The 288,358-nt window shown below is 39.7% G+C and overlaps 18 protein-coding genes and 2 pseudogenes across 24 annotated transcripts in view; 14 read left to right on the top strand and 6 right to left on the bottom strand.

Moving 5' to 3' along the window:
• Nucleotides 1–2,051, top strand: part of LOC139941657 (uncharacterized) — a 3,115-nt gene extending 1,064 nt beyond the window's left edge. Inside the window, exon 1 of the mRNA XM_071938252.1 lies at nt 1–2,051. This exon is cut by the window's left edge and continues 1,064 nt beyond it. Within this exon, the coding sequence (XP_071794353.1) occupies nt 1–1,412 (1,412 nt within the window). The 3' untranslated portion in view covers nt 1,413–2,051.
• An 11,592-nt stretch (nt 2,052–13,643) lies between these two features.
• LOC139941659 (S-adenosylmethionine-dependent methyltransferase Rv2258c-like) lies at nt 13,644–18,078 on the top strand. The gene is made up of 5 exons (XM_071938256.1): nt 13,644–13,757; nt 14,611–14,817; nt 15,426–15,625; nt 16,212–16,334; nt 16,434–18,078. The coding sequence occupies exons 2-5, from the start codon at nt 14,618–14,620 to the stop codon at nt 17,000–17,002; spliced, it is 1,092 nt and encodes a 363-aa protein (XP_071794357.1). The 5' UTR covers nt 13,644–13,757; nt 14,611–14,617; the 3' UTR covers nt 17,003–18,078.
• A 3,169-nt stretch (nt 18,079–21,247) lies between these two features.
• Nucleotides 21,248–27,922, top strand: LOC139942248 (S-adenosylmethionine-dependent methyltransferase Rv2258c-like). The gene is made up of 5 exons (XM_071939039.1): nt 21,248–21,432; nt 23,663–23,869; nt 24,678–24,877; nt 25,814–25,936; nt 26,094–27,922. The coding sequence occupies exons 2-5, from the start codon at nt 23,670–23,672 to the stop codon at nt 26,660–26,662; spliced, it is 1,092 nt and encodes a 363-aa protein (XP_071795140.1). The 5' UTR covers nt 21,248–21,432; nt 23,663–23,669; the 3' UTR covers nt 26,663–27,922.
• Nucleotides 27,923–33,608: 5,686 nt separating this feature from the next.
• Nucleotides 33,609–41,042, top strand: LOC139941975 (S-adenosylmethionine-dependent methyltransferase Rv2258c-like). 2 transcript variants are annotated; one of them, XM_071938623.1, is made up of 4 exons: nt 33,609–34,105; nt 34,762–34,955; nt 38,139–38,261; nt 38,835–41,042. In XM_071938623.1, the coding sequence occupies exons 1-4, from the start codon at nt 33,909–33,911 to the stop codon at nt 39,446–39,448; spliced, it is 1,128 nt and encodes a 375-aa protein (XP_071794724.1). In that variant the 5' UTR covers nt 33,609–33,908; the 3' UTR covers nt 39,449–41,042. The 2 variants fall into 2 exon arrangements, with proteins under 2 accessions (XP_071794724.1, XP_071794725.1); XM_071938624.1 differs by having other exon boundaries at nt 34,028–34,147.
• A 16,560-nt stretch (nt 41,043–57,602) lies between these two features.
• Nucleotides 57,603–58,568, bottom strand: LOC139941827 (mu-type opioid receptor-like). The gene has a single exon (XM_071938448.1). It carries the CDS (start codon nt 58,566–58,568, stop codon nt 57,603–57,605), a length of 966 nt encoding a protein of 321 aa, XP_071794549.1.
• A 13,004-nt stretch (nt 58,569–71,572) lies between these two features.
• LOC139941825 (uncharacterized) lies at nt 71,573–84,660 on the bottom strand. Of its 2 annotated transcripts, none has more exons than XM_071938446.1 (7): nt 84,578–84,660; nt 82,525–82,642; nt 81,289–81,991; nt 80,163–80,356; nt 79,001–79,472; nt 77,332–77,568; nt 71,573–75,885 (listed from the first exon to the last, which is right to left on the bottom strand). In XM_071938446.1, the coding sequence occupies exons 2-7, from the start codon at nt 82,594–82,596 to the stop codon at nt 72,305–72,307; spliced, it is 5,259 nt and encodes a 1,752-aa protein (XP_071794547.1). In that variant the 5' UTR covers nt 82,597–82,642; nt 84,578–84,660; the 3' UTR covers nt 71,573–72,304. The 2 variants fall into 2 exon arrangements, with proteins under 2 accessions (XP_071794547.1, XP_071794548.1); XM_071938447.1 differs by having other exon boundaries at nt 80,163–80,353.
• Nucleotides 84,661–86,749: 2,089 nt separating this feature from the next.
• LOC139941954 (BOS complex subunit ncln-like) lies at nt 86,750–103,007 on the top strand. The gene is made up of 14 exons (XM_071938601.1): nt 86,750–87,065; nt 87,690–87,880; nt 88,440–88,584; nt 89,811–89,905; nt 90,506–90,589; nt 91,133–91,236; nt 92,021–92,109; nt 92,674–92,798; nt 93,713–93,903; nt 94,714–94,840; nt 95,923–96,092; nt 97,895–97,948; nt 98,697–98,775; nt 99,184–103,007. Exons 1-14 carry the CDS (start codon nt 86,900–86,902, stop codon nt 99,247–99,249), a joined length of 1,686 nt encoding a protein of 561 aa, XP_071794702.1. The 5' UTR covers nt 86,750–86,899; the 3' UTR covers nt 99,250–103,007.
• A 3,561-nt stretch (nt 103,008–106,568) lies between these two features.
• On the top strand, nt 106,569–121,454 carry LOC139941660 (uncharacterized). Its single transcript, XM_071938257.1, has 10 exons — nt 106,569–107,077; nt 110,908–110,988; nt 112,682–112,734; nt 113,202–113,336; nt 114,403–114,549; nt 115,883–115,992; nt 117,654–118,271; nt 118,565–118,591; nt 119,495–119,530; nt 120,270–121,454. Exons 1-10 carry the CDS (start codon nt 106,908–106,910, stop codon nt 120,507–120,509), a joined length of 1,617 nt encoding a protein of 538 aa, XP_071794358.1. The 5' UTR covers nt 106,569–106,907; the 3' UTR covers nt 120,510–121,454.
• Nucleotides 121,455–123,586: 2,132 nt separating this feature from the next.
• LOC139942058 (RIIa domain-containing protein 1-like) lies at nt 123,587–130,531 on the top strand. The gene is made up of 3 exons (XM_071938742.1): nt 123,587–123,727; nt 126,346–126,422; nt 127,021–130,531. Exons 1-3 carry the CDS (start codon nt 123,632–123,634, stop codon nt 127,163–127,165), a joined length of 318 nt encoding a protein of 105 aa, XP_071794843.1. The 5' UTR covers nt 123,587–123,631; the 3' UTR covers nt 127,166–130,531.
• A 12,739-nt stretch (nt 130,532–143,270) lies between these two features.
• On the bottom strand, nt 143,271–163,187 carry LOC139942226 (uncharacterized). 4 transcript variants are annotated; one of them, XM_071939013.1, is made up of 9 exons: nt 162,895–163,187; nt 152,767–152,929; nt 152,246–152,341; nt 150,366–150,539; nt 149,381–149,499; nt 147,376–147,465; nt 146,514–146,601; nt 145,970–146,219; nt 143,271–145,186 (listed from the first exon to the last, which is right to left on the bottom strand). In XM_071939013.1, the coding sequence occupies exons 1-9, from the start codon at nt 162,967–162,969 to the stop codon at nt 144,940–144,942; spliced, it is 1,302 nt and encodes a 433-aa protein (XP_071795114.1). In that variant the 5' UTR covers nt 162,970–163,187; the 3' UTR covers nt 143,271–144,939. The 4 variants fall into 4 exon arrangements, with proteins under 4 accessions (XP_071795114.1, XP_071795113.1, XP_071795116.1 ...); XM_071939012.1 differs by lacking the exon at nt 162,895–163,187 and adding an exon at nt 156,448–157,009; XM_071939015.1 differs by lacking the exons at nt 152,246–152,341; nt 162,895–163,187 and adding an exon at nt 156,448–157,011.
• Nucleotides 163,188–165,726: 2,539 nt separating this feature from the next.
• On the bottom strand, nt 165,727–183,149 carry LOC139941915 (alpha-1B adrenergic receptor-like; annotated as a pseudogene).
• LOC139941674 (beta-4C adrenergic receptor-like) lies at nt 171,313–179,184 on the top strand. Its single transcript, XM_071938271.1, has 2 exons — nt 171,313–171,402; nt 175,801–179,184. Exon 2 carries the CDS (start codon nt 175,865–175,867, stop codon nt 177,068–177,070), a length of 1,206 nt encoding a protein of 401 aa, XP_071794372.1. The 5' UTR covers nt 171,313–171,402; nt 175,801–175,864; the 3' UTR covers nt 177,071–179,184.
• Nucleotides 183,150–184,515: 1,366 nt separating the features above from the next.
• LOC139941627 (histamine H2 receptor-like) lies at nt 184,516–188,398 on the top strand. The gene is made up of 2 exons (XM_071938212.1): nt 184,516–184,706; nt 185,985–188,398. Exon 2 carries the CDS (start codon nt 186,049–186,051, stop codon nt 187,252–187,254), a length of 1,206 nt encoding a protein of 401 aa, XP_071794313.1. The 5' UTR covers nt 184,516–184,706; nt 185,985–186,048; the 3' UTR covers nt 187,255–188,398.
• A 656-nt stretch (nt 188,399–189,054) lies between these two features.
• Nucleotides 189,055–199,372, top strand: LOC139942253 (alpha-1B adrenergic receptor-like). Its single transcript, XM_071939043.1, has 2 exons — nt 189,055–189,337; nt 196,331–199,372. The coding sequence occupies exon 2, from the start codon at nt 196,409–196,411 to the stop codon at nt 197,606–197,608; it is 1,200 nt and encodes a 399-aa protein (XP_071795144.1). The 5' UTR covers nt 189,055–189,337; nt 196,331–196,408; the 3' UTR covers nt 197,609–199,372.
• Nucleotides 199,373–201,869: 2,497 nt separating this feature from the next.
• LOC139941549 (beta-4C adrenergic receptor-like) lies at nt 201,870–208,727 on the top strand. Of its 2 annotated transcripts, none has more exons than XM_071938100.1 (2): nt 201,870–202,001; nt 205,647–208,726. In XM_071938100.1, exon 2 carries the CDS (start codon nt 205,727–205,729, stop codon nt 206,774–206,776), a length of 1,050 nt encoding a protein of 349 aa, XP_071794201.1. In that variant the 5' UTR covers nt 201,870–202,001; nt 205,647–205,726; the 3' UTR covers nt 206,777–208,726. The 2 variants fall into 2 exon arrangements, with proteins under 2 accessions (XP_071794201.1, XP_071794202.1); XM_071938101.1 differs by lacking the exon at nt 201,870–202,001 and adding an exon at nt 202,031–202,190 and having other exon boundaries at nt 205,647–208,727.
• Nucleotides 208,728–209,780: 1,053 nt separating this feature from the next.
• On the top strand, nt 209,781–216,045 carry LOC139942259 (alpha-1B adrenergic receptor-like). Its single transcript, XM_071939050.1, has 2 exons — nt 209,781–210,157; nt 211,685–216,045. Exon 2 carries the CDS (start codon nt 211,782–211,784, stop codon nt 212,910–212,912), a length of 1,131 nt encoding a protein of 376 aa, XP_071795151.1. The 5' UTR covers nt 209,781–210,157; nt 211,685–211,781; the 3' UTR covers nt 212,913–216,045.
• Nucleotides 216,046–225,614: 9,569 nt separating this feature from the next.
• LOC139941576 (melanopsin-B-like) lies at nt 225,615–232,139 on the top strand. Its single transcript, XM_071938140.1, has one exon. The coding sequence runs from the start codon at nt 225,694–225,696 to the stop codon at nt 226,756–226,758; it is 1,065 nt and encodes a 354-aa protein (XP_071794241.1). The 5' UTR covers nt 225,615–225,693; the 3' UTR covers nt 226,759–232,139.
• Nucleotides 232,140–232,763: 624 nt separating this feature from the next.
• Nucleotides 232,764–252,629, bottom strand: LOC139941824 (gamma-aminobutyric acid type B receptor subunit 2-like). The gene is made up of 16 exons (XM_071938445.1): nt 252,383–252,629; nt 246,590–246,726; nt 245,301–245,471; nt 244,132–244,233; nt 243,754–243,819; nt 242,823–243,014; nt 241,092–241,322; nt 240,093–240,156; nt 238,643–238,732; nt 238,051–238,207; nt 236,997–237,129; nt 236,148–236,255; nt 235,534–235,659; nt 235,003–235,148; nt 233,418–233,610; nt 232,764–232,871 (listed from the first exon to the last, which is right to left on the bottom strand). The coding sequence occupies exons 1-16, from the start codon at nt 252,627–252,629 to the stop codon at nt 232,770–232,772; spliced, it is 2,265 nt and encodes a 754-aa protein (XP_071794546.1). The 3' UTR covers nt 232,764–232,769.
• Nucleotides 252,630–262,761: 10,132 nt separating this feature from the next.
• LOC139941823 (gamma-aminobutyric acid type B receptor subunit 2-like) overlaps nt 262,762–288,358 on the bottom strand; it is an 89,522-nt gene continuing 63,925 nt past the window's right edge. Inside the window, exons 10-17 of the mRNA XM_071938444.1 lie at nt 274,017–274,106; nt 273,463–273,619; nt 272,078–272,210; nt 265,789–265,896; nt 265,196–265,321; nt 264,622–264,767; nt 263,456–263,648; nt 262,762–262,857 (exon numbers count right to left, since the gene is read on the bottom strand). Coding sequence (XP_071794545.1) covers nt 262,762–262,857; nt 263,456–263,648; nt 264,622–264,767; nt 265,196–265,321; nt 265,789–265,896; nt 272,078–272,210; nt 273,463–273,619; nt 274,017–274,106 — 1,049 coding nt within the window. The remainder of the gene's footprint in view (nt 262,858–263,455; nt 263,649–264,621; nt 264,768–265,195; nt 265,322–265,788; nt 265,897–272,077; nt 272,211–273,462; nt 273,620–274,016; nt 274,107–288,358) is intronic.
• On the top strand, nt 267,385–270,317 carry LOC139941749 (uncharacterized; annotated as a pseudogene).

Here is a 288,358-nt window from a genome sequence, read left to right as displayed (position 1 = left end):
GTGACCGGTTTGTACTCACCATGAACCATGTAAGTTTAACAATCCGTAATGTTCAGTTAGTGGACGACATGACCTCAGTGAGATGTACTGTAGTCACGCCGAACGGACTCACAGCGACTGCGGGAGCCTTGCTAAGGGTTCTACTTGCCGAGAACATACCCACCACCATCTTGGCTGAGACCACCACTTTGGCTGAGGTCACCACAATAATCCCAACAACTCTCACTGCAAATCCCAATCAGACTTTCCCCCTTCCGACTCCAGAATATGGAGGAGGGCTCGGAGGTGGAACAATCATCGGCATAGTTATCGGTGCCATTGTTGCAGCCCAAATCGTCATCGCCTGTTTTGTGTTTACATCTCACAAAATTATATCAAAGTATGAACGTCATCGTGATATGGCTATGGTGCCTTCTCTAGCCAGTTGGACCGGCCAACAGACGCACGTTCAACCCTACCAAGGACTGGACCAGACAGGCCGTTCCGCTTCAACCCTTCGTTACCTCAGCCTGCACCCACTCCGTGCACCCCCTTCCCGGTACTCATGCGTCGACGTCGGGGTCTACGAGGCTGCAGTCGACTCAAACACGAACACCATTGTATACGACTCGGGATACATTCCAAACAACAACACCACCCAGCAGGCGAATCAAGACTCGATGGATGACATGAATAACGAGTATCAGCCTGTACCTACAGCACCACAAATGGAAACAGCATTCTACGAACAACCGAAGGAATCGGCAGCCATAGACCGGTCATCATCAAGGGAAGAGCCCTATTATGAACCAGCTGCAGAGGAGGCTTCTACCGGTACCAAACAAGGGACGGCAGCAAGCCAGAAAGACTTATACTACGAACCACCAGTAGAAGATACACATGTCGGTACTGGTGGCAAACAAGGGACAGGAGCAAGCCAGCCAGACATATACTACGAGCGACCGCCACTAGAGGACGCACCAACCGGTACAAAACAAGGGACGCCAGCAAGCCAGCAAGAACTGTACTACGAGCCGCCAGTAGAAGACACACCTATTGATACTGGTAGCAAACAAGGGACAGGAGCAAGTCAGCCAGACATATACTACGAGCAGCCACCAGTAGAGGACACACCAATCGGTACCAAACAAGGGACGTCAGCAACCCATGACGACCTGTACTACGAGCCACCTCCTAATGAACTAAACGACCATACATTGTCAGACGAAGAGACCGACAATTACGAACTCCCGCCTGTCGTGAACGACCAGCAGACGGCCGAGACGGAACCGGAGTATTACGAACCGCCCGTTGAACTACAAACTACTGTTACGGATTCACTCGCCGGTGAACACGAATATGACGTCACGCCTGACGATGACAATGAGTATGAAATTCCCGGCAATACTGACATTTATGTGGAACAAGATTAACGGCTTTTTTGACGTCCTCCATTTAGAAAGACATTGTACAAAATGAGAAACAAACTTTGGGAATTCATCACCACTAGTGATTGTTAATGCAGTTTGATATGACCATAATTTTGTTAATGGCGGACTTATCGGACGCTAGGTGGCAGCAGACTTACCAGGTAAATCAATTTTCCTTGGGTGTGTGCGCATGCCCAGAACCACGTAAACAATGGAAATGGACATACGTCTGCTGCCTCCTATCGTTCGTCGTGTGTACACATTACACTTTGAGATGAAGTACGGGGCAAATTTTCATAGAGCTGCTTAATAATTAAGCAATTGCTTAAAGCCACTTTATACATTCGGACAGACAAAACAAAGTTCACAGATTTACAAATAATTTACAGGGTTTACAGAAGGTAATGGTGAAAGGCTTCTCTTGAAATATTATTCCATGAGATGCTTTACTTTTCGATTGTTTTGCTTGTGACTGGTGTTTATTTAGATGTTGTTTACTTAGCACACTTACCTCCATGCTTAGCATAGCAATTGAATGGAATCTTGGCCGGTAATCTGATTTGACTAAGCAAGGATTTGTTTAGCCTAAGCTAATTTTGTGCTTAAGCAGCTCTATGAAATTGGGTCCAGGCTGGTAGCTATACATGCATCGGGGGGGGGGGGGAAGGGGGGGGGGGGGCAACAACCCAAAAGCTCATAACAGTATGTACGATCCTCCATCCAACCTGGGCCCAATTTCATAAAGTTGTTAAGGATTGGTTCACTCTTCAAGAAATGGGTGTAACCTCGGGTGTTGTTGTTTACAGGATACCACAAACTAATCCAAATTTACCTCTTAGGGTGTAAAGTAACGAACATTTCTGCCCCAAACATTGAAAATTGTTTCTCTCTTGTATTTATATTTTGACAACCTTTTAACTATATTTTAACACCCTCCTTTTTGCAGTGTTTGCTAAACTGACAACTCAGAATTGAAGTTGGTTTACTTTTCAAAAACTGAAAATGCAAGGTGTTTTTTGAGGCAGGGTCCTTGTCAGGCTATTGGCAACGTAATTTTGATTTTATAGAATTAAGAAAGATGTAAAGGTCAAATGTGAGAGTTTCAATAAAACAGTGTCTACTGTCACAAGACGAACTTCAAATCAATCCATGTTTATCCGACGTGACAGCGGGTACCAACCACATTTCTGGTCGTACATTCACAATCGGACACCGAGGAATTTTTGAATCTCCAAAAGTCGCCCTTAAAAGCAATTTGTTGGCATTGTGTTTTTATGGATTTTTAGTAGGAAATAGTTCACTGGTTAATATTCTTTATTAACAGTTTTTGTTTTGATATTGTCTTTAAACCAAAGTTTGACACTACCTTTACGACAGCAATAAGACATTCTTCAAGAACTGACTAATACAATGTACATATTTTTATTCTTCTCGAATTTACTGTTTTATCATTGCAAAGTATTACTATTAGTTGAAAATAAACATGGCACTTAGAGCTTAAAACTTAACACCATTACAAAACATCACTGGAAGTTATCACTCACAAAATTTAACAAAACAACCATAATTTTGCTGAGTGTGTCTTTAAACAAATTTTAAGCAACAGATTGTTGGAAATGGTCCAATGATGTGCCCTGTGGCTGTTGACGTTCCCGTGGTCATAGGGTAAATTAATAAGACCCCTAAAATGGCGCTGTTTTGTTCACCACAGTAGGCCCTATATAATGGGCTTTTCAAAAAATTGAACCTGTCCATTTTCACTGATTAAGAAGTGTATTAATTTTGGACGGGGATACATTTAAAAACAAATTAAATGCACAACTTGGTACAAACGTTAAAACAAACCAACAACTTGGAATATCAGCAAATTAATAATTATATGAATTTATTTCAAAAAGCTGAGACGCTTTAAAGGCAATGGACACTTTTGGTATATAATTACTCAAACAAATTGAAAGCATAAAACTTACTTGGTAACGCGCAGTAGTTGATATAATTGTGAAACATTGTGAGAAACGGCTCCTCTGAAGTAAAATAATGTGTGTTTTGAGAAAGAAATAATTATTCACTTCAAAAATAAAAGACTTTATCTAAAGCCTTATATCATGCCTTTTATTATTTGAAATCACACAAAGTAATGCAACAATGATGTTTGTTCTTTCATTATTCACTTGCAAATGTGATGACCTGTTGAGCCCAAATGTTTACAGTTTTTTTTATTGTATGCATATGTTGGGATACACCAAGTGAGATACTGGTCTTTGACAATTACCAAACGTGTACCTTGCCTTTAACATTTGTATGTTTAATATGTATTAGCTTCGATGAGCAGCCATATAGTTTATTCACTTTTAGTTTTTTACCAATAAACCGATGTGTGTTAGCACTGTATCGGTACTTTCCCGAGTCCTGTGAAAAAATATCACAGGCATCAGAGTCCAGCATTCTCCAGAAGACGATCAGAGCATACTGATCGAAACGTCGAGTTAATCCAACGGTTCTTTTCAGAACCACCCCAACTCATTTAGAGATTTTTATTACATGGTGTTACCGCAAACTCTTCTATATCTTATTTCCACCATGCAAAGTTTCAAATCCTACTTATCACAGGCATGTTACTCGGGTGGGATTCGAACCCACGACCCTTGCAATTCTAGAGCAAAAAAATATATATATATTCTTTATCCCCGATGCAAATTTAACATCTACGATAGCCCTATAGTTAAAGGAACACGTTGCCTTGGATCGGACGAGTTGGTCTATAAAAAGCGTTTGAAACCGTTTGTTATGAAATAGATATGGTTAGAAAGATGTTTTAAAAGTAGAATATAATGATCCACACAAGTATCACTCAAAACTGTACGGTTTTCTTTTTACGTCGCGAACTAACACGGTCGGCCATTTATGGGAGTCAAAACTTTGACTCCCATAAATGGCCGACCGTGTTAATGGACGAGGTAAAAAGAAAACCACGCAATTTCGAGGCATATTTGTGTAGATCATTGTATGCTACTTTTAAAACATCTTTCCAACCATATGCATTTTATAAAAAACAGTTACAAACGCTTTTGTTTTGACCAACTCGTCCGATCCAAGGCAACGTGTTCCTTTAAAAACAGTTTGATTTCAGTGTGGTGCACCCATCACTCTTGAGATCTGCACGCACCCATGAGATCAATGTTGTGTTTATAACGACCTCGTATTTTTATCATCACCAACACAAATTTATCTACGGTTTACTATGCCTTATTTCCGCTAGTTCCTGACGGATGTCTGCTGTTAATTCTTACTCGTAAAGGGAAAGTATAAATTTTGTTTTTAGAACCGTTCGATTGTTTTAAAGGCACTGACACTATTGGTAATTACTCAAAATATGTATCAGCATAAAACCTTGCTTGGTGACGAGTAATGGGGAGAGGTTGGTGGTATAAAATATTGTGAGAAACGGCCTCCTCTGAAGTGCCATAGTTTTCGAGAAAGAAGTAATTTTCCACGAATTTGATTTTGAGACCTCAGGTTTAGAACTTGAGGTCTCGAAATCAACCATCTAAAAGCACACAACTTCGTGTGACAAGGGTGTTTTTTTCTTTCATTATTATCTCGCAAGTTCGATGACCGATTGAGATCAAATTTTCACAGGTTAGTTATTTTATGCATATGTTGAGATACACCAACTGTGAAGGCTAGTCTTTGACAATTACCAATAGTGTCCACTGCCTTTAAAGGCACTGGACAGCTGACAACTTTGGTAATAATATTGTCAACGACCAGTATTATCACTTGGTGTATCCCAACATATGCATCGAAGTTGCAAAAGAATAATGAAAGAAAGAAAAAAACCTTGTTCAAAAAATGTGTGTGCGCATTCTTTTGCCTAATAAAAGGCTTCAGCTGAAGTCTGTTATTATTGTGAGCGAGAAATTACCTCTTTCACGAAAACCACGTTTTACTTGATGTTACCATCAAAAATATTTGGAGTAATTACCAACAGTGTCCAGTGCCTTTAATCGTATAATTATATAATAACAAGGCTGTGAAAATTTGGACTAAATTTGGTTATTGAAGCAAGGTGCAAGGAAATGAAGAAAGAAAATCACCCTTGTTGTACAAAATAGTGTGCTTTCAGATGGGAATAAAAGGCTTCTATATAGCCAAAAGTCTCTTGTTATTTTAGTGAGCAATTACCTCTTAATACTCAAAAATTACGTTACAGAGGGAGCCGCTTCTCACAATGTCAACATCTCTCCATTGATCGTTAACAACTAAATGGTTATGCTAACAATTATTTTGAGCAGTTACCAATAGTGTCCAGTGCCTTTAAGACTACCAAGCGTAAACCATGCCCCTTAAGCGGAAGCCTAAGAACAATAACACAAAGAACAAGACATAGAATGAACCCTCATGACTCTTATCACTGGGTCATCAGCTGTTTGGTTGGTTTCCAAATTGCCATAATCCGGCTAACCTTGACACATCAAGGGTCCCCTTTATCATCCACTCCGTTGTTTGCAAAAACAAAGATGAACTCGAACTTGCAACTTTTGATGTTAATCTTATGGTTTTCTGTCCTACTTTTCAAAGACTTTGCATTATTTCTGGATGAAGAGCTATGGCATTCATGGTTTGTGCAGTTTTTACTCAATCCATACTTTTGGTTTAAACCCTACATTTCACCTGTATAGTTTGTGCTTTGCTATAAAATGACATGCAAGTTAATAAGCATACCACTAGCAAACACATCTGACGTTACACTCGTAACGCCAGAAACCTGCAATGAACCTATACGTCAGGTTCCTTCCAATTGCACCTTGACCGCGCACTCATTTTACATGGATTTTCGCAGGCAAATCATACGAGTATGTTTACATACATTTACAACAAAATCACATGCATGTACAGAAACATAAAACAAACGTTAATATTAACAGTGCCCACCGCATGCATCTGACAAACCTTTCATTGGACCAATCGAAACACTGAATAATTTAAAGCTTATGTTTCATGTTATTGTTTATCCAATTCAATCATGGTATTCAATGAAATAATTTTGGTCTGTAAATACCAGTGGCTGTCTTTAGGGGACCGGTCCACCAGCAAGTGCCACAGCGCCCTCAATGAGGAATCTATATATAGCTCATCAGTCAAGTGCTTTATTAATAAGCTGCACACAATTATTTCCATACAAAAGAGCCATAACACTTTCAATGTCTCCGAGTTAATATTTTGTGATAGTTAACTCAAACTAAACATAACTACTTTAATAATACACGTTCATTTAACTTGAGAAATGTAATCACCGGTTCGCAAATTCTTGAAAATGGGTTATCAATACAGATTAGTTATGCGACTTTAAAGGAAGAGGACACTATTGGTAAAATTGTCAAAGACCAGTCTTCTCACTTGGTGTATCTCAACATATACATAAAATAAACCTGTGAAAATTTGAGCTCGATTAGTCGTGGGAGTTGCGAGATAACTATGAAATAAAAAAACGCCCTTGTCACACGAAGTTGAGTGTTTTTAAATGCTTGATTTCGAGACATCAAATTCTAAACTTGAGGTCTCGAAATCAAATTCGTGGAAAATTACTTCTCACTCGAAAACTACGTCACTTCAGAGGGAGCCGTTTCTCACAATGTTTTATACTATCAACCTCTCCCCATTACTCGTTACCAAGTGAGGTTTTATGACAATAATTACTTTGACAATAATTACTTTGAGTAATTACTAATAGTGTCCACTACCAAAACCAATGACTTCAACAATTTTCATTTTGAAAAAATATCTGATATCTTTCCATCACGCCGGATGGAGTAGTATTGTATTAAATACAAAGTTGATAATGTTGCTAGGTGACGATGATTATGATTTGATAAAAGTGGAACATAATGTCATTTATTGATGACTTCAACAGTCACCCTCGTGCTACCACTTCGACTCCTGTGAACCGACAATACTTTCTGCACTTTCGAGTATTCGATGGGAACGACTCCGGTCTGCTCAACGCTACTCAAGGAGGCTGGAGTTGGGGGCGATGAGCTAGGTGTTGGAGAGGACTCGAACCCACTACCAAAGTCTAAGTCTGCGTAAGTGACATCACTAATGAAGCTTACAGTGCGTTGGTTCTCGTAGTCAGGCTGAGAAACAACATCGAGGATGCTCTCATAGGAGTTACCGTGGAAGGGAGTGGAATCATTTGTGCTGTGTGCTATGCAGGGATCAGTGTGGGATGTGGATGAGGATGCTGACACCGTCGGGCAACACGGTGGAGGAGAAATACCATGGGCAGGTAGTGAGAAGCTACAGCCGGGCCGATCCCACCCTGTAGCTGAGCGCTGTCGATCGCTACTCATCATGTAAAAGCTGAAGTTCTCGTACGTCCTCGTCGTGCCAGATATTATTCCGCTGTTTGTTGATCTGGGTTTGTAGAATGTCATGCACGGCGGCAATGAGTGAGTGCCACCTGGTCTTAAGCCTGATCCTGGAAGCTTCAGATTTTCGTAATTGTTTGGGCAAGTTTCACCGAGCTCGGCGTAGGTTTGACCGGTTGTGGACTCAGGCTCGGGTCTAGCTTTGTTCACAGTTTTCCCGCTCCATTCATAGTGCCTCACTCTCACATTTCTCCTGAGGAGAATTGACTCGCCAATCACACCGTTCGCAACTCGCTTAGCAACAGAGTAGCCGTAAAGTTTCAGTCCTAGTATGACAATCACGAAGAAGCCTGCTACCCCTAAGACAGTCCCAAGAAGGAAAGCATTGTTTAGTCCAATAACTGGCGAGGCAACACTCTCTGGCTGTGCCGTCTCCGGGAGCAGTGGTCTGAGAGTTGAGGGGGTCAAGTGATGCTCTTCCGCGCCGACCGTATCCACAATGAGCCTAGCACTGGCTTGCCCTCTACGGCCCCTGGAGCTGAGCACTCGGCAAGTGACGTCCGTATTGTGGTCCTTCTCTTGAACGTTATTGATCAAGACGACGCGAGAGTTCTCCTTGAAACTGTAGCGGGTCTCATTGGCGATTTGGACGGCGGCCTCCCACGAGAATTTCTGTACGCTTTCTGCGAACATCACGTTCGTGTGGCAGGTGAAGACTGCCGTAGCTCCCACTGGCACCCTGTTGTCCGTAGGGGTGACGCTTACACGCAATGGCGTCGACATTGCAATACCGTCAATTGCAAATAATTAAGAGCTAAATGAGACTTGCTCTCTGATGAAATGTTAGGATTTCAGTGAAGAGAAACTTCCCAGAATGTACTCCAGGACAATTTTGTTAAACTCCTCAAAATGAAGAAGAAGTTCTGCTCACCTTCGCGAACTCCTTGGTTCGTTAACAAAACGTCTCACCAAATTGAGAGAGGTGTTTTTCTCTCAAGTGCCGACTTTCAAAATGATGACTACCACAAGAAGAAGATTGTTTTGTCCGGTTCAGACGACCGGAACCCAGGGGTCATGTCACCAAGAAGGGGTTTTCTCAGTAAGAGTGCCGTCTGCTCATCAGGACATGGTCTAATTGAATGGTCTTTGCTTCCCGTTTGCGAGTCACTGTCAAGCACAGTATTACTTATGTGTTATTGCCCGGCACTCAAAGGAACGAACAAACTGTCACAAACCGTCGCAGTATGTGGGTGTCGTTGTCTGAAACAAGTCCCAAATGGTCGACAAAGAAAACGTATCCTTAGTAGAAATGACGTGCGTTGAGTCAAGTTTTGTGACTCAATGTTTTGTAAAGACGAAATTCACGTTACAGTATACTCAGTTCAGAGATGACGCAGCATGGATTTTCCCTCCTGGTGAAATTGCTACAGCAATGCATAATACACACAGAAGCACTCTATGTTGATAAAAAGTGAAGACATCATAACGTTCAGTGCACCTCGTGTCACCCATGACAGGGTTCGCCTTGACACGCCCATGTCACTCTATCCCGTGATTGGGTGACTTTTAACGGCGCATGGCATTGTTCCAAGCACGCTAAAATAAAACTTAGTTCCCTTATACTGCCGCCGTCCAAGCCATTTGTCATCAGCTGACAACAACTAGAACCTGACCGTTTAAACAAAGACAAGAACAACTCTGGCAATCGCGTGCGAGCACTTATCCACACTAACACGATCAAATTAGAGAAGTAACGTTAGTTATTTTTAATTACTTACTTTTAGATTCAGGTTCATGATCTAGGTTTACAAATCTTGATAAATCTCACAGCTTTAAGAAATAACCTCAACAAACAGTAGTGTCTTAAAATATGGTGCATACAAACAAGCAATTATTTACAAAGACATCAAATTATAAGTGCTGAATTATTTCCGATCTTTCATTGAAGGGATTTTTTTTACAAACCGCACATAAATTAAAGTGTGCTTGTGAAGACCTTTGGCACGAATAATGCGTAGTGTCGTTCTTTTGAGAGCTGTTGTTGTTGATGTTGATGTTGATGTTGTTTGTTTTTTGTGTTTTTTATGATGTTGATGTTTCTTGGGGTTATAACGAATTGAATCGGCGAAGGTATAATTTGTGTTGCGTGTGTTGCGCGTGTAGACTGGCATCAATGAGCGGAAATGTCAGCTTAGTGTAATGTTAATCCAAACATTCCAAGTTATGTTCAAAACTCAAAGGCCGTTTTTAAAGGTGAATTGTACCGTTCACTACAAACCCATTGTACCGGCTGCCACAGATGGGTGGTCAAACAATTTAAACACGCACTACTCTCAGCCAATGAATAGGTCTTCATTGACATTTATGACCTCACTAAAAAGGGCGCTGTTTTGGACTTGTGACGTCATATATGCAAGGGTTGAATGATATGACCCGCTTTCACTCAAACAGTCCCTCCCACATAATGTGGAGAGGGATCATGGATGGGGGGGGGGGGGGGGGGTGTGCATTACTCTAAAGGGGGCGGTGCGGGTCAAATTCGTTTGCCAGTATGGGGGTTATCATTTTTATTTTGGATGTTCCCGATTGCGAACCGTTCACTCCATTTTTGTTATAATAAAAAAAACGCATTTCCTCTTTGTTTTTGTATGTAAGTACTTATCTCGATTTTGTTTGGAGGTTGGGGGGGGGGGGTGGCATCCCCGTACGCCACTGCACGGGAGGTTTAGGATATACTCTACAAGTAGCACTTTTCCCGTTGTTTAACACAACATGATTGTGCCGAGAAGTCCATTTATCTTTAAAGACGATCCCTTGATGGGCGAATCATAACATTATAACCAGTGTTGTTTTCATCATTTATGACAGATACCTACGGGAGGGTGGGTGAGACACGTTGGCGTGTTGCGACATGTCAATAGTGCGTGGGTGACGAAGGGGGGGGGGGGGCACCACTGAGTCAGAATTGGATCAGTGGGTGACAAACAATCGGAGGCTCAAGCCTCGTATCCAATAGGCCGAGCGCTCGTGCCTTTTATCATTAGTCCTCATCAGTTGCAATAATGGTTTGCAAAAAAAAATATATATATATATATGTATAGAATTAGCTGTTTCAAACTATTCATAACACGACCAAAAGGAAATCGTATAATGCGAAGTATATTGTTACTGGGCTGATTTTGTTTTACCCTTGCATAAAGTTTTCGAAGGTTAAAGCGTTCGCAACAACAGGTAGCCGATAACTTTTTTTTTCGGTTTCAAGTGAGGTGAGAAATTATTGTGTTATGGGTTACGCGGGTAGGCCCTTCGCAATGCCAAGTGCATATAATCGTACCTTTTGCATAATACAACAAAGGGAAAACGGGAACGACAGCAGATTTCTATAATGACAGGGATAGAGATTAATATTACGATGCGTATCACCCTGGGAATGAGGACTACATGGCGGATGGAGGGGTGGACATTCAAATTCACGTCTACTAGGGGTGCGTTCGTTTAGCTGCCCTGGGTCTTCCCCGGTGTGTGGCGGTTTTTTTTTTCCAGGACGAACGTGGGTAATTATCTGCACACGTTCATCCTAGAAAGAAAAAACGCCACACGACGGGGTTGACCCAGGGAAGCTAAACGAACGCACCCATTGAGCCTCGTCTATCACCTTGACGTCCCTATCAAGCTTAACGTACATTAAGTTGACTCACAAGGGAACACGACCCCCAAAATAGCGACGGACATTGTTGACTTCCTTTTGCTAATCAGAACTGGGTATGGTAGTAAGCCAAGTAAGGTGCTTCCTCTCCAACTCCAGTCATGATTGTTATGACTTGTTTAAAACTGCATTGTCATAACATTGTCGCGGTTTACTTGTGCTTTTATGATCGATAGACTATAGTACGCGTACTACTCTGTGAGCCATTATAAATAATTAGAAGAAAACAAGCGTTTATTTGTAAGGGTTTGAAAGTTTGAAAATACGATTCCTCCTTTTTGACTGGAGGACGTTTACAAGGAGATTCAAGATCGAGACGTTATAATTTTATATCAATCCTCAATAGCAAGGTTTAGATGTTCAGGACATACAGTACACTGTAAGGTTAGGAGATTAAGTCTTTTGTGGAAATAATCCAATAGTACCTACAAACACACAAAAGTAAAAATGTCTTTTGTGGAAATAATCCCAATAGTCAATCTGTGAAAAATGATTGGGTTTGACCTAGAACAGAAATCATTTGTTGCAGGTGTTTCTTGAGGCTTGTTGATGTTAATGAAGGAAATTGGCCTTAATTCAGAGGGAGGGTATCACATTGCATCACTACCTTTTGGCTATGTCATAGTTATTTAAGGCGCTGACATAGTGGAAACTTACTCTACTGTTGCACCTCTTTTTTATGACACGTTTTTTTTTTTTACTTGGGTGATAGAAGCTATTTTCTGAGGGACTAATCTTAGTAATTCGAGTATACCTGGGATCTGTGGTTCCTAAGGTAAAATAAGAAACCGCCTACTATGAACAAAAAGAAGCCTTGACTCTCCGAGACATTGGAACTGTAATTTGGACAGGCTTGGTCCGTGGAAACCGTTTGAAACCGTTTGATATAAATTCGATGTTAGATGTGCGAACTTGACTCATGTTAGTTTACGACGTATGAAGAAAACCATGCAATTTCGAGGCATTACTTTGTGTGGATCATTATATTCTACTTTAAAAACATCTTTCTAACCACATCGATTTCGTAACAAACGGCTTCTGAAACGATTTTCATGTCCCACAACTTGACTGATCCAAGGCACATGTCCCTCTTTAATTTCTTCTATATAGCGCCCTTTTTTAGTCAACCTCTTTCACCCTCGACCCCCGTGTTACTTTTGGGGACAAAATCTTTGGGGGACAGATTTCATTGTGGACACTCGGATCCCATTACTTGTCGAGAACCCCCAGGCTGTGGTAGATTCGTAACACAATCTATATTTTGCATAACCCAAATAAGGCCTATTATTAAAAAGCATGGAGTGTTGAATAAAGATGGCTCAATGGATGCGTTCGATCAGCTTCCCTGGCCCTGGGTTGACCCAGTGCTCACTCAGATCATGCTCAGGTGAGCCCCTACAAGAGCTAATCGAATGATCACACTCGCCCTCTCGTGGTGACGGTGTCAGATGCGGACACAAGTGCATTATGCAGTAGCCTTGCTCAAGGCAGTCGCATTATTCGCTCCGAAAAGACGCCGCTGTAAACCCACCCGTATACCCTGTGCGTGGTGCGTGCGTTAACGCCGCATGGCCCACCCGTACACATACTGTCACATCGTACGACTACTGTGCTCACAAGTCATCCGCACTCGTACCACTAACCGCATGCGGAGGCCGACGCATGCGGATAGTGTACGGGGCATCGTGTCGTGCGATGTTACGCACAGTGAATACGGGTGGGTTTTTATACAGCGGCGGTCTTTTTTCGGAGTGAATAATTCGACTGCCTTGAGCAAGGCTAATTATGCAGCAGCGTCCGGGCGGACACGATTGCATATGCAAAACCGTCCGGCTGACATTATTGCATATGCAATAATGTCCTTCGGTTAGTATTGCATGGAGGATATGATTGCATGCAACAACGGCATGCACCTCAGGTCATCCCAAGTGACCCACTCCACAAGCAGGGAACTAGGGGCTGACCCAGGTGAGCTCCGCCCGGCAGGCTTGGGAAGCTAACGAACACACCCACACCCGATAGGCCGCCCTCATACGTTGAGTCGTAGGCCTACTATTTCAAGTTTTTTTTTCTCCTACCATTAAGGCTGGTTTGCTTTATACAAACGCCTTGCCTATCATGACCTAGAAATAATAATGAATCAACATGGTACATGATGTACCAATACTTCGTTTAATCCAGCTGTTTTGGGGGATTTTACTTTTCTGCCGCGGGTAACAAACTTTGTTAGTGAAACTCCAATTTCCAAACAACTGGATTACCACGATCAGGGTACGTATCGACTATGTTCTGAATCAGAAATGTGTGTGTAGGAGCTGTTCCGTTAACTTTTAAAACTCCTGTTTGTTCTGTTTTGAGTGTTATTAACACTGTTAAGTTGCGATAACGAAACCCTCCTGCCGACAGCGGGTTACGTTATCGCAACTATTGAGTGGTCTGATATTCATTGAGCTTTAGGAACATGCTCCCCTGACAGTAACATGTGAAGCTGTATCAGTAGTCATGACAGTAGAAGTGAAGTGAAATCAACGCATCCACACAACCAATGTTCAGCTCACCCCACAGGTGGGGGCTGGACTTTGTGTTTGGGTTTGAGTTCCATCTCAAGACTTGTGTCCCTGCTGCAAGACGTTTTTTTTTTCCACAGGCAGGGCCCTGCTGAACTCAGTTTCTCGTATCACTAAACTATAGATCTTAAAAGGGAGTTTGGGAAGGGTCAGGGTGTTTCTGATATAAATATGCTGAGCACATCGATTGGTCTCATTTATAAGGCAAGTAAGCATGGTAAAAGGTGATCCATTTGCAGCTCAAAATTTTGCTATTGTAGCGTGGCGTGTTCCATTTAAAAGGAACTTGAGTAACTCAATTTTAGTTAATGTTTTATATTAAACAGACCTGAAATGAAAGACTGTTGAAAGGAAGTTACTGGGGCGCTGTACTCCTTTTGTTCGAAATTTGCCAATCGGCCGTACTCTCCAAAATTTGTCATAAGCGTTCATGCGACCGATAGCCTAAATGACAAATAAAAAAAATAATAAGTACAGCACCCTAGTAATTGGGTTTACTAACTTTTACACGTGTACGTGCACATGTAACTAAAATGAATTGATCCATTTTCTTGCAGGGACATCATGACAGATTCGAATGCATCCAATAGTGTGGAGACACAGAAGGAGTTTATCGTTCGCCTTGCAAACGTTGTTGGAGATGGGCTGTTATGTGTCAGTATTGCCATGGGGATAGAGACTGGTCTTTTCCAGACGATGATCGACCTGAAAGAAGAACACAAGACGACTCAAGAGATCGCCGATGCAGGAGACTTCAAAGAAAGGTGCCCATAATTTCAGAATTCTTTTAAAATCTCCTTTAGCCTTCTCAAGTACAACAGTCAAAAAAGGGAGAAAAACAGTAATTTGTTTAACTTTGTGTGCCAGGGTTCTCCACAAGCCTTTTTGGATCGGCGAGGTGCCCATCCAAAATTTTCAAAAGACCAAATACGCCTGTTCATAAATGTTGCTCTCGGACAAAATTTTCGAGTGCCCAAACAAAAATTTAAACAAATTACTTTAAAAAGATCCGGTGTTGTCTCAACATTTCGAACAGTATACTCTGCTCGTCTTCGAGCTTTCTCCTGAAGACGAACAGAGTATACTTACTTGAAGAAGAGCAGTGTATACCGTTCTTAACATCGAGACCACACCAACGTTTTTCAGAGCCGACACTCTACCAAAAGAGATTTTACACCTGTGGTTGTACCGGCAACTTTACTATTTTTAGTTAGTTCTTATCTTATCTTAAGCGTATGATTGAATTATGTCACACTAACCCGTTAGGACAACAACACTTGCAAACTTATGGCACAAGCCGCAAATCCAGAAAGCACTTTGTGTAATTTTTAATATGTAATATATCTTTTGTGCTCCCTGCTCCAATTTTCAGATACGTAAGAGAGTGGCTTGGGAGCCAGGTGGCTGCAAAGATTGTTGAGTATGATCCTAAGGATAGAACCTACTGGCTTCCGTCGCAGCGATACGCAGTCGCCGGCACTGTCAAGGCATCTGCAATGATAATGGCTGTCCCTAATCTGTGCGCAGCCTTCTTTGATGTAGCAAAGTGCTTCAAGAAAGATGGACCTCGAGGTATGTGTGCTGTTGTTATAAATTTACAGGTTGAGAAACCTGAGAAATTAATGTTTTCTTAGATTCAGATAATTGTTGGTGACATCCAACCATTTTACTTTGAAGGGGAAATCCTATATCAAAGTAGTTTTTTATCAATAGCAGCCCCAATCAGTTCTCATTAAAGACTCTGGACACTGTTGGTAATTGTCAAAGACCAGTCTTCTCACTTGGTGTATCTCATCATGCATAAAATAACAAACCTGTGAAAATTTGATATCAATTAGTCGTTGAAGTTGCGAGATAATAATGGAAGAAACCAACACGAGTTTCTGTGCTTTCAGATGCTTGATTTCGTAACCTCAAAATCTAATTCTGAGGTCTCAAAATCAAATTCAAATATTTTAGTGAGAAATTACTTGTTTCTCAAAACTACTATAAACAGCTCTCCATTGATCGTTAACAAAGTGAGAGTACTGGTAATTGACAATTACCAAAGGTGTCCAGTGCCTTTAACATTAAACTCCAGGATAAATCACAATAGTTAAAAGTACATGTGAATGTAGATGTTCAACTAACAGATATTTTTGCTTGTGTTACCCAACAGGTGTTTCATATGATAAGTACGCCGACTTTGATGAGTTAATGGCAGGAATGAACCAAGAGTTCTTCAAGGACTGTTTGATCCAATCGTTCCTCCCTTCAATGCCTAAACTGCACCAGCAACTCCGTAAGTATTTACAACACCCCCCTGGCAAGAAGATGTCACAGAAGGCCTTTCCTCAAGAAATCAGTTATTAATCTCTCACATGTTCTCATTAATAAACAGAGGATGGAATTAAAGTACTGGAAATCGGATGCAGCCAGGGGATGTCCACTAGAATTATAGCCCAAAACTTCCCCAACAGTCAGGTGTACGGCATCGACATCACCGAGTCTGGCATCAAAGAGGCACAAGAAAAAGCCACCGAAGCGGGATTGGGTAATGTCCATTTCATTGTCATGTCGGCAACTGTCCTGCCCTCTGATTGGTCGGAAACGTTTGATTACGTCTTCGTGCATAATGTTCTTCACGACCTTCCTTATCCCATGAAATCGCTCCACGAGATTATGCGTGTCTTGAAGAAGGGAGGAACCCTGTCGGTCATAGACACTGCCACCTACTCTAAGCTGGAAGACAACGTAGCCAAGATTCCGACCTTTGCGAGAAAAGGCTATGTTCTCAGCATGATGAACTCCGTCCCGACGTCACTAAACAACGTAGATGGAGCGGGTCTGGGGGCAATGTGGGGGCGCGAGAAAGCTCAGGAAATGATGAAGGCAGCCAACTTTGATATTATCTCAATAAGTAGTATTCCTAAATCAACCTCTCTTCATTATCAATGTCAAAAAATGTAACTGATATTGAGATTCTGAACTCTTCAGTATTAGTAGTAAACTTTCAAGTATTTATTCCTATTGAATGCTGGTAACACTAGCCTAAGTCATTGCACATTTTTACTGTTGCTCCATTTGTTTTCGTCCAGATATTTCTTTCTTGCATTATGCTTATCATAAATCGTCACGGTACCTGCTGTTAATATATAGGATTCGAACTGACTCTAGCTACCGGGCAATCTCGATAGTCTTGTTGGTTAGACACTGCTCTAGAATTGCAAAGGTCGCGGGTTCGAATCCCACCCAATTAATATGCCTGTGATTTTTTCACAGAGGTCGGGGAAAGCACTGAGTTTACATTGCTAACACACATCGGTGTATATGGGTAAAACCAAAGTTAATCATTTATCCTGATGACAATTTTCATCTATTATATGATTGTTAACGGCCCTATTCCCATAAGTTTTGTACACAGACATTTTTATCTTATATACTTACCGATGTTCTTTCAATTAATAATAATAATAACAATAATAATAACCCATACCAAAGTTATAATAAACCATACCAAAGCTTAGATCATGTAATTAAATATTATAAAACATAAATAGCTGAACAGAATTAATTTATTTATTTATTAAGGCATGATTGCCTTATCAGTATTACAGCTCTGCTATTTTTTAGGGCCCTGCACCCCTGTGTAAACAGTATCAATTAAAATAGTGAATAAGTAAATTACAGAGCAATAAGTAAATAAATATGAAAAGTTAAGTAATCTGAATAAAAGAGAGGAGAGGCAAATATTTAAGAGCCAAGGCAATCTTTTTTGAAAAAAAAAAACTAGAATAGACAAAACTTAAAGACAGTAACCATAAGAACATCAAGATTCTGGCTAACCAATACACACATACAAATTGGACTCTAAAGTTTTAAACTCATCAGTACTGTAGGGGGAGGTACAAATGTAAGAGATTGTACAGAGGAAATGCATGACAAAATTGTAAATGAGGCATCTAAAAATAAATGTCAATATTAACAAGGTAAAAACAGAGATTTGAAATGTTTAAGTATTCCACGATGTGAGTGATTACATTGTTTGTGGCTGTAAAACTTATCCCTTTAAAAAAATATTCATTATGAGGACTGAGGAATTGGTAGCTCAAAACGAAAATTTTTGACAGTTAAAAAGGTATTAAATTTAACCCCACTTTTCATTGCGCAACGGATCCCTCACGCACGCCACCCAGGCGTAAATGAAAAATTGAGTGACATAGCGAGCAGCAATTGTCAAGACTATCATTAGAGTAGACCCGAAAATTGCTTATTTTTGCCATGATTTTGACACTTTGTAAATATTTGAAAGTGCCTGTTTCTCTATGTATACATTATGTCAACCATTCTATAAATAAAAAGAAGCCTTGACTCTCGGAGACAATGGAACTATTATTGGACAGGCTTGGTCCGTGAAAATCGTCTGAAACCGTTTGATATAAATTCGATGTTAGATGTTTTAAACTAGAACAATTATTTATTAGGCCCATTCGATTCACACAACATGCCTTTGTGGTTTTCCTTTGTACTTTGCGAATTTGACTCCATGTTAGTTTACGACGCATAAAGAAAACCATGCAATTTCGAGGCATTACTTTGTGTGGATCATTATAATTCTACTTTTAAAACATCTTTCTAACCACATCGATTTAGTAACAAACGGCTTCTGAAACGATTTTCATGGCCCACAACTCGACCGATCCAAGGCACATGTCCCTCTTTAATTTCTTCTATATAGCGCCCTTTTTTAGTCAACCTCTTTGACCCTCGACCCCCGTGTTACTTCTGGGGACAGATTTCATTGTGGACACTCCCATTAATGTACTTATCGAGAACCCCTAGGCTGTGGTAGATTCGTAACACAATCTATATTTTGCATAACCCAAATAAGGCCTATTATTTAAAAGCATGGAGTGTTGAATAATTATGGCTCAATGGATGCGTTCGTTAAGCTTCCCTGGCCCTGGGTCGACCCGGTAGCCCCTACAATCGCTAATCGAACAATCACACTCGCCCTCTCGTGGTGACGGTGTCAGATGCCATTGCGTCCGCCATGCAATACTGCCGCGCCGGACACTTTTGCATATATATTTTATTGACCAACAGCGGGTTGAACTCAGTGTTGCTAAAATGACTGTGGAAAGATTTGTAGTAGAGAAATATAGACAGTCATTCAAAATTCTTCTCTGTCTAAGGGGTGGAAGTTTGTATACATAGGTCAAGATAATCCAAGTAATAAACAGTGCCATTGTTTAGTGTCCTGAAAACGAAACCAAACTCATTCTAGTCTGTGTGCTTGATGGGCTGAAATAGAGTTATATACAATAGTACAACATTCAAGATTAGGTCTGATGAGAGAACAAAACAAGGAGGTACGTAAAACATGCTCATTCTTTAACGAGCGAAAGTTACGCCATACTAAACCACTCATGCGGTTGGCTTGAAAGTGAGTCTGCTGTCAATAAAAATACCAAGATCTTTCTGGACATCAACACGAGTAAGAATATTATCACCTAAGGTACAATCAAATTTGACAGGCTTCTTCTTAAGAGTCGGGGTTAAAAAGCTACATTTGTTAACGTTAAGAAAAAGACGCCATGTTTTAGACCAGTCAAGAATTCTATCTAAGTCAGCCTGTAAAGAAATAGGATCGGCTGAGCTGTGCAACCAATCTGACGAAAAGCCTTTAGATCATCAGCATATAGTAAACATTGATTACTTAAACATTCAGGAAGATCGTTAACAAATAATGCAAATAAGAAGAGGTCCTAGAATAGAACCCGGTGGAATTCCAGAGGGCACTGTTTTCCATTTGGAAGAAAAACCATCCACAACTGCTCTATGTTGTCTGCCAGTTAGATAACTGTAACAAAATTAATACATTTTGGATGAATATTGTAGGAATTCAGTTTGTACAAAAGAAAATCATGGTTGACTCGATCAAATGCCTTGGAAAAATCAGTATATATAACCTCTAACTGCTCTCTCTGATCAACAGCACGGTATGCCCCCAGTAAAAGTGAAGTAAGGTTTGTGGAACAATCCCTTCCAGAGACAAAACCGTGCTGTTGCTCAGAAATCGCAGGTCGAACATGGGCAAAAAAATCTGCTCCCATAGTATTTTTTTTATAAACCTTGGCTACCTGAGGGATTAATGAATTGGCCTGTAGTTAGAGACACTTGACTTTTTACCAGCCTTATGGAATAGGAACAAGGTTGCTGAAAAGATGCTATGTTCTCCGGAGTAGGATTGGACTTCTTGCGGCGAAATGCTCGGCGAAATGCTCCGCGATATGCAATCGTGTCCGGGGCTATGCAAAAGCTTTCCGGCGCCACATCTACATGACTGTATAATGTGTGCGCGCGTAAGCGAGCGTGCATGCACTGAACCTGTAATATGCAGCATGAATATCCACGTATTATGACTGATGCAGCAAATACCCTTTCCCATGTCATTCATGACATGCACTTAGCTTGTAAAACAAAATGGCGAACGTGTTCTGTCGACCAAGGGTGTTTAATTTACTTCTAGGACGGTTTTGCACGGGGCGGACACAACTGCATATGCAAATGTGTCCGGGCGGACACAAGTGCATTATGCAGTAGCCTTGCTCAAGGCAGTCGCATTATTTGCTCCGAAAAGACGTCGCTGTAAACCCACCCGTATACCCTGTGCGTGGTGCGTGTGTTAACGCCGCATGGCCCACCCGTATACATACTGTCACATCGTACGACTACTGTGCTCACAAGTCATCCGCACTCGTACCACTAACCGCATGCGGAGGCCGACGCATGCGGATAGTGTACGGGGCATCGTGTCGTGCGATGTTACGCACAGTGAATACGGGTGGGTTTTTATACAGCGGCGGTCTTTTTCGGAGTGAATAATTCGACTGCCTTGAGCAAGGCTAATTATGCAGCAGCGTCCGGGCGGACACGATTGCATATGCAAAACCGTCCGGCAGACATTATTGCATATGCAATAATGTCCTTCGGTTAGTATTGCATGGAGGATATGATTGCATGCAACAACGGCATGCACGTCAGGTCATCCCAAGTTACCCATTCCACAAGCAGGGAACTAGGGGCTGACCCAGGTGAGCTCCGCCCGGCAGGCTTGGAAAGCTAACGAACACACCCACACCCGATAGGCCGCCCTCATACGTTGAGCCGTAGGCCTACTATTTCAAGTTTTTTTTTCTCCTACCATTAAGGCTGGTTTGCTTTATACAAACGCCTTGCCTATCATGACCTAGAAATAATAATGAATCAACATGTTACATGATGTACCAATACTTCGTTTAATCCAGCTGTTTTGGGGGACTTTGCTTTTCTGCCGTGGGTAACAAACTTTGTTAGTGAAACTCCAATTTCCAAACTACTGGATTACCACGATCAGGGTACGTATCGAGGATTATGTTCCGAATTTGTGTTGTGTGTGTAGGAGCTGTTCCGTTAACTCTTAAAACTCCTGTTTGTTCTGTTTTGAGTGTTCTGATATTCTTTGAGCTGTAGTTAGCCCTGGTAGTGGTGTAGGACGTCAGTCAGTGCATGGTCAGTGCCACTGCACTGACGTCCTGGGTATAAAGGTTCTTTACAATGCGAACACAAATTCGACTACAATTTTCATTATTTTTTACCTGATTTGAACAGTTGAAATTCCATTCATATATTCTTAGTGTCCCTTAGCACATTTTCAATTAGTGCACACCTAACAATTATATCCATGGAAGAAATTATTGCCGAAAATAAGCAGAAGTTCTGCACTGGCAATGTGATCATCATGTACCAATTTATAGTGTGAGCTAAAGTGCGCATGGCTTTGAGTATAGTGCCGTTATTGGCCATACGTCGGGTGCAATCAATGAATATGACCCTTTTTAAATTTGCGCAAGCCAGTCGTGCGTTCAAAAAAAGCAGAGGAAAATGAAGTTTGCGCCGTAACAAAAATGCTGCATGCGCAAATTAAGAAAGACTGTCACATCTCCAGCCGCCACGAGAGGGCGGTAGTGATCAATGCAAGAAAGTGTTTACAAGCAAGTCCGTTCTCGACGTGCGAGTGGGAAACTTCAATTTCAATTTGCTTTTCACAAAATATGAACACCAAATGAAAAAAATCAACAATTTTAAATAAAACGATCTTGGAGTTCCAACTACAACTTGTAGTTGGAACTCCAAGATCGTTTTATTTAAAATTGTAGTACAAGGAACATGTGAGGAAAAGTTCAGCTTCCTGAGTTTAAAGCCATTGGACCCTTTCGGTACAGAAAAAAAAAAAAAAGTTCACAGATTTACAAATAATTTACAGGGTTTACAGAAGGTAATGGTGAAAGACTTCTCTTGAAATATTAGTCCATGAAATGCTTTACTTTTTGAGAAAACGGTAAAACAATATAAATTCTCGTTAACGAGAATTACGGATTTGTTATAAACACATGTCATGACACGGCGAAACGCGCGAAAACAGGAGTGGGTTTTCCCGTTATTTTCTCCCGTCTCCGATGTCCGATTGAGCCTAGATTTCCACAGGATTGTTATTTTATATATAAGTTGTAATACACGAAGTGTGGGACTTGGACAATACTGTTTACCGAAAGTGTATAATGGCTTTAAGTAGATATATTTTTAAAAAAAATTACAAATTTTTTCGCAATGGTACGGAACCTTTATACCCTGGACTCCGTCGCGTTGCCTGCAACGGAGGAGTCCAACTTGGGCTAAGCTGTAGTATCACTCAGTACAGTAGTCTGACAGTGGTATGGTAGTTAAAGGAACACGTTGCCTTGGATCGGTCGAGTTGGTCTTTGAAAAGTGTTTGTTATAAAATGCATATGGGTAGAAAGATGTTGTAAAAGTAGAATACAATGATCCACACAAACATGCCTCGAAATTGCGTGGTTTTCCTTTTACCTCGTCGACTAACACGTCGGCCATTTATGGGGGTCAAAATTTTGACTCCCATAAATGGCTGACCATGTTAGTTCGCACAGTAGAAGGAAAACCACGCAATTTCGAGGCAAACTTGTGTGGATCATTGTATTCTACTTTTAAAACATCTTTCCAACCATATGCATTTTATAAAAAAACGGTTAGGCCTACAAACGCTTTTGTTTTGACCAACTCGTCCGATCCAAGGCAACGTGTTCCTTTAAGTGAAATCAACGCATCCACACAACCAATGTTCAGCTCACCCCACAGGTGGGGGCCTATAATAAAATGGAGTTTGGGAAGGGTCACGTGTTTCTGATAAGCTGAGCACACCGATTGGTCTCATAAGGTGAGCAGGGTGATCCATTTGCAGCTCAAAATTCTGCTATATTGGGATGGTGCAGCGTGGCGTGTTCCATTTAAAAGAACTTGGAGTTGGATATCTCAATTTTAGCTAATGTTTTATATTAACCAGACCTGAAAAACTGTTGAAAGGCTAGACCCAGTTACTGGGGCGCTGTACTCCTTTTGTTTGAAATTTGCCAATCGGCCGTACTCTCCAAAATTTGTCATTAGCGTTCATGCGACCGATAGCCTAAGCTAAATGACAAATAAAAAAATAAAAAAATGCAGCACCCTAGTAACTGGGCCTACCTCACACGTGTAGGTGTAACTAAAATGACTTGATCCATTTTCTTGCAGGGACATCATGACAGATTTGAATGCATCCAATAATGTGGAGACACAGAAGGAATTTACCCTCCGCCTTGCAAACATTGTTGGAGATGGGCTGTTATGTGTCAGTATTGCCATGGGGATAGAGACTGGTCTTTTCCAGACAATGATTGACCTGAAAGAAGAACACAAGACGACTCAAGAGATCGCCGATGCAGGAGACTTCAAAGAAAGGTGCCCATAATTTCATAATTCTTTTAGAGGGAAGGTACACAGACCTACCAAGTCTCACGCACTAGGCGTAGGCGTGAGACTCACACATTTTGGGCTCTGTCTCACGCTCACATGCACAGGAACCATTTTCTCACGCATTGGGGCCAGACCGGGAAATTGTTTTAAAATAACAACAATGCATTTGCCAAATCGTGCTTGTGTGTACAAAACACGCAATCTACAAAGTTTGCACAATCTTCGGATTGCACGCAGTTTATCAGAATCATCAACTTGAGCTGCTGTACAAACAGAGCGCAAATTTGCAGATTGGGCACCCTTTGGCTCTTCCAGCAGGTTCAGCTAATATTCGGCGGAGCGCAAAACGCTTATTGGGCATAAGTTTGTCCCGATTCGTTTGACAAATCTCACGCAAAGCTGGCCTCTGGACTTGACATCTCTGGATACACCTTTGGTAATTGTCAAAGACCAGTCATCTCACTTGGTGTATCCCATCGTAAGCATAAATAACAAGCCTGTGAAAATTTGGGCTCAATCGGTCATCGAAGTTGCGAGAAAATGATGAAAGAAAAAACATCCTTGTTGGACGAATTTGTGTGCTTTCAGATAGGAATGAAAGACTTCCAGCTATTTATTATTTTAGTGAGAAATTACCTCTTTCTCAAAAACTACGTTACTTCAGAGGGAGTTGTTTCCCACAATGTTAGGAACAACACTTGCAAACTTATGGCACTAGCCGCAAATCCAGAAAGCACTTTGTGTAATTTTTAATATGTAATTTATCTTTTGTGCTCTCTTCTCCAATTTTCAGATACGTCAGAGAGTGGCTAGGGAGCCAGGTGGCTGCAAAGATTGTTGAGTATGATCCAAAGGATGGAACCTACTGGCTTCCGTTGCAGCGATACGTAGTCGCCGGCACTGTCAAGGCATCTGCAATGACAAGGGCTATCCCTAATCTGTGCGCAGCCTTCTTTGATGTAGCAAAGTGCTTCAAGAAAGATGGACCTCGAGGTATGTGTGCTGTTGTTATAAATTTACAGGTTGAGAAATCTGAGAAATTAATGTTTTCTTAGTTTCAAATAATTGTTGGTGACATCGAACGATTTTACTTTGAAGGGGAAATCCCAACTCAAAGTAGTTTTTTATCAACAGCATGCCATTGGACCCTTTCGCTACAGGAAGAAGAAAAAAAAGTTCACAAATTTACAAATAACTTTCAGGGTTTACAGAAGGTAGTGGTGAAAGACTTCTCTTGAAACATTATTCCATGAAATGCTTTACTTTTTGAGAAAACAGTGAAACAATATCAATTCTCGTTAACGAGAATTACGGATTTTTTTTGAACACATGTCATGACACGAAATGCGCGGATACAGGGGTGGGTTTTCCCGTTGTTTTCTCCCAACTCCGATGAACGATTGAGCCTAAATTTTCACAGGTTTGTTATTTTATATATAAGTTGTGATACACGAAGTGTGGGCCTTGGACAATACTGTTTACCGAAAGGGTCCAATGGCTTTAAAGGCACTGGGCACTGGACACTGTTGGTAAACTGTTGTTAAAGACCAGTCTTCTCATTTAGTGTATCTCAACTATGCATAAAATAACAAACCTGTGAAAATTTGAACTCAATTAGTCGTTGAAGTTCCAAGATAATAATGGAATAAAACAACACGAATTATTGTGTGCTTTCAGATGGTTGATTTCGGGACCTCAAAATCTAATTCTGAGGTCTCAAAATCAAATTCACATATTATAGTGAGAAATTCCTTGTTTCTCAAAACTACTATAAACAGCTCTCCATTGATCGTTAACAAAGTGAGAGTACTGGTAATTGACAATTACCAAAGGTGTCCAGTGCCTTTAACATTAAACTCCAGTATAAATCACAATAGTTAAAATGTAGATGTTCAACTGACAGATATTTTTGCTTGTGTTACCCAACAGGTGTTTCATATGATAAGTACGCCCACTTTGATGAGTTAATGGCAGGAATGAACCAAGAGTTCTTCAACGACTGTTTGATCCAATCGTTCCTCCCTTCAATGCCTAAACTGCACCAGCAACTCCGTAAGTATTTGATCACACTCCTCTCATAGAGAAACATTTCACCTCGAAGAAAGAAAAACTAACAACACCCCCCCCCCCCTGGCAAGAAGATATCACAGAAGGCCTTTTCTCAAGTAATCAGTTATTAATCTCTCACTTGTTCTCATTAATAAAACAGAGGATGGAATTAAAGTACTGGAAATCGGATGCAGCCAGGGGATGTCCACTAGAATTATAGCCCAAAACTTCCCCAACAGTCAGGTCTACGGCATCGACATCACCGAGTCTGGCATCAAAGAGGCACAAGAAAAAGCCACCGAAGCTGGATTGGGTAATGTCCATTTCATTTTCATGTCGGCAACTGTCCTGCCCTCTGATTGGTCGGAAACGTTTGATTACGTCTTCGTGCATAATGTTCTTCACGACCTTCCTTATCCCATGAAATCGCTCCACGAGATTATGCGTGTCTTGAAGAAGGGAGGAACCCTGTCGGTCATAGACACTGCCACCTACTCTAAGCTGGAAGACAACGTAGCCAAGATTCCGACCTTTGCGAGAAACTGCTATGTTCTCAGCATGATGAACTGCGTTCCGACGTCACTAAACAATGTAGATGGAGCGGGTCTGGGGGCAATGTGGGGGCGCGAGAAAGCTCAGGAAATGATGAAGGCGGCCAACTTTGATATTATCTCAATAAGTAGTATTCCTAAATCAACCTCTCTTCATTATCAATGTCAAAAAATGTAACTGATATTGAGATTCTGAACTCTTCAGTAGTAAACTTTCAAGTATTCTTTCCTATTGAATGCAAGTAACAAAAGCGTAAGTCATTGCACATTTTTGCTGTTGCTCCTATTGTTTATGTCCAGATATTTCTTTTTTGCATTATGCGAATCGTTATTAAATCGTCGCGGAACCTGCTGTTAATATATAGGAATGAAGTGCCTCTAGCTACCGGGCAATCTCGGTGGTATGACACTGCTATAGAATTGCAAAGGTCATGGGTTCGAATCCCACCTAATTAATATGCCTGTGATTTTTTTTACAGAGAGCGGGATACATCGGTGTTGGGTAAAACCATAATTAATATTCTTTTTCCCTGAAGAAATGTTCATCTATCAATACAAACCACAAGGGAAACTGACTGAGTAAATTTGTAAATGATTTTCGGGGTTGAACAAAGAATTGACTAGAGTTGGATTCGAACCAACGACCTTCGGATTAACGTGCCGGCGCTCTACCAACTAAGCTATCTATATTGGCAGTGTCCCTATTTTGTCAATATCTTTGTTTGGGGGTGCCAGTCAGAAGCCATACAACCGTTAACTGCGGTGTAGCCAGGGATCACACCCAAATTACGATACAACCTGGGAAGCGGCAGCTAGGCGATCACCTACATCATGATTTTTAATGGCCTTATTCCCATAAGTTTTGTACACATAATTTTTTATGAGATTATCTTATACTACTGATGTTCTTTCTATTAATAATAATAATATAATCGTATTTTACAAAGGATACAAAGCGCTGAGTATTTACTATTACAATCTATAATTATATATACCATATCGAAGCTTAGATCATGTAGTTAAATTATTATAAAAGATAAAAAGCTGAACATAATGTTTTCAGTTTTAAAGCTGCCATTTATTAGGGTCCAGTGTATAAACAGTAAAATATAGTAAATTAGTAAATTACAGGGCAATAAATAAATATGAAAAGTTAAGCAAATAATTATAGAATAGCTAAGGCTTTCTTAAAAAAAATAAAAATAAAAATAACACTAGGATAAATAGAAACTTAGTTGGTTTTGCTAACAAAACCGTTGCTGGCAGTGTAAGCTCCTTATGTAACCCACCATATACATAAACTGAGTAACCTGGAGAAGTTTTAGATGAATCAGCCGTCTGGGTCACGAGAGACTAGTGAAAAACCGATTACAACTTTTGCATTGCATCGATGCCAAAATAAAAATGAATAAAATGCTCACTGAGCGCTAAACTCCAATCGCGAAGTTTGATTTTTTATTTCTTATCAAATATGACATATCAGATAGAAATAATTCAAGGGATGTTTCTACTATTATAATCATTAGACCATATAAGTTTTATGTAAATATGTGATCTTCACGATTTTTGTTTCTTACCAATCAGTAACAATCCGAGTATCAAGATTCTGGCTAACCAATACTATACACACTACAAACTGGACTCTTAAAGTTTTAAACTCATCAGTACTGTAAAGGGGGGGGGGGCCTTAAAGATTGTACAGAGGAAATGTATGACAAAAAAAAACCCAGATTTTAATTGAAAAGAGGGATTTTATTACATTTGTATGCGGCTGTTGAACTTATCCCTTAAAAATTCATCGTGAGGATTCTGAGGAATTGGTAGCTACAACGAAAGTTTGTGACCGTTTGCGCAAACGGATCCCTCATGCACGCCACACCCAGGCCTAAATGAAAATTGAGAGTAGCGAGCAGCAATTGTCAGGACTACCCGTGTAACCTGACTAGACCCTTGTTAATTTTGGTCATGATTTTGACACTTTGTAAATAATTATTTACGTTCCGGTGCCTCTCTGTATACATTCTGCCAACCCTTCCTGGACAGGTATGACGACATCTGGACATTGAGAGAGATGGCGGCCGGTATGACAGGAAACTCTGCCTCCAAACCTCTAGACTTAACTCAAGTGCCAATTCCGTGCCAATCTCAGCAAAACTACTGCTTTGCGATGTTCTGCATTCCCCAACCTGTTCTCGGGACCACAATAGCTACATTTTGACGGCGGTCGGTATGCTTGGGGACCTCCCGCACCAGAACGGGACTTGAATCAAGTCTACCAACTCCCCGTTCCCCGGTGTGGCAGGAGATTCTGTTCTCCCGGAGATTAATTGGTGCTCCCATTATGGCGAACTGTGCACGAACAAGTTCTGATAGCGCCATCTCTTGAAACATCCTCCTACAGCCCTTCCCCTGCGGACAGATTTCCCCATGACACTCGACTGGGCCCCTGTCTTTATCCGCAAGGGCGCTCCGTCCCCCACGAGCGTGACGTGAAGACCCGGTCCGTTATTAAAGTACGACCGAGGAGGTCTGCGGGGCTGTCGCCCGACCGCGGTGGGGGCCCGGCACGGGGCCCCGACTGGGTGGGAAAGACGGTGTTCTGGGAGCACGGCAAAGTGCAGATTCACGAGCCTCGAAGAATGACGTCAGACGTTCAGGCTATACCATGACACCTGTAAAATAACAAAAAAAGTGAATTAATCAGATAGCGCCCTCTGATGACTCGACCTCCTTCAGCGACATAATCTGGGCGACAGATTTCCCGAGGACACAGCATACGATTTTTTTGCCGGAAATTGATAAACAAACACTAAAAAACACACACCTTGAAGTTCTTTCGGTTCATATAATTTAAAATGTGTAGTTATACTTTGATGACCGAGCAGAAAACAAAGTGTAATTGTTTTTATACAAAAAGTTGACTTGTTTATAAACATGGTAATTGTAGTTACAATATTGGCACTTGTCAAAGACCAGTCTTCTCACTTGGTGTATGTCAACATATGCATAAAATAACAAACCTGTGAAAATTTGAAATCAATTATTGGTCATCGAAGTTGCGAGATATAGTGAACGAACAAATCCCTTATAGTATTATGATTTGAGGCATTGCATGGTGAGGTATCAATATATATTTGGTTTGCAGTAACACCATGTGTGTATCTACTTGGCAGGTAGAGTTTGTTTTTAGAAAACTGTCTTGTTTTGTTCTACTACCACAGAGTAGATTTTTCGGATGTTCGGGAGACTTCTTCTCAGTTCTAAAAAGAACTGTCCTGCTTTTTAACTTCTACCCGGGCGAAATGTATAGAAAATTGGCTGGGAATACTACTTTAGCTTATAGGATCGTAATTAACTGTACTGATGCGGAGTAGTTCAACGGATCGGTCTCAATGTTTTGACTAGCTTGCTCTAGTCATCGTCAGGAGACTGTAAGAAAAATACCCATGTCACTCGATGTTGTTTGCTGTCAGATGCTTGATTTCGATACCTCAAAATCTAATTCTGAGGTCTCGAAGTCAAATGCGTGGAAAATTACTTCTTTCTCGAAAACTATGGTACCGCAGAGGGAGCCGTTTCTCCAAGTTTATACTGTCAACCTCTCCCCATTAGTAGTAAGCAAGTAACGGTTTATGCTATTATGTATTTTGAATAACTCAGTGCCCACTGCCTTGCACTATGTGAACATATTTCGTCCGAAATCACCTAAGCCCGGTCCAAAGCTCTTTAGGCAAGCACCGGCCTGCTCTGAATTCACGAACTGCATAGATACTACACCGCACGGCACATAACAGTACTTGATACCGCGGGGTCGAAGCATGGTTTTTCGAGGTTTTTGAACAGTGTACAACCGAAGCCGCCTGATTGCAGTTCAGACTAGAAATTACCACGTTGAATATAAATCCACAAAAGAACAACAATACAAATCAAGTTTTTTTGGTAAAATCAAACACAAAGGGCGTCCGGTAAAGAGAAAATATCATGATTATATTCTGAATTAGTACACGTTATATTCAATATATGCTAGGTTTGTTCGTAAACGTTCAAGGAAGTCTTTGTATAGACGATGTGACCTATGTTTACATTAAAACCGCCCTCTGTTGACAAAACACTGTGTACGTCATATTTCGCCGGGCACTGAGTTGCGTAGTCATAGTAAAATTGCGTACACTTTCTAGCTGGCAACACAAAGGTTTTGCCCGGCGGTATGCGCGCGAGTCATGTTGTGGTTTTCGTGTGACATCAGAGGTCACATCGTCTATACAGATAATGTTTGCTGGGTTACACTGCCTTAACTGTGCATTTAGCACACAAACAAACAATTCTGTACAGGTCTTTCAACTTAAGCGTCGGTGACTAGTTTCGCCATCGTATATCAAGATAAAACAAAAGTTCATTAATAGGCCTTTAATAAAAAGTGCAAAAGGTACATCAAACAATTAAAATTTAAATGGAATTACTTTGCAATAAAACAATACATAAAGAGCGCAATAAAGTGTTGTTTTCCCATGATATAAAAACAAGGAATAAATGAAGAATACAGCAGTTATGAGTATATAAATTAGAACAAAAAGTAAGAAAAAAAAATGCTAAATGTAAAAACCAATAAAATAATTAAGAAGGTTTACAATTTAGCACAAATTAGAAAATAATTAAAATTGTATTCGGTTTCTAAAAATGCCGGTACCATCAGGTTCAATAACTTGCATGTAGTTTCTTTTTTAATGTCAAGTCGGTTTATAGTAATGAATTTGTTTGTTTCTACTCATTTAAATAGTTATTTAACCTTCAGCCTGGTTTCGTAGCTGAAAATCTGTTCTGTTTTTTTTTTTTTTTTAGCGGCACACCATTTTGGCAAAATGGTTGAAAAAAAAAACCACGTTTTTTTGGGCCAATACTGGTTTTGTAGCGGCACATCATTTTGGCAAAATGGTATAACAAACCTTTGCTGGACCAATACTGGATTAGTAACGGCGCACCATTCAGCGGCATTGAACCGATGCCGGTCATAATATGCAATTTTCATAGTTTCAAAGCTATGCCACAAGATGGCTCAAGATTTGATTATGAAGAAAACAAATTGACAAAGAAATGTAATTTTTAAGGTTTTTTTTGCTGTAAAATACCCCGAAATTGTAGATATTATTTCACGAGCCTTTTGAACAACTATAATCTTTAAAGCACTTTATCGGAGCAAAACAGCTTTGTGTTTGTGCACAAAAGCCTAATATCTAGTTATTGTTATTTAAAAAAATTCTGCTTGTCGCATCCGGCAGGCTGAACTATAATGCAGATTTACAATGAAAATATAAAAGTTCAGCAACATACAAAAGGAACATTCAAATTTAAAAGCAAAAGCAAAGTGACACGTGATGCATCACGGTAACGAAATCATGTTTTTCATAATAATTTGAATAATAATTGTCCCCCCAGCATGCCTCTGAACGAACACCCCCGAAAGTTCATGAAAGTTGAAACTCTTCACCTTTTGGTGCAGATTTGACACCCAGTTTGCGTCAAAAATAATAAAAATGGGACACAACCCCCCCCCCCCCCTAACCACGAACACGACATACCCCTCTCTCTGGCGTCATTGGATATACAACCTTTGTCTCCTGCGTGGAATCGAACAACAATGGCATTATTTACCTAATACTCGGGACATGTATCTTTCAAAGATAAGATGTCTTGTTATGATCGATTATGGCCAGATTTCTAAGGACAAACTAGTTCCCTAGTGTCATGTTTCTAAATTAATTATGATATCATTGACTCTTTGAAAAGGGCACCTCAGCACATCATTCACTCTTTGAAAAGGCCTCGCATAGTGCAGCAGCTCAACCAAAGCACCGACAATTCACGGAGGCACCGAAGGCGATTGCCTCCATGCCCCTCTGGTCATGCCTTATATAGTGCCCTTGAAATGCTCCTGTGTATTGACAGGCCAGATCGGTCCATTGAATAACCTTAAGTATAAGAACTACAGGGCGCACGAGTGATGCTTCGTGCACAAACGTCACAGGACTGCAAGATAACAAGCGCGTCATTCTGCACGCGCGTTGAATATGAAATACACGTTTGAGGTTTTTTTTTTATTGAACGCTCACGCGATGCTGTTTATTCAACTTACAAAATGGCCGCCAAACACGCGCTGTGAGATGCCAGTTTTGTCAACTTAGAAAATGGCCAGTGTTGAATAATGGCAGACGCGCGCGATCTAGCCGTAGCTGTAGCCGAAGTCGCCGTTTCGGACACGGCCTATGATTGAATATTAGGCCGTGTCCGAATTGGCGACTTCGGCTACAGCTACGGACGGCTAGATCAGCGCGTCTGTCAGTGTTGAAGAATAGCAGACGCGCGCAATTCGGACACGGCCATAATGCTATGAAAAGTCACCATCTTGTATTGCAAACTGTATGCGCGTCCAGACGCGTACATCATCGAAGCACGCAGCTAGCACGCAACATTCCCGGTGTGATTTACAAGGCCGGTTTATAGTCGGTCGCGCGATGGTCGCGCGACGGAAATCTTGCGCGCAATCCTAAGACTGAGGCCTAAAAATCGTGTATTTTTATGATCGCGCGTCAAGATTTCCGACGCCCGACCATCGCGCGACCGACTATAACTCGGCCTTTACGGCACATGCACGCACACACGCACGCACAGACGCCATCTTGTAGGTCAGATATTTGAGCCCCTTGACGTCATATTCAATACGGTCTCTATTAAGGCCGTGTCCGAAAGGGCGACTTCGGCTACTCGGACAGGGCCTTTTATTACATAACTACCAAGGAGAAAATGCCTCGGTGCCCTTGTCCTTTCAAACACGAAGCATGCAGACATGGTGCGGTGATTATTTTACATTATGGTCGTATAAAGCTAATTATTAATTCTTACAATGTTTATCCACTTCAACATCTTACCCGTTGCTATATACAGTGAGTAAACTTTGATTGACAAACCCCATTTTTCACGAAAGGAAATGAAGGTTGGAATAAAACTATCGGGTGTCGATCTCTGGCCACTCGATCTGAACTCATCAAATAAAAACGTGTATGTCATAAGTTACTGACACAAGTTCACGACAACTATTTCGCACCAAAAGTGTCGCGCGTGGACAACTGTGTTGGAGAGATAACCGCCCAGCTTCCTTGCCTTCACGATCAGATATTGACACATTGTTGTGGGATATTCTTTTCTGCTGGTGTTGTTTTGAGATATATATGGCCCTGTGTAGATTTCTTTCATTTGAGCTCATATCGGGAGGTCGGCACGAAAACGTTTCGTAGTTTCGAAAGTAATGTTAGCATAAAGTCGAGCACACGAAAAAACAGCATTCTGTGTCTCGTTCATACGTTTTGATATCGCGAGGAGCAACTGAACCACGGGAGCGCCGCGGCAACCGACACGACGAGTGTTCTACCATGGCCGTTCCAACCATCACCGGTCATGAAACGTCAAAGGATTTTGCGGCACGCTTGTCGCATCAGATCAACGGTGGTATGGCATGTCTTGGGATAGCCATGGGTATGGAGACGGGACTGTTTGATGTGATGATGTCCATTGGAGAGAACAGGAAAACCAGCCAGGAGATTGCGGACTTGGCTAATATGAAAGAAAGGTGAGCTTGAAGGTGGTGTCACAGATTTTGTTTTCGGTCAACGTAAGTGTGGATTCACTGAACAATAATTTGTCAATGGGGGTGTGCTGCGGCCATTCGGATACTGCACAATTTCATTCAAATACTGACATAAAGCCCTTTTCACACTATAGTTATTTCCCGGGTAATTCCCGGGAACTTTTGGTCGATCTTTTCACACTACAAAACAACTCCCTGGAATGTCCCGGGAAATAATTTTATTCCCAGGGAATTATTAACCCTGCTCAGGGGTAGATTTAAGGGAGTTAACCCCGGTGTAAAAATGTGTTTCCCGGGAAAAAAAGAAGCTACTAGTGAGAACAGAAGCAGGCTTAACTTGCCCCAACTTTTGCGTCCACTGTTTTGAGACGTCCAGATGGGCTAAAATGTTTACCACATTTCCTGGGGTATGATCGCACGGTGTGAAACGACGACCGTGCATATTCCTAGGAAATAGTTCTCCCAGGAGTTACCAAATCGGGATAGTGAGAATGGTTGCTGGGCAGCGGGTGGCGGTGGAGTTTATTTCCCGGGCAATGGCATCGTAGTGTGGAAATGGCTTAAGGGAGTTAATCCCGGGGTAAAATGAGGTAAACTTGGTAATTGATTTTGAATTGATTTTTTTGTTTGATACTCAGATATGTCCGAGAATGGCTGGGATGTATGGCTGTCGCGGACATCGTGAACTTCGACCCTGAGCAAGACACGTATTGGATACCTGCCCATCGCGTTGGTACCCTCACACAGTCCGGCTTGTTGTCCGTTGCTATCCCGTGCCTGTCTAGTGGGTTCTTCGATGTGGCAGAATGCTTCAAGAAAGATGGACCAGCAGGTAACTTAATTCTTGCCACAACAGGGCGATATTTTTTTTCTTGTTCACTACGTCATCCAGCAGAGCTGGCACTACCTAAGATAGAATCTGTATCAAGTAGGAGTAAATTATGTTAACTATTCAGCAAGTGACGGGCGTCACTCATAAATCCGGTTGAAGTAGGAGTTTGTTTAATGTTCGTGATAATGTGACCCCTCTGACTGTATTCAAGATTGACGTGACACGGCTGTTCAGCTGTTAGCTTTCCAGTATTTTATTAAATACACTCATGAATCTGTTGACGAAGATAAACACGATGTGATGAGATCTTCGTCTAAGGATCTTATGAACTTTTACAATAATAATTATGAATATTAAATAAACCCTTATAAATAAACAAACAGTTCTCCCTGCGGTTCGCGCCATAATTCTGGGCGTCGTCCGCCATCTTGGAAATCAAGGGAAAGTATAAACTAACAGTAAGCTGGATCCAAAGCAGAGATTACTTAATAAATGCACTAAATATGTATATTAACACTAAGGGACTGACTTGTCCCGATGTAATTTACATATTTGGTTATCCATAGTGAAGAACGAGTTGGCTTTTACGAAGGAAATATCGAAGACGTAGAGGGCGACCCAATGAAAGAGTGTTGAAAGCGGTTGAGCGGTTACAGTTGATCTAAACCTTAAAATTGTCTGAGTTTGAGCAAGTTTGTGAAGATGAACGTTGGTGAAAATGAACGTATTCAGAATTGCTGAATAGAGTGTTGCACATTCAATGAGTACAAGCACCAGACTGATTATCAAGGATTTGTGAAAGGGAACAAATTATATCCTACCTTTGGTTATTCTACAAAAGTTGTTTGTTTTAAAGCCATTGGACCCTTTCGGTAAACAGTGTTGTCCAAGGCCCACACTTTGTGTACCACAACTTATATATAAAATTACAAACCTGTGAAAATTTAGGCTCAATCGGTCATCGGAATCGGGAGAAAACAAAGGAAAAACACACCCTTGTTTTCACGCGTTTCGCCGTGTCATGACATGTGTTTAAAATAAATCCGTAATTCTCGTTAACGAGAATTTGTATTGTTTTGCTGTTTTCTCAAAAAGTAAAGCATTTCATGGAATAATATTTCGAGAGAAGTCTTTCACCACTGCCTTCTGTAAACCCTGTAAGTTATTGGTAAATCTGTGAACTTATATTTTTTTTTAACCGAAAGGGTCCAATGGCTTCAAAGACAGTGGACACTTTTGGTAGTTGTCTCAACATATACATAAAATAACAAACCTGTGAAAATTTGAGCTCAATTGGTCGTCGGAGTTGCGAGATAATAATGAAAGAAAAAACACCCTTTTCATGTGCTTTCAGATGCTTGATTTTGAGACCTTGAATTCTAAACTTGAGGTATCGAAATCAAATTCGTGGAAAATTACTTCTTTCTCGAAAACTATTTCACCTCATAGGGAGCCGTTTCTCACATTGTTTTATACTGTAAGACAGAAATCCTGTGTCAATAACCACAACAATACGGAGCAATGAAACACACTAAAAACCAGTTTTTCTGCTTGAATTCCTGATCGTTTTATTCCAGACGTCCAATCTTTATAAATTCACAGATCTAGACATAGGAAAACATCTCCCCATGCGAGCAGGTTTTCCGATCTTCCAGCAGGGGGCCAACCAGCAACTAGCTCCACTGCGGAGCCGTGCTGGCGCCCTCTACTGGCTGATTGGCACGAATGTATACTATCAACAGCTCCCCATTACACGATACCAAAATGAGGTTTTATGCTGATAGTTATTTTGAGTAATTAACAATAGTGTCCACTGCCCTAAATCATATAACTGTTAATAATAGAACTATTCCAGTCAGCATGAGCGCATTTTGAGGTAACGAAAATCCGTAAATATCTATCTCAGGAAGAATAATCTGTGATTGGAATACACAATCTGAGAAACGTTTCTGATAGTATAACGTAGACTGGGCTCCTGTCTCTACAGGTACTTGCTATTCAGAACCAGTGATTCCATGGGATACAATGATATCATAGGAAAATTGCCGTGACTACAAGCTACCGTAGATGGGTTTGTTTTGATTGGTCTGAGGTCACCCCAGTTGACCAATCAAAAAACAGATAGGAAAGCTTATACGTTCGGTCGTCTGCATGCGTGTCCGTGTGTGTGGTTTTATGTATACAGAAGTTGAACCTACGTTTCTTTTCAGAACCACCCCCAACTCATTAGAGATAGTCATTACATGGTGTTACCGCAAACCTTTCCATCATGATGTACAGTACTTGCATGCAATGTTGGTGTTGAATTTGTGCGTCGGCCTATCTCTTTGTGAAATGTATGAAGGTCAAAGGTGAAGCTACACGCCAGCTGGAAGGCCGGTGTCAGATGCAATTGTGTCCGCCATGCAACACTGTCCGCTCCGGACACTTTTGTATATGCAATCGTGTCCGGTGCTATGCAAAAACCGTTTTATGGACATGTGTACATGGCTGTACATGTATGTGCGCGCGTAAGCGAGCGTGCATGCACTGAATCTACGTATATGCAGCATGAATATTCACGTATTTTATGATTGCAGCGAATACCCAACGGACGAACATTTCCCATGACATTCATCACATGCACTTACCTAGTAAAACAAATGGCTAACGTGTTCCGTCGACCAAGGGCGTTCAATTTACTGCATGGACGGTTTTGCATGGGGCGGGCACAGCTGCACATGCAAATGTGTCCGGGTGGACACAATTGTATTATGCAGCAGCGTCCGGGCGGACACGATTGCACATGCAAATCCGTCCGGCGTACATTGTTGCATATGCAATAATGTCCTCCGGATAGTATTGCATAGAATACATATATGCATGCGACACCCGTCCGGTCTCTGGCATTATTCACGAGCCTCGAAGTGTGACGTCAGATGTTCAGGCTAACAGTAACGTTTTCTCGTACTCCCAAAATTAATTAGAATGTGAGACTTTTGAACGCTAGGTGGCGGCAGACAGGTAAAATTCCATTGTTTACGTTGTTCTGAGCACACACACATAACAAAGAACAATGGATTTATCGTGTGAGTCTGTAGTTCAATTCAACCCAAGCTTCCCATAAGTCTCTATACATTGCAATACATTGCAATACATTTTCTTATAAACAATGAAGCAATGTTATTCTATTTCAATTTATAGGTGTTTCTATGGACAAGTATCCAAACTTTGATCAGGTTTTGGACAAACTACACGATCCTTTCTTTCGGGATCAGTTCCTTCAAGAGTTCATTCCATCAATGCCCCATTTGAACCAGCAACTAAGTAAGTGTATACAAAAATGTGGATGTTTTAATAATTAATTTGTTACTATTTAAAGGCACTGAACACTTTTGGTTCTTACTCAAAATAAATAAAACGGTCTTTGAAGTTGTGAGATAATAATGGAAGAAAAGACACTCTTGTGACACGAAGTAAGTTGTGTGCTTTCAGATGCTCGATTTCGGGGACCTCACAATTTAATTCTTAGTGGAAAATTACTTCTTTCTCGAAAATTACGTTACTCCAGTGAGCCGTTTCTGACAAAGTTTTATACTATCAACAGCTCTCCGTTTCTTGTTACCAAGTATTAGTTTTTATGCTAACAATTATTTTGAGTATTGACCAGTATAATGTCCGGTGTCTTTAAAATCATGAAAAACATACAGGCATATATAAATATATATTGTTTTGCACTGTTTTCTTGTTACATCTAGTGACTGTTTGGGCTAAAACTCTCTTTGTGTATGTTGGGTCACAAAGCGTGATGATTACTGGTCTCTGACAATTACCAATGTTGTCTGTGTTATTTGTGCTTATTTTATTTTGCCTTCTGTTGTCGTTCTGTGTTTTATATAGTTAAAGGAATCACAGTTCTAGAAGTAGGGTGCTGCGAGGGTGGTTCATGCAGGATGCTCGCCACCCAGTTCCCCAATAGCTACGTCTACGGTATCGATATCTGCCCAAACTTCATCGAGCAAGCTCGAGAGAAGACCACTCGCGAGGGTCTCAGCAATGTCCAGTTTGCCAGTGAGGACGTCAGCTGCATGCCGGCCGAGTGGACATGGAAATTTGACTACGTCTTCGTGTACTTTGTCCTTCACGACGTGTCGTACCCCTACAAGGCTCTGCGTGAAATACACCGGGTCCTGAAGCCAGGGGGAACCCTGTCGGTAGTGGATACCGTCACGCACACCAAACTCGAGGACAATCTTAAGGATGCTGACAGAGCCTACGTTCTAACCCAGTACACAATGAGTTTGATGAACTGCCTGCCCGTGTCCCTGTATCCAGGAGATGGGACTGGTCTCGGGGCTATGTGGGGTCGAGAGAAAGCACAGGAGATGCTCAAACAGGAAGACTTTGAGGTTGTGTCCGTAAGCTCGACAAGATCACATCTGAATGGTTTGCATTATTTATGCAAAAAGCCGCTCAGTGAGAATAACAATGTCTGTAGCAACGGCTTTGCTTGAACACAAAAATTAAATTCAGTTGAGATTTCCATTCCCGGTCATGACTCTTGTGCTGTTTTGGGGCAACGCGTAGCTATTTTTTGACCTTATCACCCATGAGAAAACGAGTTCAGGGAGTAGTAGGGTAGGCCTACCCCGCGAGTAAAGACTGGAGAGTGCCCCAGGTAGTAGACTTTGTTCAAGTCCCGTTCTCGTACGAGGGGTCCCTATGTATCCGCCGTCAAAATATAGATATGAGGGAGGTTTCGCATGCGAACGGATACTGTTAGTGCGACGTATACGTCATTATTATGACGTCATACGCTATACGTCGTGCTGCTTGCTACACGTAAGTAGGTTACGGATAGCTATTCGTATGCGTATCCGTTCGCGTGCGAAACCTTCCTGCGGCGCGGCACGGGTTGGGGGAGTTTTTGGACGTTAGGCGTTGGTACTGAAAATAAAAAGACTCTCACGGGATTGGGACTTGAGTCAAGTCTACCCAGGTAGTGACTGTCGGTGTGAATGTGTTTGCATCAAGCTGGCTGCCGTTGTGGAATATACCCAATAAGTTAAAGGCACTGAACACGTTTGGTTATTGTCAAAGACCAGAATTCTCACTTGTTGCATTCCAACATTATTATGCATAAAATAACAAGCCTGTGAAATTTTGGACTCATTGATCATTGAATTTGCAAGAAAATAATGAAAGAAAAAAAAAAAAAAACACACCCTTGTACACAATGTTGTACTTCCAGATAGGAATAAAATGCTTCTGGCCAGAATCTTTTACTATTTTGGTGAGAAATTATATCTTTCTCAAAAAACTACGTCACTTCAGAGGGGGAGTCGTAATGTTTTATACTATCAAAAGCTTTCCGTTGCCCGTTACAAAGTAAGGTTTTATGCTTACATATCTTTTGCGATTATCAAACGTGTACATGCCTTTAAACAGATTTTCGGATGGCTTTGGGTCGGATAAACAGGGGGTAATAATAAATAGGTTTTCACGGCCAACTTTAACAATTAACCATCCATTTATTTTAACACTCGGGGCTCGTGATATTTGGGGTGAAAATTAATGCTCCGTCGATCGAATCAACATAACGCACTCAAAAGGAGTGATTTGATTGAACCAGCAATAAATTCACTGGTTCAAGAAAATCATTCAATATCATTGACCGCGATAAATAATTTAATTCGTAACAGGCAACAACAAAAGTTGGCCAGTCATTCAATTTCGTGAAGTCTGAATAGGTAGTATAAATTTAACTTAAGAATAGTCAAAGTGTCGTCTATTGATGAAATAGAATGACTGAAACAAATCTGATTGAGAAAAACAAAATGAGGGACACAAACAAAGGTCAACACAGTGCACCAATAACTTAAAAACGAACCATAGTTTGTGGATGGATTAGGGGAAATGCACATGACTTTTAACGCGTGTCAATGAAATTTAAAGTTTTTTCTTCCAAAAATTTGGCCGGGAAAACCTATCTCATATATATGGCTAGAATATTGCCGAGTAATAAATGGCATGTTGCCTGATGTGCACATTATTATAAATTATTTCGTGTGATTGTTTAGGTGGAAAGATGTATATATAACTGTTTTTAGCAACCACCGTACCTGGAATAAACTTTTGTTGTTGTTCAATATAGAACAATAACTTCGTAGACGAAAAACGAAGTTTTGAAGGTGCTGTTTATTATCATATAGTTACGAAGACGATGACAGCAGACTTTATAACACCCCTTACCAATATTCTGCCTTTTCATTGGTTTAGCGCGTCACACTATGTCGTAGTTTTACTAGACGGCGGCCGTGTGATAGTGCATCGTTTGCCGTGTGATAGGGCATCGTTTGCCGTGTGATAGGGCATCGTTTGCCGTGCACTGATAGTCCGACGACTATCACACGGCGTGCAGTACCCAGACGTCTTTTTACCCACCTCGAACCCAATCATTTGTGCATCTGTGTTTTTGAAACACGCGTACGAACGTTACGTGTACGCAATAGTCTGTTGGGGTGTTATAAAACAAATATTGACTGCTTTAACTCGTGCTATGGTTAAAACTACGACTCCCTCTCGGTGATCCTCGGACCGTTCGATTTCCCCTCGGCTGCGCCTCGCTCGGGAAAATAGAACGCTCCGGGGATCACCTCGGGAGTCGTAGTTTTAACCATGCACTCGAAGCAGTCAATATTTGTATACTATTTCGTTCTTAAGCTCCGTAGTAGACTATCGAAAAGCGAGTTAGTATTTAGCTGTTTTTGTCGAGACTTATCATTATTAGTTGTTCCGACATGGAAGTCGGAATAGCTATTGTAACCGTCAAGATTTTTATCTTTATATTTGATGAAAAAAAGTACATCGGGTTAGAATTGGGCGTGTGATGGGCTAAAGTAGCAGCGTAGTGAAGTGCGTGAAATTGCGTCTTGGACGATCTTTCCCCTTAATTTCTGCCCTTAATAAAAAAACGTCTTCATCGACAGCAAATTTTATGGATTAGTAATTCAAGGATCGGTTTTATAGAAATGGCCAGGCATGAGAATCTTCCGGTTTTAACCGGAATTCCCGTGTTTTCCCTTTCAAATTTACTGTCTTCAAGTACAATGTTAATTTGGGGGGAAAACCGTATGTATTGGATTTGTAAGTCCCCCAAACAAATTCCAATGATGATGTAATTTAAGCTAACACTAACAGTGTTGTTTTTATTGAAACTACTCGGGAATGGATAAACTGTTTAAATATAGTATAAGTATAATCATTGTTATGTAAATGTGCGAAATGTCTGAAAGTGTAAGGAATTAAATGTGTAACATTCATCTCAACAGTCAATTACTCTATCGTATCGTAAAAGAGAAAACGTTTGATTCTGTCTGTATTCAATTACAGGAACACTGCATTTGGTTAAATTCCACGTGTTGCAATTGGTATGTGTTGTTTAACCTAACAAGGCTGTTTTGAAAATCAAACTACTTGTGACACTGTTTGGAATGTCTGCTCCAGCGCTGCTGCTATTTCTCTAATGTCTTTAGAAAAATTCTCTTTCTTCGGCAATAGTCTACGGGACAAAAACATCGATTTCACAAAGCACTGAGATCCGTCTTTACTAAAGATGGGTTGCTTGCCACAGTTATTTGTATTGTACTATTATTGCGTCCCTCCACAATACCCAACCCCCCCCCCCCTCCTCCACCCTTCAAACACCACGGTACGTTTGCATTTACCTCGGGAAGTTCTGGTTTAGCCAGAGAGTGGTAAATTACTGGGAGATTCTCCCTAGAGAGAGGCAATTGAATTAGCTACAAGTGTGAACACTTTCAAGGGACATGTGGACAAATTCCTAAAGATAATGTCGGGGGGCTCTACATCAGCTTATCTAAGCTGTCTGCCCCAGTAACCAGAACCACCGTCTCCTCCCCTGTTGTGTGATGGTAGATTCAAGTTCAAGCCATGGTTGTTCAAGTAAGTTTAAATTATGTACACAATATATTTCTTAGCTAGTGTATGATGAGCGCGAGCCGAGGATGCTGAGCAGCATACGTAACCAGGGCCCAATTTCATAGAGCTGCTTAACGGTAAGATATTTTGTTTGCTTAATGTAGCAAAAATATTGCTTAAACCATTCTACCTCCATGCTAAACGTACAACCATTCCACGAGCAAAATAATAATCATCATAAAACCTTTCTTGATTACGAGTAATGGGTAGAGGTTGATATAGTATAAAACATTGTGATAAACAGCTCCCTCTGAAGTGACGTAGTTTTCGAGAAAGAAGTAATTTTCCACGAAGTTTAGAATTGGAGGTCTCGAAATCAAGCATCTGAGAGCGCACAACTTCGTGTGACAAGGGTGTTTTTTCTTTCGTTATTATCTCACAACTTCGACGACCGATTGAGCTCAAATTTTCCCAGGTTTGTTATTTTATGCGTATGTTGAAAAACACCAACTGTGAAGACTAGTCTTTGACAATTACCAATAGTGTCCACTGCCTTTAAGCAAAAAAAGAAGGATAGGCCCCCTACTGACAAAATGGCGGGCGCGATATAAATGCAGAGTGGCGAAGAAGAAAAAAATTGCCTTCTCTGTCTTATATGTAATTTGTGTAATGGTTCAAAGCACCCATTGAAAGGTTTACACACTAACTTGAGAGTAAATAAGAAGATAATACATTGTACAACATTTCTGAAGCATTTTAGACATTCGTTTACTTCGCTACTACACCTCCCATACTGTGACGGGTTTCCCGCGAGACTAATTTAAATTCAGGGCCCAATTTCATAGAGCTGCTTAAGCACAAAAATTTGCTTAAGCAAAAAAATTCATTGCTTAGTGAAATCAGATTACCGGCCAAGACTCCACTCAATTGTTATGCTAAGTAAACAACAGCTAAATACTAGTCATAAGCAATGTATATGGCATGACATTTTTTCCAGTAACATGTGTAAAATAAGCGAGCTATTTTCGTGCTTAAGCAAATTTTTTGCTTAAGCAGCTCTATGAAATTGGCCTCAGGAGTCAGAGGAGACCTCCAACCGCTGGGCCGAAAGTTCCCCTTAGGCCGAAAGTTCCCCTTAGGATGCAGGCTCGTTTGGGTGGAAATCTACCGCCCGATCGGTTACTGTTTGTCTGTTGCACTAGGGCAGGGTTGGATATATTTCTACTGGGGGTGGGAGAACATAATAATATGACTAAAACACATTTCTAAACTCTTACATTGCCCCTGGGCAATCCTCTTTATTGCCTCCTGGGCAACTCACTTTCCCATTATTAAATAGTTGAAATGACAGTTCTTCTCGTTCTATCCTTTATAAACGAGGCCTTTTAAAATATCTTTTTTTTTTAAATACATCATGTCTTCCCGACTGCCTTCCTCGCAGGTCCATCCAATGGACCGATCCGGCCTGTCAATCAAACTGTGCGCGTTCACCCATTTGACCAATCACAGCAATGATTGTGGTCGGACAAACTCGGTCATGCGTGCGCGTTAATTTTGCACGCGCGGCAACATCGTGCGGAATGTCATTGGGAGTGCTCGTACACGTGTCTTGCTCACGTGCGTGGTGGGCGGAGCTTAGTGGAAAGCCGGAACGGTCCATTAAGCAGTAGCAAATTTAGCAATCAAAACGCACGCGCAAGCACGCCGATTGTTTTGCTGCGTCTCCAAATTAGCTAGACTACTCAACCGATAATGAAAGGCTATCAACCCAGAGGGTCAACTCACGGTCAATCTCTGTGATCGATGCTGGGCCATCCAAGTTCTCTGCGAACTCAACTACCAGCTGCCAATTCGTCACAACTATTCTGAAAAGGGTACTCAAAATCTCAGCAACACAATCGCAAGCAAACAATTCACGCAGCAACTAAATCAATACCGACACCATGTATACTGGACCGCAACGGAACAATGCACTCAAGAAGTTACACAATAAATTAATAACGGAACCCAGACATAAAATCGGAGACAGCACGCATGGAGTTCCGATGGATAAAAATAGCAAGTAAACTCACCCAAATTCTGGCTAGAATATAGCGTCCAAACACAAAGATTCAAGCAATTTGCCTACAAAAAAAGACGCACTTTGACTAATTCCAAAAGACACTTGGCTCAACGCTTACCCAAAATCACACTTGTTGCTTGATCGCTTGCCAAAAACACTCTGACGGCTTTCCAAGTCGCAACCCGAAAAACCATGCCGTCGTCGTGCGAGCACGATCGCCCGGCATGGACACTCAGATCCCGCCCGACCACTCCGTGATTGGCCGTTGCCTGCATGCGTGTCCCTGCCTAGCGACAAACCCGCTGCTACCATAGTGGTCACTAAGACCCGCCACTCCGATACTGACCTCTCCGACCATCATATGCTAGGAGTCCGCTGGGCCAGCGCCAGTTGGTGCCAGTTCACGCCAAAGATTATGTGATTGGCGCGTAGTGGCTCGCTGTGGCGCCGAATTAATGTCCGCTCGGCAAGTGTCGCCAAGTGGAACAAACTGGGTGCCATATGGCGTGCGCCAAATGCCACCCGGCTTGCTCCAAAATGTTGCGCCAGTTCGCGCCATTACACGGCCATTTGATTCCAAAATTCACCCTGTTGGCGCCATGCGCGCCAATAGACGGCTACTTTGCGCCACTTGGTGATTAGTTTGTGCCAAAGGTCGCCAAATTGGTTTGAACTTGCCGCCGCTTGGCGCTACTTGCCGACTATGTAAATACCGGCCGACGGCTACCTGGTTCAGACCCTCCTCAGCTGCATCTTCGTTGAAAATTGTGTGAAATCTTGTAGAAGCTGTGAAGGAAAAACTGCGTGGAGGTGTTGTCGAGTCGAATCTTGAAAGTTTGCCACTTGCCGCCCTGCTTTTATAGGCGGCAAGTGGCGTGCTACCAGGTGGCATTTGGCGCGAAGTAGTCACCAATCGGGTGTGCCATTTGGCGCGTTTTGGCGGGCTATCCGCCTCTGTTGGAATTATTTGGCGCAAACAAGGTGCCACTTGGCGCTAAGTGGCGCCATGTGGTGCGAAATCTCATTGGCGCAACATTCCAGTGGATTCCAGTCAGTATAATGGAGATCAATGATTCCAATAGGCGGATTGTTTGCGCCAAAGGGCGATATGTTCGCGCCATTTGGTGCCACTTGGCGGACACTTGGCGCTGATTGCTCGATGCAAGTGGCGCGACGAAAATTTCAAACATTTTGAAATTTTCTTGCCGCCACATTGAAATTTGGTGCCGCTACGGGACACCACGGGCCAGTTGGGGACAGTTTATGCCACTACACGCCACTAGGCACCTTATTGGCGACATTAGGCGCCACAGTAAAATAGCATTGGCGCAAACTGGCACCAACTGCCGCTGGCCCAGCGGACTCCTAGCATTACACAACACAATTGCGTTCGTTCATCCTCTTTCCCCAAAAGTATGTGAAATAAATAAAATTTTGAAATACGCAGAATTTGTTTTACCCCTATATCTAATGAACACTGGACCTAAACAAAAAATGCCGTAAGAAATGATGAAGCCCGATCTATCAGAAAGAGGTAATTTCTCATTAAAATTAATAATAAAAGACTTCTGTCCCGAAAGCACTCTATTTTGTACAACGTGGGCGTTTTTTCTTGCAACTTCAATCACCAATTGAGTCCAGATGTTCACAGGCTTGTTATTTTACCATTATGTTGAGTACACCAGAGGATATCTGGTCTTTGACAAATTATTACAAAAAGTGTGTTCAGTACCTTAACAGTCATCACTAATATCGTTGGGAGGTAAAGCTTTATACTCTATACCAGCCAGGCTTCTGGTGGACGATACTGCAAAGGGACAACCCTGTTTCAACTTCACGTTAGGCAACGGCACTTGGAATATAGTTGATTGTAGCCCACACCTTTAATAAGGGAAGGTACACGTTTGGTAATTACCCAAAACAAATAATTATTAGCTTAAAAACTTTCTTATAGTTACGAACATTGGAGAGCTGTTGAGAATATTAAATTGCAAGAAACGGCTTCCTCTGAAGTAGCATGGATTTTGAAATGGAGGTAATTTCTTACTAAAATAATAAAGGAGTCTTCTAGCTAGAAGTCTTTTATTCCTATCTGAAAGCACACAAATTCGTCCAACAATGGTAATGTTTCTTTCATCATTTTCTCCAAACTCCGATGAAAACAGTTGAGCTCAAATTTTCACAGGTTTGTTTTTTTATGCATATTTATGTTGAGATACACTAAGTGAGAAGACTGGTCTATGACAATTACCGATAGCGTACCTTCCCTTAAAATGACCTTCAGGCCTTGTGTGTCTGGCGACTTTGCATTAACAATATATATATATAATATATATAACAAATGAAACAAATAAAAAGAAGCCACAATCACGGGTACACATTATTTTGTTCGTGTCCATTTTATGAACAACAGTTTGAAAACCATATTGAACAGTTTGAAATATATCATTGTCAATTTATAACAGTTGCTCAAGATTGTCGAAGACAAGATCTGCAAAGAATCTAAACATGATTAAAATGTACAAAAGAAATGGAAAGAACTTAATCAAAACAGACTTCACACAGACGCCTTTAACTTGATGTACACTAGATATAGGGCCTTGTGCTACTTGGAAAAAGATAATCAGGTTTTCATGTTTTGATTTTTTAAGTTGGATTGTGTTTTCGAAACAAAATGTTGATGTTTGTTTTTCTCCAATCCATTTTCAGTTAAAATTCATGTTATTTTGTTAATAATATTTATTCTTTAATTATGGTAGCCTACTGAAAGTTTTTGGTTTAAAATTTGAATTTAGTCATGTCTTTAAAGACACTGGACACTATTGGTAATTGTCAAGACCAGTCTTCTCAATTGCTGTATCTTAACATATGCATAAAATAACAAACCTGTGAAAATTTGAGCCCAATTGGTTGTAGAGGTGGCGAGATAACTATGCAAGAAAAAAATACCCTTGTCACACGAAGTTGTGTGCTTTCAGATGCTTGATTTCGAGACCTCAAATTCTAAACTTGAGGTCTCAAAATCAAATGCGTGGAAAATTACTTCTTTCTCGAAAACTATGTCACTTCAGAGGGAGTCGTTTCTCACAATGTTTTATATTATAACACCCCTTGCAAGTATTCTGCCTGCGCATTGGTTTAGAGCGCGTCACATGACATGTCTTAGTTTTGCTAGACGACGGCCGTGTGATAGTGCGTCGGTTTGCCATGCGCTAGTCCGAAGACTAGCACACGGCGTGCAGTACCCAGACGTCCGTTGCGTGTACGAGGATGATAAATTAATAGTCTGTAACCATTTCGGATTGCACGACACTACATGCAGCACAGTAAAAGTGTTTGCAATCTGTATTCGCGTCGTCCGTGGATTGTAGCATTCAGGTCTGTAACTTAATAATAATAGTACAGTATTCAGAAATGTTTGGGGTGTTATAAAACAAATATTGACTGCTTTTACTCGTACAATGGTTAAAAACTATGACTCCCTCGGTGATCCCCGGAGCGTTCTATTTTCCCTCGGCTTCGCCTCGGGAAAATAGAACGCTCCGGGGATCACCTCGGGAGTCATAGTTTTAACCACACTCAAAAAAATGAAATTCTGGTTCAGTAAATTAAACTCGAATTATTTAATTTGATAATACTTAATACCGTTTTTACTTGCTCTGTTTTTACTTGCTCATCCTAAGTGATTGAAACTTAAATCTTGAAAAGTCAGATTTACTTTAATTATGTAAGTTGTTTATCCATAAATAATAGGTCAAATCAACAAGAGTTACGATCAAGTAGTTACTACTGACACTTATTGGTTAGTGATACTTAAAAATAAAACTTTGCCACTTTTACTGCGGTTATTGAGTAAGAAATACTTAATTACTTGTATTGATGCTGAAGAGCTTAACTTAACAGTATGCAAATTTTTCGTAGCACAAACATGAGTAGAACGAACAAACACGGCTAATGACTATTTGGGGGGGGGGGACCATGGCATAATCTAACTTTCCATGCTCTAAGCATTTCAAACCCAAACCAAACGAAATACAATAGTTTTCTCATCTGTCACTCACCAACAATTATATTTAATTGACAGACACAAAATGAATAAAGATAATTTATAGCATATAGCTTGGTCCCAATGTAAAGAAAACATATTGTATGTAATGAGTTTGAGGTTCACAATACTTGGACCAGCCGACTAACTCAACTTCATAGAACAAGTCATATGAATGTGCGCCCATACCGGGCCATTTGGCCTGGTCCCCTGCCTATAGTGAATGGCTTCAAGTACTGCTTGTGTGCGACCAACGTTTCTGGGACCAACGTTTCCCACACCAACGGCATGGCACGCTCTCTCCGAACAACAACAGAGGAGCTCAAAGAGAGCAAGCCAAGGGAAGATTAGCTGTCCCCTGCATTGAAGACGTGATCAGTTACTTCGTTGAATGCCATTCATCATAGGTAAGAACATAATCCAAAAGGTGTTATTTTAGTTATTACACTATAGTAGTTGTGATATGCTCATTACTATTGTTTAAGTTAAGCATTTCGTTGGAGTTGTAATGTTGAACCACGTTGTCCGTCTCCGTACACAACAACATGCTCAATATACTGACTGTGACATGCTAAAACTGACAATATGACTGAGTGATATAGGCCTCTTTGTAGGACAGTTGCATTGGAGCATTTATTTAAATTAACTTGCCGTTTTCTAGTTTTGCTCGAGGGTTCGTGTTTTACCCCCGAATAAATAAAGACAAAACAACACAAACACAAAGTGATAGTTACTCATTTTCAAGCTAGTTCTACTGAAGTGTGTGTGTGTTGCACCCCTAAAAATTAAGTCCAAACTACAAAAACACAAAGTAATAGTTACTCATTTATAAACAAAGTTGGTTTTACTAAAGGTTATGTGTGTTACACATAAATAAATTACGTCCAAACAACAAAAACACAAAGTATTAGTTACTCATTTATAAACAAAGTTGGTTTTACCGAAGTTTATGTGTGTTGCACCCAAAAATATGAAGTCCAAACAACAAAAACATAAAGTTATAGTTACTCATTTATTAACAAAGTTAGTTTGACTGAAGGTTATGTGTGTTACACATTAATAAATTAAGTCCAAGCAACAAAAACACAAAGTAATAGTTACTCATTTATAAACAAAGTTAGTTTTACTGAAGGGTTTTTGTTTTACACCAAAATAAACAACAAAAACACAAAGTAATAGTTACTCATTTATAAACAAAGTTAGTTTGACTGAAGGTTATGTGTGTTACACATAAATAAATTAAGTCCAAGCAACAAAAACACAAAGTAATAGTTACTCATTTATAAACAAAGTTAGTTTTACTGAAGGGTTTTTGTTTTACACCAAAATAAACAACAAAAACACAAAGTAATAGTTACTCATTTATAAACAAAGTTAGTTTGACTGAAGGTTATGTGTGTTACACATAAATAAATTAAGTCCAAGCAACAAAAACACAAAGTAATATTTACTCATTTATAAACAAAGTTAGTTTTACTGAAGGGTTTGTGTTTTACACCTAAATAAATTGAGTCCAAGCAACAAAAACGCAAAGTAATAGTTACTCATTTATAAACAAAGTTAGTTTTACTGAAGGTATGTGTTTTACACTAAAGTAAATAAAGTAAATTAAAGTAAATTTAATCAAAACAAACACAAATTTAAGTATTCATTTATATATAAAGTTGGGATTACTGAAGGTTATGTAATTTGCACTCAAATTAGTTAGGTCCAAACAACAAAAACACACAGTAATAGTTACTTGTTTGTAATAAAGTAAGTTTTACTGAAGGGTATGTAGTTTGCACAGAAATAAATTAAGTCCAATAACAAAACATTTAGTAATAGTTACTCATTTATAAACAAATTTAGTTAACTTTGGCTTTAGACTACTGTAATTTAACAAACAAAAGAAAAATTTATTTTAATGATTTAATTGTGTTGTTCTCGTTTCTTTTATGACAGATAGTCAAGATGGCAGATGCACTTGTTGTACCATCGTGCATAATGTTGAGAGTCATCATCACCGAAGGAAACATCCAGAAGCTGATTCTACCCCCTGGGCTGGAAAGTGTGCAGGATTTGAAGAACCAAGTCAAGGAGAGGTTTGAACTCAAAGGGGAATTCAGTCTCCAATTCGTTGATCCGGACTTTGATAATTTCATGAGCTTATCATCACTCAAGGATATTAAAGACAGGGGAACTATCAAAGTCGTTCCACTTTCTATTCCTGATTCAGATTCAGACACAGACATTGACACTGTGTTTGATCCTTTGAGTAATTCATCTCTGCTGTCATCGTCCCCGTCGATGTCGGAAGCATCATCCATGTCTACTGCTGTAAGTACATGTAGTACAGATAGAGCACTTCAGTGGCCTACCGTCTTTCCAATCCCATCCTCCTCAATCGACACAGAGATGAAACTTTCAGACGGTTTGAGAAGGATGGAACTTTGACAAACCCCACAGGAATGAAATCTGATATTTTGGAAAAACTTGCTGAAGCCATGTTTAGCTACAAGGCATATCCATCAGATGATCAGCTCTGCTCTGTAGCACAAGCACTTGTCAAGAAGCACCCATACCTGAAAGAACCAGGTGCTGCCACTGGCTAACTTGGTTGGAAAATAAGCCTTAAACTCAAGATGGGTAACTATAGATCAAAATTGCGAAATCACGGATGCACAGAACTAACTGTAAAATCACTCTAAATCAGCCAAGAACATAAAAAAAAACAAGAAAGGCAGAAGGCAGAAGATAACTACCTCCCTGAATTTCCTGGTGATGAAACAGCTGCAAGCTCTGAAAAGGAACGGACTGCTCTTTTTGATTAATTGAAGAAAACACACAATGGAAAAGTGATTATGGAAAAAATGGCAAAGACATTTTTCCCACCGCAGACAAGAAGTAGTTCTTCAAAAACCATATGTTGTTCTAAAGAATAGTGATTGAAACCAGCTGACCACTTGCCAATGTAATGCTATAATTAATCATGTACCTTTATACAAGTTTTACTGAACAATCTTTTTTTCTACTTATTACTTACAGGGACATGTTGCCTTGGATTGGTCGAGTTGGTCCATGAAAAGTGTTTATCCAAGGAAAAGTGTTTATCAAACGGTTTCAAACACTTTTCAATGACCAACTCAACCGATCCAATGCAACGTGTCCCTTTAAAGTGATGTAACATTAAGGTTGAGCAAGCTGAATATCTATACCCAATGCTAGACATTACAATGACCTAAAGTTGATTTCTCTGCACTTTATAAGGTTTTTTTTAAAGGTCAATTAAATGGGTCCTTAGCTTAAAAATTATTGTTTGTAAATAATAACCTGCAGTAGGTCTCTTTGCTAGAGACACCTTATTGCAGTACATTATCTTTTATTATTCCACTAATTTTACTCGCTTAACAAAGACTAACAAAAATACATCTTTCGGGGGGGGGGGTGTTAACTTGAAATTTATTTTTTAAAAGAATAGTCCAAAAAAGTCTTATCTTATAAATGCATCCTAAACCTGTTTGATATGACTTGTCAGCCAGATGCTTTTTCTTCAAAGTTCTTTCTGAAAAATCTGTACTTTAGTTATGTTCCACACCGTCAAGAGAATATTGTTTTGAAGCGTATGACCACTTGCCAAAAACAATACTGTATTTAATAACTTCCGTGTCAGATAATTGAGACGTTAACAAATGAAAGTTGTATCATAAACACAACTAAAAATTGATACAACAAAGCAAGGTGTTTTTTTATGTGATTATGCTATGAAGTTAAAGGGTCTGGGTACTTTTTGTATGATACAAAAAACAATATCCACAGATTTACATTAAACTCATACAGTTTGAAAATAATGATAGTAGAAAGCTTCCCTTACAATGTTACTTGCTGAGGAATGAGTAAAACATTTTTTTTTCTTTCTCAAAAACTACAGCACCTCAACAAGTAATATAAGATTTCTACTGTCAATATCTTCAAACGGTGTAAGTTTAATAGGAATCTCTGGAAATTGTGTTATGTGTTACAGAAATAACCCAAATCCTTCAAGAGTGTTCAAACGAGTTTGCTGATGTTATCGTTAAAAATGATTGTTGTTGTTGTTGTTGTTGTTCATATTATGTTAAAATAAAATAAATGCGTTCATGGTAGATAATTGCACAAACCGCAAGTCAAACCTTACTGAATTTGGAGTGTCAATAATTTTAGTAACACACAGAAATCACTTTCATGATTTTGTTTGAGTGTTATTTACAAATATCAGTATGTAATTTACCCCCTAATCGGTTAATTTCCTCAACTCAGTTAATTTCCGTCAACTCTATGACTTAAATTGTTTACACATTGATTTGTGTTAATTCTTGCATCATAATATTACACACCAGTATAAAATCACACTGCGAATTAAGTTTAAAACATTTAAGTACTATTAGCGCTGTAATTCAGTTTAATTTCATGTGCAATCTGAATAAACACCTTGTGGAATCTACCTCAATCAATTAAACTTGCCCGGATCATTTTATTTTTGTGATTGTCTAAGTTAAATGTGAGTAGCACAAACTTAAATTATTTGCGCCTATTTACCTTGCAAATTCAAGTTACATACAATAATATAATTTTGTTGGGTTAATAACCAAATTCAAATAAATCAAACAAACCCATACTGAGTAAAATTGAATTGATTTAATCAATTGGTTTTTAGTTAATTTTACTTCAAATGAAAAGTAGCGCCCACTTCGAATTGTAAGTTAATTCAACTTGCCATAGGAAGTAATATTAGTTGCATCACAATGAGTAAATTGGGCTGTGATATTTTAAGTTTAACAAACTTGGGGAATACAAGTACAAAAAACTTATATTCTTGTCCTGTTCAATTTACTCAATTATATCGAGTCAACAAACTTGCCTTAATACAATTAAGTAATTCGAAGAAAACGCGTTTGAGTTTATTTTACTTACAATTAAACGTAGCGCCTACTTCTAGCCTCAATTTATTTCAACTTGCCTTAGATTTGAGTAATAGTAAATGAATCGTAATATGTCATCCCAACTCATTTCAAATCAGTAAAGCTAACTTGAAAAAGCGAGGAACACATAGTTTTTAAGTTAACTGGACGTTGACATTTTAAGTTTAAATAACTTGAGGAATAAAAATACAAAGAACTTAAATTCTTATCCCGTTCAATCTACTCAATAAAATTGAGGCAACAAACTTGCCTTAATAAAATTAAGTAAGTTGAAAAAAACATTTTTTGAGTGCATAGCACTCGAAGCAGTCAATATTTGTATACTATCAACCTCTCCCCATTACACGAAGTGAGGTTTTATGCTGATAATTATATTGAGTAATAACCAATAGTGTCCAACGGCTTTAATTGACTCTTAACACTCTTTATCCCCAATGCAAATTTAACATCTCTTATAATTGACTCTTTTCATCATTTTGTAAAAAGACTGTGTATTGTGAATGTGCATGCGTGACCAATCAATGGAATAGAACACTCAGCGCCTTGAGTTCCTTGTAAAGTAGATACGTGCATTATACAAGGCTTCGCATTATTATAATCATTAAAAAATCTAGAAAGAGTCACTAAATTTTTATATTATTGTTCAAGTCGGTTTCTTTAGCAAAAGGTGTACCCTTGGGGTTGGCACATAACAAGTAAAAAAGAATGACCACTTTGTTAAATTCATTCTTCCACACATGGTTTGATACGACGTATACGAGGTTGCCATAGCTACATCGAGTTTTATGAAGCACCCGACGACGTCTTTGTCAAATAACTTCATTGTCCAATTTTGCTAACACAATGTAGGCCTACAATTTCTGTAGTGACAGTATGTACATGTATATAAAAATATAAATTCTAAATCTGAGGTTTCGAAATCAAATTCGTGGAAAATTACTTCTTTCTTGAAATATATAGATAGATAGATAGATAGATAGATAGATAGATAGATAGATATTTGTACATGTACATTTCGCTACAAAAGCATAGGAATGTCCAATATCCTATACATATTGGTTTAAGGTAGATATTCGCTGCACAAACATACGGCCCTAATATCCAATATCGATGTACAAGGTAGAATTTCACTGTACAAACGTACGGGAATGTCCAATATCCAATATTGATGTACAAGGTATAAATTCACTGTACAAACCTACGGGAATGTCCAATATCCAATATCGATGTACAAGGTACAAATTCACTGTACAAACCTACGGGAATGTCCAATATCCAATATCGATGTACAAGGTATAAATTCACTGTACAAACCTACGGGAATGTCCAATATCCAATATCGATGTACAAGGTAGAATTTCACTGTACAAACCTACGGGAATGTCCAATATCCAATATCGATGTACAAGGTATAAATTCACTGTACAAACCTACGGGAATGTCCAATATCCAATATCAATGTACAAGGTATAAATTCACTGTACAAACCTACGGGAATGTCCAATATCCAATATCGATGTACAAGGTATACATTTGCTGTACAAACCTACATAAATTCCCAATATCCAATATCGAAAAGCAACATTGATTATTCGCTGTACAAAATATTCAATATCCAATACGAAACCAACTTAGGATTTTGGCATGTTAGTGGATTGTCGGGGCAGACATAACATTAGTTAATTATATTGCATATGAGAAATGTATATTATAGCCTCTGGATACTCTTTCTGAAGGCCAATTACTTTACAAGCTTGCTTGAACATTCAAACTATACCCTTGAACCTCAACTTAAAGGGACACGTTGCCTTGGATCGGGCGAGTTGGTCTATGCAAAGCGTTTGAAACAGTTTGATTGGAAAGATTTTTAAAAGTTGACTATAATGATATCCACAATTAAATTAATGTTCATGAAATACATCATATTTAATATAACAATAACAGTATGTAAAACTTGAGTGCCCTTTTTAAATTTGCAGTGCGTCAGAAGGGAATCAGACAATGACTAGGCATCGTCAGAGGCGTATTATCAATTTATAAAAATATCCATTTATAGAAAGAAAAGAGGAGCAAATTATCAAGGGAAGGTATCCAGAATAAAGCAGGACCTACAATTTATATCTAAAATTCACTTTGAATAAAGTACATTGAGATTTTAAGTTGAATTTAACTCGGTTAGTTGTTCATGTTAGAGAGAAGCAGATTTGATTTATTTTTGCAAGTTGATCCCACTCAGGGTTTATGAAAATAACACAGAGGAGCTGAATGTAGGAATTGATGTTAATTTAATATAGTCCAGCATGGGACATTTTTGGTAATTACTCAAAATAACTATCAGCATAAAACCTTATCTTGGAAACAAGTAATGGGGAGAGGTTGATAGTTTAAAACATTGTGAGAAACGGCTCCCTCTGAAGTGAAATATTTTTCGAGAAAGAAGTAATTGTCCACGAATTTAATTTCGAGACCTCAGAATTAGAATTATTTTGAGGTCACGAAATTCTTCATCTAAACGCACACAACTTCGTGTGAAAAGTTTTTTTTTTCTTGCATTCCCGCAACTTCGACTACCAGTGAGCTCAAATTTTCACAGGTTTGATATTTTGTGCATATATGTTGAGACACACCAAGGGAGCACTGGTCTCTGACAAATACGAATGGTGTCCAATGTCTCTAAGGGAACAGGCACAAGGATTTCCAAAGAGATGCAGGTACTATAAATGCCTTTTTTATTTGAAGTATTTTATCTTATAATCTACTATTATCATCCGTTTTAATGACTTTATAACTACTGTATATTTTGGTTCCTAATATTGTGGAAACTGCTCCTATAAAAATAAGTACAGGAAAATCTAGCAGTGCGTCAAATAAAAAGGCTTTACAATAATGACTGTAACAATATTACGAGAAAGCCCCATATGAAGAAAGAGCTAAAACAAAAACACCTCTTTCTTCTTGCAACTCACACCTGTCATCGCCATGTTACAAACAGTGGACGCAAATGAATCATGCACAAACCAGTAGTGTTTCTAACCGCGCGAGGCAGGTTAACTGCTCATCCTTTGAAGTTGAATGACACAAGTTTTTCAAAAAACACACCCACGCAGTGAACTTTAGGACTCACTGCACGGCCAATGGACCCTTCCCATGAAATATGCTAATCACATTCACGCATGCGTACAGACCCTGTTGGTTGGCAAATGCCATAGAGTTGTGCACTAAGCAGACGCGCAATCGCGTCTGCGTCACGCACCCGGCCAATAGACCGATCCATTACGCCCCGCCTCCTTACCAGTTGACCAATCACAGCCGCGAAACCCGATCACCATTAGTGCAAAGATCACCAAACGGTTCAAATGGTGATCAGATTTCGCGGTTGTGATTGGTCAATGACAATTGGGCCTGGCTTGATGGATCGGTGTATTAGCCGTGTACAAAACAGCGCGATGTTCCCTCATTTTGTCAACCAAAACGTTAGTGCGCACGCGCTATGTACAATTTACATATTTCATGGGAAGGGTCTATTCAAGAAATTCTTTAATATAGCTTTCCTTTAACGATGGGGGGGGGGGGGTCAATGTATAAATGTAAATGCTTCGTGCAACAATTCCGCACATTATAAGCAAATCGAGCAAAAAGTTGGTCTGGTGACCAGCCTCTTGCCTTCGGCCTTGCGCCTCTCAGGTCAAGATTGAAGAGTCGTCAACTCGTCGTGTACGGCGCCCGACCATCTCTTTCAACTGTTTCTGAAACCTTTCGTACATAAAGCAGTAAATGAACGGACTGATGCACAAGTTAATGACAACAATACCTCCCGTAACTTGATAAAAGATGTCTTCATAAAGGTTAGCAGGTTGATACACACCTAGGTTAAACAGCAGGTAGTTGGTCTCAGTCGGGCTCCAGCAAATGAGGAAGAAGATGGTTAGCAATACGACTGTCTGTGTGACGTCACGATTGGCTTTAGAGAACGTCTCCTGAGCACTGGTGTTGTTGTTTTTGCCGTGAGCCTTTGCCCTCTGGCGGAGCTTCCAGATAATAAGAGAGTAGCAAAATACCATGATCGTCATCGGAACCACAAGCTCGTGCAGGAACACCAGGACGCCCGCAACGGCCTGGATCTCTGAGCTGAACCAGGACACATTGCAGCCGAGAGTCTCGCTGTCATAGAAACATACTATCAGAAGATGGGCATTTTCTACCCAGCCCATCATCCACGTGGTCATCAAGACGAGTTTCAGCTTCCGTGGAGTGAAAACATTTCGATACCAAACGGTTCGGCAGATTGCGAGGTAACGCTCTACCGATATGGCGACCAGGTTCCACGTGGAGGCCACAAACATGCCGTACTGAGGCCATTCCGACCACCAGACGCGGCAGTAGAGCCGACCGAGAAAGCTGTCTGGCACGGCATCCATGTGGGCGAATCTCTCCACCAGGAACACACACGACCCGATGAGATCTAGACAGGATTGGTGGATCATTAGTTTGTTTGTGGTGGAGTTGAAAACTTTCCTGTAGCGAAGCATGACAAAGCAAACAAATCCATTGCCGAGTATGCCAATGCTGCTCATTGTGTAATAGAAAAACAGCTGGCCGTCGAACGTGTTGGCAGAAGTTGAACTGGTAAAATTGACTGATTCCATCGTCAAAATAATTTGATCGAATCAATATATTCTTTTCTCCAAAAAATCCTTGATTTCTTGAGACTAAAGTTCGAGGGGAAACACCACGAATCTCTTTCACCAATAAATTGAGGTTGTTTTGAAATGGAGCGGTACTGTGCAGCAACTCGACGTTTCGATCAGTGCACTTTTTGGTGTTCAAGAAAAGCTCTTGAATCCGTCAGTTTGCTTTATGGAGTGTACATGTATACAGGAACATCAAGGGTGTCTCTGTGTAGGAATTCTGCTTTCTACGATTGAGAATGCATTAGCTTGCACCAGAGATTGATGGCTACATCAAATGTCACCATGGCAACAGAAACATCAAGTTTAGATCCTAGAAAGAAAAAAACCATCACATGACTATCATAATTATTGTGCTAATTACACATTGTTTCATTAGGCATGGGGTAAGTTATTTGAGATACTCTGCAGCGAGTGACCTGTGCCCATTTTTAATAAGCCTGTATAATCACAAAATCTTGCTATGCACATACATAATTATATTGCTTTCCGGAATTATGTTTACAGCCAAAGTTACCTTAAGTTTACGATCATTGTTGTGACTGGTGCGTTAACTAAAAAAATAATAAGTTAGATCGGTAAGGGCAAGGTCATTCATCCGCTGGATTTTTTTACAGCATTGACTAGTCCGCTGTCTCAAGTGAAATCAACCGTTGAGTCGTACACTCACGAGCCTTGGGCCCGTTTTAAACATCGCGCTCTTGCTATGTCAAAATCAAATAGTTTGATTTCGACAAAAGCGCGGCATTGTGAAATATAGGGTGCGTTCGATAATTAGCTTCCCTGGGTCAATCCCGGTCTGCCCGGAAGCAATTTGTTTTCGTACCGCACTTACACACATAACACGCTTAGGAAGTGTCGTGACCGAGCGGTTATGAGAACCGAATTCAAACTCTGGTGTTTCAGATCAGCAGAATGTGGGTTCGAATCCCCAGCCGTGACATTTTGCGTCCTTAAGCAAGATCATTAAACCGTGGCTTCATCCTTCGGACGGGACGTAAAGCCGTTGTTCCCATGCGTTGTGTATATCGAAAAGAGAAGGGGGTTCGCCACGGTGTTCCTGACTGTAGCTGCTGTATGCGCCGTAGCACCTTGTAAACCCTTTTTAAGGATGCTACATAATTGGGTATCAGAGTTCATCACTTCAATAACCTAATCTCCCTGAAGGTTTGTATAATAATTATACTCAGCGCCTTGAGTACCTTGTTTAGTAGATTCGTGCGCTTTATGAGACCTCGATATTATTTATTATGAGACTTGCTTTCCATTACCAGGTTAATATAATGTTTAATTATTTATAATAACAACTGTCCTTGATTTGTTTTGTTTAGGTGTGGGGGGGGGTATTCCCTGTCCAAAAGGCATAGTCACTTAAGGTAATTTACCGTTTTAGGCAATCTCCAACAGGGAAGCGCCGTCAACAAAACCCACTTAGGGAAAACACAAGACTTGTAATCTCAGCAGCATGCAGACACCGTTACTTACTATGAGAATGTTTATTCAATCGAATGACATAAGCCGGAACAGTGACGCATACAGGGCACGAGCCCGCTAAGAACAGTTTGCCCCCCCCCCCCCCCACACTCGACCTATTAACGTGTCTTTTACGCGACTGTTGTTATGTACGGAACATGAAGACACAGTATCATGAACATGCTAGTAGAGAGGCATGGTAAAGAAAACAAATTCAGGTAATCGAATGCCTAGAAAGAATGTATCAAACTAGAATATACAATTGCTATTAGTGAATGAGTGCGATGGTGATAATATTTTCATGGGTTGGAAAAAAGAAAACGAATACAAATATTTTTCTCTCTATTGTACGTAATACCGTATTAATCCGCTATTTTGTTTCACCTTGTTTATTGTGGCTTTATATTATAATATTGTTCTGTCTGATTTTCATTATTATTATAACTGATGTATGAGGTTTCCCTCGCGCGCGTCCTTACCACCTTAATTTTGTGGATTTTTGTACCTTACAAACATAATTTATTTGTTATTATTTAAATAGCAAATTACAATATTTTGGGGGTTTTTACAACAAATTTACTGCCTATACTCATAATTATGCTTAAAACTACGACCCCTTTTGAACCCCAGTAGTCAGCCATGCCATTTGATTATAATACTAATTCGTTGTACGCGTAAGTTGTTAATTAATTTCGCACATGATTAAAGTCACCTGGAAATATATTTTTTTTCTTTCAAACATAAGAGTATATGCTTACGAACAAGAACAATTATTTTAGTAATTGTTTGTCACGATTTATATGTTTAAAAAATATATAAAGTTGTTTGGGGGCTGACTCCGCCTACCCCTTTTGTGACGTCATTCAAGGCAGACTTTGCCTGCAATGCGTATAGTAAACACACGTGCAAAGTACATGTACGTCCAAGTCGTGAGTTGGTACATTTCAAAAAGTGTTTTTCTGCATTCAGCAGCAATACACCTGGTCGGCATTGCCGGAAAAAAACAAAATTTTCTTTTTTTGAAACGTACAAACTCACGACTTGGTCCGTACATGTACTTTGCAATTGTGTTTACGCTACGCATTACAGGCAAAGTCTGCATCGATTGACGTCACGAACAGCGCCCTCTCGGGTCGGGGTCTACTCTTAAATTTGTAAATAACATAAGAACTGATTTTTTAAAACCTTAGTTAACTGTTTATTCACATTCAACTTATCAAAACACATATATTAGTGACAAAAGCTTTATTTTGAAAAAATACCACTTCCAGGTGACTTTAAGTCATAATTGCAATGGTTAGGCCTATTTGTGCGCAGGATAATTTACTCAGAAAAGAACATACTGACCGTTGCTTTGCCCCAATGTAGGATTTTTATCGGCTGTGGATGACGACATAACTCGCAAAACGATAGTATGACCAAGTTCAAGACGACTACTTTGTATAAACAGCTGATGATAACCGAAGAAACAAAAGGCTGACAGTTGCTATGAGGTCTGATGAGGTTGGAGTAAAGATGATGATAAGATGCCTTGAAGAAGACTGATGATCAATAATCTAAACTTGAAGATTACAACTGTGTTCTGTCGGCTACTTACAACCTCGAACCCCACAAGAAACTCGAAGAGTTTTGACGAGGCTCGAGAAAAAACAAAATCTCTAAGATGACGACTGAGAATTACGCAAAGACTTAAAGAAACAGACTGAAACCAACGGTGACTGCCGTTAGAGAATGCAGTGCAGTAGACTGGTTATCCACTTACGATAAAGACAGGTTACTTTTCCGACAGAGCATGTAACTTAATTGGATTAAATGATGTCATAGGATACAACGTTCAATAACGTAAACTTTACATGTCTGTGTCTTGATTGGTGGAGGTGAGGTGGGTGCAGCTGACAAACGGACCAATCAAAACACATATATGGAACGCTTGCTTTCGGTCGTCTGTATGCAATGTGGAGATTATGTACAGTATATGTAAATGTACTTGCATAGTGTAGGACTACATTCAGTCCCATTACATTAAGTGTAGATGTGTAGATGTGTAAATGAATGTAGATGAAAGGTGATTATGGACGGGGAGACCAAGGCTAAGCAAACCTCTGGCGCTATTCACGAACCTCGAAGTGTGACGTCATATGTTCAGGCTTTAACGCTGAAGATGTCTGGGAAAGAGAGGAGCATCAACAATGAGCTTACGTCAGAGCTTGCAGAGCGGCTCCTCAACAGACTTGATTCAAGTCCCGTTCTCGTGCGAGAGGTCTCCATATCCGCCGTCAAGATGTAGCAATAGCGGTCCCGAGTCTTGAGTCAAGTCTACTCTCCAACAAGACAATGGACCATTGTAAGCTGCTCTGTTGATACAACGAAGTGGATTTGATATCAGACTAAAAGGAACTTAGCGAGTGGCAATGGCCTCTCGTGCGAGAGGTCTCCATATCCGCCGTCAAGACGTAGCTATATAGCGGTCCCGAGTCTTGAGTCAAGTCTACTCACCAACAAGACAATGAACCATTGTAAGCTGCTCTGTTGACACAACGAAGTGGATTTGATATCAGACTAAAAGGAACTTAGCAAGTGGCAATGGCGTCTCGTGCAAGAGGTCTCCATATCAGCCGTCAAGATGTAGCTATAGCGGTCCCGAGTCTTGAGTCAAGTCTACTCCCCAACAAGACAATGAACCATTGTAAGCTGCTCTGTTGACACAACGAAGTGGATTTGATATCAGACTAAAAGGAACTTTAGCGAGTGGCAATGGCGTCTCGTGCAAGAGGTCTCCATATCCGCCGTCAAGATGTAGCTATAGCGGTCCCGAGTCTTGAGTCAAGTCTACTCCCCAACAAGACAATGAACCATTGTAAGCTGCTCTGTTGACACAACGAAGTGGATTTGATATCAGACTAAAAGGAACTTTAGCGAGTGGCAATGGCCTCTCGTGCGAGAGGTCTCCATATCCGCCGTCAAGACGTAGCTATATAGCGGTCCCGAGTCTTGAGTCAAGTCTACTCCCCAACAAGGCAATTGTCCATTGTAAGCTGCTCTGTTGATACAACGAAGTGGATTTGATATCAGACTAAAAAGGGAACTTGGCTAGTGGCAATGGCCTCTCGTGCGAGAAGTCTCCATATCCGCCGTCAAGATGTAGCAATAGCGGTCCCGAGTCTTCAGTCAAGTCTACTCCTCAACAAAACAATGGACCATTGTAAGCTGCTATGTTGATACAACGAAGTGGATTTTATATCAGACTAAAATAAACTTGGCGAGTGGCAATGGCCTCTCGTGCGAGAGGTCTCCATATCCGCCGTCAAGATGTCCATAGCGGTCCCGAGTCTTGAGTCAAGTCTACTCCTCAACAAGACAATGGACCATTGTAAGCTGCTATGTTGATACAACGAAGTGGATTTTATATCAGACTAAAAGGAACTTGGCTAGTGGCAATGGCCTCTCGTGCGAGAGGTCTCCATATCCGCCGTCAAGATTTCCATAGCGGTCCCGAGTCTTGAGTCAAGTCTACTCCTCAACACGACAATGGACCATTGTAAGCTGCTATGTTGGTACAACGAAGTGGATTTTATGTCAGACTAAAGGGAACTTGGCGAGTTGCAATGGCCTTGACGTCAGTCCTCTTTGATTGGTCCATTCTGTTTCTGTCGAAGATAACTGCAACGGCATGGACTATTATTCCATTATGTCTTACTGTTTCTTGCAGCAATGAAGTCAAGTGAGTATGTCAAACCATGTCAAAGCATGCTGAACCAACTTAACTATGATAAACTGGCTGTTTGCAGAAATAAACCACAACTATAGTTACAATCTACAATGAAGTTCATGGTTTCACTCCAAACAACATCAGTCGCCCACACGCTCATCTCAACAAACAAGGACTACTATTCGGTAGCGAGTGTGGTCTTCCGTTCCAGTCGCTTGGGACCGCGGCTCTTACCTACGAAGCTGCCCAAACCACGAAGGCCTTGACAAAAGTCTAGGTGTATACGCGCATGGTGCGTGTGTGGCATAATATTAAAGATGCTATGTCAGATTTTTTGCCCCAAACATTTAAAAAATAGATTTTTTGAGTGAATGGTATTTCAAAGAATATCCACCCGCTCTACGAAAAAAAGTTTAACTTTTACTTTTAATGGTCAGGAACCATGACAAAAATTTAAAACGTTTCTTATAAAACACATAAGAATTGGTCACGTGATATATTGTCGGGATCCCGACAAAAACTAACTTTGAGCACTTTATTTCACTGCTACTAATAATTGGCCGACTTTTTCGAGCAATGGCTCAAATGAAATTGCTTGTAACTTTCTCGACCCCCATCAACATACCTATTGAATTTTAAATCAAAATTGTTGGGTCAAATCGGCATCTTTAAAATCTAGCGCCGTGTAAATGTCGACAAAGGAAGGGACGAAAATGCAAGGTGAATCCATGAGTGAATCGAAATGCGTGGTTTGTGCATGTCCTACCTCCATATGCAATTCTGTACAGAGTTACTACATCCTCTCTGCCGCCATGGCCATGACTATCCATTATTTTGATAGACTCCGTCGTCTGCCTTTATATTGTTGCATTATACGTTGCAAGCATTTCAGCGTGATTTGTATACGGTTAAATTAATCTTTAGTTTTGGAATGCTCTTTTTCTGTTTTTTTGATAGTAATTAAGTTGTTTCCATTGTTAATGTGAAGGAATAACATCGCTTAGATGACAGTTTTTAAAACTTTTGCCTTACCCTGGACGGCCCCTGCCAACAAAGAATTATGTCCGAAGATTTAAAATAAATAAATAATAAATAAATGTACTGATACAATACTTCTTGTGGGCCTAATGAAACCAATATTGTCTCACAAGTGAACTAAATCACTGTAAAGCTAACACGCCTGAGGAAATTGCCACGATAAAATGTTGTACAGGCCTTTCACGATAGGCGTATAGAGCGATATATTAGAGAGGTATCGCAAGCGTTCAGATTCAGATACAGATACGGATATGATATAACCGTATCCGTTCACGTCAGCCGCGTGTTGGATTATGTTTCGCAAACTAGAGGTATGTTACACGCTTTACGACTGGGACTCGAACCATGGTGGAAACAATACTGTGACACTTATCAGGTTTGGGTAAAATTATTGTCTGTATACACCTAAACCAAACAGTGTGCTCTCTATGGTGTCCACCATACCTAAACAAGGCTAATGGGTACGCGGTGCTATTTTGGGGATTATTGATTTCTGTCACATCATGTTTTTCAACCCTCAAATTCATGTTAGTGGATTGATCCCATTGAAAACTAACAATGTTATAAAGTTAAGTAAAATACTAGTCAAAAACCGATTACACATCAAAAAAAAAAAAAATGAAATTTCAGACAAAAGTAATTCAAGGGATGTTTTTACCTATCATATCTTTTTTTCAAACTCTGTAATTACTCCTTTAAGAGAACATCAATAATTGTATAGGCCTTACCCAGTCCTCCATCATCCGACTCAAAGTGACAAAATTGTGAAATTTACGCCCACTGTTGTGCTCAAAACGTGTCGATTGTACTAACAAACTGATCTTGTTTTGTTTCAACGCCACATTTTAAGTCCTGATAAAATAGGCATACACACGTGCTTCGTTACTTAGCGCCAAAACAAACCTTGTGTCGCATGGATTTTATAAGATTTGCATGACGTTACCTTGACAACGATGTCTTTAGTTTCGAGTGTTTTGGGTAATGTACTATATATCTCTGATGTTTAAATGCACTGGACACATGACTTCTAGGGCTGTGTAATATCCAAACATGTAAAAATAACAAACCCGTGGAAATTTTGGCGCAAAATGATCATCGAATTCGTAAGGAGAAGCGTAATAAACGGCTTCAAAATTATAAACAAAATTGAGTGAGAAATTACTTCTTTCTAAAAATCTAAGTTACTTGTGAGGGGGACGCAATGGTCCAGCAGACCCAATACTCGCTATTATGTGCGTGTGCTCAGGAATTTTGAATTTGCCGCCAATCATCGTGTGTAATTGCCGTCAATTGTCGCTGACGAATCCGCTAGCGACCGCAGACGGCCGCAAATATCAGTCACTGTCCGCGTCGGCAAATTTTAAACATGTTGAATATTTTGTGACGGCGGAAAAAGTTCGTTGTGACTCCCTCCAGATTTCGTTGGAGTCAGCAACCCTCATTTCGTGACGCAATTGTCAGTCGCTTGACGTTTCCATGCCGTGCGATTCCGTCTCTAGTCGTTTTGAGGTCGTCACAATTTCGTTGGTAGTCGTTGCCGGGTGAACTCGACTATACGACCCGCTCACACACAGTTTTGGTGTCGGCCATTGAGTCACGTCATCGTCGCAGCAACCCACCGTCAGCCGCTGTTCCTTGCAGTCGGCCAATCCACTGCCAGCCGTCTGATCTCGTTCCTTGTTGCCGGGCTCCGTCGAGTTTTTCCCCTTTTGCCATCGCTTTGCCGCCAACTACAAATTTAGTTTAGGCTGCAAACAAATTAATGTATTTTGTGAGTACACCATGCATATGGAGCAAAACAAATTAGACACACACACGATTCCCCCCGGCCGAGTACATTAAAGGCAGTGGACACTATTGGTAATTACTCAAAATAATTATCATCACAAAACCTTTCTTGATTACGAGTAATGTGGGAGAGGTTGATGGTATAAAACACTGTAAGAAACGGCTCCCTCCGAAGTGACGTAGGTTTCGAGAATTAAGTAATTTTCAACGAATTTGATTTCGAGACCTCAAGTTAAGAGTTTGAGGTCTCGAAATCAAGCATCAGAAAACACATGCACAACTTCGTGTGACAAGGGTGTTTTTCTTTCATTATTATCTCGCAAATTCGACGACCGATTGAGTTCCAATTTTCACAGGTTTGTTTATTTATGCATATGTTGAGATACACCAAGAAAGAAGACTGGTCTTTGACAATTACCAATAGCGTCCACTGTCTTTAACGAAGGCATTCAGATGGTGATCTCATTCGGGTTAAAGTCTGGTCAGTCTAAGCCAAATATGGCTTGACCTAGACAAAATGCCAACAGAAATTATTTCTTTTTGCAAGTGTCTCCTGAAACCCTCTAAAACAACATATCTAAAAAGTAGAAAAAAGCAGGCAGGGGAAATATGCATAATTTGCCTCAATTTAAAATTACCGCTTTCCCCCTAAAACACTTATGCACACCCTTTACAAAGTAACTATTTTATTCTTTTCTCATGGATTGTCAAAGACTAGTCTTCACAGTTAGTCTATCTCAACATATGCATAAAATAACAAACCTGTGAAAATTTGAGCTCAATCGGTCGTTGCAATTGCGAGATATTAATTAATGAATGAAAAAAACACCCTTGTCGCACCATGGTCACACGAAGTTGTTTGCTTTCAGATGCTTGATTTCGAGACCTCAAATTCGAAATATGAGGTCTCAAACTCACATTCGTGGAAAATTACTTCTTTCTCGAAAACTAACTTCAGAGGGAGCTGTTCTCACAATGTTTTATACTTTCGACCTCTCCCCATTACCTGAATCAAGAAAGGTTTTATGATAATAAGTATTTTGAGTAATTACCAATAGTGCCACTGCCTATAATTATTCTGTCTTATTTTTTCTAACAAAGGCAAATTAACGTGTATTTAATATTCATATTACAGTGAAGATGATCGCAGGACACATTTAAATAAGAAACAAAAGAGCAAACAAATTAACTTTTATATAGTGTGTGTTATTTAATAATGCATGCACGCTCGTACCTTTTACAACCTTTACGAAACCGTTTGAATAAACAAAACTGTACCAAACAGGGTATTGAAGCCATTTTTGCAAGTCTAATAAAACTGATATTGACCAACCAATGTCATGAACAGTAAACGCTGCTTGTAACTGGTTCACAATTTTTTTTTTTCAGGGAATATTTCAAGCTCCTATGTGTGAAAGTAAGAAGTGAGTAGGGTAACCAACAAGGACACCCTTTTAAAACTCTTTTGGATGGGGATACATTTTTGTTCTGATCAAAAAAAAAAAAAAAAAACGGTCTTGAATATTCGAGTACAATTTCCTTGACCCATACTATACCAACTATGTTCTGAAAGGCACTGGACACTATTGGTAACTACTCAAAATAATTATCAGCATAAAACCTTATTTGGTAACGAGTAATGGGGAGCTATTGATAGTTTTAAGCATTGTGAGAAACGGTACCCTCTGAAGTAACGTAATTCTCGAGAAAGAAGTTATTTTTTTCGAAACCTCAGAATTAGATTTTGAGGTCTCAAAACAAGCATTGAAAGCACACAACTTCGAACAAGAGTGTCTTTTTTCATTATCTCTCAACTTCGACGACCGATTGAGCTCAAATGTTCACAGGTTTGTTATTTTATGCATATGTTATAAACCAAGTGAGAAGACTGGTTTTTGTAAATTACCAATAGTGTCCAGCGTTTTTCATAAAGTATACATATATAGAAGAGTTTGCGGTAACACCATGTAATGACTATTCTCTGAATGAGTTGGGGTGGTTCTGAAAATAACCGTTAAACAACGGTTCTTTTCAGAACCACCCCAACTCATTCAGAGAATAGTCATTACATGGTGTTACCGCAAACTCTTCTATATCTTATTTCCACCATGCAAAGTTTCAAATCCTACTTAAATTTTACATATTAACAGCAATTTTCTTCAACCCAAAAGCTTACACAATTGCATTTGTACGTAAAACGTATCAATACAAAAGCAACGGATGATCAGCGCGTTTCACTCTTATTTGTATGAGTTCAATAATTTTATTAAACAACTGTAAAATATAGAATTCGGAGTAGAGAAAAACAAAAGCAGCTGCATATAATACCACATATTGTAATACAAAACTAAAATTGGGGAAAATAACAACAAGCTTTTCACAATAACTATTATTTACAAAAACATCTAAATTATATCATTCATACATTATTTCTCTCTGGTTGCTTACCGTGCTCTTCATGATTCTTTTTTGCTATCTTGTTACAGTTCTGCTCAAAATGCCTTCATTTTGTATTAATTTTTTAAATTATATCAAATTAATTTTCTTTTTAGATTTTTTATTTTTATTTTTTAATTTGTTTATTTGTTTTTACTTGTTGATTTATTATTTTTAGCATGGCAAAGTCATGGGTTTGACTCCCACTAGTGTCAAATGTGCCTACCAGTGGATTTTTTCCACAGGACTCTGGAAAGTACTGAGTAGACAGAGCTTTGCACACACTAGTGTATGGGTAAAAATACATAATAAGAGTACCAGACAAAACACTGCTCCAAAATACACAATCAGTGACTGGTGCTTGGCATTTTTTTTCCAGCAGCAAATGTTTGAGAAATGTTCACTGCTTATTAAATTGGACCCTACACATTTAGTTGGTGACTGTGTGCTGTCTGGTATAAAACCTAACAAAGATCGTAAAAAATATATATATATAAAAAAAAAAAAATATAATAATATAACAAAAATTTAAACTTATATTGCGCCCCTTACATAAACATGATCAACAGAGCATTATAACACAACAAAAATCACATGCATTCTGAATATCATTTTAATGTTTTTTTTTTTTTTTTTACGTTAAAGGTATTTTAACATAAGTATTTATTGTGTAATACTTAACTTAGAAGTTAAAAAGAAAAAAAAAACGTAGTATTGTGTTATTTTTCCAGTAAAGTTTAACTACACCACTTTTACTAAACTCTTAAAACATTTTCTGATTTTCTAATAAAATATACAAACTCCATTATGAATGATAAAATTGATAACATTAATTATGAGATGATTACTATTCAACTTCGTACAAAGGTCACTTCCATACACAGTACAAAAATCACCTGTTAATTTTAAACAATAAATTAGTCCCTTCGAACATTATTTTCCTTGTAATTTATAGTCTCACTTAGTGCATGTGTTGTGTATTGATGCAGATGGAATTGAAAAGCTACCTTTTCAAAACCACGACTTTCGCTTTAGATTCGGCTTCAGTTCCCTCTCGTCTAAAGCCCTGAGCGCAAACGCAAAGCACCCGCAATAATTGTAAAAACAACCATTAAAAGCGCCATTGTAAACATACACTTTCGATTTTTCTAAATTTAAATGTTAGTTTCCTGCAATGCATTTTATACATGCTAGATATTGTTGACTTTTATATACAAAACAAAACCTCACGTTAACAGTTACCAAACAAACTACAGCAAATTAATATCCCTACTCCTTATTTTAAGAAGCTGACAAAATAAATCAGGTTAACATGACATAAAGCAATTATAAAATGATGAAACGATGTCTAGCATTAGCAAGATATGGCCTTATAGTAAACCCTCAAAAATAAAAGGGCGTGGTTAGATTTAAAGCATTAAAAATCATGAATAAATTAGTCAAATCATTGCTAACCACCATTCACTGTGCTTGGTAAACATTAAATACCTAATTTGCATACTGATCACGTACCAATCCCTGCAAGAGTTTGCCAGCAATGGGACAACAAATGATTTTTTATTTCTTTTTCAAACTGGTGGAAGCAAGATTTCAAGCGAAGCTAAATAAGCTGACTTAAATTTAACCTGTCTTCAGTGAATTTATTGTCAAGTCTGTAGGCTTGTAACAGCCTTGAAGTATGCTGAACAAATTGCATAAAATGTCAATATATTATGTGTCAAACCTTTATTGACTTATTTTTGTCTGTTACAATTCTAGTTGCTTTGCCATTTAGTATTTCCATTTCACAATTTCATTAGCTCATAATAACATAAGCTTATAAAATGGCACTGTATTAGTATGTTTCGTTGTATTAAACAAAGCTATTCATGTTAATCACCACAAATAAAATATTAACTGCTTAGAAACAACTGAATATATCCACTATATCCACTATTTATTTAACTAATTTACCTTCAAAATATTTTATATTTTTTAAGGCAGATGAATATTTTTCGGTCAAACCTTCCCATGGAAGGATTTTGAAAGCAGGAACAAATGCGGTCACGTTATTGTGAAGACCTGCAATTAATGTTCATCCACTGACAAGTCCATGTCCCTTTAAACAATTTCTTACGTTTTAGTGTCAATACGATCATTTGCTGACACTTGTTGGTGGTAAAACACTATTTCCTCATCAAGAAAGAGAGAGATGATTAATACTGATATTGCTTTCTTAATCTTTTTAAAGGAACACGTTGCCTTGGATCGGTCGAGTTGGTCTTTGAAAAGCGTTTGTAACCGTTTTTTATAAAATGCATATGGGTAGAAAGATGTTGTAAAAGTAGAATACAATGATCCACACAAACATGCCTCGAAATTGCGTGGTTTTCCTTTTACCTCGTCGACTAACACGTCGGCCATTTATGGGGGTCAAAATTTTGACTCCCATAAATGGCCGACCGTGTTAGTTCTCACAGTAGAAGGAAAACCACGCAATTTCGAGGCAAACTTGTGTGGATCATTGTATTCTACTTTTAAAACATCTTTCCAACCATATGCATTATATACAAAACGGTTACAAACGCTTTTGTTTTGACCGACTCGTCCAATCCAAGGCAACGTGTTCCTTTAAGTTCACATGGCCATGATGGTTTTCAAAATTGTCTCAGATCAACAAACACAGTTGTCAGTAACAAAGAAGTTTCAAAAACAAAATCAAAGCCAACAACAGTCAGACCCTAAAAGAAATAAATAAAACTGGATGATGATAAACATTACATGTGTATGTCATTATGTCAAATGGTACGAAACAAAAACAAACAATTTACCAAACTAACAAACGTCAACAAGTTGACGTTGATTTTTCTGGTTGTCACTCAAAGTCAAAAACATTAGCATAGCAACTTACCTGGTAACGAGCAATGGAGAGCTGGTGGTGATAGTATTAAACATTGCGAGAAACAACTCCCTCTGAAGTTACATAGTTTTTGAGAAAGAGGTAATTTCTCACTAAACTTTTTGAATTTGAGCCATAAGTGTTTCTCAGGCATCTGAACGCATACAAATTTGTGCAAAAAGTGTTTTTTGGGGATGACCAAAATGAGCCCAAATGTTCACAGGTTTGTTATTTTGTGCATAGGCTGTGATACACCAAGTGAGAATTATGGTCTTTGGCAGTTACCAAAGGTGTCCTGTGCCTTAAAGTGCACAGATGAAGGGTTTCAAGAGTGTCCGATGACACGTTTATTTTGATATTGCTGGTATATATTTAAGGTCTTCGGAGGAACCAATTAGTGTGATCCTCCATCTCATGCCTCCTCAGTTCCTCTCTCAGTACGTATCTCTCCTTGATCCACTCGTACATGTCCCACACCGTCACCCCAGTCCGTCCATCAATACGACCCTGAACCCAATGCAGGTACCAGTTGAAGTTATCCTCCTTACTCGGATTGGACTCGTGCGGCTTCCGCTGATCCTCCCTGTCCTTGGCACGTTGGAGGTACCAATCTTCCTGGTCGTCTGTGCTCTGGTATCCGCGTCCTGCGTACTTGCGCCTCTCCATCTCAGGAGATGACTTAGATGATGGATCTGTCTGGGACTCCTTCTGCTGAGGGAGACTATCGAGGTCGATGACGATGGTGGAGTTTCCAGTTGTCTCGCTACCAACACTGTTGTCATCGTCAATTGTGAGTTTAACATTTCGCAGCTTCTTATCTTGTGACTTTTTATGACTCTTCCGCTGTCGCTTAAGAGCCCTCTCCTCCATGTCTTGTACCATTTCACCGAATTCGTCCTTCAGCTCATCCAAGTCTTCGTCATCTGTGTCTGTCTCGCTGAGAAACTCTCCAAGTTCCTCAAGGAAGTCCTTCAACTCCCGTACATCCTTCTTGAGGTGACGGTCTTTAAGCCAGTCCTGGTAGTCCAGGAGCTCTGAATAGAGCCTGGCTGCATCTTTGCGCTGGCTTTGCATGCATTTTTCATCTCCTTTACAGTGCATGTCCATACAGTCAAAAAGATCCTCCCACTTTGGCTCTATAATCTTCTTCCCTTTGCAATCAAATTGGGGAAAGTCTTTGATATTGAAGGGCTGTCTTGGGTCGTCCCGGGGAACTTCCTGTCTAGTTTTATCCTTCTGCTTTTGATCGATGGAGTCACCAGATTTCATTGATTGTTTTCTAGACGGAACAGATTGATGCTTCTCTGTTAACCTTATTTGTGATGTTGTCTTAACCTTCAAAATTTTCTTTTTTTGAGATTTGGTTTTACCGTGAGAAGGAAGCACCCACTGTGGTCCTTGTGGGGAGGAAAAACGAAAGCCGTCGCCTTGATCTGGATGCGATGCCTCTATCGGGTCATTGTCACGTTCAGGCTTCTGATGGTGCTGTTGTACAGGCACTGAGTATTCCCCTTCATATTGCTCGTGATCATCATCAAATGATGCTGTCGTTTCCTCAATGTCCAAATGGTGCCTTTCTCTGTGACGGTGGTGCCTTTCTCTATGTTGATGCTGATGCCGATGAGATTTTCCAGAGCCGTGGCTATGTCTTTCCTTAGGGAAATCCCTCTTCGCATTCCTACTGGTTTTTCTGAAATGATTCTCATGCCGATGATGCTTAGAGCGCTCTTGAGAATGTTGCTTCTTCCCATGGCGAACCTTTTTTTTGTGAAATCTCTTCACCTTATCCTTCACTGATCTGAAAGTCGTTTCAACCTTCTCTCCGAGCTTCTTTGCGCCCTCTTTAAATTTTCCAGCCAGATTTGAATCAGAAATATCCTCAAGGACTTGTGCTGAAGTATTCTTGACTTTTCCCCATGCAGCTTTAACTTGATCTCTCAGTCCTGATATGGACAAATTTTGCTTCTTCGTAAAATCGTTGGAGTAGTTCTTCACTGTACTCCAAGCATCTTTGACCGTTTGACCGAACCCACTCTTTTCTTTCGAAGGCTCAGATTCAGACTTTCCCGTTGTCGTTGCGTTCAGAATGCCATCAGTTACACGGCTTGAGTAATTTTTGACGGAGCCCCAGACCTGTTCGGCCATCTTGCCCACATTAGTCAGAGAGATGTTATGTTTGGCTATTGTTTCGGCTGAGATGTTTTCCACAGTGTGTAGAGTGTCAGTTAGGCGTTCACCAACACCTGAGAGGACTTTCTTGTTGTAGTCTAGGACGTCCGAGGTGATGTTTTTCAGTTTTGTCCAGGCACCATTGGCTCGCTCACCAAGACCCTCTACTGTGATGTTATGCTCCTCAACAAGCCGAGCTGATCGATTCTTCAGAGATTCTGTGACTGATTCAATCTCTGTTGATAGGTGCTCTGCAAAGAGTTTAGTGTTGTTGAGAACTTTTTGGACTTCATCTGATTCTGGAAAGGCTTTTAAAGCTTCTAATTTGGTATAAAACGCCTCCGACCATGAACCTGATTTGTTTTGATCCTCACTGACAAAGAATGACTTCACTGAAGCTTCCGTTTGATTGAGATATGCCAGAAAATCAATTTCATGTTCGGAGTGGAGGAAACCTGGCAACATACGCTCAAATGCGGCCGCTATTCCAGCAAGGGGGTCTTCTGGCGTTTCAGTTTGATCATCAGGGTGGTTGTCGTTAACCTTGTCTGAGGATTCAGATGACTGACTTGTGTCTTGGCCCTCATCATCTCTTGAGCTTCCATCTTTCTTCAAGTCCTCGATCATCTGTTGCCAGTGTTCTGCTGTCTGGAGCACCTTGTCCATTCTCTCTTCCATTTGTTCCATCTTCTGTTTCAGGGCTTTGATTGTTGCTGATTCATACTCCGTACTGGATAATTCAGGAGAGATGTCATTTTCGCTGGCGGACTTGACATCCTCTTCCAGCTCGCCCTTCCCGTGTAGGTCAATCTCCATCTCAACTTCAGCTGCGTTGGTTTCATCCTCTTCAAGCTCATCCTTCCCCTGTAAGTCATTCTCTATCTCAACTTCAGCTGCGTCGGTTTTTTCCTCTTCCAATCCTCTTTCCAATCTGTGACTACCCACTACAACCTTGTCAACACTTAAATCCTGCTCATGCATAATGCTAACCTCAGCTGCGTCGGTTTTTTCCTCTTCCAATCCTCTCTCCAATCTGTGACTACCCACTACAACCTTGTCAACACTTAAATCCTGCTCATGCATAATGCTAACCTCAGTTGACTTCTTCAAAACCTGTAAAACATCACGATTTGTCATATTTTGAGTGTCTTTCTCCTCATCACGTCCATCATCAAGCTGGCCGGACACCAAGGAGATTACAGGATCCTCAATGAGCCCCTCTTGATCATCGTTAAAACCCTTCTCAGATTGTAACCCGACAACCAAATTATCAGCGTCTTCTTTTGCAACCTCAAGTAGTATTTGTTCCTTCTCGTTAGAAGGCTCAATCAATTGCCTATTATCATCTGACAAACTGGTATGTAAATCTACACTTGACTCGGGATCCATTACTACATCCTTACCCGTACCCACTTCACCTAAGAAGGAGAGTATCAACCCCTCCTCGGATTTCTCTTCACTTGGTCTCCTTCTCTCAGTCTGAGTCAAATGCAACGTTCCGTCTCCAGGTTCGCCCTGCCTGATGGTGTCTTGTTCCTGACCTACCTCCTGCTCAAGAAGAAGCTGTTGCTCTGGGTCTTTGTCGGCGAGGATTCTTGAGTTGAGGCTCTCCATCAGCCTGATGGCCTGAAGCGCTGGAGACGAGCTCTCTGCGGTGATGGCGATCTTATTGTTGGGACCTGTGCTGTGATCCAGGCAGGTCACGAGGTCGTCCTGGAGTTCACGCAGACGCTGTACTTGTCCAGTGTTCATGGAGTGCTGGTAGGCCATCTCTTGTGAGGAACCTAGATGCAAGACAGAATCACAACAGATGTTTAAAGGGAGGTAATGAATCCCTAAAAATAATGACCATAAAAGTTACTTTGTTGCGAGCACTGGAGAGATGTTGGTAGTACAAAACATTGTTGGAAACATCTTTTGAAGTAATGCAGTTCAACATCTCTCCAGTGCTCTTCACCCCAAAACTTGAATTGTAAGGCATCTGAAAGCACATAATTCTATGCAGTAAGGGTGTTTTTTTTTTTTTTCCTTATTTTGTTTTGCAACTTCGATGATCAATTGAGCAAAATTTTTCACAGATTTGTTATTGTATGCTTCAGTTAGAATACACAAAGTTAGGAAACTGATCTTTGACAATTACCAAAAGTATAGCCTGCCTGTAGCGCAATTAAAAAAAAAAGTTCTTTCACAAGATCAAATTTGCGACAAATCATTTTTAAATGATTTTTGTCATTCTGATGGTTCTTATCAAATCAATAAGTTAAAATCCTTCAACAAATTATTTGCATTCAAAAACAAATTAAACAATTCAACCGATCATTTGATTTGGATGATACGTAGATTACTTACAATTACTAACCAAATGAAGAGCTACAATGACAAAAACAAACATTTCTCATGTTTAAAAGCAGTGGACACTATTGGTAATTGTCAAAGACTAGCCTTCACAGTTAGTGTAATCTCAACATATGCATAAAATAATAAACCTGTGAAAATTTGAGCTCAATCGGTCATCGAACTTGCGAGATAATATGAAAGGAAAAAACACCCGTGTCACATGAAGTTGTGTGCTTTCAGATGGTTGATTTCAAGACCTCAAGTTCTAAGTCTGAGGTCTTGAAATTCAATTTGTGGAAAATTACTTCTTTCTCGAATACTATGGCACTTCAGAGGGAGCCGTTTCTCACAATGTTTTGTACCATCAACCTCTCCCCGTTACTCATCACCAAGAAAGGTTTTATGCTAATAATTATTTTGAGTAATTACCAATAGTGTCCGCTGCCTTTAACTCTGTGCACTGAACTTGTATACACAATATGGCTCCTCACGCCATTGTTTATACCCTGTTTCATTGTTATTAACGACTGAAAATATTTGTATTCCCCCTGGACAGAATGCCAGTCCATCTCAAGTTACTGTTGCTAGTACCTATTTGTACTCCAGGTGGAAAGAAGCAATTGTGGTATAAGTGTCTTGCCCAAGGACACAAGTGTCATGACTGACTAAGCCAAAAATCAAACCCACTTTCTGTAAACTAACAGAACTTGGGTCCACCGCCCTAGGCCGCTTGACCTACAGTACATATTACGCATTGTGTGAGCTTCAATACACTTTTCAGGCCCTAAAGCAAAATGTTTCCAATGGAAAACAAAACAAACTGAAATCAAAATAAAGTACGAAGAATATCATGCGTGCTTTTTACATGCAAGCATGGCCTAACATTCACTCACCAATGAAATGTCCAATGCCAAGTGCCAAACCAGTGATTAACACCATAAAGACCAACCAATCCAGTGTAGCGTTGAACCCCTCATCTCTGCTGTGCTTATACTGTCTCACCCCAGACTTGCGACTTGGTATCATCATGTTGGCGGGAAGACTGTCCTCCGAGCCGTCCGTGAAGTTGGAGAGGTTCTCATCATCAAAGTCACTGTGATGATGGCTGACAGAGCGGGATAGAGAGGGTGCTATGAGGATTAAAGAAGAGGCATAAATATTAGCTTGTTGCGGTGCCCATGAACTGTCTCTAGCTACATTAGGGAGTAGTGGCTGAGCAAATAAGAGCAACGAACTCAAGCTCTGGTGCTTCTGTTGAGCAGAGTGTGGGTTGGACTCCTGGTCGTGACACTTGTGTCCCTGAGCAAGACACTTAACTATAATTGCTTCTCTCCAATCAGGAGTAATTGGGTACCTGTGAGGGCAGAGATGGTTCTTGTGATTGATTTAGCCGAGTAGCACATATTAATGTTGCACAGGCTGTATACTCCTCACCAGGGAGCTGAGATGGTTTAAGGAGTGAATTAAGGCCCAGTGACCAGGGGTAATAATGTGAAGCGCTTTGGGACGCCCTTCGGGTGTGAAAAGCGCTTTATAAAAACTGGCTATTGTTATTATTATTACCGAGCAATCTAATGGCAAAGATTGTGGTTTGGACTCCCACCAGAGTAATGCTTTTTTTTTTTTTTAACATGACTCTGGGAAAGTACTGAGCAAACAGTGCTTATTACACACATGAGTGTGTCAGGGTAAACGCAAATAATATTCTTCATGGAAGGACAGGTTACCTACAGCCTTAATAGCAAGGCACCCATATATTCAGATGTATGTATGTTTCTTTTAAAGGCAGGGTTGGAAACTATTGGTAATTACTCAAAATAATTATTAGCAGAAAACCTTACTTGGTAACGAGTACTGGGGAGCTGTTGATAGTATAATACATTGTGTGAAACAGCTCCCTCTGAAGTGACAAAGTTTTTGAGAAAGAAGTAATTTTTCACAAATTTGATTTCAAGACCTTAGAGTTAGGTTTTTGAGGTCTTGAAATCAAGCATCTGAAAGCACACAACTTCATGTGACAAGGGTGCTTTTTTTTCATTAGTATCTCGCAACTTCGACGACCAATTGAGCTCAAATTTTCACAGGTTTGTGATGTTTGTTGAGATAACGTACACCACGTGAGAAGACTGGTCTTTGACTATTACCAATAGTGTCCAGTGTCTTAAAAGCACGGCACCCATCTCTTCAGATGTATATTTTTTTAAATAAATTAAATTTCTGAAGGATTTTGTTTACGTTAAATCTTTATTAACAACTTGCTGGTACAGACTGGCAGATGAAGTTCTGTTCGTTGAGATTCTACTATACATGTAACTCAACACTGGTTTTCCTCAGAACGGACACTTCTCTAAGATCTTATCTTTATGCATATGTCATATGTGACAGGCTCTACAAAAATGAGTCGCTTGTCGCACAACCCAGTTTCCAGTATAGGGCTGTTGAGTGATGGGAGGGTATGGCTGTTACCCATAAATCTATCGGGTTATTACATGGTACATGTACGTCCTAACACCATGCAAAGCTTCAAACCTCTATACACACACAGCATTACCCTTTTCTTACCATTCCGTTGTCTGACATTCACAAATCCAGATACATCAGAGCTGCTGGAGGAAACGGTAGACACTGCATCATCATCCAGCCTCCTTGGTCTCCTTATCAGCTCAAAACCATCATCACTCAAGCCATTGCTGTGGCGTCTCGATGGCCTAGGAAGGTCAAATCTATCTGGGGGCAGATTCAGCGGCTGGTCAGGAGGCCATGCCCCGAAGCTGGAGTTAGTATGCACTTCTGCCGGCAGATGGAACGGCTGGATGGGTACCAATGGACCGTCCAAGGGCCAGATGTTTAACACTCGAACGGGTGCGGGTGAACTGATGTTCAATCCAAGACGTGGCGATGGCGGTGGTGGGGACTGCTGATCAGGGATGAGATTGTATGTCTCATCTTGACTGACAGAGTGATCCTCGTTGTAGTTTTGTGGTTTGTCAATTGGTCTTGGGGATGAGAGACTTGTGATGGGTTGCTCGACATTCTGTAGAGAGAAAAATGATCTGGCTTACAATATTGCATAGCTCATACTTAGGGCTTTTCTCAAACCTCGGCTTAGGCCTCGGCTCAGGCTCCGCATGCTGATGTACAATCAGCAATACGCGTTGCTCCCAAATGCAGGTTAAGGCAAAGCTGCGTACACAGCGCGCGGAGCCTAAGCCTGAGCCGGAGCCCAAGCCAGGGTTTGAGAAAGGCCCCTGGGGGAGGGGGATTCAAACCTCCCACCTTTGCTTTGTACTGACAGTGCCTAAAACACATAGCTGTGTAAGGGTAAAAAAACAAAAACAACAACATTCTTTATTCTGATGCAAAATTAACATCTATTAAATCATTGTGGTACCCTGAGGAAGTACTGGAAGTATTAACTCGACATGTTTTATACTGAGTTTGAAACACCTTTAATCAGAACCTTTCTGTCTAACCTTGTGGTAAAAATTGACCAAATTTGCTTTCCCAATACTTCCTTTTGTGAGCATTCTTGTTTGTCCGAAACAAATACTGCCATATCATCCATTGCATATTCCCAACAAAACTACATAAACCAATGTAGTGAATTTTTTACTATATCATTATCACTAGTGTAAAGCACATTGATATCTTTTTTGTATAAAATACTCTATAAGAACAAATTAATTACATGAAACAAAACAAGTAAACACATGCATGCTCTCACCATTTGTGATATTGGTCTGGCTCCTGCCACATCCATCTTGTTCTCCTCATCATCCTCAGCATTATGAATAGCATGGTTCACGATCTCGGACAGGGGTGGGATCATGTCCACCTCAATGCGTTCAAACTCAGACGAGTCAGATTCTTCACTTGGTGAGCTCACAGGAGACTGATCATTGTACAGAGGGTCTGCTACTGATGAGTTAGAAGAAAAAAAGGTATTACAGGCTGGAGACATTACATACATGTAGAACATGACTGTACTGAGTATTGACAAAATTTATCAATACTCAGTACAGTCTATTTAATAGTTAACCCTCCTACATGTACTTTTGATTACATTTGCCAGCGAGTTGACCAACCATTTTAAATAATTTGTGGCATGTCCTGATCTAGGTCACCGGATCCAATCTCTGGTGTTGTCAGCGTAAGAGTATGGGTTCGATACCCAGTCATGACACATAACCAGAGGATGGGACGTAAAGCCGTTGTGTAACGCATGTAAAAGAACCCAGTGCAAATTTTCGAAAAGATAACGGGTTCGCCCCAGTGTTCCTGGCTGTGGCTGCTGTATGCGCCGTAGCAACTTGTAAACCCTTATAAGGTGCTAAATAATTGGGTCTCAAAATTCATCACTGCAATTACATGTACCTTTCTTTCTGAAAGTTTGTATACAATACTCAGGGCCTTGAGTACCTTGTTTGCTAGATACGTGCGCTATATTTATAAGACTTCAATATTATTATAACCGTAGTTGCTTCACACAAAAGTTGATGAGCAAGTGCTCTAGGCCCTACCAGCCAGGTTCCTTTTACAGTGGATGATACCCATGCCAATATCTTTACAGACTTTGAAGGGGGTAGCCATGTTTCAGTGTTTCAGAAGTAGGTGGCAACGTGCTCCTGGTGGCACTTGATTTGGGTCAATAGCTCAAGTGAAGTGAAGCACTCACACCTTGAAGGGCTGCCCATGGCAATGTCCCTTCAAAATAAAATTAATATACTTAAAATTCAACATACTAAGATGTTCAAGAAGCTAGCTTTGTATTTACAGTAAACCCTTCATTCAATGACACTGAAAGGACAGACAGGGGAACATTTTAACTACATAATTTCAATTCCACTAACCTGATTGAGAAACCAATTCCGAATCTGCCTTATCTTTCTCCCTTGTCTCGTCACCCAACCATCCAAACTTCATCAGCGTTTCAGCTTTCATCAGTTGGTCTCCTCCAATCAATGGCAAGGAGATCACCTCAATGCTGTCTACCGATATGGTGTCGGATGCGAGGCTAGATGGACCCTCTTCATCCTGGATAACTTCAGTCGCAGCATCAATCTCTCCATCAGACATAATCACCGATTGCTGAGCAACTTCAATTTGCTCATCGCCAGCTTGCTCAAGATGGTTTCCCGAACTGTTAAGGTCACCAGTTGAGGATAACAGGGCAGGGGACTCTGAGCCGACAAGCGTCGAGCATGAAGATACCAAAGTCTCCAGATCAGGTATCTGACCCCTTGGGGCACTCGGGTTGTTTTCGGTTTCATCAAGAGCTGATGTAAACTGAAACGGCATTGTGGTGTATAAAGATGAAGTTATGCCTTCAGCATTGAGGCAAGCATCAGCCTTAAGATTCTCAACCTGGCTTGCTCCGCCCACGTGGGCTCTGAAGTTAGCAGGGAGGCTTGATGCTGCGCTTGGTCTCACACTCTCGCTTGGTACGACATTGATGGCGCTGCTGCTCCTGCTGGTGTGATGATACTGAACTCTGTCCTCTCCAAGATCAACAAAGTCAGATGAGGAGCCTGATCCAGAGGAATCATCAGAATCCTGAAAGAGATCACGCAGAAATTTACAGAAATACATGTAATATATTGAAGTGACGTGGCTGAGCGGTTAAGAGCACCGAATTCAAACTATGGTGTTTCTGATCACCAGAGTGTGGGTTCGAATCCCGAGCCGTAACACTGTCCTTGTCCTTCAGATGGGACGTTAAGCCGTTGGTCACATGTGTTGTGTAAGTACAAATTAATGCCTTTAGTTTGTACAAAAATTCACATTCTTTTTTTCAAGTCCACTTTAATATACTTGATGCCTTACAATGCCTCTTTTTTGTGGATGACTGTGTCATCTTTGCATGTTATTCTTAAATGTAGGCCCCATTTTGTGTTATGTTTAATCGTACTTCATGTACTCATAGATCATTTTTTGCTGCTTTCGTATTTTATTCTTGTGTATTTTATTGTACTGTTGCATGCAGGGTCCCAATGGAGAACAGTTCCACAAAACTGACGGGATAACTTGGTTTAATAAGACAATTAAAATAAATAAATAAATAAACACAATTAGAGAATTTGGAATACCTCAGTGCGTCCATGACCGTCTAAAACAGTCCAGCCCTTAGGGGATTCCCCACCGTCACTTTCAGAAGACATGTTTCAATCCTCAAAGATTGATCTCAATTCTGGCTATATTCACATCCTAAACAAGGAAATAAAAACAAAACAAAGTGTTGAAATTTACTTTTGGCCTGTGTGTCACCTTAAAGGCAGTGGACACTATGGGTAATTACTCAAAATATTTATTAGCATAAAACGTTTCTTGGTGACAAGCAATGGGGAGAGGTTGATGGTATAAAACATTGTGAGAAACGGCTCCCTCTAAAGTGCTATAGTTTTCCACGAATTTGATTTCGAGACCTCAGATTTAGAACTTGAGGTCTCGAAATCAACCATCTTAACACACACAACTTTGTGTGACAAGGGTGTTTTTTTCTTTCATTATTATCTCGCAAGTTCGATGACCGATTGAGCTCAAGTTTTCAGAGGTTTGTTATTTTATGCATATGTTGAGATACACCAACTGTGAAGGCTAGTCTTTGACAATTACCAATAGTGTCCACTGCCTTTAAAGTTTCACTTGTCACTGTCACTAAGCATGTTGACTTCAAATCGATCTACATTATCTTCTACTCCTAAAACTATGAGTTTGTTCCGCTCTTGGAGACGATAGCATAATGAACCCCATAGTTCTAGGAGGAATATCTTAGAGGCACTCGTACTGAAATACCCAGGATTGTGAAAGGCTTCAGCAACCACAACTAACTCGCAACCTACAGTCATTCTTCCTAGCACATAACCGAACTCTTAAGACACAAACTAAGGTAGCAAACCGAGTCTTCTCCAATGTGGGCCTGGCTCTGTGGAATGGCTGCAGAAAAGCAAACCAATACTTGAATCATTAAAGAGTCTGCTGAAGATTCATATTTGTTTCGTTGATAGTGATTTTTTGTTTTGAGGCGCCTTTAATTTTGGCCTTGTGTTCTTTGCAACCTCTATAAAACAAAGTATAAACAAACATTTCCCTGGAGAGTTCACCCAGTTATACTGCACACATGCTCTCTTCATGGTAAATCATTGGAGGACGAACGTTTGCATGCAGTGGGAGTTCATAATAATTCTCTTTACAGCCACACAGGCCTGCTTATGATCAATCATGAAGACACAGGATACAATTCCTTTATCAACTTCAAGCTGCCACTTTTTAACTTTTCTGATAGAATAGTATTACTAACTAAACGGATAACTTTCCGCATGGCGCCACCACTTTTTCACTAATTTTTACAAAAAGGGATATATCAATCACTTAAATTAGATACTCTATTATTTTATTTCGAATGAAAAAGTGGTGGCGCCATACGGAAACTTTTCCAACTAAACTAACATAATTTACTCAAAAGAGATTGTTATTTTTTTTTTTTTAAACAATCACTGATCAATGACAATTGTGGCAGTCCAGTTGGACACAGACTTCCCCCGACAGACACAGCTACCCCTAACCCTGGCCTCTCGCTAGCGATTGGTGGCTCCACCAACCAGGCCTATAGTTCAGGGAATACATAGAGGATAGGAAAAGCACCGTAGTATTGTTTGTGCACATTTGTTTTGTTCTGTTGTTGAAATTTTTGTTGTTGTTCAACTTGTTGTTGCTGTTATTTTTGTTATTTTTTACACCAACATTTATTAATATTACTTTAGGCCTACAGTTTTACACAAGTCACAGAGACAATCACACTATATCACGTCACAGGCAAAACCATTATCAAACTAGTAAAGAAATTATCAACGTGTCACTCAACTTTGTTCATACATCAATTGCGAGTCTAGTACTTCTGGTTCAGTTCGGAAAATTAAATTTACTCTCTTCGCACAAAAACGGCAATAACAACGATTAAAATGACCAGCCAAGATCCAGACGTTTCAAATTCAACCCTCGCAAAAGTCGAAAAAGTGCCAGAGCAGTGATTAGCTTTCTCAAATAATGTTGCTTAACATTTCAAGAATATTTTCATAACCTAATGATCAACTGACATCTTACAGAAAGTGCAGAATTCCTTGAAAAGAAATGTTAACTTACCGACAGAGTTGTCGCTGTTCGCCAGCCGAACAAACCCACACTCAGTGACACTTGGTGAAATGAATGAGAAAAGAAAATGGTTGTGTTTATTTTTTTCTCATTCGTGACCTCTGGTTATGACGTCATTAGGTCATGTTTGTTTGTTTTTAGAACTGTGTTTAGGCACGTGCTCCGTCTGCCCAATCAAACTTACGGAAATTATCCAATAGGAAACTAACCCGTCTCCTCTTCTTCTTCCCCAAATTTCACTGGGGCCCGGGGTTGATAACATCTTAAAATTCGTGCAAATGATGAAACTGAGAACATGGGGGACCTGGGGTGACGCAATGGAAGAATAAATTTAGTCTGATCCATGGGTGACGTGTGCGCCCGGGCTGGCCCAGGCCAATTAAGTTCCCTTGAAACCTAGCTGTGCATTTTATAGGTTGTAATTTATTCCTCCATGAGTATAGGGACATGGAGGTAGAAATTTCTACCTCGATTCATGGAAGGGATAAATACAAAAAGGAACCATTATTTCCCTGCAACCTCAGTATAGTGTCAGGACAATAAAAACAATTATACGTGTACATGAGTTGCTATAATTTTTTACGATGTTGCAAAAAGCCTGCTTAAAATGAATTTTTTTCATTTTACTGTTTTATTCCTCACAGAGAAAACCCCCTCTTAAAAAAATCCCAATTTCTGAAGTTTTTGAGGGGGTGGGGGTTGGGGAGGGGCGGGGGTGTCAGATGCAATTGTGTCCGCCATGCAATACTGTCCGCTCCGGACACTTTTGCATATTATGCAATCGTGTCCGGGCTATGCAAAAACCGTCCGGTGGACATTTATGTACATGACTGTATTATGTGCGCGCGTAAGCGAGCGTGCATACACGTGAATTATTCACATTTTGATTGCAGCGAATACCTGGCGGCCGAACATTTCCCATGTCATTCTTATTTAGCTTTGTAAACATGGAGAACGTGTTCCATCGACCAAGGGCGTTAAATTTACTGCAAGGACGGTGTTGCACGGGGGCGACCACAACTTCACATGCAAAATTAAATGTGTCCGGGCGGACACAATTGCATTATGCAGCAGCGTCCGGGCGGCACGATTGCATAATTATTTGCAAAACCGTCTTGCGGACAATATTGCATATGCAATAGTGTCCTCCGGATAGTATTTGCAGGAGCTATAATTGCTTGCGACAGTGGCACTGACTTTATTTGACCCAGGTTAGACGAGGGACTCGATAAATGGGCAAGCTGATGTATGTGTACTACTGATGACGTAAAGGGTTGCCGCTCTGAATTGTTGTTTCAATAAATACCCGAAGGCTATGTTAAATTTTGACGTGATGACATATGTTTTGCAGATGTAATTTTTGTCCGATATTGCCGTCCCCGTCATCGCACAATAACAATTATAACCACATAATGATCTTACAACGCTATTATTAATACAGGCTCTAAGACATAACAGTACAATCTATTGTGATGATGCAGAAGGAGGCAGATATTCTTATTTGTTTAACTTGAATAATATTACAACAAAATAAAATAAGGTTTGACCTCCCAGGGGCAGGAGGGAGAATGCAACATAAAATAGAAAACACACGGCGTGTACTTCCATCCTCCTTCTCCATGCATTTCCTTTTAAAAAAACTCCTTAGGAGTATGCAGCACCCGACGCAGGCTCAAACACTCCTCTGCCGTTGGCGGCGTGCGTCAAAATTACATCATACTTCTGACGTCAGGTGTGGGAGTTTGTCAGTTTTGTTCTATCTAGCTCTGTGGTTCTACCCCATAGAGCTATGTTTTGCCTCCATCACACCATGGAGGAAACTCCATGATCACACAAAGCGGAGCTCCCCGCAACAGGAAAACAAGGGGCTTACGCGCAATGGCAAACACGTTTAGTAATATTTATCATTGAAAAGGAGATTTGCATTAACATGCAGCTCTATCATGTGAATGATGAATTTGAACTGCGCTTGTTTTTTTTCTTTTTTTTTTCTTGTCTTTTTCAATCGAAAAATAATTTTGTGTTTCAAACTCAGCAATGCCAGGGGGGCGAGAGTGGGTTGGGCAAACACTGCACCATATAGTTGAGTACAAAAATCACAAAGGCCTGTAAAAAACTTGCGGGTACGGTTTTACATGAGCATTTTCGACATGTGCGAGTTTCGTTGGTTCCCCTTCGTTCACGTTCGAAGTGTACGCGAAATTATTTGGGAAAGAGAGTACCATCGAAATAATTCTTCGTGTCTTGCACCGTATCCGACTGCAACGGAGACAGTGAAATTGTCAGAAGATTTCGACTCAACCCTTGGTCAAGATGTGGGTGGAAGAATTTGGAGAGGTGTTTGACATGTTTAAGAGTAGTTGGCCGCTAACTTGGCTCTTTCTCGTACCGGTGCTGATCATGATTTCACCGGTTCACGCAGCCCACGAATTCAGCGCATATCGTATGCAGCAGTTTGATTTGCACGGGACACAATTCGGTAGGTTGAACAGTGTTGTGTAGTGAATGGTTTAGATACCTATTTCCGACACTACAGTACAGTCAAAGAAGCAGTTCTCCAAAATTAAAGGGAATTGGGGAAGGCGGTACCGCCGGTAGAAGTTACTGAATTTTCATCTGATAATGGTCATGCATAATATAATTTCTTTTTTCCATTTTCATGATTATGCAATTCGTTTATTATGAAAATATCAAAATTAGGAAAAATTATATTAATAATTGAAGTTATTTTTTAGTAGCGCCTAATCTAATAAAGAAAAGAATAATCAATATAATTTTGATATTTTAAACAAGTAAAGTTTTACATTAAAAATTTTTGTTTTTTAAATATTTAGTTTTGTATTTTTGTTGCGGCCGGCTAGCATTTAGCCCCACCCTGACTACTGATGTGCAGGCATAGAGTCATTAGACCCAGTAACTGTGACACTGTACTCCTTTTTTCTTAAAAAGTAAAAGGATAAAGGAGTACGGTGCCCGAGTAACTGGGTCTTTGTGCTCATAATTACAGGTTTTTTCAACAGCCTCTCACATCCCTAAGTGATCGTCACACTTTACATTGTCAAGTTTACATTTAAATCATCAAGCTTCATTCTTTTCTCTTTAGGCTGTCGTAATGCCCTTGTGAACATGGAAGCAAGGCCTATCAACACCCCTGTGTTAACAAGACGTTGCATCATCACAAAACTGGCAGATCTAACTGCCGTTAGATACAGGGATATGATGGAACAATCAGCTGGTGGTCTACTCATATTAATACCCAAGGAGCTTAGTACCTTACCACAGGAAGTTATCAAGGTATTTATTTATGATGTTTTTACTGCATTTTTCCTTGACCAGTGTTGTAGCTAGACTTATTTTAGTGGTGGGCTCTAAATCAAATCCAATTCATTCAACCAAGGGCGAGCGATTCATCAAAAAATGTTCTTGTTTAGATATGGGGCAAACGTTGCTGAACGGCAATCTGGGGAAAATCTGTGCTGGGCGGCACAGTGTATTCTACTCAGAGTGCTGGAGGAAATGTTTTAGTTTTAGGCAGGCATCACAGGCGATTTCCTTTGAATGCCCCTTGGTCATTGCCATGATGCCTTTCAATTGCTCCAGTACACATGTACAATTTTCTGATAGGGCATTAGGGTGCCCTCTGCCAAGAAGAAAATGCCTTGGTGCCCTTGCCCTTTCAAAAACAAAGCATGCAGGCCTGCTGTATTCTGTAGTACTCTTCCTAAGAGTCATGTAAAATCTAAGCCCCCAGGTTTGCCGTCTTTTCAGCATACAGGTACCTGTTTCCTAGTTTCAGACTGTTTGTCATCATTGACTCTCTCTAACCACTGATTGTACTGTACCTTCCTCGTAGCATTGGTTAGAGTTAGAACCACAGATGATGGAGCAGGAGACGACGATGCCTGTATATTTCGCTCACGAAGATGAGGATCTTCTTGAAATCCTTGACGAAGTCCAGAGGGCTGGCGGCTCTGACCAAGCCGGTACTGCTGCAGAAGGTAATTGCCCATCAAGTGCTTTTTATTTTGACAAGACATACATTAGCTACTTGAACGTGAACCCGAAAATTGTCCATGAAATAAAGGGAAGGGAGAGGTTGTCAATAACAGTTTCCTTGTTTATTTTATTGATGAAAAATGTGTTGCAATAACCTTAACCTTCCCCCATCTTATGATATTCCTTCCTCATGTTTTGTTTGGTTCTGTTGGACTGAGGACTAGGCCTGGGCGAATTATTCGAATATCCGGTTAATGGCGAATAGGTTTTCCTATCCGTAACCGCGAATGCCTTTTTTTTCTTAACCGGATATCCGCATAGGGCGCGAATACCTATTTACAAACCGGATAGTTCTGTAATTACAACCGAGTAACCGGATATTCTTTAATATCCGAATATCCGCGGACGTCGGGCGACAACTGATATGAATTGTTTTGTCTGAATCCTTATGAAACTTCTATTAAGACAGCATAAAACAGCATATATTAAGTATTTAACTATGCTCACCTCCGTGAAGAGTTAAAACAATGACATTTCTGACGTAATTTGTTCAAAGATTACAAAAGTTTTCCTTCACGTAGAGTCAATCACGATCAAAAGAAAAAGCAAATCGCCATCTTTAAATTGGATCCGGTCATTTTTATGAATGAACCGAGTGACACTGTCTAAAACTAATATCAATCCGCCCATAAGATCTCATTCACAAACGAACAGCGCCCTCTAGCGGCAAAAAAAATAATAATAATAATAATTTTTTTTTTAAATAGCGCCCTCTAGCGGCGAAAAAACTATTCGAATATCCGGTTAATTTCGGATAGTTGGCCAGCGGTATCCGAATAACAAAATTTCACTATTCGCCCAGCACTACTGAGGACTGCATTGGTAAACCATGCTCAGTTTAATGGCTCTGCTTACCTCCAAGTTCTGCGCTTGCGGTCAACATTCTTCGCTTACATACAGCGCTTAGCTCTGATTTTTTGTGTGCTCTCTGTTTAACCTGGAGGATGCAGACTCACAAGCAAATATTCCCTGCTAACTTGTGAAATACGCTTGGTGTATTCGTGGAATTCCCTGCTTTCATAATGTGCCAATTCTTGGCTTGCGGTAAGCAGAGTCTTAAAATTAGCCCCTAATTGTGTGTTAACATGGGCTACAGTGTTGGAATGCAAATAACTTTCTGCGTACCTACAGGTTAACAGAAACATGTTATTGCCTTTGTTACCCATAGCTTTACTTGGTGCAGTGTATGCCAATGGCTTCCAGATGGTTGTGAGTGGACCCCAAGCTAAGCCAATCAAGGATGCACCCATCATCAGCTTGCAGGTAAAGACGACACAAATCCAGTTATCGACATAAATAACCTGTCATAGTTTTTCTATCTTTAAAAAACCCACATACATGTAGGATGATATAAAATTGTAAGACAGTGTAAAAACAATCTCTCAAAACTCACTTGTTTAAAGGCACTAGACACTATTGTAATTGCTCAAAATAATTGTTAGCATAAAAACTTACTTGTTAGCGATCAATGGATAGTATTAAACATTAAGAGAACGAAATTGAATCCTCACTAAGATATTAGAATTTGATATCGATACCTCAGAGTCAGAATTTGATTTGAGGTCTTGACTTCCAGCATCTAAAAGCATGCAATTTCGTGTGACAATTTTTTTTTCATTTTTTTTTTTTCATTATTATCTCCCAACTTCAATGACCAATTAAGTTCAAATTTTCACAGGTTTGTTATTCCGTGCATATGTTGATATACACCAAATGAGAAGACTGGTCTTTGACAATTACCGATTGGTGTCCAGTGTCTTTAATTGATGTGTTTTGCTTTTCCTGTTAATCTGTCTTGTTGCTTTTGTTTGATGTAAATTCGCGGTGTTTTAATAATTTTCTACATGTATTATTCTCATGCAGGGCAAGCTGACAGGCAAGGGTGTAGAGGACCAGCTCCCCACCATTGCAATAGTCGCTCACTATGATACCTTCGGAATAGTTCCAGTAAGTTATAATCTCATATCCCACATCCATCCTCCCCTCCATGACCCTCCCCTCCCTAGGTAAGCTTGAGCGGTTATTCGGTATTACCGAGTAGTCTTGGTATTTGTTCAATACAAAGCCGTTTAAGAAATACCTTTGAGCCTGGTTTTAAATTTCAATATCGTGATATAAACCGTGACTGAATGTGATTTAAGATTGAAGACACTTCAGATTGAAAAGCTAATCTGTAAATGAAAAGAATACAAATCCCAGTCACCCATTTTGAGCAGACTGTTCATGTTTGCGGTTTTCCGGCAGTTTCCCGTGGACCCTAGCCAAATTTCAAGTGATTCACAGCTACCTTTATACCACACATTGTAGGGCCTCACTTCAGTCAACTCAATGAGTTAGTCTGCATGGTTTTAAGTTTGTTTTTGGGGTTGCATCCTTCCCCTTCTAAATCCTTAACGTACCCCCTGTCCTGTATCACCCAATTAACACGATTACTGTTAATACTTCTTGAAAATAAAAGTGTATTTGTACATGTATGTTTTCCTGTAACAGTATTTATCTTTCGGAGCTGATTCCAACGGTAGCGGGGTAGCAGCACTGCTTGAGCTCAGCCGGCTTTTATCTAAGCTCTACTCCAACTCAAGAACTCATGCAAAGTATCCTTTTATTACACTCTGAAAAGTGTGTCTATAAGCATCAAATGGTGGATTATATTGAATGGTCAGACAGTAGGAGGGTTTACTTTAAGATGCATTCACAGCATGGTATCATATTGCAGGCTGGTATAGCTTATGCTATGGGCCCCTACTCAAGGTCACTGTTCCCGAGGCAGACCACAAACCACCTACTGTATGTGGACACCTTGTGCCGGGACTCTGGACTGCGACGTGAAGAGCTGCGTACAGCAATGGAGGACCAACGTGTTTGGAGGGTCATCATGTGATGCTCTGCATCGACTGAATGAACAGTTTATCTATCATTCAAAAGCACTGTGGATTAGATTGAATGTTCAGACAGTAGGTGGGTTGACCATGTGTGATGTGGAGATACGTTCACTCACCACATGAAAATCAAATTTCAGGTTGGAACTTGGAAGTTGAGATGGTAGTGAGTTCTGCTTTACCAGCCATGCTCCTAGTGGATGATACCTTTGCCTACTTCCTTATAATAGACTGTGAAGGGGGTAACCCTGTTTCAGCCCCAGGAGTAGGTGGCAAGGTGACAGTTGATGTTGGGTTGACAGCCCAAAAGTGTAGCCTTATCTTGAAAAAGTGGCCTTCCATAGCATTGTAATGTTAGGAGATCTGATCTCTCATAAAAAAACAAAACTAAAAAAACAATAGTATTAATAATAGTTGTCTATAACTCATAACATTGCATAGTCAGACAGTATAACATAGATAGCCTTGCCATTAGTTCTTTTCCTGACCTGTTTTCTAGATATAATTTCCTGTTCCTTTTATCTGGAGGTGGTAAATACAGCTACCAAGGCACTAAGAGGTGGATTGAGGATAGCTTGGAGAGTACAGGTGGGTATTATAGGTGACAAGAAGAAGGCTGTCATGTGTAATTAGAAGTCAGGCGGAGACCATCGAGTTCTGAGCCCAATTTCACGGATCTGGTTACCGCCAATTGTGGGCTTACAATCACCATTTTCTGCTTACTGTGCAAGCTGTGTATACAATAATACTAACATGTAAAAATTTAATTTCAAAAGGTAGTCTTGTTTTTTTAGCCAATGTTCTTTTATGAAGAATAGTCCGTATTGGGAATACAAAATTCTTAGAAACGTAACTGACAATAAGTTAACCCAAGTCTTAGCGTCTCAGTTGTGTGGTGAATAAAAACTGATTTATTTTTACATAACCACATTAATTCTAAGTGCAATGTTTCTCTCAATGCTTTATACTATCGAAAGCTGCATAACCCCCAAAAAAAAAAAAAAGCTTCTAACCCAAAGTTTGCTATAACCCCCAAAAAAAAAAAAAAAGCTTCTAACCCAAAGTTTGCTATTGTCACTAAGAGCAATTACCAATTGTATTCCTTCCCTTTAATGTTCATTTAGTTAAGTGAATTTTCTATTGATGTTTTAGAATCTTCACTGTTGAGTGATGTCTCCTTCGTGCTGTGTTTAGACAGCATTGCAGCAACGGACAACTTATTTTTGCATGTTTCAAAACCACCTAAAGAAGGATCAATCTCACATCAAATCTTCAAGGTGAGTGCAACCTCACGTTTTTGGAACCATTTTACTGTTTTTATCATATATACATGTAACTATAGATAATACAACTTAGATGGAAATATTTTGGTCACATTTTTGAGATATCAACGAAAATCGGGAGCGAGTTTGTCAACACAAGAAGAATAATCCAAATTACACAAATACACAAGAATACACAAATTTAAGAGACTCTTTTCAGATTCAGATTTTTTGGGGAAAAACTTATAGTTCTTCACTACTTAAAGGTCAGGTTGGTGTACTGGTATCTTGCCTTGACTTTAACTTCTGGGACCCGGGTTCAAATCCCACCATGGGTACTACATGTATGTGGATTGGGTTTTCAGTCCCTAGCTGACTGCGTGGTGGTTCCCTTGAACAGTTCTCAGGGGTTTCCCTCCAACATCTCAAACTGAATTTCACTTCCTTGTCTTCTCTCCATTGGGTTCTTGGCTAGTACAGTGATTAAGTTTGCTTTGGATAGTCCTTGGCTTCACAACCAGAATTGATCATTGAAATGAAATCAAACTTATAATAATAACCAATTCTTATATAGCCCATTTCACAATAACTTATAATCAATGCTCTTTACATTCGTGCCCTGGTCATAGGGCCAATAACATCCCTTTTTAATGTTTCTCAGCTCCCTTGGAAGTAGTATACAACTTGGGCAACAGTTTATATCGCTTCAAAGGCTTATCCATTCACAATATCAACCTCTACCCTCGCAGGTACCCATTTATACACCTTGTTGAAGAGAAGCAATTATAGTTAAGAATCTTGCTCAAGGACACAAGTGTCACGACCGGGATTCGAACACACACTCCGGTGAATTATCACCAGAACTTGAATTTGATGCACTTAACAACTCGGCCATGACACTCTACCGATCATTTTTCTTTTTCATTTAGGAAATGGAGACGGTCTCCAACAACCTGTACCCACATGTCAACTTCAGTATGATACACAAGAAGATCAACTTGGCTGATGACTTACTAGCGTGGGAGCATGAGAGATTTAGCATGCGTAGACTGCCAGCAGCAAGTCTCTCGCATATGAAAACGCACAAGGACGAGTATAGGACTTCCATGTTGGATGATAGGTGGGTTTTATTAAAGCCATTGGACACTTTCTGAACAGAACAAAAATTTAAAGTTCACAGATTTACAAATAACTTACAGGGTTTACAGAGGGTAATGGTAAAAGACTTCCCTTGAAATATTATTCCATGAAATGCTATACTTTTTTTGAGAAAACATTAAAACAATTATCAATTCTCGATATCGAGAATAACTGATTTATTTTAAACACATGTCATGACTCATGTGCGGAAACAATGGTGGGTTTTCCCGTTATTTTCTCCCGACTCCGATGATCGAGTGAGCCTACATTTTCACAGGTTTGTTATTTATATATAAGTTGTGATACACGAAGTGTGGGCCTTTGGACAATACTGTTTGCCGATGTTGTTCGATTGCTTTCATTGACCATACTCTGGATTGGTGGCTATGGCTAATTTAGACATGGCCATAGCTATATGGTTTTTAACACTTGTCACAAATTTGTAATCGGTGTAATAATAATTAATCGTTTTTTTTTTTGGTTTTTTTTGTGATTTGTAAATGTTATCTTGCTATATTTTAATATTGTGAAATTTGTAACAAGAAGTCAGCTCGATCCACGAAGCAAAAGTACATTGAAGTAGTCCTGGTTGATTTCCTACCTTCTCCCCAGGTAGCAGAACTTGTTCAGAACCAAGTAGTCTCCCGAAATTCCAAAATCTACTCAGCTGCAGTAGAATAAAAAGCAAGACCTACTTCCCAAAGGATAAAATCTACACAGCAAAGTAAATACACAAATTGTTTAACTGTAAACCAAATATACATTCAGTCATGTTTACTTATTTTCACAGGTCAAGAGTGGATGTTGACGTTTTAGCACGTAACGTCAAAGTACTAGCAGAAGCATTAGGGAGACACATCTATGGTATTAGCAAAAACAGCATAGATCAACAGCCGGAGATCTTTGTAGATGGAATGGTGAGTTTGAAAAGCTTCTTGTTCTCCTAGTTGAAATTAAAAAAAAATATTTCAGAGTGATTTTGAGTTGGATAGAAGTCTTGGCTTATTTAAATAGGCTCCTTCTCACTGCATTTTTCTGTAATAGTAATTAATAATAATAATAATTACATGCATTAATATAGCGCTTGATACCAGGTTTTGAAGTGCTGAACAAGAAGTGAATGATAAACAAAATGACAATTAAAAGTGGGATGAAATAGCAGAAACTGAACAGCTTAGATGGATTTAAATAAGTGTGTGTTTTGAGAGCGGTTTTAAATGAGTCCAGTGTAGTGGAGGCACAGATGTGAATGGGGAGATTGTTCCAAAGAGTGGGAGTGGCGATTGAGAAGGATCGGTTTCCATAGCGAGTGCGGGGGATAGGACCAGAGTTGAATTCCAGGTGGGCGGAAGATGATGATTGGAGAACATGAGTTGTAGGTTGCTTTAATAATACTAAGCTCTTAAATAATAATAATAATAATAATAATAAACGGCTTTTATATAGCGCCCCTAACCCCAAAAGGGTCCCGAGGCGCTTCACAGAGGTTAAAAATATGAAGCAAATACAGACCATACGTATATAAACCTTTATCGCATCCAAAGGACATATCAAAGTGCTTTGTATTGTTTCCTGCAGGATATGTGGAGCTATGCTTTTATGTACGAGATCTATTCCTTTATAGCACCATTTAATGGTTTACGAAGTGATGTTGTGATATGCTGCCGATCAGACCAGGAACATTGGGGCAAACCCCTTCTCTTTACAATAATTGCACTTGGGTTCTTATTGGGTGCATCTACATGTACACAACACACGGGACGTCTGGCTTTGATTTTTAATAGGCCTAGTTTTCAACCATAAATAAAAGTTCGTAGAATAACCGATGATATTATAATGGCAAGTATTTTAATTCAAATCCATTTGACTGTGTTGTGATCAAGAGTTAAACCAAATTATATCTAATTACCAACACAGATGAGTTTTCACGCTAGCCTACCATTCGACTGTGTTAAAGTTGGTCCTTTGTTTATTTATGCAATTATTTTCAACTTTTCAGGGTATAAATAAAGACTTCCTCGGGTCATGGGTCAACTTCTTATCGTCTAATCCTCGTCCAGCACAACTCATGGTGTCTAAAGACCAGCCAGTCTTAGTCACAATGGAGAAGACATTGTCTAAACATCTCAATAATGAGGTCAAGATGGTATCCATTAAGGCAGATAAGAGGTGGGTCAATCATGCTGCTCAGTACTCTCATCTTGTTTGTTCTGAAATGTATGGGTATTATTAAAGGCAGTGGACACTGTTGGTAATTACTCAAAATAATTATCAGCATAAAACCTTTCTTGGTAACAAGTAATGGGGAGAGGATGATAGTATAAAACATTGTAAGAAACGGCTACCTCTGAAGTGACGAGGTTTTCGAGAAAGAAGTAATTTTCCACGAATTTGATTTTGAGACCTCAAGTTTAGAATTTGAGGTCTCGAAACAACTTCGTGTGACAAGGGTGTTTTTTTCTTTAATAGTTATCTCGCAACTCTGACAGCCAATCAAGCTCAAATTTTCACAGGTTTGTTCTTTTATGCATATGTTGCGATACATTAAGTGAGAAGACTGGTCTTTGAGAATTACCAATAGTGTCCATTGTCTTTAAGCTTCTATAGGTATTATACACTAAAGGTTGACCATTTCGCTCGAACCCAGGCTGTTCGACCATAGGTTGACTACTGTGGTAGACCATTTGAAACCAGCCTTCGAGCCCATGGTTTCTTCACTGGTCCCAACAGCATGTTCCATTCTAGTATGTTTTAAGCGCAGAGGGGAACCAGTGACACTGTAGCGAAAAGGCGGAAGGTTGACTAGACTTTCAAATGAGCTGTTCCAGTGAGTGTGTCACTGCGCATGTATGTTGCTGGTCAGCAGTCAACCAGGGGTCTTCTATTTGTGCCCACTTGAACTGAACTTGTTCATAATTGAAGACAACGTTCATGTTTTGTGTTGTTTGTTGTTGTTGATCTTCCCCATCAAGGGAACTCGGCAAACTTCCACTAGGGGATATAAACAGAAAACTGGCAATAGCCAATCTCATACAAACTTTGGTTTAACATCAAACGAGAATAACTTGCTGTCATCAGGAAAACACCAATGTAACAACTGGTTGGTAAATTATCTTGAAATAACTACCAATAGTGGGAGGGTAAAGCCCCTTTCACACGAGAGAAATTTAGCAAGGGTCCCTTGCTAAATTGTAGCATGGTTGTTAAATCTTACAAAATGCACCTCGTGTGAAAGAACAACAATTTTTGGAGTGTCCAGGGTCCCTTGTAAAATCTTGTCCAACATTGCTACAATGTGTGGGAGGTCCAGACATACGACAAAAGCTTACACTAGCAGAAGTTGACCAAGGGCTACGTCATCGTGTGAAAGGAACCCTTGTTTATTGACCGACGTCCTGGGTGAAAGTGCCCATACAGCGCATGCTACAATGTATTGTGGGTGCTCTCTTGTCCAATCAAGGTGATCAGGATTACCAATTCGTCATATTACTCTCATGGCGCACAAGGGTTGATAGTTTTTTTAATTTGCAGTGTGAAAGCTCACAAAATCAGTCGTGCATGGTGATAACAAATAAACAAAACACGCTTGTAAATTTTGTAGCAAGGGACCCTGGCTATTTTTTTGCCAAGTGAAAAGGGCTTTAGGGGGCGGCTTTCCCTCTCCTTCCATGTCCGGGACCTTAGTTTGAATCCCGGGACTATGTACGTTTTGTTTCAGTCTGAAACACTTTCTGATTATGTGGTTGTGCCCTGGAATAATTCACTGGGATTTTGCTCCCACATCTAAAACTGAAACTTTCTCCCTTGGCTTCTCTCCATTGGGTCCTTGGCTAGTACTGTGATTAAGTTTGCTTTTTTTTTTAAAGACCTTGGCTCCAGAATAAATAAATGAACAGTGCTGCATTGCAAGGGAGGGGTTTTGGAAGCCAGATTTTCTAATAATAGCATGTATTGTATTTTGTTGTTTGCAGAGAGCCTGAATTTGTCTTCTACGATGGTATGAAATTCACCATGTATGCCTACAAGTAAGTCCAACTTAAAATCTGCACGACCTATGATCATTTATTACTTTGTCCTGTGGGTGGGATGTGAGGCCATTGGTCCCTTTATGTAAGGCTGATTGAAGTACCCAGTACACTTATCATTAAAGCCATTGGACACTTTCGGTAAACAGTATTGTCCAAAGGCCTACACTTCGTGTATCACAACTGATATAAAAAAATAACAAACCTATGAAAATTTAGGCTCAATCGGTCATCGGAGTCGGGAGAAAATAACGGGGAAAACCCACCCTTGTTTCTGCACTTTTCGCCGTGTCATGACGTGTGTTTTAAATAAATCCGTAATTCTCGACAACGAGAATTGATAATTGTATTCATGTTTTCTCAAAAAGTAAAGCATTTCATGGAATAATTTTTCAATAAGTTTTTCACCCTGAGTGATTTCCAAATGTGTACGTTCCATTATTTAAACTTTGTGCTGCCAGTTGGTTTTTTTATATTAATATTAACGAATTAATTAAACCAACACAATATTGTTATGTCATCTTGAACTGTAATTGAGATGAATTTTAATTTTGGTTTTTACCCATACACCGATTTGTGTTAGCACTGTATACTCAGTATTTTCCCGAGGCGAGTCCTGTGAAAAAATATCACAGGCATGTTACTCGGTTGGGATTCGAACCCACGACCCTTGCAATTCTAGAGCAGTGTCAATACCAACTAAAGATGAATTTATTATCATTTTATGGAATGGTGTATTTTCTTGCAGTGTGAAGCCAGCTGTATTTGATCTCTTTCTGGCAGCAGCTATTGCTGGATACCTAGGAATCATTTATCTTGCGGTGCAGGTGAGCAAACAGGAAAAACAAAAACACAAAGATGAAAACATCTTCAGCTTAAAGACAGTGGATACTATTGGTAATTGTCAAAGACCAGTCTTCTCACTTATTGTATCTCATCATATGCATAAAATAACAAACCTGTGAAAATTTGAGCTCAATCTGTTATCGAAGTTGCGATTCTCACACTGTTTTATACTATCAACCTCTCCTCATTACTCGTTACCAAGTAAGGTTTTATGCTAATCAATATTTTGAGTAATTACCAATAGTGTCTGCTGCCTTTAATCTAAATATTTGGAGAATTAACACACGTGAAATATTAATTTCATAACAAACCCATTTTTGGAGCCCAAAGCGCCCAATCCGAATGCAATGTGTCTCTTTAATGCTGACTTTTCCTTCTTTCTTTGGCAGCACTTTTCAACCCTTTTGGCCTTAGTAAAAAAGTACTCATCACCAGCCCCCACCAAGGAGTCCTGAGTGATGATGTCATGATGATGTCATCAGCGGCAAAACTATGAGTAAATCGTTGTTTTTTGGACATTTATACCGAAACATTTCGTAGTGTGTAAGATGTTTGTGACTGTCTTCTGTGTTTGTGAGTTTGGTGTGAAAGGAAGGTGAGAGTATGTGAATGTGTTTAATAATTAGGAAGTTTAATTTTTGTATTATTTTGAATATAATGTGGATTGATAGAAAAATTATTCCATTGAACCCTGGTGGAGATTAGGCCTGGGCGTCTTGTGAAAGTTACTACTCGACTAGTCGCGCCTCGACTTATTCTTAATTCCAAAGCTGCATTGCGACAAATTGTTTTCAGCAGGCGCAATACATTTAAATTCACGCTGAAAGTGTTGAAGAATTGTGTCAGTAATTTTTAAATGTGTTTCGTAAATAAATTATGTTATCGAAAAGTGTTGTGTGCGACACATTTGGTTCACCAAGTAGTCTCACGGCCATTTAACCGAGCAATTGAAAAAGGGTATTCGCAACGCGACTTAAAGTATTTAATTGTCGCAACTTCCACACAAGTCGCACTAGTCGCCCAGGCTTAGTGGAAATCTAACATCAACTAAATAAGATTATTCAAATTGATTGAATCGTATCGCTGACTTCCTGGGCAGTATTATCAGGAACTCCAACCCTTCAGACACTTTGTAACTTGGCACATCATTCAACCCTGTGACCGAATCCTCGACCCTGCACACTACACCACACACTCAAAAGCACGACGCAAATTTTCAAGTTAAAAAATAGTAGTTTTCTGAGGGATGCTTTACCTACAATTTTTTTTTCCATATCTTTACTACTTGTATTTCGATCACACTGAAAAGGTAAATATGAATTTAAAGGCAGTGGACACTATTGGTAATTGTCAAAGACTAGCCTTCACAGTTGGTGTATCTCAACATATACATAAAATAACAAACCTGTGAAAATTTGAGCTCAATCGGTCATCGAACTTACGAGATAATAATGAAAGAAAAAAACACCCTTGTCACAAGAAGTTGTGTGCATTTAGATGGTTGATTTCGAGACCTCAAGTTCTAAATCTGAGGTCTCGAAATCAAATTCGTGGAAAATTACTTCTTTCTTGAAAACTATGGCACTTCAGAGGGAGCCGTTTCTCACAATGTTTTATACCATCAACCTCTCCCCATTACTCGTCACCAAGAAAGGTTTTATGCTAATAATTAGTTTAAGTAATTACCAATAGTGTCCACTGCCTTTAAGCCATTTGCAAGTTAGATTTGAAAAATTTCTGGTACAATGACTTGCTGGATGACAAGTCACTGCATAAGTTCAAATTCCTCAGACAATAGAGACAGTTGCTATGACACATGATTATGGTCAAGTGTTTGCTTAGTTTTGTAAGAGACGGTTAACACCAGTACACAGTTCTGAATGAATGTGTATGGCATAATGGTAACCATGGTTTGCTCATCTCCTGGTGCTTTTAAAAAGCCCAGAAACTTTTGATATAGCAACCATCTCTATACGTAAATGATGTGACCTATGTTTACATTCAATCTGCCCTCTGTTGAAAAAAACACTGTAAACGTCTGGGCAAAAAGACGCGTAGTCATGGTAAGATTGCATACACTTTCTAGCTGGCAGCCAAAACACAAAAAATTTGCCCGGCGGTATGTGCGTGAATCATGTTATGGTTTTCGAGTGACGTCAGAGGTCACATCGTCTATAGTCTGAGGAACTCAACTGTAAGCTGTAACTTGTGCCTAATAACCAAGTAATTGTACGAGACATTCAAATCCAACTCCAAGAAGGCTTTTAGAATAACTGGTTGTTCTTCTCTCAAACTTTATGAATTATTTTTTGTTAATCCACCTTTTTGTTTATGTCTTCCTTGTCATAACAGAACTCTTGGAGATTTTTTTTTTCCCAAACAGTAATGTGCAATTTATATAATCTAATTTATATATATCTAATATGCCAAGAGACAAATCCACGAAGAAATGCAGCCAGGTTTTTGTTGTTTTTGTCTTTATGTAAAACCTATAAAATAAAATAAAAGTCAGGTGCTAAATAAGTGTTTTGAGTTATATTCAGACATGGGCCCAATTTCATAAAGCACAACAACTTGTTAAAGACACTGGACACTATTGGTAATTGTCAAAGACCAGTCTTCTAACTTGGTGTATCTCAACATATGGATAAAATAACAAACCTGTGAAAATTTGAGCTGAATTGGTTATCGAATGTGTGAGAGAATAATGGAAGAAAAAAACGCCCTTGTGTGCTTTCAGATGTTTGATTTTCAAGACTTTAAAATCAATTTGAAATTCTGAGGTCTTAAAGTCAAGTTAAAATAGTTTAGTGAGAAATTACTTCTTTCTCAAAAACTATGTTACCTCAGAGGGAACAATGAAAAGTTATTACCAAACAAGTCTGCTGTCACATGGGCCCAATTTTACAGAGTTGCTAAGCAAAAACTTTTGCTTAAGCAAACAAATTATTGCTTAGTAAAATCATATTACCAGCCAAAACACCGCTCAAACAACAGCTAAATACCAGTCACACGCAATGTATATACATGTACATTGTAGCATGACATTTGGCCAGTAACATGTGTAAAATAAGCAAGCTATTTTCGTGCTTGAGGAATTTTTTTTCTGAAATTGGCCCCCTGTGTCTGAAAATTTACCAGTTCAACTTACTTGGTGATGTTTTAGAATTCGTAGAGTTTTAGCTATAGATGTTGTTGAATTCGAGTGTTTGAATAATCTGACACTATGTGTTAAAAAATGCACATGAATGAGTGAAAGTGTATGTCAAATTGAATTTGATTCAATTTGTAAAAGGAACGCGTTGAAATCAAAAGGATTTCTTGTGTGTCGTCATCAAAAGTCACATTTATACCATTTTCACTTTTATAAAACTTCTGTGGACCCTAGTCTTGGTGCAAGACGTTTCTCGTTTTCCTTTCACGCACACCGCGGCCAATTCACCAACAGCGCCCGCACCGACTCACCTGACTTAGTCCACTCACACGAGAAACGTCTTGCACCAAGACTATGTGGACCCACACTCAACTATTTACAAATTGAAGTGATGTTTGCAACTTTGCATGGTATGGGTCATTAGAATAACTATAGTAAAAATCTGGTGGATAAAACCATTTTGGGTGAAAATCAGACAATAATTTTTTTCCACAAATGAAGAAATCCTGCTCATTGGTCTACTTCTCTGGTGCTTTGAATACTGTTTCCAAAAGCTCCTACAACCCCAGGGGTTACCAAACAGTAGATATGCCATCATTTCAACATTATCTTTGAATTTGTATCTAAGTTTCAGACTTGTTCGTTAGTAATGACTCGCACCCGTGGTTTACTAATAAAGTTTGTTTTCAACTGATCTGTCAGAAGTCAGGGTTTAGGAGCAGACTAAGGAAATTTTGACTGGTAATCTGCAGGAACAATCATTATCTTCTTGTAATATCAATAATGGAAATAAGAAAGCGTTTTCCATATTTAGTAACAGCTTACTAATCCACTCCAGGATTTTATAGAGTCTTTCTGTCCAGACTTATAATTTTATGCAATGATTTATTTATGATACAATTTCTTTATAAGTCTCAAGCGGTGTTTGAGATGGTAATTTTGACTTGACTTGGAGTCATATAATTGTGATAAAGATTCAATGTGTTTTAGGTCTTGTTTTTCACTTGCTGTTTGCTAATAAAATACAGTTGAAGTCAGTCAATACTTTGAATGAAAATACTCAAAGAATTCCGATGCCGTCATTTAACGATAATATGAGTTTCTAATAATAAGGGAATCAATGTGTGGTGAAGAGGTTTTCCACTAGTGGTTTAAACCCAACGAGGCCTGGTTCTTGATAATTTTACCGAGACGAAGTCGGTCAAAACAATCAACACTTTTTGGTCAAAAGTAAAATAAATGCAAAAATTAGAACTTTTCAATGATTTCTTTCAACACAACATCCCTCCAGCTATGAAATGGTAAGGCCCAGTCAAGGCCCTCGGGTAAACAACTCCTTATAAGGGAATGCTGTGCGCGTCGCGCGTATCGCGTGATGTGGCACAACTGTCTTGGTCGTTGCTCTCGACCAATAGGAATGAATAAACTGTCTTGAAAGCACAGGTGCAAGCTCGCGTGTTACGCCCATGTTTGAACACTTTTTACTGGTCATAAAGGTTTATACACACCCACGTGATGCGCTCTCCACCAATAGGAATAGCGAAACTGTCTGGGGTATTTATGAATTTGAAATAATCGAAAAGAAGGGGGAAAACCAACCAGCTGGGTTCAAGTGTTTGTCACCTAACAATCGGAAACATAAACGTTTGTATGGGGGTTTTAAAGTTTTACGTAAATACATGCAGGTGTCATTTTTCTCGATAAAGTGTTTTGTGAAAGAGTGATACGAAATTTAAAATTTTAAACTTCTCGTTTGAGCGGAAAGACAAGGTCAAATTGAGTTCATTTGTGAAACGTTTAATCAGTTTTCAATGACCTTTCCGATGACCTATAGTTTGTCAAAATATTAATAGTTACTGGCGGTAAATGCGTTCAAGACTTTCTTGCACTTAAAGACTGATTTAGCTTAGAACTGATGATTGGTATTTTAGGGGTGATGTAACTGAGTGGGCGTTTAAAGATGTTGCCTGTGCTTTAGAGGGTTGGGACGGAAATCCCCCCTCCCCCACCATCGCTATCCATGGTCTGCTGACTGTCTAATTAAATGAATAAGTAATATGAAATGGGGCAAACAGCTCAAGAGAACATGTTTCAACACTTGTGGGTGATTCACGTTTATGCAGGTCAATAGAGTTGAGGTGAATGTCAGTGTTAGTTTGAGGGTGGGTGAAGAAATCAAACTGGTTATTTTTGAATTTTCAGACTACATGAGCCGGGGAAGAAAAATAATACGAATGGCAATGCTGTGAACTGACCTTCAAGACGACGTATTTGGAAGTAGAATAATGTGTGCCATGCATGCGTCAAAGGAGCAAACCGAAGAAACATGTACATATAAAGTGTGTCTATCTATATTGGGAAAAATATGCACCAACTGTAGATGGGGTGAAAGAAGATACTGGAGGGATTGGTCGAGAAATGATTTTGAATGTGGGTGGAGGAATTTCAACGAGACTGGAGGAGGGTTTTGAAGGTGGGCAATACTTTAAGATGGCGAGAGGGGGGGGGGTTGTAGGCGAGTCTAGAGGGGTTGAAGGTTGGGAAGGGGGACTTAAAGATGGCGAGTAGGGGAGGGAATTGTATGTGAGTAGACGGATTGGAAATGGATGGAAGAGGGGTTTGAAGATTGTGAAGGGGGGAGGGGCACTGAAGACGGAGACGAGGGATTTGAAGGTGGGGAAGGGGGAGACGTTTTCAGGGAATTGTAGGTGGGGAAGGGATTGGAAGGTGGGTGGGCAGGGGTTTGAATGTGAGGAAGGGGAGGGCACTGAAGATGGTTGGTAGACGAGGGAGGCGACACGGATGATTTGAGGTGGGTAGAGGAGGGGTTTGATTGTGGGGAAGGGGATGCACTGAAGACGGTTGGTAAGACGAGGGATTTTAAGGTGGGTAGAGGGATTCGAAGGGGCTTCTTGGGTATGAGGAGGGATTTAAAAGTGGGCAGGATGGGTTTGCAAAGTACTTGGTAAAGGGGTATTCAAGTTGATGTCGATGTGGAGGGATTTGAGTGGGTTGGGTAGACTGGATTTGAAGGGCTGGGGTGGCCATGACGTCAACAGGGATGGATTGATAGTACACATAAAGGATTGGAAGATAAAACCAAAACAAACGAAGAATGAATCAAGAATCAAGCCTATACGTCACAGTCTTCCCCTGACCTTAACCTTCGAACAATACTATTCAACAACCTTCAGCTAAAGAGTTGTCTCAAAAAGGACATAAAAAGTCAAGGTTTTATACTCGTGTCCTGCAATAAATTATTTCTATCAGTCCTTCAAACGTAATTTGGGGCGTTGGCGGAAGTCATTGACTGAGTTCTGTAAAAACAAGAAGGTCAATGTTGGACCACGACCCTCTTGCAACGAGACGGGAAGTTCACCGAGCGGGCGAGAATAGGCGTGCGGATGCAAAAACACAGTGCTTCGTCGTTCAATGCCTCACGTTCCACTGCTCGTTTGTCTGATTTGTTTTTCCTATTACGTGTATTCATTTCCTCGACAGTTTCAATCAAGATTAAGGAGATGATTTATAGCATCAAATGAGAGGTTTCCAACGTTAATTGCTGGATGTTTCTATACATCCATGCTTTTAACAGCCACAGAGGAGAACGTTTCCACATCTTTCTTCGGTTTGTTGAATAAACATCTGTTATCGGCCTATGTAAAAACAGACCAAGGAGGACCACAACATGTAGACCCTTGCTCTTCTTTTTTTTGTACTCTTGTTTTTAACTTACACATTCAATGTCCCTGTGGTTTATTTCTTGGTTTTGTGGGTCATGAAGAACAACAAGTGCGCAGAAAGATTTCCCGCCAAGAAGAATAATAAGCTTTGAAATCAAGCAGTTTTGTTATGATGGTTGAAAAGGTTACACGGTCGCATGGATAGGAAGTACAACCACCTGCAAACATTTTGTCCCAAGGTAGTGCGATGGGTTGGGATTTCCCAGTGACTGTAAGTGGAGGAAGTTGTTAAATAATACATGGAATCGCTTATGTTCTAGCCTCTTCTGTATTCTAGATCTCAGCATGAGGGCACATTTCTTCAACCATTGGTGTTTGGTGTAGAACCTTCCACCTCTCTGCATCGTTCTCTTTTTTATCCTAAAAATATGCGATGTTTGGGTTTGTTTGTTGACCGGAATTAACCTGTTTATGCCCGTACATTATTATAGTTGCTCGATAACCACAGGTTTTCTAAATTCAATATATCCGTGTTTCCAACAAATTTAGTGCAAGAGTTTCAGTCTTCCCTCCTTGGTGTGGGACGCATGGAGGTGTCGGTTTGCAATCTCTCACCAGAGAGCAACGGGGGTAAACACCTGTTACCACCCCTCTCGCATGGCGGGGGGGGGGGGGGGGGGGGGCCTTGGGTTCAGTGTGTTCACCACCTATACGTAACACTGGGATTTCTTAACACATTTATTGATAACCTATCCAGAGCGAATGTGTTTGACCATAGATGACCTGATGGTAACCCCTCATCCACATTTTGCTCAGGGACCCTACAGCGTGCGGCGAGACACCCATGTGACAGCTGGGAATTTAACCCGTAAAACATGCTGGATGACAGCCGCATGCACAACGTTAATTGTCTCGTATCAGTGTAGCGTAGCGGTGGGTTGCAACAGCGCCACTGAACACTCATTATGTAAACCTACAACCCCTCGTGTAAATATTTCCCCTCATGAAATTGTGCTTGTAGCTTGATCCCCACCCCTTCAGTTGATCGGTGTCACCGACGAAGGCGCACACAGGAGGTCCCCAGTCCCCCGTGGTCATTGACAAATTCACGGCGCACGCGTTTCGCCTTTGCTACCCAGCTTGGAGGAACTGTACGGACTCCTACTAAACACACATGATGAGCACGCACAGCCTGTCATCTTAGTTATCTTTAACAGTCACATAACATCCCTATTTAACGGGTTGTGGACAATTTATCGCGAACTTTAGTTACTGAATGAGTACCGCTTCACACCGTCCCAGAATGACACAGTCACAGAAGCTGATCTTCTCACCACAGCTTACTGTGTTTCAACACAGGCAGTGGACTTTAAGTGGCTCCCTGCAAATTATTTTATGTTTGATGACAATCTTCGCAAGGCGTGGAACTGCAACACAAGAGCTTGGGTAAGTAATCATTGTTACCAAACTCACACACACACAGCGAGCACGTGAGATTTCTGAATGACCTAGATATGCAGAATCGTATTTGGAATGACTCGAGAAACCAATTTTAAGAAGTCAGAAGACATCTCAAAGATCTTGACACTGCTATTTTAAAGTCAAGGCTTGTGAACCAAAATGAAGGCACTTACTTTCCTTTCAGTAAAGTAAAGTAATGCGAAACTCGTAACTTATTTCCATCGATTGTAGTTCACTGTTTTCTATTTCTACCTCCAATAAAGGGAAGGTACACTATTGGTAATTGTGAAAGACCAGTGTTCTCACGGTGTACATGCATACAATAACAAACCTGTGAAAATTTGAGCTCAATTGATCATTGGAGTTGGGAGATAATAATACAAATAATATAACAATTGTACATTCGGGTGTTAAAAATATGTTAACTTTCTGATAGAAAGTTTCAGTCACTCACACTATGCGCTCTTCTTATTTTCCCAGAAAACTTTCCCATCAGATAAAATGTATATTAGATGTCTATTTTTAGTGCTGTACTTTTTTTCAGATGCGCAATTTGAAGAAGGTATCGTTTTACAAGGCGGTCTCCCCGACCACCGCCTTATACCCCCAAATTGGCGAACCCCGGAGTAACAGCTGCGATGCACATTGGGTGCTGTAGCGTAATGGTTACGTACCTTGTCAATGGACCCTAGATGCAACCCCAGTGTCAAAAGTCAGCACCGGGTTTTCTTTAGATCTCGCGGAGAGATGGGAGATCTGTTCTGCATCAGGGAAACAAATTACGGGACCAATTTAAGAAAACTTCCGCTTTGAATTAGAAATGAACCAATCAGAAATGTGTCTGTAACAAAACCCAAATTGGGTCCAATAATCTGTTAACTGTGTTATGTGCACGCATCACCAGTACGAGATTACTGCCGATTTTTGGCTTGCGGTAGACCCCCTTTTTACAGAAAGACACTGAACACTATTGGTAATATTGTCAAAGACCAGTCATCCCACTTGGTGTATCTCAACAATGCACAACATAACAAACCTGTGAAAATTTGAGCTCAATATTGGTCGTCGAAGTTGCGAGATAATAATATAAGAAAAAACAACCTTGTCACACCATGGAGCTTATGCAGTTGTGTATTCAGATGTTTGATTTCGAGACCTCAAAATCTAATTCTGAGGTCTCGAAATCAAATTCGTGGAAAATTACTTCTTTCTCGAAAGCTATGTCACTTCAGAGGGAGCCGTTTCCCACAATGTTTTATACTATCAACCTCTCCCCATTACTCGGTACCAATTAAGGTTTTTTGCTAATAACTTTGTTGAGTAATTACCAATAGTGTCCACTGCCTTTAACTTCAAGAGCGGTGGTCGGGTTGGCGTAGTGGTATCTTTCCTCGCCTTCCACCTCTACCTAGGACCATAGAGTAAGAGGACCCTGGTTCGAGTCTCGCTGTCTATTAGGGGCACTAGGTTGATTGAGTGTTCAGTCCCTACCTGACTGTGCGGGTTTTCGCTGGAAATAATTATTTTGGGTTTTCCTCCCACAACCACATATAAAATTGGAACTTCCTTCTTTGTCTTCTCTTCCCATTGGGTTCTTGGCTAGTAGGCCTACAGTGATTAAGTTTGCTTTTCTGAGAGCCCTTGACTACACAAACAGAGTTAATGAAGTGAAAAGGGAGATTGGCGAGCTCTGGGGAGCTATGTGATGGGTGGCCGGGGATTGGGGTTTATTAGGGGGAAGAGAGAATGTTGTTAGCTAATCGAGCGTCGATGGTGTGTGTTATTTAAAGAAAAGGGTGGTGTGATTCGTCTGAATTTTCTTCTTTAGCCCCCTCTGATACGAGTCGGATGCACATTATTGAATGCACACTTATGGAACTGCCAGCCTAGAAGACTCCCACCAATCCCTGCAATCGGCCACTGCTGGTAAACGGGGGGCCACAGTCTCTGTTGAGTTTATTATTTTGCCGTCAACTTTTAGGCAACCAACTGCAGTGCATGCTGCATCATGACCATCACGAGCAATTTTCAGAAAATGCGTTGACGATCCCCAGGCATAGGGTGCGTTCGTTTAGCTTCCCTGGGTCGACCCTGGTGTGTGGCGGTTTTTTTTCCCCAAGACGAACGTGGGTAATTATCTGAACACGTTCGTCCTGGAAAAAGAAAACGCCACACACCGGGGTCGACCCGGGGAAGCTAAACGAACGCACCCAGTATAAAATGTGAACATTCAAATGTGAAAGGATACTGACCATGGAGACACGAGGCAACTTACATGCAACCGTTTCCAGGCGTTCTCCATGGAGAGAATCCTTATGACAAAGGAGCGCGTGGACGGAACTATACTGTTCGATGTTCGATGTTTTGAACGGGGGAATAACTTGAAACCACTGACGCTTGATTAAGACGTTCCTTATTGCCGGAGGAAGGGAAGTGTTGTTTCTGAGACCGGACAACAATCTAGACCAATGTCCTCACTGTGTCAACGATCTGTTGCAAAATGTACATTAAAGCATGCTTAAAGGCAGTGGACACTATTGGTATTGTCAAAGACTAGTCTTCACAGTTGGTGTATCTCAACATATGCATAAAATAACAGACCTGTGAAAATCTGAGCTCAATCGGTCATCAAACTTGCGAGATAATAATGAAAGAAACAAAACACTCTTGTCACACGAAGTCGTCGAAGTTGTGTGCGTTTAGACGATTGATTTCGAGACCTCAAGTTCTAAATCTGAGGTCTCGAAATCAAATTCGTGGAAAATTACTTCTTTCTCGAAAACTATGGCACTTCAGAGGGAGCCGTTTCTCACAATGTTTTATACCACCAACCTCTCCCCATTACTCGTCACCAAGAAACGTTTTATGCTAATAATTATTTCGAGTAATTAGCAATAGTGTCCACTGCCTTTAATCCGTGTTTGAAATGTTAGCTTAAACTTAAAGGGCCTGTATAAGTTTGGAAATGACCGTGTAAGCAAGGCGCGATAAAAACTCATTGGTACAGTATAGGCCTATATAATAACGCATTTTGTGAAACTTTTCACCTTGAAGTACGGCGGTTATGGAAAAAGAAAAAAAATGATTTCCCTCCAAAATTGAATCTGAGAAGCGTTACTGACAGTTACACTTCTCAGATAGTATGTATCCAAATCGCAGATTGTTCTTCCTGCGTGATGGACATAACCGCTCCAGATTTTCCGCAAAATCTCAAAAACACTACCACCTTTTGAAATGAAATATTCAAGTTGGAGACATTTTGCGTGGGGGAAAAAAATTGGTTTCTGACCTAATTTTGCATGACTTTTTGTCCCAGACAGGTTTCCCCTTGTGGTCATCTGACTCAATTAAATCCGGAAGTATACCACTTCCTGTAAGATTGTATAAACTAGTTCACAACAAAAACCTCCGAATCCTATGGGATGCCGAAAGAACGTCACATAGCCTTTGGCCGAGGCTATTGTTGTTACCCCCACTGGTCCCGACCATCAGAGAAAAGTCAATGACCCCCGAGTGGCCCGTCTAGTGCGACTAGTGTCGAAGACTAAGGAGCCCGACTAGTCTGGTTGTAAATTGTGATAGCTGCCCACGCCTATCTTACAGAATTGAGAAGTTTTATTGGTCTCTTTAAAGTATGTTGTGTTACCACCAATAATGTACACTAACGCCAATGAACCGACAAGTAACCATTAACTGCTTCTCTTCGGCTAGGTGTACAAACTGTACACCAATGATTCGTGTGTAATAGAATAGCACCATTATAGTTCCTCGTTGTGATTTTACCAATGCTGTTTTCTGTTGGTTTATTGTTTTAGACAGGAGTGTCCACCATCGAAAGTCATCACATCATCCTACGACTGTCGCAAATGGGACGGGAGCGTCGGAAGGTGTACAAAGTAGGTTTCCCTTTTTTCAACGTGAATACTTATCCATAGTTTTTCCTTAACCACATCCTTGTGGTGTGGCCCAATAGAGCTGCTTAAAGACAGTGCACACTATTGGTAATTGTCAAACACAAGTCTTCTCACTTGGTGTATCTCAACATATGCAATAAATAAAAAACCTGTGTGAAAATTTGAGCTCATTTGGTCGTCGAAGTTGCGAGAAAATAATGAAAGAAGAAAAACACCCTTGTCACACGAAGTTGTGTGCGTTTAATAGATGGTTGATCTCGAGACCTCAAATTCTAAATCTGAGGTCTCGAAATCAAATTCGTGGAAAATTACTCCTTTCTCGAAAACTATGGCACTTCAGAGGGAGCCGTTTCTCACAATGTTTTATACCAGCAACGTCTCCCAATTACTCGTCACCAAGTAAGGTTTTATGCTAATAATTATGTTGAGTAATTACCAATAGTGTCCACTGCCTTTAAGCAGAAAATATTGATTTACAGTTTTTTTGGTAGGCAGGATACCAGTCACAAAAGGCAGTTTAGCTTGTAACCTATAGTTAGTATTGTTGTTGTGCTTTGCATCTTCTTGTGCCAAATTGCACCAAGTCTGTTAGTGGTGGTATATTTATTTTGCTTAAAACGGGATGGCCGTTAGCCGATTTTCTAATTCATTTGCACCGCCTGGGGCAGCACGTTGTGGATGCCTACTATACGTAACATATTATAGCTTTGTGAAAGTGGACCGATAAGCTAGCAAAGGGCAAGGTTACTTACTTGCCGGTGATTAATATGTAAATAGACGAGTGACGTAACAATGCCAAAACCATTATGTAACAATTTCACTACGCGGTCAAATCTAACCGTTAACGAAATGCACTTTCTCTTATGTATGTTTTTCTAATAAAAAAACACACCATATTTTGCTTTTTATCGGCGAACAGATTTATGAAATTGGGCCCCAAGGAATGCATTATTAATATTTTTGCCTTCGAGTGCCCTGATCATATCTTTGGATTTCACAGTTGCGTGTGACCTTCATACACACCACGTCACCCATGTAACATCATTAGTAGGCTTAAAGTTCCTTGAACCGTGAACAAGAATCAACTGTTTAGAACCCCAAGTTCAGGGAGAAATACAGGACACGCACGTCGTAAATTAAACGCACACCATCATCAATCATTGTGTAACGTGGAAGCAAAGTGTGGTCTTTTTAAAGCCTTTATAACCTCAGTTCTTTTAGTTGGTCAGTTATTTGCAACAGCCAATTCTCATTTCTCATTTCAAAAGTCAAAGTTTCACGCTGTATTTGCAAATGCTGTAAAAAGAAAAAAGAAAAAAAAGAAGCTTTTTCCCTCTTTCCCTTTCAGGTCCTTTTTTGAACCACAGTTTCGACTTGGGCTCTCTCTTTATAAATGGGTCTGTTATACGTTTGGTAATGCCCTTTGAAATCAAGGGCAATACAAATTACTTGGGTTTGTATAACCTTGCATCGAGGGAGGAACCTCGTGTAATACAGACTTAATCCATTATTGTCGTTGTAGCAAACGTTGCAGACTGCCAACTAATCGCAGAGAATAGCCCCGTTACAATTAATATGCTTCCACGAAACAAGTGTATTTTCGGCCCATGACCTCAATGATTCTCATACACGTTTTATTTTGACAATCCGCCAATAATAGTGTTTTCCTCCGCAGAAAAACATGCTGCTCTGGCTACCAGTTTGCTGATGGTCGCTGTGTTCTAATAGGTAAGAATGAGCAAGGGGAGGTTTTTTTTGGCAACGGATCTTTAATCGTTTACTTATAAATTACACAACAACAGCAACAACACTCACCATCAACAACAACAACATCATCAACAACAACAACATCATCAGCCGCAGCAGCAGCAGAAACAACAGGCAGCAACAACATCACCATTAATACCAGCAACAAACAGCAATAGCCACAATAACAACAACAACAACCAACAAGCACAGCAAAACAACCAACAAACTTCAACAAAACAACCACAACAGCGGCAGCAAGAACAACAACTGCAGGTGCTTTGATAGCAGCAACAACATCAGCCGCATCAGAACAACAGCAACATGACCAACTGACAATAAGCATATGACTGCCAACATCAACCAAGATAGCACCATGAACCTTTTTAGATTAGAATATCTTTCATGATTTTTTTTTCTTTTCTTTTTTTCGATAACTATTATTGCAGAACTTGATGTATGCGCAAGTGCACCATGTGAGCAGCGGTGCTCTGATGACTTTGGGCGCGCCCATTGTACATGTTACCGTGGATACGAACTGAATAAGGAAAAGTTCCGCATCCGAGAACATCCTTATTGTGAAGGTGAGGAATAAACTTCTCCATCAATAAGTACTCTCATTTTGGCGTTGTCTTCCGTATTTGATTATGTGCCTCGTCGCTTACCTTTTTTCTTTACCATACCAGTATTTTTGTCTAGTGATGGATACATTTTCCAGATTTTGCTACGTCATCAATGTTGTTTAAGGCACTCCCTCTGTCGTTTCTTGCGGCATCTTGCCTACCGTTACTTTTCTGTCACACCTGATATGCTGCTAGTTAAATTAACATGTCTCTTGTCACAGTAGTCCCTTAAATGTAATTCAAACAGGATTCGAACCATCCTGTCACAGACAGAATGATTAACCATACAGACCTAAATGGAATTACGATCTTATGAACATTTTGGCTTAATCCGTCGTATAGGTGAGGCGAAAAGAAGTGAAAATTGTTAAAGGCAGTGGACACTATTGGTAATTTTCAAAAACTAGCCTTCACAGCTGGTGTATCTCAACGTATGCATACAACAAACCTGTGAAAATTTGAGCTCAGTCGGTCATCGAACTTGCAAGATAATAAAGAAAGAAAAAACGCCCTTGTCACATGAAGTTGTGTGCGTTTAGATGGTTGATTTCGATACCTCAAGTTCTAAACTTGAGGTCTTGAAATCAAATTCGTGGAAAATTACTTCTTTCTCGAAAACTATGGCACTTCAGAGGGAGCCGTTTCTCACAATGTTTTATACTATCTGAAACCTCTCCCCATTACTCGTCACCAAGAAAGGTTTTATGTTAATAATTACTTTGAGTAATTACCAATAGTGTCCACTGCCTTTAATCCGTCGTATAGGTGAGGCGAAAAGAAGTGAAAATTGTTAATACAATACACAGCATGTTAACACATTGTTCTGATAACAACTAAAATCAACTAAAAGGTGCCCTTTTATTTTTATTTTTTTTTTTTTGGGGGGGGGGTCTGACACAGTTTTCCTGTAAATGATCTCCAGTAGGGCCTAGATTGGCCTACTTCAAAATCAGTAAGCTTTCAGCCTGAAGTTTTTTTTTAACGTTTACCAATTTTATATTTAATCCTGGTGTCATCTTCCCCGCAGATGTCAACGAATGTAACAATAACAATGGAGGCTGCCATCATTTCTGTAATAATACCGCAGGGAGCTTTTATTGTTCTTGTCGTCATGGTTACCAAATAGGGGATGACGGGAAAATATGTGCGTTGGCGGAAGCAGTAAATGATTCAGGTAAGATATGCACAAGGACAAAAACGATCCTTCGAGCGAATTGTGCCTACGTTTAAAACAAGTAACTTTTACAGGTACTGGACACTATTGGTTATTACTCGAAATAATTATTAGCATAACAACTTGTAGCCAGCAATGGAGAGCTGCTGATAGTATTGCTATTGTGAGAAACGGCTACCTCTGAAGTAATAGTTTTTCGAGAAAGAAGATATTTTCACTGAATCTGATTCTGAGATCTCAGAATTAGAGTTTTTGGTCCCGAAATCAAGCATCTGAAAGCACACAACTTATGTGATAAGGGTTGTTTTTCTTCCAATTATTTATCACGCAGCTTCGACGACCGACTGAGTTCAAGTTTTCACAAATTTATTAAGATGTTGTGCATGCTGTTATACACCAAGTGAGAAGACTGCCGTCGATTTCACAAAACTCTTCCTAACTTGAGACTAATCTTAGGACTTAGGACGAGTACCAACCCTACACTGTAGCATGCAGACCTTAAGATTAATCTTAAGTTAGGACGAGTTACTCGTCCTAACTTAAGATAAGACGAGTCCTAACTCTTTGTGAAATCGACCCCTGGTCTTTGACAATGACCAATAGTGTCCATTGTCTTTAAAGCAATTCGAGTAGTTTACGTCAATTTGTCAATATTTATTGTACGCTTTGAGTTCCCTTGTGGAGTGTATGATTATGATTCTGTAAATATCTGAAAAACGTAAAAATAATATGTATTTGTGAACGAAGTACTTAATATGTATTTATTTCAAATGCCCTTTTCATTAACTAAAGAACATCGTTCGACGTAGTGCTGCGGTAAGTCACTTTACACAAGGAAGCAACATAACTAAACAACAAACATCAACAGAAGTACACTTCGAAGGCAACGCCTTGGTTGCCAGTCCAGCAACTGTTCAATTATTGTTTAGCTATACTTGACTCATCAGAACCATCAGATTTGTTGGCTCATCGTTCCATTCCCAGTTTCGCCGAGTATAGGTTATCTTCCGAGACATTTCAGCTGGAATTATTTCTCTGGAGAATTGTACTGATATGAACTTCCAGATTGAAGCTCACCAATAACTTCCATTTATGACAAATCCTGTTTCCAAAGTGGCTGGTTATTTAATTCGAATGAAGGGTGTCATAGCAAACTTATTACACTGGAAAAACCTGAATGAGAAGTGACAATTCCTTTCATTTCTTGGGTATGATTTATGCACTGCTATTCACGCCTTCCTCCTGGAATAACAACTTATTAATTTCAATAATTTATTTTGCTCGTAAATGTATGATTAGTCATTTCTCTTTGACCCATGGTTGCCCGATCTAGATCACAAGAGAGACGTTGAACCGGAGCCGCCATTCGCGAATGGGCGATGTTCAACCAGCTGCAATCAACTCCAGTCTTTCAAAGATTCCATATTGAAAGTACAAGCCAAGGTGCGAATGAATTCTCACTGTGGCCTAATGGGGTTGAAAGTCTTAGATTGATCTTATAGCAACATGAATCTTGAGTGCCGAGCGAAGTGTAATACCATGATATCGCAATACAGGGCCAAGTTTCATAGAGCTGCTTAAAGGCAGTGGACACTATTTGTAAATATTCAAAATAATTATTAGCATAAAACCTTTCTTTGTGACGAGTAATGGGGAGAGGTTGATGGTATAAAACATTGTAATAAACGGCTCACTCTGAAGTGCCATAATTTTCGAGAAAGAAGTAATTTTCCACGAAATTGATTTCGAGACCTTAGATTTAAAACTTGAAGTCTCGAAATCAACCATCCAAACGCACACAACTTCCTGTGACAAGGGTGTTTTTTTTTTCTTTCATTATTATCTCGCAAGTTCGAAGACCGGTTGAGCTCAAATTTTCGCAGGTTTGTTATTTTATGCATATGTTGAGATACACCAACTGTGAAGGATAGTCTTTGACAATTATCAATAGTTTCCGCTGCCTTTAAGCACTCAAGAAAATACTGCTTAAAACGTTTTCTGCTAAGCAATACTAAGCACGGCAGGATACCAGTCACATTATTTTACGTGTGACTTGGTATTTTACTTGTGCTAACTTTATTTTGGTAAGCACAATTTTGTTGTGCTTAAAAGTAGCTCTATGTTATTGGGCCCCGTATACATTGTGGTGATTTTGACAACTCATTTATGAATCATCAACGCTTTGTGAAATTGACGCCATTGACGGTCTGTGTAATAGATCTCTTGCATGACGTCACACTCTCAAACAGCGCCCTCTGTGAGACAACGGGAGACGGGTAAATGAACGATGTGTTCTCGTTGCCTAAAAACATGCGCGTACAGCAGTGTGGCACTCATTATGGAAGGGGTCTGTTTCAGTTTACAATAGTATGTTTTAAAATTACAGAAAGAATTGACGACTGTCTTCTCTCATTTCGATGTTATGTCATTCTGAGAAATTTGCTCCGAGATCCCGAAGTCCTATTGGGACCTTGCTATGTTCTCTTATCCAGTCTTCTTTTGCACCTCTTTCTGAAATATGCTAGGCATAATTAATAGATGAAGGGCATATGCCCCTATTTAGACAAACCTGTTATCGAATTCATGTACTATTAGGCTTTCTAGGTCAAAATTTCGAAAAAAGAGCAGCCAATTTAACCACCAAGTTATTCTATTTCGCGCAAAATCGAATGCTACTGAAAAGGGTCATTCGATTTCGTTTTATGATTAGTCAAGTATAATGTTGCGTCATGCAATTTAACAAAATATTCATTCCAATTAGTTATTCATCAAAGCAGTATTACAGATTTACGTACCCTTCTTGAGGCGTGTGTGTCACAAAAAAGATAGTCGATACGCTAAATTGAAAAGAGTGCTAAAGGAATCTGTCTCGACTCAAAACAAAAATTGAACGGCCAAATTCTAAATTTGAAACGCAGTAACAACTGGAGAGGCAAAACAGCTTTAATTCGAACGCATGGAAATGAAATTGACTGTTAATTTGCCGAATTGACCGAGAAAACCTATATCAGAGGGTTTGGATAAACCTTTCCTGTTTTGTATCTATCTCCAACCGAATTTTAAAGACTAAAGATGAATCTGGTTTGTTCACGTATTATGCATAGATTGCCGTTTTAGAAGGCAGATTACCTCAACCTCCCACTCTATCCAGTGAAGTACTTCTACAGGTTAACAGTAATCAACAGATGCCTCTACATCCCAGTCAGAGGGCCAAGGGAGAGAAAGGCGAACCAGGAGCAGGCATGCCCGGCCCCAAGGGTTTGCCCGGTTTACCCGGTAGACCTGGTGCGAAGGGTGACAGAGGAGCACGGGGGTTACACGGCACTCACGGCCCGCCTGGTCTAACTGGAGCTCCTGGTAGACATGGAGCCCCGGGCTCTTTGGGTCCCCGGGGAGCGGTTGGACACAAGGGGGACACGGGTCCGCTGGGACCCCGTGGTTTCAACGGGGGACTCGGTCAGACAGGTCTACCGGGATCTAAAGGGGACAAAGGGTCATGCGTCGTCGCGAGAGGAAGGGGATTTATTGAATCATCAGCGGAAGGACCTAAGGGTAACAAGGGGGAAATTGGTGAACCCGGTCCGATGGGACTGATGGGCTCGAGGGGACTGACCGGGAAGAAGGGAGACTGTGGACCGCCGGGACCGCCAGGGCCTCCGGGGCTGTTGATGGTTGGTGAAGCAAACTTGACCATGGATGAGCTAAGTCGCCGATGGTTAACGGTAGGGATGAACGTAAATATCTTGAACTCAACAGAATCCAGTGACATTCAAAACTGTTTTGTAACGTTAGTTTGTTCTCTGTATAAAGCCATTTTCGAAACATTATGACCATTGTTTGCTTATTATGTCAGAGCTAAGAAATCCACCGAGTTCATCACACTTACAGTGATTTTTTTTTTAAACGTTATTCAGCAAGTTGATTTACACAAAATCTTTCGATTCCATCATCAGTTTAATCTATTGAGGCAAAAATTGTACTTTACACATTTTGCTCAATTTTAAATATTTTGCAGGGTCCAAGAGGAGCGACTGGTTCAAGGGTAAGTGATATTTTATGATGGAAATTTGTAGTCTTTTATTTGTTTCAAAAATGGCATTACATAAGCTGCTTGTCATGTGCACGGAAGAATGGGCATCCGTCGGGTTCCACTCCTTTATTCAAGGCACACAAAGTACCTTTTCAGTAACAAGAGGCCAAAACAATCAATGGCGCCGGACGAAATAAAGTGGCATTTAATGTTGCATTTTGCTATACATGTAATTACCGACAAAGACACGGTTTTCACAGTCCCATGCAGAATTTAAACTTCCTATGATGACTGATGAATGGCAGAAAACTAATCAAACTTTCACACTCGGTTTTCTTGAAGCCCATAATTTTTTGCTTTTAAGACACTGGACACTATTGGTAATTGTCAAAGACCAGTCTTCCCACTTGCTGTATCTCAACATATGCATAAAATAACAAACATGTGCACATTTGAGCTCAATCGGTCATCGAAGTTGCGAGATAATAATGAAAAAAAAAACCTCGTCACACGAGGTTGTGTGCTTTTGAATGCTTGATTTCGAGACCTCAAAATCTAAATCTGAGGTCTCGAAATCAAATTCGTGGAATATTACTTCTTTCTCGAAAACTACTTTACTTCAGAGGGAGCCGTTTCTCACCATGTTTTATACTACCAACGTCTCCCCATTACTCGTTACTAAGTAAGGTTTTTTGCTAGAAATTATTTTGAGTATTTACCAAGTGCGTCGTCCTTTCTCAGCGACTTTTCGTTGTTAACGTCATTCAGTATACCGTACGCACGACGACTATAACTGTGGCCAGACAACTGGGACCAGACCCACCATTCCTTCTACAACCTTATCGCTACCCAAAACAACAAACCCTTTGTTCCCTTGAAGCTTCCATTTTTTTTAATTTTTTTTTTCCTCTTTAGGGTGAAACTGGCGTACCAGGAGCCAAGGGAGAAAAGGTAAGAAACGTTGTCGTGTTTACCGTAATTCTTATATTATGGGCATGCGCATGACGCTCAAATAACTCCCCTGGTCTAAGCCTTTCGGATTACAAACCGAAACTGGTTCTTGCTTGTAAAGCCATTGAACATTTTCTGAACAGAACAACAAAGTTCACATTATTACAAATAACTTACAGGGTTAACTAAAGGTAATGGTGAAAGACTTCCCTTGAATATTATTCCATGAAATGCTTTACTTTTTGAGAGAACATTAAAACCATATTATCATTTCCCGATATCGGGAATAGCGGATGTATTTTAAACACATGTCATGACACGGCGAAGCGTGCGGAAACCAGGGTGGGTTTTCCCGTTATTTTCTCCCGACTCCGATGATCGATTGAGCCTAAATTTCCACGGGTTTGTTATTTTTTATATAAGTTGTGATACACGAAGTGTGGGCCTCTGGACAATACTTGTTACCGATGTTGTGCGATTGCTTTAAGCCAACCAAATCCGATGGTACCCACGTCAGTGCAATGACGTCCCATCTTGAGGCTTCACCCAACTGACGTCTCACTACAAACAGTTGTTGATCACTACTGTGAAAATACGCGACTGTTTAATTAAGAACATAATTGATACCAGAGCGAGTCAAGTTCAATGTGTATAGCATTGTTGAGTGTTTGGAAGAACAACTTTGGTTTTACCCATATTATACCGATTGTTTTTGTCTTCTTCACAAAACAAATTACAGGGTGACTCAGGATCAAGCGAGCTTGTCCTTCTCATTATAGCAGAGATGAAAAAAGACATTATCAAACTTCAGAAACGTCTCTTCCAACAAGAAAACGCGATCACTTCGTCTGATAACAACGCTAGCCCAAAAAGCGCCCGCAACGGCTCAAACTCGGCAGATGACGTCGTTGCCAACGATCACAATCAGCAACTGACTTTTACCAGTAGTTCTTACTCTGAGGAGGGGTCTGGAAACTAGACCTTTATATTTCCTAAACTTCCTTAAGAGGTGTGGGAAGAGGGTTTTCTCACAATGTTTTATATTATCAACCTCTCCCCATTCAAGTTGTAGGCCTTCATTTTATTTCCACAATGAATAACAGTGTACTCTTAGAACTCTCGTTAGAATTTACCTGATTCTGGCCGGGACCCGACCTGATCCCATTCAAGGGTCAGAACGACCAAAAATCTGTGTCAAAGGGATCATCCGAAACATTGTCAAACCGTCCAAAAATTCGGAAGTAAAAGTCATATTAATTTCAAACTCAATTAGTTCAGGGCGAGCTTGACCCGTACTGGGTCAGACGTGTCCACTGAGAACATCGGGTCAATTCTGAAGAAAAGTATCGCTTAACATAACAGCTTACCAGCCAAAAATACATTAGGTTTTATTGTTGTGAAGGGTGCCCCCACTGAGTGTTTGCTAAGCAAGGCAAATCGTCTAGCTGTGTTTTGCTTAATAGTTTTATGAAGATGGGCCCAGGGAGTTGCTAGAGAGAACTTTGTCGCCCAAGTTTGAAGATGGTGTTCCCATTGTTGGAACAATATATTATTTCCGTTTTTGTGTAAAAAACAATGTTTGAACTTCAACTAATAATTTGACCCTAACCAATTACTACAGCATTTATATTGATTTATCAGTTAAACGTTCTTCCAAAACAAAATTTCACTTTTTAGAAGACAAACTTTGCGTTGATTTTTTAAGGAGTTGTTTCAAGTGTCAGTTTTTTGCCACTCTGTATGTTGAAGGCCTTACTTTTAAAATGAATTTTCAACTTTTGTTAAAATCTTAATGAAACATAGCCAGCAGCGTGCTCCAAACGTTTTTCTCCAGACTCTGAGCGCATTTTCATTTATTGTCAAAAGTTCAAGTGCATTTCGCCGACACTAGGTAAATAAATGCAGCTGTTCTTTGACGAGTTGACTTGTTTCTGTGTGTATGGATTCATCATTCATTTCAGAGTAGGCTCTTTTTAAAGGAACACGTTGCCTTGGATCGGTCGAGTTGGTCTTTGAAAAGCGTTTGTAACCGTTTTTTATAAAATGCATATGGGTAGAAAGATGTTGTAAAAGTAGAATACAATGATCCACACAAACATGCCTCGAAATTGCGTGGTTTTCCTTTTACCTTGTCGACTAACACGTCGGCCATTTATGGGGGTCAAAATTTTGACTCCCATAAATGGCCGACCATGTTAGTTCGCACAGTAGAAGGAAAACCACGCAATTTCGAGGCAAACTTGTGTGGATCATTGTATTCTACTTTTAAAACATCTTTCCAACCACATGCATTTTATAAAAAACGGTTACAAACGCTTTTGTTTTGACCAACTCGTCCGATCCAAGGCAACGTGTTCCTTTAAGCCTAAGTATTATGCCAGTTGTGTCAGGCATGCTTTAGCTTACATACTTTCTGTCTATTTACGGTTGTTTGTTGGGCCCAATTTGCTCTGCTTATCGCCGAATTATGCGCTTATACCACGATTCCCCACTTATGTGCAAGCGCAGATTTTCTGTGCTAGCCTTTCTTAATAATTGTTGCATTATGAGGTACGTCACAGTGCTAATCCAAAACGAGGCGATGGATGGGCGCAGCCACTGCAAGTGATGGGGGCGGACGTGCGCCCATAATCCTCATTTGGGTAAGAATTATGACGTCATGCATAAATATTAAAAGAGGCGTTTGTAAGCGTAGAATGCCTAGTAACGTGGAGTACGGACGCGCGTATGCAAAAATTCGCCGCTAACCCGTGAAATACACTTGCCGTACCCTGCTTTTCGTAAGCGCCGATTCTGCGCTTACGGTGGTAAGTAGAGCCATGCAATTGGCCATTGTACAGCAATGTACATTCTGTTATTCCCGTGCAGCATAACAATGGTCTACGTTCTGAAAAGTATGGAAAGCCATAAGTGTAAAGGCCGAGTTATAGTCGGTCGTGCGATGGTCGGGCGTCGGAAATCTTGACGCGCGATCACAAAAAGACACGGTTTTTAGGCCTCAGTCTTAGGATTGCGCGACCATCGCGCGACCGACTATAAACCGGCCTTAAATCAAGAAAAGATCGCTATTGTTGGTAACAATGTATACCAACAATTTGTTGATTTTATTATAAACAAAATAACTTATGAGAGAGGTATTAAATTTATTTACTTGAAAATTAGGTCAAAAGGAGGTTGTTCATTGGCCAATCCTGAGCACCGCGCGTACAAATCTGCGTTTCGATTGTTTCGTCACCGTTTTCCCACTAAGGTGACCGCTGGATGACGTCAATGTATAAGGTCTTTGACTGTGCTGGTGTCCCATTCTACCCTCCCCCTTAATGGGACTTGACATGGGCCGAATGAGTGTGGTTCAAAAGAGGGCACTGTCAAAATACGTTTGTACACGGTTTGACTTAATTTTTATATTGGACAGAATGTCCCATGGCCGATTTCACAAAGATCTTAGATTGGTCGTAACTGCAAATCAATCATAGTTGCTAAGTAAAGTGTGATGTCACAATACAAATCACTATGGTGATACTGAACATTTGTCTTGCGATGAATTTTATTGCTTTGTGAAATCGGCCCCTGATTCTTCTGCATGCCTCCTCGATCGAATTCATACAGGGTGCGTTCGTTTAGCTTCCCCCTGGGTCGACCCTGTACTGCGCCCCCGGTGCGTTCGAATAGCTTTGACGTCATTCCAGGTGGGCTCACCCGGGTCAGCCCCAAGTGCCCTGCATGTGGAGTGGGTCACTTGGGGGGCTTGCCCCAGGTGCATGACGACACTGCGGGTATACGAGAGTGGGGAGTGGTCGTTCGTTTAGCTCTTGTCAGGGGCTCACCCGAGCTTATGGGCTGTTCCCTTTGTTGCCATTGGATGCTTTTCCCGAAGTAAATCTGGAAACTGGACCTTCCATCTGTCGTTGGCAGTGAAATTGGGTCCATTGTGATGTGCTTTTTGTTTCCCTGAAAAATAATGTCATGCTCATTATCATCCGAGCTCGCTATATGGCTCCACCCCATCGCGCGCCCACACATCCACCTTGGAGACTAATTCGACCTATAGAGGGCGCTGTTTACGAATCTCAACGGGAGATTTCCATGTCAACCTGAAATATGGCGGTCCCAAATCACAATCCGCCCCGAGGTATGGAGGGCTATGACCTGGGTGCCCTGAGCGCTGAACAGCAGGAAAAACTCAACCAATTTAAAGTGAGTATGTCGAAGACAATGTGGCATTAATTTCAGGGAATATTTAGATCGAAAAGTCAGCGCAGAGGGATATGACACATTTTCAAGTGGCTTGCCCTGTTTCCGGACATTGTTGTTTTGCATACAAAAACTACAAACATTGAAACAAGCACAGTGTAACATAGGGAAACTGCACTCGGCCTAGCTGTTGTAAACGGCAATACGAAGGGCGCAGGGTTAACAATTGTTAACTATAAACCACTTAATATGCATCATGATTAATGTTGATATAGAAGATTCAAACAATGTTCTGAATCCAATCCAACTGCCACAAACATGACAACCAAGAGGACGCAAATTGCAACAAAGAAGGCAAGCGGCGGATTGATTTGAACGTACTTACAAAGTGTTCAACATATTATTTCTTTGCAATTTTACTGTCATTATGTCACTTGTTTGTTGAAACACTGCTTGTTTAGATGATTTCAAGTCTCAAGGGAGTGTCAGAAACTTCCCATCCACCTCAACACAAGGCAAGGGGTGTAATAAATACATTCGTAATCATTATTTATGATTATGAAAGCTAGGCTGTGTAAAAAAACGACACAATTAAAGGATTGGTCGAGTTGGTCTTTGAAAAGCGTTTGTAACCGTTTTTTATAAAATGCATATGGGTAGAAAGATGTTGTAAAAGTAGAATACAATGATCCACACAAACATGCCTCGAAATTGCGTGTTTTTCCTTTTACTTCGTCGACTAACACGTCGGCCATTTATGGGGGTCAAAATTTTGACTCCCATAAATGGCCGACCATGTTAGTTCGCACAGTAGAAGGAACACCACGCAATTTCGAGGCAAACTTGTGTGGATCATTGTATTCTACTTTCAAAACATCTTTCCAACCATATGCATTTTATAAAAAACGGTTACAAACGCTTTTGTTTTGACCAACTCGTCCGATCCAAGGCAACGTGTTCCTTTAAAGTCCGGGTTTCTAAAAAAACGGGATGAGGATCGGAGGGGCTTTTTATTTTTTATTATCAAGATGGCTACCATTCTTTTTGAAATTTCAAAAATCCATTGTTTTTTTCACAACAAACTTACAATCTAAAACGAAACATGCTGGACAAGACATTGAACCCCCCCAATCACATGGTTAAAAAAAAAAAAAAAGGCAAACTTCTGATAAAAAATGAAACTTGCTGGACGAGACATTGAACCAAAACAAAACATGGTTAAAAAAAAAAAAAAAAAGGAAGATGACCTTATTTGTTTATGACTGTCCAACAGATTTTTTAAGTTAAGTATTTTCTAAAGATGTTTATTTTTTACTTGGCCTTATGATACGGATTGCACAAGTCCATACTAAATTGTGGTTATTTACTTATCATTGTGAAATCAGTGGTTATCTTTGTTTGTAGGATTTCAAGCCCACAACCTCATAGTTGCGTTTTTTTTGAGTCTGTAATTTAACATAACCACTGGACAACAGCGTCCAGTCACATTCACAGTGAATATGATACCAATCAATATTAATAAAGTTATCTTTGGTCATCAGAGAACAACATTATACCAAAATAGTCTTGTTCAACGTGGCGTTATGTTTTGGAATAATTTGAGTTACTCAATTAAATCTTCAATCACTCTTCCTGCATTCACAAGAAAATGAAAAAAAAAAACTTCTTGATGCTTATTCATAGGTTTATTTAAGTATATTGTTAACTTACTCACCGTCATATATTAGCCTCTGTCGTGTATTCTGTTTGTCTAGTCTGTCTTGTGTTTTCTTTCTTCTGTATAGTATTTTATGTTGTTTGTTTGTCCATAGGTTAAGGCACAAAAGCCTCTGCTTCACCCTAACCTAATTGTTGTCCTACTTTAAAAGCTTCCTAATATATAACTATCTAAATCATTGTAAACTTTCATATCCTAAGATACTAAGTAATACTGTAAACTACTCATAATTTGAATATACTTATAAAACTTTGTAAAAATGTGTAAGTTTTGTAGGGCAGCAATGAAATAAATGTGTGCAAATAAGTCATTTACCAAAAGTTAAATTTATTGTTACAAAGTAGTTTTTTGTTCATGAATATAACTTATTGAAATTTGCATGAATGGCTTAAAATTGCTTGAAAGTCTTTTTACAATGAAGCAGCATAAAAGTTCATTGTTGGTCATAAATTAGATCCACATCTAAATCACTACTGCTTATGGGAAATTCCTGCAGAGCCCACAATAATGACAAATTCAGAGATAGTAACTGTACTTTTGTATTGGACGTATGCATACATTAATTTTTTTGTGTTTTATCGTTTTAAGAAAATCCATACAAACAAAAATTCTATGGACATTTCAATCTAATTGTGATTTTCGTGATTGGTTTTTGTAGTTAATATTTTGATTTTTGGGGTTGAACAAAGAACTGACTAGAGTGGGATTCGAACCAACGACCTCCGGATTAACGTGCCGGCGCTCTACCAACTGAGCTATCTAGCCCTATATTGGCGGAGTCCCTATTTTGTCAATATCTTTGTTCAGGGGTGCCGAAATGCCGAATAATATTTTAATACTTTGATGCCATACATGTACATGTATACATGTACTTTTTTTAACACAATTCTGTTTTTTTCTATAGATTCAAACTAGGTTGGGTAATGAGAAATTTCTTCGCGACCACCCGGAGGTAGATGTGCTTCTTGCAGGATTTCTTGGGTAAGAGTCATTGTTAATCTTTGTTGGCAAATACATGGGATGTGTGACGGCCTCGCTACCATGGTCAGTGCGCCATAGAAACAACGCTGATTGGTTCATGAAATTTGTTTATATTAGACGTAAAGTGCGCGCGCACATTTAAAAGATTTGTTTGCATGTTGATCAAGCCTTATCCCGCGTTTTTTTATGACACAAACATGTTTTTTAAAAGGAAAAAAGGGAAAGTACACTTTTGGTAATTATGATAATATGACCTTCATGTCTGAAATAATGTGGAATTTTGGATGACCATCTTGGTCATGTTCCCTGTTACCAATAACAGTAATGAATGCTTACCATTAATTTCGCAAACGTGGTGCCAGACTCTTATTTCGTCCAGCCCAATTCGGTACAATGAGTTGGAATGGTGTAAAATCAAGATGGCCACACCGTGATAAAGGTCTATTGTATAAAGTGGGTCATTATTTTTTTGCAAGTCCCTGGCTATATCCCTGTCTTTGTCCACACAACTTTTTCAGAATCCCCTGTCCCTCAGCGAACTTAATTGATCTTTGCATGTTATTAATCAACACCCATCTGTTGTCTGTATGCACTACAGTGACGTCCTGACTCAAAGACCAGAGAATATCCGTGATTTTGCTGCAGACTGGTTCACCAAGCCCCACCTGAAAGATTCAGTACACAGCCAGCTCAAGCAGAGAGAGAATTCACTACGAGAGGCAAGATTCAATCGGAAACTGTAAAAATAAAACCAGTTCAGATAAACTTGTGTTGCCCTTCTTAGTTTTTCAAGCTGTTTGAGCATCAAGTAACTGTATGTATAATTAGTACATAATTCAATAGGCAGACAACACAGATTTCTGTACCCAAAGACCACAATTTAAAATGAAAGCAACATGTTACATTACCTGTTATTAAGTAGTTTCAAATACAGTAGGTCAACTTGACAATCGTTCCAAGAGTAGGAGGGTTAATATTATGAGCTTTGCTCTTCATCATTGTTCACTAAATAAAGATATTACACTCGGTACTTTCGCAGGTATCCTTGGTGAGAATCAAACCTGGACCATCCGCATTCTAAAGCAGGGCCCAACTTCATGGCTCTGCTTACCGTAAGCTCAGAATCGACGCTTACGGTAAGCAGGGAACTCTTTGTTACGGCAAGCGTATTTCACGGGTTAGCGGCGAATTTTGGCTTCTGCGCGTGTGTACTCCATGTTTAAAAGGCATTCTACGCTTACAAGGCTAGCACAGAAATTCGGCGCTTGCACGTAAGCGGGGAATCTTGATCGTAAGCACAGAACACGGTGGTAAGCAGAGCCATGAAATTGGGCCCTGGTGTTTCACCTTCAACTAAACCACTGCATACTCGCTGATTGTTGTTGAAGGTTGCTGTGATTAAAAAAACATTTGGGCTTTGCCTTGTAGTTAGAACAAACACTAGTCTTTCATTCCCTGTCCTGAAAGCTGGGGAAGTACATAAAATAATAAATAACTTATTCAACATAGATTTGCAAGTTCAAGATTAAAATAAACCTACATGTATGTGGGTGGTAACACGATTTCCTCATTTGTATTTAAACACACCGTTGTATAGTGTCTGTGTATTTTCAACTAGAAAGTAGTGTTCCTTTTTTCACCACTATTTCTCACACTTGTTGTAGTTGTTAAGTTGACCCCGTTTGCTGTTAATACACTAATGGTTCTGAACAAAGTGATTGCAATGTGTTTAGGTTTAAATAAATTATATATATATATATATGGATTGTGATTTTATTGATTGTTATAAAAACGTCTATTGTACGGATGCCTAAAGTGACCATGTATGCATTTGCATGTGTCCGAGCTTAATTACTGTAAAGACGTGCAACTTTGGTAAGATGTCTTTCCAATTACAAGGAACGATTTGATATTCGCAATCCACAATAACCATAATATGGTTTTCAAATCCACACTCCACAAGCAAAGTTTATGGTTGTACAATTCTGAATCCACACTCCACAATCTTTCTGGTACGATATCGTTGAAATCTGAAAGACAACACATTATCGGCAGCCTTTATTTGATAATTTAGCTCAGAAACTTGGAAATGTGGATAGTCACTGAAAGCTACCGTACAAGTGAGGATTATCAAGACGTTTTTCCAACATGAGCTGTTGTAAAACAAAAACCAAGAAGTAGATTGAGATTACGGAGTCTTTTTAAGAACACTAGTCTCAAATCTACTCATTTAATTGTTTATAGCTATTGCTGTGATGCACTTATATTAAACTTAGCCCCTTGATGTTTCAGGGAGATGCTTTAATGAGATACTTTGGTTTTCTAAGAGCAGGTTTGAGTGTGCACAATGGTTAACTAAAGATTGACTGTTTTGCCTTGAACCAAGGTTGATCGACCATTGGCTAACTACTGTGGTCGACCATTTGGTATAACCATGGTTTCTGCGCTGGTCCCAATAGCCTTTTCCATGCTTATATGTGTGAAGCGCAGAGGGGAAGCAGTGACACTATCACTGAAACGGGGAAGGAAATGAAGTGTTGAATTTCTTGGTATGGATGGTTGACTAGACTTCCAAATGAGTCGTTCGAGTGAGTGCGTCACTCCACATGCGAGTTGCTGGTCAGTAGTCCACTAAAAAAATGTGCACACTTGACTAAATATGCGCACTCGTACTTGCTCTAGGTGGCAGGAGACCTACCGCACATTATGGAGAACAATGGATTTAACTGGTTAGTCTGCTGCCACCATGCGTCCAAAAAGTCTCCCCTCGTTAACATCAATTCAGAACAATTGATGGTAGAATCCCTAGTGACTGTGTCCTTCAACCGATACGAAGGGTTTTGTAGGATTGCAACTTTTTTACCTACAAACAGTAGAAGAATGACAACATGGGCAAACATGCTTCAATCTTTCAAAATCATTCAACTTCTACAGGGGGTTGAAGGGCTTTGGAAAGCTGGGTTTTTATGTGATATTGTGTGTGTACACTGTGTGCAATTAGATCGCACAAAGCTTATGTAAATAATACTAATTACATGTAAGATAAAATAATTTCATGTTTTTTGTTGTTGTTGGGTCAAACTTGACTTGAGTTTTGTTTTGTTCAAGTGATAATTATCTTGGCAGTACTGAAGTGTCCATTTGTTGGGTAAAGTACACGTAGGATTGCTGTTTTAAGTTCAAATTTTATAGAATTAAGTAATCAAAATATATTTGTGTGGATACATACTTGAATATTCTGATTGTTAAAGAAACCACTTCACCATCTTCACTGAAGTACCATTGCATCCACAACGAAAAGGAAACAACACAACGAAATACACAAAGTGTGTGATTATCTTATTTTATTGTGTTGCCAGCAGTTGTTCAAATGAACATAATTATTCCCGTTTCGAATTATTCAACAGGAAGTTATGTAGCCAGACGCTGAAGCCCTTTACGTGTCGAGGGTTCAGCTGAGTTTGCACATACGTCATTCAGAAGCTCATCTTATTATCTACTTCAGTGTGCTGTAATTGTCAAGTGTTTATTCAATGCAGCCCGGGACTTTTAAGCTTTAACAGAATCTCCGTGCTTGAAGGCATGGACACATTTGAGAAATTGTCAAAGATCAGTATGTATCCCACCATTTGCAAAAAAATAACATTCTGTGGAAATTTTGTTATCGAAGTTCAGTGAGAAGAGCTTGCTTGCAAAAAACTATTTTCCCAAAACAAGTGTTGGTTAAATAAGATGAAGTTCGATAAGGGAAACTCACTTAAGTCACTTTCAATGTTTTTTTTTCGGATTAATTATCTTGAATACACCCATTCAAACCCCTCAAAATGTCTTATCTACCGAAAGTCAAGGTCAAGTCGTCGTATAAGTTTCGAGATGTAAAAGTTGACAACTAAAGAAGAAACTGCTTTCATTTCACCCGGTTTGTTTTTGCAATGGTCTAAGTGTTATTTCAAAATTCTGCCGTAATATAATTGTAAGGGTGTAGTATAATAAAAGTGGTGTGGTTGGTTGTGTTACAAAGGCATTTATACTTGATTGTATATGAGAAGAAAACAACTGTTTGATAATAAAATATAATTAAGGTTTGACAATGCTGTGAATATCAATAACCAGTTTAAAGTGTTTGAGTTTGTGAATGTTGAGTTGAATCATAACCTCATCCCGAAAGTGTTAACGGCAGTGGACACTATTGGTTATTACTCAAAAAAATTATTAGCATAAAACTTTACTTGGTAATGAGTAATGGGGAGAGGTTGATAATAAAAATATAAAACATTGTGAGAAGCAGCTCCCTTAGAAGTGACGTAGTTTTTGAGGAAGAAGTAATTTTCCGCAAATTTGATCAAGCATTGGACAGCACACAACTTGACAAGGGTGTTTTTTCTTTCATTATTATCTCGCAACTTCGACGACCGATTGAGATCAAATTTTCACAGGTTTGTTATTTTATGCAATGTTGAGCTACACCAAGTGAGAAGACTGGTCTATGACAATTAACCAATAGTGTCCACTGCCTTTAACTTGGCCTACACTCTGAAATTTTGCAAAAAATGGGTTAAATCCTATAAAATCCCAAGGACTAAGTATGGTTTAGGAAATCCCAAGGGGGGGGGGGGGGGGGGTGGAGGTGGGGCAAAACCTTGTATTTCTCTCGAAACTATTTAAATCGGATGAATTCCCAAGGGGTTACCCCTTGGATCTTTTGTCGATATTTGGGAAATTAGTATAAAATTCCCAAGTGGTAAACATTAAAGTTTAGTCGACAAAGGGCTGAAATGAATAAAACTTTAAGGGGGTGTTTTGGGTTGAAATTGAGCTATATCCGGATGGAACCACCCACTTTGCAATATTTTGCCAAAAAAAGAAAAAAAAGGGCTAAGATTTGATAATTAAGAGGGGGGGGGGGGGTAAGTCGTACACATTTTTGGCATCTAAATTTGCTTCTCTCCGGTTTGCCTAAAGTTCAGTGACATAAGACAGTTGCTGAGTTCATAAAGACAGTGGACACTATACGTAAATGTCATAAAGACCAGTCTTCTCACTTGTATCTCAACATATGCATAAAATAACAAACCTGAGCTCAATCGGTCGTAGAAGTTGCGAGATAATAATAAAGAAAAAACACCCTTGTCACACGAAGTTGTGTGCTTTCCGATGCTTGATCAAATTCGTGGAAAATAACTTCTTTCTTGAAAACTACGTCACTTCAGAGGGAGCTGTTTCTCAGACAGTTTTTTATTATCAACCTCTCCCATAGTCTTGGCCCAAGACGATGGTGCTTGATTCTGGATAGTGTACTACGCGCGGTTGAATCGCCAAAGCGCGCCCGCCACGGTATGATTTAGTTACGTGGACGGCTCGAAATCTAGACTACACTCTGCAAACTACCATCGTCTTGGGCCAAGACTACCTCTCCCATTACTCGTAATCAAGAAAGGTTTTATGATGATAGTTATTACCAATAGTGTCCACTGCATTTTAAGGCATACGGATAGAAGTTAAGGTAGACCCACAGGGAAAGAACGTTCAGCTCCTCGCATTCCATTATACCACCCCTTCAAGTACCACGTGATTTGGTAAAGAGAACATTGCAAACACAAACAAATTGACACACGCGACCAGCAACTCCAGAAGAAATGTAATGCATTCAAGTACATAACACAGCATTCTAATAATTGTTGTGAAAATTAAAACAAAAGATGGCAAGTAAAGAATTACACGAACGATATAAGAACCGCCACATCCAAACAAAGGCCACTGTAACAGCACTTTAAATATATTGCTTTTTAGTTTAGAACAATAATATCGACAACAAACCAAAGCTGTACCCATAAGTTTTTTATCCAAAATCAACCCAAGAGAAAAACGCATTACTGGTGATCACTTGATCAAACCAAGAAAAGGGGAAAGCTTCTCCTATTTCGGAGACGGCGCTGTTCACTAAACATTCCAGTACATTATCACTTCGAAACTCCGCTCCGATGCATTACAATGCATTATTTCTCAGTTAAGTACATAAGGGAACCGTAGCCTATGCGGTTAGAGGAGGGCTTTCAATGGTACTGACCCGGGTTCGAATCCCAATGCTACCAATCTTTTTCTTTTACTAAGTCGGCATAGCAGTTCATTATTTAAGTAGTGTTTAAAATCACCTCCTAACACCAACGGGCACTGTGGCGACACGGTGCACTGGATCGTTCGCTTGCGTGCGTTCCAGAGCTGGGAGACCCGGTTCGAATCCCGCCCCGTACCATAGGGACATGACTTTTACTGCTAGCACCAGTAAGTGATTGGGGTCCGTCATGTCTCTCCCCAAATTAGGGTAGGATGATTATCCCGTGTCGGAAAGTAAAGGAGGGACCGGGACTAGCCATCCCTTAAGGGTTCTAATGGGTGATCACCACGCTGATTTCGATCAGACTTTGAGTCCCCTGAATGCCTGGTCTTCACTCTAACTAACTTTCTGCACAAATTTGCTTTAACTTTAAAACCCTTTTTAGAGATAATGACTAAGTATGGTTTCCGTGTTTGTACCCCGCTTATTTTTTTCAGGCAAAGCGGACATAACAATTTCAAGGCTGAAAGAAATGAAAATAAATGTTAAATTGTTGCAGAAATTGTATCTTCCTAAGAGATTGGGCTAAAATCAGATAAAATCGCCATGGGTAAGCCTTTCATTTTGATATTGCCCCAAATCAAAAAAACATTACAATGGTTAAGACTTCCATTATGGATGAAAGTGGGCTGAAATCAGATAAACTCGCACGGGGTAAGCCTTGTATTTTTGAATGAATAAGAGCTTAAATCAGATAAAATCGTAAGGGGTAAGTCGTGCCTTTTTGACGAGTTTGGTATGAAATCCGATAAAATTGCAAGGGGATTTGCCCTGCATTTTTGATGAATTGGGGCTAAAATTTAATAAAACTGCATGGGGTGAGCCATGAATTTGTTGATGAATTTGGGCTAAAATCAGATACATTCGCAATGGGTATGCAGTTTTGACGAATCTGGGCAAAAATTATTTATATTTGCATTTCCGATGAATAAGGGCTAAAATTAGATAAATTCGCAAGTGGTGAGCCTTGCATTTGTGACAGATTTTGTATAAAACCAAATAAAATCGCGAGGGGTAAGCCTTGTATTTTTGATGAATCTGGGGAAAAATTTGACAAAATCGCAAGGGGTAAGCCTTGCATTTTTGACGAATCTGTTTGAAAAAACCGCAAGGGGTAACCCTTGCATTTTTGGAGAATCTGGGAAAACAGTTTGATAAAATCGCAAGGGGAAAGCCTTGCATTTTTTATGAATCTGGGCTAAAATTAGTTAAATCGCAACGGATAAGCTTTGCATTTTTGACGAATCTGGGCTAAAATTTAATAAAATCGCAAGGCTTGCATTTTTTACGAATCTGGGCTAAAATTTGATAAAACCGCATTACCCCTTGCGATTTTATCTAATTTTAGCCCAGACTCGTCAAAAATGCAAGGCTTATCCCCTGCGATTTTATCTAATTTTAGACCAGATACATCAAAAAAGCACGGCTGACCCCGTGCGATTTTATCTTTTTTAGCCCAGATTTATTAAAAATGCGAGGCTTATCAATTTCAAGGATAAGCCTTACATTTTTGATGAATCCGGGCTAACGTTTGATAAAATCTCAAGATTATTGATGACAAATTTGATAAAATCGCATGGTGTAAGCCTTGCATTTTTGATGACAAATTTGATAAAATCGCAAGGGGTAAGCCTTGCATTTTTTAAGAATCTGGGCTAAAATAAGATAAATCGAAAGCCTTTTTGATGAATCTTGGCTAAAATTAGATAAAATCGTAAAGGATAAGTTTTGCATTTTTGATGAATCTTGGCAAAAAAATTGATAAGCCTCGCATTTTTAATAAATCTGGGCTAAAAAAGATAAAATCGCACGGGGTCAGCCGTGCTTTTTTGATGTATCTGGTCTAAAATTAGATAAAATCGCAGGGGATAAGCCTTGCATTTTTGACGAGTCTGGGCTAAAATTAGATAAAATCGCAAGGGGTAATGCGGTTTTATCAAATTTTAGCCCAGATTCGTAAAAAATGCAAGGCTTACCCCCCTTTTTGATGACAAATTTGATGAATCGCATAAAGGTAAGTTTTGCTTTTTTGACGAATTTGGGATTTGCGATTTTATCTAACTTTAGCCCAGATTTGTTAAAATGGCAAGGTTTACCCCTTTGCGATTTTATTTTCTTTAAGCCCAGATTTATCAAAAATGCAAGGCTTACCCCTTGCGATTTTGTCTTATTTAAGCCCAGATTCATCAAAAATGCAAGGCTTACCCCTTGCGATTTTCCAGATTCGTCAAAAATGCAAGGCTTAAACTTTTGCAATTTTATCTAATTTTACAAGGCTTACCTTTTGCAATTTTGTCAATTTTTTGCCCGAATTCGTCAAAAATGCAAGGCTTACCCCTGGCGATTTTATCTAATTTTAGCCCAGATTCGTCAAAAATGAAAGGCTTACCCCTTGCGATTTTATCAAATTTTAGGCCAGATTCGTCAAAAAATGCAAAGCTTCCCCTTTGCGATTTTATCTAATTTTAGCCCAGATTCGTCAAAAATGCAAGGCTTACCCCTTGCAATTTTATCTACTTTTAGCCCAGATTCGTCAAAAAAGCAAGGCTTACCTTTTGCATTTTTGTCAATTTTTTGCCCGGATTCGTCAAAAATGCAAGGCTTACCCCTTGCGATTTTATCTAATTTTAGCCCAGATTCGTCAAAAAAGCAAGGCTTACCTTTTGCAATTTTGTCAATTTTTTGCCCGGATTCGTCAAAAATGCAAGGCTTACCCCTTGCGATTTTATCTAATTTAAGCCCAGATTCATCAAAAATGCAAGGCTTACCTTTTGCAATTTTGTCAATTTTTTGCCCGAATTCGTCAAAAATGCAAAGATTTACCCCTGGCGATTTTATCTAATTTTAGCCCAGATTCGTCAAAAATGAAAGGCCTTGCGATTTTATCGTTTTTTTTTTGCCCAGATTCATCAAAAATGAACGGCTTACCCCTTAAGATTTTATTAATTTTTTTTGCCCAGATTCATCAAAAATGAAAGGCTTACCCCTTGCGATTTTATCAAATTTTAGGCCAGATTCGTCAAAAAATGCAAGGCTTACCCCTTGCGATTTTATCTAATTTTAGCCCAGATTCGTCAAAAATGCAAGGCTTACCCCTTGCAATTTTATCTACTTTTAGCCCAGATTCGTCAAAAAAGCAATTTTGTCATTTTTTTGCCCGGATTCGTCAAATATGCAAGGCTTACCCCTTGCGATTTTATCTAATTTTAGCCCAGATTCGTCAACAATGCAAGGCTTACCCCTTGCAATTTTATCTAATTTAAGCCCAGATTCGTCAAAAAAGCAAGGCTTACCTTTTGCAGTTTTTTCAATTTTTTGCCCGGATTCGTCAAAAATGCAAGGCTTACCCCTTGCGATTTTATCTAATTTTAGCCCAGATTCATCAAAAATGCAAGGCTTACCTTTTGCAACATTGTCAATTTTTTGCCCGAATTCATCAAAAATGCAAGCCGATTTGATCTAATTTTAACCCAGATTCGTCAAAAATGAAAGGCTTAACCCTTGCGATTTTATCGTTTTTTTTGCCCAGATTCATCAAAAATGAACGGCTTACCCCTTGAGATTTTATTAATTTTTTTTTGCCCAGATTCATCAAAAATGAAAGGCTTAACCCTTGCGATTTTATCAATTTTTAGGCCAGATTCGTCAAAAAATGTAAGGCTTACCCCTTGCGATTTTATCTAATTTTAGCCCAGATTCGTCAAAAATGCAAGGCTTACCCCTTGCAATTTTATCTAATTTTAGCCCAGATTCGTCAAAAAAGCAAGTCTTACCTTTTGCAATTTTGTCAATTTTTTGCCCGGATTCGTCAAAAATGCAAAGCTTACCCCTTGCGATTTTATCTAATTTTAGCCCAGATTCGTCAAAAATGCAAGGCTTACCCGTTGCAATTTTATGTAATTTTAGCCCAGATTCGTCAAAAAAGCAAGGCTTACCTTTTGCAATTTTGTCAATTTTTTGCTCGGATTTGTCAAAAATGCAAGGCTTACCCCCTGCGATTTTATCTAATTTTAGCCCAGATTCGTTCAAATGAAAGGCTTACCCCTTGCAATTTTATAATTTTTTTTGCCCACGTTTATCAAAAATGAAAGGCTCACCTCTTGCGATTTTATCAATTTTTTGCCCAGATTCATCAAAAATGAAAGGCTTACCCCTTGCGATTTTATCAAATTTAAGGCCAGATTCGTCAAAAATATGCAAGGCGTACACCTTGCGGTTTTATCTAATTTAAGCCCAGATTCATAATAAATGCAACGCTTCAACTTTTGCGGTTTTGACAAACTTTTGTCCAGATTCTTAAAAAATGCAAGGCTTACTCCTTGCGATTTTATCAAATTTGTTATCAAAAATGCAAGGCTTACCCCTTGCGATGTTATCTAATTTCATCCAAGATTGATCAAAAATGCAAGTTTTACCCCTTGCGATTTTATCTAATTTTAGCCCAGATTCGTCAAAAATGCAAGGCTTACCCCTTGCAATTTTATCTAATTTTAGCCCAGATTCGTCAAAAAAGCAAGGCTTACCTTTTGCAGTTTTTTCAATTTTTTGCCCGGATTCGTCAAAAATGCAAGGCTTACCCCTTGCGATTTTATCTAATTTTAGCCCAGATTCATCAAAAATGCAAGGCTTACCTTTTGCAATTTTGTCAATTTTTTGCCCGAATTCATCAAAAATGCAAGCCGATTTTATCTAATTTTAACCCAGATTCGTCAAAAATGAAAGGCTTAACCCTTGCGATTTTATCGTTTTTTTTGCCCAGATTCATCAAAAATGAACGGCTTACCCCTTGAGATTTTATTAATTTTTTTTGCCCAGATTCATCAAAAATGAAAGGCTTACCCCTTGCGATTTTATCAATTTTTAGGCCAGATTCGTCAAAAAATGTAAGGCTTACCCCTTGCGATTTTATCTAATTTTAGCCCAGATTCGTCAACAATGCAAGGCTTACCCCTTGCAATTTTATCTAATTTTAGCCCAGATTCGTCAAAAAAGCAAGGCTTACCTTTTGCAGTTTTGTCAATTTTTTGCCCGGATTCTAGCCTTGCTCAAGGCAGTCGAATTATTCACTCCGAAAAAAGACCGCCGCTGTATAAAAACCCACCCGTATTCACTGTGCGTAAAACCCACCCGTATTCACTGTGCGTAACACCGCACGACACGATGCCCCCGTACACTATCCGCATGCGGAGGCCGTCAGGCCGACAGCCTTGTAGGATCTGTGTTGAGGCCACTGACCTCATTACTATAATAAGCGAAGAGTTCCCACGGTCAGCTCATTACCATAATGCCCGCGAAAGACGAGGCATGTTTACCTCACACACCACCACGGACGCATGATAGGGTCCAAAGGTCGTGATAAGGGAAGTGCGTGATTGGACGTCAAAATGAATAATTCATTTGCCTCACATCCTGTGTTGTCTGATAGGTCTGACGAACGGTATACATATTCATGAGCTGTATACTAGCATATCCTCGAGCCCCCCCAATTTCGTCCACTATTGGAATTTTTTCAATACAACACATTAAAACGGGAAGATACAGATCCGACAAGGCTGTCGGCCTGACGGCCTCCGCATGCGGTTAGTGGTGTACGAGTGCGATGACTTGTGTGAACAGTATTCGTGCGATGTGACAGTGTGTATACGGGTGGGTCATTCGGTGTGATCGCACACACCATGCACAGGGTATACGGCGGTGGGTTTACAGCTGCGTCTTTTCAGAGCGAATAATGCGACTGCCTTGAGCAAGGCTACCCGGATTCGTCAAAAATGCAAAGCTTACCCCTTGCGATTTTATCTAATTTTAGCCCAGATTCGTCAAAAATGCAAGGCTTACCCCTTGCAATTTTATCTAATTTTAGCCCAGATTCGTCAAAAAAGCAAGGCTTACTTTTTGCAATTTTGTCAATTTTTTGCCCGGATTTGTCAAAAATGCAAGGCTTACCCCCTGCGATTTTATCTAATTTTAGCCCAGATTCGTTTCAAATGAAAGGCTTACCCCTTGCAATTTTATCATTTTTTTTGCCCACGTTTATCAAAAATGAAAGGCTCACCTCTTGCGATTTTATCAATTTTTTGCCCAGATTCATCAAAAATGAAAGGCTTACCCCTTGCGATTTTATCAAATTTAAGGCCAGATTCGTCAAAAATATGCAAGGCGTACACCTTGCGGTTTTTTCTAATTTTAGCCCAGATTCATAATAAATGCAACGCTTCAACTTTTGCGGTTTTGACAAACTTTTGTCCAGATTCTTAAAAAATGCAAGGCTTACTCCTTGCGATTTTATCAAATTTGTTATCAAAAATGCAAGGCTTACCCCTTGCGATGTTATCTAATTTCATCCAAGATTGATCAAAAATGCAAGGCTTACCCCTTGCAATTTTATCTAATTTTAGCCCAGATTCGTCAAAAAAGCAAGTCTTACCTTTTGCAATTTTGTCAATTTTTTGCCCGGATTCGTCAAAAATGCAAAGCTTACCCCTTGCGATTTTATCTAATTTTAGCCCAGATTCGTCAAAAATGCAAGGCTTACCCATTGCAATTTTATGTAATTTTAGCCCAGATTCGTCAAAAAAGCAAGTCTTACCTTTTGCAATTTTGTCAATTTTTTGCCCGGATTTGTCAAAAATGCAAGGCTTACCCCCTGCGATTTTATCTAATTTTAGCCCAGATTCGTTTAAAATGAAAGGCTTACCCCTTGCAATTTTATAATTTTTTTTGCCCACGTTTATCAAAAATGAAAGGCTCACCTCTTGCGATTTTATCAATTTTTTGCCCAGATTCATCAAAAATGAAAGGCTTACCCCTTGCGATTTTATCAAATTTAAGGCCAGATTCGTCAAAAATATGCAAGGCGTACACCTTGCGGTTTTATCTAATTTAAGCCCAGATTCATAATAAATGCAACGCTTCAACTTTTGCGGTTTTGACAAACTTTTGTCCAGATTCTTAAAAAATGCAAGGCTTACTCCTTGCGATTTTATCAAATTTGTTATCAAAAATGCAAGGCTTACCCCTTGCGATGTTATCTAATTTCATCCAAGATTGATCAAAAATGCAAGTTTTACCCCGTGCAATTTTATCTAATTTTAGCCCAGATTTTTCAAAAATGCAAGGCTTATACCCCTTGCAATTTTATCAAATTTTAGCCCAGGTTCATCAAAAATGCAAGGCTTACCCTTTGCGATGTTATCTAATTTTAGCCCAGATTTGTCAAAAAAAAACCAAGGGTTACCCTTGCGATGTTATCTATTTTTAGCTATCTCAAAAATGCAAGGCTAACCCCTTGAGATGTTATCTTATTTAAGCCCAGATACATACAAAATGCAAGGCTTCAACTTTTGCGATTTTATCTAATTTTTCATCAAAAATGCAATGTTTACCCCTTGCGATTTAATAAAATTTGTCATCAAAAATGCAAGGCTTACCCCTTGCGTGTTATCTATTTTTAGCCCAGATTCGTCAAAAATGCAAGGCTTACCCCTTGCGATTTTATCTAATTTTAGGCCAGATTCGTCAAAAAATGCAAGGCTTACCCCCTTGCGATGTTATCAAATTTTAGCCCAGATTCATCAAAATGCAAGGCTTACCCCTTGCGATTTTATCTAATTTTAGCCCAGATTTGTCTAAAATTCAAGGCTTACCCCTTGCGATTTTATCTCATTTAAGCCCAGATTTATTAAGAATGCAAGGCTTACCTTTTGCATATTTGTCATTTTTTTTGCTTTAATTCGTCAAAAATGCAAAGCTTACCCCTTGCGATTTTATCTAGTTTTAGCCCAGATTCATCAAAAATGCGATTTTATCTAATTTTAGCCCAGATTTGTCCAAAATGCAAGGCTTACCCCTTGCGATTTTATCTAAATTTAGCCCAGATTCATCAAAATGCGAAGCTTACCCCTTGCGATTTTATCTAATTTTAGCCCAGATTTGTCAAAAATGCAAGGCTTACCCCTTGCGATTTAGTCAAATTTTAGCCCAGGTTCATCAATTAAGCACGGCATACCCCTTGCGGTTTAATAATTTTTTTTGCCCAGATTTATTAAGAATGCAAGGCTTACCTTTTGCAATTTTGTCATTTTTTTTGCTTTAATTCGTCAAAAATGCAAGGCTTACCCCTTGCGATTTTATCTAGTTTTAGCCCAGATTCATCAAAAATGCGATTTTATCTAAATTTAGCCCAGATTCATCAAAATGCGAAGCTTACCCCTTGCGATTTTATCATATTGTAGGCCAGATTCGTCAAAAATGCAAGGCTTACCCCTTGCGATTTTATCTAATTTTAGCTCAGATTCGTCAAAAATGCAAGGCTTCAACTTTTGCGATTTTGTCAAGTTTTTGCTCAGATTCTTAAAAAATGCAAGGCTTTACCCCTTGAGATTTTATTTAATTTTAGCCCAGATTCGTCGAAAATGCAAGGCTTACCCCTTGCGATTTTATTTAATTTTAGCCCAGATTCGTATCAAATGCATGGCTAACCCCTTGCGATTTTATCAAATTCTTTGCCAATATTCATCAAAAGCGATTTTTCTTATTTTAGCCCAGATTCGTCAAAATTGCAAGGCTTATCCCCTTGCGATTTCATTAAACAGATTCGTCAAAAATGCAAGGCTTACCCCTTGCGATTTTGTCAAATTTCTTTCCCAGATTCATCAAAAATGCAAGGCTTACCCCTCGCGATTTTATCTAATTTTAGCCCTTATTCATCGGAAATGCAATTATAAATAATTTTTGCCCAGATTCGTCAAAACTGCATACCCATTGCGAATGTATCTGATTTTAGCCCAAATTCATCAACAAATTCATGGCTCACCCCATGCAGTTTTATTAAATTTTAGCCCCAATTCATCAAAAATGCAGGGCAAACCACCTTTCAATTTTATCGGATTTCATAACAAACTCGTCAAAAAGGCACGACTTACCCCTTACGATTTTATCTGATTTAAGCTCTTATTCATTAAAAAATACAAGGCTTACCCCGTGCGAGTTTATCTGATTTCAGCCCACTTTCATCCATAATGGAAGTCTTAACCTTTGTAATGTTTTTTATTTTATTTTGGGCAATATCAAAATGAAAGGCTTACCCATGGCGATTTTATCTGATTTTAGCCCAATCTCTTAGGAAGATACAATTTCTGCAACAATTTAACATTTATTTTCATTTCTTTCAGCCTTGAAATTGTTATGTCCGCTTTGCCTGAAAAAAATAAGCGGGGTACAAACACGGAAACCATACTTAGTCATTATCTCTAAAAAGGGTTTTAAAGTTAAAGCTAATTTGTGCAGAAAGTTAGTTAGAGTGAAGACCAGGCATTCAGGGGACTCAAAGTCTGATCGAAACCAGCGTGGTGATCACCCATTAGAACCCTTAAGGGATGGCTAGTCCCGGCCCCTCCTTTACTTTCCGACACGGGATAATCATCCTACCCTAATTTGGGGAGAGACATGACGGACCCCAATCACTTACTGGTGCTAGCAGTAAAAGTCATGTCCCTATGGTACGGGGCGGGATTCGAACCGGGTCTCCCAGCTCTGGAACGCACGCAAGCGAACGATCCAGTGCACCGTGTCGCCACAGTGCCCGTTGGTGTTAGGAGGTGATTTTAAACACTACTTAAATAATGAACTGCTATGCCGACTTAGTAAAAGGAAAAGATTGGTAGCATTGGGATTCGAACCCGGGTCAGTACTATTGAAAGCCTCTTCTAACCGCATAGGCTACGGTTCCCTTATGTACTTAACTGAGAAATAATGCATTGTAATGCATCGGAGCGGTCAGAAAAAGACGAGTTTCGAAGTGATTATGTACTGGAATGTTTAGTGAACAGCGCCGCTCCGAAATGTGATTGTTCTTTAAAGTTTTCCCCTTTTCTTGGTTTTATCAAGTGTTCACCCAGAAAAAAAGGAAAAAATCCCCGGTATTGCGTTTTCTCTTGGGTTGATTTTTGATAAAACCCTTATGGGTACAGCTTTGGTTTGTTGTCGATATTATTGTTCTAAAGTAAAAAGCAATATATTTAAAGTGCTGTTACAGTGGCCTTTGTTTGGATGTGGCGGTTCTTATATCGTTTGTGTAATTCTTTATTTGCCATCTTTTGTTTTAATTTTCACAACAATTATTAGAATTCTGTGTTATGAATAGTGTTTACGTTTTTACCTTTTTACGAGCAAGGTCTGGGAGGGCACATTTGTTTCGATGACAATTTTTGTGACTTTTGCTTTTCCCTGGACGGCCTATGCTTGCTTTTAGAATGTTTGTATTGTCCGAAGAACTATATAAATAAATAATAAGTAGATATTGGGCTAAGTTGGGTACAATTTCAAGGGTTATATAAGTCTCAAGTCTTTTTCAAAATGGGCTCAAACCTGATTACATGCAGATATAACGTGTCGAAATCGGAATGAAATTGAATAAAATCCCAAGGGAAAGAATGTGAGTTCAGTGAAATTTTATGAGGTCACAAAAGGCCTAAAATTTCTTGTCAAAATTTGTCTTAAAAACCGATAAAATCTTAAAGGGCATATGTATCAATTTGTGTCGAATACGAGTTGAATTTTGATCAAATCACAAGGGGTAAACCCTGAATTCCCCATTTAAGGTTTCCCTTCATTATGATTTCATCAACTGATTACCCCTCGATAACAGGGAAAAGGAGACACCAACTAAAAAGCATTTGACACAAGATACCAGCAACTACAGAAAAAAAAGTTATTTATTAAAATGTTATTGGAAATATTCACAACAATCTGTTCTCTCAAGAAAATTGAACTTTATAGAATGAAGAGATCGGCCCAAACGTATGCATAACAACGAGGTACACAAATATTGCTTCATTTTAATTACAAATAATTACAAGATTAAAAACCACATTATTTATTAATAGTCTCGTTTAGGTTGAGATTAAATTATTATTGTGTTTGAAAACCCTGTTAGGGCCTACTGTAGGCGCCCGGCCTCTGCTGGGAAAAAAAATCACACAAGCGTGATGATGGGGTGGCGTGGGGTGTGGGGTGGGGTGAGGGTGGAGGAGGGGGGGGGGGGCGTCTTAAAACTAAGGTAACACCACCACCTCCTGATACAATTAACAGATGGCTGGAATGATTCCATTTTTTAAAGAGGGTTGGTTGGTTTTGGCTGTGTTGAACCGGAATACATGTACATGTAGCAGGCTGTGTATAATGGGTATGCAATTTCCCTAAGCCTATTTAAAATACCAACAATACTTGGAACTTAATCCCCAATAGAAAAGTGGAATAGTCCAGTCTAGGGCATCAAGGACCGTCAACTCGCTCTGTGCACTGCAAGTGGGGGAAAACCATATACATTGTAAAACACAACTTGAGGCATATGCAGAAGGACCTGAGACTCGTGTAACGACTAATATTATAATAAAGTAGGTAGGTTTATGAAAGAGGTAGCTGAGTTTTAAAGCCAAAAGCCACTTTCGGAACAGAAACAAAAATCCACAGATTTACAAATAACTTACAGGGTTTACAGAAGGTAATGGTGAGAGACTTCTCTTGAAATATTATTCCATGAAATGTTTTACTTTTTGAGAAAACATTAAAACAATTATCAATTCTCGATATCGAGAGTTACGGATTTATTTTAAACACATGTCATGACACGGCGAATTGTGCGGAAACAAGGGTAGGTTTTTCCGTTATTATCTCCCGACTCCGATGACCGATTGAGCCTAAATTTTCATCACAGGTTTTTTATAATAATTTTGTATAAATTGTGATACACGAAGTGTGGGCTTGGACAACACTGTTTACCGAAAGTGTCCACTGGCTTTAAGCAAAACATTTGGTAGCAATTTAATTTTAAACATGGATACATGTAGTAGTCGAGCACACTGTTATTAGAATAGCACACCAAAGTAGTATTATTTAAATGACGGTTAAAATAATAAAATAACTAATTTAAAAAATGATTGTATGAATCGCAAACTACAAGTTAAGGCTGCTGATGGTTGTGTAGTGTCCACCTCTCCGATTGTTACTGCGTATGGCAGTCTGAATCAGAGTTAGTAGACCTTATAATTGTACCACCATCTTGGTCATGTTCCCTGTATCCAAACACAGCAATGTATGCTAACACTCATTGTTAACAAAAATCAGACTAGTTTGCCTTCCTGCCTCGGTTTGGTTACGTTGATTTGATTGGGGAGAAATGAAGATGGCGGCAGTAAAGGTCTAGTCCCATCGCTGCAACAAAGTGAACAGCTCCATTCCGTATACAAAACAAAACCCACAATATGCAGATTTATGCAAATTAACATGACCTGTATACGAAGCTGATTGGTAGCTGAGTTCTCCTTTTGGGCCCTGCGTCGTGTCAGTGTCTCTGATACCCAATCAGGAGCGATCAGAACCCCACAATATGCAGATTTGTGCAAATCAACATGAACCGTAGCGAAGCTGAGTGCTTGGTGCGTTCTCCTTTTGGGCTCTGCGTCGTGTTAGTGTCTCTGACACCCAATCAGGAGCGATGACGAAACTGCGTCTGTAGGAGGGCTGGGACCATCTGAAGAAGCTATTCTCGTGGGTGTAGTCCCCCAGTGACTTGGAGATCGGCTGCCGACGCACCGGGGGGCGCAGTTCGATTTTCTGGGTGTAGTTTCTTGGCAATGGTGCCTCAGATCGTCTTTGAAGAAAACAAATTTGAGTGAAACAACAAATTAGACATTCGTTCACCTCTGGTTCAGGAATGATCGAACACTAGTAACATCATCAAACAAAATTGTTCTTGTGTAGGGAAGAAGGAATAATGAAAGCATTACCGGTAAATGGTGTGTAAGAATGGTTCGTCGTGTCTCCCCTCAGTACCAAAAGTGGCTTTCGGTACACTGTGGGCTCTTGAGAACTTTGATACAGTCCCAATTGTCAAGAGGGGGTTCTGCATGTACATATAGTAAACTTTTTATTCCTTTTACCTTTTTGGCTTTTGCCTTTGGCTGCCATGGGACATTAATAGGATACTTTGCAATGCTAGGTGGCAGCAGACTTACCGCAGGTAAATGTTAATTGTTTACGTAGTTCTGAGCACGCGCAAATTATAGAAAACAATGGATTTACCCAGTAAGTCTGCTGCCACCAAGCGTTTCGAAAAGCCCCTATATGTAAATGAATAAACCATAATGAGTAAATGAATGAAAAGGATGCACTGCAGTATATTTCCGAAACAGCGCTTTATATGGTCTATTAAAAGAAATCATCACTGCAGTCCGCCATGTCAAGAAGTCTTAAGTCGCATCCGAATTGGCGGCTACGGCTACGACTGTTGTTAAGTGTGTTGCTAAGGACACCATATAAAAATTATACCTCAACGCACGATGAGGTGAAAATCTAGCCGCAGCCGTAAGCTTTAGTCGCTTATTTGGACACGGCCTTATTGTAATTGACAAAATATCTTAATATTATTTCTTACTCAATCTTCTGCTCCACCTGCCGCATCCACTCCTTGGCAGTGGCGTCCATCTTCCCTTCCCGTTCGGGAATGGGCTTCTTTGGTGCTGGGGATGGTGGTACGTAAAAATGAGTTGCCGATGGTATTCTGTTTGCTTTATGACCATTCTGCTGCTTCGGACTTGGGCGGCTCGTAGGTCGCAACTCTTCGGGAGTTTGTGGTTTTTCGCCCCCATTGAGAGTCTTGAGCATGTGGAATGCTACCTCTTTTTCTATGGAAATAAGTTGGTACAATACAAATTAGCCATCAATCAGTAACGAGCTTGAGTTTGCCGTGGAGAAAACTGTTCCACTGTTGCACTGTTTTCACAGAAAACAAAGGTAAACCTTTCAGACTAAAATTAAACAGTTATGTGTTTTTATCCTTACAAACCTCCTTTATCATCACTTTACTTTGTTCTTTTAACGGTAATTTCACAATGTATAGAAATGTTGCAGTCAACAAGAGTTCTATGGGAACACTTTGAAACGAGGAAAATATAGATAAAACGAGGTCCGTCATTTACCATAATCTGTTGCTCCTTCCATCCATGATTTCATCCGAGGATGGACCATCATCTTCTGGGTCAGAACAGGTCCTGCTGTCTTGGGACGCTACAGAGAAGAGGTGGCACAAGACAAACTTGTTATTCTTGTAAGGGTTATTTTCTTTCTGAAGATGTGAGAAAGCCGTGGCCATATAACCGCCAAGGCTATGGCTTCGGCTAGCTTCCAAAGCTATGGCTTCGGCTAGCTTTCGGCGTCATCATGCGCTGAAGTATACACCAATAAGGGCGCGCTCACTATGGAAATCAGATTTTTTCCACGACGACTTCGACATTTTCCTTGACATGACATCAGGATATACCAATGTTGATCACTGACCACAAATATGTGCACCCAAATAGATCCCGAATCATCTTTAAAACGATGCATGTGTACCTACTTGTGCCGAGTTTTGTGCACAAAGAATTGATAAAATCGTTTCCCTTTTCTCTTTTTATGTGAATTGAATGCCTTCCTCGACAATCTATTCAATTTCCCTGATAGCTACATGGTATAACGATTTTCTTCGTTCTTGATTTATTTTTAAATATTTAAATTAGAGACCACAAGCAAGCGTGTAATAATTTTTGAGCAAGTTAAAGGGGCAAGTTGCCTTCGTGTTTGGCGCTTTGGTCTTAGAGTTTTCTAAATGAATATAGTTGAAATTTATATGTATATTGATATTGTTTTTCTGTTTATTTTAAGTCTTTTGGATTATACATGTCTCTTTTACTTTAGCGGATAATCGTTTAGCAATAATTTCTGCTTAGGCCTAGCTCTTAGAAATTGGTTCCTGATGTTAAAGACTCACACGGCAATCACGCAAGTATTAATCTACCATACCTGAAGCTTAACCATCCCCCGTATATCGGCTTCACTCGACCCTTCAACATCTTCCCAATCATCCGCATTCGAGTCGTCTTCACTGTCCGCCTGTTATTTTTCATTAATAGCAAAAGCCGGAAGAAAACACAGCAAACAATCAATTGTTAGTTAATGTTAATATTTATGTTATTCAAACATGTGTTAATGTTGCATGCATTTAAAATGTTTTTAACATATTTTTTAAAGAGTATGGGTTGGCGAAAGAGGTTGTTTTGCACGACGTGGTTGATGAATATTTGCCGTTAAAGCCCCAAACTTTTGTGCATGACATGTAGTTGTTTTGCATACTGATCAGTCAGTGCCATTTAGAGCTATCATGTGGGAGCCATATGGGCCTACCCCTATACAGGGTGTCTCAAAAAAAGGTAATCCTACTTTAAAGGGTTTTTATGGGCAGACTATTATGTTTACCAGCAGAAAGTATGGCATCATCTTAAAGCTGAAACCTTGTGCTTTCCAATGATACATTTGGTTACATTCCAGGGTCATGCATCAGAGAGCACCATTGTCTTGAAAATGTGGTGCAAAAATGCAGTTGGTTCACTTTTAAACCCTTGTCATTCTGGCCTTTAAAGTAGGATTACCTTTTTTTTGAGACACCCTGTACATGGTCCTTTGTGACACTTTGGGGGTGACATCCGCTTAAAACGGTTCTTCTAGCTGATTTTTGTTTTTGTTCAGAATTAAAAGTTAACAACAAGGCAGATTTAAATACGCTGCGTCTAAATCGGCCATTGTTCCTAAACCTATAGCCCAATGACTTGATTGCCAACATATTAAATGACAACATCAGAACAGATGTGCACATGACGTCACTCCATTATTCGGACTTCTTTGTCCAGCAGCAGTTCTTGAAAGTTGTGTGCATGTGAAGTTTGCGAGCAATTGTGCGTTTATTGAAACTTTACAGATAAAGCTTATACACGTAATGGTTATTTGAAGCAATGAGATTCACTGGAAGTAACGCTAAGATGTGCCGTATTCATGGTATGCAACTCTCATATGCAAAAACGTAAGAAGGTGTTTCCTTTTCTTCTTGACGGTGAGAGCGGTAGGCAAAAGGGTGGTTTGAAATGTGGTGTGTCTATGGCAGTAGCAAATGAATGTACACAATTTTATAGATAAAGCTTAGACTCTGTGACTGATGAGATTCTTTAGAAAGCTTTTTTGAGATATGCACGTTTTCGTGGTATGCAACTCAAAGATGAGAAAGCGTGTAAGAAGTTGTTTCCTTTTCGTCTTGACGTAGAGGGCGGATGGCAAATGGCGGATTGCAAACAGTGTAGATGGTTTACAATGCGGTGCGTTTTATGGCATTAGCAAATACACACGATACAACCATTAGTTGTCAACCAAATAAGCTTAGTATTCTGCAGCAAAACGATTTCTATAGAATGTGCAGGTCTTCGTGTACATGCAAAACTCAAAGTTGACAAACAATGCTGTAAGACGGTGTTCATTATGGCGAAGAGGTGTGAAGGGCACTTGCAATTCAGAGCGAGCGAAATCACAATTTGTTCAAAGAAACTTGCCTGACTATAAACAGATTCTTGATATTCGTCCACGAATCTATGCTGTTTTTAACAAAATGTAAAATGCAACAAATAAAGTAGGGTCATAGAGCTTAAAGTAAATGAAACTCTAACACAAACAGTTCAGAATTTACCCGGATTCCAGGCCCAAAGATCAAGGCTTTTTTTATAGTAGTTGTTTAAAAAATGGGATTTCAGCTGGAAGTCTGCATCAATCAGTTTGACCCATTCCGGATCACGATGACACCGACTCTGGGTCACACTGAATCAGTTTAGGGCCAGGCCCCACGGGACCCGAATCCGCGTCAATTCTGAAATGGAGCTTGTTAGAGTCTAACACAGCACTTCACACTTGTCATTGAATTATTGCAATGCCAAAAAAGAAAACAGAGAATTCAAACCAATCGGTAATTGTTGGCTTGGACACTCACCTTATCAAGGAGCGGTGCGGACTTACTCCTGCGATGCAGGACGTGTTTGCGAGCAGCTCCTACGGGTGGGGTGGGCGGGGTGTGGGTTCTCTTTAGGCCAGCAAGTCCGGGGACGTTACCTTGTGGAGTGAGTAATAATTATAATAATAACAACAACGAATATTTATAGGGCGCCAAAATCCACCAAAATGAGGTGCTCAAAGCGCACAGGAGGGGGAACCACACACAGCAAGGAAAATAAGACAAATAGACCAGTTACACATAGGCGAGATTAAACAAAGTGGTTTTCAACCTTCACCTTGAAAGTACATGTATTGATATTAGAAATATGGCGGATTGTGGATTTCACACACAAAGCGATACAATTCATCGTAAGACAACAGTACTGCCATAGTGATTATTTTGTAATGTGACATCACACTTTACTTAGCAACTACGATTTATTTGCAGTTAAGATTTACCCTTGGTTCTTTGTGAAATCGTCCCCTGGTCCAGTGGCTGGACTGTAGGACTAAGTCGTGGGTTCAAATTCTACCAAGCTAATCACCGATTTCAAAGAAATCTAGAACACGTATTGACTAGAATATGTGTTGTCGAGTTTTACTGACAATTGCAATTCATGATCGAAGTTTGCATGAGAGAGACTGCCAACTTGGTGTTTATATTGGGTGCGTTCGTTTAGCTTCCTGGGGTCTACCCCGCGGCACTCACTCGGGTGAGCCCCTGACAAGATCTAAACGAACGACCACTCACCGCTCTCGTAGTGACGTCATGCACCTGGGGCCAGCCCCCAAGTGACCCATTCTACAAGCAGGACACTGGGGGCTGACCCTGGTGAGCCCCTGGAATGACGTCAAAGCTATTCGAACGCACCGAGGGCAGTCCAGGGTCGACCCAGGGAAGCTAAACGAACGCACCCATTATGTGAGCTTCCAAGCTCTCTTGAAAAGAAGACCATCCATAAAACAAAATAACCCATATTTACCTGTATTGGCAACCCATTGGCCTGGAGGTGCATCGGGTTTGTGCACCACTCTAAAGCGGATGGACTTGGAGGAGTTTTGTAATTTGGCTGGTATCCTGACTATGATTTCTTGGTCATCTTCCTGCTCCGGAACCTCATGGTACGTCTTAGCGGCCTCCTTGTAGCTGTTCCCACCTGTAACGAGGGAGTAAATGTTAAAGGTTTTCTAATTCAATTTCAACAAACACCTGCATTTAATTTCGTTTGAAAATGAATGTTCCTTTTTTTTTAGTTTTAGATTAACTTTGTTTATACAAACTGTGTTTATTTAACGGATTTGGATACTTTTCCAAAGTGTCCATAAACTTACAGGGTTTGAAGATAATGATAGTGGAAAGCTTCACTTCAAATATAACTTACTGAGGTGCTGTAGTTTTTGAGAAAATGAGTAAAACAATGTAATGAAAATACGTTTGTTAATGCTTAACATAATTTTGGTATCATGAGACGAAAATTATTTCTATGACATTGTTTTACTCATGTTTTACTCACCCAAAAACTACATTGTGTTTTTTGTCCTACCAAAATTACATACACCCGTTAATGGACGAAAGTTATTTTGATTGGTAAGATATGTTATAATACTAATTCGTATTCAATGGAGCTAACTTGAAAAAAAATTATCACTGTTTTAAATATTTTTTTCCCAACCGCCTTTAATTTATAAAGTTTTCTGATGATGTGTGTTGTTACGAATAATGAAGGCTACCCGCATACTGAAGTTAAATGGATGATGGCAGCATGCAGTCAGTGCATTAACTGAGTAGTTAAGAGCATATCATGATGAAGGAATCTAAACATATATCTAAACTTAGCTACAAGGAACATGAAAGATCGAGTTAGAAACAGTTTGAAAATATCACACAAAGTAGAATAGATATCGTCACTACACCTCAAAATGATAGCTCAATGTCAACTTGTTGTCAAAAAGAGTGCAGTGAACATTCCATGACATTTTTTTAGGCAAGACAGGCTATAGGGTTGTTATGTGAAATGTTTTACATTATATTGTGTACAGTTTCCCGCCTAAAATGTTAACGACAATTTGCACCCTTTGGCAATTTTACGTAAAAAGTCACTTTTGAACGTTTCGCTAATTCAGCTGTGTACACTTTGTGCTTACAGATATTGCAAACAAATTATGTATTCCCGTCACCAGTAACAACCTAATGGAACCTATGTTAACAATACCAATCCGCTTAAGCAGTATAATCGTGCTTACCAGAAGCAGGGTAGCAACTAACATTTTGTATGCGAGTCCACAAGTTGTGACTGGTACCCAACTTATTTCTGCTTAGGAAATTAGCTCGAACAGATCGTTTTGCTTAAAAGCTTGGTAAAAGGGGGTTTATCTTAAAGGCAGTGGACAGTATTGGTAAATATTGTCAAAGACTGGCCTTTAAAGTTGGTGTATCCCAACATATGCATAAAATAACAAACCTGTGAAAATTTGAGCTCAATCGGTCGTCGAAGTTGTTAGATATATTAATGAAAGAAAAAACACACCCTTGTCGCACGCAGTTGTGTGCGTTTAGACGGTTGATTTCGAGACCTCAAGTTCTAAATCTGAGGTCTCGAAATCAAATTCGTGGAAAATTACTTCTTTCTCGAAAACTATGGCACTTCAGAGGGAGCCGTTTCTCACAATGTTTTTCACTACCAACCTTTACCCATTACTCAGAATCAAGAAGATTTTATGCTAAAAATTATTTTGAGTAACAACCAATAGTGTCCACTGCTTTTAACAGGTACAAGGAAAGTTAGTAAGAAGCCTTGATGACACCAGTTAGCAGAAAAGTTGAGAAAAATGAGGCTCAGTCTTTTTTTCCCAGCAAACTTACGTTCACGCTTCAGCTGCTTATGGTCCTCTTTCCTGACTTTGTCTAGCTTGACTAAAGTGGGCTTGACAAAACCCTCTAAGAGGTCAACCTTGGGAGCTGAGAGCAAAGAAAGATTGACCCAGGTCAAGGTCAATTCCAAAAATTAACCTGCTATAATGTTACTCTGGTCTTAAGAAATTACTGTTTTTTTATTGCGGAATTTTATTCTGGCGTTTAAACTGCAGTATCCAAGTAGTTTTTGTTGTGAACTTCGGCACAGAAGATTCACTCATTTCATCTCCTCGTTTTCATTCAAAACACTTTATTACCAAGTTACTTCATAAAATTTTGTGATTCTAAAGTCAATACCAACCACATGAGTAATCTGTGAACGTGGTGGAGCCGTAAACAGTTTTTTTTCTTTTTCTTTTTTCGAGTGTCGTTTCTTGGGTCATTGTTCGGAGTGGGGTAGAATTGGTGGGAGGCAGGGATGGGTCTATGGAGGGAGGAAGAGAAAGGGCAAGCAGGGGTCATCTTCATACCTCTGTTGTATCTGTCATTATTGGGTGTGATCGATCGCTGTTTCATCGGATCCCTGCCGCTCCGAATCATCTTATCCATGTAGGTATGCACGGCATTCTGCACCTTGTTTCTTAGAATCTGCTCCCTGTCTTGTTCAACGAGGTTCTTCGGCATCAGGAAATCCTGAGAAAATGAAGTCAAACAACAGTTCAGTTGAGTAGAATTTTAAACTTGGCATGGTTGAAATACGATATGAAAAGGTTTGCGGTAACACCATGTAATGACTTTCTCTAAATGAGTTGGGTGGTTCTGAAAAGAACTGTTGGTTTCAACTCGACGTTTTGATCAGTATGCTCTGATCGTCTTCTGGAGAAAGCTTTCTCCAGAAGACGATCAGAGCATACTGATCGAAACGTCGAGTTGAAACCAACGGTTGATTTCAGAACCACCCCAACTCGTTAGCATTACATGATGTTACCGCAAACCTTTCTATAACAGTTCAGGTGTTAAAAAAGGCCAGGTTAATTTTAACGCGGCTGCCATCAAGTACGATTTATAAGTGTTTACCAAATTAGGTATTCCAGTCAGAAGCTTAAGGGGAGTCCGCCATCTTTGATAAAAAAGGGAACAATTAATGGGCAACCTCCTTCCCTTTTCAAAAAGCCAAGACTGGAAACAGTGTTTTGTTTTTACATTGCCTAATCGATGGGCGTACACTAAAACATGGGTGTAGGAACATGGAGGAAGGATTAACAGTATACTCAGATTTAAGAGAGCATAATCGATGTGACTTAAAGAGTAAAAGAGGCCAGTTGACAATGGGAGACAAATGAGTAACTTGAGTGACACATGGCGGTGTGGCTTAGGGAGGGGTGGGTGTATGTGTCTATTTAGAACCGCCGTGTGACGTCATGGTCACACGTCATAGATCAACAATAGGCTGCACAAGTTGATACAGCCCATCTTCTCCGAAAAACTTACAGGTCAGAAATGACCAGGAGTCTTTGTCTAAATGACCCAAACTGGGTCAACTGACGTAGGCTTCGAATTGAAATCCCAATTTGAAATCTGTGTCAGCCTGACCCAGGAATGGTTCAGCCATCAATTTAACCAAACTCTTCCTAACTTAGGATTAATCTTTAGACTTAGGACGAGTACAGTTCCGTAACCATAGACGTTAGGACGCATTGAACCCATCCTAAGTTAGGACGGGTTATAACTCATCATAACTCGAGATAGGTAATTGGTAATTATTCAAAATAATTACTTGCATAAAACCTCTCCAGTCGAAATCAAGCTTCTGAAAGCACACAACTTCGTGTCACAAGGGTGTTTTTTCTTTCATTAGTATCTCGCAACTTCGATGACCGATTGAGGTCAAATTTTCACAGGTTTGTCATTTTATGCATATAATGAGATACAGTAAGTGAGCAGACTGGTCTTTGACAATTGCCGATAGTATCAAGTGTTTTTAATCACTTCAGTTAGTAACAACTTATGGCATCGAGGTATGTACGTGGTTTGTTCTCTAAAACAAACTACGTTACTAAGCAAATAATACTGATCAATTTGTCTAGCCTAAAGCAAACATCACCTGGTATCTTTTATATTCTCTCACCGATAATCTTATCTACTGACCTAAAAGATGAAGCTTCATGGATCGATTTTAACGGCGAGACCAGAATGTGACTGCCTCGGGCTACAACCTCATCGTTTTCGTTCACCTTTTATCGAATTATAGTCGAGTCGAAACACCTACACAGGGTTGTATACCAGTCGTTAACATCGTAAACAGTACGATAACACGTTTAAAGGCACTGGACACTGGTAATCATATATGCAATTGCGAATAACCAGGCTTAAACTGGATAGTTTGCATGAACAAAGCTGTGATTCTGGACCCTATTCTGGTCTTGAATCGCCCATAAAAATGCATATTTCCCCAAAATCTGGCTATAAACATCATTCTTGATTTGAAAAAGGGCTTTTTAAAACAACTGTCTTCTTGTTCCCTTACATGTAGGTTGTTATTTGACGATGATTTGCGACTGTTGAAGAACACACGTACTCTTGACTACCGTTATACGGGCGTTCTCTAGAGACCCTGATGTATTTATTCAGTTTCTCAAAGTTGTGACTCCGTTGTTGCTTCGCTATCACAACAATCTGCTGACTGTTTGACCATGGTTTGGTTTTTCTTCCTCCATGGTTTGACTAAGCCGTTGACTTCAGGAGATCCTTTGTTCAGCAAATTTACACTGGTACAAACATCCCTTAAAGGCAGTGGACACTATAAAAACAATATTTAACAAAAAGCCTTCCTTGGGAACGAGTGGTGTCAGGACACTTCGTACCTTTGCCACTTCGTACCCTGGACACTTTGTACCTTGTTGGGACCAAGAAGCTATTTTGACGACTGCGTGACTTTAAAAATATTTGTAAAAATATTAGCGGAAGATGTTGTCCCCACTGGTAATTAACGTATACAAAATATTAATTTCACATTAAAAATGACATTCACAATGATATTCAAACAAAAATTATAATTCTTTAAGTATTTATTTGTTATTACTATCGTTATTATTATTATTATTATTATTATTATTATTATTATTATTATTATTATTATTATTATTATTATTATTATTATTATTATTATTATTATTATTATTATTATTATTATTATTATTATTATTATTATTATTATTAAATTAAAATAGTCAAACACAACTCTCAATCTCAAAACAGATCAACCGAAGTGGTGTTATCTATTAAACAATCCATCGTATTTATATAATAGCGAATGAATTGGTGTGGAAACTCAGCAACAGTTGCGAGGCTCCCATTGACAAATCAACCATGAAAGGAAACGAACAAATAAAGAAGAATAAAATGATTGCGATCAAAGTCCACTAATAACCGATCGGTCTCATGTAATTGGTGTTAGGCTTGGTCTCTAGACGCCGTGTTTTTACGAATGGGAATGATTGAAATTACTAATTGGAGCCATCAATATTCCCAGTGAATTACAAAATGTGCCGTCGCATAATGTCTGATTGGGCAGGTGCCAGCGTTAACTAATAGTTTTGTAACATCTCGCCTTGCGAACTGCAGTTGTTACTGTTTGCATATTATGTGACATTTTGTGCCAAAGGATGGAGGGCAAGTTTATCAGCAATACTGAGAGGAAATTCATGGTTTTACGATATCGGCAATACATCAACTGTATGAAGGTTGGGCAATTTGATGTGCTCAATGTTATTCCAGGGGACTATACTGAACGAAATTACGCTATATGGGCCGATTCATGTCTGAATGTAAAAAAAAAAAAAAACCTCATTATATTTTAAGGAAAAAAGGTACAAGTAGTCACCTTGTGAGGACAGCCATGTATAAAACTTTTTTTCGGGAGAAGTGTTGGTTCTGGAATCGGTGTGGTCTCCATTGTGAATATAAGATCATGAAAACATGAAACTATGAAAAGTAACAAGGACAAGTTTCCGTATGGTGCCACCACTTTTTCATTCGATATGAAATAATAAAGTATCTCATTTACCTCAATGAGATATCCTTTTTTGTAAAAAATAGTGAAAAAGTGGTGGCGCCATACGGAATGTTATCCTTTTCGAACAACAGTGTTTAGTATTATTAGTTTTTTTTGTCATTTTGTTAGTTGACATTAACTATTAATCTCTTCCTACCGAGTTTGGATGCGGGTTGTTCCTCCTAAACGCAGACGACGGTCTGAGGCCAGCCTGCTGGAAGATCTTAGGTTTTCGTTTACCGAACTCATCCCTGTATTGAGTGTCTCCGGCAAACTTCTTCCCTGGTGGGAGGAAGGGCATGGTGGCTCGGTGTTCCTGGTGACCCTGGCTAACTCGGAGTGGGTAGCTGCTTGTGAATGACAACAAAGTTGCCCGGCTTTCCGATATTAACTTCTTGGCAACAGAGTGAGTCAAAAACTGTGTGTTGTGTTTACATACTCAAGACGCTGTTTTAAGTCTAGTGCCCGCTGTTCCGCTAACGCAGAGCACAGTTTGTCAAAGAACTCTTCTACTTTTCCATCAAGGTTTCACGAATCCTTTTTCACTCAACCCAGACAGAAAACTTGTTGTGGAAACACACCAAAACGTGGGCTCACTTCCACCCAGCCAGACAGTGCAAGTTCATGATACAAAAGTTCCCCTAGCTGGCATATCATTTACCTACATGTGACTGTTCGGCCACCGACGATAAGCAACCCCCATTGACTGACGACTAGAGAGCATGGGGTACCAGCCCGTAACAATCAGGCGTCCCCACGGTCGTCAAGCACGGCGTAGGGTAAACGAAGTCGTTGACGACGCAGGGAATTTGGGCGTATCGATCGGGCGATCCACTTGGCTGACTCGGGCAGCCCCCTGCCGTTGTTGTTGTCGCGGGTTCTTTTGTGAGATTTCAATGTCTTTACGTAACGTGAGATTCAATCTGAGTTTACTTTTTGCCTGTAACTGTTTGTGTCCATCATGTTCCTGGTTTGACGGTTCTTTGTGTTGGATTCAGTGATTGTAAATAGGCAGTAGTAGTAGTAGCAACCAAGGACCTTGGGCGGAGGCGAGGGCCTTCAACACGTAAAGCGGACAGGTTAATTTGTATTCTTCATTTACGAGATCAAAAATAAAATCGACTAAAAGTGCTTTTCAAAAATATAGAAAGAGGCGCTTCACAAAAATTAACTTCGTGAGAAAGAGAAAAAAAAAGGTAAAAAAAAAAACACGACACAATAAAACGTTATAAGTACCTTTAAACACAACTCAAATCGCATCTGTTTTCAAATGCCACTTAATAAGTTTAAAAGGCATTTAGTAATGTATGCTTATTTATTTCTCTTTGATTGTTTTTGTAAAGCTTATTGATATTTATTTCAGTTCTAAAATGCGTTGTATGAAAAAGTAGCTATTATTATTTCTGTTATTTTATTGGGTGAATTAGTATTGTTATTATTTGTATTGTCTGTCAACATAATTTATATTTCGCTAATACAATTCTTTCATTCGAATGAGCATGCTCGAAAAAAAAATATATGGACAATTCAATCGACTTTAATTTAATTAAACTAATTCACTGTCGACGACTAAGCCTGAACAAAGATTGATGGAGTGAGTGGTAACTAGTTGTATAAATATGTTTTAAAGGCAGTGGACACTATTGGTAATTGTCAAAGAACACTTTTTTTCACTTGGTGTATCTCAACATATGCATAAAATAACAAACCTGTGAAAATTTGAGCTCAATTGGTCGTCAAACTTCGAGATAGTAATAAAAGAAAACAACAAACACCCAAGTCGTGTGCTTTTAGATGGTTGATTTCGAGACCTCAAATTCTGAATCTGAAAATTTGAGCTCAATTGGTCATCGTCGAAGTTGCGAGATAGTAATGAAAAAAAAACACCCAAGGCGTCTGCTTTCAGTTGGTTTATTTCGAGACCTCAAATTCTAAATCTGAGGTTTCGAAATCAAATTCTTGGAAAATTACTTCTTTCTCACAATATTTTATACTATCAACCTCTCCCTATTACTCGTCACCAAAATAAGGTTTTATGCTTATAATTATTTTGAGTAATTACCAATAGTGTCCACTGCCTTTAATCAGAAAACAATTGCCAAACCATAAAGCTTTATGTTGGCACGTATTAAGATGAACTGCGAATCAACCCAGCCCATTGTTTGATTGGATAGATAACGGACGATAAGCAAAGAACAACCGCAACACTTCGTGTATCACAACTTATATATAATAACAAACCTGTGAAAATTTAGGCTCAATCGGTCATCGGAGTCGGGAGAAAATAACGGGAAAACCCACCCTTGTTTCCGCACGTTTCGCCGTGTCATGACATGAGTTTACTATAAATCCGTAATTCTCGATGTCGAGAATTGATAATTGTTTTAATGTTTTCTCAAAAAGTAAAGCATTTCATGGAATAATATTTCAAGAGAAGTCTTTTACCATTACCTTCTGTAAACCCTGTAAGTTATTTGTAAATCTGTGATTTTTTTTTCTCTCTGTTCCGAAAGTGTTTTGAGCAATTACCAATAGTGTCCACTGCCTTGAATCAGAAAACAATTGTCAAACCATAAAGCTGTGATCGAACCACGAAGGTAAATTATTTGGTTGATCTATCGAATTACACTCTGATGTTGTAAGTTTTACGATGCTATAGGGGGTCCATATACGATTGCTAAGGAATAAATACTGTATGGTGATTTGACCACCAAATTGTTTACAGTCTCCATGGCAACGTGTCCGTAGCTTCGTCAGTGGCTGAATTTCTTTGGTGTTATCTTTTTTACAGATAACCGCCACACCTTTGTCGTGTATCTGCTATTTTTACAGTCAATAGACCCTATAATATAGGCAATAGATCACAGCAAGTATTGTATAATGAGGGGGATATTTGGGTCCGTCCATGGTACGAACTCTGACATGATAGCCGCCACTCATCAACCTCGTACCCCATGATGATTCGACACACCCAAAAACTCTTGATGCAGAGGGACAAATGACATTTCTGAGGGTGATGTGATAGTGGTGTCGAGGTTGTCTACACCCGCAGCTGCATTATCTACTGGATGCTTATCATGTTTGGGATTGACCCGCAAATATGAATCAAGGTTGAACGATATGCAATTGTAGCACTCAGACGGTACCCTGGTTGCAGTGGTCACTCGTAGTCTAGTTATGTTTTTTTTTTCAACACCATAATGTCCTCTTATTTTTCACAGTTGGTATTATTTTAAGTCGTCTATTTTGCACCTTTGTTTGACTGTTTGAGAAGTATTTAGCTGGTTTCCGGTATACAATTATTAATGCTTTGACTTCGTTCTCTTTTTGCTGTAATTTTATTACGATGTGCAGTTTATCATATTTTTTTTTATGTTTTAATGATTGGGGTTTAGGTAGGTAATACTCTTTAACATAATAATTTATGAAATGGCCATACGAATTACTAAGAAGCAACTAGAAACCAACGTGGCTCTTTTCATAACTTCTGTAAGGAGACATTAAAGGCAGTGGACACTATTGGTAATTACTCAAAATAATTGTTAGCACAAAACCTTACCTGGTAACGAGTATAATGGGGAGTTCTTGGTGGTATAAAACATTGTGAGAAACGGCTCCCTCTGAGGTAATGTAGTTTTCTAGAAAGAAGTCATTTTTCACGAATTCGATTTCGAGACCTCAAATCAAGCATCTGGAAGCACACAACCTCGGATGACAAGTTTGTTTTTTCTTCATTACATTCTCGACGACCGATTGAGCTCAAATTTTCCACAGGTTTATTATTTTATGCATATGTTGAGATACACTGTGAAGGCTAGTCTTTGACAATTACTAATAGTGTCCAGTGTCTTTAACCTTGGTAACTGCTCATCAAGCTGTTTACAAGGTGGGGGTATCGTGGCCGAGCGGTTGACTCAAGTTCTGTAATTTACAGAATGCCGGTTGGAATCCTGGCCTATAATAGTCAATCGCGACACTTTCGTCTTTGAGCAACGTACTTAATCATAATTGCTTCTCTCCACTGAGGAGTACAAATGGATACTGTCGAGAGCTGCGGAGTGATGGACTTGCACCGTGTCCAGGCGGGATATGAGTATTCACCGTCGTCTATTGCCAAGGAAACTGACTATAAACACCGGCCCGATGGGCCATATAATTGGCTCTGCTGAACATACTTTTATTTCTTATTTTTTTTATTACTGTTTTCAGACTAAATTACAAGTATTTGAACAATTGATATCCGAATAGATGAACAGGGGGTGCCGGGTTTCATCATTGTGTTCGTTTTCTCCGAAAACATCAAACGAGTCAGATGCTTAAAACAGGAAGCTAGGTATAATAGGAAATCAGTGCAGGTGGTTTGATATGGTATAAGAAAAGACTATATTGCAGAACCTCATTGCAGTAAATGACAGATCCATCATTTCTATCATTCGAGAATAACATCCGTATCCATTGATACTAAACACGATTACCTCGTTGTTAAGAGTTTGTGACGCAAGAGAAGACAGATTGAATGGACGCTACATAAAACTTCTGTGGAAATGTTTAAAATAATGTACATTGGAACCAACTATGACAAAAACTGAACACGACACAATGACAATAAACCATGACAGCTATATGCACTGAAAATTAATTCAACAGCGTCGTCTGAGACTAGCAGGGCATTCGTCTGAAACATAAAAAGAAACTGTCTCTCAGTTTACCACCTGTGCCTAATTTCTAGAGCTGCTTAGGCAGAAAGTACTGCTTAAAAACCCCTTCTTAGCAATATTTAGCAGGTCCAAAATTGTATTTTTTTTTTGGTGCTGTAACCGTAGGGATACCTGTTAGCATTGTTTTGCTTAGCTTTGTATTGCATAGAAAGTACAGAACTGAACAGGTTTCCCGACGGGAATCAAATTACTTTTTGTGAGAAGTCTTTTTTAAAAGGAACTGGGGGTTAAAACCTGTTAAACACAGTCTCGACGTTTCGATCAGTATGATATGTTCGTCTTCAAGTACTACTTACAAGCCATGTTGGTTGTGCATTATCTACAGGCTGTTTGGAAAAAGGGTTACAAACGTTTTGAATCTCTAAATGTATGACTTTTATGTATTATTTTGTATACCGCTTGCAAATACCATGCCATTAAAAAAGTGCTTTTATAATTAATTATAATTATGAGAAAATAGCAATGTGGAAAGTCGTAGCGCAAGAAAGGGATGTTGGCTAACATAAAATTTGCCAGTTCTTTGTTTGGCATTTTTGGGAAAGATCTTTTGAGTAAGGATGAAAGCCACCTGGATTTGTTTAACTACTGTTTTAAAGTAACTCTGTCACTAATGCGAAATTAGGGCTGTACAAGTTGACGACGGTAGACAACCTGGCTCCCAATAATTCGGAGATACAACAAACCAAAAAATGGACGTCGAAGTGGATAACTTTCTTTCAAATTTGACTCCACTCCCTGAATAAATAACAGGGGTGAAAGAGTCCAAAGGAAGAACCAACAAAACAGACCACTGAAAAATTCATAACATCGTCAAGGACAACACAGTAGCGTGGGGGTGTTTTCTGAATGGACCACTGGCCACAAAGTTGACGCATCTTGAACAAATACACACACTGCACAACAAAAGAAGACGAATGGGTTCAATGAGGCTTCGCTAAGCGAGCGAAGATGTTTTTACAGTTAAGTGTCAATATTACTTTGTTAGCTTTCTCTACAAAGTCATGGCAATTTGAGTCGTCAGAAATATGCAAAGGGTTGTTGATAACGCAATTTATGTCAAGCTATTTGCACGACGGGTATAGCTAAAGTGCTGTAAGTGTAGAGTGAGGGCTGCGCGAAACCCTTTCTTTATTTAACAAACTTTGAGTCAAATCTCGTCAGAACGGATTCGCGCTAAATTCTATTGCTTCACCAAATCATGGAGGTAGAATCTATTTCTACCTCCATGACCAAATTACACAAATTATACTTTTTACTGTTGAAGGCAATATTAAGTGTTGTTAAAAAATGTTGTACGGTCTAAAATTCAAAATCGTGAGACTTGCTTGATACTTTTTGTTCTTTTTCGGCCAAACCTTTTCATTATGTTAAATGCAATCGCAAGAACACGATGATGTTAACTTTAGTATTCCTGGGATACAAACAAAAGAAATGGATAGCCTCAAGTACGTAAACTAACCACTACGTTGAGAAATTATACTCCATCATCATTAGAACAATAACTCCCACGAGCGCCAAAGAACCTGTTTAAAGCCAGGTAATCCTCACTTGATCATGGCTAATGCCCCGTCGGAGCGATTTTGAAATCGTGCACATTTTTGTTATGCAGCTTAGGTAAGACAACTCACTGGAACTGAAGCAAACTAAAACAGATAGTTTCGAGAAGGTTGTTTTGTTCAGCGCGTTAGTATAAGATACCTTGAGATGACGGGCGTAGGTACCGAGGTTTGGAGCTCGCCCACCCCCCCCCCCCAAGACCCGGAAAGTCAGACTCGAACTCCGGTTGCTAGAAGCAAAGGGACATTAACAAAGAGGAGAGTGCCGGGTAGGAAAATGGAGGTCGCTCTTTAGACCTAACACTCATCTCTATCTTTTGAATGACTTACCGATCTTGGATGAGGGTTGTTACTCCGATGACCACAAATGGGCCCAGGCAGAACGTTGAGCAGGTTGATAGACATCGTGGTCAAAAGGATGCGACGAGTCAACAAAACAAGTGATTATTTTCCAAGAATTCAAGACGTCAAGATCTTTGGTCACAGTCGAGTTGTCTGATATAGCCACTTATATAATTGAAGACATTCCCTAAGCAGTGATTACCACACTTTTACTCTTCAACTTAACAAATTTGTTTGAATTACTTTGAAAAGTGCTCCCGCGAAACCTCCCCGTTGCTGCCTAGCGTCCGAACTCCTTGCCATCACACGTGTGCAACTGATAGACGTTTTGTTGTTTGTTGCTAACCATAAAGGCCTCGGCACATTCAATGGAACGCCCTCTTCCGACACAGCTGGTCAGCTCATGCACTACGGCTGTTCCATTATTCTGACGGGGCACTTCATTTAGCCACAATGGTACAAGTGCTTGTAGCTAGAGCTTTTCAAACATGGCTTTCGTTTTATTCTAAAAAAATACCCTTTTTTCTCCCCACTGATTTCTTTTACTATTACTTTAATTATACAAATCATGTACCTAGTAATGCTTTGAACTCATCAGTTACCAACCGTCACCCCTTTCCATAGGTATGGAAGAGTCCAGTAATACTCATGATGACCGTGGAGACTGCTTAATTAATAAGCATGTTAATAAATACAATAGAAGTGGATGCTTCAAGGCAAAGCTCTAATAATGGCTCTTTGTATGAACAACGGTCAGTTCATTTAAGACTGTCATAACTTATATGACATTCCATTCAATGTTAACATACACATACTATTATGAGATACTGTGAGCAAGTTCGGGCGGGCATGTGCGCCGGGACTAGATTTTGACCAGAGCCGAGACGTAGCTCTCAAATTGACCATAGTCTACCATGCTCAAGTGCATGGTTTGATATAGTCTACTTGTGCTCTATGGTTGCTGTTTAGTCTAGTCGGTTTAGTCAAGTCTATTCGCCACCCGAACTTGCTCCATGATGTCAAACTAGCCCAGGGCTTGACTCCTAACATTGCATACGATGTAACTGAGTATAGGGTATAAAGGTCCCCTTTCATTTTACAATCGAGATCGGCGTCCTACCAGTGTCACGCTATAGACGATGTGACCTATGTTTACATTCAAACCGCCCTCTGTTGACAAACACTCTATACGTCATGTTTCGCCGGGCACTGAGTTGCGCAGTCACAGTAAGATTGCGTACACTTTCTAGCTGGCTGCCAAAACACAAAGGTTTTGCCCGGCGGTATGCGCGCGAATCATGTTATGGTTTTCGTGTGACGTCAGAGGTCACATCGTCTATACCGTTAGCGGTTTCTGATAAAGTTCACCCAGAGACAACACGTGACCTTCAACATTTCAATAACATAGCCAGTCTAATATGGAGCAATACTATTTTTTTTTTTTTAAGTTGCAGTAATTAAGATAAGTGAATTAATTAAGATCAGAATCACAAAGACGTGCACTCTTGGTGCACACTTAACCAATACAGAGAGAAACTCATGCCTCATGTTAGATTTGTGGACAATTCGCGCGGTGATAGACTCTCTCCGCGTTTTTTTTTTTTTTTTTTTTCCGGGGGGGGGGGGGGAGATAGTATACATAGTCGGCAGCCAGCAGCTTCGCCCGAGAGCAGTTTTCGATTTTCGGAAACCTGAATAATTACGCCACCACCATTACTCGACTATCTCACCGCGACAATTCTAGCCTCATGTGAACCCAATTTTTTTTTTTGAGAGTCAAAAATTTGAAGGTGGTAGCTGTTAAATACACTGGACACTGTTGGTAATTGGTCAAAGACCAGTCTTACCTAGTGTATCTCAATAAAGGCATAACATAACAAACCTGTGAAAATTTGAGCTCAATTGGTCGTCGAAGTTGCGAGATATGAAAGAGAAAACACCCTTGTCACACGAAGTGTGTGCTTTTATAGATGCTTGATTTCAAAATCTAATTCGGAGGTCTCGAAATCAAATTGGTGGAAGATGACCTCTTTCCCGAAAACTACGTTACTTCAGAGGGAGCCGTTTCTCACAACGTTTTATGCTATCAACAGCTCGCCGTTGCCAGTTACCAAGTAAGGTTTTATGCTAATAGTTATTTTTAAGTATAGTGTCCAGTGCCTTTAAGTGGCCCAATTTTGCTTAAAAGGTGTAGGAATGTTTAGCCCGAAAGCCGAACGGCTGACCTAGTAACAAAGTTTAGTTGTCAGACATTTGAGACATTCCCCCTTTTTAAAGCCAGTGGATACTATTGGTAATTACTCAAAATAGTTATTTGCATAAAACCTTACTTGGTAACGAGTAATATGAAGCTGTTGATAGTATACAACTATTCTCAGAAACGGCTCCCTCTGATGTAACTTAGTTTTCGAGAAAGAAGTAATTTTCCACGAATTTGATTTCGAGACCTCAGAATTAGATTTTGAGGTCTCGAAATCAAGCATCCGAAAGCACACAACTTTGTGTGACCAGGGTGTTTTTTCTTTCATTATTCTCTCGCAACTTCGACGACTATTAATTGAGCTCAAATTTTCACAGGTTATTTTATGCATATTATGTTGAGATTCACCAAGTGAGAAGACTGGTCTTTGACAATAACCAATAGTGTCCAGTGTCTTTAGATTATTTACACTATTTTATTGTATAGGCTAAATTTACATTTGTATAAGATTAAAATAATCGATTCGGTTAAAACGAATCAAAATGGTTTGAGATAAAAACATCCTTTATATATATATATATATATATATATATTTTATTATTTATAAAAAAGCCCTTTAAAATAGTTGTTGTTTTGATTTGAAATGTTGCCAAAGGTTTGTCCACATTTGTGTTCAACCGGGTTAAACCTTGGCCAAATTTCAAAGCTGCTTAAACAGCAACAATTTCTGCTTAGCAGAAATGAGCAGGACACCAGTCAAAGCTGTACAGGTGAAATGATAGTCTGGTAACCTTCTTCCGGTAAGAAATTTGTATTGTTCCTTTGTTGTGCTGAAAGTGTTCCTTATTTTTTTTTTACACCGTTCAAGTTTTGTTCAAATGACTACACCAAAAGTCTTTGGTATTTACAGTTGTAAGTTTTACATCTATTTTGTTCTCATCGTTCTGAGACAGCTAGATGGTTCCGGAATCATGTAGTACCGACACCGGAGCATGTGACGGAACACCTCCTTGAAGTGCGGGTGTTTCACCCCGTATATGACGGGGTTGACGGCGCTGTTGAAGATGATGATCGCCCCAGTCCACGGGATGATGGGATCGCTGGGCGGTATCAGCAGAGCAATGAAGAAGGGAGCCAGACAGGCAATAAAGGCGCACACCACAATGAAGAGATTCTTGGTGATCTCAACCTGTCTTTACTGATCTTTACGGTGGATCTCCTCCGGAGTTGCTTGGTGCTGCTATTCGACGCTGTGGAGGAATCCGGCATCTCAATGCCCTTTTCCACCATCATCTTCTTCATGTGGCCTGTGACGTGGCGGTAAATCTTGAAGTAACAGACGAACAAAGTGATGAGTTGGATGGGGAAGACTAACGCAGATCCCAACGAACTAAAGAGATCGCTTGTCTCAGCCGAGGTGTCTTGAGTACAAGTCTTGTACTTGTCCGAGTAACCCCATTTACCGATACCAAAGAATGGAAGGGAACAGACTAATGCTGGATAGAGCCACGTAAATGCCAACATGGTTGCTATCTTCTTAGGTGTGTAGATGGAGTGGTAAGTGTCAATAGATTTAGTGATGAGCACGAATCGGTTAATGGAGATGGCGGCGAGGTTCATGATACTGCAGCCAAGACTGGCAAATCCAACAGCAGCTGCGTAAGAGCAGACCTCCTCTGGCATCGGCCAGCCCGTCGTGCTAAACAGCGCCACCGCTGACAATGGTGCCGTAAGACAAGTCACCAGGTCGGCCGTGGCGAGGTTGACGACGAAGGCATTGGTGCGGGTCTGAAGCTTATTGGATAAGACAACAGCCAGAATCACCAAGACGTTCCCTACGAAGCCAGACAAGGCCACGAAGCAGACAAGGCTGCCGATGATGGCTCGCTGCGTGTAGTCCTCAAAGCGGAAGCCGTCTCCAATTGGCGTAGTTTCGAAGACACCATCGCTAGTGGTCGTGAAGTTCGCAACAAAGGTATCATCAGTTGAATTGATAAACTCCTCATCAGTTTTCATGACGAAATAACTTTCATTGTAGGCATTTTCAGGCGTGGTGAAAACTGTCTGCGTCTCTGACATTATTGTCGTCGCCATATTGGTTGTTATTAAATCAGTTGTCCCGGTAATGGTGTCCAATGAAGCCGTTTATCTTGCGTTCTTTCAAAGTGCACCTGATACGAACCTCCCTGTTGGTAAGCTGGAGAAATGAAAACCAATTGATGGTAATTGATGATCAGTCATTTATCGGAAATTAACGATTAATGTATGAGGTTTTCTAACAGGGTTTACCTTTAACTTTATTTTTAAGTACCAACCAGAATTGCATGTTAACAACTATATAACATCAACAATAAAGTTCAAATACAGCGCACGCACAGTAGCTAAACACTTCAACAAATATAGGTGTCCCCATCAACAGTTCGTCATAATATCGTAAGGTAAGACATTTAAAGGCAGTGGACACTATTGGTAATTACTCAAAATAATTATTAGCATAAAACCTTTCCTGGTGACAAGTTATGGGGAGAGCTTGGTGGTATAAAACATTGTGAGAAACCGCTCCCCTGAAGTGCCATAGTTTTGGAGAAAGAAGTAATTTTCCACGATTTTGATTTCAAAACTTAACTCCCATAAATGGCCGACCGTGTTAGTCGACGAGGTAAAAGGAAAACCGTGCAATTTCGAGGCATGTTTGTGTGGATCATTGTATTCTACTTTTACAACATCTTTCTAGCCATATGCATTTTATAAAAAAACGGTTACAAACGCTTTTCAAAGACCAACTCGTCCGATCCAAGGCGACGTGTCCCTTTAACCACCCGGCCAGGACACACCATGGCCACATAATATACCATTTGGGCACACTCTTTTAATGAGTATCTCCATACAAAGATGCGCTAAAATCTTTCCGTTTATATGAATACTATACTGTGAGCGTGAGAGACCGTTAACATTATGATTTCCCGTTGTCATAATATTGACCAATCTTTAATTAAACATAGTTCCGCAAAGTGTCAAATTGGAACAATATTTTGCGTCCGAAGGCCCAACCAACCTTAAAGGAAATAGCACGCTTAATGCACCCGATTGAAGCCTCGGCTATAACAACTTACCGGAAACTGGGCAGCCTTGGAAAATCGAAATTTTCAAACTCCTTTACTCCTAAATAAAGGCTGAGTCAGTGTCGAAATCGTTGTTTTCCAACTGCCACCTTGCTTTATTCTGAGATTATCTGAGACCGTGTGACGTTTGTTAGCTATTGCTCAAATCTAATCAGTTTAAGATTGTCTGAGAAACGGGATTGTCCAATTCTGGTATCACACTCTGGGTTTATTGTCTCGGTAAACACAACAGTCGGCCAACCTGGATCTTAAAGTCACGGGGTCACATTGCAGAAAACATTGCAATGTGATCCATGGCGGAAACCCGTGTCTGATTTCAGATGGCCAAATTTCATAGTGGAATAATTGAATAATGATATCAGAATAGACGACTGCTGATCGGGTTAATTATAGAGCCCGATTTCACAAAGAGATAAACGTGTATAGAAAAAGGGCCATTGCATCATGGAGTTTCCCAATATAAACTAGTTTTCCATCTTGTCGTTGCTTTTGTCATTAGCTTTTTGTGAGAAATGTTACTGTCAGATACGTTGCTAAGAATGTGTATACTATCTATAAATACGCCTATTCTTCACGCATGAATATGTTTGCGAACATTTGAATTAATAAAATACCCTTTTTGGGATTTAATAAAGATTATTGTATAATTGTATTGTATTAAAGCTCCATATCTTCTGCGATACTTCAAAAACGCTACCACGTGAAATGAAATTTGCACTAGTAAATGTTAGTGTATCTTCTTTTACATGGGATTAAAAACAAAAGGTACAATGTGCCTTTAAGTGTACAAAGCTAATTGAGATAAAGCAATGCTTAATGATGTGTTTTTTTTTGATGATCACGAAAAACGCACCGTTTCCTTTTAACAAAATATTTGCTTGGTTTTGAAGTTTCGCCAACAAATAATTCTTTTTGCGAAACTATGGTGTTCCATAGAGGACAGCCTCCGTCGTTGTTGTGAGTTGAGCCGTCGGAGTTGTGAGTTGGCCGTCGGAGTTGTGAGTTGGCCGTCGGAGTTGTGAGTTGGCCGTCGGAGTTGTGAGTTGGGCCGTCGGAGTTGTGAGTTGGGCCGTCGGAGTTGTGAGTTGGGCCGTCGGAGTTGTGAGTTGGGCCGTCGGAGTTGTGAGTTGGGCCGTCGGAGTTGTGAGTTGGGCCGTCGGAGTTGTGAGTTGGGCCGTCGGAGTTGTGAGTTGGGCCGTCGGAGTTGTGGGTTGTCCGTCGGAGTTGTGAGTTAGGCCGTCGGAGTTGTGGGTTGTCCGTCGGAGTTGTGGGTTGGCCGTCGGAGTTGTGAGTTGTCCGTCGGAGTTGTGGGTTGTCCGTCGGAGTTGTGGGTTGTCCGTCGGAGTTGTGGGTTGTCCGTCGGAGTTGTGGGTTGTCCGTCGGAGTTGTCGGTTGGCCGTCGGACTTGTGGGTTTGCCGTCGGACTTTTTATTTTGTTTTACTAAACTGCAATGGCCAATATAGGTGGCGTAGGCCTACTTCCGGGTTCTTGTTTGGCAATAATACACATGGTAATTGAGTTCCGATTGTGATGAATTGTACCTTGCTGACTCGATTCCTCACCGAGAAGGCAATGGTATGTCGTTTTTGCTTGCCTTAGGCCTACATGAAATGGATGGACCCATGTGTTTGATGCTTTTATTGGGAAATTAGGCCTATGTTTTGTCCGCACTATGTTGTCAGATGGCAGATCTGATATTTTATATTTATCTACGCCCCTATTCTAAATGTTGTTCATGAATTGTAACAGTATTCTTTAATAACTGCAGGTAGGATGCGGGCCTTATTAGAATATTAGAACAAAAATTGTTTTTACTAAAAGTGTTGATGAAACTATTTTCAACACCTTTGTTCGCCCAGGGTTCACCAACCAGGGTTCAACAACTTGCTCACAACTCGCCTCCTAAAACGGGGAAACCCCCTTCTGCTGTAGACAACGTAGCTGAGGTTGATGGATTTTTTTCATTAGCCATCTGAAATTTGACACGGGATTTCCGTCATGGCTCACGGGGCAACGTCCCTGCAATTTGTGGTCACCCCGCATTGGTTGTGTATTCACAAAACCTCATAGCGTTACAACCCCACATTCCTGTACTGATATGTCCTTACTCTATGATGTTAGTATGGTGGCCCTGAAGGGACATCGCATATCGCAAACGTGTGCGCATACGCATGCAATGTCGTAAAACAATTCGCAAATATGTGCGCACACGAATGCAATGTCGGGAAACAATTCGCGAATATGTGCGCACACGTATGCAATGTCGTGAAACAATTCGCAAATATGTGCGCACACGTATGCAATGTCGTGAAACAATTCGCGAATATGTGCGCACACGTATGCAATGTCGTGAAACAATTCGCGAATATGTGCGCACACGTCTGCGAATATTATTTGCGATGTCGTGAATTTTATTGCATACCATGTTGCATACCTTTGAATAAAATGTCTAATGATCTGGGGGGTTTCTTTCCAACAGTGAGATAAGCGGTAGTCATTGCAGCAGTAGTCTTTGTTGTGAGGCAAGCGAGGCGTGTGGTCGTCCTTGGCCTGGTGCCAAGTTCCTGGGTAAACACATGCTTTACAGAGGGAGCCTGCTGTAGCGCCACAGTACTACCTAGATCGGTAACAAATTATCCACAACTATGACATCATCCTAATGGTATGCAACATGGTATGCAATAAAATTCACGACATTGCAAAACAAATCGCACTCGTGTGCGCACATATTCACGATTTGGTTCACGAAATTGCATACGTGTGCGCACATATTCACGATTTGGTTCACGAGATTGCATACGTGTGCGCACATATTCGCGATTTGTTTCACGACATTGCATACGTGTGCGCACATATTCGCGAATTGTTTCACGACATTGCATACGTGTGCACACATATTCGCGAATTGTTTCACGATATTGTATACGTGTGCGCATATATTCGCGAATTGTTTCACGACATTGCATACGTGTGCGCACACGTTTGCGTTATGCGATGTCCCTTCGGGGCCACCATATATTAGCGAGAGGTATCAAACTGAACACGGTTTCAGATAAGCTCAGCTTACACGCGGGGTGGCAGTCGGAAAACAACGCTTTTGACCCAGACACGGGACTTTAGGACTACAGGAGTTTGGAGCTTTCTATTTTCCCAAGGTTGTCCACCAGTTTACGGTGAGTCTGTTACCAGCACGGCGCTGTGGTTGTATAGCGTGTTATTTCCTTTAGAAGCAGAGAAAGGCTTGTTTGGCACTAGACGCAAAATGTTGTTCCATTTTCATATGCGGAACTAAACTGCTCACAAAAAGTAAGGAAACTTTTTTCAATCCAATTTATTTGTCATTATTTAATACTCTCTTTGTATATGATATATATCAATGCAATGAACTGTTCCTCTTTAAAATGATACCACATTTGCAACGATTACATGTTGCTCGACTTGACCACGCTAATAAGAACGAGACAAAGTCACAAATCAAATGTGCCAAAATTTGCAATTTGTGTTATGGGTGAACAATCAAATTGACACTGTAATTCAAACAAGCAACATTACTTACGACATTACTTACGACATTACTTACTGATCTTAATCCACTTTATTGAGACAAGAAGTTTGGTATAGAGCAAGACAACTTGGCTGATATTAATACACTTTATTGATACAAGAAGTTCAGTAACGAGTGGATGGTCCCACAGATGTTCCATGTTATTCAGGTCTGGACTGTTAGCGGGCCAATCCACCCGGTGCACCCCAACATTGTTCAGGTAGTCAGTCACCAGTCGGGCTCGATGGGGGCGAGCGTTGTCCTCTTGAAAGATGGCATTTGGTACAAGAGTCTGCAAGTATGGGACTGCATCCGGCTGTAGAATATCGTCTTGCAAATAACCATCAAACAAGGTGTTTTTCATGAGATGAGGGTTAATTGTGCCTGGTGAGCTCACTGGTGCAAATCATTGTGTAAACCATTAATGGTTCTGAAAAGCTTGATTATTGAGCATTACCTATTGACCATTCACACAGACAACGGTCATTTTGGCACATTTGATTTGTGACTTTGCCTCATTGTTATTCGTGTAGCCAAGTCCAGCAACATGTAATCATTGCAAATGTGGTATCATTTTAAAGAGGAAGAGTTCCGCTTTGCATTGATATATATCATATACAAAACGAGTATTAAATAATAACAAATAACAGGTTCATATTTAACTTTTTTTTTTTTGATTTGGTTATTTTTCAAATTTACAGCTTAAAATTGTCATTATGGTCTGTAAATTGCTCTCGAAACAGGATTTTAAAGCAACAAATTTTTGTTTTACCATTTTTTCCTCCAAATCGTGAAAAATATGCTGTAGATTTTACGACTCAATCAAATTTTGCTATGCTAACTTTTTTCAAAATGGATAAATCACACGTATTTATTGCATTATATCACACTCGTTGTCGTGTTTTAGTTTCAAGGGATACAACAATCTATCCCTTCCTTTTTTTCGGTTGGTTTTTAGCAGCAAAGGATAAACAAATCTATCCCTTCCACTTTTCAGCTTGACTTGAGCACCAAAGGAAAAACAAATCTATCCCCTCCTCTTTTTGGCTAAGTTTGTGCACCCGATATTGACTTTGTTCTCCCAAAGGTATTTTATGGAGAAAAACAGTATAGTTTTAACATTTTGAAAACATCTTCAAGAAAAGTTGCTATATATTACCAAAAACAGTACAAACTACAAATTGTTTATTTAATTGTGAACCTGTTTATATTTGGTTATTTGTCAAGTATCTTAAAATATTCATTATGGTCTGAGAATTGCTCTCGAAACAGGATTTTAAAGCAATAAGTTTTTGTTTTACCATTTTATCCTCCAAATCGTAAAAAACATGATGTAGATTTTACGAATCAATCTAATTTTGCTATGCTAACGTTTTAACCCTTTAGTCCCTGCACCGCCCGAGTTTGCTGAAATCCAATTTCTCAAGATTCTTGCAGTAAATTACTGGAATCGTAGTTCAAATTTTAAAAGATAGCCATGGCTTAATGTGTATGCACAACTTTTAACCCTTTCGGTAATAGTACAAGTTCTCATGGGAACAATAAATGCCTCTCGTTAAACGGCTACGGTAATTTTTATGGCGAATATTTTTGTGCACGGATAAAATGAACACAATAGCTTTTCAAGGCTTTTGTCTGGCTCAATGCTCATACCGATTAAATGCGAAGGCGTTAATTTTCGACAATATCATCATAAATGATGCACAGTTTCCTGTTTACTAATGAGCGTTTTTTTTTTTCGTAAGAGCTAAATTATTTCTTCATCATTAGCTTCGACAAGTCAACTGTGAAGGGAGAATTAATAACGATCTATAACAACTAGATATGTTAACAAATGCGTAGACCTACTAATGACTATCGAGTTTTCTTTTGATGTTCCTTTTTTTCTACAAACACAAGCTAGCGAGGTTTCCTCGTACCGCATACAGTGTTTTGCTATATGCGGCTGAGCGGTACAGTGGCTAAATGGTTAAAAATAGATAAATTCCACTTATTTGTTACAATATATCGCACATTTTGCCGTGTTCGAGTTTCAAGGGATAAATAAATCTACCCCTCCTACCTTTTGGTTGGTTTTGAGCAGCAAAGGATAAACAAATTTATCCCTTCCACTTTTCAGCTTGATTTGAGCACCAAGGATAAACAAACCTAACCCTCCTTTTTCTTGCTAAGTTTGTGCACCCGATACTGAGTTTGTTCTCCCAAAAATATTTTATGGAGAAAAACAGCATAATTTCAACACTTTGAAAACATCTTTAAGAAAATTTGCTATATATTACTGAAAAGGGCAAAAAATAAAAAATCATAGATAATTGTGAACCTGTTAAATATACTGGATTGAAAAAAGTTTCCTTACTTTTTGTGAGCAGTTTATGTTATGGTTAAATCATGGAGGAAGAAACATGATCAGTCAATTATAATTACTTTAACAATGAGAAACCAAATCGGGTATTGCCATTACAAAGTTGTAGCGATCTCGCACACTCACAGTAAAAGTCATTTAAACGGAAAGATGTTAACATTTGTACGAAGTACAATCATTGTGTGTAGGGTTTCTATGTTGTATATATACTCAAATACAAGAGTATACCCAATGGTATTACGTGACCATACTGTGGCGTGTCATGGCCGGGTGGTTAAAGGCAGTGGACACTTGGTCATTACTCAAAATAATTATTAGCATAAAACAGATTCGGGACTTTGTAGGACTATATGAATTTGGAGCTTTCTATTTTCCAAAGGTTGTCCAGTTTACGGTGAGTCTGTTACCAGCACGGCGCTGTGGTTGCATAGCGTGTTATTTCCTTTAGAAGCAGAGAAAGGCTTGTTTGGCACTAGACGCAAAATGTTGTTCCATTTTCATATGCGGAACTATGTTATGGTTAAATCATGGAGGAAGAAACATGATCAGTCAATTATAATTACTTTAACAATGAGAAACCAAATCGGGTATTGCCGTTACAAAGTTGTAGCGATCTCGCACACTCACAGTAAAAGTCATTTAAACGGAAAGATGTTAACATTTGTACGAAGTACAATCATTGTGTGTAGGGTTTCTATGTTGTATACATACTCAAATACAAGAGTATACCCAATGGTATTACGTGGCCATACTTTGGCGTGTCATGGCCGGGTGGTTAAAGGCAGTGGACACTTGGTCATTACTCAAAATAATTATTAGCATAAAACCTTACTTGGAAATGAGTAATGGGGAGAGGTTGATGGTATAAAAAACATTGTGAGAAACGGATCCCTCTGAAGTATCATAGTTTTCGAGAAAGAAGTAATTTTCCACGAATTTGATTTCGAGACCTCAAGTTTAGAACTTGAGGTCTCGAAATCAACCATCTAAACGCACACAACTTCGTGCGACAAGGGTGTTTATTCTTTCATTATTGTCTCGCAAGTTCGATGACCGACTGAGCACAAATTTTCACAGGTTTGTTATTTTATGCATATGTTGAGATACACCAACTGTGAAGGCTAGTCTTTGACAATTACCAATAGTGTCCACTGCCTTTAAGCACAAGACTCAAGCTCTTTAGTTTATGATCAGCACAGTGTAAATTCAAGTCCCAGTCAAGGCACTTGTGTCCTTGAGAAAGGCCACTATATAACCAAAATTGCTTCCCTTAACAAAAAGTTGTAAAGATGGGTTATGTGAAAGGGCTGGTGGTATAACGTATCTTGGAAAGAAAATAACATGCTGGTTGAACCTATAAGCGGTGACTTAAAATCAGCTTGGGGTTGTATAGCCCAATGGAGTTACCAATGGTAATCAAATTAAAGGAAATGTATATAATTTGCCCGATGAACAGGGATTATTTAAAGCCCACTTATCTAGCTACTGGACGTGTGTATACGCTGTATTATAACAATATGGTTGATGTTATTTTATATAAGCATCATTATTAGCATACCACTGATGCCTTTAAAAAGGGTTAAAGGCCAGCCCTGAATTAATCGTAAATGTCCGCATCATGACTGATCAATTGACACAGACTGTTGTTTCCTTTCTACACCATAGGGAGGTTCGTCCCAAGTGCACTTTGAAAGAACACCTACCCAGATAACCGGCTTCATAAGACACCATGACCATGGCAACTGAATTAATGACAACCAATATGGCGACGACATTAATGACAGAGACGCATACATTTTTCATCTCGCCCGAAAATGCTACCAGTGACAGCTATTTCGTTATGACAACTGATGACGAGTTAATCAATTCAACTGACGATACTTCTGTTGAGAACTTCACGACCGCTAGCGATGATATCCTCGTAACAACGCCGATGGGAGACGGTCAAACCTTCCGCTTTGAGGACTACACGCAGCGAGCCATCATCGGCAGTCTCGTCTGCTTCGTGGCCTTGTCTGGCTTCGTAGGGAACGTCTTGGTGATTCTGGCCGTTGTGTTATCAAAGAAGCTTCAGACCCGCACCAATGCTTTTGTCGTCAACTTGGCCTCGGCCGACCTGGTGACTTGTCTAACTGCACCGTTTGCAGCGGTGGCGCTGTTCAGCATGAACGGCTGGCCGATGCCAGAGGTGGTCTGCATTGTCGCAGCTGCTATTGGGTTTCCAAGCGTTGGCTGCAGTATCATGAACCTTGCAGCCATCTCCATTAACCGATTCGTGCTCATCACTAGATCCATTGGAACTTACCACTCCATCTACACACCTAAGAAGATAGCAGCCATGTTGGTATTTACGTGGCTCTATCCAGCATTAGTCTGTTCCCTTCCATTATTTGGTATCGGTAAATACGGTTACTCAGACAAGTACAAGACTTGTTCTCAAGACACCTCGGTCGAATCGAGCGATCTATTTAGTATGTTGCTATCTGCTCTGATCTACCCCATTCCACTCATCATCCTGTTCGTCTGTTACTTCAAGATCTACCGCCACGTCACAGGCCACATGAAGAAGATGATGGGGGAGGGCATTGAGATGGCTGAAACTTCCAATCCTTCGGGTGCCAGCAGCACTCAACTACACAAGGAACCAGCGGGAAGCTTCAGCAAGAGACAGGTACAGATCACCAAGAATCTCTTCCTTGTGGTGTGCGCCTTTATTGCCTGTCTGGCTCCCTTCTTCATTGCTCTGCTGATACCGCCCAGCGATCCGGTCATCCCATGGACTGGGGCGATCATCATCTTCAACAGCGCCGTCAACCCCGTCATCTACGGGGTCAAACACCCGCACTTCAAGGAGGTGTTCCGTCAGATGCTCCGGTGTCGGTACCACATGATTCCTGAACCATCTAGCTGTCTCAGAAAGATGAGATCAAAATAGACTGAAAACTGATGACTGTAAATACCAACGACTTTATACAACTCATTTTTTTTTTAGCAATTTGAACAGTAAAAAACTTGAGTGGTGTATAGGGAGCACTTAAGAAAAGTGGAATCTAACAGAATAGATGACTGCAGATCAGGCTAATTAGAGCCCGATTTCACAAAGAAATAAACATTAATCTGTAAAAAGAAAAAAGTCATAACCATTGTTTTCCCGAAATATATTAGTTTTTCATCTTTTAAGTTTTCTTTAAAATAACTTTTTGAAACCATCAATAGTGTTGTCGTGTCGCTGCGGATTGGTTTAGTTTACCGGACCCAAGCTCTTGTGTCGTCAGCAACAGAGTGTTGGGTTTCGAATATCGGTCGTGACATTATACTATTGTGCCCTTGAGCTAGGCACTTGATCATAGTTGCTTTGTATTATTAAATTAAGTTGGAAAGGTAGTGCATTTCCTTTTATTAGCCAGGCTCGAGAAGTGGGTGATTTTCATGCCTCTTTATGGACTGTGAAGAGGATAAATTATTTTCAGCCCGGAAGTGGCAATCTGTCCCTGGTGACCATTGATTTGTGTCGATGCAGGTTGTTTAATGTCCTTTTCGGCTTGTGCACTGGAAACTAAAGGGGATGATCTGGGCAAATCGGATAGTTGCACAAGTATTCAGGCACTATTGGTAATTACTCAAAGTAGTTATTTGCATGAAACCTTACTTGGTAACGAGTAATGTTATGTGGAGCTGTTGATAGTATAAAATGATTGTCAGAAACGTTTGAAATCAGACACGGGATTTCTGCCATAGTTGTAACAGATCAACGTTTCTGCAATGTGTGATGACCCCACACTGCATATGGTGCCCGATATGGGACGAGATTTCAACCGCACGTATCGTGTAGGGTCTACACAGCCCTACTCAATGTACTCGCGTGTAGTTCCGTAATGTGTTGTTATGCATTGTGTGTACATACGTACGTGTGTGCAGGGGGAAATCCTAATCACACACAACTGGTATTCGTCATGTCGCTGTGTGTTTAGCCAATTACGGGGGGAAGACCGAGTACCAGCGCACCAATCATACTCCATGTACTCGTTTGTTAGTTAAACCATACACACGAACATGATGGTGGTGTTAAATCTTACATTTTACCGGAAAGTTTGAACCAAAATTCATTAATATTTGTGAACTACACTTTTTCAATTCGCTACTTACCTCGAAGTGAACAAAATTATTTCAGGGGAAAAGAAAACATGCTGTTTCAATGGCTGAACGTCTAGACCTTAAAGTTTAAGTGTTCAATCTACCAGTAAGTTAGGGTCCTACTAAAAGCCGACAACAAGCCAACAACGCCGACAACAAGTCCAGAGCGCCGACAACACGCCGCCAACAAGTTTTAAATACCTCAAAAATTGCAAATAAACCATAGATATATTAGAAGTATGTGTGTTCTGTAATATAAACATACATTTAATGGAAAAACTTCACGAAAAGTGTGAGTTTTTAACCAGGAAAAAAACTTAACTTTCACGGAAAACGGTTGGACGCCATCTTGGCTTAAAATCGTGTTTAGACCAGTCCATTTTGGTGGAAATCTTGCTCGGTAAGTTGTTTGTTTCACTGTCTGTATTAACTAAAGTGACTGGTCACTGTACATAATAATGATCAACGTGAATTATTTAATATAATAGTAATGCTAATAGGCCTAATGTATTTGATTGGCCCTAATTTTTGAGTGAGTGTACTGTAAAATAAAGTGTTGTTATATGTAGCAAAGTACAAACACAAACAGGGAGGAAGGAAATAATTGTTGTGGTTATAATAAAAATCAACTTCAATGTAACTTACATTGTAAGATAAAACAAGAATAAATCCATTGACAACTCCTTATCAAGCATTGTCGAGTGATGACAGTCATTTTTCACTTTGGTAAAGATTTCTGTATCCTGCAACACTGTACAGTGTAGAGTAACACTAACAGTGGTTGCAGTGATAAACTTGCACTCAACAGGAATCTCATTTTTATTGCAACAGGAATCTCATATTCCGAAAATGAAAAAGAGAAAGGATACATAAATGTTTTCTGATTAATTAATGTACAAACATTATGTTCGTGTATGAATGGGGGTGATTTTTTTTCTCTGTGTTTATACTTCTAATCTGAGATACTTGTGTGGATCATTATATTCTACTTTTAAAACATCTTTCTAACCATAAACATTTTATAACAAATGGTTACAAACGCTTTTTATGGACCAACTCGTCCGATCCAAGGCAACGTGTTCCTTTAATATACAACCACTGATCATGCACTGATATGTAGCAGTTATCTCATCTCATTGTATGTTAAAACAATTAACAATTGCTAAGCTGTGTCAATTATAGGGAATAAAAAAAAGGAAGATTTTTTTTTGAAATCAGAGCTCGCCAAAATTGGGCTCCGGTGATCTTGTTAACTCTCAATGTAGGTATGGGCTCCAGATAATCCACTCCGCAAAGAGTCCAATTTTTTGGCGAGATTTGATTTTCAGAACACCCCTTGTAAAAGAAAGCAAATATAAATGGCAAAAGAAATCGTTGTCGTTTGAGATATCACCATCTATTTAAAAGGTTCGTGGTGACAATAGCGTAACGAACCTCATAGTTCTAGAGGACAGGATTTCCTTCCTCCATGGTGTTACATTTCTTCTGCCTGTACCCTCGGTGGTTAACGCTGTATATACATGTATATATTATGTGGGCGTATGTGGAGGCTATGGTCATTTGAGTTTTCCCACCATGGACCCCCTTTAGCTTGAGGAATGCCTTTCCGGTGTCAAGGACCATCAGATCCAGCGCCACCTGTTAAAGTGTCTGAACTCCGAAACAGCTGACCATAGAGGTCTAGTTCTCAATACATCGATGGGTGCACCCCCACTGAATTAATAGGGAGGAAGCAATTCAATTCAGATATACATTTATTTGCATGGTTCTATGATAAATAAAAGCCAAGTACATGTGATAATGGAGTTAAAGGCAGTGGACACTATTGGTAATTACTTAAAAGAATTATTAGCATAAAACTTTTCTTGGTGACGAGTAATGGGGAGAGGTTGATGGTATAAAACATTGTGAGAAACGGCTCCCTCTGAAGTGCCATAGTTTTCGAGAAAGAAGTAATTTACCACGAATTTGATTTCAAGACCTCACATTTAGAACTTGAGGTCTCGAAATCAACCATCTAAACGCACACAACTTCGTGTGACAAGGGTGTTTTTTCTTTCATTCTTATCTCGCAAGTTCAATGACCGATTGAGCTCAAATTTTCACAGGTTTGTTATTTTATGCATATGTTGAGAAACACCAACTGTGAAGGTTAGTCTTTGACAATTACCAATAGTGTTCACTGCCTTTAAGCACAAATAACATAAAGTAGCAGTAAAGCAGGATCAATGTAATGAATAGTATATCTGGCTATTTTGATAGCATAAGCTTGTAAATAACAGCCAAACATACAAACAAACAAAACAAACAGACAGACACGCAGAAAACAAAAGGACTGACACAAAATGCATTATTCGGCTTCATTAGGCCTAATATATTGTATAGTTTTTAAAAAATATTCTATAATATTGAGAGTCCAGTAAAAGGGTAAACATTTTCCTCATTGCGACCTTGGTGTTGTTGGCTTTTAATTTTGGGTAGTTTGGATAATATAAGCCCTGACCGTTAAAATGGCCATAAGTTGCCAAGAGGAGCAGGGACATTTTTTTTCAAGATCGATGCTCGGACGTTTAAGAACATAACTCCGGTGTAGGGTGTTGTTATTTGCAGGGAGCTTAACTCCACAGACCCTGGAACTCTTTATCATAACATTGAGTAGAGGAACCCTTTACTGTATAAAATAGCTGTGATACTTTGAAGTTTGTTGGTTTTTATAGGATTTGAGGCATTGCATGGTGGGGTATCAATGTATGTTGGGTTTGCGGTAACACCATGTGTGTATCTACTTGCCAGGACAGTTCTTTTCAGAACTGAGAAGTCTCCCGAACCCACGAACATCTGCTCCGCGGTAGTAGAATAAAGCAAGACAGTTCTCTTAAGAACAAACTCTACCTGGCAAGTAGATACTGTACACACATGGTGTTACCGCAAATCAAGTATTTATACATTGTTGGTTTTTGTTTTTGTACTTTTAAATTATTTATAATTGTACACTGATTGTTGTGGGAGTTTGTGTGGGGGGACATAGACAGTGGAACACATATACTGGTTTATTGCTTCATGCATGGGCAAACCTATTTGAAACTCGCGATCAGTAATGTTAACATTTATGACTAAGTCTGAGTACCTTGAAGATAGGCTATCAAATTGCAAAGAATCGCGCCGGTACCCATTACGCGAGTGTATGCTAAAATGGGCCACGACCTTCGACAAACTGTTTGGCCCAATGGTATATATCTACATAAAAATGTAGCCACATGTGCACATGTGTTTTCATACCTCAATCAAGACAATCATACCTCCGTGGTCAAACCACGGAGGTCAAACCAAGAACAAAACAACCTGATCTATTATGTGAGACATTTATTTCAAAGATGGATGGTCGTTCTTGGAGGCACATAGTTTTGGTGCAAGACGTTTCTCTTTTCCCTTTCACGCACACCGCGGTAAGCTGGAGAAATGAAAACCAATTGATGGTAATTGATGATCAGTCATTTATCGGAAATTAACGATTAATGTATGAGGTTTTTTTACAGGGTTTACCTTTAACTTTATTTTTAAGTACCAACCAGAAACGATATTAACAACTATAAAATAACATCAACAATAAAGTTCAAATACAGTGAATGCACATGTAGCTAAACACTTCAACAAATATAGGTCTCCCCATCAACAGTTCGTCATAATATCGTAAGGTAAAACATTTAACCAAAACAACTAATTTAGAAATAATTCTATGACATGTTTCTTAAGTGTTGTTTGAAAATGAAAGATGTCCATGAATTCATGGCTGAATTAGCTCAAATGGAAGACAAAAACTGCTCTTCTCAATGCACTTTACAACATTCATAATACCTGTTCATGGGGCGTATATACATTTCCTTTAACTTTATCAACCCCTGGGGGTTGTACAACCCCAAGCTGATTTGAAGTCATCGCTAAGGGGTTAAAGGCAGTGGACACTATCGGTAATAAATTATCAAAGACTAGCTTTCACAGTTGGTGTATCTCAACATAATATGCATAAAATAAAATAAAAAACTGGACACATTTGAGCTCAATCGGTCATCGAAGTTGCGAGATAACAATGAAAGAAAAATAACCCTTTTCACACGATTTTGTGTGCGTTTAGATCGTTGATTTCGAGACCTCAAGTTCTAAATCTGAGTTCTCGTAATCAAATTCGTGGAAAATTACTTATTTCTCGAAAACGATGGCACTTCAGGGGGAACCGTTTCTCACAAGTTTTATACCATCTCCCCATTACTCTCCCCATTACTCGTCACGAAGAAAGGTTTTATGCCAATAATTATTTTAGGTAATTACTAACAGTGTCCACTGCCTTTTAACCAGCATCGCCAGCACGACTCCCCTTCGAAGCACTGCTTTTGGCCCAAGCCGGTCGATTTGTGAGTCTGCTCGCCAGAGAGGGCGCTCTCTGGCTTAGGCCTTCTCTCTCGTGTAATTTCAGTGAATTGTTGAGTGTTAATAAAGCTCCGAAACGATGACAGAATAGCCAGTTAATTGTACCTTTCTTGTGTCATTAAACTGTGTGCATTGCAACCCCCAGTCGACGCTACAATACTATACTGTGAGTGTGAGAGACCGTTAACATTATGATTTCCCGTTGTCATAATATTGACCAATCTTTAATTAAACATAGTTCCGCAAAGTGTCAAATTGGAACAATATTTTGCGTTCGAAGGCCCAACCAACCTTCCCCTGCTTGTAAAGGAAAAAACACGCTTAATGCATCCGATTGAAGCCTCGGCTATTACAACTAACCGGAAACTGGACAGCCTTGGAAAATCCATACTTCCAAACTCATATACTCCTAATTAATATAAAGGCTGAGTCAGTGTCAAAATTGTTGTTTTCCGACTACCACCTTGCGTTATTCTGAGATTATTTGAGACCGTGTGACGTTCGCTAGCTATTGCTCAAATCTTATTGTCTGATAAACTGACACAACAGTCGGCCAACCCGGATCTCAATGTCACGGGGTCACATTGCAGAAAACGTTGGCATGTGATCCATGGCGGAAACCCCGTGTCCGATCTTAGATGCTGATGAAAATTGAAATAGAAAAAATACATCGACGTCAGCTAACACAAGGGTAATGTAATAGCAGAAAGGAGTTTCCCCGTTTTTTGGAGGGCGAGTTGAACCCTGGGCTAAATTTCATAGTGGAATAATTGAATAATGATATCAGAATAGACGACTGCATGCTGAAAAGGTTCTATTAAAGGCAGTGGACACTATTGGTAATTGTCAAAGACTAGCCTTCACAGTTGGTGTATCTCAACATATGCATAACATAACAAACCTGTGAAAATTTGAGCTCAATCGGTCATCGAACTTGCGAGATAATAATGAAAGAAAAAACACCCTTGTCACACGAAGTTGTGTGCGTTTAGATGGTTGATTTCGAGACCTCAAGATCTTAAGCCTGTTTTCACAAAGAGCTAAACGTGTATAGAAAAAGGGTCATTGCATCATTGATTTTCCCAAGAAAAATGAGTTTTCCATCTTCTTGTTGTTTTTGTCATATTAGCTTTTTGTGAGAAATGTTGCTGTCAGATACGTTGCTCAGAATGTGTATATTAGCTACAGATACGCCTAGTATTCACGCATGAATATGTATGCGAGCATTTGAATTACCCTTTTTGGGATCTATTAATAACATATTATTGTATAATTGCATTGTATTGAAGCTCCATATCTTCGGCGATATTTCAAAAAACGGTACCACGTGAAATAAAATTGACACCAGTTAATTTCATTGTATCTTCTTTTACATGGGATTAAAAACAAAAGGTTCAATGTGGCTTTAAGTGTACAAAGCTAATTGAGATAAAGCAATGCTTAATGATGTTTTTTTTTTTGATGATCACGAAAAACGCACCGTTTCCTTTTAACAAAATATTTGCTTGGTTTTGAAGTGTCGCCAACAAATAATTCTTTTTGCGAAACCTCAAAACAAAACAAAAATTGTTTTTACTAAAAGTGTTGAGGAAACTATTGTCAACAACTTTGTTCGCCCAGGGTTCACCAACCAGGGTTCAACAACTTGCTCACAACTCGCCTCCTAAAACGGGGAAACTCCCTTCTGTGGTAGACAACGTAGCTGAGGTTGATGGATTTTTTTCATTAGCCATCTGAAATTGGACACGGGATTTCCGTCATGGCTCACGGGGCAACGTCCCTGCAATTTGTGGTCACCCCGCATTGGTTGTGTATTCACAAAACCTCATAGCGTTACAACCCCACATTCCTGTACTGATATTAGCGAGAGGTATCAAACTGAACACGGTTTCAGATAAGCTCAGCTTACACGCGAGGTGGCAGTCGGAAAACAACGCTTTTGACCCAGACACGGGACTTTAGGACTACAGGAGTTTGGAGCTTTCTATTTTCCCAAGGTTGTCCAGTTTACGGTGAGTCTGTTACCAGCACGGCGCTGTGGTTGCACAGCGTGTTATTTCCTTTAGAAGCAGAGAAAGGCTTGTTTGGCACTAGACGCAAAATGTTGTTCCATTTTCATATGCGGAACTAAATTTATGTTATGGTTAAATCATGGAGGAAGAAACATGATCAGTCAATTATAATTACTTTAACAATGAGAAACCAAATCGAAAATTGCCATTACAAAGTTGTAGCGATCTCGCACACTCACAGTAAAAGTCATTTAAACGGAAAGATGTTAACATTTGTACGAAGTACAATCATTGTGTGTAGGGTTTCTATGTTGTATATATACTCAAATACAAGAGTATACCCAATGGTATTACGTGGCCATACTTTGGCGTGTCATGGCCGGGTGGTTAAAGGCAGTGGACACTTGGTCATTACTCAAAATAATTATTAGCATAAAACCTTACTTGGAAATGAGTAATGGGGAGAGGTTGATGGTATAAAAAACATTGTGAGAAACGGATCCCTCTGAAGTGTCATAGTTTTCGAGAAAGAAGTAATTTTCCACGAATTTGATTTCGAGACCTCAAGTTTAGAACTTGAGGTCTCGAAATCAACCATCTAAACGCACACAACTTCGTGCGTCAATGGTGTTTATTCTTTTATTATTATCTCGCAAGTTCGATGACCGACTGAGCACAAATTTTCACAGGTTTGTTATTTTATGCATATGTTGAGATACACCAACTGTGAAGGCTAGTCTTTGACAATTACCAATAGTGTCCACTGCCTTTAAGCACAAGACTCAAGCTCTTTAGTTTATGATCAGCACAGTGTAAATTCAAGTCCCAGTCAAGGCACGTGTGTCCTTGAGAAAGGCCACTATATAACCAAAATTGCTTCCCTTAAAAAAAAGTTGTAAAGATGGGTTATGTGAAAGGGCTGGTGGTATAACGTATCTTGGAAAGAAAATAACATGCTGGTTGAACCTATAAGCGGTGACTTAAAATCAGCTTGGGGTTGTATAGCCCAATGGAGTTAATCAAATTAAAGGAAATGTATATAATTTGCCCGATGAACAGGGATTATTTAAAGCCCATTTATCTAGCTACTGGACGTGTGTACGCTGTTTTATAACAATATTGTTGATGTTATTTTATATAAGCATCATTATTAGCATACCACTGGTGCCTTTAAAAAGGGTTAAAGGCCAGCCCTGAAAGTAACTTTACTTTAATCGTAAATGTCCGCATCATGACTGATCAATTGACACAGACTGTTGTTTCCTTTCTACACCATAGGGAGGTTCGTCCCAAGTGCACTTTGAAAGAACGCCTACCCAGATAACCGGCTTCATAAGACACCATGACCATGGCAGCTGATTTAATGACAACCAATATGGCGACGACATTAATGACAGAGACGCATACATTTTTCATCTCGCCCGAAAATGCTACCAGTGACAGCTATTTCGTTATGACAACTGATGACGAGTTAATCAATTCAACTGGCGATACTTTTGTTGAGAACTTCACGACCGCTAGCGATGATATCCTCGTAACAACGCCAATGGGAGACGGTCGAACCTTCCGCTTTGAGGACTACACGCAGCGAGCCATCATCGGCAGTCTCGTCTGCTTCGTGGCCTTGTCTGGCTTCGTAGGGAACGTCTTGGTGATTCTGGCCGTTGTCTTATCAAAGAAGCTTCAGACCCGCACCAATGCTTTTGTCGTCAACTTGGCCTCGGCGGACCTGGTGACTTGTCTAACTGCACCGTTTGCAGCGGTGGCGCTGTTCAGCATGAAGGGCTGGCCGATGCCAGAGGTGGTCTGCACTGTCGCAGCTGCTATTGGGTTTACAAGCCTTGGCTGCAGTATCATGAACCTCGCGGCCATCTCCATTAACCGATTCGTGCTCATCACTAGATCCATTGGAACTTACCACTCCATCTACACACCTAAGAAGATAGCAACCACGTTGGTATTTACGTGGCTCTATCCAGCATTAGTCTGTTCCCTTCCATTCTTCGGTATCGGTAAATGGGGTTACTCAGACAAGTACAAGACTTGTACTCAAGACACCTCGGTCGAATCGAGCGATCTATTTAGTCTGTTGCTATCTGCTCTGATCTACCCCATTCCACTCATCATCCTGTTCGTCTGTTACTTCAAGATCTACCGCCACGTCACAGGCCACATGAAGAAGATGATGGGGAAGGGCATTGAGATGGCTGACACTTCCAATCCTTCGGGTGCCAGCAGCACTCAACTACACAAGGAACCAGCGGGAAGCTTCAGCAAGAGACAGGTACAGATCACCAAGAATCTCTTCCTTGTGGTGTGCGCCTTTATTGCCTGTCTGGCTCCCTTCTTCATTGCTCTGATGATACCGCCCAGCGATCCGGTCATCCCATGGACTGGGGCGATCATCATCTTCAACAGCGCCGTCAACCCCGTCATCTACGGGGTGAAACACCCGCACTTCAAGGAGGTGTTCCGTCAGATGCTCCGGTGTCGGTACCACATGATTCCGGAACCATCGAGCTGTCTCAGAAAGATGAGATCAAAATAGACTGAAAACTGATAACTGTAAATACCAACGACTTTATACAACTCATTTTTTTTTTTAGCAATTTGAACAGTAAAAAACTTGAGTGGTGTATAGGGAGCACCTAAGAAAACTTAAGAAAAGTGGAATCTATCAGAATAGACGACTGCAGATCAGGCTAATTACAGCCCGATTTCACAAAGAAATAAACATTAATTTGAAAAAAAGTCATAATCATTGTTTTTCCGAAATATAATTAGTTTTTCATCTTCTTGTTTGTTGTTTTTCATTAAGTTTGCTTTAAATAATTTCTTTAAACAAACAATAATTTTGTCCTGTCGTTGCGGATTGGTTTAGTTCACCGGACCCAAGCTCTTGTGTCGTCAGCAGCAGAGTGTTTCGAATCTCGGTCGTGACACTAGTTGTGCCCTTGAGCAAGGCACTTGATCGTAGTTGCTTTGTATTATTAAGATAAGTTGGAAAGGTAGTGCATTTCGTTTTACTAGCCAGGCTCCAAAAGTGGGTGATTTCCATGCCTCTTTATTGACTGTGAAGAGGATACATTTGTTTCAGCCCGTAGGTGGCATTGTGTCCCTGGTGACCTTGTGTCGATGTGGGTTGTATAATGTCCTTGTCGGCTTGTGCACTGGAAGCTATAGGGGATGATCTGGGCAAATCTGATAGTTGCACAAGTATTAAGGCACTATTGGTAATTACTCAAAGTAGTTATTTGCATAAAACCTTACTTGGTAACGAGTAATGTGGAGCTGTTTATAGTATAAAATGATTGTCAGAAACGGCTCCCTCTGAAGTAACTTAGTTTTCGAGAAATAGTTTTTGACAATTACCAATAGTGCCCAGTGTCTTTAAGTGTTTAAAACTTTACACAAGATTAAAACAATCATGGAGGTAGAACAATCGAATTGTTGAAAATAATTAGCTACTATATTTGCCTTTAAGTGTACCCAACCTTGAGATTAAAGCAATTCTTAATTATTGTTTTTTGTTATGGTGATCACCAAAAACGCGCTGTTCCCTTTAAAGACACTGGACACTTGGTAATGTCAAAGACTAGCCTTCACAGTTGGTGTATCATAACATATGCATAAAATAACAAACCTGTGAAAATTTGAACTCAATCGGTCGTCAAAGGTGCGAGATAATAATGCAAGAATGTCACACGAAGTTGTATGCTTTCAGATGTTTGATTTCCTCGAGCACTAAGTCTAAATCTGAAGCCTCGAAATCAAATTCGTGGAAAATTACTTCTTTCTCGAAAACTAAATTACTTCAGAGTGAGCCGTTTCTTACAATAATTTATACTATCAACCTCTACCAATTACTCGTTATCAAGAAAGGTTTTTGCTAATAATTGTTTTGAGAAACAACCTGTCCACTGCCTTTAAAGAATGTTGTTGATAATACTATTATTGTTGTCAACAACTTTGTTCGCCCAGGGGTCATCAGCCAGGGCTCAACAACTTGTTAAACTTGCCTCCAAAAATTACCCTTTCTAATGTTTCAGAAGACCGCTATACAGTGTGGTTGCTGATGTCGATGGATTGTTTTTCCCCATTTTCATCGGCCATTTGAAATCAGGCCCAGGATTTCCGCCATAGTTGTAACAGATCAATTAGTCTTGGTGCAAGACGTTTCTCGTTTCCTTTTCACACACACCGCGGCCAATTCACCGACAGCGCACGCAACGACTCACCTGACTTATAGTCCACTCACCGCCGGAGATGAGTGGACTTCAAAGTCAGGTGAGTCGTTGCGCGCGCTGTCGGTGAATTGGGCGCGGTGTGCGTGATAAGGAAACGAGAAACGTCTTGCACAAAGACTACAGATCAACGTTTCTGCAATGTGTGATGACCCCATACTGAGATCCGGGTTTGCCGACTGTTGTGTACACAAAACCCCAATGCGTACATAGCATGTGACGTACCAGTTTCCGAAACATTCTTGTGCTGATAATATTTTAGCGAGAGCTAGCAAGAATCACACGGTCTCCGATTGTCGCAGCTCGAAGTACGGGAAAACACACGACTTAACATTCGGACTCGGTCCTCTATTGGAATATAGGAAAATAAAGGCTGTGCAGTTTACGGTGAGTCTGTTTACGTGTTAGTTCCTTTGAAAGGAAGGTTGGTTTGGCAAAGTTTTTTTTAAAAGATAAAGTACACAATTGTTAATCGTTAGATAAAGTTTCAATTACTTTTTTGTAAAGGTCTCATATTGTATTGAATACTTCACCAGCAGTTCATGTAGGCCTACGTATACATGTACATGTATGTGTGTACAGCCACAAACACGGGCACTATTTTTGTTGTCAAGTCCATTTTATGAACAACAGTTAAAAGGAACACGTTGCCTTGGTTCGGTCGAGTTGGTCTTTGAAAAGGGTTTTGTGACAGTTTGTTATAAAATGCATATGGTTAGAAAGATGATGTAAAAGTAGAATACAATGATCTACACAATATATGCCTCGAAATTGCGTGGTTTTCTTTTTAACTCGTCCAATAACATGGTCGGCCATTTATGGGAGTCACAAATTTAACTCCCATAAATGGCCGACCGTGATAGTTCGCGACGTAAAAAGAAAACCGTGCAATTTTGAGAGATACTTGTGTGGATCATTATATTCTACTTTTAAAACATCTTTCTAACCATAAACATTTTATAACAAACGGTTACAAACGCTTTTTATGGACCAACTCGTCCGATCCAAGGCAACGTGTTCCTTTAATATACAACCACTGATCATGCACTGATATGTAGCAGTTATCTCATCTCATTGTATGTTAAAACAATTAACAATCGCTAAGCTGTGTCAATTATAGGGAATAAAAAAAAGGAAGATTTTTTTTTGAAATCAGAGCTCGCCAAAATTGGGCTCCGGTGATCTTGTTAACTCTCAATGTAGGTATGGGCTCCAGATAATCCACTCCGCAAAGAGTCAAATTTTTTGGCGAGATTTGATTTTCAGAACACCCCTTGTAAAAGAAAGCAAATATAAATGGCAAAAGAAATTGTTGTCGTTTGAGATATCACCATCTACTTAAAAGGTTCGTGGTGACAATAGCGTAACGAACCGCAACAGGATTTCCTTCCTCCATGGTGTTACATTTCTTCTGCCTGTACCCTCGGTGGTTAACGCTGTATATACATGTATATATTATGTGGGCGTATGTGGAGGCTATGGTCATTTGAGTTTTACCACCATGGACCCCCTCTAGCTTGAGGAATGCCTTTCCGGTGTCAAGGACCATCAGATCCAGCGCCACCTGTTAAAGTGTCTGAACTCCGAAACAGCTGACCATAGAGGTCTAGTTCTCAATACATCGATGGGTGCACCCCCACTGAATTAATAGGGAGGAAGCAATTCAATTCAGATATACATTTATTTGCATGGTTCTATGATAAATAAAAGCCAAGTACATGTGATAATGGAGTTAAAGGCAGTGGACACTATTGGTAATTACTTAAAAGAATTATTAGCATAAAACTTTTCTTGGTGACGAGTAATGGGGAGAGGTTGATGGTATAAAACATTGTGAGAAACGGCTCCCTCTGAAGTGCCATAGTTTTCGAGAAAGAAGTAATTTACCACGAATTTGATTTCAAGACCTCACGTTTAGAACTTGAGGTCTCGAAATCAACCATCTAAACGCACACAACTTCGTGTGACAAGGGTGTTTTTTCTTTCATTCTTATCTCGCAAGTTCAATGACCGATTGAGCTCAAATTTTCCCAGGTTTGTTATTTTATGCATATGTTAAGAAACACCAACTGTGAAGGCTAGTCTTTGACAATTACCAATAGTGTCCACTGCCTTTAAGCATAAATAACATAAAGTAGCAGTAAAGCAGGATTAATGTAATGAATAGTATATCTGGCTATTTTGATAGCATAAGCTTGTAAATAACAGCCAAACATACCAACACACAAAACAAACAGACAGACACGCAGAAAACAATCGGACAGACGAACATAAAAAATGACAGCTATACTCTGACTGACACAAAATGCATTATTCGGCTTCATTAGGCCTAATATATTGTATAGTTTCTCAAAAATATTCTATAGTATTGATAGTCCAGTAAAAGTGTAAAAATGTTCCTCATTGCGACCTTGGTGTTGTTGGCTTTTAACTTTGGGTAGTTTGGATAATATAAGCCCTGACCGTTAAAATGGCCATAAGTTGCCAAGAGGAGCAGGGACATTTTTTTCAAGATCGATGCTCGGACGTTTAAAGTCACCTGGAAATAAAATCGTTTTTCTTTCAAACATAAGAGTATATGCTTACGAACAATAAAACAATTTTTTTTAGTTATTGTTTGTCACGATTTATATGTTTAAAAAATGTATAAAGTTGTTTGGGGGGCTGACTCCGCCTACCCCTTTTGTGACGTCAATCGAGGCAGACTTTGCCTGCAATGCGTATAGTAAACACACGTGCAAAGTACATGTACGTCCAAGTCGTGAGTTGGTACATTTCAAAAAGTTTTTTTCTGCATTCAGCAGCAATACACCTGGTCGGCATTGCCGGAAAAAAATAAAATAAATAAAAAATACTTTACTCTACGCATTACAGGCAAAGTCTGCCTCGATTTACGTCACGAACAGCGCCCTCTCGGGTCGGGGTATACTCTTAAATTTGTAAATAACATAATAACTGATTTTTTTAAACCATAGTTAACTGTTTACTCACATTCCACTCATCAAAACACATATATTAGTGACAAAAGCTTTATTTTCAAAAAATACCACTTCCAGGTGACTTTAAGAACATTACTCCGGTGTAGGGTGTTGTTATTTGCAGGGAGCTTAACTCCACGGACCCTGGAACTCTTTATCATAACATTGAGTAGAGGATACAAGTTCAAGACAAGAGTCAATGGATAATTTCCCCTTTACTGTATAAAATAGCTGTGATACTTTGAAGTTTGTTGGTTTTTATAGGATTTGAGGCATTGTATAGTGAGGTATCAATGTATGTTGGGTTTGCGGTAACACCATGTGTGTATCTACTTGCCAGGACAGTTCTTTTCAGAACTGAGAAGTCTCTCGAACCCACGAACATCTGCTCCGCGGTAGTAGAATAAAGCAAGACAGTTCTCTTAAGAACAAACTCTACCTGACAAGTAGATGCACATAAATATGGTGTTACCGCAAACCAAGTATGCATTGTTGGTTTTTGTTGTTGTACTTTTAAATTATTTATAACTGTACACTGATTGTTTTGGGAGTTTGTGTGGGGGGACATGGACAGTGGAACACAATACTGGTTTATTGCTTCATGCATGGGCAAACCTATTTGAAACCCGCGATCAGTAATGTTAACATTTATGACTGAGTCTGAGTACCTTGAAGATGGGCTATCAAATTGCAAAGAATCGCGCCGGTACCCATTACGCGAGTGTATGCTAAAATGGGCCACGACCTTCGACAAACTGTATGGCCCAATGGTATATATCTACATGAAAATGTAGCCACATGTGCACATGTGTTTTCCAAGACAATCATACCTCCGTGGTCAAACCACGGAGGTCAAACCAAGAACAAAACAACCTGATCTATTATGTGAGACATTTATTTCAAAGATGGATGGTCGTTCTTGGAGGCACATAGTCTTGGTGCAAGACGTTTCTCTTTTCCCTTTCACGCACACCGCGGCCAATTCACCAATCGCACCGACTCACCTGACTTAGTCCACTCACCGCCCCGTTTCTCCGGGGCGTGAGTGGAGGTGAGTCGGTGCGGGCGCTGTCGGTGAATTGGCCGCGGTGTGCGTGAAAGGGAAACGAGAAACGTTTTGCACCAAGACTAGGAGGCACAATGTTGGCCAGTTTGGCCTATACGAGTAGAAGAGGGCAAAAGTGTAAAGTTTACTCCTTAAGCTTTGCCCAGACTGAATTTATCTATAAAGCTTGTAAACTCAAGCCTGCACAAACATCTTCCATTGTGTGTGTGAAAATACTGTGTACAAAAGCGTTTGCTAATCGCTCATGATATAGCACCCAGCTAAACAAACTTTTAGTATTTTTTTCGAGCCAAGTCTTTGACTCCATGGCAGACCATGTTAGTTGGCAAACTAAAAGGCCAATCACGCAATTTTGAGGCTAGGCGTATTTGTGAGGATAAGTATATTCTACTTTTAAATATGTTTTTAATCATATGCATTTCATACAAACGGTTTCAAACGCTTTTTATAGACGATGTGACCTCTGACGTTACACGAAAACCATAAACTGATTCGCCTACATACCGCCGGGCAAAACCTGTGTGTTTTGGCAGCCAGCTAGAAAGTGTACGCAATCTTACTATGACTACGCAACTCAGTGCCCGGCGAAACATGACGTATATAGTGTTTTGTCAACAGAGGGCGGTTTGAATGTAAACATAGGTCACATCGTCTATAGACCAACTTACCCGATCCAAGGCAACGTGTCCCTTTAATGTCCCCGTATACAGTGTCAGCGGCTTTTAACCGCATTGTCCCAGAGAGGGCGCTGTTTATGTCTTGTGGCGCTAAACTAGCATGAACTTCGCTTCAAAATACGAGCGGTTTCCCTAAAGCTACTTTGGAAATTCAAGAAATGGTTTCTATTTTCAGCTATTCTCCACAATGTAGCTCAGTCACCTTTCACTTATCAGAAATCGCAAAACACACACTTTCGCAGGCTGTCTTGGCCCTATAAGTTGTTTTTTTAGGTATGGTGGACACAGCACTATGACACTATTAGGTTTGGGTAAATTTGTCTGTATATTACTCATACCAAACAGTGCAATAATATAGTGTCTGTCCTCCATACTCCATAAAGGTTAATTGAGCCTTCTTAGTCACTCATTGCAGTCTCAAGTTCCAGCAGCCGACAGAGTGGGAACAAGACGTCCTGACTCAATGCTGTCTCGATGTGATCTGACTGGACTATACGCCCCAAACCTAAATACATCTTCCTTGATATTTGCATAAACACTGCTTCACTATCAAAACTTAAACCCATAAGAATAAACTAACATAAGTTACACAGCCTTGCTAAAAGACCTCATTAAACTCTAATAAACCTCATTACTATGACAGAGAAAAGCTGTAGGGTATGGCCCCTAGTCTACTGTACTTCACATTCCAAATGTCTATTATGTGAATAAAACCAAACGAACAAAACCAAACTATGTTTCATTTTGTTGACCAGTATTCTGACCATGGAATTCAAGCTATTTACAGTAAATTGCAAAGAGACAAATACATCCTGACAATAATGCAAGATTTTACGTGCGAGATTTGCAATGTCTACTTTTCTTATTATTGGTTTATTAAACAATACAGCGGCTAAAACTCTATTATTATTGGTTAATTAAACGAAAAGCGGCTAACACAGTTTACAATATCAGTCGTTAAAAACTTGGCTCCACAAAATGGCGTGCCCTGTTAGTTCACGACGTATAAGGAATACTATGCAGTTTCGAGGCATATTTGTGTTGAGTTTTCTACACTTCTTTGAAAAATAACCTTTCTAGTCGTATGCATTTTATAACAAACGGTTTCAAACGCTTTGCATATACCAACTCGCCCGATCCAAGGCAACGTGTCCCCGAAACGTAATTTTGAACGCCATTGTCGCTATAGCACAGGTCGATTTTAAGGGCTCAATTACTTTTTAATCTGAACAGTCTTTTATTACTAATTGTATCACCATCTTGTAATGTATTGTTTGAGTTGTTTTTGTTTGTGCCAAAAAAGGTCAAATGGAGTGTGCAAATAAGATATAAGTTTCCTCTAAAGTTAAAAATGATTCACCGGCTGTAGTTGATTTCTCAAGAAAAATATGACATCACGCCAAGTTTGGGATCAACATTTCCTGTTATTTTGGCAGAAGTATTAGCAGCCACTTATGAACTGTTAATGACATGTGTTGCAACAACCAATAGACTCATAATATCGAAGTCTCATATAGCGCTCTTATCTACCAACAAGGCGCACGTATCTAACAAGGCGCTTAGTATATACATTTTGTAGAAAGAGAGGTTATTGAAAGTTATGAATTCAAAGACCCAAATTATGTAGCACCTTATAAGGGTTTACAAGGTGCTACGGCACATTTAGTAACCACTGCTAGGAATACGGGGCGAACCCCCTTCTCTTTTCGATAAATTTAACTGGGTTATTTTAAATGCGTTACACAACACATGGTACCAACGGCTTTGCGTCCCATTCGAAGGATGATTCAATGGTTAAGTGTCTTGCTTATGGACACAAGTGTCACGGCTAGGGATTCGAACCCACACTCTGCTGATCAGAAACACCAGATATTGAAGTCGGTGCTCTTACCCGGTTGACCACGACAAAGGATCTATTTAACGATATACCACAATGTTTGGATAACTTTTATCGCAAAAAAAAAAAAAAAAAAAAAAGGATCAAGAAAAAATATCAGTTTCGAAACATTTTAATTGCTCTTCAGAATTGTTCCGTATTGACCGAAACAGTCATCATTCTGGGAACGGTTTAACTGATAAACTCACAGTCGAAACCGGAACACAGTATACAGCAAGACAAATTACCAGATTAACAGCTAACATTATTGCATACTTCTGTCTGATCATCATAACTTCACAGTTTGTTGAGTCAAAATGTATATACATAGTGGAGAGTATTCACCAAAACTAACACAACCCTGTCAAAAAAAGCATCCTTGTGGAGTTTTCTTTTGTTTTGTTTTCCTTTGTCCTCCCCCCCCCCGACAGTTGTTCATAGACTGTGTACACAAATTTTCCTTTGTAGAGTTCCCCTATGTAGTCATTTTACTTCCCCTTTCTTGTTTTGTCTTTGGTCTCCACAAGGTACCGAAATGAGAACAGTATATACTGGCCAAACTCCATCTTGGAGAGGGGGTCATATTCTTGTCAGTAGAATAAGATACTGTTTTTCAGAGGGCTGGGCTGAAACACAAGACAACTAGGGGCATAGAATCACTATTTACATACCATTCTGTTTGCTGGCTTTAGAAAGGTGAAACAAAACCCTGTAAAATAATCCTTAAATTTCCGCATTATGATTGACGACTTAACATCAATTTGTTTTGTCTTTTCTATACAGTTTATCAAAACAAGGAAGTTCGCCACACGTGCACTTTGGAACAACGCCAAATAAACGGCTTCATTGGACACCATAACTATGACAACTGATTTAACAACAACCAATATGGCGACGACAATAATGTCAGAGACGCAGACATTTTTTACCTCGCTTGAAAATGCTACAGATGACAGTTACTTCGTCATGGCAACTGATCAGGAGTTTATCAATTCAACAGATGATACTTTTGTTGAGAACTTCACAACCGCTAGCGATGGTATCCTCGTAACAACGCCAATGGGAGACGGTCGAACCTTCCGCTTTGAGGACTACACACAGCGAGCCATCATCGGCAGCCTCGTCTGCTTCGTGGCCATGTCTGGCTTCGTGGGGAACGTCTTGGTGATTCTGGCTGTTGTCTTATCCAATAAGCTCCAGACCCGCACCAATGCATTCGTCGTCAACCTCGCCACGGCCGACCTGGTGACTTGTCTGACGGCACCGTTTACCGCGGTGGCGCTGTTCAGCATGAAGGGCTGGCCGATGCCAGAGGAGGTCTGCTCTGTCGCAGCTGCCGTCGGATTTGCCAGTCTTGGCTGCAGTATCATGAACCTTGCGGCCATCTCAATTAACCGATTCGTGCTGATCACTAAATCCATTGACACTTACCACTCCATCTACACACCTAAGAAAATAGCAGCCATGTTGGTATTTACGTGGCTCTATCCAGCATTAGTCTGTTCCTTTCCATTATTTGGTATCGGTAAATGGGGTTACTCGGACAAGTACAAGACTTGTACTCAAGACACCTCGGCTGAATCTAGCGATACCTTCAGTCTGCTGGGATCTGCTCTAATCTACCCAATTCCACTCATCATCCTGTTCGTCTGTTACTTCAAGATCTACCGCCATGTCACAGGCCACATGAAGAAGATGATGGGGAAGGGGATTGAGATGGCTGACACTTCCAACGCTTCCAGCGCCAGCAACACTCAGCTACAGAAGAAACCTGCGGGAAGCTTCAGCAAGAGACAGGTACAGATCACCAAGAATCTCTTCCTTGTGGTGTGCGCCTTTATTGCATGTCTGGCCCCCTTCGCCATCGCTCTGATGATACCGCCCAGCGATCCGGTCATCCCGTGGACTGGGGCGTTCATCATCTTCAACAGCGCCGTCAACCCCGTCATCTACGGGGTCAAACACCCGCACTTCAAGGAGGTGTTCCGTCACATGCTCCGGTGTCGGTACCACATGATTCCGGAACCATCTAGCTGTCTCAGAAAGATGCGATCAAAATAGATTGAAAACTTGTAACTATAAAATGCCAAAGACTTTTATACAACTCATTTGGGTGGCCATTTCAACAGTACCAAACTTGAATTATGTAAAACATTTAAGGGAACTCTTTATACTTGTGGTCGGTGTGATGTTTTTTGATAAGGTGTTCACATGCTGCCTCCCTCCCGCATCCACATATCCTTTTGTCAAGGCATTCGTGCCGTAAACAGCGGAGCGACAGGAATGGGAGACCACGCGTGCGAGTCGAGATGGCGCATCTAGTGGCGGGCTTCGCTCTGTTCCAGCCGCTTCGGATCGCGGCTCTCCAAGCCACGAACGCATTGACAAAAGGCTAGGATGTTTGTGTGGAGGGGTTTAATATTGTCAGCATTGTATGTTTTCGCACTATTTAATCCACTGTTTTAATCACGTACGAGTTTAATTGTTTGTTGGGGTTGAACAAAGAATTGACTAGAGTGGGATTCGAACCAACGACCTTCGGATTAAACGTGCCGGCGCTCCACTGAGCTATCTAGCCCTATATTTGTTCGGGGTGCCAGTCAGAAGCCATAATTGTTATAACTTATGCTACTTTTTGCTACCACCTGCATATAGAATCCAGCATTTTTAATTGTTATTATTTAAAATAGACTCGCATTCCTTGTCATTTGATTGGTGGAACACTTCATTCTGTGAATGCGAATAGGATTGTGATTTTCGCAACGAATACTTCGCGTTTGGTTAGTCTTGATCAAGCGTGTACACGTGCACAAAACTCCCATAGTGGAGGCTGTTGAAATCGTTTCTGAGCAACCCCGCCTACTTGAGCTTTTTTTTCTATCAAAAAGTGTGCAAGTCGCCCTAAACCTTCAAAAAATGGACGCAGGAACATGCCAGCATGACTAAGGTACAAACTGCATCTCCCTAGCATGCGCGTGATATACGTGCACAGCGTAATAATGTACACCTACATGGACCATGTTCATGCACAAGTATAGTCTGCACGGCATACACTATAATGTACATGTAGATGTAGGCATCCAACAGTTTTTACTTGCACTTGTTTACTATGGGTGCGTTCGTTTAGCTTCCCTGGGTCGACCCCGATGTTGCGTATTTATTTTTTCCCAGGACGAACGTGGGCACACAATTACAAAAAAAAAAAACAGACACGTCGCCACGTGAGCCTTCCCGTGGTGACGTCAGTGCACTGCGGGCCAGCCCCCGGAGCCCCACTTGTGGATTGGGTCACTTGGGGCTGGCCCGAGGTGCACTGACGTCACCACGGGAAGGCACACGTGGTGACGTTTGGGGGGATTTTTCTGGTTCGAAGACGAACGTTGGGTAATTGTGTGCTCACGTTCGTCCTGGGAAAAAAAGAAAAAAAATACGCAACATCGGGGTCGTTCCTGGGAAGCTAAACGAACGCACCCATTATTTCCGCACTCGACAGCATGTCCTTCTTATTTTTCTTGGACGCATGCGCAAACACGCAGTGCATTTATCCTCACATATGCGAGGCTGCACCTCACAGGCAGGAAGGAAGGAAGAGTACTTTCGTTTTTTGTTTGAGCGAAGCGTGCGAGGTTGAATATAGAAAGACACGACCGTACTCACGACTTCGCTATACTGTTTTCTGGCTGTACAGGTTGCTGAATCGTTTAATACCTTGTTGTTGAATTGAATTGTAAAAAATAGAATCAAAGCTGTGTATTATGTATTGAACTAACTTGTGAAATAGATTACAAGTACCAAATTAAATGGCAAGTGTTTTGCAAATGTAAACCAAGGATCTATGTGTGAAGTAAGTCCAACAAATACAGGCTGCTTCGGAGCGCTACGGCAGCTCGGCGAAACATGACCAACCCCCCGGGAACGATCAAGGTGATGTACACCGGTGTACATCACTTTTCATGTTACCCGACCCCCGAGTCGTGTAACATGCGTTTTTCTTGCACGTCACGTGATTGGTTCTCGACCAATCAATTGTCACAGTTTGTGACCGAGGTATAACAACATTTGCTGTTACATGTTACACTGTCTAAACTGTTCATCAAACTTCGTCATAGTAATACATTGGTGCATTTTACAGACAGTCTTTGTCAGTTTACAGATCAAGCATCTGACAATGAAGTGTTTTCCAAAACTTTCTGGATGGGAAAAACCACACAATTGGTTTGTTTCACAGAACAAGTTGATTGTCGGGTTCTATTTCCCTTTATACGTCAGTAGTTCACTTTCGAACCATTGGTCTACCTCCACATGGTACTAAAGGGCCGTTACCGGAATTGATCGGTCGGGATGTCGGTCGGGTAAAAAACACCGTTATCACTACTGGGAAAGTCTGCCAAAGGAAGAGAGAGTAGGTCACCAAAAAAATAAAAATAAACAAATAAATTAAGTTTTACCAAAAATACTGGTCAAGACAAATCGCTTAATAATTTATTTAATTGTTCGGGAATTCAACATGCTGGTCAAGACAAGTCACGTAATGACATGTGAGCTGTAAGATCTCATTACAGCTCTAACATACCCTATTTGACTTGGTAAAGGCTGTCTATACTTTTAGAAATAACTCTCCAATGACTTTAACATCTAGGTATTAGGGCACTGAAGAGCTGTTGATGTTAAATCAGATAAAGGTTTCATATAATACCAACAAAAGTATCAAAACGTACACCATAGGATGTTGAAATAGCACAAATTTCGTTAAAGCCAGTGGACACTATTCGTAACTACTCGAAACAAACATAAGCCTAAAACCCTACTTGGTAACGAGTAATGGGGAGAGGTATAAGACATTGTGAGAAACGGCCCCCTCTAAGATTTTGAGGTCTCGTCTCGAAATCAAACATCTGAAGGCACATAACTTCGTGTGACAAGGGTGTTTTTTTCTTTCATTATTTTCTCCCAACTTCGACAAACAATTGAGCTCAAATTTCCACAGGTTTGTTATTTTATGCATATGTTGAGGTACACCAAATGGGAAGACTGGTCTTTGACAGTTACCGATAGTGTCCAGTGTCTTTAAAAACAAACAACTACATTGGTGTTTTTCAACACCCCATGATGTTAATGTTAATTCTCTCATCGATATAAGACGACAGCAATGGTGTTAGTTTTAACACCCCAATTTTTGCAGAGTGTTAAAGCGTTGTGTCCACCGTACCCCCAAAATGGCTTTAAAGGGTCTTTAAAACACATGGTCCGCAGATTTACATTAAACTTACACAGTTTGAAGATTATGATAGTAGAAAGCTTCCCTTGAAATTTTACTTACTGAGGTGCTGTAGTTTTTGAGAAATGAGTAAAAGTAATAGTTTTCGTCTCAGTTTTAGCATGTAAAAACGTATTAACCAGTTATGCTATGGTTTTGGTATAATATAATAACTGGTTAAGGGGATTTTACATGCTAAAATAATTTTGGTCTCATGAGACCAAACTATTTTGTGACTTGTTTTACTCAAAAACTACACAACCTTAGTTAGTATAGGTTTTCTCGGTCAAATTCGGCAAATGAGCAGTCAATTTAATTGTCATGCGTCCGAATTGAAGCTGTTTTGCTTTTCCAATTACTGCGTTTCAAATTCAGAATTCGGTCATTCAATTTCGTTTTGGGTCGAGTCAAATTCCTTAAGCACTCTGTTCAATTTAGCGCAGCGTCATTCTTTTTCATGACACACTCGCCCCAAGAAGCGTCTGCGAATTTGAATGCTGCTTTGATGAATTGTTAACTTGAATGATTATTTTGTTAATTCGAATGACGCGACATTACATTTGGCTCATCCCAAAACGATATCGAATGGCCCTTTTGAGTAGCTTTCGATTTTGCGCGGAATAGAATAGCTTGGTGGTTAAATTTGCTGCTCTTTTTCTGAAATTGGCCGAGAAAACCTATAATATTTGAAGGGAAGCTTTCCACTATCATTATCTTCAAACCCTGTAAATTTAATGTCAATCTGTGGACATTTTGAAAAAGTACCCGAATATCCTTTAACGTGAAAATCTTGTGAACATTTATAATAAAATTTTATTGTTTAAAAACAATAATGGCACATCCTTTGACCTTAATGCGCCTAATGAGATCATACCCTGAAAATATACCCGCGGGGAAATACAATTGCAATAATTATTACAAGTAGTCCAAAGCAAAAACAACCATTACTTGATCCGGGTAACCCGAGTGGCTTCTGTTTTAAAGTACAATGCATTGTCTGAAACATTGCATCACTTTTTATTTGTAATTCGAACAAGGAAGGAAGTACTGTATCCAACTCTTTCGCTTTCATGTGAGCTCTAAGGTACATATATTAAGCGTCATCAGTAAGAACTTTGTTGAATCTTCCAGGTGCATTGTACAAACAAGGAGACAGTTGACTGGTTCGTCTTCAGGGCAGGGAAACATAAGCTACAGGTAAGGTCATGAGGAATTGTAAATCAAACTTGCGAATTTACACCTAACTCGAGGACAAAAAGCACATCGGGTTCACGCTCTGTGACCTGTGGTCTGTTGGTTCGCAGCTGTTCTAGGTGGGCTGTTGTGTGGTGGCCGAGAAGCAAACAGAACTGGATTCAAGGCTCTTGTGTTCTGATCATCGCACTGGTGGGTTCAAATTCCGGTCTTGACACTTGCGCTATGCAATGCACTTAAATGCAGTGGACACTATTGGTAATTGCTCAAAATAATTATTAGCATAAAACCTTACTTTGCAACAAGTAATGGGGAGAGGATGACGGTACAAAACATTGTGAGAAACGGCTTCCTCTGAAGTGTCATAGTTTTCGAGAAAAAAGTAATTTTCCACGAATTTGATTTCGAGACCTCAGATTTAGAACTTGGTCTCGAAATCAACCGTCTAAACGCACACAACTTCGTGTGACAAGGGTGTTTTTTTCTTTCATTATTATCTCGCAAGTTCGATGACCGATTGAGCTCAAATTTTCACAGGTTTGTTATTTTATGTTTACGTTGAGAAACACCAACTGTAAAGGCTAGTCTTTGACAATTACCAATAGTGTCCACTACCTTTAACCACCATTGCCTCGTTCTTCGGATGGGACGTATTTCATTTGTTGTTGTGTCCGTAAAAGAACAAAGTTACCTATCGATAAGAGAGGGTTAACTTTGTCCCGGTGTTTTAACTATATTCGAAGTGTGGACCCGAGAACCAAGTAGGGACTTTTAACACTGTGTGGATTTACACACGTCCACATCGTGTTGTTATTTTCAATGTTGATCAATATGATTTTCTTTAAAGGTACTGGACACCATTGGTATTTATTCAAAATATTTATTATCATAAAAACTTACTTGTTAACAAGCAATTGAGAGTTGTTGATAGTTTAACGCATTGTGACAAACGGCTCCCTCTGAAGTGACGTAGTTTTCGAGAAAAAGGGTAATTTTCCACTGAAATGATTGAATTTGATTTCGAGACCTCAGAATTACATTTTGAGGTCTCGAAATCAAGCATCTGAAAGCATACAATTAGGTGTGACAAGGGTGTTATTTTCTCGCAACTTCGACGACCAATTGAGTTAACAATTTTCACAGGTTTGTTATTTTGTGCAAAATTATGTCGAGATGCACCAAACGAACAGACTGGTCTTTGACAATTACCAATAGTGTCCATTGCCTTTAAAATAACTTACTTTTCCGGGTTCATTACAAAAGTATGGTACTTTGAACGACACAACCACCAAAATAATGATCCTGTATTACTTTTAACGACAGGCGGAAATAAAACACTATGATCCTCACAGGACGCTCATAAGATAAGATAAGATAAAAACTATATTATCTCACACTGGGGAAATTGCATCTGTAGTTTCCCTCCTTAAAGGCAGTGGACACTATTGGTAATTACTCAAAATAATTATCAGCATAAAACCTCAATTAGTAATGAGTTATGGGGAGAGGTTGATAGTATAAAACATTGTGAGAAATGGCTCTCTCTGAAGTGACGTAGTTTTCGAGAAAGAAGTAATTTTCCATGAATTTGATTTCGAGACCTCAGGTTTAGAACTTGAGGTCACGATATCAAGCATCGGAAAGCACACAACTTCGTGTGACAAGGGTGCTTTTTTCTTTCATTATTATCCCGCAACTTCGATGACCGATTGAGCTCAAATTTGCACAGGTTTGTTATTTCATGCATATATGTTGGGATACAGGAAGTGAGAAGACTGGTCTTTGACAATTACCAATAGTGTCCACTGTCTTTAAAGGGTGTACTTTTTGTAAGACAAAAAGCACAATGTCCACAGACTTACACTAAACTTACACAGTTTGAAGATAATGATAGTAGAAAGCTTCCCTAAAAAAATATTACGTGCTCGGGTGCTGTAGTTTTGGGGCGATGGGTAAAACAATGAAAAAAAAAATTGGTCTCATGAGACCAAAATTATTTTAAGCATTTACAAACGTATTTTCATTACACTGTTTCACTCATTTCTCAAAAACTACAGCACCTCAGTAAGTAATATTTGAAGGGAAGCTTTCCACTATCATTATCTCCAAACCCTGTAAGTTTGATGTAATTCTACGGACATTTTGAAAAAGTACCCCAACCCTTTAAAGGCAGTGGACACTATTGGTGATTGTCAAAGACTAGCCTTCACAGTTGGTGTATCTCAACATAAGCATAAAATATCAAACCTGTGAAAATTTGTGCTCAATCGGTCATCGAACTTGCGAGATAATAATGAAAGAAAAAAAAACACCCTTGTCACACGAAGTTGTGTGCGTTTAGATGGTTGATTTCGAGACCTCAAGTTCTAAACTTGAGGTCTCGAAATCAAATTCGTGGAAAATTACTTCTTTCTCGAAAACTATGATACTTCAGAGGGATCCGTTCCTCACAATGTTTTTTATACCATCAACCTCTCCCCATTACTCATTTCCAAGTAAGGTTTTATGCTAATAATTATTTTGAGTAATGACCAAGTGTCCACTGCCTTTAATCACCCGGCCATGACACGCCCAAGTATGGCCACGTAATACCATTGGGTATACTCTTGTATTTGAGGTCTCGAAATCAAATTTGTGGAAAATAACGTCTTTCTCTAAAACTATGGCACTTCAGATGGAGCTATTTCTCACAATGTTTTATACCATCAAGCCTCTCCCCACTACTCGTCACCAAGTAAGGTTTTATGCCAATAATTATTTTGAGTAATTACCAATAGTGTCCACTGGCTTTAAACCGAAAGTAGACTGTTGTTTTTGGTTGTTGTTTTTGTGTGAGAAGGGTGTCATTAGTTTCTTCTCCTGCTATTGTAAAGAATTTACAGTATATGTGAGCATCATTACTTACTTTTGTTATCTCTAATTACTTCTATTAACTTTTACTTCTCTTTTGTTTTCATGTCGAAGCGCATAGAGACTTCTTTGTAAGTGTGATATGCGCTGAACACAAACGGTTATTTATTTTTATCAACACAGTACGGTCAGTAGGAGTTTAGCTTTGTATGGTAGAAGAATACTCAGATGAGTTTTGTGGTATAGCAACAAAGGTCATTAATTTCTGTTGAGAAGTGTTGGTTGTGGGGAAAAACAGGTGGTTGACAACGTTTCGATCTGTATGCTCTGATAAATGCTAGACTCTGTCGGTGGATGGTGGTCCCCGTTTCCGAAGCAAGCCCAACTTCCAGTTAGACTCTATGGCATCACTTAAGCAGCACTCAGCAACATATTCCAGCTTCTCCATGTTAAGGCGATCAGGGGTGGATTTCACAAAGAGTTAGGACTTGTCTTATCTCGATTTAGGACCAGTTGCTCGTCCTAACTTAGGACTCTCCATGCAATTTGTATATCTCCTAGGACTAGTCCTAAGTTAGGACTAGTCCTAACTCTTTGTGAAATCGACCCCAGGGCATACTGAACAAAACGTTAAGTTGTCATCAGCCACCGATGGTTCTCAGAATCAACATTACTCAATAAAGACCCAATTTACACTTGGCGCTTCCGCAAACCTGACACGAGTACTTTTACTTAAAACATTGTTAATAGCTGAGAGCAAGTAATGTTAATGCATGATATGGTGATTGTCTTTAATAGGTCCGTACGGAGAGCGAATTGGTGATTTGTTCGTCATTGTTCACTGGAAACATTACCGTGGAAATATACACTGTGGCAGTATGATGACGGACGCCGCGTCCGAAGGTGTGGACTATGAGGATGCCACGTTGTCCGCAACAGCAGCGGGATACACGTTCGAAGATAAAACTCAAAGAACCATCATAGGCTGTGCGTACTGTCTGGTGGCTTTGACTGGCTTCGTAGGGAACGTCTTGGTCATTCTTGCCGTTATCTTATCCAAGAAACTTCAGACCCGCACCAACGCCTTCGTCGTCAACCTCGCCACGGCCGACATGGTGACTTGCACCGCTGCACCGTTTATGGCGGTGGCTCTGCTGAGCATGGACGGATGGCCCTTACCGGATGTCATGTGCTCCCTGGCGGGTGCCTTCTACTACACCGCCCTGTCGTGCAGCATCATGAACTTGGCTGCCATTGCAATCAACCGGTACATCCTAATCACCAAATCCATGGAGACGTATCGAGCGATATACACCAAGCCGAAGATGGCAGCCATGTTGGTCTTCACGTGGCTGTACCCAGCATTGGTGTGTTGCATTCCCCTGTTTGGAGTCGGGAGGTGGGGCTACTCCGAAAAGTTTAAGACCTGCTCTCAGGACAGCTCAATCACCAGCAGCAGGACCTTCAGTCTTTTGGGCTCTACCCTCATCTACCCAGTGCCTCTCATCATTCTCTTCGTGTGTTACTTCAAGATCTATCGCCACATCTCCAGCCATTTGAAAAAAATTAAGGCAAATAAAATCGAGATGGCTGATACCTCCTCGTCTAACATGAACACAATGCAGCGGCAAAGAAAACCACCGATGGGTCACAGCAAGAGGCAGATAAAGATAACCAAGAATCTCTTCTACGCCATGTGTGCCTTCATTATTTGTCTACTCCCCTTTGCCATTGCTCTTGTGATCCGCAACAGCGACCCTGTGGTCCCGTGGACCGGGATGATCGTACTGTGTAACAGCGCCGTCAACCCCGTCATCTACGGGGTGAAACACCCGCACTTTAGGGTGGTGTTCCGTTGCATGCTCCGGTGTCGGTGCTACATGATTCCGGAGCCATCTCGCTGTCTTCGGAAGGTGATATCAAAATAAGAACACTGCTCTGATGTTCGCCAAACTGAAATTTCAAAACTTCTAAACACCACCGGAGGTACACAGACAAACCAGAACGTGACGGTTGACCATTCTGAGAGCAGTGCAAGCCTGTGATGAGTCAAATTGACTCGGCATGGAATCAATTTTAAACACAACACGAACATTCCTCAGTTCTGGTGTTTTCAACTGTCTTATGTCATCTGCCTGTAAATTGCCTTGAATGCGTGAACTTGGGTTGTTATCTGTCAATTCTTTAAGATGGTTTTTTTTGGCGGGGGGGGGGGGGGTGTTTTAAGAGTGAAGTACAATAATTGCGTGCAAAGGGAAACCAGTTTTAGCTTTACTAACAACGAAGTTTAAACAATTAATAAGTTACTGTATATTGCAAAAAGACAGCTGAAAAAGAAAACTGTTTTACACAGTTTAGAATGCCTATTAGGTATTGACTCTAAATTTATATAAAAATGTACAAAATGTAAATGAGGATGTTACTATAAAGTGAAAAGGAATGACAACAGATGTCCCAGCAGGGATGTAAATGAATTTTCATTTATATGTATATATATATATATGTATTGGGAGACCACCAACATAGGGCTAGATAGCTCAGTTGGTAGAGTGCCGGCACGTTAAACCGGAGGTCGTTGGTTCAAATCCCACTCTAGTCAATTTTCCTTTGTTAAATCCTAAAAAATCATTTAAAAATGTACCCAGTCAGTTTCCCTTGTGGTTTATTATTTGATATATATATATATATATGTATCGTTACCCGGGTGTGATCCCTGGCTACACGGCAGTTTGCGGTTTAATGGCTTCTGACAGGCACCCCCGAACAAAGATATTGACAAAATTGGGAGACCACCAACATAGGGCTAGATAGCTCAGTTGGTAGAACGCCGGCACGTTAAACCGGAGGTCGTTGGTTCAAATCCCGCTCTAGTCAATTTCTCTTTGTTCAATCCTAAAAAATCATTTAAAAATGTACCCAGTCAGTTTCCCTTGTGGTTTATTATTTGATATCTGATATAAAAAGTCGCATCTCCTTAAGGTGATCCCCTGTCTGCCGCTTCCCAGGTTGTATCGTTACCCGGGTGTGATCCCTGGCTACACGGCAGTTTGCGGTTTAATGGCTTCTGACAGGCACCCCCGAACAAAGATATTGACAAAATTGGGAGACCACCAACATAGGGCTAGATAGCTCAGTTGGTAGAGCGCCGGCACGTTAAACCGGAGGTCGTTGGTTCAAATCCCGCTCTAGTCAATTTTTCTTTGTTCAATCCTAAAAAATCATTTAAAAATGTACCCAGTCAGTTTCCCTTGTGGTTTATTATTTGATATATATATATATATTTTTTTTTTTTTTGGGGGGGAGGGGGATGTACTTTCTTAAAATGCTTTGTATCTTAGATAAAGAGCTGGGTATTGTTTCGTGGAATTGTTGTAATTCATTCTTTCTGTTTCAAGTGGTATCTCAACCTTAACAATTTAACGCCAAACAATACACCAGAAGAGCACATCGTTTGTGGCTAATGCTTTACATTGAAAAGGAATACTTTCGTATTTGTTGAAACATTATAGCTCTACAAAGATTACAAAACCAAACCGAGAGGTAAAAAGCAAACCCCTGTGTGACTAAAATCGACCCATTATTGAAGTATAGTTCCTCCAATTTCACTTTTTGCTTCCTTCAATTGGGACTAATTTTCAAAGGAGATTGTTGAGTAACCAATACAACAATATGTCGAACTCGGGGGCAATAAAGCCGATGTTTGTTTCAATTTGTTGAAATAAAATTTCAAAAATTAATAAAAGAGAGCGAGGGGAAATCATGGAGCGGTTCTTGTTTCATATGGCCAAACACCAGGTCTCATGCTTAATATGTTACTAGTATCCTGCTCGTTTCTTCTAAGCAAGCAAGCAATCATTAAGCAGTTTAAGGTGTCTGCTTGATCAGCTCGTTGATATTGGGCCCAGGTAATAAGGTCAAATAGATCAAACAATGATAAAGTATTTGCTAATGCTCACATGTGATTATTCTTCCGGACGTGTTTGTGTTTTTACGGATTTCCATTCTGTTAATTTATGTGAACTCATAGGCAAGCAATGGCTATTATTTCCTCCATAAAAATATAACCTAGGAACGAAAATGTTGATTTATCTGGCAGTAAATGACATGGAAGGCTGCCTTCAAGCAGGGTCCAATTTCATAAAGCTGATTAAAGGCAGTTGACACTATTGGTACTTGTCAAAGACTAGCCTCCACAGTTGGTATATCTCAACATATGCATAAAATAACAAACCTGTGAAAACTTGGGAGATAACAATAGAAAAAAAACCCTGTCACACGAAGTTGTGTGCGTTTAGATGAATGATTTCGAGACATCAAGTTCTAAATCTGAGGTCTCGAAATCAAATTCGTGGAAAATTACTTCTTTCTCGGAAACTATGGCACTTCAGAGGGAGCCGTTTCTCACAATGTTTTGTACCGTCATCCTCTCCCCATCTTGTTACAAAGTAAGGTTTTATGCTAATAATTATTTTGAGCATTACCAATACAAAACAAACAAACAAACAAACAAACAAACAAACAAACAAACAAACAAACAAACAAACAAACAAACAAACTCACAAACAAACAAGTGGCTCTCTTGGAGAAGTCTGTAAAGGCCTCTGGTTACTCAATGTCAATGAGTGAACTATGTTGCACCTTGACACTTTAACCTTCCTGTCGAAGAATTTGAGGAATGTACGGAAAGCTAAGACTCAAACCTTGTCAACGCTTTCATATCTCGTGCCAAAGGCGGGGAAGGCCGTACGCACAAACTACAAATAAAATTTGAAGGGTTACATATTTGAGAGGGTTCAATTCGGAACCACATTTAGATATCAATATGTGTTGGGGATCCACACCATCAGTCTGGGACATGAGGAAATTGTGTTTATTGTATCCGGGTTCGATGCGGGAAAACACCAGTGATTTTTGGCAGTGAGTTAACCCCTCTTTGGTAGATGACCTATTAAACTTGATATTAGTGAAGGCAGGTTTCACTGCAAGATCCGGGCGGATTTATTAATATCACTGTTTCTCACTGGAATGATAGCTAACAATCGAAGTGGCAACTGGCGTGGAGTTTTAGTATTTGGCAATGTCCGGGCGGATGTAAACAACACAGTTGTATTGGTCAAAAGGGGAACCCCCTTAAAATTTTAAGCATCTGGTCGAAACTAGACAGAACAGTCGTTCCAGCTGATATTTAAACGGCAAACGACTAATTCACTTAATCAAACTTCGTCGTACCCACGCTGGAAGTCGGTCTCGGTTTAGACCATGCAGCAACCTTAAAGTCACATCCATCTGATGAACAATTTCTACTATTGGTAAGTAAATAATCCAGGGGAACTTCGTGTAATGTTTTTTTTGTGTTATGAACGGGTTCAAGGGTTCAAATGGGCACACCTTTCTTAGGTTGTGTTTGTAAGGATACATAAATGCACTGGACACCTTTGGTAATTGTCAAAGACCAGTCTTCTCACTTGTTGTTTCCCAACATGCATAAAGCAACAAACCTGTTAACATTTGAACTTATTCGGTTGGCGACGTTGCGAAAAAAACAACGGAAGACAAAACACCGTCATTGGCGCACAAGTTGTGCTTTCAGATGCTTGAACTCGAGACCTCTTGAGCTGAAGTTTCGAATTCAATTCCAATATTGTAGTGAGCAATAACTTCGTTCTAAACACTTAGTTACTGCAGAGAGAGAGACGTTTCCCATGTTTTTTAATATCATCAACTCTCCATTGCTTGTTACCATGTAAGGTTTTTTGCTAACAATTATTTTGAAAAAATATACACATAATATTGACTGGCAGTGAGGTAACTAGTGTTTTTCTATTCCCCCGAGGGACTTTGAGTGACAAGAAGAGGGTCCTATTTAGGCCCCTCTTCTGGTCACTCACAGGCCCGAGGGAAAAAAGACGTACACTAGTTACCGAATTATGCCATTCAATATCCCAGCTCGGTCTAAAATGTCAATTAAGAACAGAAATCTGGAAAAGAAAGGAAGTTTTGTAGTTAAGAGAGGGCGCTGTAACAGGGCACTATTGTCAAAGACTATAACCGTATAGGGGGTGCGATCCCCCGATTTTATAGAGTTCTCAATATTTTCTTTCCCTTGAAATATTTCGTCGTCCTGTCGAAACATTCATTCGAGAGAACGAAATAACAATTACAATATTTTAAGTTCATTAAAACGAAATAATATTATTTCGAGCAAACGAAGTAAATAAGCTATTACGGAGTCCTTGATATGCCGAGAACATGTCTGTGACCTTGAAGTTATTGTTTTAGAGTATCTTTTCCCGAATTGTCTTACAACTAAATCAGGGTGTAGTTCACTGACTTTACTAATTGGGCTAAAGAAGTAATACAACGCACAGCAGAATTATTGACAGCCCTCTTGGTACCAAGAAGTCATGTTATATATGGCAGTATCCCTTGAAATTGTACAGTTTTGTTCTTTGTACGCCGAAAACTTTTAAGTTGTCGTCAAAGACATAGTTAACTCCATTACCAACCTTCCTCTTATCACACTACTTTATAGAGTGTAATGAAACTTACCCCCACCCCTCCATGCAACCGCGCCCCGAAAGAGAGCAAACAAACGACATCAACAAAAAACACACCATACATTTAACAGGCTGGAATGTACAGCGATCTTGTAATAGTACTAATTTGTTACATGGTTCATCATGGCCTCCGTAGCCGATTATTTATTGTTTTTATTTCGAGGGAACAAATAAGTGTAACAAGGTGAAGGAATAATGTTTTCGAGGGAACGAAATAAGATTTTTCTTAATCTTTTCAAAGTTTTAACCTGTCTAAATGTTGATATTTGTTTTCAACAGGTGATCAACAGCAGGTTAATTGCCACTTTTGCGGTCCAGATTTACCGTCGACAAATCGCGACCCATACAGCCATCAAGATTACATTCCTCAATCCTCATGGAGACCTCTATTTCTTCAGATGAAGCTATTCCGAACTCTACAGAGATGAATGTCTTCTTTATCACATCAAGTGGACTTCAGGATCCAACCGAAACAGACATGACAGTGATTGGCACAACAATCACCGACGGAGACGGCAGAAACTTTCGGTTTGAAGATGAAACTCAAAGAATAATTCTAGGCTGCGTTTACTGTCTAGTAGCCGTCTTTGGGCTTGTAGGGAACACCATGGTGATTCTGGCCGTTGTCTTATCCAAGAAGCTCCAGACCCGCACAAATGCTTTCGTCGTCAACCTGGCAACTGCCGATTTGATTTCGTGTCTCACGTCACCTTTTGCTGCGGTGGCGCTGTTCAGCCTGAACGGCTGGCCGTTGCCTGGGTTGGTATGCTCCGTGTCCGCTGCAATTTACTACATCAGCCTTGCATGCAGCATCATGAATCTAACCACCATTGCAATCAACCGCTACGTTCTCATTACCAAATCCATGCAGACATACCAGTCTATCTACACACCCAAGAAGATAGCAGCCATGATGGTGATGACGTGGTTGTATCCTGTATTAGTCTGTTCCCTACCACTCGTTGGTATCGGTAAATGGGGTTACTCTGACAAGTACAAGACTTGTACTCAAGACACCTCGGCTGAGACGAGCGATCTCTTCAGTCTGCTGGGATCTGCTCTAGTCTACCCCATTCCACTTATCATCTTGTTCGTATGTTACTTCAAGATCTACCGCCACATCACAGGCCACATGAAGAAGATGATGGAAAAGGGCATTGAGATGCCGGATTCGTCCACCGCGTCGAACAGCAGCACCAAAAGACTCCGGAGGAGATCCACCGTAAAGATCAACAAGAGACAGGTTGAGATCACCAAGAATCTCTTCTATGTCATGTGCGCCTTCGTCGTGTGTCTCGCCCCCTTCGCTATAGCTCTGATGATACCGCCCAGCGATCCGGTCATCCCATGGACTGGGGCGTTCATCATCTTCAACAGCGCCGTCAACCCCGTCATATACGGGGTGAAACACCCGCACTTCAAGGAGGTGTTCCGTCACATTCTCCGGTGTCGGTACTACATGATTCCGGAACCATCTACTTGTCTCCGAAAGATGAGCTCAAAATAGACACAACTTTGACCTCTAGGACCCCTTGTTAAACAGCCTAGAAAGTGTAACCGAGTTTGAAGGAAGGCTACTCACAGGCAGTGACAAACAGACATATGTTGGAGTTCTTAGAGTATTTTATTTGTGTTTATTTACAGTTGAATTGTTGTGTTCATATAAACAAACAAAAAACGACAGTCAGAACGGTTCTATCTGGCAGTAAAAAAAAAAAAAAAAAAAAAAAAACGGAATTTAACTTACACAAATTGTACATTACTCTTACCAAAAATCAATGTATAAAATTGCAAATAACTCTTACCAAGAATCATTATATAATAATCTAAATGCAGTGAAATTCTGCTACTTGAAATAATATCTGCCCAAAATTCAATAAGGCAAATCTCCGTTCCAATCTGCAAAATAACATATGCGGCAGGTTTACGTTTCCATAAAAGCCTTAGTTAAAAAAAAAAAAAAAAATCAATGAATAAATCGTATGCCAAGTTATATATCACTTAAGACTTCCCAAGGTCTTAGCTAATTCCAAAGAACAAGTCTTGAAGCAAGATATATGTCCGGTAGTGAACCGATTTGGAATATTGCCAATGGGGGTCTAAAGATCAATCTACATAATTAATGTCTCGCATAATTATATTCTCGCTATGACAATATTGCACTTGTCTTCGACTCGTGCAATATTGTCATAGCTCGTGCAATATATTCTTGTATCCCCCTCAAAGCCATCCAATATTATATAATTATCTTCCAGTACGCGCTAATCCACCAATCAGATGCTCGAACTACTAGGGGGATAAAAACATATATTATGCTACGACCTCTGTTTTATATCCTACTTCCTCTGTTTTTATTATACAGTGCGTATTGTGAAATGTCATTTTGTCAAGCTCCGTATACGGACAGTGCAAAAGTTACATTATAAACTTTGTGCGCGTGAACTAACGTTCTGAAGTTTTAAATTTTGCACGTTGCAAGTGAGACTGGAAGATAAATTCAAGTCTCTGATTGGTCAAAACCCGGTCACGTGTGTGAGTGTTAACGGTGGTATAAAGACCGGCTTTGGAAAATTAGCGAATAAGTGGCCCCTAAATCAGCATACATCGTGTAAACCTTGCGCGTTGCACTGTATCGCACGCTTATTTATATCATGTTAGTTTCATTGCAACTTCGCGCATGAAATGTATCAATTTTCAGTGCGCGCGTGTAACAGGTGCGCGCGTATAAACAGACGCTGAGCTCATGCGCGCGTTTTAATACACAAAGAACAGCTATCGTCCAATCATTTGCCTCCTTTGACTCCAGTGAAGGCGCTGAACAGATCATTATTTGAAAGAGTCAATGGTCTCAAAGATCAGTAATGTGATTAACGCACGAAAGAGATGGGAACCATCAAAAGCTCAAAATATGGCCCTTGAACATGTCTGGAAGTACCGAGAGAAAAGTCACAAACTTTGGAAAATTTTAGCCTTTTAATTCGCTAAAAAATGTATTTATTAATGGGAATAACAGTGTTCCCTAAATAAACCTCAAGGGAAACTCAATAGGAAAAACTTAGATCATTTACTCAATACCAGATGTTAAGAGTGTCTCCAGCATTAGGCTGTTTCCTTTCGCACAAAGCTTTAAATTCAAAATGAAGTTACATAATCAACATGCAATTTCATGTACCAATAAAGAAAGAAATATGTCACCATAGAGCAAACCCTTCCAATGTGGTATTGTAGTTTTGTCAGTCTACTGCTTATCGTGGTAATTTAATGTTCAGCTCTCACTTGTTTTTCCATTGTTTCATAATTGTTTCATTTTATTTTGTCTGTTTTGGTTGTGAAACAAAAAGCGAAACTAAACTGCACCAGCCAAGAAAAACATGAAGAAATGAAAAGGATATAGTTATATAGATATATGCAACTTCCCAGGTTGTATCGTTACCCGGGTGTGATCCCTGGCTACACGGCAGTTTGCGGTTGAATGGCTTCTGACAGGCACCCACCGAACAAAGATATTGACAAAATTGGGAGACCACCAACATAGGGCTAGATAGCTCAGTTGGTAGAGCGCCGGCACGTTAAACCGGAGGTCGTTGGTTCAAATCCCGCTCTAGTCAATTTTTCTTTGTTCAATCCAAAAAAAAATTAAAAATGTACCCAGTCAGTTTCCCTTGTGGTTTATTATTTGATATAGGTTATATAGATAAATATATATATTTTTGTATTTATTATTATTAATTTTGTTTTAATCAGTTTACTAGAGAGAAGACAATGATGAAAAGCTAAATTTTCTGCTACCAAAAAAAAGCAGGATACCAGTAAATCTGTGTACATGTAGCAGATATTTCAGCTGGTAACCTTATGCTCTGGTAAGCAACTTTTAATGTTTCAGCAGCTCTTTGAAATTGGGCCCTGCTCATCAAGTAAACCTGCATCACGGTGGAGTATGCCATTCTACTGCTATACCCAGGCGGATATAAACGAACCTGTTCTATTGGTTAAATAAAGGGGAACCCCTCATACTTTAAACCATGATGTCAGGTCGAAATTCATTCCAGCTGATACTTAACCATTTAGCCACTGTACCGCCCAGCCGCATATAGCGATACACTGTATGTGGTACGAGGAAACCTCGCTAGCTTGTGTTTGTAGAAAAAAAGGAACATCAAAAGAAAACTCGATAGTCTATTAGTAGGTCTACGCATTTGTTAATATATCTAGTTGTTATAGATCGTTATTAATTCGCCCTTCACAGTTGACTTGTCGAAGCTAATGATGATGAAATAATTTAGCTCTTACGAAAAATAAAACGCTCATTAGTAAACAGGAAACTGTTCATCATTTATGATGATATTGTCGAAAATTAACGCCTTCGCATTTAATCAGTATGAGCATTGAGCCAGACAGAAGCCTTGAAAAGCTATTGTGTTCATTTTATCCGTGCACAAAATTATTCGCCATAAAAATAACCGTAGCCGTTTAACGAGAGGCATTTATTGTTCCCATGAGAACTTGTACTTTTATACAAATAATACTACCGAAAGGGTAAAAAATTGTGCATACACATTAAGCCATGGCTATCTTTTAAAATTTGAACTACGATTCCAGTAATTTACTGCAAGAATCTTGAGAAATTGGATTTCAGCAAACTCGGGCGGTGCAGGGACTAAAGGAGTAAACGGGAAACTCACTATGACAATATTGCACTCGTCTTCGACTCGTGCAATATTGTCATAGCTCGTGCAATATATTCTTGTATCCCCCCAAAGCCATCCAATATTATATAATTATTTTCCAGTACGCGCTAATCCACTAATCAGATGCTCGAACTACTAGGAGGATAAAAACATATATCATGCTACGACCTCTGTTTTATATCCTACATCCTCTGTTTTTATTACACAGTGCGTATTGTGAAATGTCATTTTGTCACGCTCCGTATACGGACAGTGCAAAAGTTACATTATAAACTTTGTGCGCGTGAACTAACGCTCTGAAGTTTTAAATTTTGCACGTTGCTAGTGAGACTGGAAGATAAATTCGTGCGCTCGTGAAATACTTATATTAATAAATACCTTGGACGGTTTCAAGTCTCTGATTGGTCAAAACCCGGTCACGTGTGTGAGTGTTAACGGTGGTATAAAGACCGGCTTTGGAAAATTAGCGAATAAGTGGCCCCTAAATCAGCATACATCGTGTAAACCTTGCGCGTTGCACTGTATCGCACGCTTATTTATATCCATGTTAGTTTCATTGCAACTTCGCGCACTTGCTCATACGCGCGCTGAAAATGTATCAATTTTTAGTGCGCGCGTGTAACAGGTGCGCGCGTATAAACTGACGCTGAGCTCATGCGCGCGTTTTAATGCACAAAGAACAGCTATCGTCCAATCATTTGCCTCCTTTGACTTCAGTGAAGGCGCTGAACAGATCATTATTTGAAAGAGTCAATGGTCTCAAAGATCAGTAATGTGATTAACGCACGAAAAAGATGGGAACCATCAAAAGCTCAAAAAATGGCCCTTGAACATGTCTGGAAGTACCGCCGAGAGAAAAGTCACAAACTTTGGAAAATTTTAGCCGTTTAATTCGCTAAAAAATGTATTTATTAATGGGAATAACAGTGTTCCCTAAATAAACCTCAAGGGAAACTCAATAGGAAAAACTTAGATCATTTACTCAACCAGATGTTAAGAGTGTCTCCAGCAGTAGGCTGTTTCCTTTCACACAAAGCTTTAAATTCAAAATGAAGTTACATAATCAAAATGCAATTTCATGTACCAATCAAGAAAGCAATCTGTCACCATAGAGCAAACCCTTCCAATGTGTTATTGTAGTTTTGTCAGTCTACTGCTTATCGTGGTAATTTAATGTTCAGCTCTCACTTGTTTTTCTATTGTTTCATTCTTGTTTCATTTTGTTTTGTCTGTTTTGGTTGTGAAACAAAAAGCGAAACTAAACTGCACTAGCCAAGAAAAACATGAAGAAATGAAAAGGATATAGTTATATAGATATATGCAACTTCCCAGGTTGTATCGTTACCCGGGTGTGATCCCTGGCTACACGGCAGTTTGCGGTTGAATGGCTTCTGACAGGCACCCACCGAACAAAGATATTGACAAAATTGGGAGCCCACCAACATAGGGCTAGATAGCTCAGTTGGTAGAGCGCCGGCACGTTAAACCGGTCGTTGGTTCAAATCCCGCTCTAGTCAATTTTTCTTTGTTCAATCCAAAATCATTTAAAAATGTACCCAGTCAGTTTCCCTTGTGGTTTATTATTTGATATAGATAAATATATATTTTTTTATTTATTATTATTTTTTTTTTTTTAATCAGTTTACTAGAGAGAAGCCAATGATGAAAAGCTCAATTTTAGAAGATGGAGGACTAATAAAAAGCTCACTAAATTCTAGGGAAAACTCACGCAGTCAGGTAGGGACTTCAACCCAATTGTTCTCGGGTCATAGGTGGAAGGCGAGGAAAGTTACCACCTACGCCAACCCGACCACCCGCTACAAGGTGCTTTAAAGCCATCCACCACTAATCAAGCCTGGCTTTTTGGATGCCTCTCTGTAATGTTAAATATAGTGCAACAGCGAAGCTACGACCGGCAAAGCGGGGCACGTGGCCAACTTACTGTCTGTGAGACTCCGAATTCCCCCCACCCCCTCCGCCCCATATTGCCACCCAAGTTTCCCCGGTGACCGGTTGGAACGTAGCCACAAACCAATGCATTATGTGCGTTAACCCAGCTCAAGATAGCCAATGTGTGATTAGTGTGTCCAGATACAGAATCCTAGATATTGGGGCCCGTTTCGTTGAGAGCTATGACGAGTTATAAGCTATGACGTCCAAAACCCACCGCCAAAAAATGAATGCTGCCATGGAATATGAATCCGGTGAAATAAGTCATTAATGCAGGTAATGTTTGAGAATATGAAGCTTTGAAAATTTTCCACCCCTGAAACAGCAAATAATCCAGGGCCCAATTTTATAGCACTGCTACACGGCAGATGTTGTGCTTACTGTACGCTTTCTATTCCTTAGCGCTGGTTAGGCACACGGGTGAGAAAACCATAATGGCAACCTTCCAGTGCTTACGCTTACGCTTTTCAAGCAGATTTTTCTGCAACATACAGTTAGCACAAAACCGGGCCTACGACGCCCTGGGATTATTATATCCGGGTTCAATGCAGGAAAAACATGCGTTTTTTGGCAGCAAGTCAACTGATCCGGGTTCGTCGCAGGAAAACACACCCGATTTTTGTTGGCAGTGAGTTTTAAAAAACCGGGCCCAATTTTCTGCAGAGCTGCTTTAGTAGAAAATATTGATTAACATTTTTCTGCTTAGCAAAACTAAGCAGGATACCAGTAAATCTGTGTACACGTAGCAGATATTTCAGCTGGTAACCTTATACTCTGGTAAGCAACTTTTAATGTTTCAGCAGCTCTTTGAAATTGGGCCCTGCTCATCAAATAAACCTGCATCACGGTGGAGTATGCCATTCTACTGCAATATCCAGGCGGATATAAACGAACCTTTACTATTGGTTAAATAAAGGGAAACCCCTCGTACTTTAAACCATGATGCCAGGTCGAAATTCATTCCAGCTGATACTTAAACGGAAAACATCGAAGACACCTATTCAAACAACTTCCTCCCACACAGACTGGAAGTCGATCTCGGTTTGTACCAAGAACCTTCAAGCAAATCACATCCATTTCTACTGCTGGTAAGTAGGAATTCCGGGGGAACCTGGTGTTTTGGTTTGTTTAGTATTATTGACATGACAGGTTTAATGGAGCATTTCGAATTTGACATAAATTTAAGCGGGTTTTGGTTGTAGATGGATACTTAGGTCTGAAACTGACCAGACAAAAGGGCGATTGTAATGTGGCAGACACCATTGTGGCACTTAATATATAGTGATATGAACCTGTCACCGCCGGATTAACGTGCCGGCGCTCTACCAACTGGAACTCATTTCATAGCGCTACTTAAAGGGTATATGTACTTTTTCCTAACAAAAAACACAATGTTCACAGACTTACATTAAACTTACACAGTTTGAAGATTATGATAGTAGAGCTTCCCTTGAAATTTTACTTACTGAGGTGCTGTAGTTTTTGAGAAATGAGTAAAAGTAATAATCTTCGTCTCAGTTTTAGCATGTAAAAACGTATTAACCAGTTATGCTATGGTTTTGGTATAATATCGTCACTGGTTAAGGGTATTTTACATGCTAAAATAATTATAAGACCAAAATGATTTTGTGACTTGTTTTACTCATTTCTAAAAAACTACACAACCTTGGTTAGTAATATTCGAAGGGAAGCTTTCCACTATCATTATCTGTAAACCCTGTAAGTTTAATGTAAATCTGTGGACAATTCGAAAAAGTACCCGAATCCTTTAATTAGATATAACGAATATTGAGTATTGTGTGAAGCTTTCATTTGTATAGATATCGATAGGAAGAAACTATAAATAAATAGTAAATTTGCGGGTAAAACCACGTGTAAATATAATATATATGTGTGAGTGTTGACTCTGAAAAGAGCAGGTGTGGTCTCGACGTTTCGAACATTATACTTCGCTGAAAAGGGTGGAGAGCTTCATGTTTTCGTAACCAAAATTGTAACAAAATTATGATGAAAACTACCATCGAAATGCAATAACAAAACATTGTTTTATTAAGGGAATCAATGTGTGGCGAAGAAGTTTTCAACTAGTGGTTTAATCCCAACGAGGCCTGGTTCTTGATAATTTTACCGAGACGAAGTCGAGGTAAATTATCAAGAACCAGGCCTCGGCGGGTTTAAACCACTAGTTGAAAACCAATTCAACACACATTGATTTCCATTATTCGGTCAAAGACATCATCACTTTTTGGTCAAAAAGTCAAATAAATGCAACAATTATAATTGTTCAATGATTTCTTTCAACACAACACCCCTCCAGCTATGATATGGCAAAAGCCCTCCGCCGCCCTCGGGTAAACAACTCATTAAATGGGAACGCTGTGTGCGTCGCACGTATCGCGTGATTAGATAAGATGTGGCACAACTGTTTCAGCCGTTGCTCTCGACCAATAGGAATAAAGAAACTGTCTTATAAGAACAGGTGCAAGCTCGCGTGTCACGCCAATGTTTCAACACTTTTTACTGGTCATAAACAAAGGTTTATACACACCCACGTGACGCGCTCTCCACCTATAGGAATAGCGAAACGGTCTGAGGTATTTTGGAATGTAGCATCAAAATCTTCAGTTTAAGGCAACGTTAAAAAAAGACATTGCCGCCTTAGTCAACCAACCAATAGACTTGACTGAAGTCCCAATCCCGTGCCATCCCCAGAAAACTACTGTTTTGTGATGCTCTGCTTTCCCAAACCTGTTCCGCATGCGGGACACAGTCCGTGCGCACCGTTCGGAAAAGTCCTTTCTTTCATTTGCGGCGTATGCAAGACAGTCGCAGTCTTGCATATATAATGAGCTTGGAGGGCACATTTTCAAAAAATCATATCGTGAAAACCCAGCCATGTAAAAATATAACAATGTGACAGTATGAACGAGGAATGCTTAATTGTAATGACAAAAACCATAGGTCAATTTTTAATTGTTCAGAAATAAGAAATTTCGGACTATAAAAATGATCATCGTTGTACAAAAATAACGGTCTCCGAAAAAGTCCCTTTTGTAGCATTTAACGAAATCGTGCAGACAAATCTTAATCATGTGTGTTCAGGTACATTATTCATCTACTCAACCGCTACTGTCGTTGTTTCTGAATCCATTCGAAACAGTCGGGGGCACCCTAAGTATCCGTCGCCGTCAGCGCGAACTTTCTCGGTAAAAAAGTCCACCATTACTCAATGGTATAATGTGAGCCCGAACGTGATTGGTCAGAATGTGCATCAAGCGTGCCAACTGACTAATCAGCTTCTACGTAACAAAACGCAAGGCACCATTGGTTTGGCACGATTCCTTGCTCATGTCATGCAATCACGGGGGCTTGTTTTGACAACAAAGCGGTGCCCGACTATTATTCGGTAGTATGGTGTTTGGCCGGGTTTTGCTTCAGTTATTATCTGATCTGTATCTTTACGTCTACGAAACCAAAACTGGCATAAACGCACGTTATTGTTAATCTGTGCCAGAATGATGGCCTTCTGATGGCCTTCCAATCCAATTCTATGAATCCAAGTATATTTGAGTTTTAAAAAGAAATCATTCATTGTATTAATTTATTCTATTGTTTTTTATTGATTAAAATAAAGTTAAAAAGTCTTTCAAAACTCATTTGTTGTTTTCTTTTAACCAATGAAATTCCTGACCCTGGCCTTCTCCCTATTTATTAACTGTGAAATCTCAACTAAAAGCTGGAAAGTTTGGTCAGTTTCAAATTAAATATATTCAATATACAACACACAATAATAAACCAGATGACAAATCTTCTTTTAACTTTGTTAATTTTACAAAACATTTATTTTAAAGTCCCTTTCAGCTGCTTACATAAAATAACAATGACAATATACATTTATTGCGTTTCTTCACACACGACAAGTTGAAAAAAATTGAGAGACCACTGCAAAATACAAATTAAAAATTACTGGGGAAAGTACCTTGGTATATTAAAATAAAATAAACAGAAATATCAGTTTTGTTCAGTTTACAAAAATATCTTGTGAGGGAGTCTCCTAGGCGACTAGTGAAATTTATTACTCGACTAGTCGGGCCTCGGAGTCGCAACTTTTACACTAGTTTTCGATACCCAAGATGCCTTACGGCATATTGTTTGGCACAGGCACAATGTATTAAAGTTAACGCTGAATGGGTTGAAAGATTGTGTAACTGGTGAAAAACAATCAGATTGTGTTCCGTAACGTAAATTAACACCCTTTTCAAAACCGCGGCTTCGGCATTGGATTCGGCTTCAGGCTCTGTCATGTCTGACACCCCACGGGGCCAAGCTAGCCTGAGCCAAATCCAAAGTCGAAGCCGTGTCTCGCAAAGGGCCTACGCTGTTGTGAATGGTCGCAAGCGATACAATAGCACTCTGTACTTATGACATCACTTTTGTTTAAAATACCCCGCTGTCAGACAAACATTCCACTAAATTAGCGATCACGCCAAACGTGCCATATGGCACTTGTATGTAGTAGTAAGTAGTAACGCGAGTAAACATAATGTGGACAAGTACGTGTGCATATGTTGTTAGTAAAATTGTGTACGTTTGTCTGATGAAATCCATGTACTAAACTTGGTTTTAGCATTTAGTGCGGAGTGCTATTGGTTCACAAGCAGGTACGTGTAGTTACGACTATGCGGTGGCACGATAACCGAGTAGTTGAAAAAATTTAGTTGCAACTCGACTAAGCAGTCAACAGTCCCGACTTCAACAGTAGTCGCCCTATGTAGTCGTCCAGGTTCGAGTCTCCCCGTCACTTTAAACCGTGGAAGATTTTCAGAGAGCTGGGACTGTAAAAGGAATACAAAGAAAGCAAATAGAGTTAAAAACATGCAAAAGAAGACCAAAATGTTTCAGAAACACGTTTTACACAGAGCAGAAAACTGACATGGACTACAGTAGTACCAATAAATTGACCATTCCCTTGTTGATTGAGAATAAGAGTTAACCAAGACTGTCTTAAATCAATATGATTTAACCCAGTATGAACTAGCAAAAGGTATTGATGACCTGATCAAATTGAAACTCAATCAATAATTATTGTTTTATTTATTTTCTCAACGTGTCAACAAATATTGAACATACTTTCAGGTAATTAAAAAATATTCTATTTAGAATTATTAGTAATACACATGTAAAATAGAACTTAGATTCGGATCATAGAAATAGAAGACCTACTCTTACTCTACACATTACACAGAGTCTCAACAATACAGTACCACCACGAAGAAAACCCATAACAATTCCATATTCCAATCCTGCATCAAACTACCATGTTTTGTTATTCTTGATGGAAATAATTTGTGATATTATTTTTTTCATGAGAAAATTGTATTTCTTCATTATTTAATTTTGTTTGATTTTTTCACAACGATCGTCAACAAACATGATAAAAAAGAGCGCCGTGTTGCGCCGTGTACACAACACACGGCCTTTTTCTTACATGATGACGTCACGTCAGCTAAATCGAAGCGGCACAAACAATGATTTTTGCACATTTTTGGCACTGAAAAACAATATCAACGGCAAAACCTGCAGAAGCGTATGTGGTACCAAACGAAAGAACGATCCTTCGTCTATCAGAATATGGACTCGGTTTGTCTCAATCGTGCTCGAAACAGTCGGGGGCATCCTAAGTGTAAAGCTTATCAACAAAAAGTGTAAAACTTGAACCACATTTCCGACGAAGATTCACATGTATTTGGTCCCGAAAATCCGGTAAAAATGGGTTTGTTTTACGAGGAAAATGTTCAAGAAACTTACCACTCCATGCTTGACCAAACACTGCCCTCTTGCTGGGACCTATAGCCAATTTTGCACATCGTCTCCGAGTTCTCGCGCTGTCACGCGAAATCTCGAAGGGTCCGAGTGCGCCGCGCGACTGCAAATGAAACCTGGAAAATATGCTAATTATCTCGCACTCTGCGCACGGACTGACAGGGTGTTGACGATGTCGCAGTCGCCTGGTATGTAAATGTCTTCACTTATGAATATGTAACATTGTCACGTGATACGTTTTGACCAATCAAACATCAAACACACCCAAAAAGAAGACTAGTTCATTTGTCACAAGTGGGTTAAGTACTTAGTTGATGATTGAAATACATTTTTTAATAACCAATTAAATATAAAAAAAGAAAGCACTAAATGTTTATTTGAATTTAAGTAATACGTTGTAACATACATTGGGTTTGGTTTTGTTTGCAAATTTTGAATTTTTTGAAGTGCAATAACACGACTTATAATACCGAAACTCCCTTGCCTGCTAATGAGTTTACCCGCCCCACGTGCGTGCCGCGTATAGACGCGTGCCTTACAACGTCTTCTACTGTGATGTCACCGAGTATAATGAATATTCCCATATTGGGGAGATTTTCCAATAACAACGTGCAGAGTAAGAAACGACTTCGTCAAGTCCCATTCTCGCCACCACATTTTGACGGCGAGCGCGCACTGTACTGTATGCTACGGGGTTGTTTCACAGTAAGTTGAGGTAATAGCTAGGGACCTCTCACACGAGAATGGGACTTGAATCAAGTCTAACCAACCAACCGCGCGCGCAAGTTTTTGGGTGAAACCAAATATCCGATGAATTTCTTCAAAGGTTCGCATGTGGTTATTACAAATTAATGTGAAATAGCAGCGTTTAAAATTTTATTAACTACGTTCCAACCAGTTTTTATTGCGTAATAGTTTTGCATTACTTTAATTACCTTACCTGACTCTTCATTTCTACTCTGTAAAAGTACGTGCGTTACTTTATTTAACCACACTTGACCCTTCGACCCAGCAAAAGCGAACAGGTGATTGCTTGGTGTCGAGTTTTTGAGTCATATTTTTTAATAGGCAGGTGCCGATGTTCATACGGTGCCGATGTTCTTGGGGCTGATTGCGTGCCAATTTTGCAAGGTGCCGAGTTTTGGGGTGCCGAGTTTGCGAGGTGCAGAAGTGTCCGGTATTCATTATTCTAACTGATTAGTCCTCGTAACCGCCCGGATGTTAACGTTGTTTTTGCATCATAACGGTGAAACGCAGTCCCGTTTTTAGATGTATTCGTCTTTGAACATCTAAATTTGTTTTCTTGTTGACGCTGGGTGGTTAGGTGGATTTTTGGTAAAGGCGATTTAATTGTCTCGTTAATCTATTTTTATAGTAATTTCCATCATACTTTCCCCTACTTGGTTACGCTATTAACAATAACAGCTCTCCACTCTTTTTTTCTAATAATAATCGTATTCATCATGAAATGTTTAGGCCCCCGTTAAAAAACACCTTTGGGGTATTGTTTGGTGTCGAAGTGAACGAATCCCATTGGGACAAAGGGTTTGGTCGTACACAGTGCAAAGTGCGAACAATACAGGAGATCCAAAAACATGGGTGGGGGGTGGCAAAGTTTGATATTGTGTCCCCTACCTTTCAATAGTTATGTACTAGAGGGGAAATATGGGGGGGGGGGGGGCGGGGGCACACACACATGGTTGACGCCCGTGTCCAAAAATTTGTGTTTTTATATCAACAGGTTGGTGATACTCTTTTATAAGGTCCAGATTCGCCGTCGATAAATCGCATCCCATACAGCCATCACGCTTACAATCTTCAATCCTCATGGCGACGTCTATGGCATCAACTGAAAATGTTCCGAACTCTACATGGACGAATGACACAACAACCAGCACAGGAGACGGCAGAAACTTTCGTTTTGAAAGTGGAAATCACGAAATGCTAATTTTTCTCGGCTGTGTGTATTGCGTCGTGGCCGTCTCCGGGCTGGTGGGGAACACCATGGTGATTATGGCCGTTGTCTTATCCAATAAGCTCCAGACCAGCACCAACGCCTTCGTCGTCAACCTCGCCACGGCCGACCTGATATCGTGCCTCACGATACCTTTCGCTGCGGTGGCGCTGTTCAGCATGAACGGCTGGCCGTTGCCTGAGTTGGTATGCTCCGTGACCGCTGCCATATACTACATCGGCCTTGCATGTAGCATCTTGAATCTTACCAGCATCGCAATTAACCGCTACGTTCTCATTACCAAATCCATACAGACATACCAGTCTATCTACACACCCAAGAAGATAGCAGCCATGTTGGTATTTACGTGGCTCTATCCAGCATCAATCTGTTCCCTTCCACTCTTTGGTATCGGTAAATGGGGTTACTCAGAAAAGTACAGTACGTGTACTCAAGACACCTCGGCTGAGACAAGCGGTCTCTTCAGTACAGTGGGATGTGCTCTAATTTTCCCCATTGCACTCATCATCCTGTTCGTCTGTTACTTCAAGATTTACCGCCACGTGACAAGCAACATGAAGAAGATGACGCGGAGGGGGGTCGAGATGCAGGATTTCCCTACCGCATCGAATAGCAGCACCAAGCCACTCCGGGAGATCAGCAAAAGACAGGTGGAGATTACCAAGAACCTCTTCTACGTACTGTGCGCCTTCCTCGTGTGTCTCGCCCCCTTTGCCATCAATCTGTGGGCGGAGGAAGCTGAAGATTTTCAGCTCCCTTGGACTTCGACCCTCGTCGTCTTTAACAGCGCCGTCAACCCCGTCATCTACGGGGTGAAACACCCGCACTTCAAGGAGGTGTTCCGTCAGATGCTCCGGTGTCGGTACCACATGATTCCAGAACCATCTAGCTGTCTCAGAAAGATGAGATCAACATAGACATAACTTCGAATGTATATACCTACTTTGTATTAAGTCATAATTATCTGTTCCGACCTACCGTCGGAACAGGTATTGTTTTCGTCTAGATTTTTATGATTTTTATCTATACTATGCGCCATCTTGGATTGAAATTAGAAGGTCCAGTGGCGTGGCATCCTTGTGGAAATTAACACGGTTGTGTGTGGAATTCAACACGTTTGTGTCTTTTCAGACTTTTGAGAAAGTTTGGGCAGCGACCGTGTGTCAACCACTGGTCGATGTTGTTACCAGACTTCCTAGAAATCTTTCTGACAGGCGACTTATTGGACAGTGTTTCGCAGATGGTGCTCCAAATTGGTTCACTCATTGTCCCTTGCCCGCCCACCTTCTATTCGATCCGCCCTTTTTGGTCGGGTTACTTTCGTGTTGTACAAGCATGGTTCTCCGGATTGGTTCCTGAGTTTTTTCCTGTTTTCACGGCAAACGAGAAAGTGTGGTTTCCCGGTCAAGCCGTACATGGAAAAAAAACATCTATAGTGACTACAGGTGTTTTTCGAGACTCTGTATATGACTCTATAGCCAGCAGTTGTCCTCATTTTATTCACAATATTCTGTTATTAAATTAAACAAATTACCTTTTTTTTATTATTATATTATTAGTAGTATAGTATTACTTGCACACACAAAAAAAGTGTGAATAGTTACTGGCTTTCAAATGTGATTTTTATTTATTAATTTTATTTATATTTTGTTTAATATTTGTAATAAGGCGTATAAATAAGTAGTGATAATTGAATCAACAGGCTGATGTTTACATTTTAATATTAATAATAATATTGATATGAGGGTCAACAAAAAAAATCTCCAAAAATATTCAAAAATTCGCACATGGCTTCTTTAAGCCTCTGTATTTTTTATCCAGAATGCTCAGCAAAATATTCAGTCACATGTTTTGATCAAATAATGAATAATTGTGAATTGAAATAGTGTATGATGAAATTTTTTCGGTGGGCAAATAGTTTGTAGATATGTCTCAAATACCAAACTTTTTTCATTTACAAGTGCAAGTTACCAGTGGAGCTCTACGTGTTTCTGCGTTTTGGTCAGGGGAGATGAGACTCTTTGCTTGGCAAATAAAACCATACAATTTGTATCCAGGGACGGTTTACATAGCACACAGAGAGGTAAAACATTTGTCACGATTTTAGGGACACCTCGAAAATAGGACCTCCTACATAGGCTCTGCGGTGGTGTCGTCCGTATAGGACCGGGCTCGTTTCAGGCGACGAGCGTGGAAGACAAAAACAGACAGCCAGGGATTTGGAATGATTTACGGGTGAAGTAACCTTGCCTAAACTAATTCCATTATTTCGCTTTACTTTCGGAAATTAGACCATGACATACAAAAACCCTTTGACAGGAATAAAAAATCAGAGAGTTTGTTATGCTGACGTTTCTCTGGTGGTTGAGTGGCTCAATGTTATAGAGCTGCTTATAGTAAATAGGCAAAATATTTTGCTTTATAAAAATGCAGAAATTGAGCAGAATACCTCGATTAACAACTTGAAGTTTGTACATGAGGTGTGGTATTTGCTGTGTTTAGCATGCTTTTTGTGTTTCGTTTGGTCTGGTCCTGGGCCAATGGCTTTATGAGGAAAGAATCGCAGCGCTTACGTAATCATGGAATTGTGCTTACGCTAAGCGTATTTAACATCTAGGCACACAGGGATAGTGTTCATGAGCGTGACAATTCGCAAAAAAAAAAATTGCTACGTTGTTTATTGTGCTCAACTCCTGCGAAACATTCCCTGCAAAAACAGTGACTTACAAATTTGATTTGCTTTCGCAGGATAGCCGTGCTTTTCTTGTGCAAAAGTAGGCCACTGTTTTTCTCCACTCCGTTACAATTGTGCAAACACGTTGATTACAAAAATGGTCCCGACTGCCTGTTTGGTGAAACAGTTGTCATGCTTACTACTAAACGCAACATAATTAATACGTCGCTTAAGGAACATTGCGGCACAAATCTTGAGAATCTGTAATTTATCTCGACAAGTGTCGTAGTTGGGTTTGAGGTGCAGCTAGTCGAGTAAAAAATTTCACTAGTCACCCAGGCCTATCACGATGGGAACGTCATGCTCTGCTCTGGAAGCAAAGATTCAGTGCTTAGCAGAAGCAGGGAAGTCTGCGCTTAAATTTGTGCTTCCAAGCTCACACATTATATTCCGCGCTTGCTCAGTATGCGGAATATGGTGAACGTAAGCGCAGAGTTTGGAGGCCGTTTAAGAGTTCAGTGAAATCCACTCGTTCTAGATCAAACATCAAACCACCTACCAAATACAAGGATATTATCATTAAGTAGTTTGTCACATGACAATGGACTCTGAAAACACTGCATTGAGTTCAAGAAACCAACAAATCAAACAATCCTGAGTCAAATATTTTTTTTTGTACATTTATTCACCTTGTTAATTTATCTTTTTTAGATAAACATTTCAACTGAACAATTGACTAGTAAAAAGGAGATGGTGATATAGTAAGACCACTCATCTTACATGCCGCCCTCTATTGACCAGTAACAATATATAATGGAACAAAGGCATAGCATTAATTTGTTTTTTTTTTGTTTCAGCCTACTCTCCTAAACCATAACGTCAAAAGAGTTAAACCATTTATCAAGCTTTGAACCTAAGCTTAATTCCTAATGAAATTTTGTTTTTAAATTCTTAATGCATTAACCACGTGACCCTCATTTGCATATTTAATTGGGAAATCTTTTAAACACCATATCTAAAGAAGTACATAGCCGATTTTTAACTTGTTTGTAGTTTAAGACTCTTTGGGGATAAGAGAAAAATTTGGGTAAACCGTGACCTCAATTTGATCTTTACTTCCGGGTCAACCGGAAGTGGGACCATATCTCCAGAACTAGTCAACGATTTTCAAAATTTTTTCAGTTACAAACTCCTAAGACATTTACATTGGCTGTGAAAACCCGATATCCCATGTTGGCCTCTACTTCCGATTGAACCAGAAGTGGGACCGTACCTGAAGTACTATACAACCGATTCTCAATCTTTGTTTTCAGTTTTATACTCCTAAGGCATTAAAAATAAACATTGAAAAATCCATCACCCAAGTTGACCTCTACTTCCTGGTCAACCAGAAGTGAGACAATATCTCAAGAATTACACAACCGATTTTCAAACTTTTTCCTCCAGTTAAAGACTCCTTGGGCGTTAGAGATTAGCCTTAGGTCACCGTGACCCCATGAAGTGGCACCATAACTCAAGACACTATACAATATTTTGCTTTTTTTCATTTATAGACTCCTTGGTAATTTTAGCACATAATCCAAGCAAAACAACACGGAACAGCTTTGTGTTTGTTCACAAACACTACATGTCTAGTTTTAATTGAAGTTTTGTCCAAAATTTCGAAACAACGGCTTCGGCTCCGGATTCGGCTCAGGCAAGCTAAAGCCCCTCGGTTGTTTCGAAACAAGTCCCTCCAACTCAATGAGATAACATTATTTGGAATAACAAAACGGGCTCACATGTACAAGTCCGTACCTAGAAGACGTACTTTTATACTAAGGTACTTGGGATCTGTACACTGTATTGTAAACGGAATTCCCTCTAATTGTGATTTAATTAAATTAGAAATATTGCGCATAAAATGTTGCAATCTAAGGGCCTTGTCACAGTATCAGGCCATATTTTCAGTCAATCACCACACCAAAGAAATCACTCTTAAGAAAACGATAAAAACAAAGAATTAACAGGGCGGACTGACGTTTGACGGGCACCTGGTACCCGAACATAGGGAGTCCGCCATGCCAACCTTTAAGAAGTAAATAGTACAGAGGGTACAAATCTCGATCTGAAAACGTGTTCTTGCTTAAACTCCTAATGAACCCTTTTTTTCTCTAAACATTAATCTGATAATAAATTATCATACGACTTCCGTACTTTGCTACCATTCGCCTCATTCATGGTATACCGTTAAAAGAGGAATTTCTGAAACAAACTGTGTTCGATAAATCATTGTACTTGAAATTTTATGAAGAGTTTATAGGGACTATAAGGTTAAATTAAGTTTGAAGGTCTTCCATTTTCCAATACATGGAGTCTTTACAAATCCAATCTCACTTTAGCATGGTGCAAAATGCCATGTAGTTTAAACTCTTTGAGTGCAAACGTGTGTAAAAAAAAAAAAAAAAAAAAAAAAAAAAAAACCGTCACATTTCAAGTATATGGTACGTACAATTGTAAATAGTATTTGGAGAGAAACAAAAAGACATTTCGAGGAAACGAATTTTTACTTTGAGGCTACGAAGTAATGTCAGTATTTGTGGTTACCTGTCCCTTTCAAATATTCATTAATCATGATTTTCTTGAAAGTACTCACCACTAAAATGCATGATAATTAAGTATTTGTTGGTTACGTGTCCCTTTCAAATATTCATTAGTCATGATTTGAAAGTATTAATCACGAAAATGCATGATAAGTTATTGACTTTTAGAAGCAAACATTAAAGGTTATTGCATCGCCGTTTCTCAGGACAAATGCCACTACAATCCATTCGTAACGAGCTTTTGGAGCTTCAGTTGAACGCAATCTAAAAGACAACTTTAGGTTAAAGTAAATTAGAATATACATGTGAGGGATGCCCTCCCCCTATTTTTGCCTTAGTGTCTATGTCGAACCAAAACCAACTAAAGAAACCAATTAAAAAAAAAAAATGTTTTCTTGCTCACATAATAGTTGTTGGCAGTGGTAGCACTTTATGTAAACCACCATACCAAAACATACAAACCGGTAGATGTTTGGTCACGAGAAAGGAGTTTAAAAACATTACACATTGCATGAAGTTGATAAACAAAATGAATTAAACGCTCAATGAGCGATAAACTCAAAACGGGAATTTAGTTTATTTCACATCAAAATGACATTTCAAACAGAAATTTAGACCTTGTTAGTGTAGTGATCCGCCAAGTGCGCCCTCATTGTTTGACTTGTATAAAGTTTACTTTTGAGGATGTCACATGACATTCACGCTCTTTTTCTATAGCTTCGACTTGGAAGAGCAACTAATTTATTTGGGCTGTGATTCTCTCTATTTTTATAGGGAGTATGGCTCTGGCCATGCTCCAAAAACCTATTTATATGGGGTCGAAAGAGTTGTAGAGGTATTGGTGAGTACTATTCTGTGTGTTTACCTTCATTAATGCCCAAATTATTGTGATTTTGTAGCTCTCTATTTGGATCGTTTTATTTGTAAAACCATGTGTGTATGCCAGGCAGCACTGTCACACACGTGCGTCCATTAGCCTCTGTGTGTGCTGACCTTTTGGTGAACTTCGTGCACTGCATTATGTAGGTTACATGTAGTGTATACTGTGTGTTATAACTTTTTGTATGTTTTCTATGGGTTGGAAGTATTAAAACCTGTGTAGTAGAGATTTTCATATAAACGTCATTGGCTTACTGACTGTATTACTATTGACATGTATTTTGGCGAATGCTCGTCCTTTATTAAGTAGAGGACCGTATCTCACCTTCCCGTCCCTCTCTCTCTTTACATTAGTTTAATGTAGATCGTTCAACGAGTTTTTCTTACCAATTGTGCTGTGTTCCTCTAAAGACGCAGGTAATTGTCAACGAACTAGTCTTCAAAGGTGGTGTTTCTCAACATATATGCATAAAATAACAAACCTGTGAAAAATTGAGCTCAATCGGTGGTTGAAGTTGCGAGATTATAATGAAAGAAAAAACACCATTGTCACACAAAGTGAATTTCGAGACCTCAAATTCTAAATCTGAGGTCTCGAAATCAAATTCGTGGAAAATTGTTTCTTTCTTGAAAACTACACTACTTTAGAGGGAGCCGTTTCTCTCAATGTGTGATACTATCAACCTCTCCCCATTACTCGTTACTAAGTAAGGTTTTATATTTTGAGTAATTACCAACAGTGTCCACTGCCTTAAAGCAACGCTGCTATTTCACAGCATCTGCAGCCTCATACTCAGATGGTGTCACATTGAACTACCACAGCTGCTGCTGTACCAATCATTATTCCCGTTCCAGGTGTTCCCGCGACTTCATTCGGACGATACACGGCAATGACCTAGGGATAGAGGTTGTGGGCGTTACCTGATGCAAGTTTCCGTTAGGCCTGAGCGACTCGTGCGACTAGTCGAGTCGCGACTACCCGTCCGGTGAACCAATTGTGAACCAGTGAGACAAAGCATCTCGAGAATTAAAATTGAGTCGCCCAGGCCTTCTTTAACTAATGACTCTTCATATAACTAGTTTAGTGTACATAGTTCCAGTATAGAAAATTATGGTGGCCCTGAAGGTACATCACACAATTCAAATGCGCATCCGTATGCGATCGATCTTGTGATATTTTTTACGAGTCAAATGTGCATTGTACTTAAGCCCAGCTCATACCTTCTGTTCAGTTCCTACAAAACATTAGCTGCGGAAACAACCCTATGGCGTCAAAATTCAGATCGCATTCGCATTCGCACGAAGTATGAACCGGGCTTTATGCGAACACTTCGTCATGACTTATGTGTATTTGTTTTGGATACCTTTGAACACAATTTTATGCATCTCAAAATAACAGTACGATCAAGTCTAATATTTGGTTAATGGTATCTGTACTTACCTTTGGAAAGAACAGCATACAGAGTGAAGCTGTTATGCAGAAAAGCAGAAAAACGGACACGAGGGCAAAGGTCACGCCGATGGATGACGCTGTAAGGAACGATAACGGCACAGCAACGACACAGCAGATGACGGTGTTGTAGATTGACAGACCTACGTAATAACTGTCATTCAGACCAGGTACATTGATGTTTCTGAAAACGGTTAATACAAGTATGAAACCGTTGTTTGTTTTTATTTTTTTATATATCCATTTAAGAGTTTGTTGCCCCACCTAAGGTTTGTCGTTGATTCTATATGGGTAGAGGGCGATGACATCAGCTTAAAGGGTCTATGTACTTTTTGAAGGACAAAAACATAATGTCCACCGATTTAAATTAAAGACACTGGACACTATTGGTAATTGTCAAAGACCAGTCTTCTGACTTGGTGTATCTCAACATTTGCATAAAATAACAAACCTGTGAAAATTTGAGCTCAATTGGTCGTCGGAGTTGCGAGATAACTATGAAAGAAAAAACTGCCCTGTCACACGAAGTTGTGTGCTTTCAGATGCTTGATTTCGAGACCTCAACTTCTTAAATTGAGGTCTCGAAATCAAATTGGTTGAAAAATACTTCTTTCTCGAAAACTACGTCACTTCAGAGGGAGCCGTTTCTCACAATATTTCATAATATCAACCTATCCCCATTACTTGTTACCAAGTGAGGTTTTATGCTAATAATTATTTTGAGTAATTACCCATAGTGTCCACTGCCTTTAAACTTACAAAGTTTGAAAATAATGAAGATAGAAAACAAGCCTTCCTGAAAACGTTACTTGCTGAGGTGCTCTAGTTTTTGAGAAATGAGTAAAACAATGTCACGAAAACAATTTGCATCTCACTGATCATGAAACGAAATTTATTTTAGCATGTAAAAACGTATTTTCATGACATTGTTTTACTCATTTTCTCAATAACGACAGCACCTCAGCAAGGAATATTTTAAAGTACGCTTTCTACTATCATTATCTTCAAACGGTGTTGGTTTAATGTAAATCAGTGGACATTGCGTTTTGTGTTACAAAAAGGAACCCGAATTTTTAACGTCATTCCCTGATGTCTAACACCTCCATTTTATCTTTCGATAACTACCCCGAGAGAAAAAACAACAATACTTTTTCTCTGAAATCTTCTCCGGGATCTGCAAATATTGCCAAAAAGGCAATTTTTGAGGTTCAAGAACATTGATATTTCTGCCCGAGATGTAATTAGATAATAACAAAATAAACATAAGTGATTTGGACGGCATGTCGTGACCGTTGCTTCGTCCTTCAGATGGGACGTAAAGCCGTTGGGCCCGTGTGTTGTGTAACGCATGTAAAAGAATCCAGTTTACCTCGACAAGATAAGTTGTTCGCCCGGTGTTCTTAGCGGGACTGGCAGTGTTTTGCGCAAAAGTGCCTTGTAGATTATTACATTTACATGGTGCTATATAAAATGAGTAGATCTCAGTCATAGTTCAAACGTAAATTTAGTTCAACATACCTTGCATAAAATAGTGTATGTTAAAGCGTGATATGAACCTACAAACTACTAAAATTACCTTGTAGACCAAGCAAGAAATGCACCAAATACCACAATAAATGTCTTGTAGATGAGTATAGCCGTGGTCCACACAGTGCTGTTTTCGGACGTACAGTTGACGTAAAGCACGACGTGCTTTTCTTTTTTGGAAAGATGTTCTTCCGTCTGGAGAAAAACACCAAAGGCAAAAATATGTATAAGCACTGTTTTATATCGTTAAACCTAAAACTACTGAACCCCTTCAGGGACAGGTGAACAGTTATTACTATTTAGTTCCCTCGAAATAATTTCGTTCTCTCGAACATGTTTCTCTCCCACGAAATCTTTTATTTGTATCCGTCTGTTTAACAATTCGATTTAACGAAATGATATTTCGGGGGAATCTGATCGTATGCGGATAAACGTGTTGTCGTTGATGTAGCTGCTGATGCCGTTGCTGTAAGAACTGCCGTTGATGTTACTGCTAATGTTTAATATAGTCTTTAAGAATGACCGACTGAAATAAACTATATATTGCAGTCACCAACAAGTCACTATCTGGTTTATTTACCTGCACAACTGGTTCTCGTCTGTCTTCAGTACGCATCGGATTGGCTACCTGCCACGGGATGAGGATTGCTAAGTCAACCAAAAGTAGCACAGCAATTACAGCAAACAGATGTCGATCTTTTATTACCTAAGACAAAATAAAACATGGGCTACCATTGCGGTTATTTGTTTTATGAGTTTACCATAAATTCACCCCAATGCAGTTTACTACTGAAAGTGTAATGGAATTAAATGCACCAATTGTCATTATTCTTGCTTGCAAGTCTTTTCACTTGTTGTATCCAAACATAATATATGCACAAAATAACAAACCTGTGACAATTGGGGCTCAATTGGTCATCGATTTTCCAATAGAATAATGAAAGAAGAAAACAAAAACACCCTTGTTGCAATATTGTGTGTGCTTTCTGGTGCATAATAAAAAGGCTTCGGCTGAAGTATTGTATTATTGAGTGGGAAACTACCTCTTTCTCAAACCTTACGTTACTTCAAAAGGAACCGTTTCTCACAATGCGTTATACTTTCAACAGCTCTCCATTGCTCGTTACCGAGTAAGTTTTTATACTAACAATTATTTTGAGCAATTACAGCGTCCATTTATTTCAATATGTATACCTTTCTCTTAGTCTTATTAGCGATGACGATGCTATACACACGCCACATCTTGGTGAACATCCCGCCAAAGGATAATGTAAAACCCAGTGAGATGATCCAAGTACGAAGCTGGCACAGAAAATTTGTTAATTGGAAACACGAATCAATCAACTTACAGGGAAACACAAACCTACGTGTGAGGTTTTTCCAGGTAGATAGTGTAAATATGTAGCCTCAAAAGGAACGTCGAAAAATTTATGTTTACTTCAATGTTTACGATTTTTGCCCCTTATCGCGAAAATTCACGTAAATATTTTGTCAGCAACACTTCGAGCGCATACTTGTACAAACTAGCAGTCATAGAAAACAGTGTATAATATAAAGTATATGTGTTCAGTCTCCTACATCCTTCGTAACTTCAAAGTGTTGTTACTTGTTGTCTTGCTGTAGAAACTACGTGCTTGGAACAAACAGAACTACAAAATATGTTTTGTGCTCTGACTTATTTTTTTAATAAGCAATAAAGTAACAAAGGTAAGTGCTATTGTCGTTTTTGTTTTCAACACTTACGGTGTGTGTCGTGCAATACAATGCTAACTGGAACCTTCGTGTCAGTTCGTGATCGCGAACACTATTTTGACTAGTTCGTGTACGTAGGTTCAGTCATTCATTTCATTCAAACTTATATTTATTTCCATACTTCATGTTAACAGAGTACAAACAATGTTGTAATGCATATCGTTACAAAAAAGTACTGTCAAGCCCATGAAACTTTGAAACTTTATGAAATTTTAAGCCTTGTACTTCATGTACGTTTTTTTCTTATACCGGTATTTACCGGAGTGTAATAATGTTGGTTGGTTAACTCACCACACAAATTGATACCAGTGTGTCCTTACCCACCATAGAGTTGTCAATGCCTAGGAGCACAACACTGAGGTATGCGAATATAAAGCCACAAGCAATTAGATTATTCACTTGTGGACTTGACATCTTGACTTGTCTGTGATAAAAATAAAAAAAAACAGTAAGTAGAGAAAACAAATGAACATAAGTTAATGTTTATCTAATATATATGTTAATTCGCATCCGAATACCTTCTTTTCATTTTTTTTCTTTTGAGAGAAAGAGAGGCTGCTTAGTACGATATAGCCGGACTACCATTTCAAGATGAGGGAACACACGTATTAACTAGTTTTGGATATCAGCCCAAATCAACTGTCGCCAGGGGCCAATGCCACATACTGACTCCTTTGACGAATTCAGGATTACTGTCTTCACAGTACGTCAGGATAGGCATCATCCACTATTCATCTTAAATTGTGGAGTTGGTGCTTTTTGTTGTATCAGAAAGGTTTTTTAATGGATGATACCATAGCATAAATCCGTATGAATTGTAAAGGGGGTAACCCCGTTCCTGCCCCAGGAGTAGATGGCTATACGGCCCTTGAAAAAAATAGTTGATTGTAGCCTACACCTTGAAGTGGCCTTCAGGCCTTGTGTGTCTGGCGACTTGCACAAAAAGGAAAATAATATAAAAAATTTGACTGGTGAGCAGAATGTTGTACCTCTTCAACTTTGTACGGAGGAGCTAAAGTGCCTCGCTTAAGGGCACAAGCGGCCTGACATGGATTCGAACCCGCACTCCGCTGCTGGCAACACCAGAGGTTGGGTCCGAAGTTTGCAAATATGGAAATAATCATCAAGGTTTTACCTTCAACAAGACAGAATGTAAGGGGGACCTCGTATCACTTTATTATTCATTATGCATAGGCTATTATAAAAAAAAACGTAATAACAACTAAACACAATAACAAACTGAAAGGGCAATTTTTGTGTCACCACAAAGCTTAATATTATTTTTATACTTTGCTGCATTTAGTAAAATATGTAATTCCAAAAAAGACAAACCAAAGATGCTAACTTGTGTTGACGTTTCCAGATGTTGAACCCGAGGAACAAAACAGCAAGGACCATTCCAAGGACAGCTAACACAGACATTACCATCAGGGTGGGAAGGGGCGTGGCTTGAAGGTCAAAGATAACAACTGTAATGTCGGAATCATGTGGGGGTTTTCCATCTATAGAGATGACGACAACAAATAACATAAGAGTATGCAAACAAACAAGACTATTATTCCTTTTCTGTAACTACAACATCCATTTATAGTATAATCTTGTGGCTTGGTTATGAAATGATAACTTTGCAAAATGACTGCTGAGCCTAAATAGGCTTGTTTCAGTTGAAACACAGCAGGAATAACCAAGTACAAGACGAAGGCTGTGTGTAGTTTGCATCAGACTTTCATGAATCTAAATACTCTCAAACGTTGTCCAATCCTGTGTTTGTAACAGTGGCGGACTTTGTATGTATTTAAAAGTAACGCTACTAAACATGTGTATTGATCCAGAAATTATCTCAATGTATTATCCCAAAACGATAGACCACCATTCATATTATTTTACAATTATAGCATTCATCAATTTATTGTACAACGATAACCAAAAGCACTTACCACTGTAGTACCAAATATCTTCGGCAGGGATAGACCACGTGATCTCAATTGCAGCAGTGTCAAATGTGCCAATGTGAGTTTCTGTGCCCGCTTTGAAGTTCAAAAATAAATCGAATTCACGTGATCAGTAACGTGTTTTAATATTACTTCGGCTTGCTTGCAAGTTCGAAAATTCTCATTATTTCAAACGTTTTATTTTTTGAATAAAGAATACTGTATGATATCATGAGCAAGCATTTTAAAATTAATAGCTGATGTATTTGACTGTTTTAAAATTAGTTTTAGGGTACGGCATAGGGCATAGGTAGTGTCATCGGTTGGCAGAAAAATGAAAATGGTCATAACAACTTAGAAGCACTACTAGTTAATGTTCTTAGGGAAATTATTACCTTTTAAACCACCCCCCCCCCCCATATGGTTTTCAATACAGTTGTTTTAATCTGAGTAGAGAATCCTGTATGTATCGTTTCTCGGAGTACTGAGGTTGACTGGCTAATCACATTTTCCGTCCTGTCCGTTCGCGAATGATGCTGTCAAGTCGCTAAACGTTGCTGAATTCAACGCTTTTGTTAACACTACCGTTAGGTTCCTCAACAAGTATAGGCTCGGTGTAATTCGGGGCAAACTTTCTCAAGTGAAATTTCAAAACGTCCTGATAAATCTGTCGGTGAACATGCATTAAGTTGAAGAAGAACAAAATCTACTGCCTTCCATTAAAGTTAGATATTTTAAATTTGTTGGTTGTACAGTTTAGTGTCGATTTAAACTAATTAATTTAATCAATCATTGTATGCACTTATATACACAATTGGTTTTGCTAATGTAACGTTTAAGTTTGCCAACAGTTGGTTTAAATCAGGTTATGGCGTGTCGTGGCCTCTGTTTTTTTTTTCTGGTCAGCAGAATGCGGGTTCGAGTCCTGGTCGTTGCAAAAAGAACAGTTATAGAGAACATGGAGAAAGCTAAGGTCATCCGTCGAAGCAGTAGTCAGTGTGCATCTCCCATGTCCATAGTCCATAAGAAGTATGGGTCACTACGGATCTGTATAGACTATCGCCAACTCCAAAATCGAACTGTTTTTTATGCCTATCCGCTCCCCACGTGTAGAATACGCGTTAGATGCATTAGGGGCGCAAATACGTCCGCAAGTAAGAACAGCAAACACTTGTCATGGAAGAGTAAATGGTTTAACCCCGGTGTTTCTTGTGCAGAAACCCTTGTTTAGAGGTTTCCTGAGACTTTTATTACAGTATAACAAAGATAATGACAAAATAGGGACACCGCCAATAAAGGGCTAGATAGCTCAGTTGGTAGAGCGCCGGCACGTTAATCCGGAGGTCGTTGGTTCGAATCCCCCTCTAGTAAATTCTTTGTTCAACCCCAAAAATATAGAGTGATGGATTTTACTTTATGAGGAATCATTGAGGAACATTTGCACATTTATACTTACCAATGTTCTGCTCTATCAGAAGATTACCAATTCTGTATCCAGTTTCATGAAAACTCACATACCCCTTTCAAGACAAAGTAAAGATTAATGAAAATAATTATATTTTACGAGTTGTTTCAGTGTATCTCATCAAAGACTGAACAAAAACCATAACAATAATCTATACACCAATTCAGGCGCGCAGTGTTGAGCACCGTGCGCCATTGCTGCGGTGTACACGTGCTTAGTTTTGTGCACAAAGACATGAGGAAATCATGTTTCTTTTCACTCTTTATGGACTTGAAATGTTTTCCTCAACGACTATCACATTTTCTTTAACAGGACATCATGATATACTAATGAAGATCACTAAATACAACATTTGAAAATAAATAGAAACCGAATCATCTTGAAAACGGTGCTTGTCTTAGGTGAATTAGGGGGAAAAGACGCGGAAACTGCATAAAATAGTCACTAAAATGAGATTTTGTCAGAATTTCAGTATTTTCCTTTGTGCTTAATTTAAAAAAAAATAGCAAGAATGTAGTAAATCGTCATATCATGCAGCCATGTCAGAGAAATTGCATAGATTGTCGAGAAAGACATTAAATTTCCATCCATATAAAGGGAAAAGAAACATGATTTCTTTGTCTCTCTGCACAAAACTAAGCACATGTTACCTCAGCAATGGCCGCGGTGTTCAACACTTGCGTTCAACACTTGCGTTCAACACTTCGACTCCACTCAAACCGAAATTGAGTGACCGAATTCTGAATTTAAAACGCAATTCAATAACTGCAGAAGCAAACAGCTTTAATTCGAAAATTTAATTGGCTGTTCATTTGCCGAAATTGACCGAGAAAACCTATACTTCGTTACCTCAAAATACCATTTCGTTACCACAAAATATCATTTCGTTCCCTCGAAATGTTATTTTGTTAACAAAATAGGTTGTTTCGGTCATGCATTAAAACGGCTCTATTTCAGTATAGTGCAAAAGAAGGAAGGGGACAAACTTACTGACATTCCAGCAAACGTCTGGTTTAAAATACACTGGCCGACTATATTGGCGTATTCCTCGTCATGATACTCGTATGAATCAAGACTCCTTGAAAGCAATGGTTCCGCTTTATCAAAGGCCAGGGCTAACGCCCATATTGCATCGTAACAATTGGCTGCGTAGGTTGGATCGGTCACGCTGATGTTGTAGCCAAGTAGGTCGGACATATCTTTCCGAAACTCTGCTGGTGTCTGAAAGTAATACCAATGAAATACAGGACATAGTGTTACGATCCGAAAATCCCCAAACTTTCCTAAATGTCAATTATCCGAAAATTTGACTTTTCTCAGACGCAATAAAGAATCAAACAAGATCACACTGATATAAACAACATGAACTAGTGTGATTTAATAAAACACTACTCTTAAGCCGTCAAAGTTGATAACAATAAAATGTTGATCAATACTAATTTACAATGTTAAGAGTAAAAATCAAGAAATGATCTTACAAAAACAAGAAGATCTTACGGGCGAGAGCTTGAGGCACTACAATACTGGTAAACACAGTTCAGTCCTTTTCTAATTAGCTGCAACTGGGGCGAAAATCACCTCAAACACGATGACCGGTCTCGAGACGAAACGGCGGAGTGATGACCGTCGCAAATACGGGAACCGATGAACCCCAAACTGGAACTGCAGATTCAGCTCACAAAACTGTCTCTCCCGGAACGAAATTCAGCTCCACACCGAGTAGCTCTCTGGGGCCGCATACAGTCGGTTTGTATCCATCTATGCTACCTTATGCTACCTTGAAACTAAATGTCTCTCTCAGCCCGTATTTATATCAAATTTGGTGTTCTAGAAATGTCTTATTTCTACAAACTTCTTAACACTTCATCATTTTCCTAGAATACAGTCTTCTAGTAGATTCTCACAATTTCTCACTTTGTCTTGAAAATACACATCAGGTCTAAAAAATAGACTCACCAGCTGGCGCGCAGCCAAGAGATTGGGAGGTCAATACACTGTTAAGAATACACTGTGTGTGTGATTGTATTGTATATCGTATAATTGTAACAATGGTGACTGCTCTATGATCCGACATCCCTATGTTCCGACACACCTATATTCCGACACCCCTATGTTGTCGGAACATAGGGGTGTCGGAACATAGGAGTCGGAACATAGGGGTGTCGGAATATAGATGTGTAACCATAACAATAGTGGCATCCAGAGCAACTACACTCTGCTATTTTGAATGTATTGTGAATGCAAATTATATCGTATGACGTCCCTGCTAACTGTATATATATATGTATCTATGTATTGAAGTACGTCGACTAGTATCAGCCACAATATGGTTTATTTGTTTTGTTTAAGTTGCTGAGCACCGTTCATTATACAACCTGCGAATGCAAATGCGCCACAAAAATTGGACTTCACAAAAGTTGCAACAATTGACCTGTGTTCAACTCCTGCCCATCAACGCTGCGAAAACAGCCCCGTGACGTATAAATTTGCTTCGCACTCGTATGATCTATGAACCGGGCTTTACTGTTGTTTTGTTGTTGGTGGTGCTAGGTGCCGAGTTTGTGGGTTCCGAGGTTGCAAGGTGCCGATAACACCGGAACCCGTCTCTGTCGCTGTCACTGTCAATGTTGCTTTCGTTTTTTGTCTATTGAGACATAATGAATGAACTGCAGGGAAATATGCTAGAGTAAATGAATGGAATCAACAGTGATAAAAACGAACCTGTCCACCTCGCCCCACATCTTTCTCTTGTCCATAGAAACTAAATGTAATCGCTAAGTACCCCTCAGACGCGGTCAAGAGTTCCTCAGTTGTGCAAGAGATCATCTCGTCTTCGACATATTGCCAACCGTTCATGTAAAGACCCAATATCATCCAAACGTAATCCGGACCGTACATCCCCAATTTATAAGCCTGTGAAGAGCAAAATAAAAATAGGATGGAAGTAAGTATTTAGAACAAGACGTTAAAATGAGGCTCGCAACGAAACAAGTAGAAGTGTCGTGGTCGAGCGTTTTAAAGAGCACCAAGTTTAAACTATTGTGCTTCTGATAAGCACAGTGTGGGTTCGAGTCCAAGTCGTGACACTTGTGTCATCAAACTTGTGTCATCAAGCAAGACACTTAACCATTGCTTCGTCTTTCAGATGGGACGTAAAACCGTTGGTACCGTGTTTTGTGTAACGCACGTAAAAAAAACCCAGTACACTTAGAAGGGGTTCGCCCCGGTGTTCCTGGTTTGGTTGACAGCATATTGCGCAACAGCACCTTGTAAACCACTACATGGTGCCATGCAAAAGGGGATCTTATATCATTCCAACTTAGTATCACATACCTTTCAGGAAAGTACTGTATGTCAAAGCGACTGGAGCGTCATTGAGTGACGAATGTGAGTGCTGTAATTTTAAGATTCCACTGTTATTTTCTTAATTATTAAGTGCCTTACACAAACAGTCTGGTGTAGTTTAAAAAAAAATGAACCCAAGTGGAAAGCCTGTAACACTTCGTCTACTTTTTCTTTCTCTTGTATTCTTGTCAATAAAATTGGGAGCTGTGTGGATCTGTAAAAGACGGAATTTCTTTAAAAAATTGGACATATTTACATAACAACAGCAACAATAATTAAGTAAAGTATAAGAGTTCTAAAAACTCACAGTGCAGAATACTTTCCGAACCTTCCCTTCGTAGAAAGCGGTTGCTATGATTCTCACATCTATATCCTGCGGGAAATTTTCAAAAAGATTATTAGCTAAGAAATTAGTTCACAGTGACTATCTTTTATAAAATAACTGCTTAGCCGGCTTTATAACCATCTGTCCTGATGCAAACTACAGCTGGCGCACTATATTTGACACCCCGTATCACAAAGTGCGTTTGTTACATGATTAACGATCACGATACCTATAAGACGCACAGTAATGTAACGTTCTTTTTCAAATGATTACTGTGAAAGTATAAACCTCAGCAACTAAAAATGATAAAGAATTTTATGTAAACCTTGTTTTCAAAAATCTCAAAGTTCGAAACTATACCTTCAACCGTTTCAGGGCATCTTCCGGATCAGTGATAAATGTCTCTGAGCTTACTATAGAAAAATTGCTGTGCGCTGATTCATCGTGAAGTTGCTTAATCCTCTGAATATTGAAGAGAGAACAATATAGTTTAATACAAGTAGGTCCGACTGCAATCACAAAAGTAGTATATCGTGTCAGGGACGGGTATCTAATAGCCAATTTGATTTGAATTTGTTAAACAATGTCCAAACGATTCACACACCCCTCAAAACAGTGAAATAACAAGATTTCAGTTGTGTTTGATAATTGAACGTTTGTAAACGACTGCTACTTTAGAATCTGTTTAGGAAGCCCGAGAAAAGGAAAACCTGCTTATTCGTCTTTAAGGTTTAGTAATCTTTTTGAACGGTTTAACATGCAATCAGTGTATGGCTTTCAGTAAGTTTTCAGTTCCTTCAGTTTAGTTATCAGTTGGCAGGCGTTAGTAGTCCGTTCGCACGTTTATATGATCCGTTCAGTAATCCGTTCGCACGTTAAAGCCATTGGACCCTTCCGGTACAGAAAAAAAAATCACAGATTTACAAATAACTTACAGGGTTTACAGAAGGTAGTGGTGAAATACTTCTCTTGAAATATTATTCCATGAAATGCTTTACTTTTTGAGAAAACAGTAAAATAATATCAACTCTCGTTAACGAGAATTACGGATTTTATTTTAAACACATGTCATGACACGGCGAAACGCGCGGATACAAGGGTGGGTTTTTCCGTTTTTTTCTCCCGACTCCGATGACCGATTACGCCCAAATTTTCACAGGTTTGTTATTTGATATAGAAGTTGTGAGACACGAAGTGCGGGCCTTGGACAATACTGTTTACCGAAAGGGTTCAATGGCTTTAAGTGATGTGGTAGGCAGCAACCAACTCTTAAAAGAGGGCACAAGGAGATCAATCGCATGGGCAAGACTTTGCAAAGTCGTTTGAGTTGATTACTAAAAAAAAAACAAGCGCGATCGGATTATTACGTTAAAATTATTTTCGAATGGATTACTACGTCGTGCCATCGAATTATCTCACATTCGTGCGAACAGATTACCTCTTTTTACCCCAACACTGTATTTTCCCGCGCTTCGTTTTTACTCGTTTTCAGGTATGACGACGATTATATAAAAAGTCAAAGAATTTACCCCCTTATGTGGTTCTACTGCTTCGTTGAGGGTCGCAATCCTAGTCCAGCCGAACTGTCTGATGATTGCGGCTTGAGCTGAGCCAAATAATGATGCCGAGGTGAGGATACGGTAGATGTGTGGATATCTATCTCGATTGGAGAAAACAGAGCTGGATCCACCGGGGGTAATCTGGTTATCAAGAATTTATCATTGTCAAACAAATTTAAACAACATGAAGTGCCTCAATACGAAATGTTATAACAATACCTTCTGGATAAATATTTGTCAAGTCATTAAGTTAATATACTAGTTAGCAATTCCCATGTTTTGTGGTTATTTTAATCCATCTTTGTCTGGTCTCAACTGTCGGTCTTAAATGTTGAGCTGTGTGTGTGGGCATGTCTACGCTTTCAAACCGGGGACTTTAACAAAAGGGGATCCGGGAAAAGTCACAACGAGGACGTCCACAATTCGATTTCATGTACAAAACCAATGGGGACTTCTGAAAAATAAACTTCTGTCCAAACAATGGGAGAACAAAGAGAAGTCCTCGGTTTACACCATAAACACAGCCTTCCGTGTGTGTGTGTGTGTGTGTGTGATGTGCAATGTTTTGTGATATTGTACCTGTGGTTGTCTGTTCCAAAGGGAAAGGTATAAAAGTATTTCTTATCTGCTTTTCATACCATGCTGGCTCCTTTTTCATCTGCTCTGTTACTAGGTTTCAAGAATCTACATCATTTTTCAATTAACTACAATCATCAAAATATCTCTGGCATTGTCCTGAGTCAGTGTGAAAACAATATTGTTGTTGCATTGTTATGACGCCCATTGGAGATAGGGAACATTAATAAGTATTTCATCCAGATACAATTTAATCCAATGAATATGTTCTCGTATATCAACTGGTATCTTTGGGACTCCATAACAGTTGTATTTCTTTTTACCAAACATTGTGTTTTAAATGCTATAAAAGTTCAATAATTAAGTTACAGTTCACCCAAAAAATAATTTCCCGAAAAGGGAACAAATTTGTGAGAATAGTTGATCAAAATCGCCATTAAAGACGTTGATCAGATGCACGCTAGTGCTTCAAAATAAGTCGTATCCTGGCTAATTTTAAAACAACAAAATATACGCGTCATACCATTGGATGCAGTTATCGTGGGATATTTCGTGCATATACAATTGATTCAAATAATCTTTCATTTTCATACCTGGGATTCCATGTTTATTTATTTACTAGATTTTGTTTCACACACAAATATTAAAAATTTTTAGTAGATGAATCCTTAACACCCACCTACCTCGACAATACTCCATCGGCCAATTACCTGCGCCACTGTCTCAGCAACTTTAGATAACAGAGGTCCGAGTATTGCTACTTTGGTTGGGGGCTTGCCGAGGAGCTCAACGTACAGTCGGTCCAACGCAACGGGTAAATCTGCCTGTATTTATAAAAATAATAATAATAATTTTGGGGGCTAATCATCCTTACTCGCAGCTAAGAGCTGAATTGCGAAGGACGCGGCTACAACGTGTTCGAGAAGCAGGCATGCAAGGGCGCCTTTGGCTGCCAGCCACATCAGCCCATTATGACCACGGAGCACAGCCTAGATCGAAAGTGTTTGATTTTTCCCGAGGGAGGAAAACCGTGTGTTCTGGAAAACCCTCGTGGCACAGCAGAGAACCAACGCACAACTCAACTCACATAAAATGGCCCCGGGAATCGAACCGGGGTCACCTTGGTGAGTGGTGAGCGCTTTACGCACACGCCAACCATTTCAGTAGACAGTGGAACGACCTCGTTGAATTTTCAGAATGGTCTGATTATATGTGTGGTGGCCCCGAAGGGACATCGAATCTCGCAAATTTGTGCGCAAACGTATGAAATGTCGTGGAGTTTATTGGGGATAATTATGTTCACGTACGGATGAAATTTATCGCAATGTTTTCAGATAATTCAATGTCAGGAAATTTATAGCAAATGTGCGCAAACGTATGCGATCTGCGAATATATTCTCAACATGTGTGCAGACGTTTGCGATGTCGTGAATTTGTTCGCAAACATTTGCATTGACGTACGTAATGCCGTGCAGAAATAAATTGCAAATAGTGTGCGCAAACATTATGCAATGCCATGAACAAAATTAGATGTTTGCAGAGACATTTTGCAATGTCGTGCATTTTTGTCACAAATGTGCGCATATGTTTGCAATGTCGTAAAATTATTAGCAATTTCAAAATTTCACGACATTGCATATCTCTGCGCACTTATTGGCGAATTAGTTTAATGACAATGCATGTGTTTGCACACGCCGTGACTTTAGTGCACCTGCTTGGTACCCAAGTTCATTAGTGCAAATTGGTGAAGATTGCCGAAAAGGGGCCTGTCCGTTTACTGTTATCAGCCAAGCGGTATGTGACAAAGTATAAAACTGAAATACACAACGTAGCAAAGCCTATTAGCAAAGCCTATTAGCATATTATGCGTACACAATTTTGACTATTTTCAGAATATTGCATACGAATGTGCAAATTGTTGCGATTTTCAATGTGTAAATTTAGGGGAGTGGCTTAACTATTCCACATATTTTTCTATTTGTTATTACCAATTTGCCTCCTATTCAATTTCAATTTTTTAAATTTATGTAAAATTGTTGTAATTCAGCCTTTGTGCTGCGAGGACAGTTTAATAAAACCATTTTATCTATCTATTAATTTCATGACAACGCATACGTATGCGCACTTATGTGCGATTAATTTTATGACATTGCGTACGTATGCGCACTTACTTGATATCCATTTCATAAAATTGCATACGTATGCGCACTTATGGCGATTAATTTTATGACATTGCATACGTATGCGCACAAATTTGCAATTAATTTAAAGACATCGCATACGTATATGATAATAATCTTCATGACATTGCATATTGGGCACATATTTGCATATTGGGCACATAATTTGTAAATAATGTCAAGACATCTCTCGTCAGGTATGCGCACGTTGCAATGTTCCTTTAGTGCCAGCATATTACGCTCGTTAAAAGTTGTGTCATGTCCCTTTAGTGCCACCATGTTACGCTCGTTAAAGATCTGTTTTAACGGTACTCCTACATTAAAATCACTATCAGAACTTGTTTATGTTGTGTTCAGCTATCAATTCATTGTTGTGGTCATGTTTTTCTCCAAATAATTTTGCTACAATTTGACCGAAAAAATTTGACCTCGATTCTTCGATTTTGAAATTTCCCGCCCTGTACTGGTTCCCGGCTATTAAACTAACACTGAAATCCAAGCGGATTTGTAAACCAGCGGACGTCATGAACGTGGTCAAAAAATGGTGATGTCATACCCATGAAGCAACGAGAGTAAAGAAAGAACCCCCCCCCCCCCACCCCGATCTGTACCTGAACAGTTTTGTACTAGGTGTAGATCTGGGGGAGGGGGTGGTTGGGGGTCATGTTTTCTATCAGACATAAAGAAAACCTGCCCCCTTGGTTTTGTTGCATGTGGACTCCTTTTGTTCTGGTTTTGCGTTAACTCCTGTAAGGTTCTTTTCAAAACTACGCCAACTCAAAGAGAGATTGTCAGTACATGGTGTTACGTCAAACCTTCCGAGATTGTATTTCTGCCTTGAAATTATTTGGTTTAGTTTTTTATTTTTCATTAAACAGATACGCAAAGAGTGCATGCACAATGCACTTGTTCATTGTCAGCAGGGTGACAAGACATGAAAACAACTCCATCCGCAGCTGATGTGTAACCCCCGTGTCATTGACATCAACCTTCACCAGCCGGAAAAGGATGCAGCAGCTTTTTTTTTTTTTTTTTTTGGGGGGGGGAGTGGGGGTTCAAAGGTAGTGGGTTCAACTTTGTTTGAAGAAAGAATGACCTGTGCCCAGTTTCATGGATCTGTTCACCACCAAATTCTGCGCTTATGATCACCGTTCTCTGCTTACGTCCAAACGCTAAATTTCTGCGCTTACTTTGTAAGCGTAGAATGCCTGGTATAAACCAAGTATGCACCCATGACCCGCAAAAGCCAAAATTCGCTGGTAACCCGTGAAACGCGCTTGATGTAAGCACAAAATTTCCTGCTTCCGCAAGTGTCGATTCTTTGTTTACAGTAAGCAGATCCATGAAATTGGGCCCTAGCTTGTACACATTGATGTGGGTTTTTATTTTATTTTTTATATATTTTTTTTTGGGGGGGGGTAACCAGGGTAGTACAATCAACTTTGTTTAAAAACAGAATGACATGGTCTGTACGTACACAATGATTTTATTATATTATTTTAATGTACAACTTAATTTACAATTTACAAAGATAACCACAGCTAACTAGGTACATAACATGGCTTAGGTTTTTTTTTTAGGGGGAGGGGCGTTGACAGGGTTGTGTAGTTAACTTTTTTTTGAAGACGGAATGTTCAGATGATTTCGCTATCACTAGGCAACCTTTTTTCAATTTTGATATTTTAAACTCAAAAATAAACTATTGTCGTTTGCAAATACATACATTTTTAGTGTTGTCGTTTTTATGGAGGTGTACATGTAGGCTTCTGTTTTTTTGTTTTTTTTGTTATATTTCTGCTAACCAAGTTGAATGTTGTTACCATGTTAATCATAGTGTATTGTTTACAACAGGGGACAAGTTTATTGCACATAAGTGCTAAATTAATCAATTTGAACCACACACCTAATTTTATAAGCCATAGTAATTTACATTTTGTGTCTTTCAGATTGGTGGGTGGTTCAAATTAAATTAATCAATTTGAACCACCCACCCCTCTGAAAGAAACAAAATGAAATAATATACATGTACATTTACGCGTAAATTATTATGGCTTATAAAATTATTTCTCACTCCCTCCGGATCATTATAACTTGGAAAATTGTTACGACTGAAGACAAATAAACCAAAGCAAAGCTGCCTAATCCGTTGGTGGATACGAAAATCCTTCCACTGTACTGTACAGGAGGGTTTGGAAACGTCCTTCGTGTTGCTGCCATCAAACATGATGTCAGTGGCAGTGGTTGAACGGCCAAGATAGTCCTAAGCTCACCACTTGCTGATATTCAACATTGCAATATTTTCTGTAAAACAAAACAAAAGAATTCATACAAAATTATTAACAAAAGAATTCATACAAATTTTTTTTAAACAGATTTGTGGTTTGCATGGTGAAGTGTCAATATTGTATGTGTGTACCTGAATTGCTTTAAAACTATACCCATGCCAGAAGGCAATCATAATTCAAGGTAGCAGTTACATACATGTACATGAGATATTTGTGTAGATGCACATGTGTCAACCACCACGCAGTTACTTGGTGGAGAAAAACAACAACATAGGTTATCTACAATATCAGTTTAAATTGAAAATGTATGAATTTTGCCACTAAAGTATAAAACGCAAGACAAAAATTACCCCTCCCCTCACATTTCTACTGCCTAAGTCAGTGCATGTGTTGTTCACATACATGTATTATAACGTGAATGGAGGTAAACAATAAACCTTGTCCATCATGTTCGTTCATGTTTTAATTTAGTCAAGGATAGCCTTCAACTATTTTTGGGAGCAGAAATAAACTGATCAAACGAAGCATCATTCAGTATAATTCATGAAACGTTTTGTGGCCTTACCAGTCTGTCTTTTTCCGTCGATCATCAGGGTTTGGCTCATCGTCTTCGGCCTGACGATCATCGTCCCCGGGCTGGTTAACTACATGTACTCATAACACGTCTTCGGCTTCTCTCTCGTCCGGTGAGCTCCCCTTATCACTAGAGCCCTCACTTTCCTCTGAAGTGCCTCCCTGAAATGCCTTTTCCTCATCTATACTGTGGTTTTCCCAAGACTCGCTGCCATCGGACATTTTCGCTGTTTTTTTGTGTCAAAAAAATGCAGCCTATAGTGTCCGATGTTATTCCACATTCAATGTACATGTAAAATGCACGCACACGATCGACCTGTCACACTGTGTACAGAGCTTTGGTATGTGGTGTGACGTCACACACTGTGTATCAATGGTTCGTGGGTCACCGGCTTTTGCCGAAACTGAGTTTTCTGGGTCGGAGTACGCCGCGCGAATTTGTGGGGTTTTTTTTTGCATGAAGGAAAAGGTTTAATTGAATACTACTAAAATATCAGTCCTTATTTTACATTTCTTGTACAAAAAAAGTAATATTGGCTATATCAATAATCCGTTATAGTACATCTTTAAAAGTTGTGTTATGTCCCTTTAGTGCCACCATGTTACGCTCGTTACAAATTGTGTTATGTCCCTTTTGTGCCACCATGTTACGCTCGTAAAAAATTGTGTTATGTCCCTTTAGTGCCACCATATTACGCTCGTTAAAAATTGTGTTATGTCCCTTTAGTGCCACCATGTTACGCTCGTTAAAAGTTGTGTTATGTCCCTTTAGTGCCACCATATTACGCTCGTTAAAAGTTGTGTTATGTCCCTTTAGTGCCACCATATTACGCTCGTTAAAAGGTGTGTAGTATTATTATGATTACATTAAAACAAAAATAATACTGCAGGAGTTGTACACAGTGCGCAATTTGTTGCCCATGACAAAAAAAAAAGAATACGACAGAGCTGGTAGTATCTCTGCGGCTTCAGCACCTTACCTAAAGGAACAAGTTGCCTTTGATGGGACGAGTTGGTCTATGAAAAGTGTTTGTACCCGTTTGTTATAAAATGCATATGGTTGGAAAGATGTTTGAAAAGTAGAAGACAATGATCCACACAAATTTGCCTCGAAATTGCGTGGTAACTTTATGGGTTAGCTTCAATAAAACAACATTACAAATATAATACAATTTCTTTGTATGTAACAAGCACATAGACATAAATTGTGTTTTCAAGAATTGGTAATTTATAATCAAAGAGCGTTCTCTTTTCATTATAAGGGCTACCACATATGTAACTGTTTTTAATTCATTATTGTAAGTTGTAGTTTTTTTTTTCCCAACAGTTTTTGAGCAATCTTGTTATTACAAAGGTTATTTAAATGATCTTAAAATCTTCAAGTTTTCAACACGCTTTTTTGTGTTCTCTTTGTGATTGTGACATCAATAAAACAGACTTACCTCATTGTCTTCCATATGTAGGACGAGTTCATAGTCCGGTAACACATCACTTCTGTTGTTGATATCAGCAATAGCACGCTTAGCACCAAGGAGCGCCGGGTACCCATTGGAGCGACTCCACCCATCCTTGGGCGACAACGGCAGCAGTCCACCGATGTGTAGGGCCGACTTGTTCTTTGCGTTGACAAGATCAGGCCCCCTGAAGCTTGTCAATATTAAAACGGTCGCTAAGAAATGTAACATGTTTTATCTAGAATAACAGTATTCGTTTGAGCCGGAGGCCTAAAGAATCTCAAGTAGAGAATGTGGTAAGAATGTTTGTTTATATGTGGTTGAAAAACCACAGAAAACCCAAGTGATCAAGTAGGGACTGAAAACCAATCCACTTAATGCAAAGCGTCGTCACTGGATTGTACCCGGGGTCCGCATGGATGAAAGGTAGGGAAGAAACCACTCTGCGCCAGTCTGTGTGACCGTTAATTACATCAAGACGCGTATACAGCGAGGTCTAATATCAAAATAGAATACTCCATGTGAAGGTGACTTTTGGTTCATTCCATTTTATTGGAAGCAAATGTGACATTCTACAGCGAGATTTTGTTACATCCCGTGAATAAAAGGTTCTCTTATTCTGGCTTAATAAAGCAGTGTCATCACAGTGTCATAGCAACCATATCATCCGATTTTTTTTAATTTTTTTTTTACGCTACCCACATAAATAAAACATGAAAAGACCGTGGCAATTTCGCTCTCTTTGTGTTATGTTCAGCTCTTGAATTTGTTTAATTGCGCTCATTGCAGACGCATGTAAAATTATGTATCCATTCAAAAAGGAGCGACTGGAAGGCATTGAACCTTGTTTTATGATTTCAAACTTCAAGTTTCTTTAACATTGGTTTGGTATGCAACTTTAAAGAATACATTGCTCTGCGAAGGATACAATGAATATATTACAAGTAGAAAATCGCATTCAGAAACCCTCTTATCAATGACTCTAAAAGTTAGTATTATTATTATTATTATTGATAAAACTCCCAACGATGTATCAGCTTTTTCATTCAATTCGCATAAAACCCCAAAAGAAGTGTATTTTAGATAACAAAAAATACCACAAACAGGCATTAACGTTTTAAGCTATCTGATACTTGCACTCTAAATCAATTCAGTGAGACTTGACCCGGATCCTGGTCCCGAAGGGCCGGACGAATTTATGGGTCAGTTACCCAGAATGTGTGTCAAATTTTATAAACGGCAAAACATACCGATTAAGTTCAGTAGAACCAGCCTTCAACGTCGTTAGATTTGTTTTTAGTTTGTTCTACTTCGATTCCTAACGGCACCTTTAGTAAAACGTTCAGTGTATCCTAAAATAAAATGTTCAACACACTTTTTGTGTTATTGATCTGATAAAAGAGAACTGGGACATTGCCTATTACGGTTTGAGGGAATAATTTTTTTATTATTTTTTACCGATTCGTAAACACTACTTATTGAAAAATTGGTTTCAATATTCTCCTCTATTATACATTCCCTTTTTTCCAAAACGTATTATTGCAAAAAAAAAAAAAAAAAAAAAAAAAAATGTATATATCACCGGGGTTCGTAGATCAGTGGGAATAATATAAAACAAAGCTCATTGAACAGAAATCAAGTCGAAAAACACACATTTCTCATTCAAGAAAAAGGAAAAAAACGATGATTCGGCAGAGAGTTCTGCTGAGAAACGTCAACATGAAATATTGTTTAGAATAGAAGAAATGCTGTCATTCTCATGTTTGAATGGTGACCCCGGTTCGATTCCCGGTCGGGGCCATAATGTGAGTTGAGTTGTGCGTTGGTTCTCTGCTGTGCCACGAGGATTTTCCCAGACTATCCGGGTTTCCTCCCTAAGGAAACAAATCAAACACTTTCGATCTTGGCTGTGCGCCGTGGTTATAATGGGTTGATGTGGCTGGCAGCTGAATGCGCCCTTGCATGCCTGCTTCTCGAACATGTAGCCGCGTCCTTCGCAATTCAGCTCTTAGCTGCGAGTAAGGATGATTAGTCCCCCAAATTATTATAATATGCTATGTATGGAAGACTCTCCGCAATGAACGTGGAAGGTGAAATTCTCTCCAGAGAGGTTAAGTACTGAACTATGCCTAACAATTTATTTGTTTCGAATATTACTTTGAAATTGCAATCTTTAATCAGATCTTTATTTATTCATTGTTAATATCTAAAGGACTTGAATATGATGACGTACGTGTATGTCTTACCTAAATCAAGTGTGCTTTCTTGAGCGAGTGCACTTATTAGTGCCGGATGCTGGAGTTTTGTAAAGCATCTGAACATGGCCACTCTATACAAGGAATATCTTCATGGTTAGTTCAAGTCTCTACCCCTCAATAGACAAAACTGAAATGACAGGCAAGACTTCTTTTTGTCAAGCCCTGTTCAGGAAATGTTTTGTTTGAGCTAGAATGCCTATTGTGTGAAGAGTGAATCCCGTGGTTGCATTATCGGGGCAATATACTTTATTTGCTGGTAAAAGGCACAGTCATCATAAGATCAAAGACAAAAACAAAAAACATACACAATACCTAACGTATAAGCAAATCTGCTAAACATAGGCATCGAGGTCAATACACAGCCCTCACACATCCAACTCTCCATCCTGCTATCCGTTCGTGTTCCAGACGGTGCAGTTGATGTGTAGCAGAAATGCAATTTCTTTGATTTTCTGTAGACGGCACTCGGTAAAAGCTTTTAACAAATGATCCCGTTGCATTGCACTGTCAGGTCATACAAAAAATTAAGAGTTTTCTTATCCGTTGAGTGCAACATTAAGCTTTTCGCTATGCTGTTCCATTAAACGGCTTCGACCAATAGTCACGTTTCGTGGATTGTTCTCCTTGCTGTTATACTCTTAAATGATTTGGGTACTTGTATTATGTTTTGATTTTTAGTGATTTTCAACAGACATCAACAAACTGGAGAGCGACACAATAAATATATGGTCTAGAATACTTTATTATAAAATAATAGAGGTACATTGCTACTGAAATAAATTAAACCGCGAGATTTACATTAAACTTACACAGTTTGAAGACAATGACGGTATAGCAAGCTACAAACAATAAATTTCGTTTCATATACAAACATATTAACCAGTTATGGTAAAATACCCTCATGAGTGATGTCGATGATACGTTTTGAAGCTGTTCCTTCATAACTAATATGCCACCCCCCCCCCCCCCCCGCCCCTCAATCTCTACTACCGGAACATCCCCAAGTGACTCTTCTCTCCGGGAGATCTGTCCGAACACGCCTACCTGAACCACTACCAAATTACCAACCACCGTTTGACGCTGATCCTCGTGAACGCGATCAAGACAAAAAACATTAAACGAAAACTTATGCCGACAATCGACGTAAAACATGAGTGAAATTTGTTTTCTATAAGTGCGTTCATATAGCTTCCCTGGGTCGACCCCGTCGTGCTCACTCGGGGGTGAGCCCTGACGATAGCTAATCGAACGATCACACTCGCCCTCACGTGGTAACGACATGCACCTCGGGTCACCCCCAAGTGACCCACTCCACAAGCAGGGCACTGGTGGCTGACCCGGGTGAGCCCTAGTCTTGGTTCCAAGACCATTGGTGTTGCGCGGTCACACACAACCAACGTTCCGATTATGCACGGCAAAAACTGTCCACGCTTGTAATGAACGAACGCTAGCGGGCGCTGTTTCTCTGATTTACGGATCTCACCATGTCCTGTGCTCACCATGGTCTTGGATATTTGCAAATTGAAGGCGTGGCCAGACTATGTAAATTACTTTTAATGTATGCAATATTCATATCACGTGACGAATTGAAGATGACTATTCAAACTAGATCGAGTCAAAGGTCAATATGATCGGCGGTCTATTTTTAATAATCTTTGCTCAAAGAGTGATTCCGTGGTCATTATAGGCCTATTAAAAGGAAAACAGTGAAATTTTAAGTATAGGTACCTATTCAGATTATGGATACGTGACGATTTGAAATCGTAAATAATGGTCAAAAATCGAACGTAAAATAGCATTCAGAGAGTCCGTGTATCGGACGCTGTATGGCCCCACGGCGTGGAGCAATCGGAACGTGAAATAAGCCTTGTGGAATATCACGTACCGCCCATGCCGTGTCTCGTGGGGGTTGGAGGTGTTAAATCCCAGGCGCTATGAACTCCCAGCTTGCGGGTGTCGAATCCGTTGTTTCTTATTATCGCAACGTTCCAATATGCTCCATTTTAATTCATGGCCCCTAATTTCTTTTTGTTATGAGTTTTCAGGTAATTTTGATGATGTCAAAACGTAGGAATATCGCATATTGTTATATTGACAGTGTTATTGTGTGAGTAGCTTAAAAAAATTATGAGAATTTTTTATAAAAGGTTTAAATAAAAATAATGCTAAAACAAAATTCCCCCAAAGCATAATTTTGTCAAACAAAGTATTATTTTTTTAATTCTGTGAATGAAGAGTTATTTTTGAGGTAATGATTAAACTGGGCAACTAGTGGAATTTAATGACCCGACTATTCGCCTCAAATAACTGGGAGTTGAATAGCAGTAGTCGCCGCTGGACAAGCAATCAAAACTCGAAATTTCTCATGAGTTATTCCAAAAGATATTGTTACGACTACAATCCAAAAAAATGTTATATGGTTACGTTCCAAGCTACGCAGCTACTCGGCTACGTTTACGTTCCAAGATACGCTTAGGTCTACGTTCCTTCAAGTTACACCATAATATCAAAAGGTATGTTTTCAAGCCCGAGTCAAGCTACGCTTACATTCCAAGATACGCAGCTACGTTTACGTTCCAAGATACGCTTAGGTCTACGTTCCTTCAAGTTACACTATAATATCAAAAAGTACGCTTCCAAGCCCGAGTCAAGCTATGCCTACGTTCAAAGATACGCAGCTGCGTTTATGTTCCAAGATGCTACGCTTCAGTCCAAGATATGCTTACGTTCCAAAAGATGTCAACGTTCCAAGCTACACAGCTACTCAGCTGCGCTTACAGATCTGCTTACGTTCCTTCAAGTTACGCCATAATATCAAAAGGTACGTTTTCAATCCCATGTCAAGTTACGCTTACGTTCCAAGATACGCAGCTACGAATTATGTTCCAAGATATGCTTACGCTCCACCAAAAGATACTGTTACGTTCCAAGCTACGCAGCTACTCATCTACGCTTATACACTCCAAGATACTAATAGGTTACGCTACAATATCAAAAAGTACGCTTTCAATCCCGAGTCAAGCTACGCTTACGTTCCAAGATATGCAGCTACGAATTATGTTCCAAGATATGCTTACGCTCCACCAAAAGATACTGTTACGTTCCAAGCTACGCAGCTACTCATCTACGCTTATACACTCCAAGATACTAATAGGTTACGCTACAATATCAAAAAGTACGCTTTCAATCCCGAGTCAAGCTACGCTTACGTTCCAAGATATGCAGCTACGGTTACGTTTCAAAATACGCTCTCACAAAGACGCTTTTGAATCCCTCAAGATTTCCTTCCCCCAAGATTAAAAAACTTTCACTGTGAATAACACTACAGGGCCCACCAGTTAATATCTGTTTGGCAGAAAATACTGTACAAAATTTCTTTACTATCCAAAAATTTACTTGGGCACTACAAAATTTCAAATTTAATTAAAAATTGGCTGGCAACCAGTTTCTGCTAAGCAATACTATTTTGTGCTAACTATAAGCAAATTGTTTAGCCAATACAGGCTTCATCAGTGTGGGCCCTGGCACGTCGGGAGCATAACGCCACGATCGCATTTCAAGCTGCATATCATGGCAATGCAGGTGTCTGGATCTGGACATTATACACAGAAATGTTTGTGCTGGTACCACAAATCTTTCTTTATCGTATTTCCACCCTGTGTCAAAGTTTCAAATCCTACTGATCTGGACATTATTATACTCCGATAAATAATAATAATAATAATAATAATAATAATAACAAGTTCTTATATAGCGCATTTCACAAGAAACTGTATCAATGCGATTTACATTAGTCCCCTGGTCATTGGGCCAATAAACATCCCTTTAATCTTTCTCAGCTCCCATTAGGGAGTATACAGCCCCGAGCTGCCGTGGCGCTCCGAAAGCTTTTCATTCACAATATCAACCTCTACCCTCGCAGGTACCCATTTATACCCCTAGGTGAAGAGAAGCAATTATAGTAAAGTATCTTGCTCAAGGACACAAGTGTCACGACCGGGATTCGAACCCACACTCCGGTGAATTAGCACCAGAACTTGAATTTGATGCTCTTAACCACTCGGCCATGACACTCTACTAAAAACATATATACCCACACACAGAGTAAAGCAAAAGTCATGCAACGGAATTACTACATGCATTGTACACTACATGCACAACACTGATGAATTATTCATGAGCCAACCGCAACGCAGCCTCTGATTGGCTCCACCGGAAAGTCGGGGGAGATTTGCCGAAAAACAATAAAAAAGTTAAGACCCGTCGTTGCAAATATTCAAGACCATGGTGAGATCTAAATCAGAGAAACAGAGCGCCCGCTAGCGTTCGTTCATTACAAGCGTGGACAGTTTTTGCCGTGCATAATCGGAACGTTGGTTGTGTGTGACCACGCAACACCAATGGTCTTGGGACCAAGACTAGGTGAGCCCCTGGAATGACGTCAAAGCTATTCGAACGCACCGGGGCAGACCGGGGTCGACCCAGGGAAGCTTAACGAACGCACCCATTGTGACATCGTTCTTGTCTGCAGATATGGATACATTCAGAAGCACGTGTCACCCTTCTTTCCACACCCATACACAATAGCGTGCTTTCGCAAGACCATGGTAGGCACACAGGACGGGAGAGAGTATATAACCATACAGGAAGGAAGAGAAGGAGCTCGAACGACCCGCAAAACCGCAGAGTAACAAAAGAGTACCCTGACAATGCCCTGTCTGACCAGTGGAAAAAAGATAGGAGACCTCCAGCTGGACGGCCGATTAACGAGCAGGATTAGATCTCTTTGTACAGAACCCGTGGTACCGCCGCTCTGCACCGTTGCCTTCGTGTAAAGTTGAATCGTGCCGAGTAAGCACGGACTACGCACTTATGACGTGCGTAGCACGCACGTGCCAAGTGCGTCGTCCGTGGACCAAGTGACCGTTGGAAACATTAAGAGGACTCACGGAGTCAGTGCGTTGTGCTCTCGTTGGCTGTAGAGGGCACGTGCGTCACCCGTACATCACCCGTACTGGGGTGAATCCGTACGGGTGACGCAGAGAAAGTTCCTCATGCACAAAACGTGCTACGTCGTGTCTGCGTGATCCCAAATCCGTACTGAGGCGGTACTCACCACGTACGGATCCCCAAATCTTGCCCACGTTTTTTCTCAATTCTATGTCACTGGCGGTCCACAACTTTCAGGACGGGAGCACTGGAGCATGAGCATACGGACTACAGTGTTATACCATGGAGGAAGGAAGATAAGGAGCTCGAACGAAGGGACTTCAAAAGTCGAACCCGTGGTACCGCAGTCGTTTAACGACACCTCGTAATCACCCACATACCTTACACAGACAATGGGCGACCTGGCGTATGTGAGTTTGCGCGTGCGCACTTGGTTCTTGACTCAACTATGGTGTCGTATGTCGTTTGGATATAATACAGAAAATACTGATAAAAATTGTGTACACTTGTGCCCATCAAATCGAAAAACACAATTGAATACCAACCACCCTCGTGTGCTAAACCAAATTTTGAACCACCGCTAGTGACCGGAAAGTCACAAAAAATGTAAAAATATGCCATGATGTTTCAGTGAAACACCAAAAACGGTAAATGAAAACGTGTATATTCACAATTCTTGTCTCCAACGATTCAACTTTACACGAAGGCAACGGTGCAGAGCGGCAGTACCACAGGTTCTGTACAAAGAGATCTAATCCTGCTCGTTAATCGGCCGTCCAGCTTGTTCTCTACACTGTATAAAAAACGGAATGATGTTCACTCTGAATGTGAAATAAACCACGGAAAACTTTTGGAATGCTGGTGGCAGCAGCAATAGCGGCTCTGAGTCTGCGCAAACTTGCTCAGTATTGACTGTGTCGGTCTGATCACGCGAATGTCTAGTGAGAACTATGATTAAGGACCGCCCAAAGTTTATAAAGGTGTTTTGACATTACCTTAAAATATTATCCATAAATAACTCGAGAGTTTCGCTTTTCCTATTTGTGGAGAGCGCGTCACGTAGGGTGACGGTTGAACGGTTGATAAAGACCAGCTGGAGCTCTGTTTATAATCGGTTGTTTTTGGATACTACGCACTAGTCTTGGTGCAAGACGTTTCTCGTTACGGGCGATGCGGGCGCTGTTGGCTGCGATGTGTGTGAAAGGAAAACAAGAAACGTCTTGCACCAAGATTAACTACGCGCACGATGCATTTGTTTTATCCGAAAACTGTCTCAAACATAAAAATGCAACCCAAGTACAGAATTTAAGGACGTCGGAAAACGGATAAGTTTTTCAGAGTTTCTTTCTTTATATTACGCCTTTAAACCAAAAAGGTACTTTTGAATGGGAATAACAGAATAGTGACTCTTTCTTAAACGGCCGTTTATAACCTTGCAGGGTCGTGGCCGTGCGATAAAGGCCCTCACCTGCGGCATTTGGCCTTTATCACACGGCCACGACCCTGCCGGTTATGGTTTTGTTTTTTTCTTTGTTTGGGGGGAACGATTAGCCATAGCTATATGCAGTTACTTATATCATTGTACTTTTTGTCATGATTGTAATATTATATTCAAAAACAAATATTAATCCCTGTCTTGTTTATGCACGATACGTATTCCAAACTTTATCATGACTCGTCTTACGCTACATAACAACTAACAGACACTGTAAGATAAACCATTCACATAATAACTTAAGTTGGCGCCCTTTATCTGCCAATGTTTAGAATCAGTCAACGAGTGCCGATTTGGGGGCTTACAAACTTACACATCTCTTGGACTTAACCCCCGCTTCGGGATGGAATGGTCAAATCTAGGATACCAGTGGCTTTAACTCTCACAGGGCCGGCATTGTACTTTGGAGTAAACAGTGAACTAACGATTGTCATGACTTAGTTTTACCAGTGCTTATTTATTTAAAGTATTTTAACGATGTGCATAGAAGTTCTATTAGTTGTAGCCCACCATACTTAATGATTAAAATTTTAGCCGCGTAATACCAAATAAAAAGGCAAGTTTTTTTCAAGATTTAATTTCCTCCTTTATGTTGTGCGTGAGCACACTCCATTACTCAAAAAGACATTTGATACACTTAGCCCGAACGCCAGAGACCTGCCTCGAGACCGGCGTGTATATTCACCTTTGACCTACCCTCATTTCACATAGAGGGTGCGTTCGTTTAGCTTCCCTGGGTCGACCATGGTGTGTGGTGGGTTTTTTTCCAAGACGAACGTGGGTATTTATCTGCACACGTTCGTCCTGGAAAAAAAGACCGCCACACACCGGGGTCGACCCGGGGAAGCTAAACTGCACGTTTATCAATAATATGATTGTATTCAATGGAATCACTGGATCTAGCGACAGTGACCTGTCTTTATCCTTGCGGATAAAGACAGGGGCCCAGTCTACGATACACTTGACTAATTATCCACTCCTTAAGTGTAATGCTCCTTATCTGATTGTCAATGTCTACAGTCAATCATCACACCAAAGAAATCACTAATAAGAACACGAAAACAATATTTTCACACTATTTTTTCGCAGACAGTAAGAAACAATCCGAGAGTAAATACCATGTCTAGCTAGTATCCCTTATGCAGTGCGGTTCATTTACGACGTGATAAGAGAATCATACATATATATATATATATATTTTTTTTCTTCTTATACCAATTGTGTTATGTTCCTTTAAAGACGCTGGACACTATTGGTAATTGTCAAAGACTAGTCTTCAACGGTGGTGTATCTCAACATATGCATCAAATAACAAACCTGTGAAAACTTGAGCTCAATCGGTCGTTGAAGTTGCGAGATAACAATGAAAGAAAAAAACACCCTTGTCACACAAAGTTGTGCGCTTTCAGATGTTAGATTTCGAGACCTCAAATTCTAAATCTGAGGTCTCGAAATCAAATTCGTGGAAAATTGCTTCCTTCTCGAAAACTACATTACTTCAGAGTTCTTTCAATGTTTTATACTATCAATCTCTCCCCATTACTCGTTACCAAGTAAGGTTTTATGCTATTATTTATTTTGAGTCATTACCAATAGTGTCCACTGCCTTTAAGCAACGCTGACTATTTCACAGCATCTGCAGCCTCATTCTCAGGTGGTGTCACTTTGAATTACCACTCGGAGCTGATGCTGTACCAATCATTATCCCCGTTCCAGTTGTTCCCGCTACTTCATTCGGGCGATACACGGCAATGACCTAGGGATAGAGGTTGTGGGCGTTACCTGATGCAAGTTTCCGTTAGTCCTGAGCGACTAGCGAATTTAGTGACTGCTTAGTCGAGTCGCGACTACCCGTCCGGTGAACCAATTGAAAACCAGTGACACAAAGCATCTCGAGAATTAAAATTGAGTCGCCCAGGCCTACTTTAACTAATGACTCAATGATTATAACGTCCACACCAGTACTAACAATCCATATAACTATAGTTTAGTGTAGTACATAGTTGCATTATATGAAATTATGGTGGCCCTGAAGGTACATCGCACAATTCAAATGCGCATCCGTATGCGATCAATCTTGTGATATTTATCACGAATCAAATTAATGTGCATTGTACTTAAGCCCTGCTCATACCTCCTGTTCAGTTCCTGTGAAACATTAGCTGCGGAAACAACCATATGGCGTCAAAATTCAGATCGCATTCGCATTCGCAATTAGTACGAACCGAGCTTTATGCGAACACTTCGTCATGACTTATTGTGTACTTGTTTTGGATACCTTTGAAACAACTTTATGCATCTCAAAATAACAGCACGATCAAGTATAATATTTGGTAAATGGTATCTGCACTTACCTTTGGAAAGAACAGCATACAGAGTGAAGCTGTTATGCAGAAAAGCAGAAAAACGGACACGAGGGCAAAGGTCACGCCGATGGATGACACTGTAAGGAACGATAACGGCACAGCAACGACACAGCAGATGACGGTGTTGTAGATTGACAGACCTACGTAATAACTGTCATTCAGACCAGGTACATTGATGTTTCTGAAAACGGTGAATACAAGTATAAAACCATTTTTTTTTGTAATATCCATTAAAAAGTTTGTTGCCCCAACTAAGGTTTGTCGTTGTTTCTATTTGGGTAGAAGGCGATGACATCAGCTTCGGTGTAAAGGGTCTGGGTACTTTTTTGTAGGACAAAAACATTATGTCCACAGATTTAAATTAAACTTACACAGTTTTAAGATAATGAAGATAGAAAACAAGCTTCCCTGAAAACATGACTTGCTGAGGTGATGTAGTTTTTGATACATGAGTGAAACAATGTCTCGAAAATAATTTTCGTCTCACTGATCATGAGGCGAAAATTATTTTAGCATGGAAAAACGTATTTTCATGACATTGTTTTACTTATTTTCTCAAAAACGACAGCACCTCAGCAAGGAATATTTTAAAGTACACTTTATATCTTCAAACGGTGTTGGTTTAATGTAAGTCTGTGGACATTGCGTTTTGTGTTACAAAAAGGAACCCGAATCATTTAACGTCGTTCCCTAATGTCTAACACTTCCATTTTATACTTCGATAACTACCCCGAGAGAAAAACAACAAGACTTTTTCTCTGAAATCTTCTTCGGGATCTGCAAATATTGCCAAAAAGGCCAAATTGATATTTCTGCCCGAGATATAATTAGATTATAACAAAATAAACGTAAGTGATTTGGGAGGCATGTCGTGACCGTTGCTTCGTCCTTCAGATGGGACGTAAAGCCGTTGGTCCCGTTTGTTGTGTAACGCATGTAAAATAATCCAGTGTACCTATCGACAAGAGAAGTTGTTCGCCCAGTGTTCCAAGCTGGATTGGCAGCATTTTGCGCAAAAGCGCCTTGTAAATTATCACATTTACATGGTGCTATGTAAAAAGAGTAGATCTCAGTCATAGTTCAAACGTAGTCCAACATACCTTGCATAACTGTATGTTAAAGCGTGATATAAACCTACAAACTACCAAAATTACCTTGTAGACCAAGCAAGAAATGCACCAAATACCACAATAAATGTCTTGTAGATGAGTATAGCCATGGTCCAAACAGTGCTGTTGTCGGACGTACAGTTGACGTAAAGCAAGACGTGCTTTTCATTTTTGGAAAGATGTTCTTGCGTCTGGAGGAAAAACACCATCGAAACAAACAAACAATCAAGAAAAAGAACATATGTATAAGCACTTTTTTTATATCGTAAAACCTGAAACTACTGAACCCCTTCAGGGACAAGTGAACAGTTATTGAAAATGTGAACAAATTTCGAAATACTACTTGGTTCCCTCGAAATCATTTCGTTCCCTCGAAAATTGTTTCTCTCACACGAAATGTACTATTTGTTTCCGTCTATTTAACAATTATATTTAAAGAAATGATATTTCGGGGGAATCTGATCGTATGCGGATTAGACGTGTTGTTCGTTGATGTAGCAGCAAGAACTGCCGTTGATGTTACTTCTAATGTTTAATAATATAGTCTTTAAGAATGACCGACTGAAATAAAATATATAATATTATAGTCACCAACAAGTCACTATAATTGTTTATTTACCTGCACAACTGGTTCTCGTCTGTCTTCAGTACGCATTGGGTTAGCTACCTGCCATGGGATGAGGATTGCTAAGTCAACCAAAAGTAGCACAGCGATGACAGCAAACAGATGTCGATCTTTTATTACCTAAGACAAAATAAAACACGAGATACCATTGCGGTTATTTGTTTTATGAGTTAACCATAACTTCAACCCAATGCAGTTTACTACAGAAAGTGTAATGGAATTAAATGCACCAATTGTCATTATTCTTGCTTGCAAGTCTTTTCACTTGTTGTATCCAAACATAATATATGCCCCCCCAAAAAAAACCTGTGACAATTGGGGCTCAATTGGTCATCGATTTTCCAATAGAATAATGGAAAGAAAACAAAACACCCTTGTTGCAATATTTTGTGTGCTTTCTGGTGCATAATAAAAAGGCTTCAGCTGAAGTATTGTATTATCCAAAACTTCTTTACTTCAGAAGGAACCGTTTCTCACAATGTGTTATACTTTCAACAGCTCTCCATTGCTCGTTACCAAGTCAGTTTTTATGCTAACAATTATTTTGAGCAATTACCAATAATGTCCATTTATTTTAATATGTATACCTTTCTCTTCGTCTTGTTAGCGATGACGATGCTATACACACGCCACATCTTGGTAAACATCCCGCCAAAGGCTAATGTAAAACCCAGTGAGATGATCCAAGAACGAAACTGGCACAGAAAGTTTGTTAATAGGAAACACGAATCAATCAACTTACAGGGAAACACAAACGTACGTGTGAGGTTTTTCCAGGTAGATAGTGTAAATATGTAGCCTCAAAAGGAACGTCGAAAATTGTATGTTCACTTTACTGTTTACGATTTCTGCACCTTATCGCGAAAATTCACGTAAATATTTTGTCACCCCAACAACACTTCGAGCGCACACTCGTAAAAACTAGCAGTCAAAGAAAACAGCGTATATAAAGTACATGATTTTGTTCAGTCTCCTACATGCTTCGTAGTTTCACAGTGTTTTTACTTGTTTTCTTGCTGTAGAAACTACGTGCTTGGAACAAACAAAAATACAGAATAATGTTTTTTGATGTTTTGTGCTCTGACTTAAATACACTGGACACTATTATACAAATATTGACTGCTTCGAGTGCTATGGTTAAAACTATGACTCCCGAGGTGATCCACGGAGCGTTCTATTTTCCCGAGGCGAAGCCGAGGGAAAATAGAACGCTCCGGGGATCACCGAGGGAGTCATAGTTTTTAACCATTGCACGAGTAAAAGCAGTCAATATTTGTTTTATAACACCCCAAACATTTCTAAAACCTGTATTATTATTATTAAGTTACAGACCTGAATGCTACAATCCACGGACGACGCGAACACAGATTGCAAACACTTTTACCTACTGTGTTGCATGTAGTGTCGGACAATCCGAAATGGTTACAGACTATTAATTTATGATCCTCGTACACGCAACGGACGTCTGGGTACTGCACGCCGTGTGCTAGTCTGTCGGACTAGCGCACGGCGCCATGTGCTAGTCTTCGGACTAGCGCATGGCAAACCGACGCTCTATCACACGGCCGTCGTGTAGCAAAACTAAGACATGTCATGTGACGCGCTCTAAACCAATGAGCAGGCAGAATCTTTGCAAGGGGTGTTATAATAGTAATTGTCAAAGACTAGTCTTCACAGTTGGTGTATCTCAACAAATGCATAAAATAACTAACCTGTGAAAATTTGAGCTCAATCGGTTGTCGAAGTTGCGAGATATTAATGAAAGAAAAAACACCCTTGTCGCACCATGGTCACAGGAAGTTTTGAGCTTTCAGATGCTTGATTTCGAGACCTCAAATTCTAAATCTGAGGTCTCGACATCAAATTCGTGGAAAATTACTTCTTTCTCGAAAACTATGTTATTTCAGAGGGAGCTGTTTCTCACATTGTTTTATACTACCAACCTCTCCCCGTTACTCGTAATCAAGAAAGGTTTTATGCTAATAATTCTATTTCATAACGTTCGTACAAGTCTTCAGAGGGATCGCATTCCTTCCTACGTGATGGCATGCGGATCACACAATACATTCAAAGGTTGTATTGTTATTCAAATAAGTCCATGGGGCGGTGCCCGTATATAAAGGCCCGGAAACAAGTGCCTGAGCCATCTTTTCCTCGTGTGTAACAGCACTGCGGACATCGAAATGGAAAATTCGATTGATTTAGAGCTCCCGTCAGACATTGAGTCTGAGTTTCAGTGCGGCCAAGCCGCTGGTGATGAAGATACTACACAAAATGTAAGCTTAGAAGCGAAGCTCCAGGCAAATTCAACAGGAATACATAAGCTTTCCCTCTCCATCGCCAGCATGCAAAACATGCTGACGAACATGGTAAAAGACCAACAGTCGGCTGCAATCCCAGTCGACAATATGTTTGACGTTGATGATTTCGTTGGGCAACAGCAGGGTAACTGTTATGACCCAAACCAAAATTTCGAGCTGACCAGTAACGTGGCAGCCAGTTCTCCTTCCAAACAGGATGATAATTTTGATTTATTGTCTTGCGAAGACATTTATGAGACTTCTGAAGCCAAAGGCGCAGAAAATTTCTCAAATTTGGCCGACAGAGCAACCAAAGCGGTAACACTACCGATCAAAAACGAAATATATACAAAGATCGCAGGATGCGACACCGGCTAATGCGCCGGCTGTATATGAATTGAGTATGAAGCGACGGGATGATTTGAAACCCTGCCTTAACCCTATGTATAAGGGCTTGTGCTCAAGGAGCACACCTGTGTCTAATGAACTATTTGGACAAGATCTAAATTCATCGATGAAACAGGTTGCCGAGGCTTTTAAAGCCGGTAGAAAGCTGACTTATTCAGAAAATAACAAAAGTACTCAAAACCGTCGGTTTGAGCCTTACTCCCAAAGAACCCGTGGATTTCGCCAGGGTTTCACGACAGGGGTAACCCCTGGAAACAGAACTCAACCGCGGTATACGCAACCCTACTACCCAAGTGGCAACCGCCGAGGCGGGAGAAATGATAGTGGGAAGTTTTCCCACCATAAACCTACAGCAACAGCTACAAGTGGGCAATTTACTGAAACAAAAAACTGGTATGTAAAACATGACTCCACTGCAATTTCGGCTTATGCCGGGCAGTTTACCTACTGTTTCTCAGATTACCTACGACGGGTGGATTCTAAACACCATATCAGGCTGCAAAATTGATTTCATTGCACGCCCTGTACAATCGGTCAAACCAAAAAGAATAATGTTTTCTGATGAGGAAATTCAGACTGTAAATCAGGAGATAAAAGAACTACTTCAAAAGGGTGCAATTCAGCCCACTAAAAGGTCTAGCTGTCGGTTCGTATCGAACATTTTCCTCATTCCTAAAAAATCTGGTGGACTGAGACCGGTTATAAATCTGAAAGATTTGAATACTTTTGTAAGATATGAACATTTTAAAATGGAAAATATAAAACTATTTGAGGAAATTATTCAATCCAATGACTTCCTTACTTCCATTGACCTGAAAGATGCGTACTTCGCAATTCCAATGAGTGAGATTGATCAATCTTGTCTGTGCTTTTCATGGGAGAATCAGTTCAATAGATAAACTTGTTTACCTTTCGGGCTGAGCTCAGCCCCTCGAATTTTCACAAAGGTGATGAAACCTGTCATTGCAGCAGCAAGAAGTAAAGGAATTCGGTTGGTAATTTTTATTGACGATATTCTGATCACGGCTTCATCGGAGAATGAAAGCAATGAACAAACAACCTTTGTGGTACAGTGATTGGAATATTTGGGATTCCAGATAAACAAGGGAAAATCCTGATTGAAACCGCAGACCCATTCAACGTACCTGGGCGTTGAGATCGATTCCAAAACAATGACGATCAATGTTCCAAAGTCGAAAATACACAATTGAAATCGGAGGGAACACAAATTCTGGAAAAGGAAGTCTTGACTTTACGGAATCTCGCAAAATTCATAGGCATGATTATTGCCACATTTGATGTTTTTCCAAGAGGAAAATTGATTTTTCGAAAACTCCAATCTGCCAAATCGAATACCCTAAAAAATGAGTATGGCAATCATGATGCAAATATTGCAGTAAACCAAACTATAAGAGAAGAGACTACATGGTGGTTGGATATTCCATGCGATGATGTAAAATCGTCAATTAAAAAACCATACATTACTATTGTTATCTGTACAGATGCCAGTAATACCGGCTGGGAGTGCAGTCTCCGAAACGGACAACTCTTACACACAGGGTACGTGGTCCAAAACCCAACAACAGTTGCATATCAATATGTTAGAGTTATTGGCAGCTCAAAATGCATTGCTAACTCTCTGTGAAACTCTCAATAATGTTCATGTTCTGATCAAATCAGACAAGAGCACAGCGGTGTCTTATAATTCGAGAATGGGGGGGGGGGGAAACTGTTGGTCCCTTAAATGACCTCGCATCAAAAATCTTCCTTTGGTGTATCGAAAGAAATATTACTCTATCCGCAACCCATATCGCAGGAGTAGATAATACCACTGCAGATTACCTTTCTCGTAAGAAATTGAATAAAGAATTGAGTCTCAACTCACGTATATTCTGGGATGTTGTAAACTTGTTGATTTGTTTGCATCTTATATTAATAATAAGATAGATTGCTATGTGTCATGGAAATCAGACTCTAACGCATGGGTCATTGACGCTTTCTCAATGCAGTGGTTTGGTATAAAACCTTACATTTTTCCACCTTTCTGTTTGCTCTATAGAAATTTAGACAAAATATCACGACGGCAAACTCCTGTTTGCCTTCTCATCGCCCCTCTATGGAAGGCCCAACCGTGGTTTCCACAGTTGCTACAGATCGTAATTGCAAACCCAATCAAACTACCAGAGTTTTGTCTGATGCATCAACCACTACTGCCGGTTCCAAACCTGCACCTGGTCGCTTGGGTCATATCAGGGAATGTTGGAAAACAAAAGGCATTTCGGCAGAAGCTTCCAACCTCATCGCAAACTCATGGCGGTCAAGTACAAAGCTGCAATATGAATCAGCTTGGGAAAGCTGGACTAGTTGGTGTAGTGGACAACAAGTTAATCCATTATCTCCCACTGTAGCTGACTTAGTAAATTTCTTAGCCAAGGCTCATTCAAACGGAAAATCATATTCCACGTTAAACAATTACAGATCAGCTCTGTCTTCAGCCCTACCTAGAACTGAGGGACATGTAGCGGGACAACACCCTCTAATAGTACGTTTAATGAGGGGAGTATTTAATACAACACCCCCGAAACCGAGATACTCAAAAACATGGAAAGTTTCAATTGTTTTAGATTATTTAAAATCATTGCCAGTTAACAATGAACTTTCTTTATTAGTTTTAAGTCAGAAACTTTTAACTCTAATAGCTCTTGTATCAGCTCAAAGAACCCAAACGCTGGCTAGTATAGATACTATAGTCACTTGAATATATCACTCCCGTGTTATTTCCGTTTTGGATTAATTGAAAACGAACTGCGCAAAAAGAGGATTGGGACATAACAAAATAGTTATACCAAAATTTGATGAGAACCCAAAGTTATGTGTTCTCCGCACATTGAACGATTACTTGGATCGTACTGAGTCGCTTAGAACAGTTAGTGAAGAAACTAAAACTGTTCATATCAACCAAGAAGCCACATAAAAAAGTAACCACTGGAACATTGGCTCGATGGATGAAAGCCGTTTTATGTGCAGCGGGAATAGATCCCTCTGTTTATACACTGCTCATAGTTTTCGCAGTGCAGCTACATCGGCAGCTTTTGCGCATCGGGTAAAGCTCCAAGAAATTCTGAAAACAGCCGACTGGTCAAATGCAAGTACATTTGCTAAGTTTTATAATAAGCCAACCGAGGAAGTATCCTTCGGTAAAGTAGTGCTTAGTTCTAGTACATGTATGTGATACTTTGTTATATGTAAAATATAATAAATAAAGAGTTCCTCATACGGTTTGTTGACCTGGTTTTTCATTTTTTGACCATCACAGATTATTTATCTACTTTGAACATGCAATCCCTCTGAAGACTTGTACGAATGTTATGAAATAGAATTAAAAAATTATATGAAAGAATGAAATATAATTGTAATTCTATGAATAATAATGAAGTACAAATCGAAGAGGGTCCCGCCCGCTGCTGGGTTTTGAACCCTCCCAATACTGTTTGGTCAAAAAACTATACGACCTCAGAAAAGATGGCTCAGGACTTGTGTCCGGGCCTTTATATACGGGCATCGCCCCATGGACTTATTTGAATAACAATACAACCTTTGAATGTATTGTGTGATCCGCATGCCATCACGTAGGAAGGAATGCAATCCGTCTTCGACTTGTACTTCATTATTATTCATAGAATTACAATTATATTTCATTCTTTCAATCAAATAATTTTTTAATTATTTTGAGTAATTACCAATAGTGTCCACTGCCTTTAACAAGCAATAAAGTAACGAAGGTAAGTGCTATTGTTCGTGCTAAAACAGTGACACTATTCCAAATGCGCTATTCGTAACAAAATATTTCGTTTTTGTTTTTAACAGTTTTGGTGTGCGTGCAATACAATGCTAACTGGAACCTTCGTGTCAGTTCGTGATCGCGAACACTATTTTGACTAGTTCGTGTACGTAGGTTCACTCATTCATTTCATTCAAACTTATATTTATTTACATACTTCATGTTAACAGAGTACAAACAATGTTGTAATGCATATCGTTACAAAAAAGTACTGTCAAGCCCATGAAACTTTGAAACTTTATGAAATTTTAAGACTTGTACTTCATGTACGTTTTTTTCTTATACCGGTATTTACCGGAGTGTAATAATGTTGGTTGGTTAACTCACCACACAAATTGATACCAGTGTGTCCTTACCCACCATAGAGTTGTCAATGCCTAGGAGCACCACACTGAGGTATGCAAATATAAAGCCACAAGCAATTAGATTATTCACTTGTGGACTTGACATCTTGACTTGTCTGTGATAAAAAAAATAAAAATAAAAGTGTAGTTAGAGAAAACAAATAAACATGAGTTAAAGGAACACGTTGACTTGGATCGGACGAGTTGGTCTATTAAAAGCGTTTGAAACCGTTGTTTTATGAAATGCATATGGTAAGAAAAATGTTTTAAAAGTAGAATATAATGATCCACACAAGTATCACTCGAAATTGCACGGTTTTCCTTTTACGTCGCGAACTATCACGGTCGGTCATTTATGGGAGTCAAAATTTTGACACCCATAAATGGCCGACCGTGTTAGTCGACAGGGTAAGAAGAAAACCACGCAATTTCGAGGCATATTTGTGTAGATCATTGTATTCTACTTTTACAATATCTTTCTAACCATATATATTTTACAACAAACGGTTACAGAACGCTTTTCAAAGACCAACTCGACCGATCCAAGGCAACGTGTGCCTTTAATGTTTATCTAATATATATATGTTAATTCGAATCCGAATATTTTTTTTTCTTATTTAGCGGGGGGGGGGGGGTGGGATTGCTTCTTTTATATTATTTCTTTTTTTTCTTTTAGAGAGAGAGAGAAAGAGAGGCAAGGCCGGACCACCACTTCAAGATGAGGGTTGCACCTAACTAGTTTTGGATATCAGCCCAAATCAACTGTCGCCAGGGGCCAATGCCACATACGTCTCCTTGGACGAAATCAGGATTACTGTCTTTACAGTACGTCAGGATAGGCATTATCAACTATTCATCTTAAATTGTGGAGGTAGTGCTATAGCTTTCTGTTGTATCGGACAGGTTTCTGATGGATGATACCATAGCATAAATCCATATGAACTCTAAAGGGGGGGGGGGGGTAACCCCGTTTCAGCCCCAGGAGTAGGTGGCTATACGGCCCCTGGACAAATAGTTGATTGTAGCCTACACCTTGAAGTGGCCTTCAGGCCTTGTGTGTCTGGCGACATGCACAAAAAGGAAAATAATTTTAAAAATCTGGCTGGTGAGCAGTTTGAAAATATGGAAATAATCATCAGGGTTACCTTCAGGGTTACCTTCAACAAGACAGAATGCAAGGGACCTCGTATCACTTTATTGTTCATTGGCTGCAAAGGCTGTTATAAAAAATGTCATAACAACTAAACACAATAATAAACTGAATGTGCAATTTTTGTGTGACCACAAAGCTTAATATTAGTTTAAGACTTTGCTGCATTTAGTAAAATATATAATTGCAAAAAAAAAAGACAAACCAAAGATGCTAACTTGTGTTTACGTTTCCAGATGTTGAACCCGAGGAACAAAACAGCAAGGACCATTCCAAGGACAGCTAATACAGACATTACAATCAGGGTGGGAAGGGGCGTGGCTTGAAGGTCAAAGATAACAACTGTAATGTCGGAATCATGTGGGGGGTTTCCATCTATAGGGATGACGACAACAAATAACATAAGAGTATGCAACCAAACAAGACTATTATTCCTTTTCTGTAACTACAACATCCAAGTATAATAAAATCTTGTGGCTCGGTAATGAAATGATAACTTTGCAAAATGACTGCTGAGCCTAAATAGGCTTGATTCAGTTGAAACACAGCAAGAATATACAAGTACAAGACGAAGGCTGTGTGTAGTTTGCATCAGACTTTCATTAATCTAAATAGTGGTTGATTGTGTATGTATTTACAAGTAACGCTACTAAACATGTTTATTGATCCAGAAATCATCTCAGTGTATTATCCCAAAACGATAGAGCACCATCCATATTTACAATTATAGCATTCATCAGTTTATTGTACAACGATAAACAAAAGCACTTACCACTGTAGTACCAAATATCTTCGGCAGGGATAGACCACTTAATCTCATTTGCAACACTGTCAAACGTGCCAATGTGAGTTTCTGAGCCCGCTTTGAAGTTCAAAAATAAATCGAATTCACTTGATCAGTTACGTGTTTCAATAATAAACTGCGCCAATAAAGTATCTAAACACTTACAAATAGTCAGATTTATCGGAACCTGAAGTAGTAAGCCAAAGAATAATTATTCATTTCTATTCACCGTTAATTTCTGCACATTTTGACACATCTTGTGTTGCGCTACGATGTTGTTTGGTGGATTTATGGACACTTGAGTGGCTTAAGGTCGAATTTCAAAAGTTGCAAAAGCCCCTATTCACCCCAATTCCAGAAGGGAACTTACACAAGCATCACACACAGACAAAATCAAGACAAAAGACACAAACTCGTTTCGTTTACTTGACCATGAAATTTATGGCCGTATCTTTAACTCTAAAACTGCTGATATCATGTCCTCAATACTTGGTGTGTCCTCCATCACTGTCCTGAACGGCAAGGAGTCGTCTTCTCATACTCCCAACGAGACATCTGATCTGTCCCTGGTCAATCCCCTGCCATTTCCTGATCAGGATGCGTCGCAATCCCTCGAGAGTGGTGTCAGGCTTGATGGACTTGTTCACTTTCTTCTGCTGCAGAAGTCACACTCGGGCGGCCACTCCTTGGCAGGTCGTCCACATTTCCCTGAGCTTGGTAGCCATTCCACCATTTTACTGACCGTCGCTGGTGACGTTCCAACTTGATGAGCTGCAGCTCGAATCGACATACCGGCTTCTATCAAACCAACGATCCGTCCTCTTTCCTGTTTGGTCAGTTGAGCCATCTTTCCTGTTATCTTGAAACACCTTTCCCTGTCTTACCATAATCAGGGATTCTGGCTCTTAACCCATTTTGTTGTATGCCTCCCATCTTTGACCCCTTTGCTTGGTTACTGACAATTATTGCTGATGTTCATCGCAACCGATTTATCCAAAACGCGACAAACAAATCATTTATAAAGGGCGGGCAAAAGAAACGCTGATCTTACTCGTCACAATACAACGATTTAGCTTGAATAGGGGCTTTTGCAACTTTTGAAATTCGACCTTAAGCCACTCAAGTGCCCATGAATCCACCAAACAACATCGTAGCGCAACATAAGATGTGTCAAAATGTGCAGAAATTAACGGTGAATAGAAATGAATAATTATTTTTTGGCATACTATTTCAGGTTCCGATATATCTGACCATTTGTAAGTGTTTAGATACTTTATTGGCGCAGTTTATTACTTCGGCTGGCTTACAAATTCGAAAATGTTCATTATTTCAAACGTTTTATTTTTTGAATAAAGAATACTGTATGATAAAAAGGAACACGCCATGCCGTAAGATATCATGAGCAAGTATTTTAAATAGCTGATGTATTTGACGGTTTTAAAATAAATTTTAGGGTACGGCATAGGTAGGGTCATCGGTTGGCATAAGAAGTATGGGTCACTACGGATCTGTATAGACTATCGCCAACTCCAAAATCGAACTGTTTTTATGCCTATCCGCTCTCCACGTATATAATATGCGTTAGATGCATTAGGAGGCGCAAATACGTCCGCAAGTTAGAACAGCAAACACTTATCGTGGAAGAGTAAATGGGTTAACCCCGGTGTTTCTTATGCAGAAACCCTTGTTTAGAGGTTTCCTGGGACTTTTATTAAAAATAAAAAATATAGAGTGATGAACTTTACTTTATGAGGCATCATTAAGGAACATTTGCACATTAACTTACCAATGTTCTGCTCTATCAGCAGATTACCAATTCTGTATCCAGTTTCATGAAAACTCACATACCCCTTTAAAGACAAAGTAAAGATTAATGAGAATAATTATATTTTACGAATTATTTCAGTGTATCTGATCAAAGACTGAACAAAAACCATAAAATATAATTATTCTATAGACCAATCCAGTCGCGCAAGTGCTGGGCGCCGCCATGGGTGCCGCACGCCACTGCTGCGGTGTCTTTGAGCCAAATTTTGTGCACAAAGACATGATAAAATCGTTTTCCTTTTCACTTTTTATGGAAATTGGATTTCTTCCTCGACAATCTATGCAATTTCCCTGTCATGGCTACATGATATAACGATATACTACATTCTTGAAATTATTTGTTTAATTATAAGCACAAAGTAAAATTCTGAAATTCTGACAAAATGTAACGCATTGTAGAACTTTTATGCAGTTTACGTGTCTTTTTCCCCTAACTCACCTAAGACAATCAGCGTTTTCAAGATGATTGGGTTTTTGTTTAGTTGCAAATATTTGTGGTGAGTGATCTTCATTAGTATATCATGATGTCCTGGCAAGGAAATTGTGTAAGTCGTTGAGGAAAACATTTAATTTCCATAAAGAGTGAAAATTAACATGATTTCCTCATGTCTTTGTGCACAAAACTAGGCACATGTACACCGCAGCAGTGGCGCGCGGTGCTCAACACTTGTGCGCCCGGTGCGCGTCGGATCGGTCTATAAGAACAAACCCAGCGGGAAAATACGTTGAATTAACGTTCAAAAACAACGTCTCATGCCGACGTTGGAGTAACGTTGAATAATGATTGGATTTGTAAATTGAAATAACGTGGAACTCTGAGGTAGAAACAACATAGAAAACCGCTACGTTCTTTAAAAGGTAATTATTTATAATACCTTAATTCAGCGTCAAGTTTCTACGTTGTAATAACGTTGAACAACGGTTGGATTTGCAAATTGAAATAACGTAGAAATTCACTATGTTGGTTCAATGTTGTTTCAACGTCAAGTGTCGACGTTAAAATAATGTTAAATAGTGGTTGGATTTGAAGTTTAAATAACGTAGAAATGCTGATGTAGAAACAACGTGGAAATCACAATGTAGTTCTAAAAAAAATGGTCCTTTAATTAGTTAGTTCAATTAATTATCATCAGTGTCTGTTCTCAGTTATATAATTTACACGTTTCTGGTAATTTACACGATTCATAACGCAATACATAAATACACTCACTACAACCTATCTAGGCCAATGCATCTTTATACACTGCATGTATTGTATAGTAGACCAGGATCCCTAGATTTTCCAGTCATGGTTTACTCCTAAAACTGTTTAAATATTAATTCAAATGTTTAAATTACAAATGCTTAATTGTTTGGACTTTTGTTGTACATATTTTTTTTACATTCGAATTAAACATAAAAATACGGAAACTTCCCTCGGATAACCTACTTAAACCAAATTGTTATATTATCAAAGAGAAATCTCACACTTCTAGGCCCCACCCACACATTTTTGATACTATATCATTGTTAAACCAACGTTGGATCAATGTTGGCTCAACAATTAGCGTGATCGTCTAATGGTATTGATTATTTGGTTGTTCCACCAAAACGTCAACGTTAGCATTAACTCTCACAATCTACCGTGTTCCACAATCAAACTATTTTGTAACTATTCTGTAAAGACGGTTATATTTAATAAGTTGCCGCTTTATTGTCGTAGTATGAGACTAATAGTCCAATATAAGTTTCCCTTCGCATCTCGCCATTTGATGTAACCCAATCATAAACCAACATTGTTGTACACAGTCACAATTCCGACTCCTTAGGACAGTCAAACATACTATTAATTTTGGTAAAACACATACACCACCACTGCTGCAAGACATGTGCTTTAGAATGGCAAATGTGTTTGGTTCGACTCACACCAGTATTTTTGCCGGTTTTTTTTTCTTCACAGGACTCAGGAAAGTACAAGTTTTAGACAAATCTTTAGTGCTTCAGATCAATCGGTGTATGAATAAAACCATATATAAAACCGTGTCCTCAACTGCTTACCACTAAACTACCGTGAATACCAGCTAGCTAGAGGAAATTCGAATCTTTTACTTTATTATATCTAGCACGTTCGATATTGTTTATGTAAGCGGACCACTAAAAGCGTATAGAGTGCGCACTTCATATGGTGAGACGATCGTACGGAGCCCATATGAGGTACAGGTAAACATAATATTGAAAAAGTACGAAAGAAATAACAATTATTTCGATCCAATGTAATAATAAAGGTTTTCTCGGCAAACTTCGGCAGATGAGCAGCAAATTTAACCACCAAGCTATTCCATTTCGCGCGGAGTCGGATGCTACTGATTTCAATTCATGATTAGTCAAAATGTAACGTTGCGTCATTTGATTAAACAAAATAATCATTCAATTGAACAACTCATCAATGCAGCATTCAAATTCGCAGACGCTTCTTGAGGCGTGGAATTTGACTCCACTCAAACCGAAATTGAATGGCCGAATTCTGAATTTAAAACGCAGTAACAACTGCAGACGCAAAACAGCTTTAATTCGAACGCATGAAAATGAAATTGGCTGCTCATTTGCCGAAATTGACCGAGAAAACATATACTTCGTTACCTCAAAATACCATTTCGTTACAACAAAAAATCATTTCGTTCCCTCGAAATGTTATTTCGTTAACAAAATAGGTTGTTTCGGTCATGCATTAAAATGGCTCAATGTCAGTTTAGTGCAAAAGTAGGAAGGGGACAAACTTACTGACATTCCAGCAAACGTCTGGTTTAAAATACACTGGCCGACTACATTGGCGTATTCCTCGTCATGATACTCGTATGAATCAAGGCTCTTTGAAAGCAATGGTTCCGCCTTATCAAAGGCCAGTGCTAAAGCCCATACTGCATCGTAACTATTGGCTGCGTAAGTTGGATCGTTCACGGCGATGTTGTAACCAAGTTGGGCGGACATATCTTTCCGGAATTCTGCTGGTGTCTGAAAGTAATACCAATGGAATACAGGACATAGTGATATCCAAGCAACTACACTCTGTTATTTTGAATGTATTGTGAATGCAAATTATATCGTATGATGTCCCTGCTAACTGTTTATATACGTATCTATAGTATCTATATGCCTCTCATTGAAGTATGTAGACTAGTATCAGCCACAATATGGTTTATTTGTTTTGTTGAAGTTGCTAAGCACCGTTCATACTTCCTGCGAATGCAAATGCGCCACAAAAATTGGACTTCACAAAAGTTGCAACAATTGACTTGTGTTCTACTCCTGCCCATCAACGCTGCGAAATCAGCCCTGTGACGTATAAGCTTGCTTCGCATTCGTACGATGTATGAACCGGTGTGGCGGTTTCAGTCTTCCGCCGTGTTAAGTTTTCCGGGTGACGTAGCCGGACATTTCAGCACGTTGTTCGAACGGTTTTAGCTTTCCGGCGTGTTCAGTTTTCCGGGTGACGTAGCCAGACAAAAATACCGCCGCGAGTACCCTGGCGAGTACTGTAGTTCAGTGAAATAAAAAATAAATAACTAACTAAATAACTAAAATAAAAAACGGTAATAAATAAATAAACTAAACCAGAATAATAAAAAAAAATTATTCTGATTCTCTGACGCTCCTATAGGTATAACCACTGGTTAAATACAGGATAATTTGCTTGGTCTTCACACCAAATTCTCTCATACGAACCACGCGTTCGCCGCTCGTTGTACTCGTGGACGCCGCCATGACAGCTACCGGAGAGTAACACGGATGACTCACGGCACTAAAAATGGACCACTTTCGCTTGGGCGTCGCATGACGTAATGTTACCGTATTTGGTCATTCGGAAAACTGAACACGGCGGAAAGTTGAAACCGCCACACCGGGCTTTACTGTAGTTTTGTTGTTGGTGGTTCTGTTGCCGCTGTCGCTGTGGTGGTCGTTGCTTTGTTGTTGATAGCGTTGTTCTGTTTGTTTGTAGCTGCTGTTGTTGTTGCTGCTGCTAGCTGTGGCTGTCACTGCCAGTGTTGTTGCTGCTGCATAGCTTTTACTGTCTTGTAGTTTAATTGTTACTGCTTTTGCTGTGCTATTGCATCTAATATGTGCTGCTTCTGACACTTAAAAAAACAATTGTAATAGTTGGCCGTTTTCGGCAGGTGCCGAGTTCGTATTTGTACATGTATCTGGCGAGTTTGCTAGGTGCCGAGTTTGTGGGTGCTATGATTTTGCTAGGTGCCGAGTTTGCTAGGTGCCGAGTTTGTGGCTGCCGGGTTTGTGGGTTCCGAGGTTGTAAGGTGTCGATAAGACCGGAACCCGTGTTGCTTTCGTTTTTGTCTAGTTGAGGCATAATGAATGAACTGCAGAGAAATATGCTAAAGTAAATGAATGGAATCAACAGTGATAAAAACGTACCTGTCCACTTCGCCCCACATCTTTCTCTTGTCCATAGAAACTAAATGTAATCGCTAAGTACCCCTCAGACGCGGTCAAGAGTTCCTCAGTTGTGCAAGAGATCATCTCGTCTTCGACATATTGCCAACCGTCCTTGTAAGTACCCAATATCATCCAAACGTAATCCGGACCGTACATCCCCAATTTATAAGCCTGTGAGGAGCAAAATAAAAATAGGATGGAAGTAAGTATTTAGAACTAGACATTAAAATGAGGCTCGGCAACGAAACAAGTGGAAGTGTCCGTGGTCGAGCGTTTTAAAGAGCACCAAATTTAAACTATGGTGCTTCTGATAAGCACAGTGAGGGTTCGAGTACAAGTCGGGACACTTGTGTCATCAAGCAAGAAACATTGCTTCGTCTTTCAGATGGGACGTAAAACCGTTGGTACCGTGTTTTGTGTAACGCACGTAAAAGAACCCAGTACACTTAGAAGGGGTTCGCCCCGGTGTTCCTGGTTTGGTTGGCAGCATATTGCGCAACAGCACCTTGTAAACCACTACATGGTGCCATGTAAAAGGGGATCTTATCATTCCAACTTAGTATCACATACCTTTCAGGAAAGTACTGTATGTCAAAGCGACTGGAGCGTAAATGAGTGACGGATGTGAGTGCTATAATTATAAGATTCCCCTATTATTTGTTTGTTAATTATTAAGTGCCTTACACAAACAGTCGTAGTTTAAAAAAAATAAACCCAAGTGGAAAGCCTGTAACACTTCGTCTACTTCTTCTTTCTCTTGTATTCTTGTCAATAAAATTGGGAGCTGTGTGGGTTTTTTTAAGAACAATGTACGACGTGTTGTACGAAACAAAAATCGTTATGACGCACGTGAATCTGTAAAAGACGGACTATGCTTTGAAAAATTTGACATATTTCCTTAACAACAGCACCAATAATTATGTATAAGAGTTCTAAAAACTCACAGTGCAGAATACTTTCCGAACCTTCCCTTCGTAGAAACTGGTTGCTATGATTCTCACATCTATATCCTGCGGGAAATTTTCAAAAATATTATTAGCTAAGAAATTAGTTCACAGTGACTATCTTGTATAAAATAACTGCTTAGCCGGCTTTATAACCATCTGTCCTGATGTAAACTACAGGTGGCGCACTATATTTGGCACCCCGTCTCACAAAGTGCGTTTGTTACATGATTAACGATCACGGTACTTATAAGACGCACAGTAATGTAACGTTCTTTTTCAAATGTTTACTGTGAAAGTATAAACCTCAGCAACTAAAGAAGATAAAGAATTTTATGTAAACCTTGTTTTCAAAAATCTCAAAGTTCGAAACTATACCTTCAACCGTTTCAGGGCTTCTACCGGATCAGTGATGAATGTCTCTGAGCTTACTATAGAAAAATTACCCATTGCAGAGTCATCATGGAGTTGCTTTATCCTCTGAATATTGAAGAGAGAAACAATATAGTTTAATACAAGTAGGCCCGACTGCCATTACAGTAGTAGTATATCCTTTCAGTGATGGGTATTTAATAGCCAATTTGATTTGAATTTGTTAAACAATGTCCAAACGATTCCCACACCCCTCAATACAGTGAAATTACAAGATTTCAGTTGTGTTTGATAATTGAACGTTTGTAAACGCCTGCTACTTTAGAATCTTTATAGGAAGCCCGAGAAAAGGAAAACTTGCTTATCCGTCTGCAAGGTTTAGTAATCTTTTTGAACGGTTTAGCAATCAGTGTATGGCTTTCAGTAAGCTTTCAGTTCCTTCAGTTTAGTTATCAGTTGGCAGGCGTTAGTCGTCCGTTCGCACGTTTATATGATCCGTTCAGTAATCCGTTCGCACGTTAAGTGATGTGGTAAGACTAATAGAAATAGTCTTGTCCAATGTGGTACTACATATTGTAAAAGTCTCAGCGATTCATTAAAATCTGCACCTACTTTGCCAAATTTTTCAAAAAAAAAAAATTAAAAGCACAGTCTTTAATTCTTCGTTAAGAACGAAAAGCTATGATACATTTTCCGGATGATGTTTTGTCTTTGTACCCATACATTTACATGTTTTTTATGTAAGTCAGTGTTGTGATAGTCTATTGCTGTGTTTGTTTGTTTGTTCGGTTTTTTTTATTTGTCCGTAGGTACGGGAAGAAAAGCCTTGCTTCACCCTATGCCTAGATGTTGTCCTGTTTGTGATTATTTACTCAACTTCCGTGTAGATTGTTATTGTCTTTACTACATCTGTGGTTTGCCATTATTTATTCATTATCATGTATATTAACTTTAATGATGTACACAAATGTAACTTTATGGCAACATTGAAATAAATGTATTGAAATCAAAAATAACCAACTCTAATAGAGGGCACAAGGAGATAACCATTAGTCTCTCCAAATGGTTAATCGCATGGGCAAGACTTTGCAAAGTCGTTTGAGTTGATTACTAAAAAAAAAACAGCGCGATCGGATTATTACGTTAAGATTATTTTCGAATGGATTACTACGTCGTGCCAACGAATTATCTCACAATTCGAAAGGACTACAAGTCCATGCGAACAGATTACCTCTTTTAACCCCAACACTGTCTTTTCCCGCTCTTCGTTTTTACTCGTTTTCAGGTATGACGACGATTATATAAAAAGTCAAAGAATTTACCCCCTTATGTGGTTCTACTGCTTCGTTGAGGGTCGCAATCCTAGTCCAGCCGAACTGTCTGATGATTGCGGCTTGAGCTGAGCCAAATAATGATGCCGAGGTGAGGGTACGGTAGATGTGTGGATATCTATCTCGATTGGAGAAAACAGAGCTGGATCCACCGGGGGTAATCTGGTTATCAAGAATTTATCATTGTCAAACAAATTTAAACAAAAAATGTTATAACAATACCTTCTGGATAAATATTTGTCAAGTCATTAAGTTAATTTATTAGTTAGCAATTTTCATCGAAACGTCGAGTTAAACCAACGGTTGTTTTCAGAACCACCCCTACTCATTAGAGATAGTCATTCAATGGTGTTACCGCAAACCTTTCCATATCATCTTATACTTGTGGTTATTTTAATCCATCTTTGTCTGGTCTCAACTGTCGGTCTTAAATGTTGATCCGGGCAGGTATCCACATTCAAACCGGGGACCTATAACAAAAGGGACAATTGGTCCACGGTTGCTATCACAAAGGAAATCATTGTGGTCCTCGGTTGCTATCACAAAGAGTTGAACAAAGGAGGGTCCCCGATTGCAGGTGTTTACACACTTGGGTGATGTGCAATGTGTGTGATATCGACCTGTGGTTGCATGTTTAAAAGGGAAAAGTATAAAAGTATTTCTTATCTGCTTTTCCTACCATGCTGTCTCCATTTCCATCTGTTCTGTTACTAAGTTTCAATAATCCAATTTATTTTTGAATTAGTTACCTGTAATCATCGACATATATCTGTCGTTGCCCTGTGTCTGTAATAAATGTTGGTGTTGCATTGTTATGACGCCCATTGAAGGCAGGGAACATTTAAAAGTATTTAATCCAGGTACAATTTAATCCAATGAATGTTCTCGTATATCAACTGGTATCTTTGGGACTCCATAACAGTTGTCTTTCTTTTTACCAAACATTGTGTTTTAAATGCTATAAAATGTTTGAAATGTGTGAGAGTTAGTTGATCAAAATCGCCATTTAAGACGTTGATCAGATGCACGCTAGTGCTTCAGGATAAGTCGTATCCTGGCTAATTTTAAAACAACAAAATATACGCGTCATACCATTGGATGCAGGAATCGTGGAGTATTTCGTCAATTGATTCATAAAATGTAGCATTTTCAGGGACTCCATGTTTATTTATTTAATAAAATCATATTTTGTTTTTTACAAAAACAAAAATCAAAATTAGGAGTAGATGAATCCTTAACACCTACCTCGACAATACTCCATCTGCCGACTACCAGCGCCACTGTCGTAGCAATTTTAGATAACAGAGGTCCGAGTATTGCTACTTTGGTTGGGGGCTTGCCGAGGAGCTCAACGTACAGTCGATCCAACGCAACGGGTAAATCTCCCTGTATTTCAGTAGACAGTGGAACGACCTCGTTGAATTTTCAGAATGGCTCTAATTATAATGTGTGGTGGCCCCGAAAGACATTGAATCTCGCAAATTTGTGCGCAAACGTATGAAATGTCGTGGAGTTTATTGGGGATAATTATGTTCACGTACGTACGGATGCAATGTCATGAAATTTATCGCAATGTTTTCAGATAATTCAATGTCTGGAAATGTATAGCAAATGTGCGCAAACGTAAGCGATCAGCGAATATATTCTCAACATGTGTGGAGACGTTTGCGATGTCGTGAATTTAATCGCAAACATTTGCATTGACGTACGCAATGCCGTGCAGAAATAAATTGCAAATAGTGTGCGCAAACATTATGCAATGTCATGAACAAAATTACAAATACTATTGTCTTGATGATGTCGTGAATCTATACACTCAGATGTCTGCACATACATTTTGCAATGTCGTGCATTTTTGTCACAAATGTGCGCATATGTTTGCAATGTCGTAAAATTATTTGCAAATTCAAAATGTCACGACATTGCATATCTCTGCGCACTTATTGGCGAATCTGTTTAATATGACAATGCATTTGTCTGCACACGCTGTGACTTTTGTGCACCTGTGCTTGGTACCCAAGTTCATTAGTGCAAATTGGTGAAGATTTCCGAAAAGGGGCCTGTCCATTTACTGTTATCAGCCAAGCGGTATGTGACAAAGTATAAAACTGAAATACACAACGTAGCAAGCCTATTAGCATATTATGCGTACAAATTTGGACTATTTTCAGAACATTGCATACGAATGTGCAAAATTGTTGCGATTTTCAATGTGTAAATTTAGGGGAGTGGCTTAACTATTCCACATATTTTTCTATTTTTATTACCAATTTGCCTCCTATTTAATTTCAATTTTAAAATGTATGTAAAATTGTTTTGATTCAGCCTTTGTGCTGCGAGGACAGTTTTTTAATAAACCATTTTATCTATCTATCTATCTAGCCCTGGCGGCCTTACACTTTCGTATTGTACTACAGTGACGTCCTGGATACATCAGGGTCCATTTCTGGGGCGAAACATTTTCAAAGCTTCATAACTCAAATCTTACCTGCAAGAAGCCACTAATTTCAACAGATTCACATTCCATGGCAGCATATATTTTTCAGCGGTGGGTTTTGGTCGTCATATATTCGTCACAAATCCGTCATTTTTGTTTAATAATGCAGCTCCAAACGTTAAAGAATTCCAGTTTATGATCCTATTCTCAAAGTCTGCAGTCCATCCATAGATATATAATTAGGCCGTGTCCGAATTGGAGACTTTGGCTACAGCTACGGCTAGATCAGCGCGTCTGTCAGTGTTGAAGAATAGCAGACGCGCGCGCCCTAGCCGTAGCTGTAGCCGAAGTTGCCAATTCGGACACGGCCTTATAATAACTAGATCGGCCGCGCGTACATGTGCGCCATTGCCTGTGTAGAACAAGTTTTGGTTCGCCATGGACGCGGTAAAAATTTCACGTTCGAAAGGTAACGCGCGAAAATGAACACAGGAGATAGGCCTTTGACGCACTAAATGTCACGTGCTGACGGCACAAAGTGACGTGCTGACGGCAACGCACAGAAAATGTACAAGGGAGATAGGCAATGGCAGCCCCCATGCCAGAACCCGCGTATGTACGCGCGGCCGATCTAGTTGTTCTATTTTATATCTATGAGTCCATCATGTCTGCAGTGCGTACGCAAGACGCACGATGCGCATATATTGCGTTGCGTTTGCGTGTTAACGCTGTGCAGACAAGATACGGTCATAGATATAGAATAGAATAACTCTGTATCTATGGATACGGAGTCACCAAGAATTAAGCGCGTCTTGCATCTTACGTCTTCTTGCACGCGAATATACGCGAACGCACGGCAGCAGACAACACTGTGAAAATCGATCACAACGGGAATTTTTTAACGTTGGGAGCTGCAATATTTCACGAAAATTACGGATTTGTGAAGAATATAAAAAAAATATGACGACCAAAACCCATCGCAGAAAAATGTATGCCGCCATGGAATGTGAATCTGTTGAAATTAGTGGTTTGTTGCAGTTAAGATTTGAGTTATGAAGCTTTGAATATTTTTCCGCCCCAGAAACGGGCCTTAAAATAGTTAGGACTTTGTATCTGTGTACAGAGAAAGAATCATATATAGGGCTATCTATCTATCTATCTATCTTTTTATTTCATGACATTGCATACGTATGCGCACTTATGTATAATCGCACATACGTATGCGCACAAACTTGCAATAATTTTAAAGACATCGCATACGTATATATTAGCACTTATTTGCAATAATCTTCATGACATTACATACTGGGCACATGTTTGTAAATCGTTATTCGTACCACGAACTGACCTAACTCGTTCACTGTTTTAAAAAACGTGTTCAGAGAAAATCACTATTGAAGTTGCACTACTTTTAAACTGCTCTTTCGGAGTCTGCTTACCAACTTTATTGTATTATTTTATGACGAAAACAAAGCTGAATACTTTATTCATACAGAACTATCAATGTGTTTTATTCCCTAAAACTATTTTAATAAGTAATTAAATCCTAAACAGATGGGTCACTTTGTGAAAATGAAAATTCCATTTTTGCCTGCAGCGCGCTGTGTACAAACCAATGCGTAATAGAGACCTATCGAGATCGGTCACTTTGTGAAAATACTACGCTCCCCAGTAAGGTCACTTCGTGGTACGAACATGTGCATGCGCGCCATAATCGCGCGCGCTGTAGCGCATAGTTTAACCATTGGTAAAGCGACGTATCTAGATAGGTCACTTTGTGAAAAGACAAAATGGCAAGTCCAGCGATGCGAAGCGATTACCAAACTATTACATATTAGGCACTGAAACTTGCTGATAATGTTAACAGCATTGAGCTTGTCAATAATTTGTTTTAAAACAAATTTGCGAAAATGTGTGATTTTGTGTCAGTTAGGTCAGTTCGTGGTACGACCGACGCTCGTTAAAAGTTGTGTTATGTCCCTTAAGTGCCACCATGTTACGCTCGTTAAAAGTTGTGTTATGTCCCTTTAGTGCCACCATGTTACGCTCGTTAAAAGTTGTTTGTGTCCCTTTAGTGCCACCATGTTACGCTCGTTAAAAGTTGTGTTATGTCCCTTTAGTGCCACCATGTTACGCTCGTTAAAAATTGTGTTATGTCCCTTTAGTGCCACCATGTTATGCTCGTTAAAAGTTGTGTTATGTCCCTTTAGTGCCACCATGTTATGCTCGTTAAAAGTTGTGTTATGTCCCTTTAGTGCCACCATGTAACGCTCGTTAAAAGTTGTGTTATGTCCCTTTAGTGCCACCATGTAACGCTCGTTAAAAGTTGTGTTGTGTCCCTTTAGTGCCACCATATTACGCTCGTTAAAAGTTGTGTTATGTCCCTTTAGTGCCACCATGTTACGCTCGTTAAAAATTGTGTTATGTCCCTTTAGTGCCACCATGTAACGCTCGTTAAAAGTTGTGTTATGTCCCTTTAGTGCCACCATGTTACGCTCGTTAAAAATTGTGTTATGTCCCTTTAGTGCCACCATGTTACGCTCGTTAAAAGTTGTGTTATGTCCCTTTTGTGCCACCATGTTACGCTCGTAAAAAATTGTGTTATGTCCCTTTAGTGCCACCATGTTACGCTCGTTAAAAGTTGTGTTATGTCCCTTTAGTGCCACCATGTTACGCTCGTTAAAAGTTGTGTTATGTCCCTTTAGTGCCACCATGTTACGCTCGTTAAAAATTGTGTTATGTCCCTTTAGTGCCACCATGTAACGCTCGTTAAAAGTTGTGTTGTGTCCCTTTAGTGCCACCATATTACGCTCGTTAAAAGTTGTGTTATGTCCCTTTAGTGCCACCATGTAACGCTCGTTAAAAGTTGTGATATGTCCCTTTAGTGCCACCATGTTACGCTCGTTAAAAATTGTGTTATGTCCCTTTAGTGCCACCATGTTACGCTCGTTAAAAGTTGTGTTATGTCCCTTTAGTGCCACCATGTTACGC

This window comes from Asterias amurensis, chromosome 9 (genome assembly GCF_032118995.1).
Source record: "Asterias amurensis chromosome 9, ASM3211899v1".
Taxonomy (NCBI): Eukaryota; Metazoa; Echinodermata; class Asteroidea; order Forcipulatida; family Asteriidae; genus Asterias; species Asterias amurensis.
The sequence above is the reverse complement of the archived record's forward strand: the minus strand, read 5'-3'. Positions and strand labels throughout refer to the sequence as shown.

Bases quoted from the DNA above. Each gene is read 5' to 3' on its own strand.
- LOC139942226 (XM_071939012.1), bottom strand. From the start codon at position 156,591: ATGCCCTTCCTCCCACCAGGGAAGAAGTTTGCCGGAGACACTCAATAC. The intron at 150,540-152,245 runs GTAAGTTTGCTG...CCCTCGTTACAG, and splicing joins TAAGCAGCTGAAGCGTGAAC to GTGGGAACAGCTACAAGGAG. The intron at 147,466-149,380 runs GTGAGTGTCCAA...GAAAAATAACAG, and splicing joins CCGCACCGCTCCTTGATAAG to GCGGACAGTGAAGACGACTC.
- LOC139941659 (XM_071938256.1), top strand. From the start codon at position 14,618: ATGACAGATTCGAATGCATCCAATAGTGTGGAGACACAGAAGGAGTTT. The intron at 14,818-15,425 runs GTGCCCATAATT...TCCAATTTTCAG, and splicing joins GCAGGAGACTTCAAAGAAAG to ATACGTAAGAGAGTGGCTTG. The intron at 16,335-16,433 runs GTAAGTATTTAC...ATTAATAAACAG, and splicing joins TAAACTGCACCAGCAACTCC to AGGATGGAATTAAAGTACTG.
- LOC139941627 (XM_071938212.1), top strand. From the start codon at position 186,049: ATGACCATGGCAGCTGATTTAATGACAACCAATATGGCGACGACATTA.
- LOC139941824 (XM_071938445.1), bottom strand. From the start codon at position 252,629: ATGTTACATTTCTTAGCGACCGTTTTAATATTGACAAGCTTCAGGGGG. The intron at 244,234-245,300 runs GTAAATTCTTTG...TTCAATATTCAG, and splicing joins CAGTAGAACCACATAAGGGG to AGGATTAAGCAACTTCACGA. The intron at 243,015-243,753 runs GTGAGTTTTTAG...TGCTCTTCACAG, and splicing joins TTCGGAAAGTATTCTGCACT to GCTTATAAATTGGGGATGTA.
- LOC139941660 (XM_071938257.1), top strand. From the start codon at position 106,908: ATGAGTACCGCTTCACACCGTCCCAGAATGACACAGTCACAGAAGCTG. The intron at 110,989-112,681 runs GTAGGTTTCCCT...TTTCCTCCGCAG, and splicing joins AGCGTCGGAAGGTGTACAAA to AAAAACATGCTGCTCTGGCT. The intron at 118,272-118,564 runs GTAGGGATGAAC...AATATTTTGCAG, and splicing joins TAAGTCGCCGATGGTTAACG to GGTCCAAGAGGAGCGACTGG.
- LOC139941954 (XM_071938601.1), top strand. From the start codon at position 86,900: ATGTGGGTGGAAGAATTTGGAGAGGTGTTTGACATGTTTAAGAGTAGT. The intron at 87,066-87,689 runs GTAGGTTGAACA...TTTTCTCTTTAG, and splicing joins TTTGCACGGGACACAATTCG to GCTGTCGTAATGCCCTTGTG. The intron at 90,590-91,132 runs GTAAGTTATAAT...TTCCTGTAACAG, and splicing joins ATACCTTCGGAATAGTTCCA to TATTTATCTTTCGGAGCTGA.
- LOC139942253 (XM_071939043.1), top strand. From the start codon at position 196,409: ATGACAACTGATTTAACAACAACCAATATGGCGACGACAATAATGTCA.
- LOC139942248 (XM_071939039.1), top strand. From the start codon at position 23,670: ATGACAGATTTGAATGCATCCAATAATGTGGAGACACAGAAGGAATTT. The intron at 23,870-24,677 runs GTGCCCATAATT...TCCAATTTTCAG, and splicing joins GCAGGAGACTTCAAAGAAAG to ATACGTCAGAGAGTGGCTAG. The intron at 24,878-25,813 runs GTATGTGTGCTG...GTTACCCAACAG, and splicing joins CAAGAAAGATGGACCTCGAG to GTGTTTCATATGATAAGTAC.
- LOC139941576 (XM_071938140.1), top strand. From the start codon at position 225,694: ATGGCGACGTCTATGGCATCAACTGAAAATGTTCCGAACTCTACATGG.
- LOC139942259 (XM_071939050.1), top strand. From the start codon at position 211,782: ATGGAGACCTCTATTTCTTCAGATGAAGCTATTCCGAACTCTACAGAG.
- LOC139942058 (XM_071938742.1), top strand. From the start codon at position 123,632: ATGGCGGTCCCAAATCACAATCCGCCCCGAGGTATGGAGGGCTATGAC. The intron at 123,728-126,345 runs GTGAGTATGTCG...TTTTTTCTATAG, and splicing joins AAAAACTCAACCAATTTAAA to ATTCAAACTAGGTTGGGTAA. The intron at 126,423-127,020 runs GTAAGAGTCATT...TATGCACTACAG, and splicing joins CTTCTTGCAGGATTTCTTGG to TGACGTCCTGACTCAAAGAC.
- LOC139941827 (XM_071938448.1), bottom strand. From the start codon at position 58,568: ATGGAATCAGTCAATTTTACCAGTTCAACTTCTGCCAACACGTTCGAC.
- LOC139941674 (XM_071938271.1), top strand. From the start codon at position 175,865: ATGACCATGGCAACTGAATTAATGACAACCAATATGGCGACGACATTA.
- LOC139941549 (XM_071938101.1), top strand. From the start codon at position 205,727: ATGATGACGGACGCCGCGTCCGAAGGTGTGGACTATGAGGATGCCACG.
- LOC139941825 (XM_071938446.1), bottom strand. From the start codon at position 82,596: ATGTCTTCTGAAAGTGACGGTGGGGAATCCCCTAAGGGCTGGACTGTT. The intron at 77,569-79,000 runs GTAAGAAAAGGG...TAATCCTCATAG, and splicing joins GAATGTCAGACAACGGAATG to CACCCTCTCTATCCCGCTCT. The intron at 75,886-77,331 runs GTGAGTGAATGT...TCTTGCATCTAG, and splicing joins TGGCATTGGACATTTCATTG to GTTCCTCACAAGAGATGGCC.
- LOC139941975 (XM_071938623.1), top strand. From the start codon at position 33,909: ATGGCCGTTCCAACCATCACCGGTCATGAAACGTCAAAGGATTTTGCG. The intron at 34,106-34,761 runs GTGAGCTTGAAG...TTTGATACTCAG, and splicing joins TTGGCTAATATGAAAGAAAG to ATATGTCCGAGAATGGCTGG. The intron at 38,262-38,834 runs GTAAGTGTATAC...TGTTTTATATAG, and splicing joins CCATTTGAACCAGCAACTAA to TTAAAGGAATCACAGTTCTA.